The sequence below is a fragment of the Tachyglossus aculeatus genome, chromosome 3, assembly GCF_015852505.1.
Source record: "Tachyglossus aculeatus isolate mTacAcu1 chromosome 3, mTacAcu1.pri, whole genome shotgun sequence".
Taxonomy (NCBI): Eukaryota; Metazoa; Chordata; class Mammalia; order Monotremata; family Tachyglossidae; genus Tachyglossus; species Tachyglossus aculeatus.
In genome coordinates, this window is record NC_052068.1 from 19,351,401 (window position 1) to 19,622,916 (window position 271,516).

The 271,516-nt window shown below is 46.1% G+C and overlaps 1 protein-coding gene and 5 non-coding genes across 6 annotated transcripts; 3 read left to right on the plus strand and 3 right to left on the minus strand.

Annotated features, from left to right (window-relative positions):
- Positions 1–6,564: 6,564 nt before the first annotated feature.
- TLL2 (tolloid like 2) lies at positions 6,565–202,068 on the minus strand. Its single transcript, XM_038743348.1, has 21 exons — positions 202,044–202,068; positions 158,742–158,852; positions 122,014–122,091; positions 104,681–104,833; positions 102,312–102,429; positions 99,580–99,758; positions 98,361–98,466; positions 80,164–80,288; positions 78,264–78,379; positions 74,196–74,298; positions 58,880–58,996; positions 57,001–57,146; positions 49,650–49,845; positions 43,558–43,683; positions 42,708–42,868; positions 37,356–37,536; positions 35,954–36,079; positions 28,946–29,073; positions 24,523–24,736; positions 14,408–14,658; positions 6,565–7,364 (listed from the first exon to the last, which is right to left on the minus strand). The coding sequence occupies exons 1-21, from the start codon at positions 202,066–202,068 to the stop codon at positions 7,230–7,232; spliced, it is 2,895 nt and encodes a 964-aa protein (XP_038599276.1). The 3' UTR covers positions 6,565–7,229.
- LOC119926178 lies at positions 9,624–9,761 on the minus strand. Its single transcript, XR_005450076.1, has one exon. It is a non-coding gene; the product is annotated as a small nucleolar RNA SNORA7 (small nucleolar RNA).
- Positions 19,457–19,594, plus strand: LOC119926385. The gene has a single exon (XR_005450265.1). It is a non-coding gene; the product is annotated as a small nucleolar RNA SNORA7 (small nucleolar RNA).
- Positions 54,875–55,012, plus strand: LOC119926317. Its single transcript, XR_005450204.1, has one exon. It is a non-coding gene; the product is annotated as a small nucleolar RNA SNORA7 (small nucleolar RNA).
- Positions 90,543–90,680, minus strand: LOC119926264. Its single transcript, XR_005450152.1, has one exon. It is a non-coding gene; the product is annotated as a small nucleolar RNA SNORA7 (small nucleolar RNA).
- Positions 186,160–186,297, plus strand: LOC119926440. The gene has a single exon (XR_005450316.1). It is a non-coding gene; the product is annotated as a small nucleolar RNA SNORA7 (small nucleolar RNA).
- Positions 202,069–271,516: the final 69,448 nt, after the last annotated feature.

Consider the following 271,516-nt stretch of genomic DNA (forward strand, 5'->3'; position numbering starts at 1 on the left):
TTTGTTAGTATGTTTGGTTTTGTTCTCTCTCTCCCCCTTTTAAACTGTGAGCCCACTGTTGGGTAGGGACTGTCTCTATATGTTGCCAATTTGTACTTCCCAAGTGCTTAGTACAGTGCTCTGCACATAGTAAGCGCTCAATAAATATGATTGATGATGATGATGAAGGAAACTGAAGCACAGAAAAATTAAGTGACTCCCAGCAAGCAAGTGGCAGAGCTGGGATTAGAACCTAAACTTTCTCATTCCCAGACCCATGTTCTATCCACTAAATCACACTGCCTGAGGTTTAATCACAGTAACTAGGGTCCTCCGGTTTTTCCCAATTTTCCCCTGTGATTGGCTGTGATCCAAGTGGAGATATCTCGTAAATTCCTGGTACTTAATAGGAGTGAGTTTTCTCCTTTTCTAGCATTGCTTGGTTTCTGCCCCTCACTCCATCTGGGTGCCAGCCAAACCATCAGAGCGAGCAAGATTCATTGTGTCATTCCCACTCCTCAGCCCTTTCCCATCCCAGTATGCAAGTACACAACGCACATCTAAATCCACATTCTTTAATAAACCACTCCTTCCAGGAAGAGATACACTTTATCAGCTCTTTCCCATCCTCATCCTCGCTCGAACTTTGAAAGGACTTCATTTCAGGAAATGTAAAACTATATTAAATAAAAATAAAACATATCAAGACTTGGAACAAATTATCGTTTTTCTTTTCAAAGGAACCCTTTAGGCATGTGTGATGCAGAACAGAATGTCAGTCCATATTGAAATAAGAGACTTTTCGGTGAAGCAGAGTGGATAACTGTTCAAAAGCTAGACTACAACGAAATAACTAGTGAGCGCTAACAAACGTAGCATTTTTTTTTAACAAATTCCATCACAAACGTTTGCGGTGAATAAGCACATACGGTACAGTTCTTCCAAACCGATAGCAGCTTAGATGCCTTATGCAACATCAAAATTTGACAGTGGAAAAGTCTTAAAGTAAATTAAAGCCGCAGACTCTTTCTTTCTGACAGGTTGAGGTTGGACCACCAAATTGCCATTCGCACCAACTGTCTGCACTGAGATGCAGTTCCATCATGTGGTAGCTGTCAGGGAGTGGGATCTCCCTGGGTCGTGGGTTCAAATCCTGACTCCACCACTTGTCAGCTGTGTGACTTTGGGCAATTCACTTCACTTTTCTGGGCCTCAGTTACCTCATCTGTAAAATGGGGATTAAGACTGTGAGCCCCATGTGGAACAACCTGTTCACCTTGTAACCTCTCCAGTGCTTAGAACAGTGCTTTGCACATAGTAAGTATTTAATAAATGCTATTATTATTATCTCCCCAGAGCTTCAGGAAGCAGCATGGCATAGTGCTCTGTCCTGGGAGACAGACGGTCCTCGGTTCTAATCCTGTCTCTGATGCTTGTCTGCTGTGTGGCCTTGAGTGAGTCGATTCACTTCTTTGAGCCTCAGTTACCTCAGCTGTAAAATGGGGATTAAGACTATGAGCTCCATGCAGAACAGGGACTGTGTCCAACTGATTTGCTTGTAATAATAATAATGATAAGGATGGTATAATGATTGAGAAGTAGCGTGGCTTAGTGGAAAGAGCCCGGGCTTGGGAGTCCGAGGTCGTGGGTTCTAATCCCATCTCTTTCACTTGTCAGCTGTGTGACTTTGGGCAAATCACTTAACTTCTCTGTGCCTCAGTTCCCTCATCTGTTAAAGGAAGATTAAGACTGTGAGCCCCACGTGGGACAATCTGATCACCTTGTATCTACCCCAGAGCTCAGAACAGTGCTTGACACGTAGTAAGAGCGTAGCAAATACTATCATTATTATTATTATTATTTGTAAAGTGCTTACTATATGCCAAGCACTGTTCTAAACTCTGGGGTATGTAAAAGGTAATCAGGTTGTCCCACGTGGGGCTCACAGTCTTAATCTCCATTTTACAGATGAGGTAACTGAGGCACAGAGAAGTTAAGTACTTGCCCAAAGTCACACAGCTGATAAGTGGAGGAGCCCTATGACTTCTGACTCCCAAGGCCGTGCTCTTGCCACTAAGCCACGCTGCATCTTGTTTCCACCCCAGCTCTTAGACTGTGCCTGGCATAAATTAGCCCTTAACAAATACCACAATTATTATTACGAGGAATTAATTCATTCATTCATTCAATCGTATTTATTGAGCGCTTACTGTGTGCAGAGCACTGTACTAAGCGCTTGGGAAGTACAAGTTGGCAACAATGATCTCTGGCCAACAAATGTCACTGATCAGGTGATTAGATTAGACTGTGAGCCCACTGTTGGGTAGGGATTGTCTCTATACGTTGCCAACTTGTACTTCCCAAGCGCTTAGTACAGTGCTCTGCACAAAGTAAGCGCTCAATAAATACGATTGATTGATTGATGGGAGCACTGAGCCATCAGGATGCCCCAGGCTCCACTGTTTCCCACAGTGAGCTACGTTTAGAGACCGGCATAATTCATTCGTTCAATCATATTTAGAGAATGCTTACTGTGTGCAGAGCACTGAACTAAGCACTTGGGAGAGTGCAATACAACAATCAATAGACACTTTCCCTGCCCACAGAGAGCTTATAGTCTAGAGATGTAAACTCATTCCAGGGCCATACTAAGCATTCTGGGCCAGCTCCCGCAGATCCATTTTGGAGCATCCTGGGGGCTGTCATGGGATCGGAGGGGATGGGCTAGTGTCTGATCCACTCCAGGGATTCCCAAATGCAAACCAGAGCTGTCCCGGTGTGGGCTGGGTTGGTCCCATTTTTCCCAGGAAAACCCTACTATCCCATTGGACCAGAGTTACCTCGTCCACTCCAGACTGGCCAGAATAGACCCTACCCTAGGATAGAGAAGGAGCATGGCCTAGTGGACAGAGAACAGGCCTGAGAGTCGGAAGGACCTGGGTTCTAATCCTGCCTCCACCACTTGTCTGCTGTGTGACCTTGGGGAAGTCACTTCACTTCTCTGGGCCTCAGTTACCTCATCTGTAAAATGGGGGTTAAGAGGGCAAACCCCAGGTAAGACACGGACTGTATCCGATCCGATTTGCTTGTATCCACCCCGGCGCTAAACTCAATCATCATCATCATCATCAATCTTATTTATTGAGCGCCTACTGTGTGCAGAGCACTGTACTACGCGCTTGGGAAGTACAAGTTGGCAACATATAGAGACAGTCCCTACCCAACAGTGGGCTCACAGTCTAAAAGGGGGAGACAGAGAACAAAACCAAACTCAATGTCTGGCACATAGTAAGTGCATAACAAACACCACAATTATTATTATTATTATTAATCCCCACTGTTACCCTGTGGGTTTCCTGATCAGAAATCTAATCCACTCCTAAACTATTTGTTTCCATTCATTCATTCAATCGTATTTATTGAGCACTTACTATGTGGAAAGCACTGTAAAAAGTGCTTAGCACTGTACTACAGCATCTGACATAACAGGAAATCCAACGAAAGGCAGACAAGATGCAGGGCACACTGAAACAAGTCTCATCCCACCTCCTGCTTCAAGGTTCAGTTTTATCCACGATCTTGGATTCTGTGAGCCATCACCCTGCTCCACTCTCTAGTTTATATGTTTATCAGTTCCCACTGAGTTCTTGGGTTTCTTTTGGGGTCTAAACATGATTTTGTGATGTCACGGTGGACACCAGTGACACCAGTGACACCAGGGGTGGACACACAAGAGCCAGCTTAGCTGTCTTGACTTTTTTTTCACCTTTGCCCATTGGGAACAGAATAGACAGAAATTCAGTTAGCACAGTCGCCCGGGGGACAGCTCCCTGGTAGCCCACTTTGCTTTTTCCAGGCTACAGGAAGATTTTTCCACTCCATATCAGGTGTTGTGTACTGATCCTAAAACTTCAACAAAGAAAGACCAAAACAAAACTTGCTAGAAGGAAAAAAAAAACCCAGAATCACCACCTGAACACTATGTTATACCACTTGGTTTAGCCTGCAATAAAACTATGATTAATGTATAGTTTTTTCACATTACATTTATTAAGGCTTGGACTACCGATCTTTTACATGCATATATATTATTACTTTGCTTTTTTCCTGTTTAAAGCAAGAAAAATATTTTCATGCATTCACTTCCTCTTTTGAGTTATTTTTTTTTTACTCCAGATAAACATTGTATTTGAACATTTTTCCTTTTGTGGTTTTTTTACATGTTTCTTCACATGTTTGCAAACGCTCTACAAGAAATGACTTTAACTCAGCCGCAAAGGAATTCCTGCGCTTAGGATCTATTTGACACTTGGACACAGTTGAGCACAAGTCTACAATGGATGCTTACCCAACAGTACTTCAGTTATGTAAACATCATCTTTAAATCATTGGATTATAAATACTTCATTAAAGCTAATGAACCCCAGTTCTAGCGCATAATGCCCAAACGTGCATTAATGAAATGCCATTAATAACTATGCATGTCTAAATTACAGCTCGATGCTCTAAAATTCTTCAAGGTTCAGCTAAGTACCACACTAGACTTGTTCCGATTCCAACAATTGGAAACTACAAATTCATTCCCTATTCTTCCCTTGATTCCTTTTCCTGGAGCGATCCTCCAAATCCACGATAATCCGCACCTTGCTCACAGTGGCTTTATCTTGGCAGTGTACACAGGAGTGGGGACATGTATGCAAGAGGTGGATAGAAATGGCCACACTGCGCTTGATTAAAGATTAACCTTTGACTTGCAGATACGACCATTATCTGCAATTCCTGGACCTTTCTTCCACACCACCAAACTCCGTCTGAAGCTTTGGCTCAAAAGTCACCCTGGTCCTGGCTGCCGGGCCCCAAATTTGCCAGTCACAGCCTCCACCTGAGGGGCCCTCACCGTGACTATTAAATTAATTCCTCTCCCCAACTGCCATGCCAACAGCCCACTTTGGTTAATCAACCAACAGTTGAGTCTCGGCTGCCGCCTGTTCGCCACCAAAGATGTGCTACAACCAACATCATTTCAATGAGAGTAAACTAATTATGGCCCACAGCTTCAGAATCTTTCCTTTAGTTTGGCGTAAAATAGGTTCGTAGGTGACATTCATGGATGGAGATGCTGGACATGATGTCTGTGTTAGGGCTTCATCTCCCAGTAGCCAGATAGGCTGAACAGCTTCCTAGTAGAATGAGTTTAAGCCCTCTATCAGATCCAGAAGCTTCTCCACTCTTCTTTGGGGCTCTACTTTAGTAGTGACATCTTCGAAAGTTGGAGGTACTGTCACTCCAACCCCATGAACAGTGCTTTGCACATAGTAAGCACTTAATGAATGCCATCATTATTATGATGGCTCCAAATAGTCTCATCTCCAGTAGTGGCTGTGCTCTGAGAAGCTCACTGAATAATCTTCTCTGCAGAATTCCCTGCTAATTGAGCGGGGATAGGATTAACACTTTTCCAAAGGGTTGAAGGAGTATGTCTGGACCCACACCGACTCTTGAGGAGTGGGAAGAAATCTTTAATCTGGTGGCAACTGGCCACACCTTGGATTTCTTCAACCGCGTCATCTCAGCACCTCATTTTCAGTCTTCCCTTCATCTGAGTGTGGTCGATCGGACTTCTTTGAGTTTCATTTTTTGTCTGGGTCATGGAGAGCTGTAATGTTTTGCTGTCCTGATCCCTAAGTCACTTTTGGAGAATCAGTCTTAGTGGCTGCACCGAGTGCCCCCGGGTCTTCATGGCTGCCCAGGATCCAGTATCTCAGAGATGCCTTTTGGCTGTCCATGACAGTAGTAACTGTAATAGGGTTGCAGCTGAATTGCTTCCACGGTGCCCTCTGTAAGCATTTTTCATTCTCCAGGGGATTGATAGTTCATTTCTAGATGGTTAGGGTGCAACTCTGTGAGGTACCAATTTTCCAGCAGGCAAAAATCTGTGGGATTTCCTGCACTAGCTGTGGCAAGGATTAGACATCTCACTGTGCTGTGAGAGTCTGTTCAACCGTAAAGGCTCTTGGCCAGACGGCGATACGATCAGTGAGGAGACAAAGGAGGACCCGTGATGCTCCATTTTTATTTGTTCAGCGGAGGGTGGAATTGATGCTTATGTAGGGCACTCTTGCAGAGCAGACCCAGCCCGTGGATACCACTTTGGTGGTCCAATGGCTCCTCTTCACACATTTCAGCAGCGCCGCCAACATGTTCGTCATAACCTCTGGCCGAGTTGAGCTCTTCAGTTCCCTCATACTTCATTTCAATAACCCACTGGGCTGGTTAATTGCTGGAAGCCACCCCAAGGCGCATTGCTGGAAAAGAAATTGACCCGCTAATCAAGAACAGTCCAAATGCAGAGCCAGTGTAGAACGGGAAAAGGAATTTCCCCAGAGGTGTGGCCCATAGCTAGGTCCATATCTGTAACTTTTTTATTTTTTATCCATGTTTGTCTTCTCCTCTAGACTGTAAGCTTCTTGTGGGCAGGGAACGTGTCTACCAACTCTTATATTGTACTCTCCCAAGCGCTTAGTACAGTGCTCGGCACGCAGTAAATGTTCAATAAATATGATTAATTGATTAATTTGTCTCTGCCCCACATAGAGGATACAGATTCAGGATCCTGTGTTGGTAAACTTTTCAGGCAGCATCCAATGAAAACATCTGGAGGGGATGATGACAGTTTTTCTGGCTTCCTGTCAGCAGAACCTGAGGGCTTCCTGCAAAATGCAGTCTCCCAGTGACATCATCTGCATTTCTGCTTTTCCCTCTCCGGCTGGAACGATGCTCTTCTTGCTTATCCAGCTCCCAGCAAATGTCAGCCTGCACACTCCATGCTCCAGGCTCCCAAGGACCAGAGAGAAAGCAGCTCTCTTCCCTTCCCTTCAGGTCAAACAGTGAGGTGAGGTTATTAGATTAAAACAAGGTGAGCCTTCATCTCCAGGGCCCGTTGCTTGTGAGTTACACGGTGACTAGCCGATTCTATCCTTCTCACCCACCTGAAACTTTCACCTGTTGGGCAACCACAACTGAAAGAAAACACTGGGTCCTGGAATATCAACGGGGGAGGGTGCCCAGCTGGCCACTTCTAAAGCATTTCTTGAAGACTAGCTTCGGAGTCGTAGTTAGAGAAGAAAATTCTGTACACTGTTTTCAGGTCAGACTCTCCGAGGGCTGCTGTTGTAGAAAGAAAAGAAAAATCTCACAGTTAGGTGTCATAATGTTAGGGCTGGCCATGTCTCCCAAGAAGCGATCCGGCTCTACTTCTTCATGTGCAGGGCATCTTGAAATTTGGTGCTTGCGTACTGAGCATGGAAGCCTTTCTTATTGATGGTGTCGTCTGTGTGAAATCGAATCATCAGCGAGTCTCCGGCGGAATAGATTTCTTCCAAGGGCTGAAGAGAAAGGAAATGATACTGGTCAGGGTTTCTATGGGTATCTTCTCAGAAGATTCTTATCAATAAATGACTTTTCCAAAGGAAGAGGATAAAGGGCCTCTCCCTGAGGTGAGCAGGCCCCCCTTGGGTCCCTTATGTCCACCTCCGCAGACCCTTTCCAAAAGATTGGAGTCGGACTTTGTAAGCAGTGTGGCCCACTTGCTCTGCACATAGTAAGGGATAAATGAATACCATTGATTGATTGATAGAGCACGGGCCTAAGAGTCAGAAGGACCTGGATCCTAATCCCGGCTCTGCCCCTTGTCTGCTGTGTGCCTCTAGCCAAGTCACTTCACTTCTCTGTGCCTCAGTGACCTCACCTGTAAAATGGGCATTAAGGCTGTGAGCACCACATGGAAGGGATGGTGTCCATCCTGATTAGCTTGTACCCACCCCAGCACTTAGTACAGTCCTAAAAGCAGAAAAGCAGCGTGGCTTAGTGGAAAGAGCATGGGCTTGGGGACCAGAGGTCGTGGGTTCTAACCCCAGCTCCGTCCCTTGTCAGCTGTATGACTTTGAGCAAGTCACTTCACTTCTCTGTGCCTCAGTTGCCTCATCTGTAAAATGGGGATTAAGAATGTGAGCCCCATGTAGAACAACGTGCTTACCTTATATCTAGCCCAGCGCTTAGAACAGTGCTTGGCACAAAGTAAGCGCTTAACAAATACAATAATAATTATTATTACCTGGCACATAGTAAATGCTTAATAAATACCATCAGAAGAAAATAAAAACCATACAGGAGGTTTCCTAAGAGAGAGTTGACCAAGAATTGACTGATAATTACCCAAGGCTGGAGAAGAGGCTTTCTTCAAGGAACAGCTCTCTGGTTAGCAATTCAATAATAATAATAATAATAAAAGCATTTATTAAGTGCTTACTATGTGCAAAGTACTGTTCTAACAGTGCACTTCTAATGTTCTAACAGTGTTAGAACAGTGCTTTGCACATACTAAGCACTTAATAAATGCCATTATTATTATTATTATTATTATTATTATGTGAGCCCCAAGTAAGATAGGGACTGTGTCCAACTTAATAATAATAATAATAATGGCATTTTTATTTAGTGCTTACTATGTGCAAAGCACTGTTCTAAGCGCTGGGGAGGTTACAAGGTGATCAGGTCATCCCACGGGGATCTCACAGCCTTAGTCCCCATTTTACAGATGACGTAACTGAGGCACAGAGAAGTTAAGTGACTTGCCCAAAGTCACACAGCTGACAATTGGCTGAGCCGCGATTTGAACCCATGACCTCTGACTCCAAAGCCCGGGCTCTTTCCACTTAATACAGTGCTCTGCACACAGTGAACACTGAAATATCACTGATCGATTAAATAAGCTCTTGCCTGTTCAAATGTGGGGGGAATGCCCAGGGATGATGGGCTGGATGTTCTTTTTCTTCCAGAAGTGGAACCACTGTCTCTCTGCATCGATTAGCTACAGACGATTTTTTCCAATTAGCTACAGACTTGCCTATCGATCAGTGGTATGTATTGAGTGCCTACTGGGTGTGGATCCCTGTAGTAAAGACCATGGGGAAGGGAAGTAATAATAATAGTAATGATGGCATTTATTAAGCACTTACTATGTGCAAAGCACTGTTCTTAGCGCTGGGGAGGTTACAAGGTGACCAGGTTGTCCCACGAGGGGCTCATAGTCTTAATCCCCATTTTACAGATGAGGTAACTGAGGCACAGAGAAATTAAGTGACTTGCCCAAAGTCACACAGCTGACAATCGGCAGAGGTGGGATTTGAACCCATGACCTCTGACTCCAAAGCCCGTGCTCTTTCCACTGAGCCACGCTGCTTCTCTGGGCGATGGGGCGATGAGAGATCAGCGAGGGAAGGCTGAAGAGAAACTAAACAGAAACTAATGACACTGAGGAATGAGGAAGAACTGATGTGTTCTAATCTCCATTCTGGCACTTGCCCATTGTGGGAAAGTCGCTTAACTTCTCTGTGCCTCAGTTTCCTTATCTGTAGAATCTTGTCTTGTTTTAGGCTGTGAAATCGTTTCCGACCCACAGCGACGCCATGGACACGTCTCTCCCAGAACGCCCCACCTCTATCCGCAATCGTTCTGGTGGTGGATCCAGAGAGTTTTCTTGGTAAAAATACAGAAGTGGTTTACCATTCCCGCCTTCCGTGCGGTAAACTGGAGTCTCCCCCCTCGACTCCCATGCTGCTGCTGCCCAGCACGGGTGAGTTTTGACTTGTAGCAGATGGTCTTCCACTCGCTAGCCACTGGGCAAGCTAGGAATGGAATGGACAGGCCTCTGCTTGACTCTCCCTCCCGTAGCCGAGGCTGGTGGAGGACTGGAAACTCTCCAGGTGTGACCCTGCGAAGGGACCTGTAAAATAGGGATTCAATATCTTTCTCCCTCTCCCTCAGATTGTGAGACCCATGTGGGACAGAGACAGTGTCTGGCCTGATTACCTTGCATCTACCCCAATGCTTAGTACAGTAGCACGGCCTAGTGGAAAGAATATGGGCCTGGGTTCTAATCCTGGCTCAGTCACATACCGGCTGGGTGATCTTGGTCAAGTCACTTAATTTCTCTGTGTCTCAGATACCTTGGAGAAGCAGCATAGCTCAGTGGAAAGAGCACAGGCTTGGGAGTCAGAGGTCATGGGTTCAAATCCCAGCTCCGCCGCTTGTCAGCTGTGTGACTTTGGGCAAGTCACTTAATTTCTCTGTGCCTCAGTTTCCTCAACTGTAAAATGGGGATTAAGACTGTGAGCCCCACGTAGGACAATCTGATTTCCTTGTATCCCCCCCAGTGCTTAGAACAGTGTTTGGCACATAGTAAGCGCTTAACAAATACTACAATTGTTACAGTGCTTATAAAGTGCTTAAAATATTATATTATTATGCTGTCTGATCTGAACAGGAGGATAAAAGTCCAAAGAACTGTGGAATTCTTACCAACAGGCCTGTTCCATAGCAGCCAACTGGAAGATTGGGCCCTAAAATTTCATTTCCCCTTCTTCTTTTGTTGGACTAGCACATGGACTGCATTTAAAGATGAATTTGGGCAGACATATAAAAAATGTTCAAAAAAGCCTTTCAAGAAACAAAGCTAATTATCCTTCTATCATGTCAAACTAGAACTCTTTCCAGAGAGGCCTCATGGCCTAGTGGGAAAAGCTTGGGTCTAGAAATCAAGAGTTCTAGCCCCAGCTCTGCCACTGGCCTGCCCTGTTTCCCTGGACATGCCGCTCTATGCTTCAGTGTCTTCATCTGAAAAATGGGGATGAGACACCTGTTATACCTCTCTCTGAAAAATAATAATAATAATAATAATAATGGTATTATTACTATGCACCAAGTACTGTTCTAAGCGCTAGCGTAGAGAAGCAGTATGGCTTAGTGGATAGAACATGGGCCTAAGACTCAGAAAGCCATGGGTTCTAATTCCAGCTCCTCCACTTGTCTGCTGAGTGACCTTGGGCAAGTCCCTTTAATTCTCTGTGCCTCAGTTTCCTCATCAATCATCATCATCATCATCAATCGCATTTATTGAGCGCTTACTGTGTGCAGAGCACTGTACTAAGTGCTTGGGAAGTACAAGTTGGCAACATATAGAGACAGTCCCTACCCAACAGTGGGCTCACAGTCTAAAAGGGGGAGACAGAGAACAAAACCAAACACACTCACAAAATAAAATAAATAGAATAGATATGTACAAGTAAAATAAATAAATAAATAAATAAATAAATAGAGTAATAAATATGTACAAACATATATACATATATACAGGTGCTGTGGGGAAGGGAAGGAAGGTAAGATGGGGGGGATGGAGAGGGGGGACGAGGGGGAGAGGAAGGAAGGGGCTCAGTCTGGGAAGGCCTCCTGGAGGAGGTGAGCTCTCAGTAGGGCCTTGAAGGGAGGAAGAGAGCTAGCTTGGCGGCTGGGCAGAGGGAGGGCATTCCAGGCCCGGGGGATGACGTGGGCCGGGGGTCGATGGCGGGACAGGCGAGAACGAGGTACGGTGAGGAGATTAGCAGCAGAGGAGCGGAGGGTGCGGGGTGGGCTGGAGAAGGAGAGAAGGGAGGTGAGGTAGGAGGGGGCGAGGGGATGGACAGCCTTGAAGCCCAGGGTGAGGAGTTTCTGCCTCAATAAAATGGGGATTGAGACTACGAGCTCCACGTGGGAAAGGGACTGTATCCAATTCATTCATTCATTCAACCATTTTTATTGAGCACTTACTGTGTGCAGAGCACTGGACTAAGTGCTTGGGAAGTACAAGTTGGCAACATATAGAGACGGTCCCTACCCAGCAGCGGGCTCACAGTGTAGAAGGGGGAGACAGACAATAAAACAAAACATATTAACAAAATAAAATAGATAGAATAGTAAATATGTACAAGTAAAATAAATAGAATAATAAATCTGTACAAACTTATACACAGGTGCTGTGGGGAGGGGAAGGAGTTAGGGCAGGGGGGATGGGGAGGGGGAGAGGAAGGAGGGGGCTCAGTCTGGGAAGGCCTCCTGGAGGAGGTGAGCTCTCAGTAGGGTTTTGAAGGGAGGGAGAGAGCTAGCTTGGCGGATGTTTAGCGGGAGGGCATTCCAGGCCAGCGGGAGGACGTGGGCCCGGGGTCGATGGCGGGACAGGCGAGAACGAGACACAGTGTGGAGGTTAGCGGCAGACTTGATTGTACCTACCCCAGAACTTAGTACAGTAACCGGCACATAGTAAGCGCTTAACAAATACCATAAGAAGAAGAAGAAGAAGAAGAATGATACAAGGTAATCAGGTTGTCCCAAATGGGGCTCACAGTCTTAATCCCCATTTTACAGATGAGGTAATTGAGGCCCAGAGAAGCGATGTAGCTTGCCCAAGGTCACACAGTTGACAAGTGGTGGAGCCGGGATTAGAACCCACATCCTCTGACTCCCATGCCCAGGCTCTTTCCACTAAACCACGCTGCTTCTTTTATAATGGACACCCCATGTGGGACAGGGCCTGTGACCAATCTGTTTATCGCGAGTCTACCCTAACACTTAATTGCAGTGCTTTTTCATATAGTAAGTTATTACTACTGTAATTATTTTTATTACATTTGTTAAGCACTTACGATGTGCCAAGGACTGGGGCAGATACATGATAATCTGATCAGACACAGTCCTTGTGGCACATCGGACTTAAAACCTAAGAGGGAGGGAGAACAGATCAGTGCTTAGAACAGTGCTTTGCACATAGTAAGCACTTAATAAATGCCATCATTATTATTGAATCCCCATTCCACAGGGGAGGAAACTGAGGCACAAAGCACTGTAGTGACTAACCCAAGGTCATACAGCAGACAAGTGACAGAATCAGGATTAGAACTCAGGTCCCCTGACCCCCCACCAGGCCTATGCTCTTTATAAGTGCTTTATAGAAGCAGCGTGGCTCAGTGGAAAGAGCCCAGGCTTGGGATTCAGAGGTCATGAGTTCTAATCCCGGCTCTGCCAATTGTCAGCTGTGTGACTTTGGGCAAGTCACTTAACTTCTCTGTGCCTCAGTTACCTCATCTGTAAAATGGGGATTAAGACTGTGAGCCCCCCGTGGGACAACCTGATCACTTTGTAACCTCCCCAGCACTTAAAACAGTGCTTTGCATATAGTAAGCGCTTCATAAACGCCATAAAAATATCACAGTTATGATTATGATTCACTGAGGCTTTTTAACCAGAACCTGTTGCTAGGGTGCCTTGTTTAGAATCATCAGCAATACTAATAATAGTATTTATTAAGTTTTTACTGTGGGCCAATCACTATGCGAAGTGCTGAGGACGATACAGATAATCAGATCAGACACAGTCACTGTCCCACCCTGGATTCACAGTCTAAGGAGAGGGGACAGGTGGTTTATTCCCATTTTGTAGATGAGGCATTTGAGGCACAGAGAAGTTAAGGGAGTTGCCCAAGGTGAAGTGGCAGATCCGGGACAAGACCCTGGATCTTTTGAGTTCTAATTCCTTCTCACTTTGTTCCTCTAATGCCAACCTACTCACTATACCTCAATCTTGTCTATCTCGCCGCCAACCTCTCGCCCACATCCTGCCTCTGGCCTGGAACACCCTCCCTCTTCATATCTGATAGATGATCATTCTCTCCCCTTTCAAAGCCTTATTAAAACCGCATTCCTCCCCATCTAAAGCCTCATGTCCTCCTCTCCCATTCCTTTGCCCCCATTAATAATAATAACAATAATGATGGCATTTGTTAAGCACTTACTAGGGGCAAAGCCCTGTTCTTAGCGCTGGGGGGGATATAGAAGGTCATCAGGTGGTCCCACGTGGTTCCCATTTTACAGATGAGGTAACTAAGGCCCAGAGAAGTTAAGTGACTTGCCCAAACTCACACAGCTGACAAGTGTCAGAGAAGCAGAGTGGCTCAGTGGAAAGGGTGACGGGCTTTGGAGCCAGAGGTCATGGGTTCAAATCCCGGCTCCGCCAACTGTCAGGTGTGTGACTTTGGGCAAGTCACTTAACTTCTCTGGGCCTCAGTTCCCTCATCTGGAAAATGGGGATGACGACTGTGAGCCCCCCGTGGGACAACCTGATCACCTTGTAACCTCCCCAGCGCTTAGAACAGTGCTTTGCACATAGTAAGCCCTTAATAAATGCCATCATCATTATTATTATTAAGTGGCACAGATGGAATTAGAACCCATGACCACTGACTCCCAAGCCTGTGCTCTTTCCACTGAGCCACGCTGCCTCTCCCTCTTTCAGCCCCAGAGTACTTACGTACATATCCCTAATTTATTCACCTATTATTAATGTCTGTCTCCCCCTCTAGACCGTAAGCTCGCTGCGGGCAAGGAACACGTCTACCAACTCCGTTATACCGTACTCTCCCGAGTGTTTAGAACAGTGCCCTGCCCACAGAAAATGCACAATAAATACAATTGATTGATGGGTTCCAGGGCCACGCTCTTCCCACTAGGCCAAGCCACTTCCTCCGCGTGCCCACGTCATTCCTCTCGCGTCGCTGACTTACCCCCGAGCCACAGAACCTCCCCAGCCGCGGGGCGGTACTGTCGTAGCCATCGTAGGCCTCCATGTAGTCGTACCCGCAGTCTGCCTCTTCCTCGACTTCAAACGTCTGGAATATCAACTCGACTCCGTAGCCGTCCTCGGCGACGATCACCCAGTCGCACTGGGACTGCCCTGGGTAATAGTTGTCTCCAAACTGGGCGTGGGAGTACAGCTCTTTTGTCAGGACTTCAGCCTTCAGCCGGCCCCCACACTCTGAAGAAAAGACGGGACGTGTGAAACAGATGGGAAGCAGTGTGGCCTGATGGAGAGAGCGCGGGCCTGGGAATCAGAAGGACCTGGGTTCTAATGCCGGCTCTTCACTTCCCTGCGCCTCACTTACCTCATCTGTAAAATGGGGATTAAGAATGTGCACCCCATGAGGACAGGGACTGTGTCCAGCCCGATTATCTTGTATCTACCCCAGCGCCTAGGACGGTACGTAATGATGGCATTTGTTAAGCGCTTACTATGTGCAAAGCACTGTTCTACGCGCTGGGGAGGATACAAGGTGATCAAGTTGTCCATATTTATTACTCTATTTATTTATTTTACTTGTACATATCTATCCTATTTATTTTATTTTGTTGTATGTTTGGTTTTGTTCTCTGTCTCCCCCTTTTAGACTGTGAGCCCACTGTTGGGTAGGGACTGTCTCTATGTGTTGCCAATTTGTACTTCCCAAGCGCTTAGTACAGTGCTCTGCACATAGTAAGCGCTCAATAAATACAATTGATGATGATGATGATGATGTCCCACGTGGAGCTCACGGTCTTAATCCCCATTTTACAGATGAGGTAACTGAGGTACAGAGAAGTTAAGTAACTTGCCCAAAGCCACACAGCAGACAAGCGGCGGAGCTGGGATGGCACATAGCGCTTAACAAATACTGCAATTATTATTGATATTATTATTAGCTTGTAATTACCCAAGCGCTTAGAACAGTGCCTGGCACATAGTGCTTAACAAATACTGCAATTATTATTGGCATTATTATTATTAATAATAATGACCGCTGACTCCCAAGCCTGTGCTCTTTCCACTGACCCACGATGCTTCTCCCTCCTTCAGCCCCAGAGCACTTACGTACATATCCGCTGCTCCACGTGGGACAACTTGATTACCCTGTATTTAATAATAATAATAATAATAATAATAATAATAATAATAATAATAATAATAATAATGGAATTTGTTAAGCGCTTACTTTGTGCCACTGTTCTAAGTGCTGGGGAGGATACAAGGTGATCAGGTTGTCCCACGTGGGGCTCACAGTCTTAATCCCCATTTTACAGATGAGGTCACTGAGGTACAGAGAAGTTAAGTAACTTGCCCAAAGTCACACAGCAGACAAGCGGCGGAGCTGAGATGGCACATAGCGCTTAACAAATACTGCAATTATTATTGCTATTATTATCAGCCTGTAATTACCTAAGCACTTAAAACAGTGCCTGGCACATACTTAGTGCTTAACAAATACTGCAATTATTATTGATATTATTATTATTATTAGTTTGTATTTAATAATAATAATAATAATAATGGAATTTGTTAAGTGCTTACTTTGTGAAAGCACTGTTCTAAGTGCTGGGGAGGATACAAGGTGATCAGGTTGTCCCTTGTGGGGCTCACAGTCTTAATCCCCACTTTACAGATGAGGTAACTGAGGCCCAGAGAAGTTAAGTGACTTGCTCAAAGTCACACAGCTGACAAGCGGCAGAGCTGGGATTAGAACCCATGACCTCTGACTCCCAAGCCCGGGCTCTTTCCACTGAGCCACGCTAAGCGCTTAGTAAAGCACTTCACATAGTACATAGTAAGCACTTCACAAATACCATAAAAAGAGAAGCGGCGTGGCTCAGTGGGAAGAGCACGGGCTTTGGAGTCAGAGGTCATGGGTTCAAATCCCGGCTCTGCCACATGTCTGCTGTGTGACCTTGGGCAAGTCACTTCACTTCTCTGAGCCTCAGTGACCTCATCTGTAAAATGGGGATGACGACTGTGAGCCCCACGTGGGACAACCTGATCACCTTGTATCCCCCAGTGCTTAGAACAGTGCTTGGCACATAGTAAGCGCTCAATAAATACGATTGACTGAATGAATTAATAAAAAAACCCATTCCCCTCGGAACCCTCTTGTTCTGCAGCTCATTAGCATTTCCTTCTCCTTTTCTAGACTCTGGAACTTTACTCCTGAGTTTCAGGGGGCCCCCACAGACAAGGAATGTCTCGTGAGCTCACCTTAGGATCTACAAGGGCCTTGTTAGGCCCAACTTGTACTTCCCAAGCGCTTAGTACAGTGCTCTGCACACAGTAAGTGCTCAATAAATACGATTGAATGAATGAATGAATGCTTACTAAGCGCCAGGCACCATACTAAGCCCTGGGGTAGATACAAGCTAATCAGATTGGACACAGTCCCTTTCCCACATGGGACTCACAGTCTTAATCCCCATTTTCCAAATGAGGTAACTGAGGCACAGAGAAGGTAAGTGATTTGTTCAACGTCACACAGCAGACAAGTAGTAGAGCTGGGATTAGAACCCAGGTCCTCTGACTTCAAGTCCCGAGCTCTTTCCACTAGGCCATGCGGCTTCTCATCATTCATTCAATCGTATTTATTGAGCGCTTACTGTGTGCAGAGCACTATACTAAGCGCTTGGGAAGTACAAGCTGGCAACATATACAGACGGTCCCTACCCAACAACGGGCTCACAGTCTAGAAGGGGGAGACAGACAACAAAACAAAACATGTGGACTGGTGTCAAGACGTCAGAATAAATAGAATTAAAGCTAAATGTGCATCATTAACGAAATATATAGAATAGTAAATATGTACAAGTAAAATAAATGGAGTAATAAATCTGTACAAATATATATACAGGTGCTGTGTGGAGGGGAAGGAGGTAGGGCGGGGGGATGGGGAGGAGGAGAGGAAAAAGGGGGCTCAGTCTGGGAAGGCCTCCTGGAGGAGGTGAGCTCTCAGCAGGGCTTTGAAGGGAGGAAGAGAGCCAGCTTGGCGGATGTGCGGAGGGAGGGCATTCCAGGCCAGGGGGATGACGTGGGCCGGGGGTCAATCAATCAATCAATCAATCATATTTATTGAGTGCTTACTGTGTGCAAAGCACTGTACTAAGCGCTTGGGAAGTACAAGTTGGCAACATATAGAGATGGTCCCTACCCAACAGTGGGCAGGACAGGGGAGAACGAGGCACAGTGAGGAGATTGGTGGCAGAGGAGCGGAGGGTGCGGGCTGGGCTGGAGAAGGACAGAAGGGAGGTGAGGTAGGAGGGGGTGAGGGGATCAATCATCACTTGATTGATTCCAATAAATTTAACAACAAGAAAATTCCAGAATCTCAACACTGCTCTCCAAGCACTCTGCTCTAACAGTGCTTCAGGCTTCAGAGCACGAGCCCCATTCCCACTCCAAGCCCACACTCTGTCCAAACATCACTCAACCCCTCAATCCCACATCTGAACTCCTCCTGCCTCTAGCACTCTGCCTCCGTCACCAATAAATTGTTTGTTTCTTTGTTTTGTTTTATGGCATTTCTTAAATGCTCATCATGTGCCAGGCACTGTACTAAGCACTGGGGTCGATACAAGCTAATCGAGTTGGACACAGTCCCTTGTCCCCCAAGGGGCTTACAGCCTTAATTGTACAGATGAGGGATTTGAGGCAAAGAGAAGTGAATTGCCCAGGGTAACAAGCGGACAAGTGGTAGGGGCAGGATTAGAACCCAGGTCCTTCCGACTCCCAGATCTGTGATTTTCCCACTAGGTCACGTGGCTTCTCCATATTACAGCCTAACAGCTAACTCTAGCCCTTACAGAACCAGATACGTATATTTGATTGTACATTTTGATTTCACTAGAATACATTTTTATTCAGTCCCTCCCATTAAAGCGTACTCTCCTTGTGGGCAGGGAATGGGCCTTGTCCTTCTGATGTTCTTTCCAAGTGCTCAGTACAGTTCATCGCATCCAGTGAGGGCTCAATAAAAATCATTATGTCTACTACTGCTCCTCCTCCTCCTCCTCTTCCTCCTCCCACTACTGTTCCTCCAGCAGTCGCTACTACCACTTGTCTACTGCGTGGCCTTAGGCAAGACACTTCACTTCTCTGTGCCTCAGTTACCTCATCTGTAAAATGGGGATTGAGACTTCGAGCCTCATGTGGGACAGGGACTTTGTTCAACCCAATTTGCTTGTATCCACCCCAGCACTTAGTACAGTGTGTGGCACGTAGTAAGTGTTTAATAAATACCATAGTTAATTATTATTGTTACTACTGCTCCTGCTAATGCTACTATCAATCAATCAATCAATCAATCAATCGCATTTATTGAGCGCTTACTGTGTGCAGAGCACTGTACTAAGCGCTTGGGAAGTACAAGTTGGCAACATATAGAGACAGTCCCTACCCAACAGTGGGCTCACAGTCTAAAAGACTACTAGGGAAGCAGCCTGGTGTAATGATGATGATGATGATGATGGCATTTGTTAAGTGCTTACTATGTGCAAAGCACTGTTCTAAGCACTGGGGGGATACAAGGTGATCAGGTTGTCCCGCATAGGGCTCAGTTATCATCCCCATTTTACAGATGAGGTAACTGAGGCTCCGAGAAGTTAAGTGGCTTGCCCAAGGTCACACAGCAGAAACGTGGTGGAGCTGGGATTCGAACCCATGACCTCTGACTGCAGAGCCCGTGCGCTTTCCACTGAGCCACGCTGCTTCTCAATGGATAGAACACGAGCCTGAGAGTCAGAAGGTCATGGGTGCTAATCCCAGCTCCACCACTTTTCCGCTGTATGACCTTGGGCAAGTCACTTTACTTCCCCGTGCCTCAGTTACCACATCTGTAAAATGGGGATCGAGACTGTGAGCCCCGCATGGGACAGGGACTGTGTCGGAATCGATTTGCTTGTATCCACCCAAGGGCTTAGTGCAGTGCCTGGTACATAGAAAGTGCATAATAAATACCACAATTATTATTCCTACTGATACTGCTCCCCTCTCATGGTTGCACCTGGAGCGTTTCCAGTCCTCTACCAGTTTTGGCTACAGGAGGGAGAGGCAAGCAGAGGCCGGTCCATTCCATTCCTAGCTTGGCCAGTGGCTAGTGAGTGGAAGGCCATCTGCTACAAGCCAAAACTCACCTGTGCTGGGCAGCAGCGGCACGGAAGAGAGTCGAGGGTGGAGACCCAAGTTTACCTCACGGAAGGCGGCAATGGTAAACCACTTCCATATTTTGATCAAGAAAACTCTACCGATCCACTACCAGAACGATTGCGGATGGAGGTGCTACTACTCCTGTGAGAAGCAGCACGGCTCACATGTCTGCTGTGTGACCTTGGGCAAGTCACTTAACTTCTCTGAGCCTCAGTTACCTCATCTATAAAAGGGGGATTAATTCTGTGAGCCCCACTTGGGACAACCTGATCGCCTTGTATCCCTCCAGTGCTTAGAACGGTGCTTTGCTCATAGTAAGCGCTTAACAAACGCCATCATTATTATCATTATTGTTACTATCAAAGAGCACAGGCTTGGGTGTCAGAGGTCACGGGTTCTAATCCCAGCTCCACCACTTGTCAGCCGTGTGACTTTGGGCAAGTCACTTCACTTCTCTGGGCCTCAGTTCCCTCATCTGTAAAATGGGAATTAAAACTGTGAGCCCCACGTGGGACAACCTGATTACTTTGTATCTACCCCAGCACTTAGAACAGTGCTTGGCACATAGTAAGCGCTTAACAAATGCCATCATTATTATTATTATTACTACTCCTGCCACTATTCCTGTTGCTGTTACTTCCACTGCTGCTACTGCTACTATCTCCTCTGCTGCTACAATTAGAAGGATTGCCGGAATGAGGCTGTGAAGGGCTAGGGAAAGTGAAAGAGATACCTTCTTCTCTAAAGAAGCAGCGTGGCTCAGTGGAAAGAGCCGGGGCTTGGGAGTCGGAGGTCATGGGTTCTAATCCTGTCTCTATATGTTGCCAGCTTGTACTTCCCAAGCGCTTAGTACAGTGTTCGGCACACAGTAAGTGCTCAATAAATACGATTTAATGAATGAATAATCCCGGCTCTGCCACTTGTCAGCTGTGTGACTTTGGACAAGTCACTTCGCTTCTCTGGGCCTCAGTGACCTCATCTGTAAAATGGGGATGAAGACTGTGAGCCCCACGTGGGACAACCTGATTACGTTGTATCTACTCCAGTTCTAAGCGCTTAGAACAGTGCTTGGCACATAGTAAGCACTTAACAAATACCATCATCATCATCATCATTGAAGCAGTCCCCTTCCAACTGGGCTTCACTCAGTTCTGCCAAACCCTCTACAAAGACATACTCGTGTGGGGTATAAATATGTTTCCAAGTGCTCAGTACAGTGCTCTGCCCTTCGGAGGACCTCAGTAATTAATAATAATAATGATGGTATTTGTTAAGCGCTTACTATGTGCCAAGCACTGTTTTAAGTGCTGGGGTGGTTACAGGGTAATCAGGTTGTTCCACGTGGGGCTCACACTTTTAATCTCCATTTTCCAGATGAGGCAACTGAGGCACAGAGAAGTGAAGCAACTTGCCGAAGGTCACCCAGCAGACAAGTGGCGGAGTTAGGATTAGAACCCATGACCCCTGACTCCCAAGACCGGGCTCTTTCCATTGAGCCACGTTGCTTCACTGGGAAGGGCGGGCTTGGGAGTCAGAGGTCAGGGGTTCAAATCCCAGCTCCTCCAATTGTCATCTGGGTGGCTTTGGGCAAGTCACTTCACTTCTCTGTGCCTCAGTTGCCTCATCTGGAAAATGGGGATGAAGACTGTGAGCCCCCCCGTGGGACAACCTGATCACCTTGTAACCTCTCCAGTGCTCAGAACAGTGCTTTGCACATAGTAAGCACTTAATAAATGCCATTATTATTATTATTATTATTATTATTATTATTATTATTATTATTATTATTATTATTATTATTATTATTCAGAATGATGTCAAGCAGTGCCTCCTAGTGGAAAGAGCCTGGACCTGCTCCTCAGAGGACCTGGGTTTTCTAAACCCAGCCCTGGCACTTGCCTGTTGGGTGTCCTTGGGCAGACCTTTAACTTCTCTGTGCCTCAGTTTCCTTATCTCTAAGATTCATTCATTCATTCAATCGTATTTATTGAGCGCTTACCGTGTGCAGAGCACTGTATTAAGCGCTTGGGAAGTACAAGTTGGCAACATATAGAGACTGTCCCTACCCAACAACAGGCTCACAGTCTAGAAGGGGGAGACAGAGAACAAAACAAAACATATTAACAAATTAAAATAAATAGAATAACTATGTACAAATAAAATAGAGTAATAAATGCATACAAACATATATACATATATACAGGTGATGGCAAGGGTCATCAATACCTTTTCATCCTTCCTGTTAGATTGTGAGTCCCATGTGGGAAAGGGACTCTTTCCGGCCTGATTATCTTGTATTTCCCTGGAGTTTTTAGCGTGTAGTAAGTGCTTCAAAAATACCACAATTATTATTATAATGATGATGATGTTCATCATCAAATGATGGTATTTATTGATTATTTAGGATGTACAGAGCACTGTACTACGCGATTGGGAGAATACAAGACAAGAGAGTTGGCAGACATGTTCCCCACCCAAGGTGAGCTAACAGGGAATGCCCACGGGGTCTTATTCCACTCAGAGACTCACTGAACATTTGTTACTCTCATTCTGATGGAAACATCACTGCCAGGAAGCAGTGGCCAAGCAGTGACATAATTTGACAGGGATTCTTCGGTCAGTCAGTCAGTCAATCATATTTATTGAGCACTTACTGTGTGCAGAGCACTGTACTAAGTGTTCTAAGTGTACTAAGTTTTATTAAGTTCTTGGGAGAGTACAATTTAACAATATAACAGACACATTTCCCGACCACAGTGAGCTTACAGTCTAGAGGGGCAGAGAGACATTAATCCTTATCGAAGGATTAGACTTTTAGACTGTGAGCCCACTGTTGGGTAGGGACTGTCTCTATATGTTGCCAACTTCTACTTCCCAAGCACTTAGTACAGTGCTCTGCACACAGTAAGCGCTCAATAAATACGATTGATGATGGATTGAAGGCCCATCTCCTCCAAGAGGCATTCCCGGACTAAGCCCCACTTTTCCTCGTCTCCCACTCCCTTCTGCGTCTCCCTGCCTTGCTCCCTTTGCTCTTCTCCCATCCCAGCCCCAGAGAATTTATGGACATATCTGTCATTTTATTTATTTGTATTGATGTCTTTCTCCCCTCCTCTAGACTGTAAGCTTGTTGTGGGCAGGGAACGTGACTGTTTATTGCTGTATTGTACTCTCCCGAGTGCTTAGTACAGTGCGCTTCACACATTAAGTGCTCAACAAATACAACTGAATGAATGAACGAATGAAATAAAGAAATTACAGTCAGTCAGCCAGTCAATCGTATTTATTGAGCGCTTACTGTGTGCAGAGCACTGTACTAAGCGCTTGGGAAGTACAAGTTGGCAACATATAGAGACAGTCCCTACCCAACAGTGGGCTCACAGTCTAAAAGATGTGTGCATAAGTGTTGTGGGGCTGGGAGGAGGGAGGAATAAAGGGAGCTGATCAAGGCGACGCAGAAGGGAGGAGGAGGAGAAGAAAGGAGAAGGAAAGTGGCTCAGTGGAAAGAGCACGAGCTTTGGAGTCAGAGGTCATGGGTTCAAATCCTGCTCTGCCAATTGTCAGCTGTGTGACTTCTCTGTGCCTCAGTTACCTCATATGTAAAATGGGGATTAAGACTGTGAGCCCCCCGTGGGACAACCTGATCACCTTGTAACCTCCCCAGCACTTAGAACAGTGCTTTGCACATAGTAAGCGCTTAATAAATGCTATAAAAAAGAATGGCTTAGTCAGAGAAGGCCTCTTGGAGGAGATGTGCCTTCAATAATAATAATAATAATGATGATGATGATGGCATTTGTTAAGGGCTTACTATGTGCAAAACACTGTTCTAAACTCTTGGGGGGGATACAAGATGATCAGGTTGTCCCACGTGGGGCTCACAGTCTTCATCCCCATTTTAAGGGTGAGGTAACTGAGGCTCAGAGAATCAGTTAATCAATCAATCGTATTTATTGAGCGCTTACTGTGTGCAGAGCACTGTACTAAGCACTTGGGAAGTACAAGTCGGCAACATATAGAGACAGTCCCTACCCAACAGTGGGCTCACAGTCTAAAAGATGTGTGCATAAGTGTTGTGGGGCTGGGAGGAGGGAGGAATAAAGGGAGCTGATCAAGGCGACGCAGAAGGGAGGAGGAGAAGAAAGGAGAAGGAACGTGGCTCAGTGGAAAGAGCATGAGCTTTGGAGTCAGAGGTCATGGGTTCAAATCCTGGCTCTGCCAATTTTCAACTGTGTGACTTCTCTGTGCCTCAGTTACCTCATCTGTAAAATGGGGATTAAGACTGTGAGCCCCCCGTGGGACAACCTGATTACCTTGTAACCTCCCCAGAACTTAGAACAGTGCTTTGCACATAGTAAGCGCTTAATAAATGCTATAAAAAAGGATGGCTTAGTCAGAGAAGGCCTGTTGGAGGAGATGTGCCTTAATAATAGGCACAGTGCCTTAGCAGTATTATAATAGTACTATTATAGTACTATTAGTAGTAGTAGTATAATAATAATAATGACGATGGCATTTGTTAAGCGCTTACTATGTGCAAAACACTGTTCTAAACGCTGGGGGGGATACAAGGTGATCAGGTTGTCCCACGTCGGGCTCACAGTCTTCATCCCCATTTTACAGGTGAGGTAACTGAGGCTCAGAGAAGTTAAGTCACTTGCCCAAGGTCACACAGCAGACATGTGGCGGAGCCGGGATTAGAACCTACGGCAATAAGGCTTTGAAAGTTGGGAAGAGCAATTGTCTGTCAGATTGGAAGAGGGAGGGCATTCCAGGCCAGAGGCAGGACGTGGGCGAGAGGTCGGCGGCGAGATAGACGAGATGAAGGTAGAGTGAGAAGGTTGGCATGAGAGGAACGAAGTGAGCTCTCTCTCCTGCACCGAGGGCCTCCAAAGCCCCGTTTACCTGTGCTGTGCCTTGCCTGAAAGCCTTGGCGCTGTACTGAAGCATCCGAATAGAACCGCAGGAACATCCTGTTCAGCGAAGCCACCACCGGCTCCGGTCTCTTGGTGCCGCAGAAGCGTCCGAGGACCGGGGACTTGCTGTTGGGCCCGTCGTAGATTTCCAGGTGGTCGTAGGCACATTCCTGCTGTGGCTCGATCTCAAACTCGCTGAAGGTCTGCAGCGGGCAAGGGCAGAAGCCACAGTCGTCATCATCCTCATCAATCGTATTTATTGAGCGCTTACTGTGTGCAGAGCACTGTACTAAGTGCTTGGGAAGTACAAGTTGGCAACATATAGAGACGGTCCCTACCCGACAGTGGGCTCACAGTCTAAAAGGGGGAGACAGAGAACAAAACCAAACATGCTAACAAAATAAAATAAATAGAATAGATATGTAGAAGTAAAATAAATAAATAAATAAATAAATAAGTAGAGTAACAAATATGTACAAACATATATACATATATACAGGTGCTGTGGGGAAGGGAAGGAGGTAAGATGGGGGGGATGGAGAGGGAGATGAGGGGGAGAGGAAGGAAGGGGCTCAGTCTGGGAAGGCCTCCTGGAGGAGGTGAGCTCTCAGTAGGGCCTTGACTGTGAGTAGGGCTCACAGTCAGGGCCACGCCAGCCCACATTTCATTCATTCAATCGGATTTAGACTGAGAGCCCACTGTTGGGTAGGGACTGTCTCTATATGTTGCCAACTTGTACTTCCCGAGCGCTTAGTACAGTGCTCTGCACACAGTAAGTGCTCAATAAATACGACTGATTGATTGATTGATTGATTGAGAGCTGTGTGCACAGCACTGTACTATTCATTCATTCATTCAATCGCATTTACTGAGCGCTTACTGTGTGCAGAGCACTGTACTAAGCACTTGGGAAGTACAAGTTGGCAACATATAGAGACGGTCCCTACCCATCAACGGGCTCACAGTCTAGAAGACTACTACTACTAATAATAATGATGGTATTTATTAAGTGCTTACTATGTGCCAAGCACTGTTCTAAGTGCTAAGTGCTTGGGAGAGTACAACAGAACAACGAGCAGACACAGTCCTGCCCACAACGAGCTCACAGTCTAGAGGGGGAGACAGACATTAATATAAATAAAGAAATAAATAGATTCAGCGCTTTGAACAGTGCTTGGCACATAGTAAGCACTTAACATATACCATCATAAAAAATAAATAAATTATAGATCTATATATATACAGCTATATACAGTTATATACAGATAATACAATTCAGATAGAGAAGCAACATGGCTCAGTGGAAAGAGCCCGGGCTTTGGAGTCAGAGGTCGTAGGTTCAAATCCTGGCTCTGCCAATTGTCAGCTGTGTGACTTTGGGCAAGTCACTTAACTTCTCTGTGCCTCAGTTACTTCATCTGTAAAATGGGGATTAAGCCTGTGAGCCCCTCGTGGGACAACCTGATCACCTTGTAACCTCCCCAGCGCTTAGAACAGTGCTTTGCACATAATAAGCACTTAACAAATGCCATCATTAGTATTGTCATTATATATATATATATATATATATATATATATATATATACATATATACAGGTATCTACAGGTAATACAATTCAATTGTATTTATTGAAAAAAAAATCATATTTATTAAGTACTTACCATGTGCCAGGCACTTTACTAAGCCCTGGGATGGATACAAAGAAACCAGGTTGGACACAATCCCTGTCCCACGTTGGGCTCACAGTCTCAACTCACATATTACAGATGAGGTAACTGAGGCCCAGAGAAGTGAAGTGACCTTCCCAAGGTCACACAGCAGACGCGCGGTGGAGCCGGGATTAGAACCCATGACCTTCTGATTCTCAGGCCCGTGCTCTATCCACTATGTCTTGCTGCTAGCAGAGCACTGTACTAAGTGCTTGGGAGAGTACGCTACAACAATATACAGACACATTCCCTGTAAACACAAGGGAGGAGGCTTTGTGGGGGCAATGAGAAGCCGCGCTGAGAATCCCAGCACCGTGCCGAGGATGCGGATCACTCTCAGCTCCTCCACTTGTCTGCTGGGTGACCTTGAGCAAGTCACCTAACGTCTCTGTGTCTCAGTTAAGCACATCTGGAATATGGGGATTAAGGCTGTAAACCACGGGTGGGACACGGACTGTGGCCAACATGATTAGCTTCTATCAAGCCCAGCACTAAATATAGTGCCTGGCACATAGTAAACACTCAACAAATACCCTATAAAAACCAACAATGGAATTTATCGAATGTTTAACTGGGTGCAGAGCACTGTACTACTACTACTAATAATAATAATAATAATGTTGGTATTTGTTAAGCGCTTACTAGGTGCCAAATACTGTTCTAAGCACTGGGGGGAGACAAGGTAATCAAGGTTGTCCCACGTGGGGCTTACAGTCTTAATCCCCATAATAATAATGATGGCATTTATTAAGCGCTTACTACGTGCAAAGCACTGTTCTAAGCGCTAGGGAGGTTACAAGGTGACATCCCCCAGGCCTGGAATGCCCTCCCTCTGCCCATCCGCCAAGCTAGCTCTCTTCCTCCCTTCAAGGCCCTACTGAGAGCTCACCTCCTCCAGGAGGCCTTCCCAGACTGAGCCCCTTCCTTCCTCTCCCCCTCGTCCCCCTCTCCAACCCCCTCATCTTACCTCCTTCCCTTTCCCACAGCACCTGTACATATGTATATATGTTTGTACATATTTATTACTCTATTTATTTTACTTGTACATATCTATTCTATTTATTTTATTTTGTTAGTATGTTTGGTTTTGTTCTCTGTCTCCCCCTTTTAGACTGTGAGCCCAGTGTTGGGTAGGGACTGTCTCTATATGTTGCCAACTTGTACTTCCCAAGCGCTTAGTACAGTGCTCTGCACACAGTAAGCGCTCAATAAATATGATTGATTGATTGATTGATTGATCAGGTTGTCCCACGGGGGGCCTCACAGTTTTAATCCCCATTTTACAGATGAGGGAACTGAGGCCCAGAGAAGTGAAGTGACTTGCCCAAAGTCACACAGCTGACAATTGGTGGAGCTGGGATTTGAACCCGTGACCTCTGACTCCAAAGCTCGGGCTCTTTCCACTGAGCCATGCTGCTTCTCATTTGGGTTGGGTTTCACACTCTGCCTCTGCTTTCCTCCCTTCTCTCTGACTCAATCACAGTTGGTTAGTCTCACGTCCAGTGGTCCAAACCATTTCAGTGCTTTGTCCTGATCTCCCTTCCTTCCACCTCACTGCATCCTAAACTCCCATTTTACCAGTGTGATACAGGCTTCTTCCGAGGGGAAGAGGCAGGGTGGCCTAGCGGGCATACATGTATATATGTTTGTACGTATTTATTACTCTATTTATTTTACTTGTACATTTCTGTTCTATTTATTTTATTTTGTTAATATGTTTTGTTTTGTTGTCTGTCTCCCCCTCCTAGACTGCGAGCCCACTGTTGGGTAGGGACCGTCTCTATATGTTGCCAACTTGTACTTCCCAAGCGCTTAGTACAGTGCTCTGCACACAGTAAGTGCTCAATAAATATCCCATCTGAAAAGGGCTTCCCTTAATAGCTTTACACGTTTCTCTACCCCAAGGAGAAAATATTTCCCCCGCAACACACATACAACTGCCCCATATCACAGCATAAATGCAATGCAGTGCTCTGCACACAGTAAGCGCTCAATAAATACGATTGATTGATTGATTGATTGATTGATAGAGCACAGTCCTGGGAATCAGAAGGACCCGGGTTCTAATCCCAGCTCTGCCACTTGTGTGCTGTGTGACCATGGGTTACAAGGTGACATCCCCCAGGCCTGGAATGCCCTCCCTCTGCCCATCTCTTCCTCCCTTCAAGGCCCCACTGAGAGCTCACCTCCTCCAGGAGGCCTTCCCAGACTGATCCCCTTCCTTCCCCTCCCCCTCGTCCCCCTCTCCTCTTAACTTCACTGTGCCTCAGTTACCACATCTGGAAAATGGGGGATAATAATGATAGCGCAAAAGCACTGTTCTAAGCACTGGGGAGGTTACAAGGTGATCAGGTTGTCCCACAGGGGGCTCGCAGTCCCATTTTACAGATGAGGTAACTGAGGCACAGAGAAGTTAAGTGACTTGCCCAAAGTCGCACAGCTGACAAGTGGCGGAGCCGGAGTTTGAACCCATGACCTCTGACTCCAAAGTCCGTGCTCTGCTTCTCTAAGGTTAAGGTTAAGACTGTGACTACGTGGGGCATGGACTGGGTCCAACCTAATTAGCTTCTATCTACCCCAGAGCTTAGTATAGTGCCTGGTACATAGTAAGCGCTTAACAAATACCATAAAAAAAAAAATACATCAGGAATAGGATATCACATGCTGTATTTTTGCTGATAAGCGAAGGTGAAATTACTCACAATTTTCACTCGATGCCCAGGGGTGGCTGAGATGTTCCAGGTACACTCTTTCCGGCTTGGATATTTATCTGGCCAGTTTGGGCTAGCCATGGTCCCCTCGGCACTGCTGACTTTGTGCTCACAGCCAGCTGAAAAAAGAAAGGCCGTTGATCCCAGGGAAGGCACCGATATTTTTTTTACTCTATTTATTTATTTATTTAATTTATTTGTACATATCCATTCTATTTATTTGATTTTGTTAGTATGTTTGGTTTTGTTCTCTGTCTCCCCCTTTTAGACTGTGAGCCCACTGTTGGGTAGGGACTGTCTCTATATGTTGCCAACTTGTACTTCCCAAGCGCTTAGTACAGTGCTCTGCACATAGTAAGCGCTCAATAAATACGATTGATGATGATGATGATGACTGAGGAAATCTAGTTTTCTCTGGGATTTAACTCTCTGTCCATTCTTCATTTTCATTATCATCATCATCATCATCATCATATTTATTGAGCGCTTACTGTGTGCAGAGCACTGTACTAAGCGCTTGGGAAGTACAAATTGGCAACATATAGAGACGGCCCCTGCCCAACAGTGGGCTCACAGTCTAAAAGGGGGTGACAGAGAACAAAACCAAACATACTAAGAAAATAAAATAAATAGAATAGATATGTACAAGGCTTCTTGGAGATGTGCCTTTAATTTAATCGGAGAAGCAGTGTGGCTTAATGGAAAGAGCCTGGGCTTTGGAATCAGAGGGCATGGGTTCAAATCCCGGCTCTGCCACTTGTCAGCTGGGTGACTTTGGGCAAGTCACTTCACTTCTCTGGGCCTCAGTGACCTCATCTGTAAAATGGGGACTAAGACTGTGAGCCCCACATGAGACAACCTGATAACCTTGTATCTACCCCAGCGCTTAGAACAGTGGTTGTACATATTTATTACTCTATTTATTTTACTTGTACATATCTATTCTATTTATTTTATTTTGTTAGTATGTTTGGTTTTGTTCTCTGTCTCCCCCTTTAAGACTGTGAGCCCACTACTGGGTAGGGACTGTCTCTATATGTTGCCAACTTGTACTTCCCAAGCACTTAGTACAGTGCTCTGCACACAGTAAGCGCTCAATAAATACGATTGATGATGATGATGATGATGATGAGTAGTGGTCTGGCAGATTTGAGGAGGTAGGGCATCCCAGGCCTCAATAATAATAATAATAATAATAAATGGCATTTGTTAAGTGCTTACTATGTGCAAAGCACTATTCTAAGTGCTGGGGGGATACAAGGTGATCAGGTTGTCCCATGTGGGGCTCACAGTCTTCATCCCCATTTTACAGATCAGGAAACTGAGGCACAGAGAAGGCTTTACGGTGGCCCCTTGTAACAGCTCAGGCACTGACTCTTGAGGAGGAGCAGTGAGGCTTAGGTCCTGGGAGTCAGAAGGACCTGGGTATTAATACCGGCTCTGCCATATGTCTGCTGTGTGACCTTGGGTAAGTCACTTTGCTTCTCTGGGCCTCAGTTACTACATCGGTAAAATGGGGATTAAAAAGTGTGAGCTCCATGACTGCGAGCCCACTGTTGGGTAGGGACTGTCTCTATATGTTGCCAACTTGTACTTCCCAAGCGCTTAGTACAGTGCTCTGCACACAGTAAGCGCTCAATAAATACGATTGATTGATTGACAGGGACTGTGTCCAATCTGAATGAGTTATGTCTACCCCAGCTCTTATATCTGTGCTTGGCACATAATAAGTACTTAACCTAAGTACCATAATTACAATAGCTATATATATATTTTGTTTTTCCTTCTAGACTGTGAGCCCGTTGTTGGGTAGGGACTGTCTCTATATGTTGCCAACTTGTACTTCCCAAGCGCTTAGTACGGTGCTCTGCACACAGTAAGTACTCAATAAATACCCCATCTGAAAAGGGCTTCCCTTAATAGCTTTACACGTTTCTCTACCCCAAGCAGAAAATATTCCCCCCGCAACACACATACAACTGCCCCATCACACAGCGTAAATGCAATGCGAAAGGAGCAACAATGTCTTTCCAACAAGATCAATTAAAGGAGCAGCGTGGCTTAGTGGATAGAGCACTGGCCTGAGAGTCAGAAGGACCTGAGTTCTAATCCCGACTCCACCACATCACTTAGAGAAGCAGCGTGGCTCAGTGGAAAGAGCCCGGGCTTTGGAGTCAGAGGTCATGGGTTCAAATCCCAGTTCCACCAATTGTCAGCTGTGTGACTTTGGGCAAGTCACTTCACTTCTCTGGGCCTCAGCTACCTCATCTGTAAAATGGGGATTAAAGACTGTGAGCCCCCTGTGGGACAACCTGATCACCTTGCAATCTCCCCAGCGCTTAGAACAATGCTTTGCACATAGTAAGCGCTTAATAAATGTCATTATTATTATTATTATTATTATTACTTCACTCCTCTAGGATTTAGTAATCTCCTCTGGAAAATGGGGATTAAGAGTGTGAGCCCCACATGGGATAGGGAGTGTGTCCAACCTGAATGACTTGTCTCTACCCCAGTGCCTAGAACAGTGCTTCGCACATAGTAAGTGTTTAACACTCCCCTGCTTTTTTTTCATTCATTCATTCAGTCGTATTTATTGAGCACTTTCTGTATGCAGAGCACTGTACTAAGTGCGTGGGATGTACAAATTGGCAACATATAGAGACGGTCCCTACCCAACAGTGGGCTCACAGTCTAGAAAGGGGAGACAGACACCAAAACAAAACATATTAACAAAATAAAATAAATAGAATAAATATGGACAAATAAAATAAATAAATAAATAAATAGAGTAATAAATACGTACAAACATATATACATATATACAGGTGCTGTGGGGAGGGGAAGGAGGTAAGGTGGGGGGGATGGGGAGAGGAAGGAGGGGGCTCAGTCTGGGGCTCAGTTTTCCTCTCCTTCTCCCCATCCCCTGCCTTACCTCCTTCCCCTCCCCGCAGCACCTGTATATATGTTTCTACAGATTGATTACTGTATTTATTTTACTTGTACATATTTACTATTCTATTTATTTTGTTAATGATGTGCATTTAGCTTTAATTCTATTTGTTCTGACGACTTGACACCTGTCCACATGTTTCGTTTTGTTGCCTGTCTCCCCCTTCTAGACTGTGAGCCCGTTGTTGGGTAGGGTACGTCTCTATATGTTGCCACTGTTGGGTAGGGGCCATCTCTATATGTTGCCAACTTGGACTTCCCAATCGCTTCGTACAGTGCTCTGCACACAGTAAGCGCTCAATAAATACGATTGAATGAATGAATGAATGAACTTCCCAAGCGCTTAGTACAGTGCTCTGCACACAGTAAGCGCTCAATAAATACGATTGAATGAATGAATGAATGAACTTCCCAAGCGCTTAGTACAGTGCTCTGCACACAGTAAGCGCTCAATAAATATGATTGAATGAATGAATGAACTTCCCAAGCGCTTAGTACAGTGCTCTGCACTCAGTAAGTGCTCCCGCCATCAACCCCCGGCCCACGTCATCCCCCGGGCCTGGAATGCCCTCCCTCTGCCCATCCGCCAAGCTACCTCTCTTCCTCCCTTCAAGGCCCTACTGAGAGCTCACCTCCTCCAGGAGGCCTTCCCACACTGAGCCCCTTCCTTCCTCTCCCCCTCACCCCCCTCTCCTTCCCCCATCTTACCTCCTTCCCGTCCCCACAGCACCTGTATATATGCATATATGTTTGTACATATTTATTATTCTATTCATTTATTTATTTATTTTACTTGTCCATATCTATTCTATTTATTTTATTTTGTTAGTATGTTTTGGTTTTGTTCTCTGTCTCCCCCTTTTAGACTGTGAGCCCACTGTTGGGTAGGGACTGTCTCTAGATGTTGCCAACTTGTACTTCCCAAGTGCTTAGTACAGTGCTCTGCACACAGTAAGTGCTCAATAAATACGATTGATGGATTGATTGATTGAATGAATGAATGAACAAGTACCAGATTAATAATATTAATAATAATGATTCCCACCGGTGACATTTCAGCCCCTGTGCATCATCCTACCCCACGCCCTCACTCCGTTCCCTTGTGCCTGCCCCTAGCTCTACCGTGGTGGGATAGTATTCCCTTCTGCCCCAGCTCAAAGCTCTCTGCTCTTTCTGTCACATGGGGCCTCCATGGCTCTTTTGACTGACATGTTTCTGGCCCCGGGGGCCACGTATTGACAGGTGTCACTCATCTGGGCCGATACCTGCCCACTTGGCCAATGGGAATTAGACAGAGGGACCACAAGTCTCCTTGTGCCCCGGCTGCTGGGTGGCCAGCCATGAACCCTCCGCCTCATCATCAATCAATCAATCAATCAATCAATCAATCGTATTTATTGAGCGCTTACTATGTGCAGAGCACTGTACTAGGCGCTTGGGAAGTACAAATTGGCAACACATAGAGACAGACCCTACCCAACAGTGGGCTCACAGTCTAAAAGGGGGAGACAGAGAACAGAACCAAACGTACCAACAAAATAAAATAAATAGGATAGAAATGTACAAGTAAGATAAATAAATAAATAAATAAATAAATAAATAAATAAATAAATAGAGTAATAAATATGTACAACCATATATACATATATACAGGTGCTGTGGGGAAGGGAAGGAGGTAAGATGGGGGGATGGAGAGGGGGACGAGGGGGAGAGGGGGACGAGGGGGATCATCATCAATCATATCTACTGAGCGCTTACTGTGTGCAGAGCACTGTACTAAGCGCTTGGGAAGTCCAAGTTGGCAACATATAGAGACAGTCCCTACCCAACAGTGGGCTCACAGTCTAAAAGGGGGAGACAGAGAACAAAACCAAACATAGTAACAAAATAAAATAAATAGAATAGAATAGATGGCCTCTGCCATCTTGGGAAAATAAGCAGAAGACACCAGCTCATCCCCAGTTCAACCTGCCACTGTTGAGTGAGGGGCACGGAGAGGCAGCGTGGTGGCTCAGTGGAAAGAGCCCGGGCTTTGGAGTCAGAGGTCATGGGTTCAAATCCTGGCTCCAGCAGCTGTCAGCTGTGTGACTTTGGGCAAGTCACTTCACTTCTCTGGGCCTCAGTTACCTCATCTGTAAAATGGGGATTAAAACTGTGAGCCCCCCGTGGGACAATCTGATCACTTTGTAACCTCCCCAGTGCTTAGAACAGTGCTTTGCACATAGGAAGTGCTTAACAAATACCATCGTTATTATTATTAAAATGGGCATGAAGACTGTGAGCCCCCTGTGGGACAACCTGATCACCTTGTAACCTCCCCAGCACTTAGAACGGTGCTCTGCACATAGTAAGTGCTTAATAAATGTTATCATTATTATTGTTATTATTCCCTGGCCTCAGTTCCCTGATCTGTAAAATGGGGATGAAGACTGTGAGCCCCATGTGGGACAACCTGATCACCCCAACACTTAGAACAGTGCTTTGCACATAATAAGTGCTTAAAAAATGTCTATTATTATTATTATTAAGGCCTGGAATGCCCTACCTCCTCAAATCTGCCAGACCACTACTCAAGGCCTAATTGAAGACACATCTCCAAAAAGCCAACCCAGACTAAGCCCCACCTTTCTCATCTCCCAGTCCCTTCTACGTCACTCTGACTTGCTCCCTTTGTTCTTCCCCCCTTCTCCCAGCCCCACACCACTTATGTATATATCTGTAATTCCATTTATCTAAATTGATGTCTATTTGCCTTGATGTCTGTCTCCCCGCATCTAGACTGTGAGCTCATTGTGTGTACTTTCCCAAGCACTTAGTACAGAGCTCTGCACATGGTAAGCGCTTAATAAATAGACTGAATGAATGAATGAATGAATGATGCCACTTTGGGCTCAGCAGACACCACCCCTTCCCCTCTGCCCCCTTTCCTGGGCTGCTGTGAGGCCCTGTATGTGGGAGAAGCATCTCTGCTGAGCTAGGACCCGGCTCCCTGCAGCTCATTCCCCCTTTAATAATAACAATAATAATAATTAACAATAATTATGGTATTTGTTAAGCACTTACTATGTGCCAAGCACTGTTCTAAAGGCTGGGGTAGATACAAGGTAATCAGGTTGTCCCACGTGGGGCTCATAGTCTTAATCCCCATTTTACAGATGAGGCACAGAGAAGTTAATTAACTTGCCCAAAGTCACACAGCTGATAAGTGGCGAAGCCAGGATTAGAACACACGCACGACCTCTGACTTCCAAGCCCGTGCCCTTTCCACTAAGCCACACTGCTTCTCTGTGCCACATGGGTCACAGAGCTGCCTTTTTTTAGGCTGTAAGCTCTTTGTGGGGAGGTAATGTGTCTGTTTATTGTTATATTGTACTTTCCAAGCACTTAATATAGTGATCTTCACACAGTAAAAGCATTCCATAAAAACGACTGATGGAATAAATCTTATGTTAGAAGAGGCCTGCTGACTTTCTGGGTCAGTCATCCACCCCCAGAATAATAATAATAATAATAATGGCATTTGTTAAGAGCTTACTATGTGCAAAGCACTGTTCTAAGTGCTGGGGAGGATACAAGGTGATCAGATTGTCCCACGTGGGGCTCACAGTCTTCATCCCCATTTTACAGATGAGGTAACTGAGGTCCAGAGAAGTTAAGTGATTTGCCCAAAGTCACATAGCTGACAAGTGGCGGAGCTGGGATTAGAACCCATGACCTCTGATTCCCAAGCCCGGGCTCTTTCCACTGAGCCATGCTGCTTCTCAGAAGTTGGGGCAGTTAGCCAGTAGGCCACTGGTGTGGGGTAGGTCATTTTGGTGGGAGTGGAAAAGGAAGGAGCCTAATGGGGTGGTTCCGGGAATGAGATCACCAGGTGATGGGGAATTGGTTGGACACGCTGAAGTATTTAGCTAATTCATCCCCACAACACCAACGGGAGGCCCGGAGAGGAAGGGAGACGTCTGGCTCCTTTCGCTCAGCTGTATAGGTTGAGGTCCCAGGCGAGGTAAAACCGAGGTTCTGACTTCCAGGGATGGTCAAAGGCCTCACCCTCTTTACAGTCGTGTCCATTTTCATGCACCGTGAACCCGTTTCGGCACTGACAAACGTAACTTCCAAATGTGTTGACGCATTCATGTTGACACCCTCCATTGTCCTTGGAGCATTCGTCCTTATCTGGAGAGGAAATAGGTAAAAAGTCCATTTCCAAGGTGGGAATCAGCAGGAAGACCTCCCAGAGTCGCCTAGCCTCCCATCTTCTAGACTGTGAGCCCACTGTTGGGTAGGGACTGTCTCTATATGTTGCCAACTTGTACTTCCCAAGCGCTTAGTACAGTGCTCTGCACACAGTAAGCGCTCAATAAATATGATTGATTGATTGATTGATCTCACCACCTCATAATTCCTCCAACTGCCACTTCAGCACTTGCTTGCCACCTACCTCCTGAGCTTCTCCCAACACCCCCACTCTCCCCAAGTAGCCCTTATGTATAAATCTTGATACTTGATTTACTTCTTCCTACCCTTTTTTTTAATGATATTTGTTAAGCACAAGCACTGTACTAAGCTCTGGGGTAGATATGACTCATCAGATTGGACACAGTCCCTGTCCCATATGGGGCTCACAGTCTCAATCCCCATTTTACAGATGAGGGAACTGAGGTCCATGAGAAGTGAAGTGACTTGCCCATGGTCACACAGCAGACAAGTGGCAGAGCCGGGTGTAGAAACTCCTAGGCCCATGCTCTATCCACTAATAATAATAATGATGATGGCATTTATTAAGCACTTACTATGTGCAAACTGTTCTAAGTGCTGGGGGAGATACAAGGTCATCAGGTTGTCCCACGTGGGGCTCACAGTCTTTATCCCCATTTTCCAGATGAGGGAACTGAGGCCCAGAGAAGTGAAGTGACTTACCCAAAGTCACACAGCTAAGTGGCAGAGGAAGGATTAGAACCCATGACCTCTGACTCTCAAGCCTGGGCTCTTTCCACTAAGGCATGCTGCTTCTCTTGAGCTATGCTGCTTCACTAGGCTATGCTGCCTTTCTTGTCATATATTTTAATGTCTGTCTCCCCCACTAGATTGTAAACTCCCTGGGGACAGGAATCATGTCCACTGTAAGCTCATTTTGGGCAGGGAACATGTCTAGCAACTCTGCTACATTGTACTCTCCCAAGGGCTTAGTACAGTGCTCTGCACTCAGTAAGCACTCAATAAATTTGATCAATCTATAGATTGATTACTAATTCCACTGTACTCCCTGAAGCGTTTAGTATAGTGCTCTGCACTCAGTAAATGCTCAATAAATTTGATCCATCTATTGGTTGATTGATTGCTAATTCTACTGTACTTCCTGAAGTACTTAGTAGATGCTCATCACACAGAAAGCGCTCAGGGAGTGCAGTCTGCGGAAGATCACATTCCTATTTCTAGCGAACCCACTTACCGGAGAAGAAGTGGACTTTGAAGCCGCGCTTAGACACCGTGTTGTCCGACTTGAATTCGACTCGCATGTTGTTGTTCTGCGAGGTGATCACCTCTGGCTTCTCAGACCCACAGAACTTGCCATGGAGCTTGGAATCAGATGACAACCCACTCCGGACCTCCACGTAGTCATATTTACAGACCTACGAGGGAAGAGATTTGATCCCTCTGCCGTGCCGGCAGCTGATCCTGTTTCCAAACCCAAAAGTCAGTCAGCTGACATGGCCCAGATCCATCGATCTTGCCCCTAAAAGTTTCCTGCAGCCCTTACATCAACCCCATTATAAAGGAGAGAGACCAGGAGGGAGAGAAAGAGAAGAAGGGAAAGAGACAGTGAGAGCTTTCTGCAAAAACTCCACCATTACCTAAAAAGACTGAAAACATGGCCCAAATTCCAGCTCCGCCCCTTGCCGAGTAGAAGTTAATAGGAACTAGGAAACTAATGACCCTAAGAGCAACTAACATGTTCAAATCCCAGCAGTGACACTTGCCTGATGTGTGAACTTGGGCAAGTCACTTAACTTCTCTGTGCCTCCGTTTCCTCATCTGCAAAATGGGGATTCAATGCCTGTTCTCCCTCCTACTTAGACTGTGAGGCTCAGAGAGGGACAGAGACAGTGAGTGACAGGAACCTGATTATCTTGTATTTATCCCAGAATTTATTACAGTGGTTGGCACATAGTAAATACTTAACAAATACCACTATTATTGTTATCATTATCACTAGTAATAATAAACCATCTTATTAAAGCCAATAGTAAGGAGTTTCCAGTCAATACAAAGGTGGATGGAAAATGCCTGTTTACTTGTTTTGATGTCTGCCTCCCCCTTTCTAGACTGTGAGACCGTTGTTGGGTAGGGATTGTCTCTATTTGTTGCTGAATTGTGCTTTCCAAGTGCTTAGTACAGTGCTCTGCACCCAGTAAGTGCTCAATAAATATGATTGAGTGAATGAATGAAAATGATTAGAGGTTCTTGAAAAGTGGGGAAACATGGGCTGAACTTTTTTTAGAAAAATGAAGAGTGAAGTAGTGACTAGAGGGAGAAGAGACAGGAGACAGGAAGGTCAGCGAGGAGGGTAAGATAGTCAAGGCAGGTTATTCTAAGTGCTTGGACCAGTGTAGTAGCAGTTTGGACGGAGAAGAAAGAGCAGATTTTAGACGTCATGAAAGCAGAACTGACAGAATTTGAATGTGTGGAGTGAATGACATCAATCAATCTACCAATTGTATTTACTGAGTACCTAATTTGTGCCAAGAACTGTACTAAGTGGTTGGGAGAGTACAATACAGTTGGTAGACGTGATCGCTGCCTTCAAGGAGCCTACAATTTAGTCGGGAAGACAGACAGTAAAATAAATTACAGGAAGGGGAAACAACTGAGTATGAGTATTGTTGGGGTGGCTATGGGTTGAGTACCTAAGTGCTTAGTGGGTGGGACTAAGTGCAGTAATCAATCAATCAATCAATCAATGGTATTTATTGAGCACTTACTGCGTAGGGAGGGGAGATAGGGTAGGAGGATGAGACCTTAATCAGAGGAGACTTCCTGGAGGAGGTATGACTTCAGGAGATCTTTGAAGATGGGGAGTGTACTGGCCTGTTTCAATCAATCAATCATATTAATTGAGCACTTACTGTGTGCAGAGCACTGCACTAAGCGCTTGAGAGAGTGCAACACATGCCCTGACCACAGTGAGCTTGGTAAGAAAGATGGCTTGAGAAAAATGATTGACATCAGGGGAGGCAATATCGAGATTCAGAGAGTAGGTTGGTATCAGGGGAGCAAACTGTGCAGACTGGGTTATAGTTCACTCATTCAATCAAATTTATTGAGCGCTTACTGTGTGCAGAGCACTGCACTAAGTGCTTGGAAAGTTGTAGTGGAAGAGGAGTCAGGATAAATAATGGGAGAGCTGATTGAGGGCCTTGAATCCAATGGTGAGGATTTCTGCTTGATGTGGAGATAGATGGTTAATCATTGGAGATGCTTGAGGAGTTAGGAGATGTGAGCAGAAAAATCATCTGGGCGGTAGAGTGAAATACAGAGCAGTTACTTCACTTCTCTGTGCCTCAGTTACCTCATCTGTAAAATGGGGGTTGAGAATATGAGTCCCATGTGATTTGTTTTCCTAGCACATAGCAAGCACTTAACATGTCCAAGACTGAAATCCTTGTCTTCACTCCCAAACCCTGCCCTCTCCCTGACTTTCCCATCACTGTGGATGGCACTACCATCCTTCCCGTCTCACAAGCCCGCAACCTTGGTGTCATCCTCGACTCTGTTCTCTCATTCACCCCTCACATCAAAGCCATCACCAAAACCTGCCGGTCTCAGCTCCGCAACATTGCCAAGATCCGCCCTTTCCTTTTCATCCAAACTGCTACCCTGCTTGTTCAAGCTCCCATCCTAACCCGCCTGGACTACTGCATCAGCCTCCTCTCTGATCTCCCATCCTCGTGTCTCTCCCCAGTTCAATCCATATTGCACGCTGCTGCCTGGATTGTCTTTGTCCAGAAACGCTCTGGGCATGTTACTCCCCTCCTCAAAAATCTCCAGTGGCTACCAATCAATCTGTGCATCAGGCAGAAACTCCTCTCCTTCGGCTTCAAGGCTGTCCATCACCTCGCCCCCTCCTACCTCACCTCCCTTCTCTCCTTCTCCAGCCCAGCCCGCACCCTCCACTCCTCTGCTGCTAATCTCCTCACCGTGCCTCGTTCTCGCCTGTCCCGCCGTCGATCCCTGGCCCATGTCATCCCCCTGGCCTGGAATGCCCTCCCTCCACACATCCGCCAAGCTAGCTCTCTTTCTCCCTTCAAGGCCCTACTGAGAGCTCACCTCCTCCAGGAGGCCTTCCCAGACTGAGTCCCCTCCTTCCTCTCCCCCTCGTCTCCCTCTCCATCCCCCGTCTTACTTCCTTCCCTTCCCCACAGCACATGTATATATGTATATATTTTTGTACATATTTATTACTCTATTTATTTATTTATTTATTTATTTTACTTGTACATATCTATTCTATTTATTTTACTTTGTTAATATATTTTGTTTTGTTCTCTGTCTCCCCCTTCTATACTCTGAGCCCACTGTTGGGTAGGGACTGTCTCTATATGTTGCCAACTTGTACTTCCCAAGCGCTTAGTACAGTGCTTTGCACACAGTAAGCGCTCATTAAATACAATTGATGGATTGATTGATTGATTGACTAACAAATACCATCTTCATCATCATAAGAAAGGGAGAAGTTGAAGGCAGGGAGGTCAGGAAGGAAGCTGATGCAGTAATCATTCATTCATTCATTCAATAGTATTTATTGAGAGCTTACTGTGTGCAGAGCACTGTACTAAGCACTTGGGAAGTACAAGTTGGCAACATTCTTTCATTCATTCAATCGACTTATTGAGCGCTTACTGTGTGCAGAGCACTGTACTAAGTGCTTGGGAAGTACAAGTTGGCAACATATAGAGACGGTCCCTACCCAACAATGGGCTCACATTCTAGAAGGGGGAGACAGACAACAAAACAAACCATGTGGACAGGACAGTTGTCAGAACAAACAGAATTAAAGCTAAATGCACATCATTAACAAAAGAAATAGAATAGTAAATATGTACAAGTAAAATTAATAGAGTAATAAATTTGTGCAAACATATAATATACAGGTGCTGTGGGGAGGGGAAGGAGGTAGGGTGGGGGGGATGGGGAGGAGGAGAGGAAAAAGGGGGCTCAGTCTGGGAAGGCCTCCTAGAGGAGGTGAGCTCTCAGTAGGGCTTTGAAGGGAGGAAGAGAGCTAGCTTGGTGGATGTGTGGAGGGAGGGCATTCCAGGCCAGAGGGAGGACGTGAGCTGGGGGTCAATGGCAGGACAGGAGAGAACGAGGTACAGTGAGGATGTTAGCAGCGGCATTGGAGTGGAGGGTGTGGGCTGGGCTGTAGGAGGAGAGAAGGGTGGTGAGGTAGGAGGGGGTGAGGGGATGGACAGCCTTGAAGCCAAGAGTGAGTTTTTGCTTGATGTGTAGGTTGACAGGCAGCCACTGGAGATTTTTGAGGAGGGGAGTAACATGCCCAGGGGGTTTCTGCACAGAGATGATCCGGGCAGCAGCGTGAAGTATAGACTGAAGTGGGGAGAGACAGGAGGATGGGAGTTCAGAGAGGAATCAAGATGGGATGTGACAAATGATAAAACCAGTATAGTAGCAGTTCAGACGGAGAGGAGGGAGTGAATCCTGGAGGTGCTGTGGGGATAAAATTGACAAGCTTTCATGTCTGACTGCACACAGGGGTTGGAGGAGCGATGAGTCGAGGAGAATGCCAAGGTTGTGAGCTTGGGAGACAGGAAGGATGGTGGTTTTGTTAACAGTGATGGGAAAGTGAAAGGGAGGAGAGAGTTTGGGAGATGAAGATGTCAGTTTTGGACAATATTGCAAAAGAAGGTGGCATGACCTATTGAAAAGAGCTTCTGATCTCAGCTCTGCCATTAGGCTGCTTCGTGACTTTGGGCAAGTCACTTAACCTCTCTGAGCCTCAGTTTCTTCATCTGAAAAATGAGACTAAGACACTCAGTCTCCCTCCCCATTAGAGAGAGAGCTCTGTATGCAACATGGACTGTGTCTGATCTTTCATTCATTCATTCAGTCGTATTTATTCAGTGCTTACTGTGTGCAGAGCACTGTACTAAGTGCTTGGAAAGTACAATTCGGCAACAGAGACAATCCCTACCCAACAACAAGCTCGCAGTCTAGAAGGGGGAAACAGACAACAAAACAAAACCAAACATAAAAAACAAGCAGACAGGCATCAATAGCATCAATATAAATAAACAGAATTATAGATACACACACATCATTAATAAAATAAATAGAATAATAAATATAAACATATATACATAAGTGCTATGGGGCGGGGAGGGGAGTAGAGCAGAGGGAGGGAGTTGGGGCAGGAGGGAAAGGGGGCTCAGTCTGGGAAGTCCTCCTGGAGGAGGTGAGCTTTCAGTAGGGCTTTGAAGGGGGGAAGCGTGCTAATTCAGCGGATGTGAGGAGGGAGGGCATTCCTAGCCAGCGATAGGATGTGAGCCAGGGATCGACGTCGGGACAGGCGAGAATGAGGCCTGGTGAGGAAGTTAGCAGCAGAGGAGCAGAGTGTATGAGCTGGGATGGAGAAGGAAATAAGGGAGGTGAGGCAGGAGGGGGCGAGGGGATGGAGAGCTTTGAAGCCGATCCGATTCTCTCCTATCTACTTGGCACCCAGGAAGCACTTACATCTGCCACTCTCTAGTCCTAATCCATTTCTAGCGCCATGAAAACCGAGAGGACTTACGTCATTGCCTTCCAGCTCAAATACTTCAAATTGCAGGGAGATCCTGTACTGGGTCGGAGCCACGACTTGCCACACACAATTTTTGTTTGTGGGGTATTCCTTAGGCCAGCCGGGGCTGGTGATTGTCCCGTTAAGCTTGGTGATGAAGCCTCCACAGGCAGCTGCGGGGGACATAAATCAATACACATTTCAAGTGGTGTTTACCCGTTAAAACAAACTCTTGGGCAAAGGAGACAACCAGATATTCAATAGCTACCCACTAGCCATCTGCAAGCCATCCACTAAGAATCAGCAGCATGGCCTAGTGGATGGAGCTCTGGCTTGGGAGTCAAAAGGATGTGGTTCTAATCCCGGCTTCGCCGCTTTTCTGCTGTGTGACTTTGGGCAAATCACTTCACTTCTCTGTACCTCAGTTCTCTCATCTGTAAAATGGGGATTAAGACTGTGAGCCTCATATGGAACAGGGACTGTGTCCAACCCGATTTGCTTGTATCGCCCCTCAGCACTTAGTACAGTGCCTGGCACATAGTAAGTACTTCACAAATGCCATTATTACTATATCATTATTATTATTATTAAGTTTGAATGGAGTAATTGTACCTCCCCAACTGCAAAGCCCCATTAACGGACTAGCAGTTCAGCACCAAACCCTCACCTCTGGAACTGGGACACTGCATAACTTAGAAGTTGAAGACACGGTTACTCCCCACGGACCTTCGATCTTTAATTACAAGCTGGGAGAATTCAAAGCCAGTTCATTTTTCCTCGTTCCCTTCGCTTGTTTTGCCACACGTCCCTTGGAAGATCCATCTCTCACCTTCCCCTTGCCTCGCCTTAGCCAGACACTGACCTTCGCAGGTCTTCTTATTGGCCGTCAGCTCGTAGCCAGGATCACAGATGCACTTGTAGCTGCCCAACGTATTGACACAGCGCTGTTCACAGCCGCCGTTGTCTGGCTGGGAGCATTCGTCTACCTCTGTGGGGGAGGAAGACAAGCACATCAGGCTGGATGGGGTTCCCCGGATCCCCCTCACCCAACCTCAGCTAGGACTTCTGGCCGGGTGACAGTGGCGTGGCTTAGTGGAAAGAACTTGGCCTTGGCAGTCAGAGGACATGGGTTCTAATCCCGGCTCCGCCACTTGTCAGTTGTGTGACTGTGGGCACCTTACTTCCCTGCATCTCAGTTACCTTGTCTGGAAAATGGGAATTAATGATAATAATAATAATAATAATAATGATGGCATTTGTTTAGCGCTTACTATGTACAAAGCACTGGTCTAAGCACTGGCAAGGATACAAGGTGATCAGGCTGTCCCACATGGGGCTCACAGTCTTAATCCCCCTTTTACAGATGAGGGAACTGAGACACAGAGAAGTTAAGTGACTTGCCCAAAGTTACACAGCTAATTGGCGGAGCCAGGATTAGAACCCATGACCTCTGACTCCAAAGCCCATGCTCTTTCCACTGAGCCATGCTGCTTCTCTCATTAAGACTGTGAGCTCCACGTGGGACAACCTGATGACCTTTTATCTACCCCAGCGCTTAGAACAGTGCTTGGCACACAATAAGTGCTTAACAAATACCATCATTATTATTATTACCAGGGGTGGGGACTTCCAAGATCTCCTCTCTCCACCCTCAGCTATGATTGCTGGTCGGGTAAAAGCGACAGCATCCAGGGGTGGGTACCAGGCAGCAGGCGCTGTGCGGCGCAACCGCCAAGCGGATGCCAACAACGTCTCCCCCATCGGAACGAAGAAAACCAATGGGTTTCACCCGCCGGGCAACCCCTGGCTACCGCTCAGCCAGCAGGAACGGCGGATGAGAAGTAAAACTTGCCAAATGGGCCAGGCCCAGGAATCAAGAGCTAGTTGGCACCGGGCAACAGTGTCCCCCTCCCACCGACCGGCCGGCCCTTGGCATGGAATCACCGGCCGGCTGGCAGCAAAGACCTCTGTTTACTTGGTCCCAGCCCGCAGTGTTTCATTGGCACTGCCCGCCTAGTACCTTTCACTCATACTACTGACCAAGTCTGTTGGCACCCTGGACCTGTGGAGAATTGCAAGCACGGCCCTGGGACAGGCTCTTTACAAAGGCACCACTTGACAGGGAATCGTGCTTTGCCCCAGGGAGCAGGAGGGAAAGGAATGGGGAGGAGGAAAAAAGCCATCTGTCGGGGCCCCGGGGGAACCCCCAATCCACCGTGAAACTTCTCTGGCTGGGCCAAAACACATTTCTCTTCCCTTTCACTCTTCACTGGGCTTTCTTCACGGCCTCTGGTGCAGTTTCCAGAGTGGGATGTCTCAAGGAGGCCGCGAGGGATTTAAGGTTCGATGGCGGCCTCTTTTCCCAATGGATTTCTGAGCTAAACCACCGGGAACGCCTGCTGCCCCACATCAAATCCCGACAAGTCTCCCAGCTTCCAGTCTGCCTGCAGGGCCACAAAGGAGTGAGGCAGCAACAGCACACGACCAAATGTCAGCGGGTTGGCTAGCTTTGGTTGTGCCTGTGCTTTGGAAAGGAGAAGCAGCATGACCTGTTGGAAAGCATGTGGGCCTGGGAGTCGGCGGACCTGGGTTCTAATCCCAGCTCCGCCCAGTATCTGCTGTGTGACCTCGGGCAAGTCACTTCACTTCTCTGTGCCTCGGTTCCCTCATCTGCAAAATGGGGATTCGATACTCGTTCTCCCGCCTACTTAGACTGTGAGCCCCATGTGCGACTTGATTTTCTTGTATCTATCCCATCATCATCATCAATCGTATTTATTGAGCGCTTACTGTGTGCAGTAAGCGCTTGGGAAGTACAAATTGGCAACATATAGAGACAGTCCCTACCCAACAGTGGGCTCACAGTCTAAAAGTCCAGCATGTAGTACTGGAGTCAGAGGTCATGGGTTCAAATCTCAGCTCCGCCAATTGTCAGCTGTGTGACTTTGGGCAAGTCACTTAACTTCTCTGGGCCTCAGTTCTCTCATCTGTAAAATGGGGATTAAGACTGTGAGCCCCCTGTGGGACAACCTGATCACCTTGTACCTCACCAGCACTTATTATTAGTAGTAGTACAGTGCTTGGCACATAGTAAGCACTTAACAAATACCACAATTTATTATTATTATTATTATTATTATTGTTATTATTGTTATTATTGTTTTGATCTGGTTGGCAGCACCCGATGACCCTTACGCATTTCCCCTATCCCCAGGCTGGCTGTACTCCAAACTTCATCTTTTCTGTTGTTTTTATATTTGTATTATTTCATCTCCCCTATTGTGTCCACTGCCCAACTCCTCCCCACAACGTTCTTAGATCTTCGGCCCCTGAACTGTGTCTAATCCTCATCCGTGTATTTTTTTTTTCTCCAACACTTGGTACGGTCCTCTGCTTCTGGTTGTACATATTTATTACTCTATTTATTTATTTATTTATTTTACTTGTACATTTCTATCCTATTTATTTTATTTTGTTGGTATGTTTGGTTCTGTTCTCTGTCTCCCCCTTTTAGACTGTGAGCCCACTGTTGGGTAGGGACTGTCTCTATGTGTTGCCAATTTGTACTTCCCAAGCGCTTAGTACAGTGCTCTGCACATAGTAAGCGCTCAATAAATACGATTGATTGATTGATTGATTGATTGATTAATAAATACCATTACTTCAAAACCCCTCTGGGCTGTTTGCATGAGCCCGGTCCGGTCTTCGTCCATCTGGCCAGCTCAGAAACAAGGTCCCTTCTTTGGGATCCTCCTCCACGACGCTCAGTCCAGAGAAGGCAACCGGAGCAGTCACCCGGCCGGCGCCTGGTAAATTCCGTTGACGGGCTGTTGGCTCTCTTTGGTTCATCCTTGGCCACAATGAGGACAGAGACTTTGAAGCCCGATGAACTGGGCTACTTCTGGAGGGGTTGAGTGCTGAGGGGGTTCCCCCTAGAGAGGACTGCACCCCCACTTGACCCATTCCCCACCATTGCAGGGGGCTGAGAGCTGTCATAACCTCATATTCATTCATTCATTCAATCGTATTTACTGAGTGCTTACTGTGTACAGAGCACTGGACTAAGCGCTTGGGAAGTACAGGTTGGCAACATATAGAGACAGTCCCTACCCAACAGTGGGCTCACATATCCGGCAAATGATTACTCTCCTCCACTTCAAAGCCTAATTTCTATACTGTGAGCCTGTTGTTGGGTAGGGACCGTCTCTATATGTTGCCAACTTGTACTTCCCAAGCGCTTAGTCCAGTGCTCTGCACACAGTAAGTGCTCAATAAATACGATTGAATGAATGAATGAATATCCAGCAAATGATTACTCTCCTCCACTTCAAAGCCTAATTTCTATACTGTGAGCCTGTTGTTGGGTAGGGACCGTCTCTATATGTTGCCAACTTGTACTTCCCAAGCGCTTAGTCCAGTGCTCTGCACACAGTAAGCGCTCAATAAATACGATTGAATGAATGAATGGAGAAGCAGCGTGGCTAGTGGAAAGAGCCCGGGCTTTGGAGTCAGAGGTCATGAGTTCAAACCCCGGCTCCGCCAATTGTCAGCTGTGTGACTTTGGGCAAGTCACTTCACTTCTCTGTGCCTCAGTTACCTCATCTGTAAAATGGGGATGAAGACTGTGAGCCCCCCGTGGGACAACCTGATCACCTTGTAACCTCCCCAGCGCTTAGAACAGTGCTTTGCACATAGTAAGCGCTTAATAAATGCCATTATTATTATTATTATCCAGCAAATGATTACTCTCCTCCACTTCAAAGCCTAATTTCTATACTGTGAGCCTGTTGTTGGGTAGGGACCGTCTCTATATGTTGCCAACTTGTACTTCCCAAGCACTTAGTACAGTGCTCTGCACACAGTAAGAGCTCAATAAATACGATTGAATGAACTGAAGGCACATCTCCTCCAAGAGGTCTTCCCTGACTAAGTCCTCCTTTCCTCTTTTCCCATTACCTTCTGCATCACCCTGACTTGCTCCCTTTAATCATATCTGTATGTTTTTATTAGTATTGCAATCCGTACTTCTGTAATACAATCTGTATTTTACTATTACATATCTGTAATTTATTTATCTGTTTACTTATTTATCTATAATAATGTCTGTCTCTCCCTCTAGACTATAAGCTCATTGTGGGCAGGAGATGTGTTTATTTTTATACTGTACTCTCTCAAGTGCTTAGTACAGTGCTTCGCACACAGTAAGTGCTCAATAAATATGATTGAATGAATGAATGCTCACTGACCCAGGATAAAAGGCCCAGAAAGCACAGCCCCTCGCCCTACCCCATTTCCTCCTGCCTGATATGTCATCCCCAGGAATCCCACGTGATAGTTAGTAGGCACTGAGGACCGACTGGTCAATCATCATCAATCGTATTTATTGAGCGCTTACTGTGTGCAGAGCACTGTACTAAGCGCTTGGGAAGTACAAATTGGCAACATATAGAGACAGTCCCTACCCAACAGTGGGCTCACAGTCTAGAAGACTGGTCACCACATATTGCCCCGGGTGCCATTTACTGAACAGCAGAGAAGCCATTAACTAATGTCTGTCACTTAATTAATGGCCCTCTCCCACTGTACACTGTCAGCTTCTTGTGGGCAGGGAACGTTTTTACCAACTCGGTTATATTGTCCTCTCCCAGGCACTTAGCACAGTGTTCTGCACACTGTGCAATTATGTTGCCAATTTGTACTTCCCAAGCGCTTAGTACAGTGCTCTGAACATAGTAAGCGCTCAATAAATACGATTGATGATGATGATGATGATGCACACAGTAAGCACTCCATAAATTGATTGATTGAGAAGCCACGTGGCATTCCTAAACTGGGGAGTTAGTCAACCAATGGTGCTCACTGATTGTCCACCGTAACCTGGCATCGTTCTAGACGTTACCAGAGAAGAGCACCACACAATCCCTGCCCTCGGGAAGCTTTCAATCTAGAGCGGGGAGGCAGGATAAACCCATAAGGACTGCAGCATGAACAAATACAGGCCACAAGAGACAGGATATGTCCGGAAGATACACGTACACACAAACAGATGAACACATTCACCGCAGTGTGAGCCAGGGTTAAGGGTTTGGATTCCACTGACCTCCCCACTTACCAGAGGAGGATGAAGGTAAGTGGTAAAGTGGATGAAGGTAAATGCCAATATTATTATTAAGGTGAAAGGAGATAAAGTGAAGAAAGGGATAAAAATCTGCAGGTGCCAGTTCTCCCGTTTGTTATTGCGTAGGCTTTAGTAACTCATTTTATGATGATGATGATGATGACTATGGTATTTGTTAAGCACTTACTATGTGCCAAGCACTGTTCTAAGCGCTGGGGGATACAGGGTGATCAGATTGTCCCACCTGGGTTTCACAGTCTTAATACCATTTTACAGATGAGGTAACTGAGGCACAGAGAAGTTAAGTGGCTTGCCCAAGGTCCCACAGCTGACAAGTGGTGAAGTCGGAATTCGAACCCATGACCTCTGACTCCAAAGCCCGGGCTCTTTCCACTGAGCCACGCTGCTGCTTTATGGATTCCAGGGGGAGAAACCCTCCCCACCCCATTTTCCACTTGATTTGGGGTTACAATGGGGACGACTGAGCCGGCTCTTCATCTCTCCCTCCCTCCCAAACATCAACCCTCTCCCTGTCTCCCTCAACCAAAAGGGGAGGGCCAGCAGCGTGGCTCAATGGAAAGAGCACGGCCTTGGGAGTCCGAGGTCATGAGTTCAAATCCCAGGGTCTACCAATTGTCAGCTGTGTGACTTTGGGCAAGTCACTTCAGTCTCTGGGCCTCAGTTCCCTCATCTGTAAAATGGGGATTAAGACTGTGAGCCCCACGTGGGACAATCTGATCACCTTGTATCCTCCCCAGTGCTTAGAACAGTGCTTGGCACATAGTCAGCGCTTAACAAATGCCATTATTATTATTATTATTATTATTAATCCGTACCCTGAAAGAAATTGGCGGCAAACCCTGCTTTATTGATAGAGCCGTCGGACACAAACTTCATCCACATTTTGTTGGAGCTGGATTTGACGTCGTCTGGTTTCTCGTAGCCACAGAAGCGGCCGATCAGAGGGCCGTCTTCGGTGGAGCCGTCCCGGACCTCCAGGTAGTCGTAAATGCAGCTGTCGTGTCTCTCCACCTGGCAGAGGGAGATGGGGGGGGGGAGTTCAACGGCCTTCCCCTTCGGTGATGGGGGCAAGAGAGGAAGAAGGCTTGGATGGGTTTGCACTTGGAGGGGACTTTGTGGGGTTTAAAAACCAACTTATCATTCCGGGCCAACCATCGGGGCTGTTTTTACAATTTGAGTAAAAATTGGCTTTAAATTTCCAAAATTTGAGGTTTCACTTTTATAATCATCCATCGTATTTATTGAGCGCTTACTATGTGCAGAGCACTGTACTAAGCGCTTGGGAAGTACAAATTGGCAACATATAGAGACAGTCCCTACCCAGCAGTGGGCTCACAGTCTAATAGGGGGAGACAGAGAACAAAACCAAACATACTAACAAAATAAAATAAACAGAATAGATATGTACAAGTAAAATAAATAAATAAATAAATAGAGTAATAAATATGTACAAACATATATACATATATACAGGTGCTGTGGGGAAGGGAAGGAGGTAAGATGGGGGGGGATGGAGAGGGGGACGAGGGGGAGAGGAAGGAAGGGGCTCAGTCTGGGAAAGCCTCCTGGAGGAGGTGAGCTCTCAGTAGGGCCTTGAAGGGAGGAAGAGAGCTAGCTTGGCGGATGGGCAGAGGGAGGGCATTCCAGGCCCGGGGGATGACGTGGGCTGGGGGTCAATGGCGGGACAGGCGAGAATGAGGTACGGTGAGGAGATTAGTGGTGGAGGAACGGAGGGTACGGGCTGGGCTGGAGAAGGAGAGAAGGGAGGTGAGGTAGGAGGGGGCGAGGGGATGGACAGCCTTGAAGCCCAGGGTGAGGAGTTTCTGCCTGATGCGCAGATTGATTGGTAGCCACTGGAGATTTTTGAGGAGGGGAGTAACATGCCCAGAGCGTTTCTGGACAAAGATAATCCATGCAGCAGCATGAAGTATGGATTGAAGTGGAGAGGGACACGAGGATGGGAGATCAGAGAGAAGGCTGATGCAGTAGTCCAGACGGGATAGGATGAGAGCTTGAATGAGCAGGGTAGTGGTATGGATGGAGAGGAAAGGGCGGATCTTGGCAATGCTCATCCAATTGCAGAACGCCATTTCCTTAGTAATACTCCTTAAGATAATAATAATAATAGCATTTGTTAAGCACTTACTATGTGCCAAGCGCTGTAATAATAATAGTAACAGTAATATTTGTTAAGTACTTACTGTGCGTCAAGCACTGTGAGGGAGATACAAGCCAATCAGGTTGGACACAGTCCCTGTCCCGCGTGGGGCTCACAGTCTCAAGCCCCATTTTACAGATGAGGTAACTGAGGCACAAAGCGGTGACTTGCCCAATAATAAGTGTACTAAGTACTGGGGTAGATGCAAAATAATCCTCAACATCATCAGTGGTATTTACTGAACACTTACTGTGCTTGGAAGAGTACAATACAAGACTTGGTAGACACGTTTCCTGCCCCCAGTGAGCTTACATCAGGTCAGACACAGTTCCTGTTCTATACGGGGCTCACACTACAGCCCTTTCCAGTGTTTTTTAAATGATTAAACCACTCCTAAACATTAGAGCTGACCAATGAAGTACAGAGTAATCTGGACTCCAGGATCAATCCGAAAGTCAATATCTATGGGAAACAGCGGGGCTCAGTGGAAAGAGCACAGGCTTTGGAGTCAGACGTCATGGGTTCAAATCCCGGCTCCGCCAACTGTCAGCTGTGTGACTTTGGGCAAGTCGCTTAACTTCTCTGGGCCTCAATTACCTCATCTGTAAAATGGGGATTAAAACTGTGAGCCCCCCATGGGACAACCTGATCACCTTGTAATAATAATAATAATAATGGCATTTGTTAAGCGCTTACTATGTGCAAAGCACTGTTCTAAGCGCTGGGGGATACAAGGTGATCAGGTTGTCCCGCGCGGGGCTCGCAGTCATCATCCCCATTTTACATATGAGGTAACTGAGGCTCTGAGAAGTTACGTGACTTGCCCAAGGACACACAGCAGACATGTGGCGGAGCTGGGATTCGAACCCACAACCTCTGACTCCAAAGTCCGTGCTCTTTCCACTGAGCCACGCTTGTAACCTCCCCAGTGCTTAGAACAGTGCTTTGCACATAGTAAGCGCTTAACAAATACCATCATTATTATTATTATTATTATCAGAGGACCAGGACTCAGGAGACCTGATTCTAATTCTGGTTCTGCCACTGATGTGCTGTGTGACCTTGGGCACACTTAACCTCTCTGGGCCTTTGCTGCTTCATCTGAAAAATAGAAATAAAATAGCTGTGCTCCCTCCCTCTTTGGCTGTGAATCCCATGAGGAATAAGGACTGTGTCTGACCTCATTATCTTTTGGGGCTTAGCACATAGTAAACACTTAGTAAATATTGTGATTAATTGATTTAGCCAAGGAGAGCACGATAGGGCTGTGCCATAGGTGCAAAAATGTGCACTCCCTACCCTTACTCACAGGGAGACCAGCACATATCCATGGCCAGGGCCACTTTGGGCCAAAATTTCTACCGGGAAGCCTATTCAGCCAATCAGTCAATCGATCAATGGTATTGATTGAGTGCTTACTGTTTGAAGGGCACTGTAATAAGCTAATAATAATAATAATAATGGAACTTATTAAGCGCTTACTATGTGCAAAGCACTGTTCTAAGCACTGGGGAGGTTACAAGGTGATCAGGTTGTCCCACGGCGGGTGGGGGGCTCACAGTCTTAATCCCCATTTGACAGATGAGGGAACTGAGGCACAGAGAAGTTAAGTGACTTGCCCAAAGTCACACAGCTGACAATTGGCAGAGCTGGGATTTGAACCCGTGACCTCTAACTCCAAAGCCCGGGCTCTTTCCACTGAGCCACACTGCTTCTCTTGGGAGAGCACAATACAATAGAGGTGGTAGATGTGATCCCTGCCCACAAGGGGTTTACAGTCTAGAGGGGGACACGGATATGAAAATAAATTACATCTAGGGGAAATGGCAGTGTATAAGGATATGTAGATAAGTATATAAGTGCTGTGGAGGTGGGGTGACTATCACAGCGCTTAAGGGTTACATATCCAAGCACACAGGTAACACAAAAGAGAGGGCTTAGTCAGGGAAGGCATCTTGGAAAAGAAGTGATTGGACTGTGGGGACGGTGGTGGACTGTCAGATATGAAGAGAATAAAAAAAATAATAATAATAATGGCATTTATTAAGCGCTTACTATGTGCAAAGCACTGTTCTAAGCACTGGGGAGGTTACAAGGTGATCAGGTTGTCCCACGGGGGGCTCACAGTCTTAATCCCCATTTGACAGATGAGGTAATTGAGGCACAAAGAAGGTAAGCGACTTGCCCAAAGTCACACAGCTGACAACTGGCGGAGCCAGGATTTGATCCATGACCTCTGACTCCAAAGCCCGGGCTCTTTTCCACTGAACCACCTAGAGCATGGGCCTGGGAATCAGAAGGTCATGGGTTCTAATCCTGGCTCCACCACTTGTCTGTTGTCTGCCCTCGGGCAAGTCACTTCACTTCTCTGTGCCTCAGTTACCTCATCTGGAAAATGGGGATTGAGAGTGAGAGCCCCATGTGGGACAGGGACTGACTTGCTTATATCCACCTCAGTGCTTAGTAAAGGGCCTGGCACACATAGTAAGCACCTAACAAATGCCACAATTATTATTATTATATGAAGAGGGAGAGTGTTCCAGGACAGAGGGAGGATATAGGCAAGGGGCTGGCAGTGAAACAGAACAATCTCGATCAATCAATCGTATTTATTGAGCGCTTACTGTGTGCAGAGCACTGTACGAACACTTGAGACCTGGGGTTGGAGGAAGAGGGATGGGATGGATGGCCTGAAGAGCAGAGATTCCTTTATTTCTGAGCCCCACATCCTAGTGGCTCCAAGTTGAAAGCAGCCATGGGGAGGTAGTTGGGAGGCTGGCACTGTCCTGTAAGGAAATATCGCGCTGGGCCACATGCCAACGTGGGCAAAGCATGGCATAGTGGATAGAGCACAGATCTGGGAATCAGAACATTAAGGGTTCTAATTCTGGCTCTGCCCCTGGTCTGTTGTGTGGCCATGGGCAAGCCAATTCACTTCACTGGGCCTCAGTTACCTCATCTGTAAACTGGGGACTACGACTGTGAGCCCCATGTGGGACAGACTGTGTCCAACCCGATTTGCATGTATCCACCTCAGTTCTTAGTACAGTGCCTGGCACATAGTATGCGCTTAACAAATACCACAATTATCATTATTATTATTATTATTACTACACCTTAACCCCAGCCAAGATTTTCCTGGTATTCATTCATTCATTCATTCGATTGCAGAATCATAGTAATCATAATATCTTGGGGACCAATCCAGGCTCCCTAAAGATGCCCAAACTCCGGACCCCCTAAGTGGGAAAGAGAGGGGGTGAAGCCAGAGAAGAGGTGGGGGTAGGGAGGAGAAAGATGGGGGAGTGGGAATTAAAAGCAGGGTTAAGGAAAGAGAGAGGAATATTTGGGGAGGAGGAGTTGTCCTCTTCCATCCCCACAGAAGCACCACAGATCATGACCCCAGCCCACCTTGCAGAAGCTAGCCAGGGTCCTTTCCACCACCGCATCCTCTTGGAAGTCAGCAGTTGTTAGAGTCAGGATGAGCGGGGGGATCCGAGTAGGGTCCAGGGGTCTGGGCATCATTGCTAACCCAGTGTCCGGTTGGCAGGCCTGGCACTTTGGCCACTGGTGACCGTTCTCGTCACCGGACCACGGGGTCCAGAGCTCGGCAGACACAACTACGTTACCCTGTCTTCCCCACCACCTCTCCACACCTCCCTCTTCCCTCCATCCCCTCAACCAGTCCTCTAGACCTCAAGCTGTAAGTCCTCTGGACTGTAAGCTCATTGTGGGCAGGGAATGTGCCTGTTTATTGCTCTATTGTACTCTCGCAAGTGCTCTGCACACAGTAAGAGCTCCATAAATGCAATGGACTGACTGACTAGCCATCCACTGAGATGCACAGGGATCTCCGGATTAGGTTGGCTAGGACATAAACAGACCCTCTCAGGGTCGCACTTGGAGAGTTTCCAGTCCTCTACCAGTCTCGACTGTGAGAAGGAGAGTCAAGCAGAGGCCTACCCGTTCCATTCCCAGCTTGGGCAGTGGCTAGCAAATGGAAGGCAATCTGCTACAAGTCAAAACTCACCCCGGGCTGGGCAGCAGCGGCACGGAAGAGAGTCGAGGGTGGAGACTCAAGTTGACAACGCGGAAGGAGGCAGAGGTCAACCCACTTCCACATTTTGACCAAGAGTTTTCTCTTTGGACACACTACCAGAACGATTGCTGATGGAGGTGGGGCGTTCTGGGAGCGATGTGTCCATGGAGTCGTTATGGGTTGGAGACGACTAGACAGCATAAGACAGGGACATAAACACGTCCCACAGAAGACAAAGGGGGAGACGAAGCGGAGCCTGAAATTTGGGTCCGTCTCACCCAAATAATGGCGGCATCTGGGACACCAGGCCTCCTGGTATCCTTCCCCCAATGGGGGAGATTTCATGGAGTACCCAGCAGGCAGGGCCGAGTAGCTTCCTGGAAACGGGCCGGAAAACCTGCAACATTATAACTACGCACTTAGTACAGTGCTCTGCACACAGTAAGCGCTCAATAAATACGACTGAATGAATTATAAAACCAAGACGGCCCCCCGGAGAGCGAGAGGGTCAAGATGCCAATCAAGCAATCAATCAATCAATGGTATTTATAGCGTGATTACTGCATGTGCAGAGCACTGAACTAAGCACTTGGAAGAGTTCAATATAACAGAATTGGTAGTCATGTTCCAGGGCTCCACGGGTGGGAGGAAGTGATTTAAAAATTTTTTCCCATAAATCCTGTTCAGGTGAAAGGAAGAGAAACTCACTCAGGATGGTATGTCTCCCTAAAGGGTAGGCATCTGTGAGAGGCTCTGTCATACCACCAAGTGATGGTGCTTGGCACATAGTAAGCGCTTCACAAATACTATTATTATTATTATTATTATTATTAATAATAATAATAATAATAGTAATCTTTAAATATTATAAATTACATATTTATTCATACTAACTTCTATCTCCCCCCCAGACCGTAAGCTCACTGTGGGTAGGGAACGTGTCTATTAATTCTATTGCATTGTACTTTCCCAAGTACTCTGCACATAGTAAGCGTTCAGTAAGTACCATTGATGGATGGAGAAGAGAGCAGTAATCTCGGACAGATCGGATAGTCACATTGTTTCACACTCAAATCAGCAGGAAACATTCCGCCTGTTATTGGGTAGGGACCGTCTCTATATGTCGTCGACTTGTACTTCCCAAGCGCTTAGTATAGTGCTCTGCACACAGTAAGTGCTCAATAAATGCGTGGCTTAGTGGAAAGAGCACAGGCTTTGGAGTCAGAGGTCATGGGTTCAAATCCCGACTCCGCCAATTGTCAGCTGGGTGACTTTGGACAAGTCACTTCACTTCTCTGGGACTTAGTTACCTCATCTGTAAAATGGGGATTAAGACTGTGAGCCCCCCGTGGGCTAACCTGATCACCTTGTAATCTCCCCAGCGCTTAGAACAGTGCTTTGCAATCAATCAATCAATCAATCAATCGTATTTATTGAGCGCTTTCTGTGCGCAGAGCACTGTACTAAGCACTTGGGAAGTACAAGTTGGCAACATATAGAGACGGTCCCTACCCAACAGTGGGCTCACAGTCTAGAAGAGTGGGCTCACAGTCTAGAAGCGTGAGCACTTAATAAATGCCATCATTATTATTGGGAAACAGCATGGCTCAGTGGAAAGAGCACGGGCTTTGGAGTCCAAGGTCATGGGTTCGAATCCTGGCTCTGCCAATTGTCAGCTGTGTGACTTTGGGCAAGTCACTTAACTTCTCTGTGCCTCAATTACCTCATCTGGGGATTAAGACTGTAACCCCCCCCGTGGGACAACCTGATCACCTTGTACCCTCCACAGCGCTTAGAACAGTGCTTTGCACATAGTAAGAGCTTAATAAATGCCATCACCATTATTATTATTATAAATACGATTGAATGGATGAATGAATCAATTCCACTTGGTGGAGCACAGAATGCCAGGCTGAAATTGTCTTTTAGCTCAGTCCTTAAGCAAGGCGACTCCAACTCTCCATCTCACCTCGAATGCCTGGAATGACAGCCCCACGTGAAACCCCTCAGACACAGTGATCCTCCACACACATTCCTTGGAAGGCCTGTAGTCATCCGGATAATTGGGAGACTGAATCTGCCCGGCGTCTTTGTGAATCTCTCCTCCGCAGATAGCTTCCAAAAATAAAAGAAGGCAAGGGGTAAGGAACGCTTTTCTCCAGGGGGATCTCCCTTGGGCTGAAAGGAAGAGACACTGGACTTGGAACGGGTGAAAATAATGAAAATTATTTTGCAAAATAAGAAAGGCAAAGTAAACCTCACAACCACGGGCCACCGTTAGATGGCGGCAAGAACCTTTCATTTTATTCCTTTGGCTAAAACAGTTTTCAGTTTTCAATTTTCCCCCTCGTCCCCCTCTCCATCCCCCCCATCTTACCTCCTTCCCTTCCCCACAGCACCTGTATATATGTATATATGTTTGTACATATTTATTACTCTATTTATTTATTTATTTATTTTGCCTGTACATATCTATTCTATTTATTTCATTTTGTTAGTATGTTTGGTTTTGTTCTCTGCCTCCCCCTTTTAGACTGTGAGCCCACTGTTGGGTAGGGACTGTCCCTATATGTTGCCAACTTGTACTTCCCAAGCGCTTAGTACAGTGCTCTGCACACAGTAAGCGCTCAATAAATACGATGGATTGATTGATTGATTTACAGGGAATGTGGATTTTGACTGCAAGTTAAGGGGAAAATGTGTTTCCAGCGAGGCCATGTGATGGCGGAAAAAATAGTTCGGCACACGCACGTTCTTCCAGTGAAAGCATGCCCACTAAAACTCGGATTTTTGAGCTATTTAGAGAAGCAGCATGGCCTAGTGGCAAGAACAAGGACTTGGGAGTTAGAAGTTCTAATCCCGGCCCTGCCAGTTGTCTGCTGTGTGACCCTGGGCAAGTCACTTAACTTCTCTGTGCCTTGGTTACCTCATCTGTAAAATGGGGATTGAGACAGTAAAATGGGGATTGAGACAGGGACTATGTTCAACCTGGATTGTCTCTATTCATGGCCGAATTGTACTTTCCAAGCGCTTAGTACAGTGCTCTGCACACAGTAAGCGCTCAATAAATATGATTGAATGAATGAATGAATGAATGAATGAATGACCTTGGATCTACTCCAGTGCTTAGAACAGTGTTGACTGTGAGCCCACTGTTGGGTAGGGACCATCTCTATATGTTGCTAACTTGTACTTCCCAAGCGCTTAGTACAGTGCTCTGCACACAGTAAGCGCTCAATAAATACGATTGAATGAATGAATTAATAGTAAGTGCTTAACAAATACCATAATTATTATGATTATTATCATCATCAGGAAAGTAACCCTTCATTAGCTGAGAACTGACTGCATTTTTACCGTGCTAAAGGTTAGATCAATATTAACACCGGCTCAGGAAGGAAGGACAGAGAAGCGGCATGGCTCAATGGAAAGAGTCCGCACTTAGGAGTCAGAGGTCATGGGTTCAAATCCTCACTCCGCCAATTGTCAGCTGTGTGACTTTGGGCAAGTCACTTAACTTCTCTGTGCCTCAGTTACCTCATCTGTAAAATGGGGATGAAGACTGCGAGCCCCACATGGGACAACCTGATCACCTTGTATCCTCCCCAGTGCTTAGAACAGTGCTTTGCACGTAGTAAGTGTTTATAAATGCCGTCATTATTATTATTATTATTATATGATGGCTCTTTTATAAAACTGGAAGTTTTTCTTGTTTTGTTTTTCAGGGGACAAACTCCTGCCTCGCCTTTGTCCACCTCCCCTCCGCTGGCAGTCGCGCCATATCTGCTTGGGGGGTGAGGGAGAGGAGGAGAAGGGGCAGGGAGGCTCAGTCAGAAGCCAGCACACACCTTCATAAGTCACAAAAAAACCCTTTCCCAGGATATTGCTGCTGCTGCGGAACTCAACCCAAAGCCGGCTGTCCATAGAGATGAGGGGCTCCGGGATTTTATCGCCGCAAAATCTACCTGAAAGGCAGAAAACGGACCATCAGGATTCATTCATTCATTCATTCATTCATTCAATCGTATTTATCGAGCGCTTACTGTGTGCAGAGCACTGTACTAAGCACTTGGGAAGTACAGGTTGGCAACGTATGGAGACGGTCCCTACCCAACAACGGGCTCACAGTCTAGAAGGGGGAGACGGACAACAAAACAAAGCATGTAGACAGGTGTCAAAATCGTCAGAACAAATAGCTATATAATATATAGCTATATAATATATAGCTATATATATATAGCCATATAATAATAATAAGACTAATAATAATAATGGTATTTGTTAAGCGTTTACTATGTGCCATGCACTGTTCTAAGCACTGGAGATTGTCAGATTGTCCCATGTGTGACTCACAGTCTTAATCTCCATTTTACAGATGAGACCACTGAGGCACAGAGAAGTGGAGTGACTTGCCCAAAGTCACACAGCTGATAAGTGGCAGGGCTGGGATTAGAACCCTCGACCTCAGACTTCCAAGCCCGGGCCCTTCCCACTAAGCCATACTGCTTCTCAGCTATATGCACATCATTAACAAAATAAATAGAACAGTAAATATGTACAAGTAAAATAAGCAGAGTAATAAATCTACACAAATATATATAAGTGCTGTGGGGAGGGGAAGGAGGTAGGGCCGGGGGGTGGGGAGGAGGAGAGGAAAAAGGGATAATAACAAAGAAGCAGCGGGGCCTAGTAGATAGGGCACAGAGCTGGGAGTCAGAAAGACCTGAGTTCTAATCCTGCCTCTGCCATTTGTCTGCTGTGTGATCTTGGCCAAGTCACTTCATTTCTCTGGGCTTCAGTGACTTCTCTGTAAAATGGGGATTAAGACCGTGAGCCCCATGTGGGACAGGGACTGTTTCCAACCTGATTAGCTTGTATCTACCGCAGTGCTTAGTAGAGTGCCTGGCAGATAGTAAGCACTTAACAAACACCATAAAAAAATAATAATAATGATGGTATTTGTTAAACGCTTACTGTCTGCCAAGAACTGGGCTAGATCCAATATAAGCGGATAAGACACACTCTCTGTCCCACAAGGGGTTCCACAGTCTAAAAGGGAGGGAGAACAGGTATTTCACCCCCGTTTACTAATAAGAAAACTGAGCAAAGAGAAGTCAAGTGACTTGCACAAGGTCCCACAGTAGAGAAGTAGCTGATCTGGAATTAGAACCCAGATCTGCCAATTCCCAGGCCCGTGCTCTTTCTTCTAGGCCATGTTTTCTCCAAACAAAACTCTGTATTTGCCTATTTCCTTTATTTGGAGAGGTCATACCTCTGCAGTCTGTCATCTCTTTAATTATAAATTCCTTGAAGGCAGGAACTATGTCTTTTTTACCTCTAGCCTACCCATTAGGTGCTCAGTTAATACTATCGACTTAGTGATTTAAAACCAACACCAGACACTGGAAATCATGGCTACAGCCAGGACTGGAAGAGAGAACCTATTGGTAGCAAATCCAAACTTTCAGTCTCTCCTGAAGTTAGGAGCTCACCTCTAGACCGCAAGCTCGTTGTGGGCAGGAAATGTAACTGCTTATTGTTATATTATACTCTCCCAAGCGCTTTGTACAATGTTGTGCACACAGTAAGCGCTCAACAAATACCATTGGCTGACTGACTGAGACATTCACCACTTCTAACGAGCAAGAAAAACTGAGTCCCAACTTTTGGGCCCCCCACCATATAAGCTTCAGGAGGTCAGTGAGCACACTGTCCCCTCTTATTCTTGCTAGTAACCAATCGGTCAATCAAGCAAAAGAATTAATTGATTGCCATAGGAATGAAAAGTCTGATTCAGATGATACTAATAAGTCTGATCATCGTCATCATTATTATTATTATGGTATCGTTAAGTGCTTACTATGTGCCAAGCACTGTTCTAAGCGCTGGGGTAGATACAAGGTAATCAGGTTGTCCCACGTGAGGCTCCCAGTCTTAATTCCCATTTTACAGATGAGGGAACTGAGAGAAGTTAAGCAGCTTGCCCAAGGTCACACAGCAGACAAGTGGTGGAGGCAGGACTGGAACCCACGTCCTCTGACTCCCAAACCCGTGCTCTTTCCACTAAGCCATGCTGCTTTTTATCAACAACAATGGCATTTATGTTCCCAACTTGTACTTCCCAAGTGCTTAGTACAGTGCTCTGCACACAGTAAGTGCTCAATAAATACGATTGATTGATTGATTGATTAACGCTTACTACCTGCCGAGTACTAAGCTCTTGGGAGGCCTTCCCAAATTAAGCCCTCTTTTCCCCAACTCGCTCTCCTTTCTGCGTCATCTGTTCACTTGGATCTGTGACCTTTGGACATGTGATTTTCATCCTACTCCCAACCCCACGGCACTTATGTCCATATCTTTAAACTATTTATTATAAATTACTTATTTATTCATATGAATGGCTGTCTTTCCCTCTGGACTGTAAGCTCGTTATGGGCAGGGAACATTTCTGCTAATTCTGTTATACTGTACTCTCCCAAGTGCTTACAAAAGTACCCTGCACAGAGTAAGTGCTCAATAAATACCATTGATTGATTACTGATGGGGAGAGTGCAGTACAACAGAGTTGCTAGACGCATTGCAGAGTCTAGTCAGTCAATCCTATTTATTGAGCACTTACTGAGTGCAGAGCACTGTACTAAGCCCTTGGAGAGGACACTAACAATATAACAGATTCGTTCTCTACCCACAACAAGGTTACGGTCTAGAGGAGGCTGACAGTCCACAGTCTGGACATTAATATAAATAAATAACATATAATTTGTAGACACGTACATAAGCTCTGTGGGGTAAATAATGAATGCCCTAAAGCCTGATGCCAACAAGGGTCATCACAGCATGGCTCAGTGGAAAGAGCCTGGGCTTGGGAGTCAGAGGTCACGGGTTCTAATCCCGGCTCCGCCAATGTCAGCTGTGTGACTTTGGGCAAGTCACTTAACTTTTCTGTGCCTCAGTTACCTCATCTGTAAAATGGGAATTAAGACTGTGAGCCCCACGTGGGACAACCTGATCACCTTGTATCCCCCCCAGCACTTAGAACAGTGTTTTGCACATAGTAAGTGCTTAACAAATACCATTATTATTACTATTATTATTACTGCTCCTCAGGTGGCTGAGCTTCTTTTGAGATTTTGGTCCAGAGAAAGTTAAATCTCAGTGATTTCTCCAGGACAACAGAGCAGTTATTGGCCAGGGCCCCATTAAGGAGCACAGCTCCAGGGATAACTAAACTAGCAGGAAGGAGTGTGGAGAAAGGGGCAGGATGGGGTACTGAGAGACTGGATTCACACTGGGGAATGCTGCTGGGATGCAGCCAACGGCAAGTCCAGCGGAGCCCTGAAATGGATTTTTAAAAAGATCGTCTTGCAAGGACAATAAATTATCCTTTAAATCAGTAACCGGGACTGCAATCCAGCCCAAAGGGTCTGAATGTGTTTGCAAACACCCCAGGTTTCTCATAGCAACAGCTAACTCCCCCGCAACCCCACACTGCCAGGAAGATCTCATGCTTCCAGCTGGATTCTCAAAGAGGCGGCAAGAAAGTTTCCCAAATGAAGGAATGAGTAATTTATCTTAGAAAGGCAAATGGTTTTCCAACCCTTTATTCAAGAGAAGCAGCAGGGACTAGTGGAAAGAACACAGGCCTGGGTTTTAATCCCGAGTTGCTGCGCAATTGCTGTGTGACCTTGGACAAGTTGCTTAACTTGCTCAAGTGCTTAGCACAGTGCTCTGCATACAGTAAATGCTCAATAAATACGATTGATTGATTAACTTCTATATGTCCTAGTTTCCTTAACAGTAAAATGGGGATTTAATACCTGTTCTTTCCCCGACACACATCTTAGACTGAGCTCCATTTGGGGCAGGGACTATGTCAGACCTGACTAATTTGTCTCTATTCCAACACTCTGTACAGTTCTTGTTATTATTAGAGAAGGCCTCTTGGGGGATGAGGCTTTGAATAATAATGATAATAATAATAACAATAATAATGATAATAATGGTATTTGTTAAGCGGTTACTAGGTGCCAAGAACTGTTCTAAGCGCTGTGGGGGGCTACAAGGTGATCAGGTTGTCCCAGGTGGGGCTCAGAGTCTTAATCCCCATTTTCCAGATGAGGGAACTGAGGCCCAGAGAAGTGAAGTGACTTTCCCAAAGTCACACAGCTGACAAGGGGCAGAGCTGGAATTAGAACCCACGACCTCTGACTCCCAAGCCCGTTCTCTTTCCACTAAGCCAGGCTGCTCGTCTGTTGGACATGAGGAGGGAGGGCATTCCAGGCTAGAGGCAGGATGTGGCAAGTGACTTCCCCAGGGTTACACAGCAATCTGCACAACAGACAAGTGGTGGAGCCAGGATTAGAATTCAGGTCCTTCTAACTCCCTGGCCCTCGGCCCAGCCACTAGGCCCTGCTGCTTCTTTGGGGACCAGGTTGACAATCAATCAATTAATCAATAGTATTATCGAGTGCTTACCCTGTGCAGAGTGCTGTACTCTGTGTGTACTCTGTGTTTAGACTGTGAGCCCGTTGTTGGGTAGGAACCATCTCTATATGTTGCTGATTTCTACTTCCCAAGCGCTTAGATCTTCCTGGCAGTGTGGGGTTGGGGGGGAGTCAGCTGTTGCTTTGAGAAACTTGGGGTGTTTGCAAACACATTCAGACCCTTTGGGCTGGACTGCAGTCCCGGTTACTGATTTAAAAGATAATTTATTTTCCTTCTAGACTTCTAGACTTCACTTCTAGACTGTGAGCCTGCTGTTGCCTAGGGACCGTCTCTCTATGTTGCCAACTTGGACTTCCCAAGCGCTTAGTACAGTGCTCTGCACACAGTAAGCGCTCAATAAATACGATTGAATGAATGAATGACAGTGAATGTGGGCAAGAGGTCAACGGCAAGATAGACGAGATTGAGTCTGGCATTCCCCCTTTTAGACTGTAAACCCACCGCTGGGTAGGGACTGTCTCTATATGTTGCCAACTTGTACTTCCCAAGCGCTTAGTACAGTGCTCTGCACACAGTAAGCGCTCAATAAATACGATTGATGATGATGATGATTACAGGGGTGAAGGGTGCGGGCTGAGTTGTAGTAGAAGAGTAGCGAGTAGATAGTATCTTTCTGGGCCTTGCCAACAGAGCTGATCCACAGCAGGTCTGCAGTTGAGAGGGCCCCAGTTCATCATCATCATCAATCGTATTTATTGAGCGCTTACTATGTGCAGAGCACTGTACTAAGCGCTTGGGAAGTACAAATTGGCAACACATAGAGACAGTCCCTACCCAACAGTGGGCTCACAGTCTAAAAGGGGGAGACAGAGAACAAAACCAAACATACCAAAAAAATAAAATAAATAGGATAGATATGTACAAGTAAAATAAATGAATAAATAAATAGAGTAATAAATATGTACAACCATATATACATATATACAGGTGCTGTGGGGAAGGGAAGGAGGTAAGATGGGGGGATGGAGAGGGGGACGAGGGGGAGAGGAAGGAAGGGGCTCAGTCTGGGAAGGCCTCCTGGAGGAGGTGAGCTCTCAGCAGGGCCTTGAAGGGAGGAAGAGAGCTAGCTTGGCGGAGGGGCAGAGGGAGGGCATTCCAGGCCCGGGGATGACGTGGGCTGGGGGTCGATGGCGGGACAGGCGAGAACGAGGTACAGTGAGGAGATTAGCGGTGGAGGAGCGGAGGGTGCGGGCTGGGCTGGAGAAGGAGAGAAGGGAGGTGAGGTAGGAGGGGGTGAGGGGATGGACAGCCTTGAAGCCCAGGGTGAGGAGTTTCTGTCTGATGCGCAGATTGATTGGTAGCCATTGGAGGTTTTTGAGGAGGGGAGTAATATGCCCAGAGCGTTTCTGGACAAAGATAATCCGGGCAGCAGCATGAAGTATGGACTGAAGTGGAGAGAGACACGAGGATGGGAGATCAGAGAGAAGGCTGGTGCAGTAGTCCAGACGGGATAGGATGAGAGCTTGAATGAGCAGGGTAGCGGTTTGGATGGAGAGGAAAGGGCGGATCTTGGCAATGTTGCGGAGCTGAGACTGGCAGGTTGTTTCCCTGCAGGGCAACTGGCCAGCTGCAAACCAGTCCAATGGGCCAGGTCAGCCTGGAGCAACTCTGGGCCAAGGGCAGAACACTACCAGCGCTTAGGACAGTGCCCAGTGCTTAGAACAGTGCTTGGCACATAGTAAGCGCTTAACAAATGCCATCATTATTATTACATGCCCCAGAGCCAACTGAACGGCTTTCTAAGGCAGTGGTTCCGGGAAAGTAGTGAGGGACTGTGTCTATTAACTGTATTGTATTCTCCTACATTCATTCATTCATTCAATCGTATTTATTGAGTGCTCACTGTGTGCAGAGCACTGTACCAAGCGCTTGGGAAGTACAAGTCAGCAACATATAGGGATGGTCTCTACCCAACAACGGGCTCAGTCTAGACACAGAGTACACACAGAGTACAGTGCTCTGCACAGGGTAATAATAATAATAATAATAATGGCATTTATTAAGCACTTACTGTGTGCAAAGCACTGTTCTAAGTGCTGGGGAGTTTACAAGGTGATCAGGTTGTCCCATGTGGGGCTCACAGTCTTAACCCCCATTTTACAGATGAGGGAACTGAGGCCCAGAGAAGTGAAGTGACTTGCCCAAAGTCACACAGCTGACAATTGGCGGAGCTGGGATTTGAACCCATGAACTCTGACTGCAAAGCCCGGGCTCTTTCCACTGAGCCACGCTGCTTCTCATGAAGTCACACAGCTGACAAGTGGCAGAGCCAGGATTTGAACCCATGACCTCTGACTCCACAGCCCGGGCTCATTCCACTGAGCCATGCTGCTTCTCTGCATCATAATAACAATGATGATGGTATCTGTTGACTCTGGGCCTCAGTTCCCTCATCTGTAAAACGGGTAAGCACTCGATAATACTATTGATTAATTGATTGATTGTAAACCTGGTCCCCAAAGAAGCAGCAGGGCCTAGTGCCTGGGCCGAGGGCCAGGGAGTTAGAAGGACCTGGATTCTAATCCTGGCTCCACCACTGGTCTGTTGTGCAGATTGCTGTGTAACCTTGGGGAAGTCACTTCACTTCTCTGGGCCTCAGTTACCTCATCTGTAAAATGGGAATTAAGACTGAAAGCCCCATGCGGGATATGACTGTGTCCAAATTGATTACCTTGTAACTACCCAAATGCTGAACACCATAAAATAAATAAAGAAATAAATACATCTAGCAGGTTTACGTTGCTACCTGTAATTTATTTTAATGTCTGTCACCCTTTCTACACTGTAAGTTCCTCAAGGGAAGGGATCATCCCGGTTCCGTTTCTTGTCTGCTGTGTGACCTTGGGCAAGTTACTTCACTTCTCTGGGCCTCAGTTACCTCATCTGTAGAATGGGGATTGAGACTAGGAGCCCCATGTGGGACAGGGACCGTGTCCAACCTGATTTGCGAGTGTCCACCCTGGCACTTAGTACGGTGCCTGGCACATAGAGAAGCAGCGTGGCTCAGTGGAAAGAGCCCGGGCTTTGGAGTCAGAGGTCTTGGGTTCGAATTCCGAATCTGCCACAAGTCTGCTGTGTGACCTTGGGCAAGTCACTTAACTTCTCTGAGCTTCAGTTCCCTCATCTGTAAAATGGGGAGTGACTGTGAGCCCCACGTGGGACAACCTGATTACGTTGTATCCCCCCCCCAGCGCTTAGAACAGTGCTTTACACATAGTAAGCGCTTAACAATAAATGCCATCATTATTATTATTATTATTATAGTAAGCACTTAACAAATACCTCAATTATAATTATTATTACCGTACTCTCCCAAGTGATTAGTACACGGTCAGTACGTGGCAAGTGCTCAATAAATACCATAGATTGTCTGACCCACCCTTTCTCGCTGAGAACCTACAGTTTGGAACTCCAACTCCGATCCAGCTGGAAAACCACTAGGGGATTCTGGTCCTGTCCTTTTTCCATTCCAGGCCTCAGTTTGCCCCTAAGAAAAATGGGGAGAACCATGACTCCTCCTCTTCTCTGTTGCTTCGGTATTGGGAGAGTTACCTACCAAAGCTCTCTGTAGGCTCCAGACCTACTTTGCCACCAAAGCTCTTTAATCGCCAACAGCTGATAGGGTGTTTTCAGTTTCATTCCACTTCTTTGATTCCTGGCCACCTGCTGCCTTTTGGACTGGATGAACATGATAGAAGAGTTGTACCCAGAGCCAAGAATCCAGCGAGGAATTATCCCTTAATGGTGTCTTTGGAAGAGCCATTGTGTCAACAAGGTTTTCAAAAATTACATCACGTCATAACGGAAAGATATTATTTACTGGCTAGAAGGACGAGAATTGATTAATAGTGGAAAGTGCACACGTCTGGGAGTCAGAGGACCTGATGCTCTGCACACAGTAAATGCTCAGTAAATACGACTGAATGAATGAATGAACCTGGGTTCCAATAAATAAATAAATGATGGCATTTGTTAAGCACTTACTATGAGCCAAGCACTGCTCTAAGCGCTGGGGTAGATACAAGGTAATCAGGTTGTCCCACATGGGGCTCACAGTCTCCATCCCTATTTTACAGATGAGGAAACTGAGGCACAGAGAAGTTAAAGTGACTTGCCCAAAGTCACAGAGCTGATAAGTGGCGGAGCTGGGATTAGAACCCACGACCACTGAGTCCCAAGCCCAGGCTCTTTCCACTAAGCCATGCTGGTATTTGTTAAGTGCTCACTATGTGCCAGCCACTGTACTATAAGAGCTGATTCGGGCTCCTCCACATGCCTGTTGCATGACGTGGAGCAAGTCACTTCACTTTTCTGTGCCTCAGTTTCCTTCCTCTGCAAAATGGGGAATCAATATCTGTTCTCCCTCCTACTTAGACTGTGAGCCCCATGTGGGATCCAATTATTTTGTATCTGCCCCAGCACTTAGTACAGTCGCGTGGCTCAGTGGAAAGAGCACGGGCTTTGGAGCCAGAGGTCATGGGTTCGAACCCCAGCTCCACCACGTGTCTGCTGCGTGACCTTGGGCAAGTCACTGAACTTCTCGGAGCCTCAGTTACCTCATCTGTAAAATGGGGATGATAACTGTGAGCCCCATGCGGGACAACCTGATCACCTTGTATCCCCCCCAGCGCTAAGAACAGTGCTTTGCACATGGTAAGCGCTTAACAAATGCCATCATTATTATTATTATTATTACAGTCCTTGGCACATAGTAAGCTGTTAACAAATACCACAATTATTGCTATTATTAATAATAATAATATTGGTATTTGTTAAGTTCTTACTACGTAGGAAGCACTGTTCTAAGCACTAGGATAGATACAAGGTTATCAGGTTGTCCCATGTAGGGCTCAAAGTCTTAATTCTCATTTTACAGATGACATAACTGAGGCACAGAGAAGTTAAGCAACTTGCCCAAAGTCACACAGCTGACAAATGGCAGAGATGGGATTAGAACCCATGACCTCTGACGCCCAGGCCTGTGCTCTTTCCACTAAGCCATGTTGCTTCTCATTATTAATATTATTATTATTAGTTAATCAGGTAATTTTACCTGAAAAATCATGAGAAACAACATGGCCTACTGGAAAGAGCAGAGGACAGGGAGTTAGGAGGTCTGCATTCTAATCCTGGCTCTGTCACTTGCCTACTTAGTGACCTTGGGCAAATCTCTTGAGTCCTCTGAGCCTCAGTTTCCTCATCTGTAAAATGGGGATAAAATGTCTGTTCTCTCCCTCCTTGGAATATGAGGTCCATGTTGGTCTCATTTAATTGTACTGCATCTACCCCAGGATTTAGCACAGTGCTAGGCACATAGTAAGTCCTCAACAGGTCATCATTATAATAATAATAATGATGGTATTTGTTAAGCGCTTACTATGTGCAAAGCACTGTTCTAAGCGCTGGGGAGGTTACAAGGTGATCAGTTTGTCCCCACCATTTTAATCCCCATTTTACAGATGAGGTAACTGAGGCACAGAGAAGTGAAGTGAGTTGCCCAAAGTCACACAGCTGACAGTTGGCGGAGCTGGGATTTGAACCCATGAACTCTGACTCCAAAGCCCGGGCTCTTTCCACTGAGCCACGCTGCTTCTCTAATGATTATGATTAATTCCTTTGGGGTTTGTTGGCTCTTACAATTATCACCTAAGTAAACCGCCTCCGCCAGGGAGGCACCGATATTACTTTGAGTCACCAGGGCTTCTCTCAGAAAAAACTGGAGAAGGGTATGTCCACCACACAGACACGGAACCCAAGCCCCATCCCTTCTGGCAGAACTCCCGGAACTACCCTAGTGCTTAGTACAGTGCCCAGCACATAGTAAGTGCTTAACAAATACATTTAAAAAAAACACCCACACCTCTGAAGGGGCTTTGACAGCATGTAAATCAATCAATCAATCAATCAATCGTATTTATTGAGCGCTTACTGTGTGCAGAGCACTGTACTAAGCGCAAAGACAGTGCCTGGAGTGATGGAGAGCAGGAAGACACCCTTCAACAACAACAATAATCATAATAGTTGTAATACTTGTGGAGTGCTAATGTGCTGAGCACTGGGGTAGATACAAGTTAATCAGATCAGTTAGCCAGTCACTCGTATTTATTGAGCGCTTACTGTGTGCAGAGCATTATACCGCTAACCTTCTCACCGTGCCTCGTTCTCGCCTGTCCCACCGTCGACCCCTGACCCTCGTCCTACCTCTGGCCTGGAATGCCCTCCCTCCACACATCTACCAAGCTCGCTCTCTTCCTCCCTTCAAAGCCCTACTGAGAGCTCACCTCCTCCAGGAGGCCTTCCCAGACTGAGCCCCCCATTTTCCTCTCCTCCTCTTCCTCCCCTCCCTATCGATCCCCCTCCCTTCCTCTGCCCTACCCCCTTCCCCTTAGCACTTGTATATATTTGTACATATTTATTACTCTTATTTGCACATACTTATTACTCTATTTTACTAATGATATGTACATAGTTATAATTCTATTTATTCTGATGGCATTGACGTCTGTCTACTTGTTTTGTTCTGTTGTCTGTCTCCCGCTTCTAGACTGTGAGCCCGTTGTTGGGTAGGGACCGTCTCTATATGTTGCCAACTTGGACTTCCCAAGTGCTTAGTACAGTGCTCTGCACACAGTAAGCGCTCAGTAAATACAATTGAATGAATAGGCTGATGATTTGTACTTCCCAAGTGCTTAGTCCAGTGCTCTGCACACAGTAAGCGCTCAATAAATACGACTGAATAATGAATAAATGAATGTACTAAGCGGTTGGGAGAGTATGATAATAACAATATAACAGACACATTCCCTGCCCACAGTGAGCTTGAATTCTAGAGAGGAAGGTTGGACACAGTCCCTGTCCCTCATAAAACTTACAGTCTTAAGGGCAAGGGAGAACAGGTACTTTAATCCTCACTGTACCGATGAAGAAATCGAGGCACAGGGAACTTAAGAGACTTTCCATGATCACACAGCAGGCAAGTGGTGAAGCTGAGACTAGAACCCAGTTGTCCGAGCTCCCTGGCCCGCCCAAGGACTGTGTTTAGCTTCCTAAAATTTAACACTCATCTCTTGGATTGCTGATTTTGTAATTGATGGTTGTTTCCTAGGTCACTGCTATTGCCCTCCCTATAGGACTGCTTACGTCCATGTATACTGAGAAAGGAACCGTGTCGAATCTGTTTTTCCCGTCATTCTCACAGGCCAGCGAATGTGTACCAAATGCCATTAGTAATTCACCCATGTGAGAAAGGCACTTCTTGGTCCGCAGGATTGAATTCCGAATGAAATTCATTTGCTGGTGTTTTCCGTTTTTCACGTCTTCGTTGTCCCACTGTACAGCCCCTATCAAATCCCCAGGTGGCTTTGGATCGGGCAGGGGTTATTTTACTTACTAAGAAGCAGAGGTTCCTATATAACCAAAGCCAACCAGTCGCAGAGCCACAGTTAAAATTTCAAGGTCTCAGATCTCGGGCCTCTGCTTAGGACCCTGTTAGCACCCCTCGACTAAGCACTAGGATAAAGGGGTTATGAAAGTCCCCCAGATGTCCTGACTCACTGGGTGAAATGGATCGTCATCACCTTAGTTGATACTCAATCTTCCTCTCCAAACGACCCTAGACCTACAAGAAGAAACTCAACAGCTGGTTAATTCCTGGAGTTCGACTTGGTCTTCGAGGAGAAGCACCGTGGCTCAGTGGAAAGACCACGGGCTTTGGAGTCAGAGGTCAGGGGTTCATCATCATCATCATCAATCGTATTTATTGAGCGCTTACTGTGTGCAGAGCACTGTACTAAGCGCTTGGGAAGTACAAATTGGACAAATCCCAGCTCCGCCAATTGTCAGTTGTGTGACTTCGGGCAAGTCACTTAATTTCTCTGTTGTGCCTCAGTTACCTCATCCGTAAAATGGGGATTAAGACTGTGAGCCCCCCACGGGACAACCTGATCACCTTGTAACCTCCCCAGTGCTTAAAACAGTGCTTTGCACATAGTAAGCGCTTAATAAATGCCATTATTATTATTATTATATCACAAAGAGAAAATGCAGATGAGGAAACTACAGAGTGATCTCCTTTGGGGGCAATAAAGGATTCATTCATAAAAAGTTACGCATCATTTATGGCTAGATTTTCACACATTTCCCTGGGAAAGTATGCGCTGCCCGTTTTTTTTCCTAGCAAGAAGCGTACTTTCACAATCCATCCTAATCCGCCTCCCCTCCTGCAAAAGCAGCATTGACCTGCCTCCTCCCTCAGATTTCATGGGCCCAGACCAGCTCACACAAGGCACTTGTTCGAAACACAAAGCTTCACTAACAACTGCGTTTGGAGATGGTGGAGTGGGCCAAATATTTGGCAAAATAGAAATTCTACCAGCGCAGAGTGACAACACGAGGCATCAGGCTCTCTCCAGCGGCACTCTCGCCCCCACACACCCACGCACAAGTTTATGCGCAGGCAGCTGGCAGGGCAGAGTTCGCGACGGGCGAAAGCACACCGTGTCCACCATCGCCGCCATCCACCCAGGGGACCGGAGGAGGAAGGGTCGGCTGCTCTATGCCTCTCCCGCCTTCCTCTGAAGGAAAAAGCAAAAAATCCCTTTGCACGTGGGCTCCTGTCCAGGCTTGGGCAAGTTCTCCTCCTCTGATCTTGACCACTTTCTTCTGCCTCGAATCCCTTCTATTTTTCTCCTTAGCAGTAATTGTTAAGCTCTTCCTTTATGCCAGACACTGTACTAAGCGCTGCAGTAGATACAAGCGATTTATTTTGTTAATGATGTGCTTATAGCTATAATTCTATTTGTTCTGACGATTTTGACACCTGTCTACACGTTTTGTTTAGTTGTCTGTCTCCCCCTTCTAGACTGTGAGCCCGTTGTTGAGGAGGGGCCGTCTCTATATGTTGCCGACTTGTACTTCCCAAGCGCTTAGTACAATGCTCTGCACACAGGAAGTGCTCAATAAATACGATTGAATGAATGAATGAATGTAAAGCTAATCAATCAGGTTGGACACAGTCCATGTCCCACATGGGGCTCCCCATTTTATAAGTGAGTTCACTAGACTGTCAATCCCATGTGGGATAACCTGATCACCTTGTAACCTCCCCAGAGCTTAGAACAGTGCTCTGCACATAGTAAGCACTTAATAAATGCCATCATCATTATTATTATTATTATTATTGTTCACGGAGGCCCAGAGAAGTGAAGTGACTTGCCCACAGTCACACAGCAGACAACTGGAGGAGCTAGGACTAGAACTCGGGTCATTCTGTCTCCAAGGTCTGTGCTCTATCCAATAGTACACGCTGCTTCCTTCCCCCATCACAGTGTGCTTCCCACAGGACACAAAAGCAAGTAAAGTCAAATAAATGAATGTGCAGGTAAATATATAAATCAGTTACATAAATAAATGAAAATATCTACAAGGGCTGAGGTTAGGAATAAAGTACCCAGAGGCTAAGGGAACTTGGGTGTTGTGAAGTAATCAGGGAAGGCTTCCTGAAAGAGGTGTGGTTTTATGAGGGCTTTACATAGGGGGAGAACTGTGGTCTGACAGATTTGGGAGGAAGGGCAGGAGGGGTGACAGGGTTGATGAGGGGGTCAAAGGTGAGGGGATTGGGTGACCTTGGGAGGGTCAAAGAGTGTAAGTTGAGGGGCAGCAAGTGAAGAGAGCTGACATATAAGATGGAGAAATCCAGCAGGGGTTTGTGAAGCCAAGGGTCAGGAAGCTGAGCTTGGCACAGAGGACGATGGGTTGGCACTGGATTTTTCCGAGGAGCAGAGAGGTGGATGCAGAGCGAGGCTGTAAGAAGAAGATCAAGACAGCAATTTTTTTTTGACGGTATTTGTTAAGCACTTACTATGTGCGAAGCGCTGTTCTAAATGCTGGGGGGATACAAGGTGATCAGTTGTCCCACGTGAGGCTCACAGTCTTCATCTCCATTTTACAGATGAGGTAACTGAGGCACAGAGAAGTTAAGTGGCTCGCCCAAGGTCACACAGCTGACAAGTGGCGGAGCTGGGATTCAAACCCATGTCCTCTGACTCCCAAGCCTGTGCCCTTTCCACTGAGCCATGCTGCTTCTCTTTGAAATGTACTCTCCCAAGAGTTTAGTACAGTGCTTGGCACACGGCACATGCTCGATGAAATACCAATCAATCAATCAGTCTTATTTTTTAAGTGCTTACTCTGGGCACAGTACTGTACTAAACACTTGGGAGAGTATGATTATAACGGAGTTGGTAGACACATTCCTTGCCCACAGTGAGCTTACATTCTAACGAACATTAATATAAATAAAAAATAAATTGTTAAAATAATTAAAGTTAAAAAAACTATTAAATATATAAGTACCATTGATTGATTGGTGGAAAAGTAGGAACTGAAGTGATGAATGGGATTGCACAGTGCCAGTGCTTAGAACAGTGCTTGGCACATAAGAAGTGCTTAACAAATACCATTATTATTATTATTGCTCAGTTAAACTAATGTGAGATGGACCTTAACGAAGCAGAACTCCCCAGTACGTCCAATATAAAATCTTTTCTAATAGTCAGTAATTCATAATTTTCATTCAATCGCTTTAGGGTCAACCTACTATCTAACAAGAAGTTCAATATTTCTTTCAGTTTGGGTGCAAACATTCCAGAGTTGACTCACCTAAGAGTGGGGCTTTTCTCCAATAGCCGTCCCGGACTTCGATATAATCGTACCAACACAGGCGGCTTTTAAACAAGTCCATAGATGTGAAGTTTAAAACAATCTGTAAAGAGTTAGGGCAGGATTACCTTTGCGAGAAGAGTCAGTGGAGCTAGGTGATGTTCCGCAAAAGGCCTGGGACAACCAGACCGCCTCTACTTTCATTCATATATTTATAATCGTTGTGGTACGTGTTCAGCATTTTCTATTCATTCACTCATTCAATCATATTTATTGAGCGCTTACTGTGTGCAGAGCACTGTACGAAGCGTTTGGGAATGTGACTGGCATGCTACTAAGTGCTGGTGTAGATACAAGATGATCAGGTCAGACACAGTTCCTGTCCCTCGTGGAGTCCGCGGATAAAAGGGGAGGGAGAACAGGCGTTTAATCCCCGTTTTACAGATGAAGTAACTGAGGCCTAGAGAAGTTAAGTGACTTGCTCAAGGACACACAGCATGAAAGTGACAGATTGGGATTAGAACCCAATCTGATTCTGAGTCCTTTGCTCAATCCACTAGACCACACTGCTCTTGGGCATTCAGTTATTTGCTCAGCTGTTTATTTACTATTTCCAGCTTAATAAGTCAATCAAACGATCCTATTTATTGAGCACTTACAGTGTGAAGAGCACTATACTAAGCGCTTGAGGGAGTAAAATATTACAGAGTGGGTAGACACATTCCCTGTCCACAGCGAGCTTAGAGTATAGAGCCTATCCTTGTTCTTCCTCCTGCTTTCCTTATCTGAAATTAATTTCATCTCCTCCATTTGAATGGGAAGTCCTTGAAGACAAAGAACATGTGTCTTCCTACTACAGTACTCTCCCAAGTGCTTAGTACACTGCCTAGCAGTCAGTAGGCACTATGTAAATAGCATTGATTGGTAGGAGGTCTAAATAATAATAACGACAATAACTATGGTATTTCTTAAGCACTTACTATGTGTCAAGCACTATTCTAAGAGCTGGAGTAGATAAGAGTTAAGTTGGACACAGTCCCTGTGCCACAAGGGGCTCACAGTCTTAATGCCCATTTTACAGATGAGGTAACTGAGGTTTAGAGAAGTTAAGTGATTTGCCCAAGGTCACACAGTAGACAAGTGGTGGAGCCGGGATTAGAACCCGGGTCCTTCTGATTCCCAGGCCTGTGCTCTATTCACAAGGCCGTGCTGCTTCTCAACAAAAGCAAACCAAAGGCATTCACCAGTTGGGCAGTGGGCCAACGGACTGGCCCGTGGTTGAAACCAGGAGGCAACCTGCACCCCTCAAAATCCAAGGAGGTTCTGAGGGCTGCTTGTGCCCTCCCTGCAGTTTGGGTTTGGAGGTAAGTGCTTAGTACAGTGCTCTGCACACAGTAATCACTCAATAAAAACGATTGAATGAATGAGGACGGAATCTTCTCCTGCCTTCAAGACATCTCTACTTGGAAGTCTTAACATATCCAAAACAGAGCTCCTTATCTTCCCACCCAAACCCCGTCCTCCCCCTGACTTTCCCACCACTGTAGATGGCCCCACCATCCTTCCTAGTTCTCAAACCCCATCACTCTTCCTATCTTGGTGTTTTCCTTGACTACTCTCTGTCATTCAACCCACATATTCAATCCGTCACTAAATCCTGTCGGTTCCACCTTTACGACACCGCTAAAATCTGCCCTTTCCTCTCCAAACTGCTACCACAATAATATAGTCACTTATCCTATCCCGCTTGGATTAATAATGATGGTATTTGTTAAGCACTTACTATGTGCCTGTTCTAAGCGCTGGGGTAGAACAAGGTAATCGGTTGTCCTACGTGGGGTTCAGTCTTAGTCTCCATTTGACAGATGAGGTAACTGAGGCACAGAGAAGTGACTTGCCCAAAGTCACACAGCTGATAAGTGGTGGAGCCGGGATTAAAACCCGTAACTTCTGACTCGGAGGCCCGTGCCCTTTCCACTGTAGTGCATCAGCCTCCTTGCCTTGCATCAGCCTCCTAGCCTCCTGTCTCGCCCCACTCAAGCCCATATTTCACTCCGCTGCCCTGATCATTTTTCTATAGAAATGCTCAGGACATGTTTCCCACTCCTCAAAAAACTCCAGTGGTTGCCCATCTACCTCCACATCATACAAAAACTCCTCACCATTGGCTTCAAAGCAGTACATCGCCTTGTCCCCTCCTACGTCCCCTCACTACTCTCGTAATACAACCCAGCCTGCACCCTTGGCTTCTCTAATACTAACCTTCTCACTGTGCCTCTCTCTTGTTTACCTCGCCACCGACCCAGTCCTATGAATTACCAGAACCACTGGGAACATGTCTACCGACTCTTGTTTTGTACTCTCCCAAGTACTTACTACAGTGGTCTACAAATGATAAGCACCCGATAAATACCATTGTTTGACTGGCCGCCTGATTCTGGCAATATTAATCAGGTCGATTGTTTTGTATTTTCCCAAGAACTTTTCATTGCCGACCTCTTGCCCACATCCTCCCTCTGGCCTGGGATGCCCTCCCTCCTCATATCAGACAGATAATTGCTCTCCCCCACTTCAAAATCTTATTGAAGGCACATAATAATAATAATAATAATAATAATAATAATAATAATGGTATTTGTTAAGCACTTACTACGTGCCAAGCACTGTTCGGATACAAGGTGATCGGGTTGTCCCACGTGGGGCTCACAGTCTTACAGATGAGATAACTGAGACACAGAGAAGTTAAGTGACTTGCCCAAAGTCACACAGCTGACAAGTGGCAGAGTCGGGATTAGAACCCATGACCTCTGACTCCCGAGCCCGTGCTCTTTCCACTGAGCCATGCTGCTTCTCACATCTCCTCCAAGAAGCCTTCCCTGACTAAGCCTTCCTCTCCTCTTCTCCCACTCCCTTCTGCACCGCTCTTACTTGCTCCTTCATTCATCCTCCCTCCCATCCCCATAGCATATATGTATATAGCTGTCTATGTCTGTCATTCATTTATTTATCTATTTATTTCTTTATATATATTAATGTCTGTCTCCCCCTCTGGCCTGTGAGCTCATTGTGGGCAGGAATGTGTCTGCTGTTAAATTGTTCTCTCCCAAGCACTTAGTACAGTGCTTTGCACACACTAAGCACTCAATAAATATGACAATCAATGAATGAATTAGTACAGTGCTCTGCCCACAGAAGTGCTCAAAAATACCATAATTAATTGATTGATTGATTCTGGCCATTCAATGCAATACACTATCAGGTCTACTGTTTTGTACTCTCCCAAGTGCTTAGTACAGTGGTCTGAAAACAATAAGCACCCAATAAGTACCACTGATTGATGGGTTTTAATAACAATAATAATTATAATAATAATTATGTTGGTATTTGTTAAGTGCTTACTATGTGCCAAGCACTGTTCTTAGTGCTGAGATAGATACAAAGTAATCAGGTTGTCCCACGTGGGGCTTACAGTCTTAATCCCCATTTTTCAGATGTGGGAACTGAGGCCCGGAGAAGTGAAGTGATTTGCCCAAGGTCACACAGCTGACAAGTGGCGGAGCCGGGATTAGAACCCACGACCTCTGGCTCCCCAGCCCAGGCTCTTTCCACTGAGCCACGCTGCTTCTCTAGCACTTTTAGCAGTTCAGTGCGATACACTATCAGGTCTCTTGTTTTGTACTTTCCCAAGTGCTTAGTACAGTGCTCTGCCCACGGTAACTGCTCAATAAATACCACTGATTGATTGACGGAGTCTTTTCTGTGTGTGGAGCAGGGTACTAAGCACTTGGGAGAGTCAATACACATGTTCCACCCTCAAGGGACCCCTCAAGGACCTTGGATTTGCCCAAATTCACTCAGAAGGCATGTAGCGGAGGCAGGATTAGAACTCAGGTCTCCTGAGCTATGCTCTTTCCACTAGGCCATGCTGCTTCTTTGTTTGCAAAAGGAGAGTCCTGTTTTCTAAACAGTTGGGGAGACCTCGGGCCTCTGTTTTGTTATCCAAAAGGCCCTCGTCGCCCCACCCGGCCTGAATTACACGTGCTGAATCCCAGGAGCTTCCACACCTACCTTCTCCCCTGGGGTAACCGATATCCTCCAGACACAGTGGGAATACGAAGGGTAGCCATTCGGAAAACCAGGAGCGGAAAAATTCCCCGTCGTGTCCTGCAGGGTCTCCCCACATGCTGCTCAATGAAAAACAACAAACAATGAGTCACTTCTTGCAGTCCAGGCTTGAGGAAAAGGGACTTTACTATAGCACTAGGGAATGTGAATGATCTAAACAATCTAAGAGCAGGAGACCCTTTAAGCAAATTAGATGGACTTAGCCAAATGTCCTAAATCCAGTAATGGGCTAGGAAGGATTCCAATCACCTATGTAGGTTTATTTAGTACCTTTCTTTGGAGGAGATCAAAGCCCTAGCTACACATTATCTCACTAATCCTTGCACTATATGCCAATCTACGCCAGGATTAGGAAAGGGACACAACGAAATCTCAATTATCCAAGGTAATGGGGGGGAGAGGGAGAGAGCACACAGAAGTGCAATTAAAATCTACAGAAATCTACAGGGCCGAAACTTCATTCTAGCCATTAATGATGGCATTTATTAAGCGCTTACTATGTGCAAAGCACTGTTCTAAGTGCTGGGGAGGTTACAAGGTGATCATGTTGTCCCACAGGGGGCTCACAGTCTTAATCCCCATTTTTCAGATGAGGTAACTGAGGCACAAAGAAGTTAAGTGACTTGCCCAGAGTCACACAGCTGACAATTGGCAGAGCCAGGATTTGAACCCATGACCTCTGACTCCAAAGCCCATGCTCTTTCCACTGAGCCACGCTGCTTCCTCATTAGGGGTCAAGCTCCCTCCTATTGGGACAGTGAATTAATCTGAGTTTCTCCCATTTGCTTCAATCAACCTCTGGTAAAGAAGATGAGGATGAGAAGAGAAAAGGGGCCTAGGTAACAAGGGGCAGGAGGAGGAGGAAAAAGAGGAGGAGAAGAGGGGACCTGGATAAATCACAAACTGGGAAATTCATCCAGGAAAAATCAAGAGTTGATTAATAATCAAGGGAAGCAGCACAGCCTCTTGGAAAGATCACGGGCCTGGGTGTCAGAGGACCTGGATTCTAATCCCAGCTCCGCCACTTGCTGGCCGTGTGACCTTCGGCAAGTCACTCGACTTCTCTGCGCCTCAGTTTCTTCATCTGTTAAATGGGGATTTTAGAGTGGCGAAGGAGCCGAGCGTCACTACAGGGAAATACGGAAGAATGGCAAGAGACGAGCCATCCACAGCATCTTGCCCCTCCACTACCAGGCCTGGAAAGAATTCCTCCCATCAGCAAGCTAGAGCAAAGATTCCTTAGGAATTACTTAGCATTTACCCTGAACAATTAACACTAATCTGTAGGAACGTATACAGTTTTGTGGAGCTGGAGGGTATTTACCAGCAAATGCTATTAAGTTCCCATTTAAATCAGAGATGTTACGTGATATTTATGCCCTGCAGTTCAACCCTAACAAATTCCCAGGTGGCTAATGGTTGGGAATATGCTGAATTCCTGGCGTTTTCCCGGGGGAATGAGCACTGGGTTATCCTGGATCCCCTCCCCTCCCCAATCAGAGGCTTTCTTCTGGACATGCTGCCCACCCAGTCCTCTCCCACTCAGTCCAAGACCATGGTTTGTCAGTGGAGCCAGCAACCTTTGCGGTTAAGCATTCCTGCCTACCCCAGAAACTCGCAAATCCAACACAATCCCAGCCTGTCAGTAAATGGACGTAAAAACAATCACTGGGATCCCCCACACTGAAAACTTAAGCTGGCGATGGAGCGGGGGTTGGTGGGGGTGGCCTTGGAATCCTTTCATCAAAGGAAACATTAGCCCCGAGCTTTCGCATTCCATTTTGCTGCCGATAAGCGGGGTGTTTGTGAGATGCTGGAAGCCATTTGCGATAGCTGTGTTTACCTGGGCACTTGTAGAGTTTTCTGGCCTGGGCTATGTCTCCCTCGCTCAGCCGGACACGCTGGCCGATCGTTGGCCGTACACCGTTGTCATCTCGGCGGGGAAGGATCGTGTCTAAGAAGACCCCTCTGAGGGAAGAGGAGAGTCCAGGAGGACCAGTAAGCCGAAGAGACCGAGAGCTCGTTGAGACAGAGAGAGATAGACCCCGTGACCTGCCCTCCTTGCGTTCCCTGCTCTGTCCCTAATAATAAATAATTATAATCATTATGGTATTTGTTAAGCACTTACTATGTGCCAAGCACTGTTCTAAGCACCTGGGTAGATAATAATAATGGCATTTATTAAGCGCTTATTATGTGCAAAGCACTGTTCTATGCACTGGGGAGGTTACAAGGTGATCAGGTTGTCCCACTGGGGGCTCACAGTCTTCATCCCCATTTTACAGATGAGGTAACTGAGGCACAGAGAATCAATCAATCAATCGTATTTATTGAGCGCTTACTGTGTGCAGAGCACTGTACTAAGCGCTTGGGAAGTACAAGTTGGCAACATATAGAGACAGTCCCTACCCAACAGTGGGCTCACAGTCTAGAAGTCTAGAGAAGTTAAGTGACTTGCCCAAAGTCACACAGCTGACAATTGGCGGAGCCAGGATTTGAACCCATGACCTCTGACTCCAAAGCCCGTGCCCTTTCCATTGAGCCACGTAATTAGGTTAGACACAGTCCCTGTCCCACATGAGGCTCACACTCTTAATCCTCATTTTCCAGATGAGGCAACTGAGGCACAGTGAAGTGAAGCGACACACACAGCAGACAAACGGGCCTGCCCTGCCCTCGCTCCCATTCTGCCCTCCACTCACGCTCCCTCAGGAAGCATCGAGGCTTTCTGAAAGGGGCCGCAACACGATGCCATGTGGCACCTGGTCCGTGTTGAAGAGCTGTCTGCTCACTTCTAAATAGGAAGGCAACACTGCCGAATTTGGAAAATCTTCTCCGTGTCTGATGGAGGTTATTAAGGGCCACTGGGTCAATGGAAAGGGAGTTATTTAGTAAGAGACAACTGTGGCGGTAGGGATTACCTCAGAGTTCGGGCCTCCACCACATCCAGAGGCTCAGAGGTTTAGAGGCACCACCGATGAGACTGTCGGAGAGGAAGGAATGGGGAGCTGATCCTCCTAGGCTTAGCCACCCTTCAGACTTTGCTCAGGATAGAGTGTGGGGTGCCAAGGAGAGCAGGGGCGATCCCCTCGAGAAGGAGAAGTGGGGGAGGATCTGTGTGTGTGTGTGTGTAAATAATAATAATAATAATAGACTTTGTTAAGGGCTTACTACGTGCCAGGCGCTGTACTAAGCACTGGGTAGAGACGAGATAATCAGGTTAGACACAGTCCCTGTCCCACATGGGGCTCACAATCTTAATCCCCACTTTAATAATAATAATCATCATCATCATCAATCGTATTTCTTGAGCGCTTACTGTGTGCAGAGCACTGTACTAAGCGCTTGGGAAGTACAAGTTGGCAACATATAGAGACAGTCCCTACCCAACAGTGGGCTCACAGTCTAAAAGGGGGAGACAGAAAACAAAACCAAACAAACTAACAAAATAAAATAAATAGAATAGATATGTACAAGTAAAATAAATAAATAGAGTAACAAATATGTACAAACATATAAACAGGTGCTGTGGGGAAGGGAAGGAGGTAAGATGGGGGGGTGGAGAGGGGGACGAGGGGAGAGGAAGGAAGGGGCTCAGTCTGGGAAGGCCTCCTGGAGGAGGTGAGCTCTCAGTAGGGCCTTGAAGGGAGGAAGAGAGCTTGGCGGATGGGCAGCGGGAGGGCATTCCAGGCCCGGGGGATGACGTGGGCTGGGGGTCGATGGCGGGACAGGCGAGAACGAGGTACGGTGAGGAGATTAGCGGCAGAGGAGCGAAGGGTGCAGGCTGGGCTGGAGAAGGAGAGAAGGGAGGTGAGGTAGGAGGGGGCGAGGGGATGGACAGCCTTGAAGCCCAGGGTGAGGAGTTTCTGCCTGATGCGCAGATTGGTAGCCACTGGAGATTTTTGAGGAGGGGAGTAGCATGCCCAGAGCGTTTCTGGACAAAGACAATCCGGGCAGCAGCATGAAGTATGGATTGAAGTGGGGAGAGACACGAGGATGGGAGATCAGAGAGAAGGCTGATGCAGTAGCCCAGACGGGATAGGATGAGAGCTTGAACGAGCAGGGCAGCGGTGTGGATGGAGAGGAAAGGGCGGATCTTGGCAATGTTGCGGAGCTGAGACCGGCAGGTTTTGGTGACGGCTTGGATGTGAGGGGTGAATGAGAGAGCAGAGTCGAGGATGACACCAAGGTTGCGGGCTTGTGAGATGGGAAGGATGGTGGTGCCATCAACAGAGATGGGAAAGTCAGGGAGAGGGCAGGGTTTGGGAGGGAAGACTGGTGGTATACTGGTGGTATTTGTTAAGCACTATGTGCGAAGCACTGTTCTAAGCACTGGGGGGATACAAGGTGATAAAGTTGTCCCACGTGGGGCTCACAGTCTTAATCCCCATTTTACAAATGAGGTAGCTGAGGTACAGAGAAGTTAAGTGACTTGCCCAAAGTCACCCAGCAGAAAAGTGGCGGAGTCAGGATTAGAACTCATGACCCCTGGCTCCCAAGCCCGTGCTCTGTCCACAGAGCCATGCTGCTTCCCAGCCACACCGCTTCCCACTTCACTTTACAGATGAGGGAATTGAGGCATAGAGAAGTGAAATGATTTGCCCAAGGTCACATAGCAGACAAGTGTTGGAGCCTGGATTAGAACCCAGTCCTTCTGATTCCCAGGCCCGGGCTCTATCCACTAAGCCACACTGCTTCTCCACGTGCACATGCACATGATAGTCTGGGTCCCTTCTTCACCCCTGAGTGAGGATGCAGGGCTGGAGTCTCAACCAGAGCCCTAAACCAGGCATAATAATAATAATAATAATAATAATAATAATAATAATAATAATAATAATAATGTGTGGTACTTGTTAAGCACTTTCTATGTGCCAAGCACTGTTCTAAGTACTAGGGTAGATACAAGGTAATCAGGTTCATTCATTCATTCACTCAATCCTATTTATTGAGCACTTACTGTGTGCAGAGCACCGTACTAAGCGCTTGGGAAGTACAAGTTGGCAACATATAGAGACAGTCCCTACCCAACAACGGGCTCACAGTCTCTGTCCCATGTGGAACTCACAGTCTTAATCCCCATTTTATAGATGAGGTAACTGAGGCACTGAGCAGTGAAGTGACTTGCTCAAGGTCACACAGAAGACATGTGGACAACCAGGATTAGTATGCATGTCCTCTGACACCCAGGCCTGTGCTCTTTCCACTAGACCATGCTGCTATCCCATGACCACGCTAGTTCTCACTCTGTACATTGTACTAAGTGCTTGGGAGAGTCCAATACAGTAAGTAGACACAATTCATTCGTTCATTCACTGATTCATTCAATCATATTTATTGAGCGCTTACTGTGTGCAGAGCACTGTACTAAGTGCTTAGAAAGTACAATTCGGCCTACCCAACAACGGGTTCACAGTCTAGACGGGGGAGACAGACAAAAAAAAATCCAAGTACACAGGCATCAATTCCTGCCTTCAAAGGGCTTGCAGCCTTGTAGGCGAGATGGAGACTAAAATGAAATAAAATAAAAGCAACCAAATATAAAAATATGTACATAAGTGCTGAGGATAGGGGAATAAGTACCTAGGCGCTAAGAGGGTAGAAACTCAGAGTCCACTCCAGTGATTTACACTTGCGGGGACAGGAGGTCTCAGTGGGGTCAGAACAAGACTAATTGTATCTGTAATTCATTTACTGTAGCCATATTTTATTCTATCTGTAATTTATTTATTTCTGCTAATGTCTATTTCCCCCTCTAGACTGTAAGTTCACTGTGAGAAGGGAATGTGACTACCAACTCTGTTGTATTGTACTCTCCCAAGTGCTTAGTACAGTGCTCTGCACACAGTGCTCTGCGCAGAGAATGTGTGTGCTATATTAACTGTACCCTCCCTTGCATTTAATGCAGTGCTCTGTGCACAGTAAGTGCTCAATAAATACGATTGATTAATTGAGTCAATGGAGCCCTGCTTCAGATAGCTCCTGACTGGATAGGAGGGAGACTGGCTGCTAGCACTTGCTTCATCATGTTTTTCCTGCAGGTCTTTGGAGTGGGAGGGGTGGGTAGGAGGACTGAGGAAAGAGAGGGGAAGGGGTTGAAGGAATTCATTAATTCATTCATTCAACTGTATTTAATGAGCACTTACTTTGTGCAGAGCACTGTACTAAGCGCTTGGAAAGTACAATTCAGCAACAAATAGAGACAATCCCTACCCAACAACGGGCTCACAGTCTAGATGGGGGGAGGCCATCTTATGTTATGATGCCAACTTGTACTTCCCAAGCGCTCAGTACAGTGCTCTGCACACAGTAAGCGCTCAATAAATACGATTGAGGCAGACATCAAAACAAGTAAACAGGCATCACTAGCATCTTCCCACCCTTGACTTGGGCAAATCATTTCACCTTTTTCTCCCACGAAAGCATGAAACGATTTGAGCTGAGGATTTGAAGGGCCAGGAAACAACCAGGAAGGGAAGCAACTTGGCCTACTTGATGAAGTGCAGGCCTGGCAGACGGGGACTGGGTTCTAATCCTGGATTCACCACACCACTTACCTGTTCAGACTCTGGGCAAGTCACTTCCTTCCTTCCTTCCTTCCTTCATTCATATGTATGAAGTGCCTATGGTGTGCAGAGCACTGAACTAAGCACTGGAATGGTATAACAGTTAATTCACTTCTCTGTGCCTCGATATCCTCAACTGTAAAATGGGGATTCAATACCTGTTCTCCCTCCAAGACTGTGCTCCCCATGTGGGACAGGGATTGTGTCTGACCCTGTTAACTTGCATCTACCCCGGCACTTAGAATAGTGCTTGACACATAGTAAGTGCTTAACAAATACCATAAAAATAAAGAAAACCTAGTCTGCAATGGACGGTACAAGTCTCCAGGGCAAATTTCTTAATTAAAAACCCATCCAAAAGACTAGACAGATAATAATAGTAATAATTATTATTATATTTGTAAACTGGGGTAGATACAAGGAAATCAGGTTATCCCACGTGGGGCTCACAGTCTTAATCCCCATTTTACAGATGAGGTAACTGAGGCACAAAGAAGTTAAGTGACTTGCCCAAAGTCACACGGCTGGTGAGTGTCAGAGCCGGGATTAGAACCCATGACCTCTGACTCCAAAGCCCGGGCTCTTACCGTTAAGCCACGCTGCTTCTCTAATTGGCTGCATTTCTCTTTGAATGAAAAGCTTGAATTTGGGGTCTTGGAAGGTGGAGGAGTGATAACAGAGAAAGAAGCTCAGGGTTTCCATCTCACTGTTCTCCCTGGTTCCTCGGATCTGAACCAGAGGGCCCTTTTCAATTTTAGAAACAGGGTCCTAAATCCAAGCCTAAATCCCCCAAAGTTAGTCCTCCAGTGAAAGTGCTCACAAAGGCAGCTTTTAGCCAGATGGGATGACTTTATGAACCGGACCAACAAAGCTGGACTGAAATTCATAACGCACAACAGAGGTGCCAACTTCTCATGTTTGCAGAAGAGGAAAGGGGGGAGGGATCTTGGGTAGGGGATGAGGGTTGAAAGGGGAACAGGCTTCAGAGTGCTCAAAAATCAGAAAGCCATCATTTGGGACCTTCTTTATCCTGACTGGATAAACCACGGGCTTGGGAATCCCAGCTCACCACTTATCCGCTGTGTGACCTTAGGCAAGTCACTTCAATTCTCTGTGTCTCAGTTACCTCAGCTGTCAAATGGGGGTTAAGACTGTGAACCTCATGAGGGATAGGGACTGTGTCCAACCTGATTAGCTGGTATCTATCCCAGTGCTTGACATAGAGTAAGTGCTTAACAAATACCATCTCTTCTTTCGACTGGAAATGCTCAGGTCTTGGCAAAAGCCTATGGGATGGGCAAAGCTCAGAAAGCTATTCAGAGTCTACTGGCCCCTTCGTCCCTATGGAGTGGACACCTGTGGCTCACAGCCTACTATCAGCTGATCCACTGCTTGGGACTCAGATGGTCAGCAGCTTGGTGTAGTGGGCCTCCACTTACTTGCTTTGTGACCCTGGGCATGTCACTTCACTTATCTGTGCCTCGATTACCTCATCTGTAAAAATGGGGATTGAGAATGAGCCCCACAGGGGACAGGGACTGGTTCAACCTGATTACCTTGAATCTACCCTAGTACTTAGAACAGCACTTGGCATATAGTAAGCACTTAACAAATACCATAATTATTATTATTAATCCTGGATCCACTTCTTGTCTGCTGTGTGACCTTGGGCAAATCACTTCACTTCTCTGTGCCTCAGTTATCTGTAAAGTAGGGATTGAGGCTGTGAGCCCCACGTGGGACAGGGACTGTGTCCAACCTCATTTGCTTGTAACCACCCCACAGCTTAATGCAGTGCCTGGTACATAGTAAGCGCTTAAAGTGCCATTATTGTTATTGTTATTATTATTTGCAAGGACACTGATACAGTAATCAAGGTTGGATAGGATAAGTGATTGGATTAACGTGGTAGCAGTTTGGAGAGGAAGGGTGGATTTGAGTGATTTTCTGAAGTTAGAACTGACAAGATTCGGTGACAGACTGAATATGTGGGTTGAATGAGAGAGAACAGATGAGGAGAACAGCAAGGGTTATGGGTTTGTGAGACAGGTAGGACAGTGGTGCTGTCTACAATGAGAGGAAAGTCAGGGGAAGGACAAGATTTGGGTGGGAAGATGAAGGGTTTTGTTTTGGATAGGTTAAATTTGAGGACTCAGTGAGACATCCAAGCTGAGGTGTAAAGGCAGGAGAAAATATGAGACTGCATAGAAGGAAAGAGATCAGGGCTGGAGATGTAGATTTGGGAATCTTCCATATAGAAGTGGGTTGGTTGAAGCCGTGGGAGCGAATGAGTTCTTCAACGAAGAGGGTGTAGATGGAGAATAGAAGGGGACCCGAAACTGAGCCTTGAGGGACTCTCATTCATTCATTCAATCGTATTTATTGAGCGCTGTGTGCAGAGCACTGTACTAAGCACTTAGGAAGTACAAGTTGGCAACATATAGAGACGGTCCCTACCCAACAGTGGGCTCACAGTTAGGGGGTGGGAGGCAGAGGAGCAACCCATGAAAGAGGCTGAGGATGAGTTGCCAGAGAGTTAGGAGGAGAACCAGGAGAGCACATTATCAGTGAAGCCAAGGTTGGATCGTGTTTCCAGGGGAAGGGGGTGGTCCACAGTGTCGAAGGCAGCTGAGAGGTCGAGGAGGATTAGGATGGGGTGGAGGCTGTTTGATTTAACAAGGAGGAGATCAATGGTGACCTCTGAGAGGGCAGTTTTGAAGAAGTAAAGGTAGAGGAAGCTGGATTGGAAAGGGTCAAGGAGAGAAGCCAGGTAGCAGCTCCTTTTAGAAATACTCTCATCTTAGTGGCTCCGTCAGCTGCCTTTGCCCCACTGGAGTTTTAGGGACATCCTCTTTGCTAGGAGATAGCCAGTCTCATGGTGTCAAGTGCCATGGGAAGCAGCGTGGCCTAATGGAAAGACCTCGGGCCTGGGAGTCAGAGGACCTGGGTTCTAATCCTGGCTCTTGCAATTGCTTGCTGTCTGACTGTGGGGAAGTCACTTAAATTCTCTGTGCCTCCGTTTCCTCAAATGTAAAATGGGGATTAAATTCCTGTTATTCCCTCCTACTTAGACTGTGAGCCCCTTGCGGGAGAGGGACTGTGTCTGACCTAATTTACATGTAACTATCCCAGCGCTTACAGCAGTGTTTGGAACATAGTAAGCACTTAACACATGCCTTAAAAAAGAACTAATGCTCTCCCTTCAGTGGGAAACCAAGACAAATATGGGACTTTAAAACTCAGAGCTCAAGTGGACTTCCAGTACCGAGAGATCAGGTACAAGAGGAAGCATAGCCTAGTGGAAACAGTATGGTCCTGGGAGTCAAAGGACCTGTGTTCTACTCCCGGCTCTGCCATCTGTCTCCTGGGTGACCATGGGCAAGCCATGGAACTTCTCTGTGCCTCTGTTTCCTCATCTGTAAAATGGGGATTGAGACTGTGAACCCCATGTGGGATGTAGTCTGGGTCCAACCTGATTAGCTTGTACGGACTCCAGCACTTAGTACACTGCCTGGTGTTTAAAAAGTACTAAACAAATACCATCAAAAAGAAGTTGGAGAATCTCTATTCCCATAACTGCCCAAGTACAAGACTGTATTTCCTTCACAACAATTATATGCCAGGCAGACATTTTATATTTCACAGGCTAATGTAAAGCTATTCAGCAAACCAGAACATCAGCCTCAGCCCCTAAATCTGAACCACGAATTTTCATCATCATCATCAATCGTATTTATTGAGCGCTTAACTATGTGCAGAGCACTGTACTAAGCGCTTGGGAAGTACAAATTGGCAACATTTATGTCACACCTTCCATCCATGCATTATTGGAATTTGGGGCACATGTATTTTTCATTCACATGTTCCTGACCTTTTATCAAATTCAGAAATTTTCATTCGCAAAACAATCTGGGCATGAGCAATCTGAGCTTGGTTTCTAAGGGGAAGATGTTTGTTATGGAATTATTATTCACAGATGGTCAAAGGGCCCTAGTAACTCTAACTGCCCCCCTTCTTTCTGACAGCTTCCACCGTCTCCTCATTTTACCCAGGCCTCAGGAACAAACCTCAGGCAGCAGCCGAGGCCTCGGTCTGATGAGAAGCAGAGTGGTTTAGCGGAAAGAACCCAGTCCTGGGAGTCACAGGGTCTGGGTTCTAATCCCTGCTTTTCCACTTGTCTGCTGTGTGACCTTGGGCGAGTCACTGTGAGCCCATTGTTCATTCATTCATTCATTCAATCGCATTTATTGAGTGCTTACTGTGTGCAGAGTAGTGTATTAAGCGCTTGGGAAGTACAAGTTGGTAACATATAGAGACGATCCCTACCCAACAGTGGGCTCACAGTCTAGAAGGGGGAGACAGACAACAAAACAAAACATATTAACAAAATAAAATCAATAGAATAAATATGTACAAGTAAAATAAATAAAGTAATAAATATGTACAAACATATATACATATATACAGGTGCCGTGGGGAGGGGAAGGAGGTAAGGCAGGGGGGATGGGGAGGGGGAGGAGGGGGAGAGGAAGGAGGGGGCTCAGTCTGGAAAGGCCTTCTGGAGGAGGTGAGCTCTCAGTAGGGCTTTGAAGGGAGGAAGAGAGCTAGCTTGGCGGATGTGTGGAAAATATGGAACACTTCACAGATTTGCATGGACTGTCTCTATATGCTGCCAACTTGTACTTCCCAAGCACTTCGTACAGTGCTCTACACACAGTAAGTGCTCAATAAATACGAGTGAATGAATGAATTTAACTTCTCTGCTGTAATTGCCTCATCTGCAAAATGGGGTTTAACACTGTGAACACCATGTGGGATGTAGATTCTATCCAACCTGACTGTCTTGTATCTACCCCAGTGCTTAGTACAGTGCCAGGCACATAGTAAGTGTTAAACAAATACCATAAAAAAACCCAAAAAAAAACCCATGGCTTGGCATGGGAAAGGAGCTTAAGGTGGAGACTCAAGTTTACTGCACAGAAGGAGGCAATGGTAAACCTCTTCCATATTTTTCCCAAGAAAACTCTATGGATCCACTACCAGAGCAATTGCAGATGGAGGTGGGGTATTCTGGGAGAGATTCGTCGATGGAGTCTCTATGGGTCAGACATGACTCGACAGCATAAGACAAGATGAAGATCACAGATCCAAGTGCATGGATGACACAGAAGTGACAGGTAGCTGGAGAAAAGAGGGCTTTCTCGGGGAAGGCCTCTTGGAAGAGATGGAACTTGTAATAAGGCTTTGAAGGTGAAGAGAGTGGTGGTCTGGAATATATGGAGGAGGAGGAAGAAGTTCCAGGCTAGTGGAGAACACGGGAAAGGGGTCAGCGGGAAGATAGATGAGATAGCGGCAATGTGAGTAAACTAAAGCTTAGAGGAGCGAGATGCGCGGGATGGACTATGTCAGAAATCAGTGATGTAAGGCAGGATTTGTTGTCTTATGCTGTTGAGTCATGTCCGACCCATAGTGACGCCATGGACACATCTCTCCCAGAATGCCGAACCTCCATCTGCAATCGTTCTGGTAGTGGATCCATAGAGTTTTCTTGGTAAAAATACAGAAGTGGTTTACCATTGCCTCCTTCTGCGCAGTAAACGAGTCTCTGCCCCCAACTCTCTCCCATGACGCTACTGCCTAGCACAGGGGAGCTTTGGCTTGTAACAGATTGCCTTCCACTCACTAGCCACTGCCCAAGCTAGGAATGGAATGGGTATGACTCTGCTTGACTCTTCCTCCTGTAGTCGTGTTTGGTAGAGGACTGAAAACTCTCCAGATGCGACACTGAGAGGGGGTAAGGCAGGATGGGGAGAGTTTATAGGGTACTTTAAAGCCAATGGTAAAGACTTTCTATCTGACACTGATGTGGATGGGCAACCACTGCAGATTCTTGAGGAGTGGAGAGACGTGGGCTTCACAATTTTTAGAAAAATCATTTGAACAGCAGAGTGAAGTACAGACTGGAGTGGGGAGAGACAGGAGGTAGGGAGGTCAGCACGGAAGCAGGTGCAGAATATGGAATTTATGTTGCCCAACAGCCAGCAGATATAATGTTTTAACTATTTAAATGGCATTTGTTAAGTATTTACTATGTGGCAAGCACTGTACCAAGCCCTCAGATAGATACAAGATAATCAAGTTAGACACAGTCCATGTACTACATAGTAATAATGATAACTATGGTATTTGTTAAGTACTTATGAGCCCGTTGTTGGGTAGGGACCGTCTCTATATGTTGTCAACTTGTACTTCCCAAGCAGCGTGGCTCAGGGGAAAGAGCCCGGGTTTGGGAGTCAGAGGTCATGGGTTTGAATCCCATCTCTGCCACATGTCTGCTGTGTGACCTTGGGCAAGTCACTTAACTTCTCTGAGCCTCAGTTACCTCATCTGTAAAACAGGGATTACAGTTGTGAGCCCCACATGGGACAACTTGATCACCTTGTATTCCCCCCCCAGCGTTTAGAACAGTGCTTTGCACATAGTAAGCACTTAACAAATGCCATCATTAAGCACTTAATAAAGTGCTCTGCACACAGTAAGCGCTTAATAAATACAATTGAATGGATGAATGAATGACAGGCACTGTACTAAACACTAGGGTGGATACAGAGAAGCAGCATGGCTCAGTGAAAAGAGCATGGACTTGGGAGTTAGAGGTCATGGGTTCTAATCCTGGCTCCACCACTTGTCAGCTGTGTGATTTTGGGCAAGTCACTTAACTTCTCGGTACCTCAGTTACCTCATCTGTAAAATGGGGATTAAGACTGTGAGCCCCACATGGGACAACCTGATCACCTTTTATCCCCCCCAGCACTTAGAACAGTGCTTTGCACATAGTAAGTGCTTAACAAATACCATCATTATTATTATTACAAGCAAATCGGGTTGGACACAGTTCCTGTCCCACATGAGGCTCACAGTCTCAATCCCCATTTTACAGATGAGGTAACTGAGGCACTGAGAAATAAAGTGACTTGCCCAAGGTCACACAGTAGACAAGTGGCAGAGCAGGGAATCGAACCCAAAACCTTCTGACTCCCAAACCTGCGCCCTATCCTCTACACTATGCTGTTTCTCATGGGGTTCACAACGTTGAACCCCATTTTGCAGATGACGTAATTGAGGCTCAGGGAAGTTAAGTGACTTGCCCAAGTTAAATGACTTGACAGCAGGCTAGTGGAGAAGCCGGAATTAGAACCCAGGTCCTCTGCTTCCCAGGCCTATGCTTTAACCACCTGCTTCACCAAGAAACATCCCCTGCCTCCTAACACACCCAGGCTGAGAACCTATGAAAGGAAAACTAGAAATGGAAATGGCTAGAAGCACAGACCAGTGCTTAGCACTGGACTTTCATTCATTCATTCATTCAATCGTATTTATTGAGCGCTTACTGTGTGCAGAGCACTGTACTAAGCGCTTGGGAAGTACAAGTTGGTAACATATGGAGACGGTCCCTACCCAATAGCGGGCTCACGGTCTAGAAGGGGGAGACAGACAACAAAACAACACATATTCCCTCCCCACCACCTCCTGGACAGTCAGGAAGGGCAGGGCAGCAACAAATCATCCACCGTGCAAACCAGTGGAATAACATAATCCCCCTTTTGTGCCTGACAATTCTTTCCGTTTACATTCTGCCGGATTCTGGGAGGGCTTGGCCGATACCCCAAGGGGAGAAAACTATCCTCTCAGAGCCATTCGACGCCAAGAAATTACCCCTCCCGAGGTCTGTCTCCCTCCAACCCCCAGCTGGGGTCTCGCTCCACTAAGCCCCAAAGTGGCCTCCCCACCCCGCTACCCACCCAGCCAGGAAACAACTGGTCCTGGAGCTCCCAAGCGGGGACCTGAGAGACACTTTATTACCAATCAAATAATTGTATTTATTGAGCGCTTCTTGTGTGCAGAGCACTGTCGCTTGGGAGAGTGCAATATAACAGAGTTGGTAGGCACATTCCCTGCCCAAAACGAATTTACAGTCTAGAGGGGGAGGCGGACAGTACTACAAATAAATAAATTATGGATGTGTATGTGAGTGCTGTGGGGCTGAGGGAGGGGTGACTAAAAGGAGCAAATCGGGGTGATGCAGAAGAGAGTGGGGGAAGAGGAAATGAGGGCTTGCACTGTACTAAGTGCTTGGGAAGTACAAGTTGGCAACATATAGAGACAGTCCCTACCCAACAGTGGGCTCACAGTCTAGAAGGGGGAGACAGAGAACAAAACCAAACATATTAACAAAATAAAATAAATAGAATAGAATAGATAGAATAGATATGTACAAAGGCCTCTTGGAGGAGATGGGCCTTCAGAAGGGCTTTGAAGGTGGAGGGAATGATTTTCTTTATTAATTATTTATTAAAACAAATATACTAAGGTTAATTTTTTTCCCACCTGGACAAGGAACCCCTCGCCTTCCCAAAAGTGAACACGTTAAGACATTAAGCAGATGCTGTTGTTGAAGAGCACAGAGGGACAGTGCAAAGCAGCGAGGCCTAATGGAAAGAACACAGGCCTAGGAGTCAGAGGGCCTGGGTTATATTATTATTATTATTATTATGTTATTTGTTGAGCACTTACTGTCAGGCACTGTACTAAGTGCTGGGGTAGATACAAGCAAATTGAGTTGAACACAGTCCCTGCCCCACAAAGGACTCACAGTTTTCATTCCCATTTTACAGATGAGGTAACTGAGGTACAGAGAAGTTAAGTGACTTGTCCAAGGCCACACAGCAAACCAGTGGTAGACCCGGGATTAAAACCCATGACCTTCTAACTCCCAGGCCCGTGCTCTGGACACTACTCTAAGCACTAAGTACAGTGCTCTGCACACAGTAAGCGCTCAATAAATACAAATGAATGAATGAATATGATTGAATGAATTGAATGAATGAATACTCCATGGTGCTTCTCCTGAATTCTAATTCTAATTCCGGGCTCTGCCACTTACCTGCTGTGTGACCTTAGACAAGACACTTAACTTCTCCACGCCTCACCATCTCTTTCGCTTGGGAGAGTACAGTATAACAGTGAACAGTTTTGGGTCTGGCAGTGTTCCAGACATTGTACTAAGCACCGGGATAGAAACGAGATCAGGTTAGACACAGTCCCTGTCCCAGTTAAGTTTCACAATCGAGATTTGATTGAGGAAGATTTATTCCCCATTTTACAGATGAGGTAAATGAGGCACAGGGAATAATAATAATAATGGTATTTGTTAAGCGCTCACTATGTGCCAAGCACTGTTCTAAGCACTGGGGGAGATACAAGGTAATCAGGTTGTCCCATGTGGGGCTCACAGTCTTAACCCCCCTTTTGCAGATGATGTAACTGAGGCACAGAGAAGTTGAGTGACACGCCCAAAGTCACACAGCAGACAAGTGGCGGAGGCGGGATTAGAACCCACAACCTCTGACTTCCAAGCCTGTGCTCTTTCCACTGAGACATGATGAGAAGAGTAGCGACATGCCCAAGATCAAAGAGCAGACAAGTTGTGGGATTAGAACCCAGGTCCTCTGACTCTTAGGACCAGTTCTATCTACTTGGTCCCACTGCCATGCATACAGCAAACACTACTGACAGAGTCACTTCTCTCTCATGTACTACCACTCTCCCTCTCTCTCTCTTGCTGTCCTGAGCTTACCTCAACCTAGGCAGCCTTCCCCTCTCCTTCTCACCCATGGCAAGCCCTGAGACCACCAGTTTTGCACCAGGGTGTGAAAGGGGCATCTCGCTTTGAAGTGGCATGGCTCAGTGGAAAGAGCCCGGGCTTTGGAGTCAGAGGTCATCGGTTCAAATCCCGGCTCCGCCACTTGTCAGCTGTGTGACTTTGGGCAAACCACTTAACTTCTCTGTGCCTCAGTTACCTCATCTGTAAAATAGGGGTTAAGACTGTGAGCCCCCCGTGGGACAACCTGATCACACTGTAAACTCCCCAGCACTTAGAACAGTGCTTTGCACATAGTAAGCGCTTCATAAATGCCATTAAAAAAAAAAAGTGGGTCAAGTCTGGCCACGTTACCAAGAAAGCAACACCACCAGAGAGGGAGTTGATAGGAGCAGCTGAACCAGTCTTGCTGCCCAGACTAGGACCGAAATGGGGCTAGGGTATCACAGTATCACTAACCCTAACCCTAAAACCTTCAGGATTATACTAAAATTTCTGAGGCCTGAGCTGCCCAAAATGCCCAACATGATCAGCGACAGATTGCTGGTCTTCTCCATTCAATCAATCAATCAATCGTATTTATTGAGCGCTTACTGTGTGCAGAGCACTGTACTAAGCAATTGGGAAGTACAAGTTGGCAACATATAGAGACAGTCCCTACCCAACAGTGGGCTCACAGTCTAAAAGGGGGAGACAGAGAACAAAACCAAACATACTAACAAAATAAAATAAATAGAATAGATATGTACAAGTAAAATAAATAGATAAATAAATAAATAGAGTAATAAATATGTACAAACATATATAACATATATACAGGTGCTGTGGGGAAGGGAAGGAGGTAAGATGGGGGGATGGAGAGGGGGACAAGGGGGAGAGGAAGGAAGGGGCTCAGTCTGGGAAGGCCTCCTGGAGGAGGTGAGCTCTCAGTAGGGCCTTGAAGGGAGGAAGAGAGCTAGCTTGGCGGATGGGCAGAGGGAGGGTATTCCAGACCCGGGGGATGACGTGGGCCAGGGTCGATAGCGGGACAGGCGAGAACGAGGTACGGTGAGGAGATTAGCGGTGGAGGAGCAGAGGGTGCGGGCTGGGCTGGAGAAGGAGAGAAGGGAGGTGAGGTAGGAGGGGGTGAGGTGACGGATAGCCTTGAAGCCCAGGGTGAGGAATTTCTGCCTGATATGCAGATTGATTGGTAGCCACTGGAGATTTTTGAGGAGGGGAGTAACATGCCCAGAGCGTTTCTGGACAAAGACAATCCGGGCAGCAGCATGAAGTATGGATTGAAGTGGGGAGAGACACGAGGATGGGAGATCAGAGAGAAGGCTGATGCAGTAGTCCAGACGGGATAGGATGAGAGCTTGAATTAGCAGGGTAGCGGTTTGGATGGAGAGGAAAGGGCGGATCTTGGCAATGTTGCGGAGCTGAGAACGGCAGATTTTGGTGACGGCTTGGATGTGAGGGGTGAATGAGAGAGCGGAGTTGAGGATGACACCAAGGTTGCGGGCTTGTGAGACGGGAAGGATGGTAGTACCGTCAATGGAGATGGGAAAGTTAGGGAGAGGGCAGGGTTTGGGAGGGAAGACAAGGAGTTCAGTCTTGGACACGTTGAGTTTTAGGTGGCGGGCAGACATCCAGATGGAGATGTCCTGAAGGCAGGAGGAGATGCGAGCCTGGAGAGAGGGGGAGAGAGCAGGGGCAGAGATGGAGATCTGGGTGTCATCAGCGTAGAGATGATAGTTTAAGCCGTGGGAGCAAATGAGGTCACCAAGGGAGTGCATGTAGATCGAGAACAGAAGGGGACCAAGCACTGAACCTGGGGGAACCCACACAGGAAGGGGATGGGAGGGGAAGGAGGAGCCTGCAAAAGAGACGGAGTATGAACGACCGGAGAGATAAGAGGAGAACCAGGAGAGGACAGAGTCTGTGAAGCCAAGGTCGGATAGCGTGTTGAGGAGAAGGGGGTGGTCCACAGGTCGAAGGCAGCTGAGAGGTCGAGGAGGATTAGGATAGAGTATGAGCTGTTGGATTTGGCAAGCAGGAGGTCATTGGTGACCTTTGAGAGGGCAGTTTCCGTGGAATGTATGGGGCAGAAGCCAGACTGGAGGGGGTCGAGGAGAGAGTTGGTGTTGAGGAATTCGAGGCAGCGCATGTAGACAACTCGTTCAAGGAGTTTGGAAAGGAATGGTAGGAGGGATATGGGGCGATAACTAGAAGGTGAGGTGGGGTCAAGAGAGGGTTTTTTTAGGATGGGACAGACATGGGCATGTTTGAAGGCACAGGGGAAGGAACCAGTGGAGAGTGAGCGGTTGAAGATGGAAGTTAAGGAGGGGAGAAGAGATGGAGCGAGAGATTTCATGAGATGAGAGGGAATGGGGTCAGAAGCACAGGTGGCCGGAGTAGCGCTTGAGAGGAGGGAGGAGAGCTCCTCTGAGGATACTGCTGGGAAGGATGAGAGAGTAGCAGAGAGTGTTGAGAGCCGGGGGGTTGGAGAAGGGGGGGGAAGTGACTTTGGGGAGGTCAGACCTGATGGATTTAATTTTGTTAATGAAGTAGGAGGCCAGATCATTGGGGGTGAGGGAAGGAGGAGGGGGAGGAACCGGGGGCCTGAGAAGGGAGTTGAATGTACGGAAGAGCTGACGGGGGTGATGGGCATGGGTGTCAATAAGGGAGGAGAAATAGTTTTGTCTGGCAGAGGAGAGGGCTGAGTTAAGGCAGGAAAGGATAAACTTGAAGTGAACGAGGTTGGCATGGTGTTTAGACTTTCGCCAGCAGCGTTCGGCAGCTCGAGCATAAGAGCAAAGGAGGCGGACAGTGGCAGTGATCCGGGGCTGTGGGTTAGTGGTACGAGAGCGCCGAAGGGAAAGGGGAGCGAGTGAGTCTAGCTGAGTAGAAAGGGTAGAGTTGAGAGCAGTAATCTGATCAAGACTGGGTAGATCCTTCCCTTCTTCTTCCACAACTAGCCACACTTACATCCCCCCAAGAATTAGGCCCTACAGGGGACCCTTGCCCACCCACTATAAATTTTAAATAGGAGATCTTAAGTTATTAGCCATGAGACCATAAATTACATAAGTGGAAAATTTCCACTTTCCAGTTTTCCATGAAGAGAAGCAACATGGCCTTGTGGAAGAAGCACAGACCTAGGAGTCAGAGGACCTAGGTTCTAAATCCAGCTCTGTCTATTGCTTGCTGTGTGACCTTGGACAAGTCACTTTATTTCTCTCATACCTCAGTTTCCTTATAGGTAAAATGGGGATTAAATACCTGCTCTTCTCCCACTCAAATCGTGAGCCCCATTCATTCATTCAATCGTATTTATTGAGCGCTTACTGTGTGCAGAGCACTGTACTAAGCACTTGGGAAGTACAAGTTGGCAACCTCTAGAGGTGGTCCCTATCCTACAACGGGCTCACAGTCTAGAAGGGGGAGACAGACAACAAAACAAAACACATTAATAAAATAAAATAAATAGAATAGTAATAGAATAGAGACCCATGTGAGATAAGGAACTGCATCCAATCTGACAGATGCAAGTGCTTAACAAAAAGTAAGCCCTTGACAAAAATAGTAATGATGACTCCAAAAATAATAATGATAATAATAATACGGAACAATGGCTCCACTAAAAGGTTAAAACCTTATTAGAGAGGCCTGGGTCCACTGTATTTCACTGCCACCAGCCAGAGGAGACACCAAGTCCAGAGAGACCCCTGTTAAAGTAGGTAGAGACCACTGCTCCGTCAATCCCACCCCCAACCGGGTCCATCCCTGCAGCAGACAATAGAGAATTGAAGAGTCATAACCTTAGATTCCGACCTTGAGAAGGTGTTCCGGGCGTAGTGCATGATACTGTCAAAGTCATACGTCTCTCCCAGAGAATTCACCTCCCCGGCTTCCATTTTTAAGAAGTTGTACTCCTGACCTGAGACACAACACGAGGTTAAGGTCCTTCAGACATCAAAGAGCACACTTTGACAGGGCTGAGGTGAGAAGCGGGGCAGAAAATACCTCCTTATTCGCCCCAAATCCCCCGCTGCCATGAATGAGAATCTTAAAAAGACACCTGAGAGTCTAACCAAGGAAGCAAAACTCAGACCCTCCCAACCACTACTGGAGCAATGAAGACCTATCCGCCCTGTTGGATCAGACGGATTGGTTTCTGACACTCTTTATTGATACTGTATTAAGGCAAAGTTCTCTGATCATGCAGAAGAAAAGGCAGGAGAAAAATCAAAAGATGGAGGCTCACTCAAATCCTACGGAGCTACAAACTTATCTTAGGAGTATTACTCTTTAATGAACCAAATGATCCAAGAAGCTGTATTACTGGAAAGTTAATGGAAAATAATATTACTGGAAAATATCATGCCTCATGCTGAATGAAACAAAAGTCTGATCTCCTCTGCTTCGAGACTTGTGTGAGGGACTTGAGGATAGGTTCCTCTGCCACCTTATTAAGCTCACTTTCAAATTCTGTCTACAGGTAAGGATTTAAGGCTTTTGTAAATTGCATTTCTGGTTGTAAAAGTGGCACTGCATTCCAGCAAGTATAGCCCAATCTAAAAGAAGAAAATAGATCTATATTCCCAAAATGAAATGATACAGATTAATTTGCCACGAGACAGGAATCTGCCACCTCGTCAGCTGCAAACCCGGACAAGGTAACGTACGTCCTTCTTGGAATTAAACCTTACCTCTAATTAGAAAATTAGAATGTGTTGTCCTATTTGACTTGAAAAGTCTCTGACCCTCCAGTGAGCTAACTTATTTATATATGTGACAAATCTTCCCCTGGGGAATTCATTAAGAATAGAGTTTCCATCCATAAGCCCCCACCAAATGGATAGGGACCAGTGGGAAGGTCTAAATAGCCCAAGATAAAGAGGTCACCTGAGCTCTCTCTCCTCTGCCTTATTCAGCCCCATTGCTCTGAGTGGAAAATCTCTTGGAAAATCAGCCCTTGACCTGATCTTGTGGGTACTGAGCCCTCTCCCGTGTCAAGAATATCTTAGGGGGTGGGCCTGAAGCCCCTTACCTTGCTGAATGTTCTCCCTGATGATAGTGACATGCTGGTCCCTGTCTGGTCGGGTGTGTTCATGCCAGAATCCCACCACATGGCCCAGCTCGTGGGCCACGATGCCGAACTTGTCACAGTTCTTGCCGATGGAGATGGCCTGGGGGCCTCCCCCGCGCCGGCCGACGTACGAACAGCAGCTGGCAGGAGCGGGGAAGGAGCGGAAAATAATAATAATAATCACTGCGATATTTGTTAAGCACTTACTATGTGCCGGGCACTGTACTAAGCGCTGAGGTGGATACAAGCAAACCAGGTTGGACACAGTCCTTGTGCAACGTGGAGCTCACAGTCTCAATTCTCATTTTACAGATGAAGTAATTGAAGTCCAGAGAAGTGAAGTGCCTTGTCCAAGGCCACACAGCGGGCAAGTGGTGGAGCCAGGAGTAGAACTCGGGTCCATGCTTTAGCCACTACGTCACGCTGCGGTGAGTGGGTGGCCAGTGGCGGGTGGGCTCTGTGAGGGGGAGGGAGTCTGGCTCGTGCTCAGGGGAAGCAAGTACCCAGAGGGGCCCCAAAATCCTCACCGTGATGCCGCCGGGGCAGGGGGTGCCCGGGTCAGGTGTGCAGAGGAGAAGGGATGTCTCGAGGTCTGTGAGGGTGGGCGGGAAGGAGGAGGGCATGTGTGGAAGTGGGGATCATCATCATCATCAATCGGATTTATTGAGCGCTTACTATGTGCAGAGCACTGTACTGTCAAAGTCATATGTCTCTCCCAGATAATTCACCTCCCCGGCTTCCATTTTTAAGAAGTTGTAACCCTGACCTGAGACACAACACGAGGTTAAGGTCCTTCAGACAACAAAGAGCACACTTTGACAGGGCTGAGGTGAGGAGCGGGGCAGAAGAGGGAGGGCCACAGAGTCTACTGCTTCTGGGAGATTGAGCCAACTGAGCAGCAGCAAGGCAGGTTGGGGACAGGGAGCCAGGGAAGGGGTGTTTGGGTCGATGGTAGAAATGTGGCCAGGCCCAGCTCGGGGAGGTTGGCAAAGGCTGCTGTCAGAAACCAGGACTCTTTCCTGGGTGTGGAAAGCCCCAAAATGAGACAAACTGGCCCCAAAGAGAGCTAAAGGATGTGTTTCTTTTGCTCAGAGGAAGCCGACGTGTTTCACAATGAGGCCTGAAGACTGTCCCTCAGCTCAGAACCAGAAGAGATCATGGGATGCTGAGTGAATCCTTTCTCCTCAGCATACCCAAACTTTTCAGGGAGTTGTGATTCTCCACAGAGCCCCTTCCTGTAGGTATTTGAAATTGAGGGCAAAGAGCTGACCAGGTGCCTCTCGAGTCGTCTATCTCACTGCCGATGTCTTGCCCATGTTGTGCCTCTGGTCTGAAATGCCCTTCCTCCTCAAATCCATCAAATTACTCTCTCCCCTTCAAAGTCTTATTGAAGACACAGCTCCTCCAAGAGACCTTCCCTAAGCGCTTCTTTCCTCTTCTACCTCTTCCTTTTGTATCCCTTGACTTGCTTCTTTCATTCATTTCCCCCCAGCCCCAGCCCCACAGCACTAATGTACATATCTGTTATTTATTTCTTTATATGTGTGTGTGTGTGTGTGTGTGTGTGTGTGTGTGTGTGTGTGTGTGTGTGTGTCCCTCTAGGCTATAACCTCACTGTGGGCAGGAATGTGTCTGTTTATTATAGTTTTGTACACTCCCAAGTGCTGAGTACAGTGCTCTGCACACATTAAGTGCTCAGTAAATATGATTGAATGAATTGAATGAATGAATGAATGAATGAGAAGCCCCCTCCCCCCCATCAGTTTTCTTCTTTTTTCTTTTAATGGTATTTGTTAAGCACTTACTATGTGCCAGGCACTGTACTAAGCACTAGGATAGATACAAGCTAATCAGGTTGGACACAGTCAGTTAATTTGTTATTCAATCAATCAATTATATTTATATATTATATATATTTATATATATATATATTACTTTATACAGTGCTCTGCACACAGTAAGTGCTTAATAAATACGATTGATTGATTGATTGAATGCTTACTGTACACTATACTAAGCACTTGGGAGTGTACAATGATATAACAGAGTTTACAGTCTAATTGGGGATCATTATTATTATTGTTATTCTTGATATCCTTGCAGCCTGGTCTAGTGGAAAGATCTCTGGCCTGGGAGTTAGAGGATGTGGGTTCTAATCCTGGCTCTGTCACATGTTGACTTGTACTTCCCAAGCACTTAGTACAGTGCTCTACACACAGTAAGCGCTCAATAAATACGATTGAATGAATGAATGAATGAATGAATGAGTGAATGTCTGCTGTGTGACCCCGGGTTAGTCACTTCTCTTCTCTGGTCCTCAGTCGCTTCATCCGTAAAAACGGGGCTGAGACTGTGAGCCCCACATGGGACAGGGACCGTATCCAACCCGATTTGCTCATATCCACCCCAGCACGTAGTAGAGTGCCAGACACGTAGTAAACTCTTTAACAAATGCCACAATGATTATTGTCATTATTATTATTCAAGCCAACCACCTCCCTCTCACAGACTCTGATACCTAAGCTCCAGGTATACCTCACTGACTGGATGCATTATTGAGAGAATGACCTTTTCTCAGCATGACTCACTGGCCAAGTAAGACGTAATGGACATTTGTTATTCATTTCATTTGAATCTGAGCATGGCTGGTGTTGGGTGGACACCCAGGGCGGTCCTCAGGTTATCATTCTTACCCACATGTTCTGTAGGTGAACACGATGAAGCTTTCCTCATCCGTTCGCTCTATGAAGGTCACACAGGTGTGTTTTTCCCAGTGCCTCATGGCCTGCTTAAAAATGGCTCGTTGGCTTCCTGAAACAGAGAACAGAGGCAGGGAGACTGGAGACTATTTCTGGGAAATCATTAATATAAACAATAATAATAATTGGGGTATAATAATAATAGTAATGGTGGTATTTGTTAAGCGTTTACTATTTGCCAAGCACTGTTCTAAGCGATGGGGGGGATAAAAGATAATCAAGGTTGTCCCTTGTGGGGCTCACAGTCTTAATCCCCATTTTACAGATGAGGGAACTGAGGCCCAGAGAAGTTAAGTGACTTGCCCAAAGTCACACAGCTGACAAGTGGTGGAGGTGGGATTAGAACCCATGACCTCGGACTCCCAAGCCCGTGCTCTTTCCACTGAGCCATGCTGCTTCCTGATGTGTTAAGCGCTTACTATGTACCAGGCAAGCAAATCGGGTTGGACCCGATCCCTGTCCCACGAGGGCTCACGGTTCCAATCCCCATTTTACAGATGAGGCCACTGAGGCACAAAGAAGTGAAGTGACTTGCCCAGGGTCACACAGCAGAGCTGGGATTAGAACCCATGACCTTCTGAATCCCCAGGCTGGGCTCTATCCACTATGCCATGCTGCTTCTCTTAATCAATCAATCAATCAATCGTATTTATTGAGCGCTTACTGTGTGCAGAGCTCTGTACCAAGCACTTGGGAAGTACAAATTGGCAACATATAGAGACAGTCCCTACCCAACAGTGGGCTCACAGTCTAGAAGGGGGAGACAGAGAACAAAACCAAACATATTAACAAAATAAAATAAATAGAATAGATATGTACAAATAAAATAAATAAATAGAGTAATAAATATGTACAAACATATATACATATATACAGGTGCTGTGGGAAAGGGAGGTGCACAGCACTGGAAGTCAGGAGACCTGAGTTCTAATCCCAGCTGTGCCACTTGGCTCCTGGGTGACCTTGGGCAAGTCATTAAGCTTTTCTGTGTCTCACTTCCCTACTCTGTAAATATACGCCTGTTCTCTTTCGTACTTCGCCCCACAGCACTTATGCATATATGTAAATCTCTATAATTCTATTTATTTACATTGATGCCTGTTTACTTGTTTTGATGCCTGTCTCCCCACTTCTAGACTGTAAACCCAGTGTGGATAGGGATTGTCTCTCTTTATTGCTGAACTGTACTTTCTAATTGCTTAGTACCGCGCTCTGCACACAGAAGCTCAGCGATTAGAACAGTGCTTTGCACATAGTAAATGCTTAATAAATGCCATTTAAAAAATAATAATAATATGCACTCAATAAATACGATTGAATGAATGAATGAATGAATGAACCCATTGTGGGGCCTGATTAACCTGTATCTACTCCAGAACTTAGTACAGTGTCTGGCATATAGTAAGTGCTTAACAAATGCCACAGTCATTATTATAATCAATCAATCAATCAATCGTATTTATTGAGCACTTACTGTGTGCAGAGCACTGTACTAAGCACTTGGAGGATTCTATTTCTGGTCTCCATCCTACTTCATAATAATAATAATAACGATGGCATTTATTAAGTGCTTACTTTGTGCAAAGCACTGTTCTAAGCACCTCATCCATTCATTCATTCAATCATATTTATTAAGTGTTTACTGTGTGCACAGCACTGTCCTAAGCAGAGGAGCCAGGACTAGAACCCAATTAAATCAATCAGTGGGATTGAGAAGCAGTGTGGTTTAGTGGAAAGAACACGGGCTTGGGAGTCAGAGATCATGGGTTCTAATCCTGCATCTGTCACTTGTCAGCTGTGTAACTCTGGGCAAGTCACTTCACTTCTCTGTACGTCAGTGACCTCATCTGTAAAATGGGGATTAAGACTGTGAGCCCCACCTGGGACAATCTGATAACCTTGTATCTCCCCCAGCACTTGGAACAGTGCTTGGCACATAGTAAGCACTTAATGAATACCATCATTATTATGATTATTATCAAGTTCTTGCTTTGTGCATGGCACTGTACTAAGCGCTTGGGAAAGTACCATATAACAATATAACAAAGTTAGTAGACACATTCCCTGCCCACAGTGAGCTTACAATCAATCAATCAATCAATCAATCGTATTTATTGAGCACTTATTGTGTGCAGAGCACTGTACTAAGCGCTTGGGAAGTACAAGTTGGCAACATATAGAGACAGTCCCTACCCAAAAGTGGGCTCACAGTCTAGAAGGGGAGGTCTCCCAGGTTTCCCGATTCCCCCGGCTCTTTCCGCTAGGCCGCACCGCTTCTCGCTAGGTCAAACCGCTTCACTGACCGGTGAAATTTCCTCCGATGACATAGGGGATCACCCCTCCGGGCCAGATCCTCTCGCTCCTGGAGGTGGTGGCTCTGCGGACCCTGGGGGAAGGCTCTGCCTTGGAGCCCCTTCTCCTGGACTTCCAGGGAAGCGTGGCGATGGGATGGCCACCTGCAAGACAGAGTCGCGTTAGCCATTGAGGGGGTCGATCCCCTCAATGCTTAGTACAGTGCTCTGCACACAGTAAGTGCTCAATAAATACGACTGATGATGATCCCGAGTGGCTCCATGCCATGGTTGGCACAAATCACGCTGCGGCGCCTGGGAGTAGAGAATCAACAGTGCGGAGCGCTTTCTCATCTGTTCTCTCGCATCTCCCATCAGCCTCCCTGTGAGGCGGCAAAGCACAAGGAACATGATCCACATTAGAGTCGGTCAGTCAGTTGTATTTATTGAGTGCTTACTGTGTGCAAAGCACTGTACTAAGCACTTAGGAGAGTACAATAGGACAATATAACAGACACATTCCCTGCCCACAACGAGCTCACAGTCTAGAGGGGGAGACAGACTGTACTTCAGTGTCATAGAGCTCGGAGAGGGGATGAATAAATAATAATAATAATAATAATGATATTTATTAGCGCTTACTATGTGCAAAGCACTGTTCTAAGCACTGGGGATGTTACAAGGTGATCAGGTTTCCCCACAGGGGGCTCACAGTCTTCATCCCCATTTTGCAGATGAGGTAACTGGGGCACAGAGAAATGAAGTGACTTGCCCAAAGTCACACGGCTGACAATTGGCGAAGCTGGGATTTGAACCCAAGACCTCTGACTCCAAAGCCCTTGCTTTTTCCACTGAGCCACGCTGCTTCTCGTGAAGCATAAAGCATATTTTATTTTGTTAATATGTTTTGTTTTGTTCTCTGTCTCCCCCTTCTAGATTGTGAGCCCACTGTTGGGTAGGGACTGTCTCTATATGTTGCCAACTTGTACTTCCCAAGCACTTAGGACAGTACTCTGCACACAGTAAGTGCTCAATAAATACGATTGATTGATTGATTGATTAAGGGAGCAAGTCAGGGTAACACAGAAGGGAGTTGATGGAAAGGGAAGGAGGGTTAAGTCAGGGAAGGCCTCCTGGAGGAGCCTCAAAAGGCTCTGAAGGTGAAGAGAGCTTCTGTCTGATGGACATGAGGAGGGAGGGTGCTCCAGGCCTGAAGCAGGACACAGGTAAGAGGCTGGAGAACCTGACATACAGATGGCTTGAATTCCCCTGCACCTGTCCACCCGGTTAATCAGCGAGAGGGCCACTAGGATAATCCAGGGCTGCAGAGCGAAAGTCTTTCCACTAGAACGTCCCTCAGTCTCTCAAAATAAAGGCTGCATTCTTCAGAACATTCCATACATAAGCGCTTAATACAGTGCTCTGCACACAGTAAACGCTCAATAAATACAATTCAATGAATGAATGAATACAGAGTAGGAAATAGCTCAGGTCCACAAAGGATGAGGAACTGTTTCAGCAGCATCGAGCAGGCCTCTGTGACCTTGGGTGACTCATTTCACTTCTCTGAGCCTCAGTTTCCTCGCCTGTAAAATGGGGATTCAGTTTTCTGTTCACCCTCCCCTTAGACCGCGAACCCTGTGAAGGACTGTCTCCCACCTGATTGCACTGAACCTACTCCGGTGCTTACCACCACAATTGGCACATAGAAAGTACTTGGAAAAATATTATTAGTAAGAAGAAGAAGAAGAATCAGTGGTATTTACTGAGTGCTTACAATGTGCAGAGCACTATATTAAGTCCTTGGGAAAGTACAATACAACAGAATTAGCGGATAATTTCCCTGCTCATAACAAGTTTGTTATTGCCAATATTATCATTATTATTACCTGATTTCCAATCCAGAGCACAGTAAATTCTCTCCTAATCCAAAACTGGACTCAGGATTAGAAACTCCAATGGCTTTTGCCACTAGTTTGTACCACAGATCTATGCCAGTCAAACCAGGCTGCTCTCTGACATTTTATGGAGTCCGGAACCATATGCTATAAGCCCGTTGTGGACAGGGAACATATGTACCAACTCTGTTGTATTGTAATAATAATAATGATGGCATTTAATAAGCACTTACTATGTGCAAAACATTGTTCTAAGTGACGGGGAGATTACAAGGTGATCAGGTTGTCCCATGGTGGGGTCACAGTCAATCCCCATTTTACAGATGAGGCAACTGAAGCACAGAGACTTGCCCAAAATCACACAGCTGACAATTGGCGGAGTCAGGATTTGAACCCATGACCACTGACTCCAAAGCCCATGCTTTTTCCACTGAGCCACTCTGCTTGACTCTCCCAAACACTCAGTACAGGGCTCTCCACATAGAAAGTGCTCAATAAATACCATTAAATGATTGATTGATTCATCTGCAGCCCTCCATAACGAAGGAAATACTGCTGGGCACCATTTTCCCCACCACAGCCACCACACATCAGGCATTTGTAAAACCTAAGAAGGGGGGATGCTTCAGTCAGAGGCTAGAAGGTTCTTATCATCAAGAGAAACCCCATAATGACATTTGGATCAGGCCTGTCGATCAGAAGCGCTTGAGAAGAAGGCAAAGCCCAGACCCCCACTCCTCAGAGGTGGTGGGCCCAGAAGAGAGCTCCGTGTTAAAAAACAAAACAAAACCTGCCTCTCATTCTCCAATGCATTCAAAACTTTGTTCTTCCTTAAGCTACTAGATGCAGGAAAGCGAAACTGAAATCACAGATAGATCATCAGTAATAACCTCTGAAAGATCTACAGTGATTCCCTTGACCAGAGCAGCTTCAGAAATTTAGAATAGAGAAGTGATAGAGAAAATAGAGAAGCAGCGTGGCTCAGTGGAAAGAGAACGGGCTTTGGAGTCAGAGGTCATGGGTTCAAATTCCGGCTCCGCCACTTGTCAGCTGTGTGACTTTGGGCAAGTCACTTCACTTCTCTGCGCTTCAGTTACCTCATCTGTAAAATGGGGATTAAGATTGTGAGCCCCCCATGGGACAACCTGATCGTCCTGTAACCTCCCCAGCACTTAGAACAGTGCTTTGCACATAGAAAGTGCTTAATAAATGCTATCATTATTATTATTATTATTAAATTTGCTCTAATAATAATAATAATAATTGTGGTATTTGTTAAGCACTCACCAAGTGGCAAGCATTATACTAAGTGCTGGGGTAGATGCAATCAGATCAGACACAGCCCCTATGTCTCATGAGGTCCATAGCCTTAAGGGGAGGGAGTACAGGTATTTTATCCCCATTTTACAGATGAGGAAATTGAGGCCCAGAAAATCAATCAGTGGTATTTATTGAACACTCTTTCCCCCAGGCCATGCAGTGTCCATGTCAACATTGGCCTCACTTCCAAATCGGGCAGGGAGACGATGGGAGCTTTTAAATTTTCAATTGCATCAACTCTTTGGGGATCCCCGCTGGCGGGATACTCTGAAGTGGTTGCCTCCTGCTTACAATTCATTCATTCAATTATATTTATGGAGTGCTTACTGTGTACAGAGCACTGTACTGAGCATTTGGAAAACTACAATACAACAATAAACAGTGGCATACCCTGCCCACAGTGAGCTTTCAGTCTACAGGGACGAGTTCTGAAGCCAGCCCCACTCATGACTGGCCTTCAGAGCCATTTGTTGTCTCAAAACTTACCAGGAAGGCAACAACAGCAAATATGGTCACCTTAATCCCTCGTTCCTCTTCCTAGCAACACACTGCCGTGTTGGGATTCCTATTTTTCTTGCTTCCATTTTCTTTTAGGGTTCCTCATCTATTCAGAGAAGGAATCCAACATCTCCCCCTTTCCCAGTGAGTCTCTGGGAGTGGGTGAGGGTTAGCCCTCCACCCCCCCACAGCACCTGTATATATGTTTGTACAGATTTATTACTTGTACGTATTTATTATTCTATTTATTTTGTTAATGACGTTTATTTAGCTTTAATTCTATTTGTTCTGATGACTTGACACCTGTCCACATGTTTTGTTTTGTCGTCTGCCTCCCCCTTCTAGACTGTGAGCCCGTTGTTGGGTAGGGACCATTTCTATATGCTGCCAACTTGTACTTCCCCAGCGCTTACTCCAGTGCTCTGCACACAGTAAGCGCTCAATAAATATGATTGAATGAATGAATGAATGCTTAACAAACACTATATATATATATATATATGTATAATATATATACATAAACACACATATTTACAAACACATATATAGAGAAGCAGCATGACTCAGTGGAAAGAGCACAGGCTTGGGAGCCAGAGGTCATGGGTTCTAATCCCTGCTCCACCACTTGTCAGCTGTGTGACTTTGGGCAAGTCACTTAACTACTCTGGGACTCAGTTACCTCATCTGTAAAATAGGGATTAAGAGTGTGAGCCCCACATAGTACAACCTGATCACCTTGTATCTTCCCCAGTGCTTAGTACAGTGCTTTGCACATAGTAAGTGCTTAACAAATGCCATTATTATTATTATTATTATTGTTATATACACTATATACATTCATTCATTCAATCATATTTATTGAGCGCTTACTGTGTGCAGAGCACTGTACTAAGCACTTGGGAAGTACAAGTTGGCAACAGATAGAGATGGTCCCTACCCAACAACGGGCTCACAGTCTAGAAAGGGGAGACATCATCATCAATTGTATTTATTGAGCGCTTACATGTGCAGAGCAGTGTACTAAGCACTTGGGAAGTACAAGTTGGCAACATATAGAGACAGTCCCTACCCAACAGTGGGCTCACACCAAAAGAAAACATGTGGACAGGTGTCAAGTCATCAAGTGTATATATGTATAATATATACACATAAACACACACAAATAAACGTAATCTACTAGTATGATGACTTTTAATGCCATTTTAGCCAGCATGAGAAAAACTAAGGTGCAACTGGGGAGAAACAAGCATATAATATGCAGAAACTGGTTACTGAATGACAGATTTCCACCCAACCCAGTAAAAAATTTAGTGTTCTGAGGACTCAACACAGGAAGCATTTGCAGATGAAAACTGTGTCCAAACAGATGTTCTGCTAAGACTGGAAAAAGATCCTAATGCAACTGTCATTATTGGATTTTCCCAGATTACCATTATCTAAAGAATCAGAGTCTGATATAAAGTATGTAATTATTTATTATCTCCCAGAGCTCAGTGTTAGGGGTGAAGCTAGAGGGTGTCTAAAAGGATTTAACACGCCTCAAATAAAAAGAAAAAAATTAAATTGTTCCATCTCCAGAAGTGAGTTCTGCACACTCTGAAATGGCCCAGCTTCCATCCCAAGTCAACATTTCAATTTCAGCCTGAGTCCCTGCCAAAGCACGGAGCGAGGTTCCCGCTTTGGATTTTCCAAGCGGAAAGACCCCCAGGCTTTCGGGTGTCCTCGGAAGGAGGAGAGAGGGAAAAGCACCAGGGCTGTCACAGCCAGGAAACGGATGCTATTCCCTGGCATCCCTGCCAACTGGATAAACCATTACCAACTGGAAATGTAGCAACACGAGATGGGGAAAACAGCTCATAAATCTTGTGGCCAAATTCCCATCTAGGCCGGAGCGGCCCTGTGCCGTGGAAAGTGGGGGATCAGAGAATGAATATGTCTGTTTATTGCTGTATTGTCCTCTCCCAAGTGCTTAGTACAGTGCTCTGCATTCAGTGAATGGTCAATAAATGTGATTGAATGACTGAATGAATGAGATGGGAGGGACATTTTCTCGAGGAATGTTTTCCACTTAGCCAAAGGCTCCATTGTCCAGAGGGAAATCAACCTGCAGGACCTTAAGAGTTGGGGGAGGGCTGGGGGGTTGAGAGGGGCAAGAGGAAATGGGCTTCAGCTCCCAGCATCCTAGGACCCATTAGAGAAATTCCTCATTTGTGGAAGGCCTTTGGGAAAAGGCCCTGACAGCCAGGAATACATTCCTGCTGTTATGAAGTGAGTGGAAATCAGACCCCATCGAGACAGTCACAGCTTCATCTGGGAATCTGTTACAAACTCCATCTCATTAATCCAATGAGAAAGTCCAAATTGCATTAAGGCACGCTGAACCCCAATGAACACACCATCATCATCATCATCAATCGTATTTGTTGAGCACTTACTGTGTGCTGAGCACTGCACTAAGTGCTTGGGAAGTACAAGTTGGCAACATATAGAGACAGTCCCTACCCAACACTGGGCTCACAGTCTAGAAGGGGGAGACAAAGAACAAAACCAAACATAGTAACAAAATAAAATAAATAGAATAGATATGTACAAGTAAAATAGAGTAATAAATATGTACAAACATATATACATATATATAGGTGCTGTGGGGAAGGGAAGGAGGTAAGATGGGGAGGATGGAGAGGGGGAGGAGGGGGAGAGGAAGGAGGCAGCTCAGTCTGGGAAGGCCTCCTGGAGGAGATGAGCTCTCAGTAGGGCCTTGGAGGGATTCATTACAACAATAACAGATACATTCCCTGCCCACAACAAGCTCACAGTCCCAGACTGATCCCAGATTGGGCACCCAGTCTTAGGGGGAGGGACTTTGAGGGGAGCAGGAACATGGACTAGTGAAAAGAGCACGGATCTAGGAGTTGAGGACCTAGATTCTAATCCCGGCTCTGCTACTTGCCTGCAAGGTGACCCTGGGCAAGTCTCTTACCTTCTCTGGGCCTCAGTTCCCTCGTCCTTTGTAAAATGGGGATTCAATACCTGTTGTCCCTTGCTCTTTGACTATGAGCCCCATGTAGGACAGAAACTATGTCTGACCCGATTATCTTGTATCTACCCCAGTGCTTAGTACAGTGCTTGGCACAAAGAAAGATTAACAAATACCATTATTATTCCTATCATTATTATCTACAGAACTTGCCTCTTCATCCCACCAATCAGTAGTATTTACAAAGCCTAGTGAATACAAGCATTTTGGGAGCACAATCAAGGCAAAAGACCCCATCCCTGCCCTCAAGTTTACATTTTAATGAGGAAACTGGCATCCAAAAAGTACCTAGCAACAGAGAGAGCCAAGGGAAGGCACAGAGATACAGTGTTCATGTCACCCAGTCTGGGGCCCTGGGGCGAACCCAGGGACAAAAAAGTAGGTACAATCCCCACTGTGCCTTACCCACTGGTCTCCTATCACCTTCCTGGGGGTCCCTCAGCTACTGGAAAGCAGAGTAGTCCTGAAGATATCTCACATGATGGGAGGTTGTTTCCTGCCCTTTCCTAACCATGTCAACCAAGTTAATTGTTACCAGGTGCACTGGGACTCATGAAAGAGAAAACTTTCAACAGGGCAAACAGTTCTCCTCTCCCCTTTTCTCTCTTTCTCCCTCTCACTCTTTCTCTCTCTCCCTCTCCTTCCTTTGCTCTCTCCCTCTCCTTCTCCCTCTTCCCATTCTCTCTTCCTCACCTTCTGTCTCTTCCCATTCTCTCTCCCTTTTCCTCTGCCTCTTCTCTCTCCCTCAGCCTCTTCTATCTCCCTCTCCCTCTGCCTCTTCTCTCCCTCCTCCTTCTCCTTCTTCTCTCTCCCTCTCCCCTCTCCCTCTCCTCTCCCCCTCTCATCCTCTTTCTTCCTCTTCTCTCTTCTCTCTCTTCTCCCTCTTCTCTCCTCTCCTTCTCCCCTCTCCCTTTTCTCTCTTCCTCTCCCTTTCCTCTCCCTCTCTCCTTAATACTCTACAGTGTAAGGGTCCCATTGTCCCGGTCTCATTTCAGGCCGGGTAACTTTGAGTACAGCCAGAATAATTCCAGGGCCTTAACAGGCTGCAGTATTCTTCTTCGCTTCCTGTCATCCCTAACCTTATGCCGCGCAGCTGTCGAACAGCTGTTGTTCCCCTGCCCAGGGGTGGATGCCTTACAGCATCGGGTAATGCCACATTTTTGGGTAGGGCAGGTCCATGACAAGCGGTACTGGTTTGGGGATTACGGGAAATGAGCAGCATTGGGAAAATTTGTACTCTCCTTGGAGAAACTCACTTTGGCAATGGGGAGAAGCGGTCTTCGAGGCAGAGGGGATCACTCGTGTTTTTGTTCTAATTCCATTTCGTCTCCGTCAAGCCGCAGTGGCCAAGGAGAGCATTTAGTAATAATAATAATAATAATTAATAATAATAATAAAACTATTGTCCTTTTGTTAAGTGCTTATTGTGTTCCAGGCACTGAACTAAGTGCTGGGTGGATACAAACAAATCAGGTTGGACACAATCCTAGTCCCACATGGAGCTTCCAGTCTTAGTCCCCATTTTACAGGTGAGGTTACTGAGGCACAGAGAAGTGAAGTGTGAAGTGAAGGTCACATAGCAGCCAAGTTATAGAGACGGGATGAGAACCCATAAGTTTTTGACTCTCAGGCCCAAGCTTTTTCCACTACACCATGCAGATTGCTCATCCACATCTGCCTCACAATAATAATAATGATGATGGCATTTCTTAAGTGCTTACTATGTGCAAAGCACTGTTCTAAGTGCTGGGGAGGTTACAAGGTGATCAGGTTGTCCCACTTGGGGTTCACAGTCTTAATCCCCATTTTACAGATGAGCCAATTGAGGCACAGATAAGTTAGGTGACTTGCCCGAAGTCACACAGCTGACAAGTGGCGGAGCCGGGATTTGAACCCATGACCTTTGACTCCAATGCCCATGCTCTTTCCACTGAGCCACGCTGCTTCTCAATCCCTTCTTATAATTGAGGACGTTTATGTCTCCCCTTGCCTATGTTACACAGCCTCAGTTCCTTTAATCTCTTCTCCCAGGACCTATTTTTCAACCTTTTTTATTCATTTTGGTCATTCTGTGGACCCCCTCTACATCTTTTTTTAAGTGCATTCACTTTAATTATAATAATAATGGTATTTTGTTAAACACTTACCATGTATCATGCACTGGAGTAGATGCAGGATAATCAGATCCAACACAATCCCTCTCCCACATGGGATTCACCATCCCAGCTCCACCACTTTCCTGCTTTTAGATCTTGGGCAAGACACTTAACTTCTCTATGTCACTGTTATCTCATCTGTAAAATGGGGATAAAATACCGGTCCTCCATCCCCTTTGGACTGTGAATCCCATTTGGGACAAGGACTGTGTCTCATCTGATTATGTTGCAACTGCCCCATCACTTAGTACAGTGCTTTGCCCATAGTAAGCACTTAAATACCACAATAATAATAATACTGGTATTTAAGCGCTTACTATGTGCCAAGCACTGTTCTAAGCGCTGAGCACTGTTCTCATTAATAATAATAAACAGAGCAGCTATTGAATCGTCAATTTACAGATGATGAAAGCACAGGGAAGTTAAGTGACTTAATCAAGGTCACACAGCCGATGAGTGAAGAGCCCAGATTAGAGCCAGGTCTTCTGACTCCCAGTATCATGTTCTTTCCACTAGGCTATGGTGGCATATCCTCTAATAAATTCTCCTGGCCATGAGGCTTTGCAAGAACACCACTTTTGCATAGTGAGAAGCAGCGTGGCTCAGTGGAAAGAGCCCGGGCTTTGGAGTCAGAGGTCATGGGTTCAAATCCCAGCTCCGCCACTTGTCAGCTGTGTGACTTTGGGCAAGTCACTTCACTTCTCTGGGCCTCAGTTCCCTCATCTGTAAAATGAGGATTAAGACTGTGAGCCCCCTGTGGGACAACCTGATCACTTTGTAATCTCCCCAGCGCTTAGAACAGTGCTTTGCACATAGGAAGCGCTTAATAAATACCACTATTATTATTATTATTATTATTATTATTATTCTAATCCCCGCTCTGCCACTTGTCTGCTATTCATTCATTCAATCGTATTTATTGAACGCTTACTGTGTGCAGAGCACTGTACTAAGCACTTGGAAGTATAAGTTGGCAACATATAGAGATGGTCCTTACCCAACAACGGGCTATGTGACCTTGGGCAAGCCACTTAATTCCCTGTGCCTCAGTTACCTCATCTGTAAAACAGGGATTAAAACTGTGAGCCCCACGTGGGACAACCTGATTACCCTATATCTACCCCAGTGCTTAGAACAGTGATTGGAATAAGTGCTTAACAAATACCATCATTATTACAGAGAAGCGGCGTGGCTTAGTGGAAAGAGCATGGGCTTGGGAGTCAGAGGTCATGGGTTCTAATCTCGGCTCCACCACTTTTCAGCTGAGTGACTTTGGGCAAGTCACCTAACTTCTCTGGGCCTCAGTTACCTCATCTGTAAAATGGGGATTAGGACTGTGAGCCCCACATGGGATAAACTCATCACCTTGTATCCCCCCCCAGCGCTTAGAACAGTGCTTTGCACATAGTAAGCGCTTAACAAATACCATCATTATTATTATTATTATTGTAAGTCGATTTATCCCATTTCCTTGCTGAGTTTCTCTCTAATAATGGGAACACATTGGTGGCTCACATTCAGCTTCTTGTCAACTCTGGATTCTAATCCTGGTCTGCCACTTGTCTGCCATGTGACCTTGGGCAAGTCATTTCACTTCTCTGTACCTCTGTTGCCTCATTTGTAAAATGGGATTTAAGACTTGGATCCCCACTTAAGACAGGGACCGTTTCCAAATTTATTAGCTTGTATCTAACCATCACATTCTGCCTGGGCACATAGCATTTAACAAATATCATTAAAAAAACCAACCTCAGATCACTGATCTCTTTCTACAGTCTTTGTGCCTCATCAATCTTTCAGCTGCCCACGTTTGTGTCCTGGGTTATGCTTTAGTACTTGCACTACGTTGCCCTTGTCCTTCTGAATTTCATGCTGCTTTTGCAGAATCATTTTTCCAATTAGTCCAGGTCATTTTGAATTCTACTCCTGTCTTTCACACTGGTAGTTAGCCACCCCACCAATTTAGAAACATCTAAAAATCTGACCGGATTTGAGCCTGCTCTGGTTTCCTTCCCCCAAGCCATGAATGAGGTGATGATAAGCTTTTAATCCAGAACCTGAGTCTCTTCATCCGGTTGGGCCCTGAGTCATCAGTTTGTTCATCATTCAATCGTACTTATTGAGCACTTACTGTGTACTAAGCATTTGAGAAAGTACAATAAAACAATAAACGGACACATTCCCTGCCCACAGCAAGCTTAGAGTCTAGAGTCAATCGGTCAACTGATGCTCAATTGAGTCACAGATGACCAGTCCTTATGAATTTATTTATACCCTCCTTAACACCCATTTATATATGTATGCTCAATTTTATCTATTTTAACCATTCTAGTTGGGACTTTATTAGACTGTATTAAGCTCCTTTTTTATGAGATCACCAGGCATTGTAATAAGCACTGGGGTAGATACAAGATAATCAGATTGGACAGAGTCCCTGTGCCACATTAAGCTCACATTCTAAGTCGAGGGAGGAGGATATAATACCCATTATTACAGATGAACTAACTGAGAAGTTAAGTGACTTACTTGCCCTTGGTCACCAAGCAGACAAGTGGCAGAGGTGGGATTAGAACCCAGATCCTCCAACTCTTGGACCCACGCTCTTTCCATTAGGTTATGCTGCTCCTTATGGGAAGAGAACATCTTGTCTTTGTCTTTTGAGAAGCAGCGTGGCTCAGTGGAAAGAGCATGGGCTTGGGAGTCAAAGGTCATGGGTTCAAATCCTGGCACCACCGCTTGTCAGCTGTGTGACTTTGGGCAAGCCACTGAACTTCTCTGTCCCTCAGTTACCTCATCTGAAAAATGGGGATTAAGACTGTGAACCCCACGTGGGACAACCTGATCCCCTTGTATCCTCCCCAACGCTTAGAACACTGCTTTGCACGTAGTAAGTGCTTAACAAATACCAAAATTATTATTATTACTATTATTTTGCCATCGAGTCATTTCCGACCCATAGCGAAACCACGGACAGATAGAGAAGCAGCGTGGCTCAGTGGAAAGAGCACGGTCTTTGGGGTCAGAGGTCACGGGTTCAAATCCCGGCTCCACCACTTGTCAGCTGTGTGACTTTGGGCAAGTCACTTCACTTCTCTGGGCCTCAGTTCCCTCATCTGTAAAATGGGGATTGAGACTGTGAGCTCCCCGTGGGACAACCTGATCACCGTGTAACCTCCCCAGAGCTTAGAACACTGCTCTGCACATAGTAAGCACTTAATAAATGCCATCATTATTATTGTCTCTCCCAGAACGTCCCGCTATCTATCTGCAATCATTCTGGCAGGAGGTTCACAGAGTCTCCTTGGTAAAAATCCAGAAGCGGTTTACCATTGCCTCCTTCCATGCAGTCAACTTAAGTTTCTGCCCTCGACTCTTTCCCATGCTGCTGCTGCCCAGCACGGGTGAGTCTTGACTTGTAGCAGCCACTTCCCAATCTAGGAATGGAATGGACAAGCCTCTGCTTGACTCTCCCTCCCATAGCCGAGACTGGTAGAGGACTGGAAACTCTCCAGGTGCAACCTTGAGAGGGGAGGAAGAGAATGTGTCGATTATTCTGTACTTCCCAAACACCTAGTACAGTGCACTGCACCAAGGGGTCACTCAATAAATACCATTTCTACTAATAATAATTGTGGTATTTCTCAAGCATTTACAATATGCTTATTTTCCTAAACCCTGGGTAGGTATAAGATAATCAGACCGGACACAGTCCCCGTTCTCCATAGGGTTCACAGTCTAGCTACTCCTACCATTAGATACATCTAGTAATTTTTTTTGGCTTGTGACAGTTTGAAACCAACTATGCACTCAACTAACAGAAATACAGTCACAGCCTTATTTTTTCAGTCTGTCAATGAGGCTGATTAAAGGGAAGGAGTCAAAACTTCCATGGCTGGCTTCTCTTTTGTCTTCAGGGCATACCATTCCCTCAAAATAAAAAATGCTGAGAAAGTGGGACAGTGGTCAAAGTCACACTGGCTGTTTCTTCATATTCAGTCATTCATTCATTCAATCATATTTATTGAGCGCTTACTGAGTGCAGAGCACTGTACTACTAATAATAATAACAATAATGGCATTTGTTAAGCGCTTACTATGTGCAAAGCACTGCTCTAAGCCCTGGGGTGGTTACAAGGGGATCAGATTGTCCCACGAGGGGCTCACAGTCTTAATCCCCATTTTACAGATGAGGTAACTGAGGCCCAGAGAAGTTAAGTGACTTGCCCAGAGTCACACAGCTGACATTGGCGGAACAGGATCAGAACCCATGACCTCTGACTCCCAAGCCCGTGCTTTTTCCACTGAGCCACGCTGCTAAGCACTTGGAAGATACAATTCAGCAATAAAGAGAGACAATCTCTGCTTACAATGGGTTTACAGTCTAGAATAGTGGAGACAGACATCAAAACAAGTGAACAGTCATATCTTTATATCCTTCTAGGTGATTGCAAACTGCAAAGTGGTTATTTTTGACTAGGTTCTTATATCTACTGCCTTTCTACGCTCACTTTTTCAGAGAATTCATTTGCTCTCATGGCTTCAAATATCAGCTCTACCTAGATGATTCCTAAATCTACCTCTCCTGACCTCTCTCCTCTTCCCCAGGCTCACATTTCCTCATGCCTTCAGAACATCTTAGTTGGTCATCCCACCATCACCTGATACTTGACACGTTTAAACCCAAACTCAATTTCCTACTCAAACCCACCCCTCGACCTTCTCATTGCTGTAATACTACTACTACTACTAATAATAATAATGTTGGTATTTGTTAAGCGCTTACTATGGGCAAAGCACTGTTCTAAGTGCTGGGGTAGATACAAGGTAATCAGGTTGTCCCACGTGGGGCTCACAGTCTTCATCCCCATTTTACAGATGAGGGAACTGAGGCCCAGAGAAGTTAAGTGACTTGCCCAAAGTCACACAGCTGACAAGTGGCGGAGCCAGGATTTGAACCCATGACCTCTTGACTCCAAAGCCCGTGCTCTTTCCACTGAGCCACACTGCTTCAGACACGCTGTAGACAACACTTCCATCACCCCGTCTCACAAGTCCTTAACCCTGGCATTATCCTCAAACAATAATAATAATAATAATGGCATTTGTTAAGTGCTTACTATGTGCAAAGCACTGTTCTAAGCGCTGGGGAGGTTATAAACTGATCAGGTTGTCCCACGGGGGGCTCACAGTTTTCATCCCCATTTTACAGATGAGGTAACTGAGGCACAGAGAAGTTAAGTGACTTTCATTCATTCATTCATTCAATTGCATTTATTGAGTGCTTACTGTGTGCAGAGCACTGTACTAAGCGCTTGGGAAGTACAAGTTGGCAACATATAGAGACGGTCCCTACCCAACAGTGGGCTCACAGTCTAGAAGGGGGAGACAGAGAACAACACACAACATATTAACAAAATAAAATAAATAGAATATGTAAAAGTAAAATAAATAGAGTAATAAATACGTACAAACATATATACATATATTCAGGTGCTGTGGGGGAGGGAAGGAGGTAGGGCGGGGGGGATGGAGGGGGGGGAAGGGGAGAGGGAGGAAGGGGCTCAGTCTCACTTGCCCAAAGTCACACAGCTGACAGTTGGCAGACCCATGATTTGAACCCATTTGATTTGATTTGAACCCATGACCTCTGACTCCAAAGCCCGTGCTCTTTCCACTGAGCCACACTGCTCAATCATCTCTCATTCAACCTGCATATTCAATCTGTCACCAAATCCTGTCAGTTCTACCTTCCCGACATCTCTAGAATCTGCCCCCACCTCTCCGTCCAAACTGCTACCTCACTGATCCAAGTATTAATCCTATCCTGCCTCAACTACCGCATCAGCCTCCTCTCTGATTTCCCTGCCTCCTGTCTCTTCCCATTCCTGTCCTTATTTCACTGCTGCCTGGGCCATTTTTCTAACAAAAAGTCATACTACACACATTTTCCCACTCCCCCAAAACCTCCGATATTTGCCCATCCACCTCTGCATCAAACACAAACTCCTAACCATCACTTTTAAGGCACTCTATCAGCTCTCTTCATTCATTCAACCATATTTATTGAGCACTTACCATGTGCAGAGCACTGTACTAAGCGCTTGGGAAGTACAACTTGGCAACATATAGAGACGGTCCCTACCCAACAACGGGCTCAGCTCCCCTTATACTTTACCTCATTCATTTCCCACTACAACCAGCCCACATGTTTCATTCCTAGAGAAGCAGCGTGGCTCAGTGGAAAGAGCACGAGCTTTGGAGTCAGAGGTCATGGGTTCAAATCCCGGCTCTGCCAATTGTCAGCTGTGTGACTCTGGGCAAGTCACTTAACTTCTCTGTGCCTCAGTTACCTCATCTGTAAAATGGGGATAAAGACTGTGAGCCCCCCATGGGACAACCTGATCACCTTGTAACCTCCTCAGCGCTTAGAACAGTGCTTTGCACATAGTAAGCGCTTAATAAATACCATCATCATTATTATTATTATTCCTTTAATACTTATCTACTTATTGTTTAACTCCACCTCATCTCTCTGAGTTGACCTCTTGCTCACCTTCTTCCTCTGGCCTAGAACTCCCTCCCCAGCTCCTTAGGGACTGGGACTGCATCTGTTTGATGTTGTATTGTACTCTCCCAAGAGCTTAGTACAGTGCTTTGCACACAGTAAGTGCTCAATAAATATGATTGAATGAACGATAGTAATAATAATAATATTTGGTAAGTGCTTACTAAGCACCAAACACTGACTAAGAGCTGGCAGAGATACAAGATTATTAGATCTCGCATAGGGCTCACTGTTTAAGTAAGAGGGAGAACAGCTACAGAACAAAAAGGCGTGTGGCCTAGTGGATAGAGCGCAGGTTTGAGAGTCAGAAGAATCTGGGTTCTAATCCTGACTTCACCATTTGTCTTCTGTGTGACCTTGGGCAAGTCTTTTAACTTCTCTGTGACTCAGTTTCCTCACCTGTAAAAACTAGGGCGTAAGACTGTGAGCCCCATGTGGAGCGGGGACAGTGTCCAACCTGATTAGCTTGTACCTACCCCAGCACTTAGTACAGTGCCTAGCACACAATAAGCACTTAGCAAATACCATAAAAAAAGAATCCCCATTTTGCAGACGAGCTAATTGAGGCACAGAGTAGTTAAGTGACTTGCCCAAGGTCACAAAGCAGACCGGTGGCAGAGCCGGGATTACAATCCAGGTTCTTCTGATTCCCAAGCCTGTGTTCTATCCATTAGGCCATGCTAACTTCTCATTCTATAGATTAAAACTCAGGTCCTCTGAACCCCAGGCCCATGTTCTTTTCATTAAGCCACGCTGTTTCTGACAGACCACCACTCTCCCCATATTCAATATTCATATAAAATCATACCTCCTCCAGGAAGCCCTCCCTGACTAACTTTTTTCCCCACCCTATTCGGCCTCCTTTCTCCTTCCCCTGGGTCTGTACCCCTTAGGCACATTTTTCCTCATCCTCAAAGGCCCCACAGCCTTTATATCTTTATGCACTGCTGCTTCCCCTATCTGTAATTTATTTTAATGTCTAATTTCCCCATAATTTATTTTAATGTCTAACACCTCCACCAGACTGTAAAATCCTTTAGGGCAGGGATCATGTCTACCAACACTACTGTACTTCCCCAAGAGCTTAGTAGGATGCTCACCTCTTCCAATACTTAGGGGCTTCTCCCACTTTTCATGAGCTCTCCAAAGACTAGCCAACGACTCTGGAATAATACGTATTCTCACATGTATTTGTCCTCCCCTTGAAATGTTGGAAGTGTAAATGGTGTTATTTCCAGTGACATGTGGCCAGCGATTTCACTGGAATCCAGTACCCCCAGCCATTTACTCTGTTGCCAGCCCTCTCACCTAAACTCTCAGAAGTTCATAGGTCAGACTCTACACATCAAAGTCTAAAACGGAACTCCAAAGGCTTTCCAAACCAAATAATTCCCCGAGACAGTCAACGTCAGCTGTCTGTCAGTCCCAATTGCTGCTCACTACTCAGCTTAGGGGAAGCAGCCTGGTTCAGGGAAAGAGCCCGGGCTTGGGCATCAGAGGTCATGGGTTCTAATCCTGGCTCTGCCACTTGTCAGCTGTGTGACTTTGGGCAAGTCACTTCACTTCTCTGTGCCTCAGTTCCCTCATCTGTAAAATGGGGATTAAGATTGTGAGCCCCACGTGGGCCAACCCTGATTACCTTGTAACTCCCCCAGTGCTTAGAACAGTGGTTGGTACATAGGAAGCGCTTAACAAATACCAACATTATTATTATTATTTGTACCAGCTATCGCTGCCCACACTGGAAATCTTGAGTCCACTTTCTCCAGCAGCCCATGAGAACACCTGCCAATACAGTAGGAGAAAACTCTAGCAATGGATAAAATAGTAAATAAAAGATACCCAAAGGTCTAGGTGGGGTACCACATTACCCTTTTTAACTTTCTTGCCGCCGCGATTTGTTACTGTGGTGTTTGGTCTTGACTCCTGAGGTTCTTCTCCAAGGCCACCTGGAAAGAGCAGAAAGCACAGGGTGAGAAAGGAGGGGGTGGAGATGAGAGGTTGGTCAGAGATGGCTTCTTAAAGGAGACGTGATTTTAAGAGGGATTTGAAGATGGGAAAAGGAATCCTTGGCCAGATTGGAAGAGGGTGGGAGTAACAGGAAGGAGGGAGGAAGGGAGACAGAATGAACCAAGAGCCCGCTGTTGGGTAGGGACTGTCTCTATGTGTTGCCGACTTGTACTTCCCAAGCGCTTAGTACAGTGCTCTGCACACAGTAAGCACTCAATAAATATGATTGATTGATTGATTAACCAAGAAAGAGATAAGGGCCAGGCACAGTGGGTAGGATGGTGTTAGGGAAGCGAAGTGACTGGGTCATAGTGGGAGAGAACCAAGGAGAAATAGACGGAAGAGAACTGATTGACCACCTTAAAGTCGATGGTCAATCAATCGATCAATCAATCAATGATATTTATTGAGCACTTACTGTGAGCAGAACACTGTATTAAGCTCTTGGGGGTGTACAATAAAACAGAGCTGGTAGACATGTTACAGTTTAGAGGGAGAGACCAGCATTAATACGAATAAATAAATTATGGATTCATTCATTCATTCAATCGCATTTATTGAGCACTTACTGTGTGCACAGCACTGTACTAAGCACTTATATGTACAGAAGTGTTTCAGAGCTGAGGGAGGGGCCAATAAAGGGTGCACATCCAAGTGCAAGGGAGAAGCAGAAGGGTGCAAGAGAAGAGGAAATGAGGGCCTACTCGGGGAAAGCCTCTTGAAGGAAATGATCAGGAGTTTCTGTCAAGATGTAAACTCCTTATGGGCAGGGAATGTGTCTACTAACTCTTGTTATATTGTACTCTCCTGAGGTCATAGTGTGGCACCCTGCGCACAGTAACAGCTCAGTACATTAAATTGATTGATTGATACTGAGAGGGATGGTCAACCATGGTAATAATATTAACTGAGCCCTTGTTTCCTCATTTCCACTCCCTTCTGGCCACCCTGACTGACTCACTTTATTCACTCCTCCCTCGGCCCCGGGGCAGTTGAGTCCATACTTGTAATTTATTCATTTATATTAGTGTCTGTCTCCCCCTCTAGACTGTAAGCTCCCTGTAGGCAGGAAACATGTCTACCAACTCTGTTCTACTGTATTCATTCATTCAATCGTATTTATCATGCGCTTACCATGTGCAGAGCACCGTACCAGGTGCTTGGAAAGGTACACAGCAGTACAATAAAGAGTGACAATCCCGACCCACAGCGAGCTCACAGCTAACCCAGGTACTCTGCCCACAGTAAGAGGCATGGCGTAATGGATACAGCACAGTGCTGGGAGCCAGAAGGTCATGGGTTCTAATCCTGGCTCGGCCACTTGTCTGCCGGGTGCCCTTGGGCAGGTTGCTTCATTTCTCTCTGCCTCATCTGTAAAATGGGGACCAAGACTGTGAGCCCTATGCGTGACAGGGACTGTGTCCAACCTGATTTGCTTATATCCATCCCAGCCCTTAGCACAGTGCCTGGCACATAGTAAGTACTTAACAAATATCACAGGTATTATATCATTACTACTATTATTATTATTAATAATAATAAAAATGTGATTCATTGATAATGCAGGATTTTGTAGCCCTCCCTAGATCCCTTCCCTCACTCTATATCATCACCCACCTAGCAGGTCTCGGTCGCTGCAGTCACAGACAAAATAGGCTGCAGTCTTTGAGACTGTGCTTCTTCATTCATTCATTCATTTAATCATATTATTGAGCGCTCGTCACTTGAAGCTGTTCTACTTTCCTTGCTCAGATCACAGATGAAATCATTCGAGTCAGAGGTGACGTTGGGGCAAATCCAGGTCCCTCAGCCATGCTGAAGCTTGGGGCCCACAGTCCTCCGGAACTTCAGTTCCATCAGAAGTCTGAAGTCAGATTCTTTTTCTTGCTCTATCTGGGTTCGATTTCTACCTCTAGTTGTACTTGGATTTGCTCCCTTTTTCCACCCCACCCACAACCCCACAGCATGAATGGCCATATCCGTCATTTATTGATTTGTATTCACGTCTGTCTCCCCCTTCTAGACTGTGAGCCTGTTGTTGGGTAGGGACCGTCTCTATATGTGGCCGATTTGTACTTCCCAAGCGCTTAGTACAGTGCTCTGCACACAGTAAGCACTCAATAAATACGACTGAATGAATGAATGAATGAATAATCACAATTATGGTAATTGTTGAGTGCTATGCACCAGATACTGTTCTAAGCCCTGGGGTGAATACAAGTTAATAGGATTGGACATAGTCCCTGTCCCACGTGGGGCTCACAGTCTCAATCTTGTTTTACAGATGAGGTAACTGAGGCACAGAGAAATGAAGTGACTTCCCCAAGGTCATACAGCAGACAAGGGGCAGAGCCAGGATTAGAACCCATGTTCTTCTGGTATTTTCCCAAGAGCTTAGTGCAGGGTATCATCAGCAGCAGCAGCAGCAATCGTATTTATTGAGCGCTTACTGTGTGCAGAGCACTGTACTAAGCGCTTGGGAAGTACAAGTTGGCAACATATAGAGACAGTCCCTACCCAATAGTGGACTCACAGTCTAAAAGGGGGAGACAGAGAACAAAACCAAACATATTAACAAAATAAAATAAATAGAATAGATATGTACGAGTAAAATAAATAAATAAATAGAGTAATAAATATGTACAAACATATATACATATATACAGGTGCTGTGGGGAAGGGAAGGAGGTAAGATGGGGGGATGGAGAAGGGGACGAGGGGGAGAGGAAGGAAGGGGCATGGGTATGGCTCTGAAGCAGCATGGCTCAGTGGAAAGAGCACGGGCTTTGGAGTCAGAGGTCATGAGTTCAAATCCGGGCTCCGCCACTTGTGAGCTGTGTGACTTTGGGTAAGTCACTTAACTTCTCTGAGCCTCAGTTACCTCATCTGAAAAATGGGGGTTAAGACTGTGAGCCCCCCGTGGGACAACCTGATCACCTTGTATCCCCCCAGCACTTAGAACAGTGCTTTGCACATAGTAAGCGCTTAACAAATACCATCATCATTATTATTATTATTGTTATTAAATTGCACTCAGTAAATTCCACCATTATTCCTATTTTTATTATAAATGGGGAATATCCCTGAGACCCTTTGCACTGGTCTTCCAGACTCTCAGGCTCACACATACCGGAAGGTCGGGAGCGGGTAGCAGCGGGCCCGGCCTGGCACCGGTGGAAATTTCTTGAACAACACCCTCCAAAACATCACACTAAATCGACCGGTCACAGCCCAGCCACCTGACAAAACTATGTCGTCTTAAACCCCCGTTTCCTTATAAGCTAATTATTTTATTTTCTTCAACCGCAAGTGCGTCAGTGGTTCGGCAGAAACTAGTCAGCCGCAAAGCATCCAGGTCGGAAGGGAGCCCAGAGAACCCTCTGGCACTGGGTCGCATCCCTGGGAGTTCTGGGTTTTAGTTGTTGGCATGCCTTCCACTTGCCCTATTTTCTGCCAACCCAGTAGGATAAAATCCACTCAGGCGCCACATGCAGCTGCTTATTCATTCATTCATTCAATCGTATTTATTGAGCACTTACTGTGTGCAGAGCACTGTACTAAGTGCTTGGGAAGCACAAGTTGGCAACATATAGAGACAGTCCCTACCCAACAGCTTAGTGCAGAGCTCTGCAGCCAGTAAGAGCTTGGTAAATTCCACTGATTACATCATCATCATCGTCATCATAATGATAATAATAATGATGGCATTTATTAAGTGCTTACTATGTGCAAAGCACTGTTCTAAGCGCTGGGGAGGGTACAAGGTGATCAGGCTGTCCCACAGGGCGCTCACAGTCTTAATCCCCATTTTACAGATGAGGTCACTGAGGCACAGAGAAGTTAAGTGACTTGCCCAAAGTCACAAAGCTGACAATTGGCAGAGCCAGGATTTGAACCCATGACCTCTGACTCCAAAGCCCATGCTCCTTCCACTGAGCCACGCTGCTATATGATGGCCACCTTTGAGCAATCAACCACTCATATTTATTGAGCACTTCCTATGTACTGTACTACGCAATTGGGAGAGTACAATAGAACAACATAATAGACACATTCCCTGCCCACAGCGAGATTACAGTCTAGCCAATAATAATAATTATAATAATAATGACATTTATTAAGTGCTTGCTATGTGCAAAGCACCAATCAATCAGTGATACATACTGAGTGATTACTGAGTGCAGAACACTTCCCTAAGCACTTGGTAGAGTACAATATCCATGGTAGACATGATCTCTGCCCTCAAGGAGCTTACTGTCTAGTGGAGGAGACCCTAAAATAAATTACAGGCAGAGGAAGCAAGCAAGTATCATGGTGTTTGTGGGGGTGATGAATTCTACAAGGAAAAAAAAACTAGATCTCCATTTGGAGGAGAAATTAAAAAGTGCATTGATGATCCTACTTAGAGGAGGAAATTTCTGCACAAAGGGTCTGAAGGAACAGGTGCTTGCCTTCCCTTCAACATGTGTTTACATGGGGGAGTTGATGCATCTTGGGGTGGAGAATGTCTCTATTTTCCTTTGGCATGGGGCAAGAAGGAGAATGTTTGAAAATATCTGGCCATAAGCACTTCTATATTTGTGGGGGTGATGAATTCTACGAGGAAAAAAAAAACCAGATCTCCATTTGGAGGAGAAATTAAAAAGTGCACTGATGATTCTACTTAGAGGAGGAAATTTCTGCACAAAGGGTCTGAAGGAACAGGTGCTTGCCTTCCCTTCAACATGTGTTTATATGGGGGAGTTGATGCATCTTGGGGTGGAGAATGTCTCTATTTTCCTTTGGCATGGGGCAAGAAGGAGAATGTTTGAAAATATCTGGCCATAAGCACTTCTATATTTAGCCTCTGGTTAAAGATCCCTTTGGGGGAGGAGGGAATATGCAAAGATCTTGTAGGTTTCATTAGTCACAGTAGTTTATTCAAACATCTCTTTTGCATAAGAAACCAAGGCTTGTGCGGGCCTCTGGGAAAGAATGCACTTTCAGTCCTGAAAAGCAAACTCCACAGCCTGTTCAAACCCTTGCTGAAACACTGTAGAGGTCAGCAGCCTGTGATGCATGGGATCCCAGCTGAAGCGTTTCCATTCGACATTTGCAATTCAATCCCAGGAGCCTTTATGGAACAATGCATTAAATTCGGAGTTGCTCTTTTTTCTAACGAACCATATAATTCACCTCCCAAGTTCAATTAAGAAGCAATCTGTTGGCAACTCTGGGGGCAAGCTGCGTTTATGTGGCCATACAAAAATTTTCTTCCGCTCCCAACAAAACCTGGCTTGCCGTAAGTGCACACGTCACACGAGACGCATACGGGCCTCCAGAATCAATCTGAAATAACATAATACTTAGGCTGTGAAGCTAAGTGCAGGCAAGTCAGAAAGGCGAAGTCTTCCGATAAAGTCCGGAGGAGAGAAACCAACGACTTTACAGCAATTTCCCTTTTGTGGCCAGTGGAGGAATATTATCAGGACTATTAATAATGATTGCATGCAAAAATGAAGTCATCTGAATGCATTTTAAACATCATTAAGTAGGTTTTAGTCCTTGAAATAACAATACATATACCCCCTCCCCAGTTAACTCTTTCTCCCAATACTTATTCATTCCGTCATGAATCTTGTCGGTTCTCTGCTCACCTCTTGACTCCCTCCATTTGTCACCCTGTCTCCCTCCTTCCATTTCTCTCCAAACTCCTTGAGAGAGCTGTCAGCACCTGCTGTCTCCAGTTCCTCTCCTGTCTTCGGGACATCTCTACTTGGATGTCCCTCAGACGCCTCAAACTTAACACATCCAAAACAGAACTCCTCATCTTCCCATCCCAACCCGATCCTCCCCTTGACTGTCCCATCACTACAAACAACGCCACTATGCTTCCTGTCTCAGAAGCCCGTAACTTTGGCGTTATCCTCAACTCATCTCTTTCATTCAACCCACATATTCAATCTGTCACCAAATCCCGTCGGTTCTACTGTCACTAAAATTCACCCTTTCCGCTCTATCCAAACTGCTACCATATTAATCTAAGCATTTGGATTAATGCTAGTGCTAAACTGCCTTGAATACTACAACATCCTCCTTGCTGACCTCCCTACCTCTCGTCTCTCCCCATCCCAGTCCATACTTCACTCTCCTGTTCGGATCATTTTTCTACAAAACCGTTCAGTCCATGTTTCCCCACTCCTCAAAGAACATCCAGTAGCTGCCCATCCACCTCCACATCCTTACTATTAGGCTTTGAAGCACTCAATCATCTCATCGCCTCCTGGTCTACCTGATTTCCAGCCCACACACTTTGCTCCTGTGATACCAACCTACTCACTGTGAATCGATCTTGTCTGTCTCGTCACCGATCCCTCACCCATGTCCTACCTCTGGTCGGGAACTCCCTCGCCCTTCCTATATGACAGATGACCTCTCTTCCCTGCTTCACAGCCTAGTAAAAGCATATCTCTTCCAAGAAGAGAAGCAGCGTGGCTCAGTGGAAAGAGCACGGGCTTTGGAGTCAGAGGTCATGGGTTCAAATCCCGGCTCCGCCAACTGTCAGCTGTGTGACTCTGGGCAAGTCACTGAACTTCTCTGTGCCTCACTTACCTCATCTGTAAAATGGGGATTAAGACTGTGAGCCCCCTGTGGGATAACCTGATCACCTTGTACCCTCCCCAGAGCTTAGAACAGTGCTTTGCACATAGTAAGTGCTTAATAAATGCCATCATTATTAATATAAGAGGTCTTCCCCGACGAAGTCCTCATTTCCTCTTCTCCCACTGATTTCCCTGTCACCCACGCAGTTGGATTCGAACTCTTTATTCACCCCTCCCTCAGCTCCACAGCACTTATGTACACATCAGTAATTCATTTATAATAATAATGGTATTGGTTAAGCACTTACTATGTGCCAAGCAATGTTCTAAGTGCTGGGGTAGATACAAGATAATCAGGTTGTCCAATGTAGAGCTCACAGTCTTAATTCCCATTTTACAGATGAGGTAACTGAAGCACAGAGGAGTTAAGTGGCTTGCCAAAGGTCACACAGCAGACAAGTGGGGATTAGAACCCACATCTTCTGGCTTCCAAGATGGTGCTCTTTCCCCTGAGCCATGCTCCTCCTATTTATTTTTTTATCTATTTATTTATATTAATGTCTGTAATCTCTTCTACACTGTGAGCTCGTTGGGGGCAGGGAACATGTCTACCAACTCTGTTATATTGTACTCTCCCAAGTGCTCAGTACAGTACTCTGCCCACAGTAAATGCTCAACAAATACAGTTCATGCATTCATTCAGTCGTATTTATTGAGTGCTTACTGTGTGCACAGCACTGTACAAAGCACTTGGGAAGTACAAATTGGCAACATAAGAGACAGTCCCTACCCAACAACAGGCTCAGTTGATTGATTGATTGACTGATCCCTGCCTTCAAGGAGATTACAATCTAGTGGGAGAGAAAGGCATTAAAATTAATTACAGGTATGGTAATTTCACCATCTTCTTTGAATACGAAGGATGATGATGATGATGATATTTGCTAAGTGCTTACTATGTGCTAAGCACTGTTCTAAGCACTGGGGTAGATACAAGGTAATCAGGTTGTCCCATGGGGGGCTCATGGTCTTAATCCCCATTTTACAGATGAGGTAACTGAGGCACAGAGAAGTTAAGTGATTTGCAAAAATTAACACAGCTAACTTGGGGAGTCTGGATTAGAACCCATGACCTCTGACTCCCAAGCCCATGCTCTTTCCACTAAGCCATGCTGTTTCTCAAGGTGAAGGAGACCTCTATACACACAGACAGACACACACACACATACACACACACTCACACACACATACATACACACACCATCCAGAGGCAGGAGGATGGCAAATGTAAAATGGCCCATTTGCAATCTCAGGATTTCATTCTAATAATAATAATAATGGTATTTGTTAAGCACTTACTATGTGCCAAGCACTGTTCTAAATGCTGGAGGTGATCAGGGTGTCCCACATGGGGCTCACAGTCTTAATCCCCATTTTACAGATGAGGTAACTGAGGCACAGAGAAGTTAAGTGGCTTGCCCAAGGTCACACAGCTGACAAGTGGCTGAGCCGGGATCTGAATCCATGACCTCTGACTCCCAAGCCGGCACTCTTTCCACTGAGCCATGCTGCTTCTCTGGAGAAGGAGAGCTTTATAAAGGAAGAGTGTGAGGCATGAGAAACAGAGGTGCCTTAGTCACAGAGCAACTCAGCTGTCTTGTCTTAGGCCATGGGGACTCCATGGACACATCTCTCCCAGAACACCCCATCTCCGGCTGCAATCGTTCTGGTAGTGAATTCGTAGAGTTTTCTTGGTCAAAATACAGAAGTGCCTCCTTTTGCACCGTAAACTTGAGTATCCGCCCTCAACTATCCCGTGCTGCTGCTGCCCAGCACGGGTGAGTTTTGACTTGTAACAGATTGCCTTCCACTCGCTAGCCACTGGCCAAGCTAGTAATGGAATGGGTAGACCTCTGCTTGACGCTCCCTCCCATCCTTGAGACTGGTACAGTACTGGAAATTCTCCAGGTGTGATCCTGAGAGAGGAACTCAGGTGTACCTTTCCTCTTAGTTTTGTTATAATAATGATGGTGGTGTTCATAAAGCACCTTATATGACAGGCACTGTACTACATACCTGAGCCCACTGTTGGGTAGGGACTGTCTGTATATGTTGCCAGTTTGTACTTCCCAAGTGCTTAATACAGTGCTCTGCACATAGTAAGCGCTCAATAAATACAATTGATGACATACCTATGCCTTAAAATTCACATTTCCAAAACTGAACAACTCATCTTCCCTCTCAAACCCTGTCCTCCCTGACATTCTCCCCCTTTTAGACTGTGAGCCCACTGTTGGGTAGGGACTGTCTCTGTATGTTGCCAATTTGTACTTCCCAAGCGCTTAGTACAGTGCTCTGCACATAGTAAGTGCTCAATAAATACGATTGATGATGATGATGATGATTTTCCCATCACTGTTTACTGTCTGTCTTCCCTGCTAGATTTTTAAGTTCCTTAAGGGAAAGGATCATGTCTACTTTTTTGTTGTACTCTCCCAAGCAATTAGCACAGTGCTCTGCACAGAAAAAGGGCTCAATAAACACTACTGATGGCTGTCATAGGTCATGTTTGCATAGTGTTGGAATATATGAGACATTTTGATAGAAAGGGAACCACTGAGACATAAAGAAAAAACACTGAATGAGGTCTCTATCTTGGGGCCCTTCATAATCAATCAATCAATCAATCAATTGTATTTATTGAGCGCTTACATTTTTTCATAACTACTTCTTCCTTGGAGTTTGCCCTAGTTTCACGAACTGAAAGGATGATAGAACTCCCCTTCTTTCTAAATAGGAAGGAGGACAGGTATTTCATCCCTGATTTACAGTTGAGGAAACTGAGGCACAGAGAAGCTAAATGATTTGCCCAAGATCACACAGCAGATAAGTGGGAAAGCTGGAATTAGCACCAAGAGCAAAGACAAAGAAGGAATTTTGATGAACAGCAATTATCACAGGCCTGCAAAGGAGATACTTTTTTCCAGTAGCCCGATCAAGATGATAGGCTTTCATTGGATAATTTTTAATGGTACTTAGTAAGTGTTTACTATGCTTAGACTCTACTAAGCATTGGGGTAAATACAAGATAATCAGGTTGGACACAGTCCCTGCTCCACATGCGGTGACAGTCTAAGTTGAAGGGAGGAGGATTTAACCTCCATTTTACAGATGAGGGAACTGAGGCAAAGAGACGCTGACTAGCCCAATGTGTCACACAGTAGACACATGACTGAACTAGAATTAGAACTCAGGTCCTCTGACTCCTAGTCTCCTGCTCTTTCCACTGGGCCATACTTAGTATAGTGCTCTCCACCTCCACACAGTGCTTTCCACTGCCTTGCGGAAAGATCATAGGTCAGGGAATCGGAGACCCTGGGTTCCAATCCTAGCTCTGCCACCTTCCTGCAATGAGACCATGGGCAAATCACTTAACTTCCCTGGGCCTCAGTTTCCTCATCTGCAAAATGGGGATTCAATACCTGTTCTCCCTCCTGCTGTGAGGAGGAAACACTGCGAGCCTCATCTGGGACCTGATTAACCGGGATTTACGCCAGCACTTAGTACAGTATAGAGTAAGCGCTTAACAAATACCACTATGATTATCATCATCAATTGTATTTATTGAGCGCTTACTATGTGCAGAGCACTGTACTAAGCGCTTGGGAAGTACAAATTGGCAACATATAGAGACAGTCCCTACCCATTATACTATTACCATTATCATTATTATGGTATTTAAGTGCTTACTACATACCAGGCACTGTACTAAGCTCTGGGATGGATACAAGCAAATTGGGTTGGACACAGTCCCTGTACCACATAGGGCTAACAGTCGCAATCCCTGTTTAACAGATGAGGTAACTGAGACCCAGAGAAGTGAAGTGACTTGCCCAAGGTCACACAGCAGACAAGTGGCAGAGCTGGGATTAGAATCTGTCTCCGAGGCCCGTGCTCTATCCACTACGCCATGCTGCTGCTATTATTATTATTATTATTATTATTATTATTATTATTATTATTATTATCATTATTATCATTATTATTATAATTGTTAAGAGTTTATTATGTGCCAGGCACTGTACTAAGCACTGGGGTGGATACAAGCCCCGTTAGCCCTGTCCCATGTGGGGCTCACAGTCTCAATCTTCATTTTACAGATGAGGTAACTGAGACACAAAGAAGTTAAATGACTTGCCCAAAGTCAAATAGCAGACAAAAGGCAGGGCCGGGATTAGAACCCACGACCTTCTGGCTCTCAGACCTGTGCTGTATCTGCTATGCCATGCTGTTTCTCAATTGTTAGTAATAATGGTAATAATAATAAATACCATTGATCGATTGATTGATGCCTTTCCTCTCTTAACCACTGGTGTCTAAACAATGCTCTCTCTGCCAGGTGACAAAAGCTGTTATTTTTGCAGCACGCAAGGGATTCTCACCTCCACCCATGGATAAAATGTCACAGTCCGCAGCATTGCTTCCTGTTTTTACGGTATACGTTAAGCACTTATTATGTGACTGGCACTGTACTAAGCATTGGGGAATACACAAACGAATCAGATCAGACACAGTCCACTTCCCACGTGGGGCTCACAGTCTTAGAACAGTGCTTTGCACATAGTAAGCGCTTAATAAATAAATGCCATTATTATCTTAATCCCCATTTTACAGATGAGCTGACTGACTCACAGAGAAGTGAACTGACTTGCCCAAGGTCACACAGCAGACAAGTGGTGGAGCTGGGATTAGAACTCGGGTCCTGTTACTCTCAGGCCTGGGCTCTTTCCACTAGGCTACATTTGAAGGGGACTCCCTCATCCTTTCAGTTCATGATACTGGGGCAAACTATAGGAAACCAGTAGTTACAAAGTTTCCCATGATAAAGAGATTCAACTCAATTCAATTCAATTCATATTTATTGAGCACTTACTGCATGCAGAGCACTGTACTAAGCACTTGGAAAGTACAATTCAGCAACAAAGAGAGGCAATCCCTACCCACAACGGGCTCACAGTCTAGAAGGGGGGAGACAGACAACAAAAAGGGGGGAGACGGACATCTGTAAAATGAGGATTTAGATTGTGAGCCCCATGTGGGACAACCTGATTACCTTGTATCTCCTCCAGCGCTTAGAACAGTGCTTGGCACATAGTAACAGCTTCATAAATGCCATCATCATTATTATTATTATTATAACAAAACTAAACAAGTAGACAGGCATCAACAGCATCCATATCAATAAATAGAATTATAGATATATACACATCATTAATAAAAATAAATAGAATTATCAGTGTCATAACACTATGCATACAAGACCCAAGGTAACTATCAATAGTATTTATTGAGCTCTCATTCTGGTGCAGAGCACTGTACTAACTGTATAGAGGAGCAGCATTTGTCAGTGGAAAGAGCATGGGCTTTGGAGTCAGAGGTCATGGGTTCGAATTTCAGCTCTGCCACATGTCTGCTGTGTGACCTTGGGCAAGTCACTTGACTTATCTGAGCCTCAGTTACCTCATCTGTAAAATGAGGATTAAGACTGTGAGCCCCACGTGGGACAACTTGATCCCATTGTATCCCCCCAGCGCTTAGAACAGTGCTTTGCACATAGTAAGCGCTTAACAAATGCCATCATTATTATTATTATTATTATTAGAGATAGGAGAAATAGTAGAACATAAGGATATCACAGGGGACACAGACATTAAAATAATTTTCAGGTAGGGAAAGCAGCTGTGTATAAAGATTATGACCCTAAGTCCTGTGGGGGTGAAGTCTGAGTAATCAAAGTGCTTTGGGGATATAAACTCAAATGCACGGATGATGCAGTGGAGTAGGAGCAGAAGTTTATTCATTCGTTCAATTGTATTTATTGAGTGCTTACTGTGAGCAATGCACTATACTAAGCACTTGGGAAAGCAAGATACAATGATAAACAATGACATTCCCTGCCCACAATGAGCTCACAGTCTAGAATTAGGATGGGAAGATGAGAGATTCGTCAAAGAGGGCTTCAACCAGCAGTTGTATTTATTGAGCACTCACTATGTGCAGGGCACTGTACTAAGTACTTGGAAGAGTACAATAATAATAATAATAATCATGGTATTTGCGAAGCACTTACTATGTGCCAAACACTGTTCTAAGTGCTGGAGGGGATACACGGTAAACAGGTTGTCCCACACAGGGCTCACAGTCTCAATCCCCATTTTACAGATGAGGTGACTGAAGCCCAGAGAAGTTAAGTGACTTGCCCAAGGTCACACAGCTGACAAGTGACAGAGCCGGGATTAGACCCCACAACCTCTGGCTCCCAAGCCCGGGCTCTTGTCACTAGGCCATGCTGCTTCTCATAACTCTGTACAATGTAACAGAGTTGGTAGAAACATTCCCTTCCCCACAGCACCTGTATATATGTTTGTACATATTTATTACTCTATTTATTTATTTATTTTACTTGTGCATATCTATTCTATTTATTTTATTTTGTTAGTATGTTTGGTTTTGTTCTCTGTCTCCCCCTTTTAGACTGTGAGCCCACCGTTGGGTAGGGACTGTCTCTATATGTTGCCAACTTGGACTTCCCAAGCGCTTAGTACAGTGCTCTGCACACAGTAAGCACTCAATAAATACGACTGACTGATTGATTGATTGATTGCCCACAACAAGCTTACGTTCTAGAGGGAGAGATGTCATTATAGAAGGTTTCAAAGATGGGCAGAGTGGTGTGCTCTAGTGGAAGGAGCAAGGGCTGGGAGTCAGAGGACCTGGGCTCTAATCCCTACTCTGCCACTTGCCTGCTGTGTGACCTTGGGCAAGTCACTTAACTTCTCTGGGCTTCAGTTACCTCATCTGTAAAATGGGGATTGAGACTGTGAGCCCTATGTGGGACAACGTGCTTACTGTGTATCTCCTCCAGCACTTAGAACAGTGTTTGGCACTTAGTAAGTGCTTCACAAATACCATGATTATTATTATTATTATTATTGTACACTTCCAAGTGCTTAGTACAGTGCCCTGCACACAGTGAGTGCTGGGCAGCATGTTGAATAAGAAGCAGTGTGGCTCAGTGGAAAGGACCCGGGCTTGGGACTCAGAGGTCATGGGTTCTACTCCCGGCTCCGCCACTTGTCAGCTGTGTGACTCTGGGCAAGTCACTTCACTTCTCTGTGCCTCACTTACCTCGCCTGTAAAATGGGGATTAAGAATGTGAGCCCCACCTGGGACAACCTGATTACCTTGTATCTATCCCAGTGCTTAGAACAGTGCTTGGCACATAGTAAGCGCTTAACAAATACCATTATTATTATTATTATCAGTGCCTGGCCCAAGCCAAAAACCACCCCGGTACTCGGGAGGCCTGGGCTTCCCCAACCCCTGGGCCTGCCTCCTGCTCATCCACTGACTGCCCTGCTGAGCCATGGATGGGGCCTGAACCGGATTGAAGGGAATGCTTCCTCCAGGAAGGACCCCAGGCTGGAGAACAGAGGGGCTCCAGCTGAAACAGAAAGGAGATTCAAAACCCAGCTCATTCCCAGCTGGGAATGTATTGGCTAGTCTGGCTGTATTGAACTCTCCCAAATGCTTAGTACAGCTTTTGGCACATGGTAAACGTTCAATAAATACCACTGATCAATCGATTGATTGATTGATAGGCTTCCAGGCGGGCTTGAGAGACTAGCTGCTGGGGGAGAACAAATGGGAAGTAATAATAATAATGGCATTTGTTAAGCTCTTACTATGTGCCAAGCACTGTTCTAAGCATTGGGGTAGATACAAGGTAATCAGGTTGTCCCACGTGGGGCTCACAAGACTTAATCCCCATTTTACAGATGAGGTCACTGAAGCACAGAGAAGTTAAGTGACTTGCCCAAAGTCTCACAGCTGATAATTGGCGGAGCCGGGATTTGAACTCACGTCCTCTGACTCCCAAGCGCGGGCTCTTTCCACTAAGCCACACTGCTTCTCAAGTAAGCGAATGCTTATTGGATCCTCCCAAATATCTAGTATAGTGCTCTGTGCATAGTACGCACTCAGTACATACTATTGATTGATTGGAAGCCAGGAGATCAAGCACCAAAAAATGATAATTATCATATCTTTTGAGGGCTTATTAATTGTCAAGTGCTGTACTAAGCACTGTGCATTGCTCATTGTGGGCAGGGAATGTGTACCCTCTCTGTAGTAACTCTCTCAAGCACTTAGTCCAGTGCTCTGTCCACAGTAAGTGCTCAATAAATACCATTGATGACGATGAGGTAAATACAAGAGAATACAAACCGAACATAGTCTCTGTCCAACCCAGGGCCCAGAGTCTAAGAAGTAGGGAGAGCAGGTGCCTTATCCCCATTTCACAGATGAAGAAAATACAGAAAAATGCACCAAAAGCCATTGGACTATGACATTTTGTGTCCCCGGGATGAAGGAGGACAACTGACTTAGTGGGTCTTTTCCCTACTGCCCAGTTCTTGAGTTAGAAGATGACATTTATTCTGGGGCCAGGTGACTCATTAAGCAGGATAATAATAATAATAATGATGGCATTTATCAAGCACTTACTATGTGCAAAGCACTGTTCTAAGCACTGGGGAGGTTACAAGGTGATCAGGTTGTCCCACAGGGGGCTCACAGTCTTAATCCCCATTTTACAGTAGAGGTAACTGAGGCGCAGATAAGTTAAGTGACTTGCCCAAAGTCACAAAGCTGACAAGTGGCGGAGTCGGGATATGAACCCATGATCTCGGACTCCAAAGTCCGTGCTCTTTTCACTGAGCCACGCTGCTTCTCCAGGTTCCAGGTAAAGAGATTTTTCAATCAATCAATCGATAAATGTATTTATTGAGCACTTACTATGCGCAGACTACTGAAATAAACACTGGGGAAAACCCGATATAATCGCATTGGTAGACACGACCATTCATTCAATCACATTTATTGAGTGCTTACTGTGTGCAGAGCACTGTACTAAGCATTTGATTCATGATTCATAAACATAATGCATAAACAAAACCATTTATTCATTCATTCAGTCATATTTATTGAACACTAGCATGGCTCAATGGAAAGAGCACGGGCTTGGGAGTCAGAGGTCATGGGTTCAAATCCCAGCTGTGCCAATTGTCAGCTGTGTGACCTTGGGCCAGTCACTTAACTTTTCTGTTCCTCAGTTCCCTCATCTGTAAAATGGGGATTAAGATTGTGAGCCCCCCGTGGGACAACCTAATCACCTTGTATCCTCCCCAGCGCTTAGAACAGTGCTGTGCACATAGTAAGTGCTTAACAAATGTCATTATTATTATTATTATGATTATTACTAACCACTTGGGAGAGTAGAATATGAGTAAATAGGCAATTTCCCTGCCCATAATAAGTATACAGTCTAGAAGATGAGTGAGAAAATGTTTAAGCAAGTGGAAACAAATTCGAGTCAGTCGACAGCCCCTCCACTCCTCAAAAATGTCCAATAGCTGTCCGTTCCTCTGATCATCACGCAGAAACTCCTGACCATTGACTTTGAGGCATTCAATCAGTTCCCTCCCTCCTACTTATACAACTCTCTTCACCCACTACACCCCAGCTCACCCTCTTCTCTCAAACCAGTCTACTCACTGGTCTCATTCTCACTTCTCTCACTGTTGACCTCTTTTTCACGCTCTCCTTCCTGCCTGGAATTCTTTCCTCCTTCAAGATCAGCAGACCATTGCTGTCCCCATCTGCAAAGTCCTTCTGAAATTGTCCCTCCTCCAGGAAGCCTTCCTTGATTCTCATCTCATCTTATATTAAGGTCTGTCTCCCCCTCTAGACTGTAAGCTCCTTATGGGCAGGGAATGTGTCTGCCAATTCTGTTGCAGTGTACTCTTCCAAGCGCTTAGTACAGTGCTCTGCACCTGGAAGCTCTCAATAAATATGACTGATTGATTGTTCTCCACAACCTGTTCTCCTCACCAACTGACACTTCAGCCCTCGTTCACATTTATTCACCTTCCCCACCCACCATCACACTTAGGTACATAATAATAATAATGATGGCATTTATTAAGTGCTTACAATGTGCAAGGCACTGTTCTAAGCACTGGGGAGGTTACAAGGTGATCAGGTTGTCCCACAGGGGGCTCACAGTCTTAATTCCCATTTTTCAGATGAGGTAACTGAAGAGAAGTGACTTGCCCAAAGTCACACAGCTGACAATTGGCAGAGCTGGGATTTGAACCCATGACCTCTGTCTTGACATGCTATTACTTCCCCCTGCCAGTAACTTATTTTAGAGTCTGTCTTTCCCCATAGATTGTAAGCTTCTTGTAGGCAGGGATCATGTCTATTTAATCCATTTGGCATTTACCAATCAATTAATCAATCATATTTATTACTACTACTACTACTAATAATAATAATAATGTTGGTATTTGGTAAGCACTTACTATGTGCCAAGCACTGTTCTAAGCACTTGTGTAGATACAAGGAAATCAGTTTGTCCCACCTGGGGCTCACAGTCGTCATCCCTCCGCACATCCACCAAGCTAGCTCTCTTCCTCCCTTCAAAGCCCTACTGAGAGCTCACCTCCTCCAGGAGGCCTTCCCACACTGAGCCCCCTCCTTCCTCTCCCCCTCCTCCCCCTCCCCATCCCCCCACCTTACCTCCTTCCCCTCCCCACAGCACCTGTATATATGTGTATATCTTTGTACGTATTTATTACTCCATTTATTTATTTATTTTATTTGTACATATTTATTCTATTTATTTTATCTTGTTAATATGCTTTGTTTTGTTCTCTGTCTCCCCCTTCTAGACTGTGAGCCCGCTGTTGGGTAGGGACCGTCTCTATATGTTGCCAACTTGTACTTCCCAAGCGCTTGGTACAGTGCTCTGCACACAGTAAGCGCTCAATACATACGACTGAATGAATTGAATGAATGTATGAATGACCTGCTTGTATCCACCCCAGCACTTCCTACAGTGACTGGCATATAGTAAGCTCTTACCCAATATCACAATTATTATTATTAATTATTATTATTAGGAGGCCGAGAACCAAGACAATCCCCCCACCCCTCCGGGATGGACCACAGAGCCAGGGGTTTTTTTTTGGGGGGGGGGGGGAATGGACCATGAGGGGGAAGATGGGATGAGAAACAGACCCAAGCTTGGAAGCAAAGGGAAGTGAATGCCTTGGGAGAAAAGGGAATTCAGTCAAAAGGCTAGTTGGGGAGTCATTTGCATTTATATAGCATTCTTCACGAGGCTGTAGGTCCACTCCACTCCAAAATTAACCCCCACAAGGCCTCGGGGAAGGGAGTCCTATTGGAGGGGGGCTCTCCTCTTTCCCTGGCCACTGGCCCTTCCCAGAATTCCCACTGGCTTCAGAGGCAAGAAGTCCATTAGTGAGAGTATGGTCCAATGCAGCTGTTTTTCAGTTGGGCAATGGGGAAGCGCACCAGTTCACCGCAATGAGCTGCCCAAAGCCTTAGAGAAAACTGTGTCGAAGGATGCTCGCTACCACACCGGTGCCCAGACCACAGACAGACAGATGGCAGGAGTCTAGGGAGAGAAGCTTCTCAAATAATGACGGCCATGGACTACTGCTTCAGAATAGAGAGGGCAGGAAACATCAACTGGGGACTAAGCTCAAACGTAATTAAAACTCTTTCCCCTTCAGAGTCCCCATTACAGAGATAAGGAAATGAGATTGACCGTCCATTGCTGGAAGATGGCTGGGGAGGAGGGGAAGGGGTGTGGGTGGGTGACTAGTTCCTTTCCCAAAGGGAATGTCCCAACCCCACCTCTCCTGACTGGTCTGTGGAAGAGGAAGCCGCTGCCACAACAGGACAGGTTTCTCCCCACCACAAAATATTCCTCTTGGAATAAAGAGAAAAGGGGTGTAGGAATGAGGAGTGGGCAGCCTCTGATTTTTTTTTTTTTTAGCTCTGCATCTTTCAATTCCAAGGTGTAAGTCTGTGTGTGTGTCTCTGTGTGTGTCTGTGTCTGTGTGTGTAGTAAGTACTTCCTCCACTACATAACTAATCCGATTAGCAGCTTTAGGAAACTTTGAAATGTTAAAATTCAAGGGGCCCATTCATAAACAGCTTGGGCCATTCCTTCACAGAAGTTGCATTCTTCTCCCCACACATAAGAAGCACAGAGGACTCTCTCTAACTCTAGAAGGGTCCCTTTCCCCCAGACCACATCCTCAATTCAGCAAACTCCCTCAGAGAGGATGGACCAAGAGTCCTCCCCTTGCTCTGCTACCTCCCACCCTAATGCACACAACATATACAGAGCCACTGTCTTCTGTGTGACCTTAGTTCCCTCTTCACTTCTCTGGGCCTCAGTTCCCTCATCTGTAAAATGGGGATGGAGACTGTGAGCCCCATGTGAAACAGGGGCTGTGCCCAACCTGATTTGCTTGTACCCACCCCAGTGCTTAGTACAGTGCCTGGCACACAGTAAGTGCTTAACAAATATCACAGTTATTATTATTGATTTAGATTGTGAGCTCCCCCCAGGGTTAGGACCATGTGCAATTCACATCTTTGTATTAATGATCGTATTTGTTAAGCATTTATTATGTGCAAAGCACTCTTTTCCCTGCTGTGCATACAGTTAGAGCTTAATCAATGCTAACTACTTCTCTTAGTACATCTGCAAACTGGAAGACCAGAGCTAATGTTCAGGCGTCCAATATTAGTTCTTCCCACCTCACATACTGCTTTGCACATAGTAAGTGCCATCATTATTATTATTATTATTATACATGGAGGGATGTTGGATGCTAAATAGCCATATCCTAATTAGATAGTGTGGCCTACTAGAGCCTGTCAACAGATACACCACAAATAACCTTTAGGACAATAATAATAATAATAAAATAATAATAACAAAAATGGTATTTGTTAAGTGCTTACTATGTGCCAGGCACTGTACTTAGCGCAGGGGTAGATACGAGATAATCAGGATGGACACAGTCCCTTGTCCCACGTGGGACTCATGGTCTTAACCCTCATTTACAGAGGAGGTAGCTGAGGCACAGAGAAGTTAAGAGACTTGACAAAGGTCACACAGCAGACAAGGGGCAGAGACAGGCTTAGAACCCAGATTCTTCAACTCCCAGGCCCTTGAGCTATCCACTAGGCCACACTGCTTCTGGCCCATTCACCCTTTTTGGCCTCTTTCCTGCACCTACCACTTGGCTTTTCTGTGAGAAGGGCCTTTCATCAGGAGGGTCATCACTTGACCTGATATTCTTGAAATTCTGGCTCGGACGGAAGCAGTTGACCTCTCTGACACTGGAAATGTCCACATTCTTTGCTCCAAGTGGCACTTGATGGTCATTTTTCCATAATGAACAGCCGGGCGGGGGCACTCTCTGGACCTCTGCTCCTCTCCAGGCCGACTCCGAGGAATTCTAGAAGGGTCCAGGAATCGTTTGTGGGGAGAAACGAGCCCCCCAAAACTGGCAAACAGGATCTTTGTGTGGACTTAGGGCCTCCTATTCTGTCTCTCCCCAACCCACTGTCGCCCCGCCGCCCCCCGGCCCCCAATCTCTCTCTCCCGCTTCCTCCTTCCCTCTCTCCCTCACTCTGTTTTGAGTCTGTGACTGTAATCTCTGCAGGCGGCTGGAAGCTGTTCACATTCCTTGGAGACAATAGTGGCTGCCTATCCCAAGTGGATGCAGTCCATTTGGTCAGATTCACTCCACCCCCTCCTCAGAGGAGAAAGGGAAAAGTGGGAGGGGAGAGATGGATGGACACAGGCCATGGAATCCTCCCTGCTGCCCTCCACTCCCTTCCGAATTCTTTGCCCTGGGAACCAGAGCCCGGATTCCCTCACGAGTTCCGCTGGCAGGCCAGCATTTTAGCTCCCCTTCCACAGGGACTGATCCGGTGACCTCTGACCTGGCCAACACCCTACCCATGTGGCATGTTCTTCAGCTCTGCCCCGCCCACAGGGGCCAGGCCACAAATCTGCCCATCCCAAATTCGTCTCTTAGCTGATCAGAACCCCTGGGAACATTCCAGAACTGATCTTCCCAGGGTCCCTCTGACCGGACATAGACTCTAATCCCGTCAGCTGTGGCACCTTGCAATGCTCAGTTGGTCAGAGTGTCGATGGGGGTTCAGGACAGACTTTGACCATTCCTTCAGGCACAAGTCCTAATGGTGATGGATTGCTTACTAAAAATTCAACACATGTATGTGGTCCAAGATATATACTGGTTGTCTGACTTAGCCCCCTTTTTCCTCTCCTCCCCCCCATCCCCCCTGCCCTAACTCCTTCTAACTCCTAACTCCCCACAGCACCTGTATGTACAGATTTATTACTCTATTTATTTTACTTGTACATATTTACTATTCTATTTATTTTGTTAATGGTGTGCATTTAGCTTTAATTCTATTTGTTCTGACTATTTTGACACCTGTCTACATGTTTTGTTTTGTTGTCCGTCTCCCCCATCTAGACTGTGAGCACATTGTTGGGTAGGGACAGTCTCTATATGTTGCTGACTTGTTCTTCCCAAGCGCTTAGTACAGTGCTCTGCGCACAGTAAGTGCACAAAAAATACAATTGAATGAATGAATGAATGATCTCCTTTGTGTTGGTAGAATGTGGTGTGAACTATTGATCCTCACTGGCCTTGTCAAGAAGGTTGCACACATTCAATGTCAGTGGATCGTTGTTCTAAAGAACAGCAGCGTGGCTCAGTGGAAAGGGCAGGGGCTTTGGAATCAGAGGTCATGGGTTCAAATCCCAGCTCCACCACTCATCATCTGTGTGACTTTGGGCAAGTCACTTAACTTTTCTGGGCCTCAGTTCCCTCATCTGTAAAATGGGGATGAAGACTGTGAGCCCCACATGGGACAACCTAATCACCTTGTAAATTCCCCAGCGCTTAGAACAGTGCTCTGCACATAGTAAGTGCTTAATAAATGCCATTATTATTATTATTATTATATATCTCTCTCTCGCTCGCTCTCCCCCCCATCTCTCTCTCTTTCTCACCTGGAACATCCTCCCTCTTTATATCCAATGGACAATGACTCTCCCCATCTTTAAAGCCTTATTGAAGGCACATCACCTTCGAGAGGCCTCCCCTGACTAAGCCCTCCTTTCTTCTTCTCCCACATCCTTCTGCATTATCCTGACTTGTTCCCTTTCTTCATCACCCCTCCCAGCCCCATAGTACTTATGTAAAATCTGTAATTTTATGTATTAATCTGTAGTGTACTCTCCCAAGCACTAAATACAGTGCTCTGCACCCAGTAAGCACTCAATAAATACGATTGATTGACTCTCCCTTTCTCACTCCCTCCAATGTGGCTATAAAACCTGGGCACAATTCCTCATCCTGGACAAACAAGGTAAGAGGAAAAGTCTATTTGCTGGCTAGCAGGCTTTCTTGATTGCCTGTGACTACTTTTGCTTCAAGGGTGGTGACTTCTTTGCTCAGAACAGGCATCAGAGTACTAGCAGCATGGCATAGTGGATAGAGCACAAGCCTGGGAATCAAAAGGTCAAGGGATCTAATCCCGGCTCCACCACTTACCTGCTGTGTGACCTTGGGCAAGTTACTTCACTTCTCTGTGCCTAAGTTCCCTCATCTGTAAAATGGGGATCAAGACTGTGAGCCTTACATGGGATAGGGACTGTCTCCAACCCGATTTGCTTGTATCAACCCCAGCACTAAGTACAATGCTTGGCACACAAATATCATAATTATTATTAAGTATGACCTCCCATCTGTCCACTGTTATTACTTTCTGATAATCAAAGTGAGCGTTTCCTTATCTGGTAGTTCCTTAAACTTCCCATTTATCCCAGTGCCTAAAATTTGTCCCCTTTCCGCTACCCTGTTCAAAATGAAGTTGGCACCTATTTTGGGGATCTTTTCTGCTATTACTAATGGTATTTGTTAGGTGCTTACTATGTGCCAAGCACTCTACTAAATGCTGTGGTTAACGCAAGATTGTATCATACTCTGCACACAGTAAACACTCTGTAAAACCTATTGTTAGATTCATCAGGTTGGACACAGTTCCTGTCCTACATGGGGCTCACAGTCTTGGGGGAAAGGAGAATGAGTATTTAATCCCTGTTGCACAGGTGAGGAAACTGAGGTACAGAGAATAAGAAGAAGAAGAAGAATTGTAGCATTCGTTAAGCACTTACTATGTGCCAGACATTGTTCTATGCGTTGAGGTAGATACAAGCAAATCAAGCTGGACACAGTCCTTGTCCCATGTGGGGCTCACAGTCTCAATTCCCATTTTACAGATGAGGTAACCGAGGCACAGAGAAGCTGTGACTTGCTTAAAGTCACTCAGCAGGCAAGTGGCAGAGCTGGGATTAGAACACAGGTCCTCTGACTCTGAGGGCCCTGCTCTGTCCACGAGGCCATGTTGCTTCCCTGAATTCACACAGGCCAAATGTAACGCTCTGTGCCAGTGAGGGTTTGTCAGGAGAAAGCGGTGCAGAAAGAAGGATGGTTTCAGAGCTTGGCTCCTTGGGGGTAGGGATCAGGTCTTCCATTCTCTTGTACTGTATTTTCCCAAGGAATTCATACAAAACTCTGCACACAGTAAGCGCTCAATAAGAAGCAGCATGGCCTAGAAGATGGAACCCGCAACTGGGAGTCAAAAGGACGTGGGTTCCAATCCAAGCTCCACCATTTCTCTGTAGTGTGACCTTGGGCATGTTGCTTCACTTCTCTGGGCCTCCGTTACTTCATCTGTAAAATGGGGATTAGGATTGTGAGCCCCATGTGGGACAGGGACTGTGTCCAAGCTGATTAGCTTGTATCCACCCCAGTGCTTAGTACAGTGCTTGACTCATAATCCCCACAGCACCTGTTAATATGTATATATGTTTGTAAGGATTTATTACTCTATTTTACTTGTACATATGTATTTTATTTATTTCATTTTGTTAATATGTTCTGCTTTGTTGTCTGTCTCCCCCTTCTAGACTGTGAGCCCGCTGTTGGGTAGGGACCGTCTCTATATGTTGCCAACTTGTACTTCCCAAGCGCTTAGTACAGTGCTCAGCACACAGTAAGCGCTCAGTAAATACGATTGAATGAATGAATGAAGTAATAAGTACTCCACATACAGTAAGTGCTCAATAAATACGATTACCTGATTGACTGACTGATCCCCGCCCCCACCCCATCCCAGTTCTCCTTTCCCATCGCCACCCCACTTCCCACTCTCCCCGCCCAGGCCCCCGCCAACTCATCCCAATCCAAACCCTCCCCACCCCTCGCACCCTTCCCCCTCCCTCCCCACCCTCAACAGCTGCTGCCAAGTGTGGCCTCTGGAACCCCCCCTCCGTTTTAAGTAAGATCCCTTTCATCCTGGACCTTTTCCTTTCCAGTTCTCTACTCCTCCTCGCCCTAACTGAAACATGGCTGTCTCCAGACAACACGGTCTCTTCTGCTGCTCTCTGCAGTGCAGGCCTCTTCTTCACCCACTCCCCCAGACTCACCGGAAAAGGAGGAGGTGTCGGTTTCCTTCTCGCCCCCCAATGTCGCTTTTGCACTATCCCTCCTCCCCCTTCCCTTTCCTTCCCTTCCTTTGAAGCCCACATTATTCGCCTCTACCACCCCCTCCAGATTCTTGTAGCCGTCATCTACCGCCCTTCCGGCCCCACTTCCAACTTCTTTAACGACTCTGACCCCTTCCTCACCTTCCTTCTCTCCTTCTCCATGCCCACTCTGATCCTCGGAGACTTCAATATCCACATGGATATCCCTAACGACTCCTCTGCCGCCCTCCTTCTATCTCTCCTTGACGCTGCCAACCTCTTCCTCCACCCCACCTCACCCACTCACCAACTTGGTCATACCCTCGACCTCATCATCTCCTACCGCTGCACTGCGTCCACCCTCACCAACTCTGAAATCCCTCTCTCTGATCATAATCTTCTCACCTGCCTCCTCACTCACACTCCTTTCCCCTGTAAATCCGTATTACTCCCTCACAGAGATCTCCGCTCTCTGGACCCCACCCATCTTTCGGAGCGCCTCACACCCCACCTCGCCACCCTCTCCTCTCTACCCAGTCTTGATGATCAGATTACTGCTCTCAACTCTACCCTTTCTACTCAGCTAGACTCACTCGCTCCCCTTTCCCTTCGCCGCTCTCGCACCACTAACCCACAGCCCCGGATCACTGCCACTGTCCGCCTCCTTCGCTCTTATGCTCGAGCTGCCGAACGCTGCTGGCGAAAGTCTAAACACCATGCCAACCTCGTTCACTTCAAGCTTATCATTTCCTGCCTTAACTCAGCCCTCTCTTCTGCCAGACAAAACTACTTCTCCTCCCTTATTGACACCCATGCCCATCACCCCCGCCAGCTCTTCCGTACATTCAACTCCCTTCTCAGGCCCCCGGTTCCTCCCCCTCCTCCTTCCCTCACCCCCAACGATCTGGCCTCCTACTTCATTAACAAAATTAAATCCATCAGGTCCGACCTCCCCAAAGTCTCTTCCCCCTCTTCTCCAACCCCCCGGCTCTCAACACTGTCTGCTACTCTCCCATCCTTCCCAGCAGTATCCTCAGAGGAGCTCTCTTCCCTCCTCTCAAGTGCTACTCCGGCCACCTGTGCTTCTGACCCCATTCCCTCTTATCTCATGAAATCTCTCGCTCCATCCCTTCTCCCCTCCTTAACTTCCATCTTCAACCGCTCACTCTCCACTGGTTCCTTCCCCTCTGCCTTCAAACATGCCCATGTCTCTCCCATCCTAAAAAAACCCTCTCTTGACCCCACCTCACCTTCTAGTTATCGCACCATATCCCTTCTACCATTCCTTTCCAAACTCCTTGAACGAGTTGTCTACACGCGCTGCCTAGAATTCCTCAACAACAACTCTCTCCTCGACCCCCTCCAGTCTGGCTTCCGTCCCCTTCATTCCACGGAAACTGCCCTCTCAAGGGTCACCAATGACCTTCTGCTTGCCAAATCCAACGGCTCCTACTCTGTCCTAATCCTCCTCGACCTCTCAGCTGCCTTTGACACTGTGGACCACCCCCTTCTCCTCAACACGTTATCTGACCTTGGCTTCACAGACTCCGTCCTCTCCTGGTTCTCCTCTTATCTCTCCAGTCGTTCTTTCTCAGTCTCTTTTGCAGGCTCCTCCTCCCCCTCCCATCCTCTTACTGTGGGGGTTCCCCAAGGTTCAGTGCTTGGTCCCCTTCTGTTCTCAATCTACACTCACTCCCTTGGTGACCTCATTCGCTCCCACGGCTTCAACTATCATCTCTACGCTGATGACACCCAGATCTACATCTCTGCCCCTGCTCTCTCCCCCTCCCTCCAGGCTCGCATCTCCTCCTGCCTTCAGGACATCTCCATCTGGATGTCCGCCCGCCACCTAAAGCTCAGCATGTCGAAGACTGAACTCCTTGTCTTCCCTCCCAAACCTTGCCCTCTCCCTGACTTTCCCATCTCTGTTGACGGCACTACCATCCTTCCCGTCTCACAAGCCCACAACCTTGGTGTCATCCTCGACTCCGCTCTCTCATTCACCCCTCACATCCAAGCCGTCACCAAAACCTGCCGGTCTCAGCTCCGCAACATTGCCAAGATCCGCCCTTTCCTCTCCATCCAAACCGCTACCCTGCTCATTCAAGCTCTCATCCTATCCCGTCTGGACTATTGCATCAGCCTTCTCTCTGATCTCCCATTCTCGTGTCTCTCTCCACTTCAATCCATACTTCATGCTGCTGCCCGGATTATCTTTGTCCAAAAACGCTCTGGGCATATTACTCCCCTCCTCAAACATCTCCAGTGGCTACCAATCAATCTGCGCATCAGGCAGAAACTCCTCACCCTGGCCTTCCAGGCTCTCCATCCCCTCGCCCCCTCCTACCTCACCTCCCTTCTCTCCTTCTACAGCCCAGCCCACACCCTCCGCTCCTCCGCCGCTAATCTCCTCACCGTACCTCGTTCTCGCCTGTCCCGCCATCGACCCCCAGCCCACGTCCTCCCCCGGGCCTGGAATGGCCTCCCTCTGCCCATCCGCCAAGCTAGCTCTCTTCCTCCCTTCAAGGCCCTGCTGAGAGCTCACCTCCTCCAGGAGGCCTTCCCAGACTGAGCCCCTTCCTTCCTCTCCCCCTCGTCCCCCTCTCCATCCCCCCCATCTTACCACCTTCCCTTCCCCACAGCACCTGTATATATGTATATATGTTTGTACATATTTATTACTCTATTTATTTATTTTACTTGTACATATCTATCCTATTTATTTTATTTTGTTAGTATGTTTGGTTTTGTTCTCTGTATCCCCCTTTTAGACTGTGAGCCCACTGTTGGGTAGGGACTGTCTCTATATGTTGCCAATTTGTACTTCCCAAGTGCTTAGTACAGTGCTCTTCACATAGGAAGCGCTCAATAAATACGATTGATGATGATGATGACTGACAAATTGGGGAGGCGGAATTAGAACCCAGATCATCTGCCACCCAGGCCCAGGTTCTTTCCACTAGGCCTCACTGCTTCTCTACATACCATTGATTGATTGATTGCCCTGGGGCCCAGGGGACTGGGAGGCTGAAGTGGAAATCCCAGGTGTGAGGAGTGTGACCAGGAATGTTACTGGGCTTTCCAGACCGCCAATGCTGCCTTCTCCAGAGACTGCAGCATGGCTTTCTGGATAAAGCCCAGGCCTCAGTGTCAGAACAATGTGGCTTCTAATCCCAGCTCTGCTACTTGTCTGTTCTAATAATAATAATAATTACTATTATTATGGTATTTGTTAAGCACTTACTATGTGCCGAACACTGCTCTAAGTGCAGGGGTAATAATAATAATGATGGCATTTATTAAGTGCTTACTATATGCAAAGCACTGTTCTAAGCGCTGGGGAGGTTACAGGGTGATCAGGTTGTCCCTCAGAGGGCTCACAGTCTTAATCCCCATTTTACAGTTGAGGCCCAGAGATCTTGAATCTATGCCGGGGCTTAGTACAGTGCTTGATCCGTAGTAATAATAATAATAATGATGACATTTCTTAAGTGCTTACTATGGGCAAAGCACTGTTCTAAGCGCTGGGGGGGGATACAAGGTGATCAGGTTGTCCCACAAGGGGCTCACAGTCTTAATCCCCATTTTACAGATGAGGGAACTGAGGCACAGAGAAGTTAAGTGACTTGCCCAAAGTCACACAGCTGACAATTGGCAGAGCCGGGATTTGAACCCCTGACCTTTGATTCCAAAGCCTGTGCTCTTTCCACTGAGCCATGCTGCTTCCCCGACACAAGGGTAGACACGAGGTAATCAGGTGTCCCATGTGGGGCTCACAGTCTTAATCCCCATTTTACAGATGAGGGAACTGAGCACAGAGAATAATAATAATGCTGGCATTTGTTAAGCACTTACTATGTGCCAAGCACTATTCTAAGCACTGGGGTATATGTGCCAAGCACTGTTCTAAGTGCTGGGGTAGATACAAGGTAATCAGGTTGACCCATATGGGGCTCACAGTCCCAATCCCCATTTTATAGATGAGGGAACTGAGGCACAGAGAAATGAAGTGACTTGCCCAAGGTCACACAGCTGATAAGTGGCGGAGAGGGATTAGAACACATGACCTCTGACTCTCAAGCACGGGCTCTTGCCACTAAGCCACACTGCTTGAAGTGACTTGCCCAAGTTCACACAGCAGACAATTGGCGATGCCGGGATTACAACCTATGACCTTCTGACTCCCAAGCCCATGCTCTGTGACTTTGGGCAAGACACTTCACCTCTCTGAGCCTCACTTACCTCATCTGTAAAATGGGGATTAAGTCCGTGAGCCCCATGTGTGCCCTATATGTTGCCAACTTGTACTTCCCAAGCGCTTAGTACAGTGCTCTGCACACAGTAAGTGCTCAATAAATACGATTGAATGAATGAATGAATGTGGGACAGGGACTGTGTCCAACCTGATTAGCTCGTATCTAGCTTGTAAGAGAAGCAGCGTGGCTCAGTGGAAAGAGCACGAGCTTGGATGTCAGAGGTCATAGGTCATGGGTTCTAATCCCAACTTCACCACTTGCCTGCTGTGTGAATTTGGGCAAGTCACTTAACTTCTCTGGGCCTCAGTAACCTCATCTGTAAAATGCGGATGAAGCCCACTGTTGGGTAGGGACTGTCTCTATATGTTGCCATCTTGTACTTCCCAAGCGCTTAGTACAGTGCTCTGCACACAGTAAGCGCTCAATAAATATGATTGATTGATTGATTGACTGTGAGCCCCATGTGGGACAACCTGATTACCTTGTTTCCCCCCCCAGCACTTAGAACAGTGCTTGGCACATAGTAAGCGCCTAACAAATGCCATCATTATTATTATTATTATCTACCCCAGCGCTTAGAACAATGTTTGACACATAGTGCTTAACAAATACCATTATTGCTATTATTATTATTATTTCTGACCCAAAGCAGGGGAGCCGAGGAGCCCTCCTGTCCTGTGTCCAAGGAAGCCACAGCCAACCCCCCAAGATTAGTCTCACCAAGGCCCAGGTTTGTGCCTGGGTTTCCTGCCTCTCCAGCCGGTAGTCATCCCTGCCAGCCAGTAGACAGAATCCCTTGTCCAGATCAGGCGGTGTTGCCGCAGCCTTGTGCCTGTGGAAAGGCAGTGTGCCACAGTGGAAGGAGCAGGGACTGCAAACCAAGAGACCTGAGTTCTAATCCCACCTCCACCACTTTCCTTCATTTATTCAGTTGTAGTTATTGAGCGCTTACTGTGTGCAGAGCTCTGTACTAAGTGCTTGGAAAGCACAATTCAGCAAGAAAAAGTGACAATCCCTGCCTACAATGGGCTCACAGTCTACAAGTGGGGAGACAGACATCAAAACAAGTGCTTCTAGACCGTAAACCCGGTATGGGCAGGGATTGTCTCTCTCTATTGCTGAATTGTACTTTCCAAGTGGTTAGTACAGTGCTCTGCACACAGTAAGCACTCAATAAATACTAATGAATGAATGAATAATAATAATGGTATTTGTTAAGCGCTTACTATGTGCAAAGCACTATTCTAAGCACTTGGGGGATACAAGGTAAGCAGGTTGTCCCATGTGGGGCTCACAGTCTTAATCCCCATTTTACAGATGAGGGAACTGTGGCCCAGAGAAATTAAGTAGCTTGCCCAAGATCACTCAGCTGACAAGTGGTGGAGCCAGGATTCAAACCCATGACCTCTGACTCCCAAGCCAGGGCTCTTTCCACTGAGCCATGCTGCTTCTCTAATGAGAGAATGAGAGTACAACACAACAATATATCACACACACACATTCCCTGCCCACAATGAGCTCACAGTCTAGAGATAATAATGGTATTTGTTAAGTGTCTATTTGCCAGACACTGTACTGAGTGCTGGGGTGGATACAGGCAAATCAGGTTGGATACAGTCCCTAGCTCGCATGTGGCTCACAATCTTAATCCCCATTTTATAGATGAGGGAACTGAGGCCCAGAGAAGTGAACTGACTTGCCCAAGGACATGCAGTAGACAAGTGGCAGAGCTGGGATTAGAACCCGTAACCTTCTGATTCCCAGACCCATGCTCTATCCACTATGCTACTTGCCTTCTGAGTGACCTTGGGTAAGTCACTTGACTTCTCTGTGCCTCAGGTTCCTCATCTACAAAATGCATGAGCTCTCTGGGTCTGACCTGATTGTCATGTATAATAATAATAATAATAATAATAATGGTATTTGTTAAGCGCTTATTATGTGCAAAGCACTGTTCTAAGTGCTGGGGGGATACAAGGTGATCAGGTTGTCCCACGTGGGGCTCACAGTCTTAATCCCCATTTTCCAGATGAGGGAACTGAGGCACAGAGAAGTGAAGTGACTTGCCCAAGGTCACACAGCTGACAACTGGCAGAGCTGGGATTAGAACCCATGACCTCTGACTCCCGGGGCCGTGCTCTTTCCTCTGAGCCATGCTGCTTGTATCTAACCCAGGGCTGAGCAGTGCTTGGCACACAGTAAGCGCTTCACAAACTCCACAAGCACTGTTATTAGTAGCTGATGGCAGCATTCTTCTGGGGCTGGGGAGGCGCCTACACAGCCAGTTCATTCATTCAATCATTCAATCATATTTATTGAGCACTTACTGTTTACAGAGCACTGTACTAAGCACTTGGGAAGTCCAAGTTGGCAACATATAGAGATGGTTCCTACCCAACAACGGGCTCACAATCTAGAAGGGAGAGAAAGACAACAAAACAAAGCATGTGGACAGGTGTCAAGTCGTCAGAACAAAGAGAATTAAAGCTAAATGTACATCATTAACAAAATAAATAGAATAGTAAATATGTACAAGTAAAATAGAGTAATAAATCTGTACAAATGTAGATACAGGTGTTGTGGGGAGGGGAAGGAGGTAGGGTGGGGGGGTGGGGAGGAGGAGAGGAAAAATGGGGCTCAGTCTGGGAAGGCCTCTTGGAGGAGGTGAGCTCTCAGTAGGGCTTTGAAGGGAGGAAGAGAGCTAGCTTGGCTGATGTGCGGAGGGAGGGCATTCCAGGCCAGGGGGAGGACGTGGGCCGGGGGTTGATGGCGGGACAGGCGAGAACGAGGTACGGTGAGGAGGTTAGTGGCAGCAGAGGAGCGGAGGGTGCGGGCTGGGCTGGAGAAGGAGAGAAAGGAGGGGAGGTAGGAGGGGGCGAGGTGATGGAGAGTTGCCTCGGCCAACCCACGATTGACGCTTCCTCCTCCAGACTTGGCTGAAATGACCCAATCACACAGTGTCTGCACCTGGGTCCCTTACATTCATTCAACCAATAATATTTATTGAGCTCCCCCTCGTCCCCCTCTCCATCCCCCCCATCTTACTTTCTTCCCTTCCCCACAGCACCTGCATATATGTATATATGTTTGTGCATATTTATTTCTCTATTTATTTATTGATTTATTTTACTTGTACATATCTATTCTATTTATTTTACTTTGTTAGTATGTTTGGTTTTGTTCTCTGTCTCCCCCTTCTAGACTGTGAGCCCACTGTTGGGTAGGGACTGTCTCTATATGTTGCCAACTTGTACTTCCCAAGCGCTTAGTACAGTGCTCTGCACACAGTAAGCGCTCAATAAATACGACTGATTGGTTGATTGATTGATTGCAGAGCACTGTATTCAAAGCTTGGAAAGTACAATTCAGCAGCAGAGACAATCCCTGCCCACAACAGGCTCACAGTCTAGAAGGGGGGGGAGACAGACATCAAAACAAGTAAACAGGCATCAACAGCATCATTCATTCATTCATTCAATCGTATTTATTGAGCGCTTACTGTGTGCAGAGCACTGTACTAAGCGCGTGGGAAGTACAAGTTGGCATCAATACAAATAAATAGAATTAGAGATAAATATACACTTCAGAACAAGTAAACCAGGTATTAATATAAATAGAATGCCAGATATGTACATATATACACAAGTGCTGTGGGGAGAGGAAGAGAGTAGGGTGGGAGGGGGAGCAGAGGATAAGGGGGGGGCTCAGTCTGGGAAGGCCTCCTGGAGGAGGTGAGCTCTCAGGAGGGCTTTGAAGGGGGGAAGAGAGCTAATTCTGTGGATGTGAGCAGAGAGGGCATTCCTGGCCAGAGGTAGGACGTGGGCCGGGGGTCGACGGGGGGCCAGGCGAGAAGGAGGCCCAGTGAGGAGGTTAGCAGCGGCAGAGGAGCAGAGTGTGTGGTCTGGGCTGGAGAAGGAGAGAAGGGAGGGGAGGGAGGAGGAACTACAACCCAGCCGGCACCCTTCGTTTCTCTAATGCTAACCTACATACTGTACCTCCAGCTTGTCCATCTCACCGCCGACCTCTCACCCACATGCTTAGAATGCCCTCCCTCCTCATACCAGGCAGATAATTGCTCTCCCCCACTTCAAAGCCTTATTGAAGGCACATCTCCTCCAAGAAGCCTTCCCTGACTAAGCCCTCCTCTCCCCTTTTCCCACTCCCTTCGGCGCCACTCTTACTTGCTCCTTCATTCATCCTCCTATATGTTGCCAATTTGTACTTCCCAAGCGCTTAGTACAGTGCTCTGCACATAGTAAGCGCTCAATAAATACGATCGATGATGATGATGATGTTCCTCCATCCCATCCACACAGTACATATGTATATTATCTGTCATTTATTTATTTATTTATACTAATGTCTGTCTCTCCCTCTAGACTGTGAGCTCATCAAGCTAGCTCTCTTCCTCCCTTCAAGGCCCTACTGAGAGCTCACCTCCTCCAGGAGGCCTTCCCAGACTGAGCCCCTTCCTTCCTCTCCCCCTCATCCCCCCTCCATCCCCCCATCTTACCTCCTTCCCTTCCCCACAGCACCTGTATATATGTATATATGTTTGTACATATTTATTACTCTATTTATTTATTTTATTTATTTTACTTGTACATATCTATTCTATTTATTTTATTTTGTTAGTATGTTTGGTTTTGTTCTCTGCCTCCCCCTTTTAGACTGTGAGCCCACTGTTGGGTAGGGACTGTCTCTATATGTTGCCAATTTGTACTTCCCAAGCGCTTAGTACAGTGCTCTGCACACAGTAAGCGCTCAATAAATACGATTGATGATGATGATCTTGGGCAGGAATATATCTGTTGTTATATTGTACTCTCCCAAGCGCTTAGTACAGGGCTGTGCACATAGCAAGTCACTTGGGCAAATCACTTCACTTCTCTGGGCCTCAGCTCCCTTATCTGTAAAAGGGGGATTGAGACCCCGAGCCCTATGGCGGGCAGGGACCATGGGGGACAGGGACTGTGTCCAACCCGATTTGCTTGTATCCACCCCAGCGCTTAGTACAGTGCCTAGCACACAGTAAGCACTTAACAAATACCACAATTATCAGTAGTAGTAGTAGTAGTAGCAGTAAATACGATCGACTGACTGACTCCTGGATTCCGAGAACCCGAGGGGGACTGGGGTCTTTGCCTGAATGAAGCTTTGTTCAGTTAGTAGACAAATACCAGCAACCAAGGACTTGACAAGAGACAGTCTTTCACTGGACATTTCGACCTGGGTGACCCCCTGCCCGGTATTGAGGGTGACGGGGGCCATGGATATGACTTTTGTTGGATGCATTGCCAAGCAGAACTCAGTATCCCAGCCAGGAATGTACCCATAGTAGCTAGGGGAGGGGAAAGGGAAAAAGGGAATGGAGGGAGATTTCAACTTCCCCACAACCCCACAACGCCCTGATTCGCTCCCTTTGCTCTACCCCCTTCCCTGCCCCACAGCACCTGTGTATATATGTACATATTTCTAATTATAATTCTATTCATTTTTATTAATGACGTATAAATCTATAATTCCGTTTATTTATAACGATGCTACTGATGCCCGTTGTGTTGATGTCTGTCTCCCCCTTCCTAGACTGTGAGCCCGTTGTGGGCAGGGATTGTCTCTATTTGAGGCTGAATTGTACTTCCCAAGCATTTAGTACAATGTGCTGCCCACAGTAAGCACTCAATAAATACGATTGAATGAATGAATGAATGAACTTTCCTGGGAAACCTTCTCTGATCGATCCCCAACTTCCCGGTCTTGTCTTCCCTCAGCCATCTCAGCGTTCAGTGTTTTTCTTATTTATGTATTTATTTATCCACATTGTTTTCTCACTCTTTGCTAAGATATTTATCAAGTCAACACTACTGTCACTCCCTTGAGAATTTAAGTGTCTTGAGGGAAGGGACTGTAGATTTTACTTCTTTATGCTCCTCAAATAAATAATTATTATTATCATCATTATTATTATTGTTGTTATTTTAAGGAGTTCTGTTTTGGAAATGTTATGCTTGAGGTGTCTGCAGGAAATCCAAGGAGAGATGTCTTGAAGGCAGGGGGAAATACGCAGAGACATGCAGAGAAGGAGAAGATTAGGGATGGAGATGTAGATTTGGGAATCATCTACATAGAGGTGGTAGTTGAAGCTTGTCGCTAGACTCTAAGCTCGTTGTGGGAAGGGAATGTATCTGTTTATTGTTATATTGTACTCCCCAAGTGCTTAGTACAGTGCTCTGCACACAGTAAGTGCTCAATAAATATGATTGAATGAATGAATGAATGAAGCCATGGGAAAAAATGAGTTTTCCAAGGAAATGATGATGATGATGATGATGATGGTATTTGTTAAGCACTTACTATGTGCAAAGTACTGTTCTAAGTGCTGGGGGGGTGGTAATCAGATTGTCCCACATGGGGCTCACAGTCTTCATCCCCATTTTACAGATGAGGTAACTGTGGCACAGAGAAGTGAAGTCACTTGCCCAAGGTCACACAGCTGACAAGTGGCAGAGCTGGGATTAGAACCCACGACCTCTGACTCCCAAGCCTGGGCTCTTTCCACTGAGCCATGCAGGTGTTCATCTACTAACTGAACAAAGCTTCATTCAGGCAAAGACCCCAATCCCCCGGGGGTTCTAGGAATCCAGGAGTCATTCAGTCAATTGTATTTACTACTACTACTACTACTGATAATTGTGGTATTTGTTAAGTGCTTACTATGTGCTAGAAACTGTGCTAAGCGCTGGGGTGAATACAAGCAAATCAGTTGCACACAGTCCCTGTCCCCCATGGGGCTCAGAGTGGATGTAGATGAAGAATAGGAGAGGGAGGGAGGGGGAATAAAGGTGTTTGTACTGGAATGAGCTGCCGTTCGGGTGTTTTCTACATGCAGGTATAGCCAGCCTGTTTCCTGCTATTTATCTGCAGGTAGAAGAAACCTGTGCCCCTCTCAGGTTCACACCTGGAGAGTTTCCTGTACACTACCAGTCTCGCAGAGGCCTACTCATTCCATTCCTAGCTTGGCCAGTGGCTAGCGAATGGAAAGCAATCTGCTACAAGTCAAAATAATGATAATAATAATAATAATGGTATTTATTAAGTGCTTACTATGTGCAAAGCACTGTTCCAAGCACTGGGGAGGTTGCAAGGAGATCAGGTTGTCCCACGGGGGGATCACAATCTTAACCCCCGTTTTACAGATGAGGTAACTGAGGCCCAGAGAAGTGAAGTGACTTACCCAAAATCACAAAGCTGACAGTTGGCATGGATTTGAACCCATGACCTCTGACTCCAAAGCCCGGGCTCTTTCCACTGAGCCACGCTGCTTCTCTAACTCACCCATGCTGGGCAGCAGCAGCAGCACAGGAGACAGCTGAGGGCGGAGACTCCAGTTGACTGTGCGGAAGGCGGCAATGGTAAAACCACTTCTGGATTTTTACCAAGAAAACTGTATGGCTACACGACTGCAACAATTGCAGATGAAGATGGGGTGCTCTGGAAGAGATGTGTCCATGGAGTCACTAAGGGTTGGAGACGACGCAAGAGCGTAGGACAAGACAAGAAACCCGCGATGCCCCCTGGCCTTTATCTCTCACTCTCAGGGCCCTGAAAACAAGCCTTAGCTACCCGCACCATTACCTGGAGGTGCCAATTCAGCAACTTCCTGAAGCATTCAGGGCAGCCCTTGGGGGGCTCGGTGACCTGTGGTCAGAGAAGAAGCAGCCTTTTCGCTCTCCCTGTCCTCCCCCATGACCCTTCTCATTTGGATGAGGAAGGAAGGAGACACAGTCAGACTGGTTCGGCCACGGGAGTCCCACTGAACCAAGGGAGCCCCACTGAACGCCACCCACTTCGTTCTACTCAGGGCAATTCATTCATTCATTCAATCATATTTATTGAGCACTTACTGTGTGCAGAACACTCTACTAAGCACTTGGAAAGTACAATTCAGCAATAAAGAGAGACAATCCCTGCCCACACCGGGCTTACAGCCTAGAGGGGGAAAGACCGACAACAGTACAAATAAATAAAATTACAGATACGTACATAAGCACTTTGGGCCTGGAAAGGGGAATGAGAAAAGGGAGCAAGTCAGGGAGACGCAGAAAGGAGTGGGAGATGAGGAGAAGTGGGGCTTAGTCAGGGAAGGCCTCTTGGAGATGTGCCTTCAATAAGGCTTTGAAGGGGAGTGGGAGTAATCCCGTCTGCAGGAGAGACCGACGGTCTGCCCTTACCTGTGGTGTGTCTCGTTTCTCCCACCGTGTGTTCGGTCAAATCAATCGTCCTGTCGATGTGAAATAACTTCAGATCGTCCTCATCTAATGCAATATCGCCCCAAAAGACAGCTGGAAGGAGAAAGGAGGAACCCATCAGTTTGAGTATAACGCCTTGAAACAAAATAATAATTAAGGTGTCGATTGCACGTTTTACCATGTGCCAAACACTGAGCTAAGTGCTGGTGTAAATAGAGTCACAGTTCAGGCAGGGCCCACAGTCTAAGAAGGAGGAAGAACCGGTATTGAATCCCCATTTAGCAGATGAGGAAATGAAACCACAGAGAACTTAAATGACTTGTCCAAGGTCACTCAGCAGGCAAGTAGCAGAGTTTAGAGTAGAACCCAGATTTCCCGACTCCCAGTTCTGTGCTCGTTCCACCAAGCCTGACTGTTCCTTAATGGAATATAATGGAAAAAATAATAAAATAATCAATTTACAAGGGCCCAAAAGAGCACGTGGTGCTGAGGTAGTCAGTCAGTCGTATTTATTGAGTGCTTACTGTAAGCAGAGCACTGTACTAAGCACTTGGGAGAGTACAATACAATAAATAGGCCCATTCTCTGCCCAAAGTGAGCCTACAGTCTAGAGGGGTGATTTGGTGGAAAGACAGAGGCTGTCAAACTTGCTTAGCCTGCAGGAGAAGAAAATGGGGGCTGATAGGACAGTCTTCTAGTATATTAAAATGTGAAGCCTGGTTGTCCAACATACTTCCAGAATATAATACTAATAATAATGGTATGTTCTAATTATAATAATAATAATGCTTTTTGTTAAGCGCTAACTATGTGCCAAGCACTGTTCTAAGCACTGGGGTAGATACAAGGTCATCAGGTTGTCCCACTTAGGGCTCCCAGTCTTCATCCCCATTTTACAGATGAGGTAACTGAGGTCCAGTGAAGTGAAGTGACTTGCCCAAAGTCACATGCTGATAAATGGCGGAGCTGGTATTAGAACCCACGACCTCTGACTCCTAAACCCAGGCTCTTTCCACTAAGCCACGCTGCTTCTCTATTGTTTTAGCTCTTACTGTGTGCCAGGCACTGTTCTAAGTGCTAGGATAGATACAAGTTAATCAGGTTGGACACAGTCCATCCATGTCCTACAAGGAACTCACGGTCTTAATCCCTATTTTATTAATTATAATAATCAAAATAATAATAATGATATTTGTTAAGCATTTACTGTGTGCCAGGCACTGTGCTAAGCACTGGGGTGGATACACGTGAATCGGTTGGACACAGTCCCACGTGGGGCTCACAGTCTCAATCCCCACTTTACAGATGAGGTAACTGAGGCACAGAGAAGTGAGTGACTTGGCTAAGGTCACACAGCAGATATGTGGCGGAGCTGGGATTAGAACCCATGACCTCTGACTTCTGGGCGCATGTTCTATTCACTACGCCATGCTGTGATGAGGTAACTGAGGCAGAGAAAAGGTAAGTGACTTGCCCAAGGTCACACAATAGACAACTATCCCCTTCTCCTGGATACATTATCCAGTCTTGGCTCGACTGACTCTGTCCTCTACTGGTTCTCCTCTTATCTCTCTGGCCGTTCACTCTCAGTCTCCTTCGAGGACTCCTCCTCCCCCTCCCATCCCCTTTCTGTAGGGGTTCCTCAAGGGTCAGTTCTTGGTCCCCTTCTGTTCTCTATCTACGCTCATTCCCTTGGTGAACTCATTCGCTCCCACGGCTTCAACTACCATCTCTATGTGGTTGATACCCAAATCTACATCTCCTCCCCTGTTCTCTCTCCCTCCCTCCAGGCTCGCATCTCCTCCTGCCTTCAGGACACCTCCACCTGGATGTCCTCCAACCCCCTAAAACTCAACATGTCTAAGACTTGCCTCCTTATCTACCTTCCCAAACCCTGTCCTCTCCCTGACTTTCCCGTCACTGTGGATGGCACAACCATCCTTCCCGTCTCACAAGCCCGCAACCTTGGTGTCATGCCCCAGGAGGCCTTCCCAGACTGAGCCCCTTCCTTCCTCTCCCCCTCGTCCCCCTCTCCATCCCCCCCACCTTACCTCCTTCCCTTCCCCACAGCACCTGTATATATGTATATATGTTTGTACATATTTATTACTCTATTTATTTATTTATTTATTTTACTTGTACATATCTATTCTATTTATTTTATTTTGTTAGTATGTTTGGTTTTGTCTCCCCCTTTTAGACTGTGAGCCCACTGTTGTTGGGTAGGGCCTGTCTCTATATGTTGCCAATTTGTACTTCCCAAGCGCTTAGTACAGTGCTCTGCACACAGTAAGCGCTCAATAAATATGATTGATGATGATGATGATGATGATCCTTGACTCCGCTCTCTCATTCACCCCGCACATCCAATCCATCACCAAATCCTGTCGGTCTCACCTTCATAACATCGCCGAGGTCTGCCTTTTGCTCTCCGTCCAAACTGCTACCATGTTAGTACAATCAATTATCCTATCCCGAGTGGATTACTGCATCAGCCTCCTTTCTGACCTCCCAACCTCCTGTCTCTCCCCACTCCAGTCCACACTTCACTCTACTGACTGGATTATCTTTCTACAGAAACCATCAGGGCGTGTCACCCCCCTCCTCAAATATCTCCAGTGGTTGCCTATCCACCTCTGTATCAAACAAAAACTCCTCACTATTGGCTTCAAACTTCTCCATCACCTTACCCTCTCCTACCTCACCTCCTCGCTTTCCTTCTACATGCCAGCCCATGCACTTTGCTTCTCTGGTGTTAACCTTCTCACTGTGCCTCCATCTCACCTGTCTCACCACTAATACCTGGCCCACATCCTATCTCCAGCCTGGAATGCCGTCCCTCCTCAAATCTGCCAGAAAATCACTCTTCCCCTGCTTCAAAGCCCTAATGAAGGCGCACCTCCTCCAAGAGGCCTTCCCAGACTAAGCCCCACTTTTCCTCATCTCCCACTCCCTTCCATGTCACCTTGACTCGCTTCCTTTGCTCTTCCCCCCTCCCCACAGCACTGTGGCTCAGAGGGAAAGTAACAGCCTTGAAAGGCTGGAGGCCTGGGTTCTAATCCCTTCTCTGGTATGAGAGTTTAAAAAAAAATTGTAAATACCTAGGAGGGTCTAGAATAGATCACCTAAGAGTGCTGAGATAAAATTTTCCAGCACTTAGAACAGTGCTTTGCACATAGTAAGTGCTTAACAAATGCTATTATTATCATTATTATCTATAATTTTATTTAGTTATATTGATGCCTGTTAATTTGTACTGTCTGTCTTCCCCCCTACAGACTTTAAGCTCGTTGTGGGCAGGGATGGTCTCTCTTTATTACTGTATTGTACTTTCCAAGCCCTTAGTACAATGTTCTGCACGTAGTAAGCGCTCAATAAATACAGTTGAATGAATGAGTGACAAGTTTCAAAGCCGGGATTACAACCCAGATCCTCTGAATCCCAGGCCCATCCTCTGTCCATTAGGCCACACTACTCTATTTACTAGATTGTAAACTCCTAGTTAGACCGGAAACTCCTTGAAGGCAGGGACTGTGCCTATTATATTGTATACCACCCAAGCACTTATTACAGTGCTCCTCAAACAGTCAGTGCTCAATAAATATCATTGATTGATTACTAAGTGCTTAGTACAGTGCTTTACACACAGTAAGCACTCAATAAATACAACTGAATGAATGAATGAATTACTAGTAAAAGGATCAGTAATAACAGAAGCATTTGTTAAGCACCAACTTGATACGGTATTTTCAATCATTCAGTCATATCTACTGAGTGCTTACTGTTTTCAGAGCACTGTACTAAGCGCTTGGGAGAGTACAATATAACAATAAACAGATACATTCCCTGACCACGACACTGTACTAGGAATTTCAGTAGTACAGATTAACTAATTGACATGTTCTTTGACCACAAAGACCCTTCATTCTAAGGGGAGACAAACACATTTTTTACAACAACAGTGATCAAAATGAAATAAATTGAGCAGACACTGAGAAATTGAGAAGTGGTGTGGCCTAGCAGATAGAGCACAGTCCTGGGAGTCAGAAAGACCTGGGTTCTAATCCCTGCTCTGCCACTTGTCTGCTGCATGACCTTAGTCAAGACATTTAACTTCTCTGTGCCTCAGTTACCTCATCGGTAAAATGGGGATTGAGACTGTGAACTCCATGTGGGACATGGACTGTGTCCAATCTGTTTAGTCTGTGGCTTCCCCAGCACTTAATACAGTGTCTGACAAATAGTAAGCACTTAAATACCATAAAAAGGGCACATAAAAATGAGTACTAAGGAGGGTGGGAATAAATCCTAGAGTTAACTGGAGGGATGATATAACTCAGGGTGGTGGGAAATACATTTTATTTTATTTTCTTAATATTTTATTTTCTTAATATGTTCGGTTTTGTTCTCTGTCTCCCCCATCTAGACTGTGAGCCCACTGTTGGGTAGGGACTGTCTCTATATGTTGCCAACTTGTACTTCCCAAGCGCTTAGTACAGTGCTCTGCACACAGTAAGCGCTCAGTAAATACGATTGATTGATTGACTTGGGAGGTGAGATTTTAAGAAGGATTTGAATGTGGGGAGGGAGGGAGTGTCAAGCTGGAGGAAGAGCTAGAGAAAGGGAACCAAAGCAGGAGAGTCAAGAGAGAGGAATAGCTAGAAGGTTGGATTTGATAATAATAATAATAATAATAATAATACTAATGGCTATTACTGTGAAGCATGAAAAAGTGGGCTGGGAAATAGTAGGTGACTACAGAAGATAGGTATGGTGGGGTCAGTTAATGGAGAGACATGGAGGCTGATTGTGTGGAGTTTGGTGTTTTTAGTTTGGAGTTTGGTGTTTGGTGGAGGGTTTTTAGAGGAGAAGAGATAAAAGCTGAGCAATGCTTCAAGGAAAATGATTCAAGCAACAGCATGGCCTAATAAATAGAGCACAGGCCTGGAAGTCAAAAGGACTTGGGTTCTAATCCCGGCTCCATCACTTGGCTGTGAGCCCATGGGCAAGTCACTTTACTTCTCTGTGCCTCAGTTTACCTCATCTGTAAAAAAGGGGTTCGTTATCTGTTCTTCCTCCTACTTAGACTGTGAGCCCTGTGTGGTACAATGACTGTGTCTGACTCCATTTACTTGTATCTCCCCCAGCACCTAGAACAGGGCTTGACACGTAATATTAAGCACTTAACAAATACCAAAAAATGATTATTATTATTACTTCATCTGTAAAATGGGGATTAAGACTGTGTGCCCATGTGTGACATGGACTGGGTTTTGTATCTACCCCAGTAGATTCCACTGCTTAATACAATGCCTGGCACACAGATAGCGTTTAACAAATATCATTAAAAAAATAGAAAGAAAAGCTTCCTCTGATAATCAGCTACCAAAAGAAGATATGGTATAACCAACAATATACCCAGAAAGATAGCTTCATCCATGATTTTCATTCATTCATTCATTCAATAGTATTTATTGAGAGCTGACTGTGTGCAGAGCACTGTACTAAGCGCTTGGGAAGTACAAGTTGGCAACATATAGAGACGGTCCCTACCCAAAAGTGGGCTCACAGGGGGAGACAGAGAACAAAACAATACATATTAACAAAATAAAATGAACATAATAAATATGTACACATAAAATAAATAGAGTAATAAATATGTAGAAACATATATACATATATGATATGTATATACGATAACATATATATGATCTTGGGCCCGACATAAGCCAAGCAGGGGGGTGGAACAAGTGACCTCTCAGCCCCTTCCATTCATTCATTCATTCAATCGTATGTATTGAGCGCTTACTGTGTGCAGAGCACTGTACTAAGCGCTTGGAAAGGACAAGTTGACAACATATAGAGACGATCTGACCCCATTCCCTCTCATCTTATGAAATCTCTCGCTCCATCCCTTCTCCCCTCCTTAACTTCCATCTTCAACCGCTCACTCTCCACTGGTTCCTTCCCCTCTGCCTTCAAACATGCCCATGTCTCTCCCATCCTAAAAAAACCCTCTCTTGACCCCACCTCACCTTCTAGTTATCGTCCCATATCCCTCCTACCATTCCTTTCCAAACTCCTTGAACGAGTTGTCTACACGCGCTGCCTAGAATTCCTCAACAACAACTCTCTCCTCGACTCCCTCCAGTCTGGCTTCCATCCCCTTCATTCCACGGAAACTGCACTCTCAAAGGTCACCAATGACCTCCTGCTTGCCAAATCCAACGGCTCATACTCTGTCCTAATCCTCCTCGACCTCTCAGCTGCCTTTGACACTGTGGACCACCCCCTTCTCCTCAACACGGTATCTGACCTTGGCTTCACAGACTCCGTCCTCTCCTGGTTCTCCTCTTATCTCTCCGGTCGTTCTTTCTCAGTCTCTTTTGCAGGCTCCTCCTCCCCCTCCCATCCTCTTACTGTGGGGGTTCCCCAAGGTTCAGTGCTTGGTCCCCTTCTGTTCTCAATCTACACTCACTCCCTTGGTGACCTCATTCACTCCCACGGCTTCAACTATCATCTCTACGCTGATGACACCCAGATCTCCATCTCTGCCCCTGCTCTCTCCCCCTCCCTCCAGGCTCGCATCTCCTCCTGCCTTCAGGACATCTCCATCTGGATGTCCGCCCGCCACCTAAAGCTCAACATGTCGAAGACTGAGCTCCTTGTCTTCCCTCCCAAACCTTGTCCTCTCCCTGACTTTCCCATCTCTGTTGACGGCACTACCATCCTTCCCGTCTCACAAGCCCGCAACCTTGGTGTCATCCTCGACTCCGCTCTCTCATTCACCCCTCACATCCAAGCCGTCACCAAAACCTGACGGTCTCAGCTCCGCAACATTGCCAAGATCCGCCCTTTCCTCTCCATCCAAACCGCTACCCTGCTCATTCAAGCTCTCATCCTATCCCGTCTGGACTACTGCACCAGCCTTCTCTCTGATCTCCCATCCTCGTGTCTCTCTCCACTTCAATCCATACTTCATGCTGCTGCCCGGATTATCTTTGTCCAGAAACGCTCTGGACATATTACTCCCCTCCTCAAAAACCTCCAATGGCTACCGATCAATCTGCGCATCAAGCAGAAACTCCTCACCCTGGGCTTCAAGGCTCTCCATCCCCTGGTCCCCTCCTACCTCACCTCCCTTCTCTCCTTCTCCAGCCCAGCCCGCACCCTCCGCTCCTCCACCGCTGATCGCCTCACCGTACCTCGCTCTCGCCTGTCCCGCCATCGACCCCCGGCCCACGTCATCCCCAGGGCCTGGAATGCCCTCCCTCTGCCCATCCGCCAAGCTAGCTCTCTTCCTCCCTTCAAGGCCCTGCTGAGAGCTCACCTCCTCCAGGAGGCCTTCCCAGACTGAGCCCCTTCTTTCCTCTCCCCCTCGTCCCCCTCTCCATCCCCCCGTCTTACCTCCTTCCCTTCCCCACAGCACCTGTATATATGTATATATGGTTGTACATATTTATTACTCTATTTATTTATTTATTTATTTTACTTGTATATTTCTATCCTACTTATTTTATTTTGTTGGTATGTTTGGTTCTGTTCTCTGTCTCCCCCTTTTAGACTGTGAGCCCACTGTTGGGTAGGGACTGTCTCTATGTGATGCCAATTTGTACTTCCCAAGCGCTTAGTACAGTGCTCTGCACATAGTAAGCGCTCAATAAATACGATTGATTGATTGATTGATTGATTGATCCCTACCCAACAACAGGCTCACAGTTTAGAAGGGGGAGACAGACAACAAAACAAAACATGTGGACAGATGTCCAGCCATCAGAACAAATAGAATTAAAGCTAAATACACATCATTAACAAAATAAATAGAATAGTAAATATGTACAAGTAAAATAAATAGAGTAATAAATGTGTACAAACATATATACAGGTGCTGTGGGGAGGGGAAGGTGGTAGGGCCAGGGGGATGGGGAGGAGGAGAGGGAAAAGGGGGCTCAGTCTGGGAAGGCCTCTTCCAGCCCATGCTTCTTTGGGATCTAAAAGTACATTACAGTCAGTTTGGCTCCATTCTAGCAGAATAGTCCCTCTTGTGTACAGCATTACGGGTAACTAAAACCCTGCCACTTGACAAATAGAGTTTAGGAAAGGTCACGTATTACGCAAATGTGCAAAATATGTGTGAAGAAGTAGAGCTAACAGGCCAAATGCAAATATCTCAAGTCACTCCCTCTGAATAACCAAAAAGAGACTATAAATTAGGCCCAGAATTGCTCCTAACACTGGGAGAGATTTATCCGAATCAGAGGTCTGAGGGTATTGTGTATCACCCTTCACCTGGGCTAATTTATGATAACTGCACCAATAACTAGGCTATGACCTCCAGACAAAAGGGATAATGAGAGAATTTTTTTAAATGGTATTTGTTAAGTGCTTACTACTTGTCAAGCATTGCTCTAAGTGCTGGGGTAGATACAAGGCAATCAGGTTGTCCCACGTGGGGCTCACAGTCTTCATCCTCATTTTACAGATGAAGGAACTGAGGCTCAGATAAGTTAATAATAATAATGGCATTTATTAAGCGCTTACTATGTGCAAAGCACTGTTCTAAGCGCTGGGGAGGTGACAAGGTGCTCAGGTTGTCCCGCGAGGGGCTCACAGTCTTCATCCTCACTTCACAGATGAGGGAACTGAGGCTCAGAGAAGTTAGGTGAGTTGCCCAAGGTCACCCAGCAGACAAGTGGCGGAGCGGAATTAGAACCCACGACCTCTGACTCCCAAGTCCTTGCTCTTTCCACTAAGCTATGAATTGAAGATGGATGTGGTTGGTAGAGATCCAGAGAAGTTCCACAGACCAATTCACCACTGCTCTGTCTCTCCCACTGTCTCTATATGTTGCCAACTTGTACTTCCCAAGCGCTTAGTACAGTGCTCTGCACACAGTAAGTGCTCAATAAACACGATTGATGATGATGAGGTAAGGAACTTTCACACTCATATAGACTTTGAGAAAGGGCAATCTCTTAGTCCCCCTCAGGAAATGCCACAGTGTTCAACAGCCCTAACTGCTAGAAAATTCTTTCTTCAGCCTAATCTAATTCCCTGATGCTGTAGTTTGGACTGTTAATTGTGATATTCGTTCTGCACTTACTATATTTCAAGCACTAAGTGCTGGGGAAGACAGCATATAATCAGGTCAGACATAATCCTTGCCCCACATAGGTGCAAAATCAAAGTTGGAAGGAGAACAGGTTCTGAAATTCCCATTTTACAGATAAGGTAACTGAGGCACAGAGATGTTCAGCGACTTGCCCAAGGTCACACAGCAGATACGTGACCAAGTCATAATTAGAACCCAGGTCCTCTGACTCATGGCCACGTGGACAGGTCCATGCTTTTTCCACTAGACCATGTTGCTCCTACTGCTTCTCGTATTCTGAGAATAATATTCTGAGAGAAGCAGTGTGGCTCAGTGGAAAGAGCACAGGCTTGGGAGTCAGAGGTCATGGGTTTGAATCTCGACTCTACCACTTGTCAGCTGTGTGACCTTGGGCAAGTCACTTAACTTCTCTGGGCCTCAGTTCCCTCATCTGTAAAATGGGGACTAAGACTATGAGCCCCACATGTGACAACCTTGATCACCTTGCATTCCCCCCAGTGCTTAGAACAGTGCTTGGCACATAGTAAGTGCTTAACAAATACCACCACCATTATTATTACTATTATTATTCTGTTTTGGGTTTTTTTTTTAGGTACTTGTTAAGAACTGATTATGTGCTAGACATTGTACTAAGTGCTAGACATTGTATTAAGATACAAGATAATCAGGTTGGACACAGTCCATGTCACATTAAAGCTCACAGCCTTAATCCCCCTTTTACAGATGAGGTAACTGAAGCACAGAAAGAGTTAAGTGACTTGCCCAAGGTCACCCCACAGAAAAGTGGCAGAGCTGGGATTAGAACCCACGTCCTTCTAATTTACGGCCTGTGGCTCTTTCCACTAGACAATGCTGCATGCTTCTTCTGCTTCTGTGCTCTGTGAAAGAGGGAGAGCAGTCGGTCCCTCCCCTCCAGGTCAGACTCCTTCACACCTAGTAAATTCATTCATTCATCCATTCAATTGTATTTATTGAGCGCTTACTGTGTAAAGAGCACTGGACTAAGCGCTTGGGAAGTACAAGTTGGCAATATATAGAGATGGTCCCTACCCAACAGTGGGCTCACAGTCTAAAAGGGGGAGACAGAGACAGAGACAGAGAACAAAACCAAACATATTAACAAAATAAAATAAATAGAATAGATATGTACAAGTAAAATAAATAAATAAATAGAGGAATAAGTACGTACAAACATATATACATATATACAGGTGCTGTGGGGAAGGGAAGGAGGTAAGGCAGGGGGGATGGAGAAGGGGAGGAGGGGGAGAGGTGTGGGAAGGCCTCCTGGAGGAGGTGAGCTCTCAGTAGGGCCTTGAAGGGAGGAAGAGAGCTAGCTTGGCAGATGTGTGGAGGGAGGGCATTCCAGGACAGGGGGAGGATGTGGGCCGGGGGTCGACAGCGGGACAGGCGAGAACGAGGCACGGTGAGGAGGTTAGCGGCGGCAGAGGAGCGGAGGGTGCGGGCTGGGCTGGAGAAGGAGAGAAGGGAGGTGAGGTAGGAGGGGGCCAGGTGATGGAGATGAATGATAGTAAATTCATTCATTCTGTCAATCGCATTTATCGCATTCAGTCAATCGCTTACTGTGTGCACAGCACTGTACCAAGCATTTGGAAAGTACAATTCAGCAAGAAAGACAGAAAATCCCTGCAATCAGAGCTGCTTTTTTGTAAAGGTATGTGCCAGGTACTATAGTAAGTGCTGGGGTAGATGGCATTTTTTAAGTGCTTACTCTGTGCGAAACACAGAGCACTGGCGGGGCCGGGGAGGGAGATACACGATGATCAGGTTGTCCCACGTGGGGCTCACAGTCTTAATCCCCATTTTACAGATGAGGTAACTGAAGCACAGAGAAGTTATGTGACTTGCCCTTCTACAGCCCACCCCGCACCCTCCACTCCTCTGCCGCTAATCTCCTCACCGTACCTCGTTCTCGCCTGTCCCGTCATCGACCCCGGACGTCATCCCCCCGGCCTGGAATGCCCTCCCTCTGCCCATCCCCCAAGCTCGCTCTCTTCCTCCCTTCAAGGCCCTAGTGAGAGCTCACCTCCTCCAGGAGGCCTTCCCAGACTGAGCTCCTTCCTTCCTCTCCCCCTCGTCCCTCTCTCCATGCCCCCATCTTACCTCCTTCCCTTCCCCACAGCACCTGTATATATGTATATATGTTTGTACATATTTGTTACTCTATTTATTTTACTTGTACATATCTATTCTATTTATTTTATTTTGTTAGTATGTTTGGTTTTGTTCTCTGTTCTCTGTCTCCCCCTGTTAGACTGTGAGCCCACTGTTGGGTAGGGACTGTCTCTATATGTTGCCAACTTGTACTTCCCAAGCACTTAGTACAGTGCTCTGCACACAGTAAGCGCTCAATAAATACGATTGATTGATTGATAGATTGATTTCCACTAGACCCCGCTGCTTATGAGCTGTGGCAGCATATGACCTGTGGGAGCCAGGTCATGCGAGCCCGCTGTTGGGCAGGGACCGTCCCTATATGTTGCGAACTTGTAGTTCCCAAGCGCTTAGTACAGTGCTCCGCACACAGTAAGCGCTCAATAAATACGACTGATTGATTGATTGATTGATTGATTGATTTCCACTAGACCCCGCTTCTTATGACCCGTGGCAGCGTATGACCTGTGGGAGCCAGGTCATGCGAGCCCGCTGTTGGGTAGGGACCGTCCCTATATGTTGCCAACTTGTACTTCCCAAGCGCTTAGTACAGTGCTCTGCACACAATAAGCGCTCAATAAATACGACTGAATGAATGCACGAATATCACCTTTCACTTGGCCATACTGCTCCACTTCAAAATACATTTTGAAGCTGTTGACATCAGGGCAAACTCTGGGTGACCATTCCTTTAGAAGCCTCAACTCTCCGTTGCCGGAGAGCACTCATCTCTCTCCACCGGGAACCCGCCACCTTCCCGCCATGATAACCAGGGGCTCCGGGGTCATTCCCTGGTGGTCCACCGCCTCTAGGGTGGAGAAGCTGGAGAAGCCACTGGGGTGGCTAGAACACAGGCCCGGGAGTCAGAAGGTAGCGGGTTCTAATCCCAGCTCTACCACTTGTTTGCTGTGTGACCTTAGGCAAGTCTCTTCACGTCTCTGTGCCTCAGTTACCTCAGCTGTAAAATGGGGATTGAGACTGTGAGCCCCATGTGGGACAGGGACCCAACCCAATTTGCTTGTAACCACCCCAGTGCTTATACAGTGCCTGGCCCTGCAACAGCCTCCTCTCTGATCTCCCATCCTCCTGTCTCTCCCCGCTTCAGTCTATACTTCACTCTGCTGCCCGGATCATCTCTGTACAGACACACTCTGGGAATGTCACTCCCCTCCTCAAAAATCTCCAGTGGTTACCTGTCAACCTACGAATCGAGCATAAACTCCTCACCCTGGGCTTCAAGGCTGTCCATCCCCTCGGCCCCTCCGACCTCACCTTCCTTCTCTCCTTCTCCAGCCCAGCCAACACCCTCCACTCCTCTGCCGCTAATCTCCTCACCGTACCTTGTTCTCTCCTGTCCCGCCATCGACCCCCGGCCCACGTCCTTCCCCTGGCCTGGAATGCCCTCCCTCCACTCATCCTCCAAACTAACTCTCTTTCTCCCTTCAAAGCCCTACTGAGAGCTCACCTCCTCCAGGAAGCCTTCCCACACTAAGCCCCCTCCTTCCTCTCCCCCTCCCCATCCCCCCCACCCTACCTCCTTCCCCTCCCCACAGCACCTGTATATATGTTTGTACAGATTTATTACTCTACTTATTTTACTTGTACATATTTACTATTCTATTTATTTTGTTAATGATGTATATATAGCTATAATTCTGTTTATTCTAACGATTTTGACATCTGTCTCCGTGTTTTGTTTTGTCTGTCTCCCCCTTCTAGACTGTGAACCCGTTGTTAGGTAGGGACCATCTCTATATGTTGCTGACTTGTACTTCCCAAGCGCTTAGTTCAGTGCTCTGCACACAGTAAGAGCTCAATAAATACAATTGAATGAATGAGTGAATGAAATTTTTAAGCACTTACTACATGCAAAGCACTGTTCTAAGCACTGGGGAGGACACAGGTGATCAGGTTGTCCCACCTTAATGTCTTAATGTCCCACCTTAATGTCTTAATCCCCATTTTACAGATGAGGCAACTGGGGCACAGAGAAGTTAAGTGACTTGCCCAAAGTCACACAGCTGACAACTGGTGGGATTTGAACCCATGACCTCTGACTCCCAAGCCCGTGCTCTTTCCATTGAGCTCTTTCCCTCAAGCTCTTTCCATTTCCTTTTAGACTGTGAGCCCACTGTTGGGTAGGGACTGTCTCTATATGTTGAAAAACTTGTACTTCCCAAGCACTTAGTACAGTGCTCTGCACACAGTAAGCGCTCAATAAATACGATTGATTGATTGATTGATTGAGCCGCGCTGCTTCTTGTCTGCTATATGAACTTGGGCAAATTACTTCATTGTGTTTCAGTTACCTCATCTGTAAAATTGGGATGAAAGTGTAAGCCCCTCATGAGACATGGACTGTGTCCAATCAATCAATCGTATTTATTGAGCGCTTACTGTGTGCAGAGCACTGTACTAAGTGCTTGGGAAGTACAAGTTGGCAACATACAAAGACAGTCCCTACCCAACAGTGGGTTCACAGTCAATGGATCTTGTATCCACCCCAGCGCTTAGTACAGTGCCTGGCACATAGTAAGCACTTAACAAATATCATTCATTCATTCACCACCCTGAGGTCCCGTGCCGATCCTCCTCCTCTGCCTCACACAAGGTGCCTTCTTCCCCACCAACGCTGCGTCAGCCACAGTTGCCTGCTCAAATCAAACCCCCCAGGGACACCAGGCAGCCACTGCTGTAAGCCCACTGTTGGGTAGGGACCGTCTCTATATGTTGCCAACTTATACTTCCCAAGCGCTTAGTACAGTGCTCTGCACACAGTAAGCACTCAATAAATACGACTGAATGAATGAATGCTGCTCCTGCAGGAGTGCCCACCGTGGCCGTGGTACGATTGTGGACTCTAACCCGACAGGAGCCGGAAATTCTGCTCCTCTTGCTGCAGTGCCGCATTCAATCGTATTTATTGAGCGCTTACTGTGTGCAGAACACTGTACTAAGCGCTTGGGAAGTACAAGTTGGCAACATATAGAGACAGTCCCTACCCAACTGCGGGCTCACAGTCTAGAAGCAGTCTTTGTCTACAGCTCTGGCATTTGTCCATGTTTTCATGTTCTCTTAGTGTCTTCTTTCATTATATTGTGAGCTCACTGTGGGCAGAAATGTGTCTGTTGTTATATTGTACTTTCCCAAGTGCTTAGTACAGTGCTTTGCACACAGTAAGCGCTCAATAAATATGATTGAATGAATTGCTTCTTTTTGCATCTGTCTCCAGTCCCTTCTCCCCTCCTTTTTTTTTTTTTTTTTTGCACACTGTGAGTCCCTTAAGGCCCGGGACCATGTCTATTTCCCATCTGTGCATTTTCCCCAGTGCTTAGAACAAACCTTAGGCCTCAAAGCATTATTACTCTATTTAATTATTTATTTACTTATTTTACTTGCAAATAGCTTTTCTATTTATTTTATTTTGTTAGCATGCTTGGTTTTGTTCTCTGTCTCCCCCTTTTAGACTGTGAGCCCACTGTTGGGTAGGGACTGTCTCTATATGTTGCCAATTTGTACTTCCCAAGCGCTTAGTACAGTGCTCTGCACATAGTAAGCGCTCAATAAATACGATTGATGATGATGATGATGATATTACAAAGCGACTGTGAGCCCACTGTTGGGTAGGGACTGTGTCTATATGTTGCCAACTTGTACTTCCCAAGCACTTAGTACAGTGCTCTGCACACAGTAAGCGCTCAATAAATACGATTGATGACGATGATTAAGAGAAGCAGCGTGGCTCAGTGGAAAGAGGCTGGGCTTGAGAGTCAGAGGTCATGGGTTCTAATCCCAGCTCCGCCACTTGTCAGCTGTGTGACTTTAGGCAAGTCACTTCACTTTTTAGACTTTGAGCCCACTGTTGGGTAGGGACTGTCTCTGTATGTTGCCAACTTGTACTTCCCAAGCGCTTAGTACGGTGCTCGGCACACAGTAAGCGCTCAATAAATACGATCGATTGATTGATTGATTCTCCGGGCCTCATCTGCAAAATGGGGATTAAAACTGGGAGCCCCATGTGGGACAACCTGATCACCTTGTATCCCCCCAGCGCTTAGAACAGTGCTTTGCACATGGTAAGCGCTTAACAAATACCATTATTATTATTATTATTATTATTATTATTATTCCTACCACTCACTAAATCAAACACAAAAGAGCACAACCTAGGAACGCCTTATATCCCTTTGCAGCCACAAGAGGGCGCTAGTGTGGCCCACCGGAGAAATATGATTTATTCTCTCATTCATTCAGTCCTATTTATTGAGTGCTTAGTGTGTGCACAGCACTGTACTAAGCGCTTGGGAGAGGACAAAATCACAAAAAACAGACACATTCCCTGCCCACAACGAGCTTACCGTCTAGGTCTAGGACCAGGATTAGGGAGGGAAGGTCTCAAGCAATAATAACTGTGGTCCTTGTTAAGCGCTTACTCTGTTCCAGGCACTGTGCTAAGCGCTGGGGTGGGTACGAGCAAATCGGGTTGGACACATTCCCGGTCCCAATCGGTGTTCATAGTCTGAATCCCCACTACTACTACTACTACTACTACTACTACTACTACTACTACTACTACTACTACTACTACTAATAATAATAATAATAATAATAATAATAATAGTAGCCCTACTGAGCTCACCTCCTCCAGGAGGCCTTCCCAGACTGAGCCTCCTCCTTCCTCTCCCCCTCCTCCCACCTTACCTCCTTCCCCGGCTCCGCCACTTGTCAGCTGTGTGACTTTGGGCAAGTCACTTCACTTCTCTGGGCCTCAGTTCCCTCATCTGTAAAATGGGGATTAAGACTGTGAGCCCCCCGCGGGACAACCTGATCACCTTGTAAACTCCCCAGCGCTTAGAACAGTGCTTTGCACATAGTAAGCGCTTAATAAATGCCATCATTATTATTATTATTATTATTATTCCCCTCCCCACAGCACCTGTATATATGTATATATGTTTGTATGGATTTATTACTCTATTTTATTTGTACATCTTTATTCTATTTATTTTATTTTGTTAATATGTTTTGTTTTGTTGTCTGTCTCCCCCTTCTAGACTGTGAGCCCGCTGTTGGGTAGGGACCATCTCTATATGTTGCCAACTTGTACTTCCCAAGCGCTTAGTACAGTGCTCTGCACACAGTAAGCACTCAATAAATACGATTGAATGAATGAATGAATGAATCACAGAGAAGTCAGATGACTTTCTCAAGGTCACACAGCAGGCCAGTGATGGAATCTGGATTAGAATCCGGGCCCTCGATTCGATACGATTGAATGAATGAATGAATGAATGAATGGATTTGTTAAGCGCTTACTATGTGCAAAGGACTGTTCTAAGCGCTGGGGGGGATACAAGGTGATCAGGTTGTCCCACGTGGGGCTCACAGTCTTCATCCCCATTTTCCAGATGAGGTCACTGAGGCCCAGAGAAGTGAAGTGACTTGCCCAAAGTCACACAGCTGACAAGCGGTGGAGCCGGGATAAGAACCCATGACCTCTGACTCCCAAGGCCGTGCTCTTTCCACTGAGCCACGCTGCATTACATTGCAGATGGGGTAACTACATTACTACATTACAGATGGGGTAACTGAGGCACAGAGAGGTAAAATGATTTGCCCAAGGCCACCAGCAGACGAGTGGCAAAGCCAAGATAAGAGCCCATGGCCTTCTGACTCCGAGGCCTGTGCTCTATCCATATTGTCTCTCGGTTGGCTGTGCCACCTGGGGGGACAGAACTTCCTCCCCAACTTGCAGACCTCATGGGATCTTGCGCCCTGAGTTGGGTGGCTATTTTTGTTCTAATAATAATACTAATTGTGGCATTTGTCTAGTGTTTACTATGTGCCAAGCACTGTTCTGAGAGTACTGAGAACTCACCTGCTGAGAGCTCACCTCCTCCAGGAGGCCTTCCCAGACTGAGCCCCTTCCTCCCTCTCCCCCTCGTCCCCCTCTCCATCCCCCCATCTTACCTCCTTCCCTTCCCCACAGCACCTGTATATATGTATATATGGTTGTACATATTTATTACTCTATTTATTTATTTATTTATTTCACTTGTACATTTCTATCCTATTTATTTTATTTTGTTGGTATGTTTGGTTTTGTTCTCTGTCTCCCCCTTTTAGACTGTGAGCCCACTGTTGGGTAGGGACTGTCTCTATGTGTTGCCAATTTGTACTTCCCAAGCACTTAGTACAGTGCTCTGCACATAGTAAGCGCTCAATAAATACGATTGATTGATTGATTGATTGTTCTAAGTGCTGACGTAAATGCAATCAGTTAAGGTCCACTACGGGTCTTACAGTCTAAGTAGGAGAGAGAACAAGTATTGAATTCACATTTTCCAGAGGAGAGAACTGAGGCCCAGAGAAGTTAAGTGGCTCGCCCAAGGTCACACAGCAGGCAAGTGGCAGAGGCAGGATTAGAACTCAGTTCCTCTCACTCTCAGGCCCCTTCTCCTTCCACTAGGCTGTCCTGTTTCTCATCTGCCCTGGATAATAAACCCTAGTTCAGATCAGGCCAAGCTTTGTGCTCTTCTGCTGCCTCTGCTTTTCATTGGGATCCCACGGAGCAGAATTGTGAGCCCGTTGTTGGGTAGGGACCGTCTCTCTATGTTGCCAACTTGTACTTCCCAAGCGCTTAATACAGTGCTCTGCACACAGTAAGCGCTCAATAAATACAATACAGTGCTCTGCACACAGTAAGCGCTCAATACATACGATTGAATGAATGGATGAATCTGTTGAAGCCCCACCTTTCTGCCTTCCCTGAATGGCGTGGAAGTTGAAAGAATGTGGGTCTTGGAATCGAAGGCCCGGATTCTAATCCAGATTCCATCACTGGCCTGCTGTGTGACCTTGAGAAAGTCATCTAACTTCTCTGTGATTCATTCATTCAATCGTATTTATTGAGCGCTTACTGTGTGCGGAGCACTGTACTAAGCGCTTGGGAAGTACAAGTTGGCAACATATAGAGTCGGTCATCATCATCATCAATCGTATTTATTGAGCGCTTACTGTGTGCAGAGCACTGTACTAAGCGCTTGGGAAGTACAAGTTTGCAACACATAGAGACAGTCCCTACCCAACAGTGGGCTCACAGTCTAAAAGGGGGAGACAGAGAACAAAACCAAACATACTAACAGAATAAAATAAATAGAATAGATAATGTACAAGTAAAATAAATAAATAAATAAATAAATAAATAAATAGAGTGGGCTCACAGTCTAGTTCATTATCTTCAGTTGTAAAATGGGGATTGAATAACTTACCCCCCCACCACTCTTCAACTGTGACCTTCATGTGGGACAAGGACTGTGTCTGATTTGATCATTTTGTATCAACCTCAGCGTTTAGTACAGTGTTTGGCTTCTCTGCAAAGTGAGCTCCTTTGGGGGCAGAGAATAAGTCTACCAACTCTATTATATTGCACTCTCCCAAGTGTCTCGTACAGTGCCCCGCACGCAGTAAGTGCTTAAAAACATTGATTGATTGGCAAACAGTAAGTACTAAAATATTATTATTATAGTAATAATAATTTTATTATTATTATTATACAATATTTGGTATATTATGGCATAGTCCCACCATGTCTCCCCTCAAGTTTCTCTTTCTGACTACACCTTGTCTGTGATTCTCCCACCTCCATTCCCTGCTTACAACTCTCTTCTCCTCATGGCCATCGGACCCTCAAACTTAAAAACCCTTCTTAATCTCTCTTCCACTTATGGAAGCGTCCCACGAGTAATTCCTGAGACTCCATTCACATCAACCCAACACCCACCATTGGGCATGTAGGTATTTCATTCTACCACTCTGCATTTACATACACCTGTATATTTTATTTATAGCTTCAATGCAATGAAATACCATAATTCAATGATTTATTCAGCTCTTTCATGCTGATATTTGTAACCACTTCCTCCTAGTCCCTTGTTCTTTCTCCGTTCCCATTACGGATAGATCACTCCTGTGTGCCTGCCTCCCTGATAGATAGAAAATTCCTTGAGGCCAGTGAAACTGAATCATCCTTCTGATGTACTCTCCCAAATGCTTAGTGAAGTGCTTAGCATTCAGTTGGTGTCCAATCAGTCAATCAATCAATGGTATTTATTGAGGGCTTACTGTGTGCAGAGTACTTACTAAGCTCCTGGGAGGGGACAATTCAATAGAGTTGGTAGGCATGATCCTTGCACAAAAGCACAGACTGATTTATTTCTCTGTATGAGTTGGTTGACTGAGAACTCAAGTAATTTTGAGTAGTAATTACATTTATTAAGCCCTTAATGTATGCCTTGCACTGTACTAGGTACTGGGAAAGGACATACAGATGTGAATTAGACATGATTTCTTGTCCCTTAAGGGAGGTGGACCATAAATTTTCTCTGCACACAGTAAGCGCTCAATAAATATGACTGATTGATTGATTGATTGATTGATGAATTCAAAAGAAATCACTTTCCCAGAGTGAAACTGCAAGGTGAAGTGTTTTTTTGGTTTTTTGTTTTATGGTATTTGTTAAGCGCTTAGTATCTGTCAGGCACTATTCTAAGCACTGGGGTAGATTCATTCATTCATTCATTCAATCGTATTTATTGAGCGCTTACTGTGTGCAGAGCACTGTACTAAGCGCTTGGGAAGTACAATTTGGCAACATACAGAAACGGTCACAAGCTATTCAGGTTGGACACAGTCCCTATCCCACGTGGGGCTAACAATCTTAATACCTATTTTACAGATGAGGTAACAGACAGAGAAGTGAAGTGGCTTGCCCAAGTTCACACAGCAGACAAGTGGCGGAGCTGGGATTAGAACCCAGGTCCTTCTGAGTCCCAAACCCATGCTCTATCCACTAGGCAGTGTTTAAAGAAAGAGAAAAGTGAGCCAGTGTCCAGTGGGGGTGAATGCCCCAGGCTTATTGGCATCTGTCTGTCTCCTCAAGCATTAGAGAAGCAGCGTGGCTCAGTGGAAAGAGCCTGGGCTTTGGAGTCAGAGGTCATGGGTTCGAATCCTAGCTCTGCCAATTGTCAGCTGTGTGACTTTGGGCAAGTCACTTAACTTCTCTGTCCCTCAGTTCCCTCATCTGTAAAGTTAAGACTGTGAGCCCCCCGTGGGACAACCTCATCACCTTGTAACCTCCCCAGCACTTAGAACAGTGCTTTGCACATAGTAAGTGCTTAATAAATGCCATTATTATTAATAATACCAATAACAATAATTTTTGTATTTCAGCTCTTATTGTACTAAGTGCTGGGGTAGATAAAAGATAACCAGATTGCATAGTCCTAAAGAGGAGGGAGAACAGGTATTGAGTACCCATTTTACAAGTAAGAAGCAGCGTGGCTCAGTGGAAGGAGCATGGGCTTTGGAGTCAGATGTCATGGGTTCAAATCCTGGCTACACCAACTGTCAGCTATGTGACTTTGGGCAAGTCACTTAACTTCTCTGGGCCTCAGTTACCTTGTCTGTAAAATGGAGATTAAAACTGTGAGCCTCCCATGGGACAACCTGATCACCTTGTAACCTACCCAGCACTTAGAACAGTGCTTTGCACACAGTAAGCGCTTAATTAATGCTATCATTATTATTATTATTATCACATCTTGCAAACTGCAAATTGAGAAGCAGCGTGGCTCAGTGGAAAGAGCACGGGCTTCAGATTCAGAGGTCATGGGTTCAAATCCCAGCTCTGCCAGTTGTCAGCTGTGCGAGTTTGGGCAAGTCACTTAACTTCTCTGTGCCTCAATTATCTCATCTGTAAAATGGGGATTGACTGTGGGCCGCCCGTGGGACAACCTGATCACCCTGTAACCTCCCCAGCGCTTAGAACAGTGCTTTGCACAAAGTAAGTGCTTAACAAATACCATCATTATTATTAAGTGAAGAAGCTTAGGCACAGGGAAGTTGACCGAAGTGCTGGGGATGGACATAAAATAATAATTGTGGTATTTGTTAAGTGCTATGGGTGGATTTTAGACTGTGAGCCCACTCTTTTAGACTGTGAGCCCACTGTTGGGTAGGGACTGTCTCTATATGTTGCCAACTTGTACTTCCCAAGCGCTTAGTACAGTGCTCTGCACACAGTAAGCGCTCAATAAATACGATTGATTGATTGATTGATTTTGAATTTATGCCCCTTGGAGTGGATGAATTAATCAGGGAAGGGTGGGTAAGCGCTTAACAAATAGCGTAACTATTTGGGGAGGACTGTGGTGTGGCTGAATTGGGCAGGGAGGGAGCTCCAGGCTGGGGCTTGGAGGTAGGAGAGTCATCATCATCATCATCAATCGTATTTATTGAGCGCTTACTGTGTGCAGAGCACTGTACTAAGCGCTTGGGAAGTACAAATTGGCAACATATAGAGACAGTCCCTACCCAACAGTGGGCTCACAGTCTAAAAGTGAAGCCCAGTTGGAAGGTGAAGTTCAATTAATAAATCAATGGTATTTATTGAGAACTTACTGTGTGCAGAGCACTGTACTAAATGCTTGGGAGAGTACAATATAACAGAGTTGGTAGATACATTCCCTGTTCACACTGAGCTTACATTCTAGAGGAAAGGTAGAATAACAACAATTATGGTACTTGCTAAGTGCTTACTATATGCCAAGCACCGCGAAATGCCAGGCTAGATACAAGTTAATCAGGTTAGATAAAGTCCCTGTTCCATATAGGGCTCACACTCATCCCCATTTTACAGATGAGGTAACTGAGACCCAGAGAAGTGAAATGACTTGGCCAAGGTCACCCAGCAGACATGTGGCAGAGCCAGAATTAGAACAGATGCATTCCCTGCCCACAATGAGCTTACAGTCTAGAGAGAGAGATATACATTAATACACATAAATATATTACAGATATGTACAGAAACGCTGTGGGGCTGGGAAGAGGGGAGAATAAATTTGATGTCTGTCTCCCTCTTTCTAGACTGTGAGCCCACTGTAGGGCAGGGATTTAATGCTGCATTGTACTTTCCAAGCGCTTAGTACAGTGCTCTGTACACAGTAAGAGCTCAATACATTTATTTATTAATGGTATTTGCTTAGAGAAGCAGCGTGGCTCAGTGGAAAGTGGTCATGGGTTCAAATTCCGACTCCACCAATTGTCAGTTGTGTGACTTTGGGCAAGTCACTTCACTTCTCCAGGCCTCAGTTACCTCATCTGTAAAATGGAGATTAAGACTGTGGGATAACCTGATCACCTTGTAACCTCCCCAGCACTTAGAACAGTGTTTTGCACACAGTAAGCACTTAATATATGCCATCATTATTATTATTAATAAATACAATTGAATGAATGAATGAATAACAGGAGCAAGTCCTTTATTAAACAGGTGTTTAATCTCCTTTATACAGAAACTGAGGTACAGAGAAGTCAAGTGACTTGCCCAGGGTCACAAAGCAGACAGTTGGTGGAGCCTGGATTAGAACCCAGGCCTACCGACTCCCTCTCCTATGCTCTTTCCACTAGGCCACACTGCTGTTGCCAAGCCAGATCACAGCAGTCAATCAAATAATCAATGGTATTTATTGAGCATTTACTGTGTACAGAGCACTGTACTAAGCACTTGGGAGAGTGCTGTACAACAGAGTTAATAATAATAATCATGGTATTTATAGCACTGTTCTAAGCGCAGGGGTAATAATGATGATGGCATTTATTAAGTGCTTACTATGCGCAAAGCACTGTTCTAAGCACTGGGGAGGTTACAAGGTGATCAGGTTGTCCCATGGGCGACTCACAGTCTTAATCCCCATTTTCCAGATGAGGGAACTGAGGCCCAGAGAAGCAGCGTGGCTCAGTGGAAAGAGCCCGGGCTTTGGAGTCAGAGGTCATCGGTTCAAATCCTGCCTCTGCCAACTGTCAGCTGTGTGACTTTGGGCAAGTTACTTAACTTCTCTGGGCCTCAGTTCCCTCCTCTGTAAAATGGGGATTAAGACTGTGAGCCCCCCGTGGGGCAACCTGATCACCTTGTAAACTCCCCAGCGCTTAGAACAGTGCTCTGCACATAGTAAGCGCTTAATAAATGCCATTAAAAAAAAATTGGTGGAGCCAGGATTTGAACCCATGACCTCTGACTCCAAAGCCCATGCTCTTTCCACTGAGCCACGCTGCTTCTCATAGATACAAGGTAATCGGTTGTCCCAAGTGGGGCTCAGAGTCTTAATCCCCATTTTACAGATGAGGTAACTGAGGCACAGAGAAGTGAAGCGGCTTTCCCAAGGTCACACAGCAGACAAGTGGAAGAGCTGATTCCACGTCCACGTGCTCTGATTCCCAAGCCCGGGCTCTTTCCCCTAGGCCACACTGCTTCTCACAGTTGGCAGACTTGTTCTCTACCCATAACGAGCTTCCAGCCTAGAGCGCTCGGAGCTCCTGTTGAACTCCGGTTTTTGTCCCAGCTGGTGCTGTGGCTCTCCTCACAACGCAATTTCTAAACACACTGGGCACAAACACACACTCCATCACTCCCTTATAGGCACCTCATCCCAGCAGCCCGTCAAAACAGTTGAGGAGACACCGTTGTTTTGCTTGACTACTCTAAAAGCCTCTTTACTGACCTCCCTGCCTCCTGCCTCTCCCTACTCCAGTCCATACCTCACTCTGCTTCCCGGCTCATTTTTCTACAAAAATATTCAGTCCACATAATAATACTGGTATTTCTTAAGTGCTTACTATGTGCCAAGCGCTGTTCTAAGCACTGCGGGGGGGGGGGGGATACAAGGTTATCAAGGTTGCCCCATGTGGGGCTCACAGTCTTAATCCCCATTTTACAGATGAGGGAACTGAGGCACAGAGAAGTGACGTGATTTGCCCAAAGTCACACAGCTGACAAGTGGCGGAGTCAGGATTAGTTACACGACCCCCCCGACCCTCCCAACATCCGCCAAGCTAGCTCTCTTCCTCCCTTCAAGGCCCTACTGAGAGCTCACCTCCTCCAGGAGGCCTTCCCAGACTGAGCCCCCCCTTCCTCTCCCCCTCGTCCCCCTCTCCATCCCCCCGTCTTACCTCCTTTCCTTCCCCACAGCACCTGTATATATGTATATATGTTTGTACATGTTTATTACTCTGTTTATTTATTTTACTTGTACATATCTATTCTATTTACTTCATTTTGTTAATATGTTTGATTTTGTTCTGTCTCCCCTTCCTAGACTGTGAGCCCACTGTTGGGTAGGGACTGTCTCTATATGTTGCCAACTTGTACTTCCCAACTGCTTAGTACAGTGCTCTGCACACAGTAAGTGCTCAATAAATACGATTGATTGATTGATTGATTGATTAGAACCCATGACTTCTGACTCCCAACCCGGGCTCCTTCCACAGAGCCATGCTGTTCCTCTCCCTCTCCTTCTCCCTCTCCATCTCTTTTTCCTCTCCTCTTCTCTCCCTCTCCTTCTCCTCTCCCCTCCTCAAGAACCTCCAGTGGTTGCCCATCCACCTCCACATCAAACAAACTCCTCACCATTGGCTTTAATTCAGTCAATCACCTTTCCCCCTCCTACCTCATCTGGCTACTCTCCAAACATACTAACAGAATAAAATAAATAGAATAGATATGTATGTTGCCGACTTGTACTTCCCAAGCTCTTAGTACAGTGCTCTGCATACAGTAAGCGCTCAATAAATACGATATATATATATATATATATATATATATATATATACTCCAACCCAGCCTGCACGCTTGGGTAGGGACTGTCTCTCTATGTTGCCAACTTGTACTTCCCAAGCGCTTAGTACAGTGCTCTGCACACAGTAAGTGCTCAATAAATACGATTGATGATGACGACGATGATGATGATGCTAAGCATCAGCGGCCTAATGAACTGAGCTTGGGCCTGAGAGTCAAAAGGGCCTGGATTCTAATCCCAGCTCCGCCACTTGTCTGTTGTGTGACCTTGAGCAAGTCGCTTCAATTCCCTGGCCCTCAGTTACCTCATCTGTAAAATGGGGTTTAAGACTGTGAGCCCCACATGGAACAGGGACTGCGTCCAACCTGCTAAACTTGTATCTTCCTCAGTGCTTAGTACACTGCCTGGCACATAGTAAGTGCTTAACAAAGATCACAAAAACAAAAAACACCTTGATCCCGTCTCCCTCTCCACCAACCTCTTGCCCACGTCCTGCCTCTGGCCTGAAGTGTCAGAGGCAACAAATCCAACAAACAATGACTCTCCTCCGATTCAAATCCTTATTGAATTCATTCATTCATTCAATCGTATTTATTGAGCGCTTATTGTGTGCAGAGCACTGTACTAAGCGCTTGGGAAGTACAAGTTGGCAACATATAGAGACGGTCCCTACCCAACAGTGGGCTCACTGTCTAGAAGGCCTATCTCCTCCAATTGTGCTTGGAAAGTACAATTTCCAAGAGAAGCAGTGTGGCTCAGTGGAATGAGCCCGGGCTTTGGAGTCAGAGGTCATGGGTTCAAATCCCACCTCTGCCACTTGTCAGCTGTGTGACTTTGGGCAAGTCACTTCACTTCTCTGGGCCTCAGTTCCCTCATCTGTAAAATGGGGATGAAGACTGTGAGACCCACGTGGGACAACCTCATGACCTTGTATCCCCCCAGCACTTAGAACAGTGCTTTGCACATAGTAAGTGCTTAATAAATGCCATTATTATTATTATTAAGTGCTCAATAAATACGACTGACTGATTGACTGGCATGTCTTTCATCTTTGCTGGTAGGCAGTGATGTCTACAGATGCCCAGAACTCTAACCTGGGCAGGCCTGCTAAAGAGCCGGGCAGTGGTAGTGAAGCAGCTTGGCTCAGTGGAAAGAGCAAGGGCTTTGGAGTCAGAGGTCATGGGTTCGACTCCCGGCTCTGCCACGTCTGCTGTGTGACCTTGGGCAAGTCACTTAACTTCTCTGAGCCTCAGTTATCTCATCTGTAAAATGGGGACTAAGACTGTGAGCCCCACGTGGGACAACTTGATCACCTTGTATCCCCCCCAGCGCTTAGAACAGTGCTCTGCACATAGTAAGCGCTTAACAAATGCCATCATTATTATTATTATTATTATTATCAGGCCTACACAGAGTCAATCAGTATTTCTGCAACACATACTGTGTGCAGAGCGTATTGGCTTAAGAACTTGGAAGAGTTCAGTGAAATAGAACTGATAGTATCCCTTCCCTCAAGGAACTTACAGTCTGGTCCTCCTCCTCTCATCCCTCCTCCACAGTCTGTCCCCACCCCAACCTCACCAGACTGTAAACTCATTCTGGGAAGGGAATGTATCTATTATATTGTTATAATGGACTCTCCCAAGTGCTTGATTCAGTGCTCTGCACACAGCAAGCGCTCAATAAATACAACTGACTGACTGCTCCACTCCGAGATAGCTGATCTCCCCTGCTCGGAGGAAGCTGTTGACGTTAAAGAAGTTAAGAAGTTAAAACTTCTTGAGTTGCCATTTCCCAGCCCTTGTGCATCCTCCTGAGCAGAGTAAAATCTGATTTATCTCCACTAGGATCAGATTTTTTCCTCTCTCCCTGGCCCATTACACTCGATCTTCAGAGCATCAATACCGGCTTTATCCCAAAGAATGATTATCGATCGAGCCAACTGGTGACAGACAACAAGGGGAGGGAGCTCTGTTTCCCTCTCACTGGGCACAGAGGAGGGGGGATTGGTCGGAGGATCAATCAATCAATCAATCAATCGTATTTATTGAGCGCTTACTATGTGCAGAGCACTGTACTAAGCGCTTGGGAAGTACAAATTGGCATCACATAGAGACAGTCCCTACCCAACAGTGGGCTCACAGTCTAAAAGGGGGAGACAGAGAACAGAACCAAACATACCAACAAAATAAAATAAGTAGGATAGAAATGTACACGTAAAATAAATAAATAAATAAATAAACAGAGAGGAGGATCATCATCATCATCATCAATCGTATTTATTGAGTGCTTACTATGTGCAGAGCACTGTACTAAGCGCTTGGGAAGTACAAATTGGCAACATAATACTCTGTGAACCCTCCTTTCAGCCTGCAGCAGCTCCTGAAATCTAAGGCCCAGGCACATCCTTTTTCTGACCACCCTTGCCATGGTCAAGTTCCCTCCCAGAGCTCATTGTGGGCAGGGATTATGTCTGTTTCCCCTCTCAGGTTCGCACCTGGAGAGTTTCCCGTCCTCTACCAGTCTCGACTAAGGGAAGGAGAGTCAAGCAGAGGCCTGTCCGTTCCATTCCTAGCTTGGCCAGCGGCTAGCGAGGGGAAGGCCATCTGCTACAATCTGGGCAGCAGAGGCACGGGAGAGAGTCGAGGGCAGAGAGTCAAGTTTACTGCACAGAAGGAGGCAATGGCAAACCAATTCTGTATTTTGACCAAGAAAGCTCTACGGATCCACTACCAGAACGATTGCAGATGGAGGTGAGGTGTTCTGGGAGAGCTCACCTCCTCCAGGAGGCCTTCCCAGACTGAGCCCCCTCCTTCCTCTCTCCCTCCTCCCCCGCCTTACCTCCTTCCCCTCCCCACAGCACCTGTATATATGTATATATGTTTGCATGCATTTATTACTCTATTTATTTATTTTATTTGTACATATTTATTCTATTTATTTTATTTTGTTAATATGCTTTGTTTTGTTCTCTGTCCCCCTTCTAGACTGTGAGCCCACTGTTGGGTAGGGACCGTCTCTATATGTTACCAACTTGTACTTCTCAAGCGCTTAGTACAGTGCTCTGCACACAGTAAGCGCTCAATAAATACGATTGAATGAATGAATAAATGAATGTGTCCATGACCGCTATGGGTCGGAGACGACTTGAAAATAAGTCTGTTTCTTGTTGTTTTGTACCCTCCCAAGTGCTTAGTACAGTGCTCTGCACACATTAGGTGCTCAATAAGTATGACTGAATTGATTGAATAAAGGTAAGGCTTCCTTAACTATGTAGTGGATGGTTTCCTGCTCCGGCACCTCTGAATTTCAACCCTTCCTCAGAGCTCCAGGGCATTACAGAAGGAGGAGGGAGACAGGGAAAGGGGAAAGGCCATAAATGATTCGTGTTGCCCCTCCTCACCCTGAAGCAGGATGGGCCTTTTTTTATATAGCATTTGTTAATTGCTAGGCAGCATGGCCTAGTGGCTAGAGCGCGGGCCTGGGAATCAAAAGGTCATGGGTTCTAATCCTGGCTCTACAACTTGTCAGCTGTGTGACTTTGGACAAGTCACTTAACCTCTCTGTAACTCAGTTCCCTCATCCGTAAAATAGGAATTAAGACTGTGAGCCCCAGGTGGCATAGGGCTTGTACTTCCCAAGCGCTTAGTACAGTGCTCTGCACACAGTAAGCGCTCAATAAATATGATTGAATGAATGAATGAATAGGGACTATGTCCAACCCAATTATCTTTTATCTACCCCAGCGCTTAGCACGGTGCCTGGCATATAGTAAGCACTTAACAAGTACCATAATAATAATAATTACTATTATTATTACTAAGCACTGGGGTAGATAGAGGATAAGCAGGTTGGACCAGCTCCATGTCCCCCAAGGGGCTCACAGTCTTAATCTCCATTTTCCAGATGAGGTAACTGAGGCATAGAGAAGTTAAGTGACTTGCCCAAGGTGCCACAGCAGACAAGTGGCAGAGTTAGGATTAGAACCCAGGTCCTCTGATTCCCAGGCCTGTGGACTTTCCACTGGGCCACGCTGCTTCTCCTAGAGGAAAGAGAACAAACTTGGGTTCTAATCCTGGCTGCTGTGGAACCTTGGGAAAATCACTTCATTTCTCTGGGTCTCAGTTTCCTCATTTGCAAAATAGAGATTTAACACCGGTTCTCCCTCATCATCATCATCAATCCTATTTATTGAGTGCTTACTGTGTGCAGAGCACTGTACTAAGCGCTTGGGAAGTACAAGTTGGCAACATATGGAGACAGTCCCTACCCAATAGTGGGCTCACTGTCAGCCCCCCGTAGGACAGGGACAGTGTCCAGTCTGATTGTCTTGCATCCACCCCAGCACTTAGTCCAGTGCTGGGTACATAATAAGTACTTGACAAATACCAAGTTATTATCACTATTATCATTATTATTACTATTAACCTTAAGACAGGACCCTGGGCCCTTTCAGGGTGAGAAGCAGCGTGGCTCAGTGGAAAGAGCACGGGCTTTGGAGTCAGAGGTAATGGGTTCGAATCCCGGCTCCGCCACTCGTCAGCTGTGGGGCCTTGGGCAAGCCACTTAACTTCTCTGGGCCTCAGTTACCTCATCTGTAAAATAGGATTGAGACTGTGAGCCCCACGTGGGACAACCTGATCACCTTGTATCCCCCAGCCCTTAGAATGGTGCTTTGCACATAGTAAGCACTTAATAAATGCCATTATTATTATTATTATTATTATTATTATTATTATTATTAATTCCATGTTGCACTGTCTGTATTAAAACCCAGAAGCCTGGGGTTCTGTGTGCTGTCCTTGGGATAAAAATAATGAATAATAATAAAACAATAATTCATTCATTCATTCAATCATATTTATTAAGCGCTTACTATAATAATAATAATAATAATAATAATGGCATTTATTAAGCGCTTACTATGTGCAAAGCACTGTTCACTGTACTTAGCGCTTGGGAAGTACAAGTTGGCAAGTTAACACAATGCTATGTGTTAAGCACTGGGGAAGATACAGAATAACCAGCTCAGATACAGTCTCACTCACTCAATCAATCAATCGTATTTATTGAGCGCTTACTGTGTGCAGAGCACTGTACTAAGCGCTTGTACTGTACTGTACTAAGCACTCCCACAAGGGGTACACAGTCTAAAGCATGGGAGAGAACAGCTTAGGAAGCAGTGTAGCCTAGTTGGTAGAGAACCGGTCTGGGATTCAGAGGACCTGGGTTCTAATCTCAGCTCTGCAACTGATCTGCTGTGTGACCTTAGGCAAGTGCTTAATTTCTCAGTGCCTCATTTACCTCATCTATAAAATGAGGACTAAATACCTTTTCTCCCTCTTGGATCGTGAGCCCCATGTGGGACATGGATCGTGTTCAACCTGATCAATCCATCAGTCGCATTTACTGCATGCAGAACACTGTACTGCATCTTTAGAAATCTTTAGAAATCTTTTAGACTGTGAGCCCATGGTTGGGTAGGGCCTGTCTCTATATGTTGCCAACTTGTACTTCCCAAGCGCTTAGTACAGTGCTCTGCACACAGTAAACGCTCAATAAATACGATTGATTGATTGATTGTACTAAGAGATTGGGAGAAGCAACATGGCTCAGTGGAAAGAGCACGGGCTTTGGAGTCAGAGGTTATGGGTTCAAATCCCGGCTCCGCCAACTGTCAGCTGTGTGACTGTATATATGTACGTATGTTTGTACATATTTATTACTCTATTTATTTTACTTGTACATATCTATTCTATTTATTTTATTTTGTTAATTTGTTTGATTTTGTTCTCTGTCTCCCCCTTCTAGACTGTGAGCCCACTGTTGGGTAGGGACTGTCTCTATATGTTGCCGACTTGTACTTCCCAAGCACTTAGTACAGTGCTCTACACACAGTAAGCGCTCAATAAATACGATTGATTGATTGATTGACTTTGGGCAACTCACTTAAATTATCTTTGCCACAGTTATCTCATCTGTAAAATGGGGATTAAAACTGTGAGCCTCCTGTGGGACAACCTGATCACCTTTACTCATTCATTCAATCATATTTATTGAGCGCTTATTGTGTGCAGAGCACTGTACTAACCTCCCCACTGCTTAGAACAATGCTTTGCACATAGTAAGACCTTAACAAATACCATCATTATTATTACAGTAATTGAGCTGGTAAACATATGCTCTGCCCACAGTGAGCTTACAGTCTAGAGGAGGAACACAGACATTAGTATAAATAAATGTTACAGAGATGTACAAAGGTGATGTGGGGCTGAAGGAGGGGCGAATAAAGGGAGAAAACACAAGTGCAAGGACAACACAGAAGGGAGTGGGAGAAGAGGAATTTAGGACTTAGTTAGGGAAGTCCTCTTGGAGGAGAAGTGCTTTTAATAAGGCTTTGAAGGTGGGGAGAGTGATCCTGTCGTATATGACGGGGAAGGGCATTCCAGGCCAGGGGCAGGATGTGGACAAGAGGTCAGTGGCTATATAGACAAGATGGGGGGACGGTGAATAGGTTGGAATTAGAGGAACAAAGTGTTCGGACTGGGTAATAGTAAGAAATCAGAGAAGTAAGGTAGGAAGAGGCAAGGTGATTGAGTGCTTTAAATCAAATAGCAAGAAGTTTCTGCTTGATGTGGAGGTGGATGGGCAACCGCTGGAGAGCTTGATGAGTGAGGAAAGATGGACTGAATGGTTTTGTAGAAAAATTATCCAGGCAGCAAGTGAAATATGGGCTGAAGCTTGGAGAGACAGGAGGCTGATGCAGTAATCAAGATGGGAGGGGATACGTGCTTGGATTAATGAGGCAGCAGTTTGGATGGAGAAGAAAGGGCAACTCCAGCAATGTTGTGACAGTTGAGCTGACAGGATTTGGTGACAGATTGACTATGGGGTTGAATGAGAGACAGGAGTCAAGGATAACGCCAAGGTTACACATGCTTGTGAGATAGGAAGGTAGTGGTGCTGTCTATAGTGATGGGAAAATCAGGGGGAGGACAGGATTTGGGTGGGAATTTGAGTAGTTCTGTTTTGGACAGGTTAATTTGGAGGGAGTGGCACAACTTCCAAGTAGAGATGTCCTGAAGGCAGAAGGAAATATGAGACTGCAGAGAAGGAGAGAGATCAGAGCTGGAGCTGTAGATAGGGGAATCATCTGTGTAGAGATGGTAGTTGAAGAGGACCCAGAATTGAACCTTGAAGGACTCCCAAATTAGGGGGTAGGAGGCAGAGAAGGAGCCTGAAAAAGAGACTGAGAATGAGCAGGCAGAGAGCTAGGAGGAGAACCAGGAGAGGACAGTGTATGTGAAGCAAAGACTGGATAATGTTTCCAAAAGGGGGGGTGATTGACAGTGTTCAAAGCAGCTGAGAGATTGAGGAGGATTAGGATGGAGTAGAGGCCCTCGGATTTGGCAAAAAGGAGATCATTTTTGACCTTTGAGAGGGTGGTTTCTGTGGAGGGAAAAGGATGGAAACCAGATTGGAGGGGTCAAGGAGAGAATTGGAGGAGAGGAACTGGAGACAGGGAGCGTAGACAGCTTGCACAAGGAGTTTGGAGAGGAATGGTAGCAGGGAGATGGGGTCATAACTGGAGGGAGCCATGGGGTCAAGGGAGGGTGTTTTTTTCTTTAGGATAAGGGAGACATGAACATGTTTGAAAGCAGTGGGGAAGAAGCCACTGGAGAGAGAACAGTTGAGACGGCTGCCAGGGAGGGAAGAAGGAAGGGGACAAGTGTTTTGATAAGGTGCAAAGTGTTGGGGTCAGATGCACAAGTGGAAGGGGTGGATTTTGAGAGGAGGCAGGAGATCTCTTGAGATAATTGTGGGAAGATGGGAAGAAGGGGCAGGAGGAGGAAGGGGCAGGAGGAGGAAGGGGATAAAGAGAAGCAAGAGAGAGTATCTTGCATTTTCCCCAGCGCTTAGTATAGTGCCTGGCACAAAGTAAGCAATTAACAAATAGTAAGCCCTTACTATGTGCTAAGTGCTGGGGTAAATACAAGGTTGGATTGAAAAAATTCCATGTACCCATTACAAGCTTGGTAAATACAAGGTTGGTTGGACACAGTCCATGTACCCATGTTCTCATCCTAGCTCCGCCACCTGTCTGATGTGTGATCCTGGGCAGGTCATTTCACTTTCCTGGGCCTCAGTGCCCTCATCTGTCAGATGGGGATCGAGACTGTGAGCCCCATGTGTAATTTATTTATTGATGATGACGGTATTCGTTAAGCACTTACTACGTGCAAAGCACTGTTCTAAGCGCTGGGGAGGTTGCAAGGTGATCAGGTTGTCCCATGAGGGGCTCACAGTTTTAATCCCCATTTTACAGCTTGGGTAACTGAGGCCCAGAGAAGTTAAGTGACTTGCCCAAAGTCACAAAGCTGACAGTTGGCGGAGCCGGGATTTAAACCAGCTTGGAACCGGCTTTGAACCAGATTTGAACAGGCTTGAATTTATTTATATTAATGTCTTTCTCCCCACCTCTAGACCATAAGCTTTTTTTTTTTTAAATGGGATTTATTAAGCGCTTACTATGTGCAAAGCACTGTTCTAAGCACTGGGGAGGTAACAAGGTGATCAGGTTTGCTGAGGGCCTGGAATGTGCCTGTTACATTGTGCAATTGTAATAGTAATAATAATAATAATAATGGCATTTATTAAGCGCTTACTATGTGCAAAGCACTGTTCTAAGTGCTGGGGAGGTTACAAGGTGATCAGGTTGTCCCACATGGGGCTCACAGTCTTAATCCCCATTTTAAAGATGAGGTAACTGAGGTACAGAGAAGTTAAGTGACTTGCCCGAAGTCACACAGCTGACAATTGGCGGAGCCGGGATTTGAACCCATGCCCTCTGACTCCAAAGCCCGGACTTTTTCCATTGAGCCACGCTGCTTCTCCTACTCTCCCAAACAGCACAGCGCTCTGCACACAGTTAACGCTCGGTAAACACGATTTAATGAATGAATGAATAAATACCATAAAGGTAATTATAATAAACAAAAAAAAAAAACAGGTATTTCATCCTCAGTTTCTAGATGAGGAAACTGAGGCCCAGAGAAGTTAAGTGACTTACCCAAGGTCCAAGTGGCCGAACTGGGATTAGAACCCAGGTTTCCCGGCTTCCAGTCCTGAGGGGATTGCATCTCCTAACAGGCCCATAAATTTGGGCTTCCACTGACTCACGATATCTGAGAGTGTTGCTGAGGAAGGGTGGAGAGGGAGAAAGGAGAAGGGAAGACGGGAACTTTGTACTAACACGACCACGAGACGTCATCTCCCTGGGTCATTGAAGTAGTCAATTTTCCCACCATGGACTAAGGTCTATTTGGCCTAGATAAACATTTGTCTTTGGCTGTAGTGTGCAAGCCACTCTGCCCCCGCCCACGATGACCACTCCACATTCTTTTCACGGTATTTGTTAAGCGCTTACTCTGTGTCAAACACCGTTCTAAGTGCTGGGATAGACACAAGCGCATTAGATTGGACATAGTCCCTGCCCTACATGGGGCTCAAAATCTAAGTAGGAAGGAGAGCGGGGGAACTAAGGTGCAGAGAAGTGAAGCAACTTGCCCAAGATTACACAGAAAACAGTTGGCAGAGCCAGGATTAAAACCCACGTCCTCTGATTCCACTAGGCCATGCCGTTTCTCACGGGTGAACCATTTCATTCATTCAATCATATTTACTATTAGCAATAATAATTATGGTATCTGTTAAGTGCTTATGTGTGCCAGGCACTGTACTATGTGCTGGGGTGGATACAAACTAATCAGGTTGGGTACAGTTCCTGTCCCACGTGGGGCTCACGTTCTTAAACCCCATTTTACAGATGAGGGAACTAAGGCCCAGAGAAGTGCAGTGTTGACAGCACTACCATCGTTCCCGTCTCCTCGACTCCGCTCTCTCATTCACCCCTCACATCCAATCCGTCACCAAAACCTGCCAGTTTCACCTCCGCAACATCGCCAAGATCCGCCCTTTCCTCTCCATCCAAATCGCCACCCTGCTGGTTCAAGCTCTCATCCTATCCTGTCTGCATTACTACATCAGCCTTCTCTCCCATCTCCCATTGTCCTGTCTCTCCCCACTTCAATCCATACTTCACGCTGCTGCCCGGATCGTCTTTGTCCTGAAATGCTCTGGGCATGTTACTCCCCTCCTCAAAAATCTCCAGTGGCTACCAATCAACCTACACATCAGGCAAAAACTCCTCACCCTTGGCTTCAAGGCTGTCCATCACCTCACCCCCTCCTACCTCACCTCCCTTCTCTCCTTGTCCAGCCCAGCCCGCACCCTCCGCTCCTCTGCCGCTAATCTCCTCACCGTGCCTCGTTCTCGCCTGTCCCGCCATCAACCCCTGGCCCACGTCCTCCCCCTGGCCCAGAATGCCCTCCCTCCGCACCTCCGCCAAGCTCGCTCTCTTCCTCCCTTCAAAGCCCTACTGAGAGCTCACCTCCTCCAGGAGGCCTTCCCAGACTGAGCTCCCTCCTTTCTCTTCCCCTCCTCCCCCTCCCCATCCCCGTGCCTTACCTCCTTCCCCTCCCCACAGAACCTGTATATATGTTTGTACGTATTTATTACTCTATTTTATTTGTACATATTTATTCTACTTATTTTATTTTATTAATATGCTTTGTTTTGTTCTCTGTCTCCCCCTTCTAGACTGTGAGCCCACTGTTGGGTAGGGACCGTCTCTATATGTTGCCCACTTGTACTTCCCAAGCGCTTAGTACAGTGCTCTGCACACAGTAAGTGCTCAATACATACGCTTGAATGAATGAGTGAAAAGTGACTAGCCCAAGGTCACACAGCAGACAAGTGGCAGTGCTGTGATTAGAACCCAGGTCCTCCCAACTCCCAGGCCCGGGCTCTATCCACTATGCCATGCTGCTTCTCCTGAGTGCTTACTGTGTGCACAGCACTGTACTAAGTGCTCAGGAGAGTACACTACAACAAAAAACAGACACATTCCCAGCCCATAATGGACTTACATTTGCAGATTGCCCAGCGTGGTCACTGGGCAAAGGGTCCATGAACTCCCCCTGCTTTGTCCCTGAGCCCAGGCTGAATTGGAACTCAGGAGCCCAGGCCGTGGGTCCACTAGCCATTTAACTGGGCTACAGGGTCAGTGTAGCAGGGACCCGTCTCGGGAGCTCCTGCTTGCCAGTGTCCTTTGCCGGGGGAGGCCATGATGTCCACCTCAGACACACCGCTCTGCTTCTGTCTAGCGAAGCAGTGTGGCTCAGTGGAGAGAGCACAGGCTTTGGACTCAGAGGTCACGAGTTCAAATCCCCGCTCTGCCAATTAATAATAATAATAATAATAATGGCATTTATTAAGCGCTTACTATGTGCAAAGCACTGTTCTAAGCGCTGGGGGGTTACAAGGTGATCAGGTTGTCCCATGGGGGGCTCACAGTCTTAATCCCCATTTTACAGATGAGGGAACTGAGGCCCAGAGAAGTTAAGTTGTCAGCTGTGTGACTTGGGACAAGCCACTTAACTTCTCTGGGCCTCAGTTCCCTCATCTGTGAAATGAGGATTAAGACTGTGAGCCCCCTGTGGGACAACTTGATCAAATTGTAACCTCCCCAGCACTTAGAACAGTGCTTTGCACAGAGTAAGCGCTTCTAGACTGTGAGCCCACTGTTGGGTAGGACCATCTCTATATGTTGCCAACTTGTACTTCCCAAGTGCTTTGTACAGTGCTCTGCACACAGTAAGCGCTCAATAAATACGATTGAATGAATGAATGAATAAATGCCATGATTATTATTATTATTATTATTATTATTATTATTATTCTGACCTATGAAGCCGAAGGACGGGAGATGCAGGAAAGCGAAACTCGTGGAGGTGTTTGTCAGCTAATCAATCAATCAATCAATCAATCGTATTTATTGAGCGCTTACTATGTGCAGAGCACTGTACTAAGCGGTTGGGAAGTACAAATTGGCAACACATAGAGACAGTCCCTACCCAACAGTGGGCTCACAGTCTAAAAGGGGGAGACAGAGAACAGAACCAAACATACCAACAAAATTAAATAAATAGGATAGAAATGTACAAATAAAAAAAATAAATAAATAAATAAATAAATAAATAGAGTAATAAATATGTACAACCATATATACATACATACAGGTGCTGTGGGGAAGGGAAGGAGGTAAGATGGGGGGATGGAGAGGGGGACGAGGGGGAGAGGAAGGAAGGGGCTCAGTGTGGGAAGGCCTCCTGGAGGAGGTGAGCTCTCAGCAGGGCCTTGAAGGGAGGAAGAGAGCTAGCTTGGTGGAGGGGCAGAGGGAGGGCATTCCAGGCCCGGGGGAGGACGTGGGCCGGGGGTCGACGGCGGGACAGGCGAGAACGAGGTACAGTGAGGTACAGCTAATGACCGATGGAGATCTCCCCCATCCCCATAATATGCCTGTCATCATTTTCCTGGCTTGATATTATTTTAATAAGCCATGGCATTAGCACCTGGACTCAGAAAGACGAAGTGCCGACTGCAAACTCACAAGATTAAGTTGGCTTCCTCTTTTATAGTCTCACCCCCCCGCACTCCCTTATCGATTTGTGTCTTCCTTTTTCACAGTGCTGGTTCCACTCAGCATGGCCTAGAGAAGCAGCATGACATAGTGGATAGAGCACGGGCCTGGGAATCAGGTCACAGGTTCTAATCCTGGCTCCACCACTGGTCTGTTGTGTGACCTTGGGCTAGTCATTTCCCTTCTCTGTACCTTAGTTACCTCATCTGTTAAAAATAGGGATTAAGAGTGGGAGCCCAGCGTGGTCTGTGTCCAACCTGATTAACTTGTGTCTGCCCCAGTGCTAAGAATAATGCTTGGCACGCAGTAGGTTTTTAACAAGTGCCATAATTATTATTCAAATGGAAACAAGTGGCCCCAGAGGTAATGCTTTAGAAAAGTCACAGCCTAGATAAGGAACTACAGGATTCTCCCTTGACTTCCTTTTCCTTCTGAGCAGAGGGGTGTTAACTACTTTCTACTGCTTATGGGGTTCACCTAATCGTTGCCTGCTAAAGACCCAAGGGTCTCAGTGGGGGTGGGACCTAAAGAACCCAATGAGCATACTTGGAGTCTGGACTACAGTCTACCTCCTAGGTGCTTAACAAATACCATTTTATAATAATCAATCAATCAATCAATCAATCATTTATTGAGCGCTTACTATGTGCAGAGCACTGTACTAAGCGCTTGGGAAGTACAAATTGGCAACATATAGAGACAGTCCCTACCCAACAGTGGGCTCACAGTCTAAAAGGGGGAGACAGAGAACAAAACCAAACATACTAACAAAATAAAATAAATAGAATAGATATGTACAAGTAAAATAAATAAATGAATAAATAGAGTAATAAATAAGTACAAACATATATACATATATACAGGTGCTGTGGGGAAGGGAAGGAGGTAAAATGGGGGGGGATGGAGAGGGGGACAAAGGGGGAGAGGAAGGAAGGGGCTCAGTCTGGGAAGGCCTCCTGGAGGAGGTGAGCTCTCAGCAGGGCCTTGAAGGGAGGAAGAGAGCTAGCTTGGCGGATGGGCAAAGGGAGGGCATTCCAGGCCAGGGGGATGATGTGGGCCGGGGGTCGATGGCGGGACAGGCGAGAACGAGGTACGGTGAGGAGATTAGCGGCAGAGGGTGCGGGCTGGGCTGGAGAAGGAGAGAAGGGAGGTGAGGTAGGAGGGGGCGAGGGGATGGACAGCCTTGAAGCCCAGGGTGAGGAGTTTCTGCCTGATGCGCAGATTGATTGGGAGCCACAATAAAGGTTTTCAATGAATACAGATAAGGAAGATGATCAGCTGGTCTGAGTGACCCCAGAAACTCCTCTTTTTATGGTATTTGTTAAGCATTTACGATGTTCCAGGCACTGTAACAAGCACTAGGGTAGATACAAACGAATCAGGTTGGACACAGTCCATGTCCCACTTGGGGCTCACAGTCTTAATTCCCATTTTACAGATGAGGTCACTGAGGCCCAGAAAAGACAAGTGATTTGCCCAAGGTCACACAGCAGACAAGTGGCAGGGCTGGGATTAGAACCCAGGTCCTTCCAACTCATTCATTCATTCAATGGTATTTATTGAGCACTTACTGTGTGCACAGCACTGTACTAAGCGCTTGGAAAGTACAATTCAGCAATAAAGAGAGACAATCCCTGGCCTATCCTCTATCCACTAGGACACACTGCTTCTCTGATTTCAAACACTTAGCACATTGCTCTGTACACAGCAAGCGCTCAATAAATTTGATTGATTGATTCAAAGACCTGATTATAATCACCTCTTAGAGGTCAGTTGGGGAAGAAAAGTGGTGTCCCTTTTGGGGCAAGAGAGAAGGGAAGTCACTGAGTCCTGGAGAATTCAATTCAGTCATATATACTGAACACTTACTGCAGGCCAAGCACTGGTACTAAGCACTTGGAAGAGTACAGTTAAACAATAAACAGACATATTCCCTGCCCGCAATGAACTCACAGTCTAGAGGAGAAGGCAGCGGTCTGTGGAGGTGAAGCAGCAAGGGCAGAGATGGACCAAGATATTCAATCGTATTTATCGATTTAGTCAGCGCTTACTGAGTGCAGAGCACTATACTAAGTGGAAAGAGCCCAGGCTTTAGAGTCAGAGGTCATGGGTTTGAATCCTGGCTCTGCCAATTGTCAGCTGTGTGACTTTGGGCAAGTCACTTCACTTCTCTGCGCCTCAGTTACCCCATCTGTAAAATGGGGATTAAGACTGTGAGCCCCCCGTGGGACAACCTTATCACCTTGTAACCTCCCCAGTGCTTAGAACAATGCCTTGCACATAGTAAGCACTTAATAAATGTCATTATTATTATTATTATTATTATTATTATTACAGTGTCTGGCACATAGTAAGTGCTTAACATACCGTCATTATCATGATTACTAAGCACTTGGGAGAGTACAATATACAACAAACAGACACATTCCTACCCACAACGAGCTCACAGTTTAGAGGGGGAGACAGACATGCAAACAGATAAATAAATGAATGAATTAATTATAGATGTGCTATAATAATAATAATAATAATGGTATTTGTGAAGTGCTTACTATGTGCCAAGCACTGTTCTAAGCGCTGGGGTAGATCCAAGGTAATCAGGTTGTCCCACGTGGGGCTCACAGTCTTAATCCCTAATGAAGTAACTGAGGCACAGAGAAATTAAGTGACTTGCCCAAAGTCCCACAGCTGATAAGTGGCGGAGTCAGGATTAGAACCCATGACCTCTGACTCCCAAGCCCGGGTTCTTTCCACTAAGCCACGCTGCTTCTCAATCAATCAATCGTACTTATTGAGCGCTTACTGTGTGGAGAACACTGTACTAAGCGCTTGGGAAGTACAAGTTGGCAACATATAGAGACAGTCCCTACCCAACAGTGGGCTCACAGTCTAAAAGGGGGATACAGAGAACAAAACCAAACATACTAACAAAATAAAATAAATAGAATAGATATGTACAAGTAAAATAAATAAATAAATAGAGTAATAAATATGTACAAACATATATACAGGTGTTATAGGGAAGGGAAGGAGGTAAAATGGGGGGGATGGAGAGGAGGACGAGGGGGAGAGGAAGGAAGGGGCTCAGTCTGGGAAGGCTTCCTGGAGGAGGTGAGCTCTCAGTAGGGCCTTGAAGGGAGGAAGAGAGCTAGCTTGGTGGATGGGCAGAGGGAGGGCATTCCAGGCCCGGGGGAGGACGTAGGCTGAGGGTCGACGGCGGGACAGGCGAGAACGAGGCACGGTGAGGAGATTAGCGGCAGAGGAGCGGAGGGTGTGGGCTGGGCTGGAGAAGGACAGAAGGGAGGTGAGGTAGGAGGGGGCGAGGGGAGGGACAGCCTTGAAGCCCAGGGTGAGGAGTTTCTGCCTGATGCGCAGATTGATTGGTAACCAATGGAGATTTTTGAGGAGGGGAGTAACATGCCCAGAGCGCTGCTGGACAAAGACAATCCGGGCAGCAGCATGAAGTATGGATTGAAGTGGGGAGAGACATGAGGATGGGAAATCAGAGAGAAGGCTGATGCAGTAGTCCAGCCGGGATAGGATGAGAGCGTGAACTAGCAGGGTAGCGGTTGGGATGGAGAGGAAAGGGCAGATCTTGGCAATGTTGTGGAGCTGAGACCGGCAGGTTTTGGTGACGGCTTGGATGTGAGGGGTGAATGAGAGCGAATTCATGGGTGAATTCTCCTATACATATGTACTTTGGGGATAGGATGAAATGAAATGTGGGGAGGGGATGAAATGGGATTCCAACCCCGTGGCAGGGTGGGGCTACCAGTCCCTTCAGGTTTACAGAGCAGAACGTCCTCAGGCCCACCCACCCCCAGACCCCCAAACTGGGTCTTCGGAGCTTCATGCTGGCACTGGGCCCCCATCTGGAAAAAAAGGCCAGTCTCCCACCACTCTCGGCTACCTCCTAGCACATCCCCTTGCCAAGATCAGGATGGTCTTGCCCTCCCACCCTTTCTCCAGCTGCTCCCTCTAGACTGTAAGATGCTTATATGCAGGGAACATTAATTCATTCACTCATTCAACTGAATTTATTGAATGCTTATGGTGTGCGGAGCACTCTACTAAGTGCTTGGGAGAGTATAATTCAACAATAAACAGACATATTCCCTGTCCACAACATGTTTACAGTCTGGCGGGGGAGACAGACATTAATAGAGATAAATGACAGATACGTACATAAGCGGTGTGGGGCTGGGAGTGGGGAATAATAATTATAATAATAATGATGGTATTCGTTAAGCACTTACTATATGCAAAGCACTGTTCTAAGTGTTGGGGAGGTTACAAGGTGATCAGGTTGTCCCACTGGGGGCTCACAGTTTTAATCCCCATTTTACAGATGAGGGAACTGAGACACAGAGAATCAATCAATCAATCGTATTTATTGAGCGCTTACTGTGTGCAGAGCACTGTACTAAGCGCTTGGGAAGTACAGAAGTTGTGACTTGCCCAAAGTCACACAGCTGACAGTTGGCGGAGCTGGGATTTGAACCCATGATCTCTGACTCCAAAGCCCATGCTCTTTCCACTGAGCCACGCTGCGTGGCAAGTCAGCGTGATGCAGAAGGGAGTGGGAGAAGGGGAAAGGGAAGTCTTAGTCAGGGAAGGCCTCCTGGAGGAGATGTGCCTTCAATAAGACTTTGAAGGTGGGGAGAGTCATTGTCTGTCGGATTGGAGGAAGGAGGGCATTTGGGGCCAGAGGCAGGATGTGGGTGAGAGGTCAGCAATGTGATAGGCGACATAGAGGCACAGTGAGAAGGGCAGCATTAGAGGAGTGAAGTGTGGAGGCTGGGTTGTAGAAGGAGATTAACAAGGTGAGATAAGAGGGGGCAAGTTGGTGGACCGCTTTAAAGCCAGTGGTGAGCAGTTTTTGCTTGATGCGGAGGTGGGTGGGCAACCACTGGAGTTTTTTGAGGAGGGGGGGTGTGTGACATGTCCTGAACATTTTTGTAGAAAAATGATCCAGGCAGCTGATTGAAGTAGGTCTGCTAATGCTGTTGCATTGCAGTCAGCTAGTCAATCATATTTATTGAGCGCTTACTGTGTGCACAGCATTGTAAAAAGTGCTTGAGAGAGAACAATACAACTGACAAATTCCCCTCCCACAACAAGCCTACAGTCTAGAGACTGTATTGTACCGTCCCACGTACGGGACATAGTTAAGCGCTCAATAAATACTATCGATCGATCCCCACCAAACCAACTGCACCCAGAAGGGTTGAGGAAAGGAGGGAAAGAGAGAGGAAGGTTCCGGCCTCAGAGTCAGATGGCCCAGATTCTAGTGGTCCAGATGGTGAGGGGTCAGATGGTCCAGATTCTCCACCACTGCCCTGTCTACTTGTTCTACTTGTTGGGTTTTGCTGCCTGTCTCCCCCTTCTAGACTGTCAGCCCACTTTTGCATAGAGACTGTCACTATATGTTGCCGAATTGCACTTTCCAAGCGCTTTAGTACAGTGTACAGTACACAGTAAGCGCTCAATAACTACGATTGAATGAATGAATGAATGCCCTGCTGTGTACCTTGGGCAAGACACTTAACCTCTTTGTATCTCAGTTTCCTCATCTGCAAATTGGGGATTAAAATACCTATTCTCCCTCCCTCTTAGACCGTAAGTCCCACATGGAACAGGGACTGTATCGGATCTGGTTAACCGGTATCTACCCCACTGCTTAGCATAGTGATTGGCACATAGTAAAGACTGAAAACCAACATTATACTATGACAATGATGATAATGATTATCATTATTGACTCAGAAGCTCTGTTGCGCCTTTTCCTTTAACTACCCTGAGCTAGCTATGCTTTAACTCACTATTTCCAGCAAATCGCGAGGCCATCCCAGACTAAACCCCACTTTTCCTCGTCTCCCCTTCCCTTCTACATCGCTCTGACTTGCTCCCCTTGCTTTTTACCCCAAGTCCCAGCCCCACAGCACTTATGTATATATTTTTAATTGTATTTATTTGCATTGCTGTCCAGACTCTCCTCCACACTGTGAATTCATTGTGGGCAGGGATTGTCTCTGTTTATTGTTGGACTGTTGGACTTTCCCAAGGGCTTAGTATAGTGCTCTGCACACAGTAAGAGCTTAAGAAATACGATGGAATGAGTGAATGAATGAAAGAAATCCTTATCTAAGCATTACACCCATGTAAACCATTCCTTCTGCTGACCCAGGGTAAGTTTCCCAAATTAGGCAAATCCATTTGGGCCATTAAAAGTAGAATGTGCGTGCCCAGTCTTTCTCTATAGAAAGAATGATGTCACAGAAGCGAGACCAATCTAATCCGTCACACAAATGTGAAGAAATTAAATTCTCAGGCTCAGCGTGGAAGATCGGCCCTGCCAAAGAGACAACAATGGGGAGATCAGAGGGCTACAGCCAAGAGCGGCCGTCCGGCCCGTATGGCATCGCAGAGGCTCCGGAGGGAAACACGGACTGGAAAACACCTCGTCTGCTGGCGATGGCTCCCAGCCCCAAAGGCTCGAACTCGAGACCCAGCAGCAGTTCATCAAAAGTGGGTGTTCTTGAGAAGCGGGACACATACGGGGGCCTGAGCGGAGAGACGTGTGTCTACCATCCACTGTCAAACATCCACCGATCACGCCCTGATTGATGGATTTTCTTCGTCCTTCCCCAGTAGGGACTGGGTAGCAGGATTCATTCATTCATTCATTCAATCGTATTTATTGAGCGCTTACTGTGTGCAGAGCACTGGACGAAGCGCTTGGGAAGTCCAAGTTGGCAACATATAGAGACGGTCCCTACCCAACAGTGGGCTCACAGTCTAGAAGGGGGAGACAGAGAACAAAACAAAACACATTAACAAAGTAAAATAAATAGAATAAATATGTACAAATAAAATAAATAAATAAATAGAGTAATAAATACGTACAAACATATATACATATATACAGGTGCTGTGGTGAGGGGAAGGAGGTAAGGAAAGGATGCCCACGGTCCTTGTCTGCCCCTGACCCGCTCTGATAGGCCTCTCGAACTGTAAATCAATCAATCAATCGTATTTAATGAGCGCTTACTGTGTGCAGAGCACTGTACTAAGCGTTTGGGAAGTACAAGTTGGCAACATATAGAGACAGTCCCTACCCAACAGTGGGCTCACAGTCTAAAAGACTCATTGTAAACTCATTGTGGGCAGGGAATGTCTCTATATGTTGCCAACTTGTACTTCCCAAGTGCTTACTGTGTGCAGAGCACTGTACTAAGCGCTTGGGAAGTACAAGTTGGCAACATATAGAGACAGTCCCTACGCAACAGTGGGCTCACAGTCTAAAAGACTCATTGTAAACTCACTGTGGGCAGGGAATGGGTACTCTCCCAAGCACTTAGTACAGTGCTCTGCACACAGTAAGCACTCAATACAATTAAATGACTGAGTCAGGTAGTTGATGTTAAGCGATGAAGTGTCTGGGAACCATGAAAGTTGCTGGAATTACCAACTGTTATATTGTTGTACTCTCCCAAGCACTTAGTACAGTGTCCTGCAAGTGCTTAATAAATATGATTGATGGATTGATTGAAACAGAGGGCATTCGATGGATAAAGTGGATAAGCGGCCGAGGGAGAGTCGGGGAACAGAACCAGGAAGTTCTGGACAAGTCCTCTCCTCAGTTTCTCTGTCCGCGTTCCTCCCGAGTTTATAGTAATAATTCATTCAATCATATTTACTGAGTGCTTACTATTTTCATAGCACCGTACTAAGCACTTGAGAGGGTACAATAGAAGAATATAATGGACACATTCCCTGCCCACAGTGAGCTCCCAGTCTAGAACGGAAGACAGAATTAATAATCAATCAATCAATCAATCGTATTTATTGAGTGCTTACCGTGTGCAGAGCACTGTACTAAGCGCTTGGGAAGTACAAGTTGGCAACATATAGAGACAGTCCCTACCCAACAGTGGGCTCACAGTCTAAAAGGGGGAGATAGAGAACAAAACCAAACATACTAACAAAATAAAATAAATAGAATAGATACGTACAAGTAAAATAAATAAATAAATAGAGTAATAAATATGTACAAACATATATCCATATATACAGGTGCTGTGGGGAAGGGAAGGAGGTAAGATGGGGGGGATGGAGAGGGGGACGAGGGGGAGAGGAAGGAAGGGGCTCAGTCTGGAAAGGCCTCCTGTCAGTAATAAGTGACTGACATAGACGTAAGTGCTGTCTAATAATGGTATTTACTATATGTGTGGCATGATGGAACAATAATTAATAATAATTATGGTATTTGTTAAGCACTTACTATGTGCCAGGCACTTTTCTAAGCCCTGGGGTAGACACAAGGTAATCAGGTTGTCCCATGTGGGGCTCACAGTTTTAATCGCCATTTTACAGATGAGGTAACTGAGGCACAGAGAAGTAAAGTGGCTTGCCCAAGGTCACACAGCAGACAAGTGGCGGAGCCAGGATTAGAACCCATGTCCTCTGACTCCCAAGCCCGGGCTGTTTCCACTAAGCCATGCTGATTGAAGAGCCATGGACCTGAAAGCCGGAGGTCCCGGGTTCGAGTCCTGGTTCTGACCCCAATTCCCTGGGTGGCCTTGGAAAAGCTACTTCATTCATTTCATTCAATCACATTTATTGAGGATTTACTGTGTGCAGAGCACTGTACTAAGCACTTGGAAAGTACAATTCAGCAACAGAGACGATCCCTGCCCACATTGGGCTCACGGGCTAGAAGCGGGGAGACGGTTATCAAAACAAGTAAGCAGGCATCAATAGCATCAACATAAATAAATTAGAGATATAGACACATCATTAATAAAATAAATAGAATTATAAATATGTATGTCTGAATTTCCCCAGCTGTAAATTGGGGATAATAATAACTGAATCCTATCCCGCAGGGGTGTTGCAAGGAGTAAATAACTAGCTAATACAAGATGCTTTGATAATCATTTCCTCCTTCCTCTCCCCCTCGCCCCCCTCTCCATCCCCACCATCTTACCTCCTTCCCTTCCCCACAGCACCTGTATCTATGTATACATGTTTGTACATATTTATTACTCTATTTATTTATTTTACTTGTACATATCTAGTCTATTTATTTTATTTTGTTAATATGTTTGGTTTTGTTCTCTGTCTCCCCCTTCTAGACTGTGAGCCCACTGTTGGGTAGGGACCGTCTCTATATGGTGCCAACTGCCAACTTGTACTTCCCAAGCGCTTAGTACAGTGCTCTGCACAAAGTAAGCGCTCAATAAATATGATTGATTGATTGACTGATTGATAACAAAGGCACCACATAGAAGCCCCTCTAGATTGTGCGCTCGAGGTGGGCAGGGAATGTCACTGTTTATTATTGTATTGTACTTTTCCAAGCGCTTAGTATAGTGCTCTGCACATAGTAAGTGCTTAATAAATACGATTAATGAATGAATGAATGAATGAATGAATGAATGAATGAATGAATGAATGGACACATTCCCTGCTCGTAAAGAGCGTGGAGTCTAGAGGGCCTTCTGACTCCCATTAGAGCCCAGCGCAGGTTTGTTGAGCACAACCAACAGATGAGATTTCCCGTTTCTGGCTTCGAACCAACAATTTGAAAGCGGGACAAAACCTGCACTGATTTAGGAGAAATCCGGGACAGAATATTGACATCCTCGGCCCTCCTCAAAAAGAGGAGAGCTCTCTTCCACTCAGTGCCTTTCCCACTTCTGGGACGAGTCATCCCACCTTGAGCACGCGGCTGCCTGCCCACTCATAATAATAATAATAACAATAATAATAATATTACAGTTGCTGTTAATCGCTTACTATATGCCAAGCACTATTCTAAGCACTCGGGTAGATCCAAGATAATCAGGTTGGATGCAGTCCCTGTCATACAATCATGTTTATTGAGCGCTTACTTTGTGCACAGCACTGTACTAAATGCTAAGCCTGTCCCACAAGAGGCTCACACTCTTAATCTCCATTTTACAGGTGACGTAACTGAGGCACAGAGAAGTGACTTGCCCAAGTCCACACAGCAGATAAATGGTGGAGCTGGGATTAGAACTCACGACCTCTCTCGCACTGTTGGACACCCTGGGTTCTACTCCTGGCTGAGTGCTGTGTGACCTCGGGCCAGTCACTTAGCTTCTCTGTGCCTCAGTTTCCTCATCTGCAAAATGGGGATTCAATAACTGCTTTCCCTCTTACTCAGACTGTGAGCTCCACGTGGGACCTGATTATCTTGTATTTACCCCATCGCTTAGAACAGTGCTTGGCACCTAGTAAACACTTAACAAATATCACAGTTAATTATCAATGCCATCACTTCATTAATATTTGCTTGCTGCGTGACCTTGGGCAAGTCACTTAATTTCCCTGGGCCTCATTCATTCATTCATTCAATCAATCGTATTTATTGAGCGCTTACTGTGTGCAGAGCACTGTACTAAGTGCTTGGAAAGTACAAGTTGGCATCAGATAGAGACGGTCCCTACCCGACAGCGGACTCAATCAATCAATCAATCGTATTTATTGAGCGCTTACTGTGTGCAGAGCACTGTACTAAGCGCTTAGACCAGTGCTTAACAAATACCATCATTATTATTATCATTATTACTACACAGCAATGTGGCAGACACATTCCCTGACCACGACAAGCTCACAGTTTAAAATCATGACGCTCTCTAATAATAATATCGATAACTGTGTTATTTGTTAAGCACTTATTATGTGCCAGGAACTGTACTAAACTCTGGGGTAGATACAAGGTAATTGAGTTGGACACAGTCCCTATCCCACATAGGGCTCACAGTACTAAGCCTCAGTTTTGTCAACTGCAAAATGGGGATTTAATATTTGGTCTCCCTCCCCCTAAGACTGTGGGTGTCACGTAAGGACTGCGTCCCGGGCACTGACACAGTAATTATTCTATTATATTAAAAAATACTTTTGCTTCTTCAGCTGGCAATCAAGCAGTCAAGGGTTGACTGAAAGGTTTTATCGAACCCCTATCAAGGGTGAAACACTGTACTAAACGCCAAAGAGAGCCAAAGGTGCAAGATAACAGGGTCCCTGCCCTCAAGGAGTTTTTGATCTAAAGGGGAGTCACAATGGGGAGAGTCTGTGTTAGCCCAATCTGAGCTTCAGATCCCTCTGGGTCAGGGTTGGTGTTTAGAAGCAGTGTGGCCTAGTTGATAGAGCCCATGCCCAGGAGTCAGAAGGTCATGGGTTCGAATCCCGGCTCCGCCACTTGTCTGCCGTGTGGCCTTGTGCAAGTGACTTCACTTCGCTGTGCCTCTGTGACCTCATCTGTAAAATGGGGATTAAGACTGTGAGCCCTATGTGGGACAGGGACTGTGTCCAACTCAATTACCTTGTATCTACCCCGGAGTTTAGTACAGTTCCTGGCACATAATAAGTGCTTAACAAATACCACAGTTACCAATATTATTATTAGAGAGCATCATGATTTTAAACTGTGAGCTTGTCGCCATCAGGGATTGTGTCTGCCACGGTGCTGTGTAGTAGTAATAATGATAATAATAATGACGGTATTTGTTAAGCACTGGTCTAAGTGCTGGGGTAGATACAAGGTAATCAGGTTGTCCCACATGGGACTCACAGTCTTAATCCCCATTTTACAGATGAGGTAACTGAGGCCCAGAGAATAATAATAATAATAATGGCATTTGTTAAGCGCTTACTATAAGCAAAGCACTGTTCTAAGCACCGGGGAGGATACAAGGTGATCAGACAGTCCCACGTGGGGTTCACAGTCTAAATCTCCATTTTACAGATGACGTAACCGAGGCCCAGAGAATAATAATAATAATAATGGCATTTGTTAAGCGCTTACTATATGCAAAGCACTGTTCTAAGCACTGGGGAGGATACAAGGTGATCAGACAGTCCCACGTGGGGTTCACAGTCTAAATCCCCATTTTACAGATGAGGTAACTGAGGCCCAGAGAATAATAATAATAATAATGGCATTTGTTAAGCGCTTACTATATGCAAAGCACTGTTCTAAGCACTGGGGAGGATACAAGGTGATCAGACAGTCCCACGTGGGGTTCATAGTTTAAATCCACATTTTACAGATGAGGTAACTGAGGCCAAGAGAAGTTAAGTGATCTTGCCCCAAGTCAAACAGCTGACAAGCAGTGGAGCCGGAATTTGAACCCATGACCTCTGACTCCCAAGCCCATGCTCCTTCCACTGAGCCACGCCGCTTCTCTGAAGTGAAATGACTTGCCCAAGCTCACACAGCAGACAAGTGGTGAGGCTGGGATTTGAACCTAGGTCCTCTCACTCCCAAGCCCGTGCTCTTTCAACTGAGCCACGCTGCTTCTTCCAAGCGCTTAGTACAGTGCTCTGCACACAGTGAGAGCTCAATAAATAGGACTGATTGATTGATTGGCTGACTTCTTTGCTCTACTTCTCTTATTCCACTCTATAAGTAGCAGCATAGCACGGTAGATAGAGTACAGGCCTAGAAATCAAAAGGTCGTGAGTTCTAATCGCAGCTCTGTCACTTGTCTGCTGTGTGACCTTGGGCAAATCACTTCACTTCTCTGTGCCTCAGTTCCCTCATTTGTAAAATGGGGATTGAGACTGTGAGCCCCACGTGGGACAGGGACTGTGTCCAACCCGATTTGTTTGTATCCACCCCAGTGATTAGTACAGTGCTTGGCACACAGTAAGTGCTTAACAAATACCATAATTATTGTTATTATTACCCATGAGAGGTCTCTCGCCCGTGAGGGTGGAGAAGCAGCATGGCTCAGTGGAAAGAGCACGGGCTTGGGAGTCAGAGGTCATGGGTTCGAATCCCCACCCCGCCACTTGTCAGCCGTGTAACCTTGGGCAAGCCACTTAACTTCTCTATGCCTCAGTTACCTCATCTGTAAAATGGGGATTTAGACTGTGAGTCCCGCGTGGGACAACCTGATCACCTTGTATCCCCCCCCCCCCCAGCGCTTACAGCAGTGCTTCGCATATAGTAAGCGCTTAACAAATACCATCATTATTATTATTATAGTAGAACACTGGCCAAAAAGTCCAAATTCAACCTCCACCACCAGTCTGCTGTGACACCTTGGACAAGTCGCTTAACCTCTCTGCACCTCTTCTGCATAATAGTGATAAAAATACCTGCCTCACAGGGTTGTTGCGAGGACAAAAATGAGATCAGTAATGCGATGGTACTGTGGGAATAAAAGAGCTAGACAGAAACTTAGGTTATTGTGTGGGGCGGTGGGTGGCGGGGGGGGTCTCTCTTGCTCTCATTTTCTCTGCAGCTTCACCCCCTGAGAAGGATGGAGGAGAGCCAAACTGACACCAATGACACAGAGAAGCAGCGTGGCTCAGTGGAAAGAGCATGGGCTTGGGAATCAGAGGTCACGGGTTCTAATCCCGGCTCCTCCACTTGTCAGATGTGTGACTTTGGGCAAGTCACTTAACTTCTCTGTGCCTCGGTTACCTCATCTGTAAAATGGGGATGAAGACTGTGAACCCCACATGGGACAACTGATAATAATAATAATAATCATAGCATTTATTAAGCACTTACTATGTGCAAAGCACTGCTCTAAGCGCTGGGGAGGTTACAAGGTGATCAGGTTGTCCCACGGGGGGCTCACAGTCTTAATCCCCACTTTACAGATGAGGGAACTGAGGCCCAGAGAAGTGAAGTGACTTGCCCAAAGTCACACAGCTGACAAGTGGCGGAGCCAGGATTTGAACCCATGACCTCTGACTCCAAAGCCCGTGCTTTTTCCACTGAGCCACACTGCTTCTCTAATCACCTTGTATTCTCCCCAGTGCTTAGAACGGTGCTTTGCACATAGTAAGCACTTAACAAATGCCATCATTATTATTATTATTACCGATGGCACCTCAAAGCACATTCAGACACTACAAAGATGCTGATAATAATAATGATAATAATGGCATTTATTAAGCGCTTACTATGTGCAAAGCACTGTTCTAAGCGCTGAAAAACTTTCGAGCCAGCAGTCGAACCTAGAATCTTCTGATCCGTAGTCAGACACGTTATCCATTGAGCCACTGGCTGATGCACAAGGAGTGTCAGTGAATGTGTTTGGGGTCTGCCCTCACTCAGGACAACTTCTGAAGAAAGACCTCTCGCATATTCAAGGCATCAGAAATATAAAGGAATTCTAGAGCACAGTAAGTGGGCCAAATTATTCCCAGAACTCCCTCTAGGGAATTTTCTAGATGAGTTTTCAATCCGAATTCCCATGCCTCTCACAGGTACGGGAACGTCTCCTCCTGATAGACCTACTTCCTCTCCCTTCTGCCTCAACTCTGCACTCAGACCTGCTCCCTCCAAACACTCGATATTCACCCCTTCCCCTTCCTACAGAACTTTTTTTATGGTTATTTCTTAAATGCTTATTGTGTGCCAGTCACTGCGCTAAGCACTGGACACTATAATCAGATTGGATATGGTCCATGTCCCACATGGGGCTCACAGTTTTATTCCCAACTTTACAGACGGGGTAACTGAGGCAGAGAGAAGTCAAGTGAGTTGTCCAAGGCAGACGAGTGTCGGAGCAGGATTAGAACGCAGATCCTTCTGACTCCCAGGTCTGTGCTCTACTCATTCATTCATTCATTCAATCGTATTGAGCTCTTTGTGCAGAGCACTGTACTAAGCGCTTGAGAAGCAGCGTGGCTCAGTGGAAAGAGCACGGGCTTTGGAGTCAGAGGGCATGGGTTCAAATCCCGACTCCGCCACATGTCTGTTTATTTATTTATTTTACTTGTACATATCTATCTATTCTATTTATTTTATTTTGTTAGTATGTTTGGTTTTGTTCTCTGTCTCCCCCTTCTAGACTGTGAGCCCACTGCTGGGTAGGGACTGTCTCTCTATGTTACCAACTTGTACTTCCCAAGCGCTTAGTACAGTGCTCTGCACCCAGTAAGTGCTCAATAAATACGATTGATGATGTCTGCTGTGTGACCTTGGGCAAGTCACTTAACTTCTCTGAGCCTCAGTTACCTCATCTGTAAAATGGGGATTAAGACTGTGAACCCCATATAGGACAACCTGATCACTTTGTATCCACCCCCAGCGCTTAGAACAGTGCTTTGCACATAGTAAGCGCTTAACAAATGCCAACATTGTTATTGTTATAAGTTGGCAACATATAGAGACGGTCCCTACCCAACAGTGGGCTCACAGTCTAGAAGGGGGAGACAGAGAACAAAACAAACATTATTAACAAAATCAATCAATCAATCAATCAATCAATCGTATTTACTGAGCGCTTACTATGTGCAGAGCACTGTACTAAGCGCTTGGGAAGTACAAATTGGCATCACATAGAGACAGTCCTTACCCAACAGTGGGCTCACAGTCTAAAAGGGGGAGACAGAGAACAGAACCAAACATACCAACAAAATAAAATAAGTAGGATAGAAATGTACAAGTAAAATAAATAAATAAATAAATAAATAGAGTAATAAATATGTACAACCATATATACATATATACAGGTAAATAAAAAAGTAAATAAAATTAAAAAAGTAGAATAAATATGTACAAGTAAAATAAATAAATAGAGTAATAGAGGATGGTTCTAAGTTGGCCCACCGCCCAGACCCTTGCCTGATTCCCCTTCTGGGCATGGCCACTGTCTGTCCCCCAGGCCTGCCCTCGGGGGGGCAGGGGGTCTGGGACCCCGTGCCCTTTAACCTCGCTGCTCTCATCCCGGGCAGGTACAGAAGCGATCCGAGCACGAACCCGCTGGAAACAGTCCCGACCCACCGGCTCTGTCGCTGCCAAGAACCATGTGAGCAACTGAGTCGTTCCCGATAAGCAACCTGGGCTCAAAACTCCTGAAAGAGCAAACCCACACTCCTGCTCCAGGCTCAGCTCCTTGCCTCCTCAGCCAGGCCTGGCGAGGAAACCAGTAGACCGTATGCTCGTATGCTCATGTGTAGACTATAAGCACTTTATGGGCAGGGAATGTGTCTGTTAATTGCTGTATTGTCCTTTCCCAAGCTCTTAGTAGAGTGCTCCGCATACAGTAAGCGCTCAAAGAATACGATTGAATGAATGAAATCCAGGGCTGATGGCAACCCCAGCAGAAAAGCAGCATGGCCTAGTGGACAGAGTACGGGCCTTAATCCTGGCTCTCATTTATTCAAGTGCTTAGTACAGTGCTCTGCACACAGTAAGCGCTCAATAAATACAATGGAATGAATCCATTCATTCATTCATTCCATCATATTTATTGAGCGCTTACTGTGTGCACAGCACTCTACTAAACACTTGTAAAGTACAATTTGGCAACAGCTAGAGACAATCCCTACCCAACAACGGGCTCCCAGTCTAGAAGGGGGAAATAGACAACAAAACAAAACATGTAGACAGGCATCAGTAGCATCTGCTGGGTGACCTTGGGCAATTATAGAGCACAGGCCTGGGGGTCAGAAGGTCATGGGTTCTAATCCTGACTCCGTCACCTGTCTGCCGAGTGACCCTGGGCAAGTCACTTCACTTCTCTATGCCTCAGTTACCTCATCTGGAAAATGGGGGTTAAGACTGTGAGCCTCCCACTGGGACAGAGACTGTGTCTAACCCAATTTGCTTGAATCCACTCCAGTGCTTTTGTACAGTGCTTGGCACACGGTAAGAGCTTAACAAATATCACAATTATTATTATTATTACTTCATTTCTCTGTGCCTCTTATCTTATCTGGAAAATGGGGATTAAGACTGTGAGCCCAATGTGGGATAAGGACTGTATCCAAAATGATTAGTTTGTATCCCCCCCCCCCCCCCACAGTGCTTTGTACAGTGCTTGGCAGATAGTAAGCACTTAACAAATACCACAATTACTATTATTATTATTATTCTCTGGTGCAGGCTGAAACCAACCTTGGTTCTCCTTAAAATTATTATCAGGCCCATTATTGTCTGGCTGCTACTTAGACTGAGAGCCCCATGTGGGACCTGATTGACTTGTTCCTACCTCAGAGCTTAAGGTAATAATAATGTTGGCATTTGTTAAGCGCTTACTATGTGCCAAGCACTGTTCTAAGCGCTGCGGGAGGGGCATACAAGGTGATCAAGTTGTCCCACGTGGGGCTCACACTCTTAATCCCCATTTTACAGATGAGGTCACAGAGGCCCTTACTCTGAGCTCCTTATCTTCCCTCCCAAACCCTGTCCTCTCCCTGACTTTCCCGTCACTGTAGACGGCACTACCATCCTTCCCGTCTCACAAGCCCGCAACCTTGGTGTCATCCTTGACTCCGCTCTCTCGTTCACCCCACACATCCAATCCATCACCAAAACCCACCAGTCTCATCTTCACAACACCACCAAGGTCTGCTCTTTCCTCTCCATCCAAACCGCTACCACATTAGTACAATCCCTCATCCTATCCTGACTGGATTATTGCATCAGCCTCCTTTCTGACCTCCCAACCTCCTGTCTCTCCCCACTTCAGTCTATACTTCACTCTGCTGCCTGGATTATCTTTTGACAGAAACACTCTGGGCATGTCATCCCGCCTCCTCAAAAATCTCCAGTGGTTGCCTGTCAACCCTCATATCAAGCAAAAACTCCTCACTATTGGCTTCAAAACTCTCCACCCCCTCGCCCCCCTCCTACCTCCCCTCCCTTCTCTCCTTCTCCAGCCCAGCCCGCACCCTCCACTCCTCTGCCTCTCACCTCCTCACCGGGCCTCGTTCTCACCTGTCCCGCTGTCGACCCCCAGCCCATGTCCTACCCCTGGCCTGGGATGCCCTCCCTCCCAACATCTGCCAAACTAGCACACTTCCCCCCTTCAAAGCTCTACTGAGAGCTCACCTCCTCCAGGAGGTCTTCCCAGACTGAGCCCCGTTTCCTCTGTTCCTCCTCCCCTCCCCAGAGCCTCAAATCCCTCCTTCTCCTCTACACCCTACCCACCCCACAGCACTTGTGTATATATGTACATATTTATTATTCTATTTATTTTATTAATGATGTGTATATATATAATTCTATTTATTTATATTGATGCTATTGATGCCTGTCTACTTGTTTTGTTTCGTTTTGTTGTCTGTCTTCCCCTTCGAGACTGTGAGCCCATTGTTGGGTAGGAATTGTCTCTGTTGCCAAATTGCAATGATGGCATTTATTAAGCGCTTACCATGTGCAAAGCATTGTTCTAAGCGCTGGGGAGGTTACAAGGTGATCAGGTTGTCCCACAGGGGGCTCACAGTCTTAATCCCCATTTTACAGATGAGGTAACTGAGGCACAGAGAAGTTAAGTTACTTGCCCAAAGTCACACAGTTGACAATTGGCGGAGCTGGAATTTGAACCCATGACCTCTGACTCCAAAGTCCGTGCTCTTTCCACTGAGCCACGCTGCTTCTCTAATTGTACTTTCCAGGCGCTTAGCACAGTAGTCTACACACAGTAGGTGCTCAATAAATTCTATTGAATGAATTTGCTTGTACCCCCCCAAGTGCTTATTACAGTGTCTGGCACTTAGTAAGCAATTAACAAATACCAGAATTATTATTATTACTATCTCTGTGCCTCAGTTACTTCATCTGTAAAACGGAGATCGAGATGGTGGGCCCATGTGGTACAGGGGCATAGTCCAAACCAGTTTGCTTGTATCTACCCCAATTCACTCATTCATTCATTCAATCGTATTTATTGAGCACTTACTGTGTGCAGAGCACTGTACTAAGCACTTGGGAAGTACAAGTTGGCAACGTGTAGAGACGGTCCCTACCCAACAGTGGGCTCACAGTCTAGAAGGGGAAGACAGAGAACAAAACAAAACATATGACCAAATTAAAATAAATAGAATATGTACAAGTAAAATAAATAAATAGAGTAATAAATACGTAGAAACATATATACATATATACAGGTGCTGTGGAGAAGGGAAGGAGTTAAGGCAGGGGGGATGGAGAGGGGGAGGACAGTGCCTGGCACATAGTAAATGCTTAACAAATACCATAATTGTTATTATTATTATTGTTATCTTTCCAGCACTGAACTCCCTTGTCTTAATTCCTCATCGTCTGTACCTATAAATGGTGAAAAGATCAATCAATCAATCAATCAATCAATCGTATTTATTGAGTGCTTACTGTGCGCAGAGCACTGTACTAAGCGCTTGGGAAGTACAAGCTGGCAACATATAGAGACAGTCCCTACCCAACAGTGGGCTCACAGTCTAGAAGGGGGAGACAGAGAACAAAACCAAACATACTAACAAAATAAAATAAATAGAATAGATATGTACAAGTAAAATAAATAAATAGAGTAATAAATAAGATCAATCAATCGATCAATCGTATTTATTGAGCGCTTACTGTGTGCAGAGCACTGTACTACACGCTTGGGAAGTACAAGCTGGCAACATATAGAGACGGTCCCTACCCAACAGTGGGCTCACAGTCTAGAAGGGGAAGACAGAGAACAAAACCAAACATATTAACAAAATAAAATAAATGGAATAGATATGTACAAGTAAAATAAATAAATGGAGTAATAAATAATATCAATCAATCAATCGTATTTATTGAGCGCTTACTGTGTGCAGAGCACTGTACTAAGCGCTTGGGAAGTACAAGCTGGCAACATATAGAGACGGTCCCTACCCAACAGTGGGCTCACAGTCTAGAAGGGGAAGACAGAGAACAAAACCAAACATATTAACAAAATAAAATAAATGGAATAGATATGTACAAGTAAAATAAATAAATGGAGTAATAAATAAGATCAATCAATCAATCGTATTTATTGAGCGCTTACTGTGTGCAGAGCACTGTACTAAGCGCTTGGGAAGTACAAGTTAGCAACCTATAGAGACAGTCCCTACCCAACAGTGGGCTCACAGTGTAGAAGGTGGGCTCACAGTCTAGAAGATCACCTACCTTTAATTACCGATCTACCTCCACTTCCTCCAGCCTGGAACAGGCAGACTATCTAGGCTGAAAAAGGCTTTTCAAATGCCCAGGACCAAAGGGGGATCATTTTCCTGGCTCTCAATATGGGAACGAGCCTCACGGTAGCCCTCATTCAGCGGGCCCATGGCCCAATGGCTCCCCGAGACACACATCACCAGACTGAAACACTGCCTGTCTCAGTTCCCAAGCCTTCAGGGAGCAGTCACTGAGCACAGAGTGTTGGGATGGGATGGGATGGGATGGGATGGGATGGGCATTCCCAGACCCACTGAACAACAAGCCCACTCCCTGACCTCAGGGCACAAGCTATGGAGACAAGTGATCCAGATTCAGGGGTGAATCCCCACCTGGGGACCTGTCCTCGGCCCATCCAGAAGCCACTGGGGACTCCTGGACCAGTGGAAGATGCTTGTTGGACTATTAGCAGCCACTTGGCAGCTGCATAATAATAATCAATCCATCAATCAATCATATTTATTGAGCGCTTACTGAGTTGCAGAGCACTGTACTAAGCACTTGGGAAGTACAAGTTGGCAACATATAGAGACAGTCCCTACCCAACAGTGGGCTCACAGTCTAAAAGGGGGAGACAGAGAACAAAACCAAACATACTACAAAATAAAATAAATAGAAAAGATATGCACAAGTAAAATAAATAAACAGAGTAATAAATATGTACAAACATATATACATATATACAGGTGCTGTGGCATATAATGATGGCATTTGTTAAGCGCTTACTATGTGCTGTTCTAAGCACTGGGGAGGATACAAGGTGATCAGGTTGTCCCATCTGGGGCTCACAGTCTTAATCCCCATTTGACAGATGAGGTAACTGCAGCACAGAGAAGTTAAGTGACTTGCCCAAGGTCACACAGCTGACAATTGGCAGAGCCGGGATTTGAACCCATGACTTCTGATTCCCAAGCCCGTGCTCTTTCCATTGAGCCACGCTGCAAATCACTTGACTTCTCTGTTCCTGCTACGCCCGTTGTAAAATGAACCTAAGATCCCTGCTCTCCCTACCTCACAGATTGGGAGCCTTGCGTGATTACCTATCTACCCCAGTGCTTGGCCCATAGTAAGCGCTTCATAAATGCCCTAGTGATTATAAAAGCTGGGGTGGGCGTGGGGGGTGTGTGTGGGGGGATGTCTCCTCAATTTTCACAATCAGGCTCAGCGTGAAGGAAAACCTCCACACGCAGTGAGAAGGTGGGGTGGGTGCGGTCGCCCTGACTTTGGGCAAGTCGCTTAACTTCTCTGGGCCTCAGTTACCTCATCTGTAGCCCCACGTGGGACAACCTGATTACCTTGTATTCATTCATTCTTTCATTCATTCATATTTATTGAGCGCCTACTGTGTGCAGAGCACTGTACTAAGGGCTTGGGAAGTACAAGTTGGCAACATATAGAGACGGTCCCTACCCAACAACGGGCTCACAGTCTAGAAGGGGGAGACAGACAACAAAACAAAACATATTTACAAAATAAAATAAATAGAATAGTAAATACGTACGAGTAAAATAAATAAAGTAATAAATCTGTACAAACATATATACAGGTGCTGTGGGGAGGGGAAGGAGGTAAGGCGGTGGGGATGGGGAGAGGAAGGAGGGGGCTCAGTCTGGGAAGGCCTCCTGGAGGAGGTGAGCTCTCAGTAGGGCTCTGAAGGGAGGAAGAGAGCGAGCTTGGCGGATTTGTGGAGGGAGGGCATTCCAGGCCAGGGGGATGACGTGGGCCGGGGGTCGACGGCGGGACGGGCGAGAATGAGGCACCACAAGGAGATTAGCGGCAGAGGAGCGGAGGGTGTGGGCTGGGCTGGAGAAGGAAAGACAGGAGGTGACGTAGGAGGGGGTGAGGTGATCTACCCCAGTGCTTAGAACAGTGCTCATAGGAAGTGCTTAACAAATACCATCATTATTATAATAGTAATAGTAGTAGTAGTACCTCCATCTCATCTATTCCATCACTGACCTCTGTCCACATCCTCTCTCCTCCTTCGTATCTTACAGTTCACTCTCTCAACTTTCAAAACCCTCCTAAAATCACGTCTCCTCCAAGAGGCCCTTCCCTCGTCGAGAAGCAGTGTGGCTTAGTGGAAAGAGCACAGGCTTGGGAGTCAGAGGTCATGAGTTCTAATCCTGGTTCTGCTATGTGTCAGCTGTGTGACTTTGGGCGAGTCACTTAACTTCTCGGTGCCTCAGTTACCTCATCTGTAAAACGGGGATTAAGGCTGTACTTCCCAAGTGCTTAGTACAGTGCTCTGCACACAGCAAGCACTCAATAAATACGATTGATGATGATGATGATGACAACCTGATAACCTTGTAGCTACCCCAGCAATTAGGACAGTGCTTGGCACATAGTAAGAGCTTAACAAATACCATCATTACTATTATTATTATTGTTATGCCTCCTCATCACCTACATGCTCAAATCCGTTCCCACTAAGCCCTTGATAGTCACTCGCTCTTGGCCTGTACATATATCTCCTTACACTCTGCCATTTCTCCTATCTGTAATTTATTTTAGTCTATACTAGTCTCCCTCCTCCTTTCAGGGTCACTTATGGAGAGTTTCCAGTCTCAACTATGGGAGGGAGAGTCAAGCAGAGGCCTGTCCATTCCATTCCTGGCTTGGGCAGTGGCTAGTGAGTGGAAGGCAATGCACTATAAGTCAAAATGCCCCAGTGCTGGGCAGCAGCGGCATGGGAGAGAGTCGAGGGAAGAAATTCAAGTTTACTGTGTGGTAGGAGGCAATCGTAAACTGCTTCTGGATTTTTACCTTGAACTTCTACGGACGCACAAATAGAACAATTGCACATGGAGGTGGGGTGTTCTGGGAGAGATGCGTCTGTGGTGTCCTTATGGGTTGGAGACAACTCGACAGCATAAGACAAGTCTTCCTCACTAGTGGGCGGGGATCGTACCTACCGACTCTATTATGTTGTTCTCTATTGTGTGCCAGGCACTGTACTAAGCGTTGGATGTAAGCACAGTCCCTGTCCCACATGAGGCTCCCAGTCTCAATCCTCATTGTACAAATGAAGTAATTGAGGCCCAGAGGAAGTGAAGTGACTTGTCCAAGGTCACGCAGCAGACAAGTGGCAGAGCAAGGATTAGAACCCACGACATTGTGATTCCCAGGCCTGTGCTCTATCCATTAGGCCATCCGGACCCGGAAGCCTCCCCAGCTCCACTGTGCTCTCTCTTCCTCTCCATCCAAGCGGTGGCCACTTTGGTGCAAGCTTTGGTCAGAGTATGGTTGTCCCCACCACCTCGCAGATCCCCCTGCCTCTCCTGTCTCCAATCTATCCTGCACGTTGCTCAGCACGCCTCTCCCAGCTCCTCAAAGCCCCCACCCTCCGCAGGCTCCCTGAACCCTTCACACCACGCATGAAATCCTCACAGCCAGCTTCGAGGCTCTCCATAACTCAGGCTGACCTTACCTGTCTGCTCTGTCTACCGACAGTAACAGAGAAATTGCATTCCGAGACGCATTTCGTTCATCTAAAGTTTCCAGCAGGGTGTAAAACAGTTATCTATTTGATGGATAATAATAATAATTGTGGTATTTCTAGGTGCTTGTTGTGTGCCAGGCACTGTACTAAGCGTTGTGGTGGATACAGGGAAATTGGGTTGGACATAGTCCCTGACCTGCATGGGGCTCAGTCTTAATCCATATTTTACAGGTGAGGTAACTGAGGCACAGAGAAGTGAAGTGACTTGGCCAAGGCCACATAGCAGACAAGTGGCAGAGCGAGGATTAGAACCCATGACCTTCTGATTCCCAGGCCTGTGCTCTATCCGCTATGCCAATTGACTCTCCGGCTTCTCCCCCCTGCTCTCTCTTCCTCCTAAGCTAACCTTCAAACTGTACCTCACTCTCAATTCCCCAGCCTCCATCCCCTCCCTGATGCTATTTCCTCCCCCTGGACCTCTCTCCCTCCCTCCTGAAATCCGACCGAGGGCAGCCCTTCCCAAAGCCACCTCCTCCGAGATGGCTTTCCCAATTCAATCCCAGTATCCCCATTCTCACGAACCCATCAGCCATCTCTAGCACGCATTTACACTGATCTCCAGCACTAAAGTATAAGCATCTCAACTGTCTGCTCAATTTTTAAAATATAATAATAATAATAATGGCATTTGTTAAGCGCTTACTATGTGAAAAGCACTGTTCTAAGCGCTGGGGAGGATATAATAATAATAATAATAATGATGGTATTTGTTAAGCACTATGTGCAAAGCACTGTTCTAAGCGCTGGGGGGATACAAGGTGATCAGGTTGTCCCACGTGGGGCTCACAATCTTAATCCCCATTTTACAGATGAGGTAACTGAGGCACAGAGAAGTTAAGTGACTTGCCCAAAGTCACACAGCTGACAATTGTCGGAGCCGGGATTTGAACCCATGTGATTAGGTTGTCCCACGTGGGGCTCACAGTCTTAATCCCCATTTTACAAATGGGGTAACTGAGGCCCAGAGAAGTGAAGTGACTTGCCCAAAGTCACACAGCTGACAAGTGGCAGAGCCAGGATTTTGAACCCATGACTTCTGACTCCCAAGCCCATGCTCTTTCCACTGAGCTATGCTGCTTTTGTAAATAATAATAATAATAATAATAATAATAATGATGGCATTTATTAAGCGCTTACTATGTGCAAAGCACTGTTCTAAGCACTGCGGAGGTTACAAGATAATCAGGTTGTCCCTCGGGGGGCTCGTACTCTTAATCCCCATTTTACAGATGAGGTAACTGAGGCATAGCAAAGTTAAGTGACTTGCTCAAAGTCACACAGCTGACAATTAGCAGAGCCAGGATTTGAACCCATGACCTCTGACTCCAAAGCCCGGGCTCTGTCCACTGAGCCACGCTGCTTCTCGTAATACTTACTCTGCTTGGGTCAGTTGCTCTGTGCTTCCCAAGTGCTTAATGCAGTGAATGCACTGAACCCAGTGGGAGCTCAATAAGCGCTCCAACTACTACTACAACTACTAGTAATAATAATAATAATAATGATGGCACTTATTAAGCACTTACCATGTGCAAAACACTGTTCTAAGCACTGGGGAGGTTACAAGGAGATCAGGTTGTCCCACGTGGGGCTCACAGTCTTAATCCCCATTTTACAGATGAGGGAACTGAGGCTCAGAGAAGCTAAGTGACTTGCTCAAAGTCACACAGCTGACAAGTGGTGGAGCTGGGATCTGAACCCATGACCTCTGACTCCAAAGCCCATGCTTTGGAGCCACACTGCTTCTGAGACACACTGCTTCTGTTGCCATCACCTGTAATTTATTTTAGCATCTTTCTCCCCTGCTAGATTGTCAGCTACTTGAGGGCAGGGATAATGTCTACTTACTCTATTGTACTCCACCGATCTTTTAGTACAGTGCTCTGCACACAGTGAGGCCTCAATAAATACTATTGCTTGGCTAAGCAGACATGGGTTCTAATCCCAGTTCTGCCAAACGTCTGCTGTGTGACCTTGGAGAAGTCACTTCATTTCTCTGGGCCTCAGTTACCTCATCTGTAAAATAGGGATGGAGACTTGTGAGCCCCACATTGGACAGTGACTGTGTCCAACTTGATTTGTTTGTATCCACCCCAGTGGTGGAGAAGCAGCGTGGCTCAGTGGAAAGAGCACGGGCTTTGGAGTCACAGATCATAGGTTCGAATCCCGGCTCCGCCACAAGTCTGCTGTGTGACCTTGGATAAGTCACTTAACTTCTCTGAGCCTCAGTTACCTCATCTGTAAAATGGGGATTAAGACTGTGAGCCCCACATGGGACAACCTCGTTACCGTGTTTCCCCTCCCCAGCGCTTAGAACAGTGCTTTGCACATAGTAAGCGCTTAACAAATGCCATCATTATTATTATTATTACAGCACCCAACATATAGTAAGTGCTTAGTACTATTATTGCTGTTAATAATAGTAATAAGAATGAGTACTATTATTATTATTGCTATTTTTTGACCTAGATTACAGGCCTGCCAAATGAATTCCAAGCATGGTGTGCACTCCACTGTCTTTTCTAGTCTATTGTGTTTCAAAAAGAGATCAGTCAATCAATCAGTGGTATTTAGCGAGCTTCCACTATGTGCAGAGCACTATGTTAATCACTTGGGAGAATACAATAGAGTCGGTAGCCATTATCCCTACCCACAAAAACTTCCAGTCTAGTGGGAAAGACAGACTTTAAAATAAATTAGAGGTAGGGGAAGCAACAGAGTAGAAGAACATGCATATGAAGTGCTGTGGGTATACGGTGAGTACTGAAGTACTTTACCAATATGGACTTAAGTGCACAGATGATCCAGGAGGGAGGAAGAATAGAATGGGAAGATGAGAGGTTAGTCCGGAAAGAATTCCTGAAGGAGATAGGATTTTACTTAGGCTTTGAAGATGAGGAGAGTAGGAGGAGGGAAAGTCTTTCACATATGAAGGGGGAGGGAATGCCAAGCAGGAGGGAGGATCAATCAATCAATCAATCGTATTTACTGAGCGCTTACTGTGTGCAGAGCACTGTACTAAGCGCTTGGGAAGTACAAGTTGGCAACATATAGAGACAGTCCCTACCCAACAGTGGGCTCACAGTCTAAAAGGGGGAGACAGAGAACAAAACCAAACATACTAACAAAATAAAACAAATAGATATGTACAAGTAAAATAAATAGAGTAATAAATATGTACAGACATATATACATATATACAGGATGTGAACAAGGGGTTGATGATGAAGGATGAGATCGAGGTACAGTGAGCAGGTTGTTGTTAGAGAAGCAAAGTATGTGAGCTGGGTGGTAATAGGAGAGGAGCTAGCTTAGGTAGAAAGGGGAGAGCCGAATGAGTGCCTTAAATTCATTCATTCACTCAATTGCATTTATCTGTCTTCCCCTTCTAGCCTGTGAGCCTGCTGTTGAGTAGGGACCATCTCCATATGTTGCAAACTTGTATTTCCCAAGTGCTTAGTACAGTGCTCTGCACACAGTAAGCGCTCAATAAATACGATTGAATGAATGAATCAAGCCCTTACTAAGTGGCGAGCACTGTACTAAGCGCTTGGGAAAGCACAATACAACAATAAACAGTGATATTCCCTCCCTACATCAAGCTCACATTCTAGAAACCAGTCTTGAGGCCAGTCTTAAAGCCAGTGGTGAGAAGTTCCAGCTTGATGTAGAGATGGATGGGCAATCTGCAGGTTTTCGAGGTCCAGGGAAACATGTGCAAAATGATTTATTAGAATATCCGTCAGGGCAGCCTAATGCACTGTGGACTGGAGCGGGGAGAGACTGGAGGCGGGGAGGTCAGCGAGGAGGCTGATGCAGTAGTCAAGATGGATTATGACCAGTGCAGATGAGATGAGTTTCTCTGGCAATCACTCCCTCCCCATCAACATACTACTGTCCGTTTCCTCATCACGGCTAAGTCAGCAGGACCGTTCAGAAGAAAGGCAAAGTGACCATGCTGGTCATACAATTATCTTTTCCAGCCAACCATTCCCCAGGAAAATAATAATATTAATTGCTATTATCATCATTATTACTGTATTTCTTAAGCATTTCCTGCATGCAGGGCAGGGGTGGATACAACCAAATCGGGTTGGACACAATCTCTGCCCTGCATGGGGCTCACAGTCTTAATCCCCAATTTACAGACTGGCTAACAGACAGAGAGAAGTGAAGTAATAATAATAATAATAATAGTGGTATTTGTTTAGTGCTAACTCTGCCAGGCACTGCACTAAACGCTGGGGTGGATGCAAGCAAATCCCTGTCCCAAGTTGGGCTCACAGTCTCGATCCCCATTTTACAGAGAGGTAACTGAGGCTCAGAGAAGTCAAGTGACTTGCCCAAGGTCACACAGCAGACAAGTAATTGGAACCATTACCTTCTGAATCCCAGGCCCATGCTCTAGCCACTCCACCACACTGAATACAAGTAAATCGGGTGGGACCCAGTCTCCGCCCCAAGTGATTCGCCTAAGATAACACAGCAAAGTGGTGGAGCCTGAATCATCATCATCATCATCATCAATCGTATTTATTGAGCGCTTACTATGTGCAGAGCACTGTACTAAGCGCTTGGGAAGTACAAATTGGCAACATATAGAGACAGTCCCTACCCAACAGTGGGCTCACAGTCTAAAAGGGGGAGACAGAGAACAAACCAAACATACTAACAAAATAAAATAAATAGAATAGATATGTACAAATAAAATAAATAAATAAATAGAGTAATAAATATGTACAAACATATATACATATATACAGGTGCTGTGGGGAAGGGAATGAGGTAAGATGGGGGGATGGAGAGAGGGACGAGGGGGAGAGGAAGGAAGGGGCTCAGTCTGGGAAGGCCTCCTGGAGGAAGTGAGCTCTCAGCAGGGCCTTGAAGGGAGGAAGAGAGCGAGCTTGGCGGATGGGCAGAGGGAGGGCATTCCAGGCCAGGGGGATGACGTGGGCCGGGGGTCGATGGCGGGACAGGCGAGAGCGAGGTACAGTGAGGAGATTAGCGGCGGAGGAGCTGAGGGTGCGGGCTGGGCTGGAGAAGGAGAGAAGGGAGGTGAGGTAGGAGGGGGCGAGGGGATGGACAGCCTTGAAGCCCAGGGTGAGGAGTTTCTGCCTGATGCGCAGATTGATTGGTAGCCACTGGAGATTTTTGAGGAGGGGAGTAACATGCCCAGAGCGTTTCTGGACAAAGACAATCCAGGCAGCAGCGTGAAGTATGGATTGAAGTGGAGAGAGACACGAGGATGGGAGATCAGAGAGAAGGCTGATGCAGTAGTCCAGACGGGATAGGATGAGAGCTTGAATGAGCAGGGTAGCGGTTGGGATGGAGAGGAAAGGGCGGATCTTGGCAATGTTGTGGACCGGCAGGTTTTGGTGACGGCTCGGATGTGAGGGGTGAATGAGAGAGCAGAGTCGAGGATGACACCAAGGTTGCTGGCTTGTGAGATGGGAAGGATGGTAGTGCCGTCAACAGAGATGGGAAAGTCAGGGAGAGGGCAAGGTTTGGGAGGGAAGACAAGGAGTTCAGTCTTTGACATGTTGAGCTTTAGGTGGCGGGCAGACATCCAGATGGAGATGTCCTGAAGGCAGGAGGAGATGCGAGCCTGGAGAGAGGGGGAGAGAGCAGGGGCAGAGATGTAGATCTGGGTGTCATCAGCGTAGAGATGATAGTTGAAGCCGTGGGAGCGAATGAGGTCACCAAGGGAGTGCGTGTAGATCGAGAACAGAAGGGGACCAAGCACTGACCCTTGGGGAACCCCCACAGTAAGAGGATGAGAGGGGGAGGAGGAGCCTGCAAAAGAGACTGAGAAAGAACGACCGGAGAGGTAAGAGGAGAACCAGGAGAGGACAGAGTCTGTGAAGCCAAGGTCTGTGAACCCAGGGCCTTCTGACTCCACTAGGCCATGCTGCATCTCTAAAAGACCTATCCCCATTTTCAGAGGGAACTCCCCGTAGATCCCGGCCCAAAATACTGGAGAAGTTAATTACAGAACATTGTAAATGTTTGCATCCCCTCCTGGAAAGCGGCCCGGAGTTGGGGCCGGTAACCCAGGCCAGCGACGGTGACAGTGAAATCGCACACGGCGACACATTTAATTCATTTAAAACTTCCAGCAGGGGGATTGAGCAGGTTTAAAACCGTTTTCTGTGAACCTTTGTGAAGGGAGCATACGTACAAACAAACAGGAGGTTTTTAGTAAAAAGTTAATCGGCTTAAAGTGTGCTGCTAAATAAGCAGAGCTTACATTAAAGTGACCCTCAAAGAAAAGACGCCATGGAAATAAAGTTCTAGGAAATACAATATAGTCTCTATGTCCTTTTGTAGTCCTGGGTCATAAATATTCATGATTCTGGGTTAATAGGGTGCGCAGATCTATGAGGCCACAATCGGTTTTTTGTTTATTCTCACGACCGTGAACTTTGGAACCGTGAACCTAAGTTTCAGGACTCTGCATTCGTGCACGTTAGCAAAACTGGAGTTGGGGGGAGGAGAGGAGAGGGGAAATGGAGGCAAAACGTGAATCGCTTCTTCACGACCTTTCCTCCGAGATCAAGTGTAGGATTTATTTAATATGGGAGACATCCTGTCTCGGGGGCAAGTGGTTTTCCCCGCCGGCCTTGGGCAAATGGGAGTTGCTTTTCACCCCGGCTGGAAAAGACGTCCTGGTGGGGGCCGTGTGGGAGGGAGAGGAACAAGGCTGTGATTTTTCTTGCGGACCAGAAGGGTTTTCCAAGTTCAGAAAACATCTCCCTGGCTCCTATGGGTACAGGAGGGTTCTAATCCTGGCTCTACCACTGGCCTGCTAGGTGGCCTTGGGCAAGTCATTTCACGTTTCTGTGCCTCAGTACCTTCATCTGTAAAATGGGGATCAAGGCCGTGAGCCTTATGTGCAATCTATTTAGAATATCTGTAATTTATTTTATTTATTTATATTAATATACGTCTCCCTTCCAGGCTGTGAGCTGGTTTTGGAGGGGGGAACGTGTCAAACCTTCAGGCTGCATTTACAGAGCTCACGAAAATGTTTAGCGCCATTGGCAGATTTGCATTCTGGAAACTTCTCGGGGAATTTGTCTGCCCTGAGAAGCCCGCCAAGATTCTGGGATTGTGGGGCGGGTTTTGGACGCTCCTCCCTCTAGACTGTAAGCCCGTTGTGGGCAGGGATTGTCTCTTTATTGCTACATTGTACTTTCCAAGCACTTAGTACAGTGCTCTGCATACAGTAGGCGCTCAATAAATACAATTGAATGAATGAATGAATGGTGGTAGTGATGTTATTACAATATTTGGCAAGCACTTACTGTGTGCCAGGCACTCTACCAGATACAAGCTAATCAGGTTGGACACCGTCCCAGGTGTTGCTCACTGTCTCAATCCCCATTTTGCGGATAAGGGAACTGAGGCTCAGAGAAGTTTAGTGACTTGCCCAAGGTCCCACAGCAAATGAGTAGCGGAGTCAGGATTAGATTATTGGGTGTTCCTTCTTTAGATTCAACCTAGAAGTAATGATTTTAACTGGAAAATTCACCTCATGAGGTATGCAAAAGAAAAGAGAAGGAAAGCAGCTAGTTATAGGAAGAAACAATTCAGGAATGTACATGTACATATCTGTTCTATTTTATTTTGTAGTATGTTTGGTTTTGTCTCCCCCTTTCAGACTGTGAGCCCACTGTTGGGTAGGGACTGTCTCTATATGTTGCCAATTTGTACTTCCCAAGCGCTTAGTACAGTGCTCTGCACACAGTAAGCGCTCAATAAATATGATTGATGATGATGATGATAATGTCAAACAAGACTTGGGTTTTCTTGCCCAAATGAACGGAGAGACCGCAGACGCCCGAATGAAAAGGATTCCTCTCCGGCTTGGGAAGGTTTGGGACTCTGAACAAATTGGATTCAAAGTCAAGAATCAGAAAAATGGTGAGTGTGTCTATCCCAGCACTTAGTACAGTGCCTGGCATGGACAGGGTCCCAGAGCTTAATACAATGCCTGGCACATAGTTAGCACTTAATAAATACCATAATTATTTTTCTTATGTATTATAGTAAGAGCTAAACAAGTACCAGAAAAAAAGAAGGAAGAAATTCACTCCGTAGAAAAGCAGCATGGTCTGGTGAATAGAGCACGGATTTGGAAGTCAGAAAGACCCGGCTCCGCCATTTCATTCATTCAGTCGTATTTATTGATCGCTTACTGTGTGCAGAGCACTGTACTATGCACTTTATCTGCTGTGTGACCTTGGGCAAGTCACTGAACTTCCCTGTGCCTCATTTACCTCATCTGTAAAAAAGGGGATTAGGAATGAGCTGTATGTGGGAGAGGGACTGTGTCCCACCCAATTAACTTGTACTTACCCCAGCAATTAGTATAATGTCTGGCCCATAATAAGCACTTAACAAATATCATTTAAAAATGGAAAAATAATCTAGAGGATCCAGGAAGGTCCCTTAAGCCTTGTCCCACCCAGAGAGTGGCAGGCTCCTTTTCCCACTACAATTAAAAAGGATGGTGCAGTGGAGAGAGCACGGGTGTGGGAATCAGAAGGTCATGGGTTCTAATCCTGATCCACCACTTGTCTGCTGTGTGACCATAGGCAAGTCACTTCAATTCTCTGGGCCTCAGTTTCCTCATCTGTAAAATGGGGCTCGAGACTGTGAACCCCATATGGGACAGGGATTGTATTCAACTCGATTTACTTTTGTATCCATCCCAGCGCTTAGTACAGTGCCTGACGCATAGTAAGTGCTTAACAAATATCATCATCAGCATTGTTATTATTATTATTACTGTTTAACACAACAGCCAGGAAAGTTGAAAAATGTGCAAGACTAACCACTGGAAGGTTTTTCTGGACACTACCCAGGGGTCAAAAGTCAATCACCAAAGCTCCAAAAGCTCCTCCTTCTTCTTTACGAACGCCCAAAGCCTCTACTCCCCACACCCATCTCCAAGATCCTAGAATGGACATCACAGCCAAAAAGCCAGCTGATTTCCCCTGTAACGTTTTTGCCTTTCCTGCTGGAATTTTCTGTTTGGTGATTGCTCTTGTTCACCAAATCCCATCTGTTCTTCCATCACACTTCCAGAATCTGCCCCTTCCTCTCCATCCTAGTGCCACCACCCTGGTCCAAGTATTCGTCATTTCCCACCTCAACTTCCGCATCAGCCTCCTCGCTGACCTCCCTGCCGCCAACCTCTCCCTTCTCCCATCCATATTTCGCTCTGCTGACCACATCATGTTCCTAAAAAAAGGTTTTGTAGGCATCTTCCCACTCCTCAAAAGCCTCCAATGGTTGCTCAGCCATCTCCACAAGAAGCAGAAACTCCACACCATCATCTCTAAGGCACTCAGTCACCTCTCTCTCCTCTACCTATCCCCACTCCTCTTCCACTATCCCCCACCTCACACACTTCATTCTTCTCAAGACCAACTTCTCCCTGGACCTCATTCTTTAATCTCTTGCCATCAACCTCTCTCTCCCACCTTCCCCATTTCCTAGAATTCCCTCCCCTTCCCCATCTGGCAGATCATAGCTCTCCCAATTTCAAAGCCCTTCTGAAATCACAGTTCCTCTAGGTGCCCTTCCCTAACTAATCTCATCTCCCCAACCTACCATCTCTCCTACAGTCACTTCAGCACTTTCACATCACTTACGGTCTTTTTTTTTTTAAATGGTATTTGCTAAGCACTTACTACGTGCCAGACACCGTAGATACAAGATAATCCGATTGGGCACACTCCCCGTCCCACATGGGGCTCACAGTCTAAATCCCCATTTTACAGATGAGATAACTAAGGCATGAAGAAGGTAAGTACTCATTCCTTCTTCCCTCCTCCCTGGGGCATTTATACAAATAATTTTTAACTCTGTTGCTTCCCCTTAGTTATAGTTTATCTTCTCTACTAGATTGTAGACTCCCCCGCCACCCCAGAGTGTGAGCCCACTGTTGGGTAGGGACTGTCTCTATATGTTGCCAACTTGTACTTCCCAAGCGCTTAGTACAGTGCTCTGCAAACAGTAAGCGCTCAATAAATATGATTGATTGATTGATTGTAAGCTCCTTTAAGGACAGGAATCTTGTCTACTACCTAGTGTTCTCTTTCAAGCACTTAGAACAGTACTCTGTCCAGAGTAGTCAATCAATCATGGTAATAATAATAATAATGGCATTTATTAAGCACTTACTATGTGCAGAGCACTGTTCTAAGCACTGGGGAGGTTACAAGGTGATCAGGTTGTCCCACGGGGGGCTCGCAGTCTTCATCCCCATTTTACAGAGGAAACTGAGGCCCAGAGAAGTGAAGTGACTTGCCCAAAGTCACACAGCTGACAATTGGTGGAGCTCGGATTTGAACCCATGACCTCTGACTCCAAAGCCCAGGCTCTTTCCACTGAGCCACGCTGGTTCTCTAAAGCAGCATGGCTTAGTGAAAAAACACTAATTTATTATCAATAATCATATTTATTGGGCGGTTACCGTGTACAAAGCACTGTACTAAGAGTACACTATAACACCAAACACATTCCCTGCCCACAACAAGCTCACAGTCTAGAGCGTTGGACACAGTCTCTGTCTCACAAGGGGCTCAGAGTCTTAACCCCCATTTTACAGATGAGGTAACTGAGGCAAAGAGACATGAAGTGACTTGCCCAAGGTCACACGGCAGACACGTGGCGCTGCGGGTTAAGAGCAGGTCCTTCTGATTTCCAAGCCGACGCTCTATCCACTATGTCACGCTGCTTCTCAGGCTGCTACTACTGATGGATTCCTCCAGTTTTAACAGAGCAAAGACCGGTGTGTCTTCCCAGGTGGGGTCCTAATAGAGAATTCCAAAGAGCCATTCAGATTTTACCTGGTGAGGTCTGTCAACCCTCACTCTGCACCTGCTTGGGAAGCTCAGATCTCTGCACATAGTAAGCGCTCAATAAATACGATTGATTGATTGATTGACGAGGAACAGAAGGCAATCAGGCAGAAAGGAAGCCAACGCTTCATTTGATGAAACTTCTCTTCGCTTTCCTCTTTCTTCTCTCCTCCGTCCACCCAAGTCCTCCGTTGTCTTGAGTCGAAGGCTTCACGGATGCCGATTCTTCTCTGTAGCTCTTTGAACATCCCATTTCTTCTTCACGGATGACACCCAGTGAGGGTCGAGAAGATAAATAACACGCGAGCACGTGGAGCAAGAGGCCGGGAGGTTGGTGGACCGGGCCAGACTGGCTCTCCCCTTGCTCCACACCACAGGTCCTTGGCACACCGCACCACCCTCCTTCCCCTTTGACCAGATTCCCTTCCATTCCCACCATCTGTTCCCCAATGACAAAGAAAGTCGGCCCGGCCCCCAGCTCCTCGAGGGCAGGGATCTTGCTTTACACCTTCGTTGGACTTTCCCAAACGCTCAGTAGACTTCCTACGCAGGAAGTCCACAATCACCATCAATCGATGGTTTGATCGCCAATCATTTTGTAAGTCCTGGAGGTGGCAAGGTGTCACTGGCAAGCTTTTCCAAGGGCATCAACAACAATGGTGGCTTCCTTAACGGGCCTGAGAAGAGGATCCTCCACATCCTAACTCCGGCTTGGAATGCCTTCCCTCCTCATTTCCGACAACGACTCTCCCCCACTTCAAAGCCTTACTGAAGGCACGTCTCCCGCAAGAGACCTTCTCCGACTAAAACCTCTTATCCTTTTGTTAAGCTCCCTTCTTCGTAGCTCTGACTTGCTCCCTTTATTCATCCCCCCTTCCAGCCCCACAGATATATCCATATCTTTAATTTATTTATTTCCCCTCTCAGGGTCGCACCTGGAGAGTTTCCAGTACTCTACCAGTCTTGGCTAAGGGAGGGAGAGCCAAGCAGAGGCCTACCCATTCCATTCCTAGCTTGTGAGCCCACTGTTGGGTAGGGACCATCTCTATATGTTGCCAACTTGTACTTCCCAAGCGCTTAGTACAGTGCTCTGCACACAGTAAGCGCTCAATAAATATGACTGATTGATTGATTGGCCAGTGGCTAGCAAGTGGAAGGCAATCTGCTATAAGTCAAAACTCCCCTGTGCTGGACAGCAGAGGCACGGGAGAGAGTTGAGGGCGGAGACTTGAGTTTTTTACACGGAAGGAGGCAATGGTAAACCACTTCTGGATTTTGACCAAGCAAACTCTCTGGATCCACTACCAGAACAATCGCAGATGGACAGCGGGGCGTTCTGGGAGAGATGTATCCGTGCTGTCGCTATGGGTCGGAAATGACTCGATGGCATAAGACAAGATAATTTATTTATTTAGATTAATGTCTATCTCTCCCTGTAGACTGTAAGCTCGTTTTGTCAGTATGGTTGGTTTTGTTCTCCGTCTCCCCCTTTTAGACTGTGAGCCCGCTGCTGGGTAGGGACTGTCTCTATATGTTGCCAACTTGTACTTCCCAAGCGCTTAGTACAGTGCTCTGCACAAAGTAAGCGCTCAATAAATACGATTGATTGATTGAATGTGTCTGTTTTTTTGTTATGGCGTACTTGAGCACTTAATACAGTGCTCTGCACACAGTAAGCCCTTAATAACTACAATTGACTGACTGACTCTTAGACAGCATTTTGATGCCAGTTGAAGCATCAGGCGGGCCTCTAAGAAGGCAACTTGGGCCTCAGACTCCTCTCCCAGATCGCGGGATAACTAGCACCGACTTGGAGATCAAGCATGGCGCAGTGACAGGCCTGGGACTACAGGAGGTCATAGATTCTAATCCCAGCTCTTCCACTTTGTGTGACCTTAGACAAGTCACTTCACTTCTATGGGCCTCAGTCCCCTCATCTGTAAAATGGGGATTGAGACCTTGAGCCCCATGTGGGACAGGGACTGTGTCCAATCTTATTGGCTTGCATCCACCTCAGCGCTTAGTTCAGTGCCTGGTACGTAAAAGGATTTTAACAAATGTGTCCAAGACTGAACTCCTTATCTTCCCTCCCAAACCCTGCCCTCTCCCTGACTTTCCCATCACTGTAGATGGCACTACCATCCTTCCAATCTCACAAGCCCGCAACCTTGGTGTCATCCTCAACTCCGCTCTCTCGTTCACCCCTCACATCCAATCCTTCACCAAAACCTGCCAGTCTCACCTCCACAACATCGCCAAGATGCGCCCTTTCTTCTCCATCCAAACCGCTACCCTGCTTGTTCAAGCTCTCATCCTATCCCGACTGGATTACTGCATCAGCCTCCTCTCTGATCTCCCATCCTCCTGTCTCTCCCCGCTTCAGTCTATACTTCACAACGCTGCCTGGATCATCTTTGTGCAGAAACGCTCTGGGCATGTTACTCCCCTCCTCAAAAATCTCCAATGGCTACCAGTCAACCTACACATCAGGCAAAAACTCCTCACCCTGGGCTTCAAGGCTATCCATCCCCTCGCCCCCTCCTACCTCACCTCCCTTCTCTCCTTCTCCAGCCCAGCCCGCACCCTCCGCTCTTCTGCCGCTAACCTCCTCACTGTACCTCGTTCTCGCCTGTCCCACCATCGACCCCCAGCCCATATCCTTCCCCTGGAATGCCCTCCCTCCACATATCCGCCAAGTTAGCTCTCTTCCTCCCTTCAAAGCCCTACTGAGAGCTCACCTCCTCCAGGAGGCCTTCCCAGACTGAGCCCCCTTTTTTCTCTCCTCCTCCTCATACCCCCCTGCCCTACCTCCTTCCCTCCCCACAGCACTTGTGTATATTTGTACAGACTTATTACTCTATTTATTTTACTTGTACATATTTACTATTCTATTCATTTTGTTAATGATGTGCATATAGCTATAATTCTATTTGTTCTGACGACTTTGACACCTGTCTACATGTTTTGTTTTGTTGTCTGTCTCTCCCTTCTAGACTGTGAGCCCGTCGTTGGGTAGGGACCATTTCTATATGTTGCCGACCTGTACTTACCAAGCACTTAGTACACTGCTCTGCACACAGTAAGCTCTCAATAAATATGATTCAGTGAATGAATGTAGGGCTCACTGGGATTTTCTGGAGCAAGTCTCATCATCCTCAGTATCAGAAGCAGTGTGATCTAGTGGAAAGAGCACAGGCTTGGGAGTCAGAGGACCTGGGTTCTAATCCTAACTCTGCCACTTGTTTGCTCTGTGACCTGGGGCAAGTCACTTTGCTTCTCTGGGGCTCAGTTTCCTCAACTGTAAACTGGGGATTCAATACCTGTCCTCCCTCCTGGGAGCCCCAGGTGGGACCACGGACTGTGTCCGACCTGATTACTGTGCATCTACCCCGACGCTTAGAACAGTGCTTCCCCACTTCTAGACTGTGAGCCCGTTGTTGGGTAAGGATTAACTCTATTTGTTGCCGAATTGTACTTTCCAAGTGTTTAGTATGGTGCTCTGCACACAGTAAGCACTCAATAAATATGGCTGAATGAATGAATGAATCATCATCAATGGCATATTTCCGAGTGCTTACTGTGTGCAGAACACTATACACTAATCCGTAAAGGGTCAGAACCACAATCTTTCCACATAAATAAATAAATAAAATTTTCCTTTTCTTCAACTCCCTTCGGTATTGCTCAATAAATACGACTGTCCGACTGAATGAACATAGTAAGCACTTAACAAATATCATAATGATTGTTATCATTATTACCCTCATCTTTAGGATAGGGTAATAATGGGTTGGGTAGGGACTGTCTCTATGTGATGCCAATTTGTACTTCCCAAGCGCTTAGTACAGTGCTCTGCACATAGTAAGCGCTCAATAAATACGATTGATTGATTGATTGATAGGGAGAACAACTGGTAATATAAAAGTCCACCATACCATCATCTATTTGTTCTGACAGTTTTGACGCCTGCCTACGTGTTATGTTTTGTTGTCTGTCTCCCCCTTCTAGACTGTGAGCCCCTGGTTGGGTAGGGACCGTGTCTATATATTCCCGACTTGTACTTCCCAAGTGCTTAGTACAGTGCTCTGCACACAGTAAGCACTCAATAAATATGGCTGAATGAATGAATCATCATCAATGGCATATTTTTGAGTGCTTACTGTGCGCAGAACACTATACACTAATCCGTAACGGGTCAGAACCACAATCTTTCCACATAAATAAATAAATAAATAAAATTTTCCTTTTCTTCAACTCCCTTCGGTATTGCTCAATCAATACGACTGACTGACCGACTGAATGAACATAGTAAGCACTTAACAAATATCATAATGATTGTTATTATTATTACCCTCATCTTTAGGATAGGGAGAACAACTGGTAATATAAAAGTCCATCATACCATCATCTATTTGTTCTGACTGTTTTGACACCTGCCTACATGTTTTGTTTTGTTGTCTGTCTCCCCCTTCTAGACTGTGAGCCCCTGGTTGGGTAGGGACCGTCTCTATATATTCCCGACTTGTACTTCCCAAGTGCTTAGTACAGTGCTCTGCACACAGTAAGCACTCAATAAATATGGCTGAGTGAATGAATGAATCATCATCAATGGCATATTTTTGAGTGCTTACTGTGCGCAGAACACTATACACTAATCCGTAACGGGTCAGAACCACAATCTTTCCACATAAATAAATAAATAAATAAAATTTTCCTTTTCTTCAACTCCCTTCGGTATTGCTCAATCAATACGACTGACTGACCGACTGAATGAACATAGTAAGCACTTAACAAATATCATAATGATTGTTATTATTATTACCCTCATCTTTAGGATAGGGAGAACAACTGGTAATATAAAAGTCCATCATACCATCATCTATTTGTTCTGACAGTTTTGACACCTGCCTACATGTTTTGTTTTGTTGTCTGTCTCCCCCTTCTAGATTGTGAGCCCCTGGTTGGGTAGGGACTGTCTCTATATATTCCCGACTTGTACTTCCCAAGTGCTTAGTACAGTGCTCTGCACACAGTAAGCACTCAATAAATATGGCTGAGTGAATGAATGAATCATCATCAATGGCATATTTTTGAGTGCTTACTGTGTGCAGAACACTATACACTAATCTGTAATGGGTCAGAACCACAATCTTTCCACATAAATAAATAAATAAAATTTTCCTTTTCTTCAACTCCCTTCTGTATTGCTCTGACCTCTTCCCTTTATTCATTTCCCCCCCCCCCTCAGCCCCACAGCACTTATGTACATATCCGTAATTTATTTATGATGATGATGATGGCATTTATTAAGCGCTTACTATGTGCAAAGCACTGTTCTAAGTGCTGGGGGGATACAAAGTGATGAGGTTGTCCCCCGTGGGGCTCACAGTCTTCATCCCCATTTTACAGATGAGGGAACTGAGGCCCAGAGAAGTGAAGTGACTTGCCCAAAGTCACACAGCTGACAAGTGGCGGAGCCGGGATTTGAACCCATGACCTCTGACTCCAAAGCCCGGGCTCTTTCCCACCGAGCCACGCTGCTTCTCTTATTTATATTAATTAATGTATAATAATGTCCCGCTAGACTGTAAAATCACTGTGGGCGGGGAATGTGTCTGTTATATTGTTATGTTTTATTCTCCCAATTTTGTTAGTATGTTTGGTTTTGTTCTCTGTCTCCCCCTTGTAGACTGTGAGCCCAACGTTGGGTAGGGACTGTCTCTATATGTTGCCAATTTGTACTTCCCAAGAGCTTAGTACAGTGCTCTGCACATAGTAAGCGCTCAATAAATACGATTGATGATGATGATGCTCTGCACACAGTAATCGCTCAATACATACGCTTGATTGACTGCTCTACACACAGTAAGCACTCAATAAATACAACTGACTAATTAAATAGAATTTTCTCAGAAAAAAACTGGTGAAATGCCTCTCTAGGACATTCATTAAATCAGTCAATCAATTTATCATTAAGCACCTAATGAGTGGAAAGCAGTTGTTCTTGAGAAAGGGCAACAGAAGCAAGACAGCCTTTCCCTGCCCAAAGGAAGCTTACACTCCTAGAATTGAATTCGGCACCAAGGGAGGTGTGCAGAAAAGTTAAGGCCCAGGCCCATCTCCCGACGAAGATGTGGTGATTTAAGGTCTACATTATTAAGTCTCCAGAAAAATAGTAAGGATTTCTTATCATCGCCGTAACAGGAAGAGCGACACAAACTTTTAGACTTTTAGACCAGCTTTTAGACTGTAAGCCCACTGTTGGGTAGGGACTGTCTCTATATGTTGCCAACTTGTACTTCCCAAGCGCTTAGTCCAGTGCTCTGCACACAGTAAGCGCTCAATAAATACGATTGATCGATTGATTAAGTTTTTGAGATTCTTGCAGAATGGACAGAGTTAGGGAAACTAAAACTGTTCTCTAAAGACTGCTTAGTACAGTGCTCTGCACATAGTAAGCGCTCAATACATACGATTGATGATGATCCCATTGCTTGCACTTTTCTGTCTCCTTGGGTCACTCGGGTCCGCTTTAAGCATTTGACAAAAATTAGGCCTGTTGAGTCTTCCCTCCCTCACTTTTGTTGTTCCAAACATCCACACAATGTGTGGGCTACACGCACTGTCTGTCACACATTCAAAACACGCTCAGTTCAGCTGAATTCTCTGCCCGAGTAGGGGCATTCAGGAGACCAGATGTCCTCAATTAGAGAAGCAGCGTGGCTCAGTGGAAAGAGCCCGGGCTTTGGAGTCAGAGGTCATGGGTTCGAATCCCGGCTCCGCCACATGTCTGCTGTGTGACCTGGGCAAGTCACTTCACTTCTCTGAGCCTCAGTTTCCTCATCTGGAAAATGGGGATGAAAACTGTGAGCCCCGCGTGGGACAACCTGATCACTTTGTAGCGCCCCCCCCCCCAGCGCTTAGAACAGTGCTTTACACATAGTAAGCGCTTAACAAATGCCAAAATTATTATTATTATTAATTAGGTAGGAAAGTCACACTTTTGGGGGGTTTCTACTTCTCGGGGAGCCTCAATGATGCCAGCTGCAACAGCGACTGAAGACAGAGTCAAGTCTCCTGCTCTCCATCTTTTTTTTTTTCCTTTTCTCTCTCTTCGCTTTCTCCCCACCCCCCAACCCCGACTTCCCCTTTTCGTCTTTCTTTTCTGTCTCTTCCCCTTCCCTGACCTCCCCTGGCATGACCAGAAATATGGGCACCTGATCGGTAAAGAAGTAAACGCAGTATGAAAAAACGGCGTGGTTTAGTGGATAGGGCCCGGGCCTGGGAATCTGAAGGACCTGGGTTCTAATCCCAGCTCTGCAGCTTGTCTGCTTTGTAACCTCGGGCAAGACTCTTCATTTCTCTGAGCCTCCTCATCCGTAAAATGAGGATTAAAAATGTGAGCCCTGTGTGGGACAGGGACTGTGTCCAACCTGATTACATTATTATTATTATTATTATTATTATTATTATTATTATTATTATTATTATTATATTAATCATTTAATTATTATTTATTATTTGAATATTTTCGAGGTCCAGGGAAACATGTGCAAAATGATTTACTAGAAAAACCGTCAGGGCAGCCTAATGCACTGTGGACTGGAGGGGGGAGAGACTGGAGGCAGGGAGGTCATATTTAATTATAATTATAATATTATAATAATTTATAATTACTTTATAATTATTATAAAGTAATGGTACATTACTATAATGTTATTAGTATAATAATTATTATTAAAGTGATAATAATAATAATAATAATAATAATAACTGTGGTATTTGTAAAGTGCTTACTATGTTCTTGGCACTGTAGAAATCACTTGGGTGAATACAACAGAGAAGCAGTGTGGCTTAGTAATAATAATAATAATAGCATTTAGTAAGCACTTACTATGTGCAAAGCACCGTTCTAAGCGCTGAGGGGGTTACAAAGTGATCAGGTTGTCCCACGGGGGGTTCACAGTCTTTATCCCCATTTTACAGATGAGGTAACTGAGGCACAGAGAAGGGAGGTGACTTGCCCAAAGTCACACAGCTGACAATTGGCGGAGCTGGGATTTGAACCCATGACCTCTGACTCCAAAGCCTGGGCTCTTTCCACTGAGCCACGCTGCTTCTCTTAATGGAAAGAGCACAGGCTTTGGAGTCAGAGGTCATGGGTTCAAATCCTGGCTCTGACAACTGTCAGCTGTGTGACTTTGGGCAGGTCACTTCACTTCTCTGGGCCTCAGTTACCTCAACTGGAAAATGGGGATGAAGACTGTGAGTCCCCCCGTGGGACAACCTGATCACCTCGTAACCTCCCCAGAGCTTAGAACAGTGCTTTGCACATAGTAAGTGCTTAATAAATACCATTATTATTATTATTACAAGCAAATCAGTTTGCACACAGTCCCTGCCCCATATGGAGCTCACAATCTCATTCCCCATTGTATAAATGAGGTAACTGAGGCACAGAGAAGTGAAGTGACTTTCCCAAGGCCTCACAGCAGACAGATGGCGGAGTCAGAATTAGAACCCGAGACCTTCTGGCTCCTAGGCCCATGCTCTATCCACTAGATAGGTAGCATCTATCTTTAAGGCCCTGCTGAGAGCTCACCTCCTCCAGGAGGCCTTCCCAGACTGAGCCCCTTCCTTCCTCTCCCCCTCGTCCCCCTCTCCATCCCCCCATCTTACCTCCTTCCCTTCCCCACAGCACCTGTTTATATGTATATATGTTTGTACATATTTATTACTCTATTTATTTATCTATTTTACTTGTACATTTCTATTCTAATTATTTTATTTTGTTGGTATGTTCGGTTCTGTTCTCTGTCTCCCCCTTTTAGACTGTCAGCCCACTGTTGGGTAGGGACTGTCTCTATGTGTTGCCAATTTGTACTTCCCAAGTGCTTAGTACAGTGCTCTGCACATAGTAAGCGCTCAATAAATACGATTGATTGATTGATTGATTGATTTACATGCTAGAGAAGCAGCATGGCTTCGTGGAAATCACACAGGCTTGGGAGTCAGAAGGCCGTGGTTTCTAATCTCAGCTCCGCCACTTGTCAGCTGTGTGACTTGGGGCAAGTCGCTTGACTTCTCTGTGCCTCAGTTACCTCATCTGTAAAATGGGGGTGAAGACTGTGAGCCCCACGTGAGACAACGTGATTACTTTGCATCTACCCCAGCTCTTAGAACAGTGCTTGGCACAAGGTTCATTTGTAAAACGGGGATTGAGACTCTGAGCCCCACGTTGGACAGGGACTGTGTCCAACCTGATTTGCTTGTATCCACCCTGGCGCTTAGCACAGTGCCTGACACTTGTTAAGCGCTTAACAAGTACCATAATTATTATGATGATGATTATTATTGGAGTCTCCCAAGCGCTTACTACAGGACTCTGCGCACACAGTTAATGCTCAATAAATACCATGGATTGATTGATTGATTGATTGGACAACATGCCACGGACTGAGAGATGACTGGTGGTGTCACCCTGAAGCAGCTTTGGGAGAACAGTGCTTGGCACATAGTAAGCGCTAAATAAATGCCATCATCATTATTATTATTATCTAGGTGAGGCCTCATTTCAAGGCCCTGCTGAGAGCTCACCTCCTCCAGGAGGCCTTCCCAGACTGAGCCCCTTCCTTCCTCTCCCCCTCGTCCCCCTCTCCATCCCCCCCATCTTACCTCCTTCCCTTCCCCACAGCACCTGTATATATGGATATATGTTTGTACATATTTATTACTCTATTTATTTATTTTACTTGTACATATCTATTCTATTTATTTTATTTTGTTAGTATGTTTGGTTTTGTTCTCTTTCTCCCCTTCTATACTGTGAGCCCGCTGTTGGGTAGGGACTGTCTCTATATGTTGCCAATTTGTACTTCCCAAGCGCTTAGTACAGTGCTCTGCACATAGTAAGTGCTCAATAAATACGATTGATGATGATGACAGTAAAAACATTGTGAGCAGGGAATGTGTCTGTTATATTGTTATGTTTTATACGCTTGACTGACTGCTCTACACACAGTAAACACTCAGTAAATACAACTGACTAATTAAATAGAATTTTCTAAGAAAATGAGAAGCAGCGAGGCTCAGTGGAAAAAGCCCCGGCTTTGGAGTCGGAGGTCATGGGTTCTAATCCCGGCTCCGCCAGTTGTCAGCTGTGTGACTTTGGGCAAGTCACTTCACTTCTCTGGGCCTCAGTGACCTCATCTGTAAAATGGGGATGAAGACTGTGAGCCCCCCGTGGGACAACCTGATCACCTTGTAACCTCCCTAGCAAGTCACTTAACCTCTCTGTGCCTCAGTGACCTCATCTGTAAAATGGGGATGAAGACTGTGAGCCCCCCGTGGGACATCCTGATCACCTTGTAACCTCCCTAGCGCTTAGAACAGTGTTTTTTGCATAGTAAGTGCTTAATAAATGCTATCACTTTTATTATTATTATTAACAAATACCTTAATTATTATTATTATTATGCTGCGTCCTTTGTACCTATCCCAGCGCTTAGCAGGGAATATGTCTGTTTATTGCTTTCGTGTGCTCTCCCAAACGCTTAGTACAGTGCTTTGCACACAGGAAGCACTCAATAAATACGACTGAATGAATGAAATACATTTTTTAAAAAAGACAATTGTGCAAAACAAGTGGAAACATAAGGCCTCCACCCTGGAGTCATCACTCTCACAAAACCATTTGTCACCACCAGTGGGATCTACCTCCTTGGCTGCCCAGGGAAGTTTATTTCTTTTTAATGGCATTTATTAAGCGCTTACTACTACTACTACTACTAATAATAATAATAATAATTGGTATTTGTTAAGCGCTTACTATGTGCAAAGCACTGCTCTAAGCGCTGGGGACGATACAGGGTGATCAGGTTGTCCCACGTGGGGCTCACAGTCTTAATCCCCATTTTACAGATGAGGTAACTGAGGCCCAGAGAAGTGAAGTGACTTGCCCAAGATCACACAGCAGACATGTGGCAGAGTCGGCATTCGAACCCATGACCTCTGACTCCAAAGCCCGTGCTCTTTCCACTGAGCCACGCTGCTTCTCTATGTGCAAAGCACTGTTCTAAGCGCTGGGGAGGTCACAAGGTGATCAGGTTGTCCCACGGGGGGCTCACAGCTTTAATCCCCATTTCTCAGATGAGGGAATTGAGGCCCAGAGAAGTGAAGTGACTTGCCCAAAGCCACACAGCTGGCAATTGGCTGAGCTCACCTAGATAATAATAATAATGATGATGGCATTTATTTAGCGCTTACTATGTGCCAAGCACTGTTCTCCCAAAGCTGCTTCAGGGTGACACCACCAGTCATCTCTCAGTCAGTGGTATGTTGTCCAATCAATCAATCAATCCGTGGTATTTATTGAGCATTTACTGTGTGCACTTGGGAGACTCCAATAATAATAATCATCATAATAATTATGGTACTTGTTAAGTGCTTAGCAAGTGTCAGGCACTGTACTAAGCGCCGGGGTGGATACAAGCAAATTGGGTTGGACACAGTCCCTGTCCAACGTGGGGCTCAGAGTCTCAATCCCCGTTTTACAAATGAGGTAACTGAGGCCCAGAGAAGTGAAGTGACTCGCCCGAAGTCACACGGCGGACAAGTGAAAAGCAGCGTGGCTCAATGTAAAGAGCCCGGGCTTTGGAGTCAGAGGTCATGGGTTCAAATCCCGACTCCGCCGCTTGTCAGCTGTGTGACTTTGGGCAAGTCACTTCACTTCTCTGGGCCTCAGTTACCTCATCTGTAAAATGGGGATGAAGACCGTGAGCCCCCTTGGGACAATCTGTTCACCTTGTAACCTCCCCAGCGCTTAGAACAGTGCTTTGCACACAGTAAGCGCTTAATAAATTCGATTATTATATTAAGTGGCAGGGCTAGGATTAAAACCCATGACCTCTGTCTCTATATGTTGCCAACTTGTACTTTCCAAGCGCTTAGTACAGTGCTCTGCACACAGTAAGCGTTCAATAAATACGATTGATTGATTGATTGATTGATTCCAAGCTGGTGCTCTATACACTACACCATTCTGCTTCTCTAACAGAGTCGGTAGACGCGCTCCCTGCCCACAACGAGCTTACCGTCCAACCCACTACCCCCTAGCAGGGTGGCATAAGATAGCCACCCTTATTCAACCCATTTTACCTGTGGTCCTTGAGGACACAACAAAGAATTTCAAAACCGGTGTTCGACTAAGTCTTCTACCCCTCGGGGAAGCTCTAATCTACGGACCCTAAACATCACCAACCGTGAGAAGACCCTAAGATCGTCATTTGCTGAACGCTAACGATCCCATCCTCCAAAAATGGTGGCATTTGTTAAGCGTTTACTATGTGCAGAGCACTGTTCTAAGCGCTGGGGAGGATACAAGGTGATCAGATTGTCCCAAGTGGGGCTCACAGTCTTCATCTCCGTTTTTACAGATGAGGGAACTGAGGCACCGAGAAGTGAAGTGACTTGCCCACAGTCACACAGCTGATAATAATAATGGCATTTATTAAGTGCTTACTATGTGCAAATCAATCATCAATCAATCAATCGTATTTATTGAGCACTTACTGTGTGCAGAGCACTGTACTAAGCGCTTGGGAGGTACAAGTTGGCAACATATAGAGACAGTCCCTACCCAACAGTGGGCTCACAGTCTAAAAGGGGGAGACAGAGAACAGAACCAAACATATTAACAAAATAAAATAAATAGAATAGATATGTACAAGCAAAATAAATAGAGTAATAAATATGTACAAACATATATACAGGTGCTGTGGGGAAGGGAAGCAAAGCACTGTTCTAAGCGCTGGAGAGGTTACAAGGTGATCAGGTTGTCCCACGGGGGGCTCACGGTCTTCATCCCCATTTTACAGATGAGGTAACTGAGGCCCAGAGAAGTGAAATGACTTGCCCAAAGTCACACAGCTGACAATTGGAGGAGCCGGGATTTGCACCCATGACCTCTGACTCCAAAGCCCGCGATCTTTCCACTGAGCCACGTTGATTCTCTGATAAGTGGTGGAGGTGGAATTAGAACCCACGACCTCTGACTCCTAAGCCCGGGCTCTTTCCACTAAGCCATGCTGCTTCATTCCTTCATTCAGTCATATTTATTGAGTGTTTAGTGTGTGCAGAGGACTGTACTAAGCGCTTGGGAAAGTACAACAGAGCAATAAAGAGAGACAATCCCTGCCCACAATAAGCTCACAGTCTGGGTGCGGGGAGACAGACATCAATGCAATAATAATGGCATTTGTTAAGTGCTTACTATGTGCAAAGCACTGTTCTAAGCGCTGGGGGGGATACAAGGTGATCAGGTTGTCCCACGTGGGGCTCAAAGTCTTCATCCCCATTTTACAGATGAGGGAACTGAGGCACAGACAAGTGAAGTGACTCGCCCAAAGTCACACAGCAGACAAGTGGCAAAGCCGGGATTAGAACCCACAACCTCTGACTCCGAAGCCTGGGCTCTTTCCACTGAGCCACACTGCTTCTCTACAAGTAAACAGACATTGAGCGGTTACTGTGAGCACTGGACTAAGCGCTTGGGAGTGCTCAGTACATTCCCACAACATTTCCATACACCTCTTTATGCCCCTTTGCATCCTCAACCTATTTGAGTTTAATGTCTCATTCCCCGATTTATTATTATTATTAGTATTATTATTACTATTATTATTATTATGTTATTTGTTTATCACTTACTACGTGCCAGGCACTGTACTAAGCCCTGAAAAGCCCACTGTGGGCAGGGATTGTCCTTCTTTATTGCTGTATTGTCTTCTCCCAAGCGCTTAGAACAGTGCTCTGCGCACAGTAAACGCTCAATAAATACGATCGAATGAATTATAAACTGCTCACAGTCTCAATCCCCATTTTACAGATGAGGGAACTGGGGCACTGAGAAGCAGCGTGGCTCAGTGGAAAGAGCACTGGCTTTGGAGTCAGAGGTCATGGGTTCAAATCCAGACTCCGCCAATTGTCAGTTGTGTGACCTTGGGCAAATCACTTAACTTCTCTGTGCCTCAAAGTTGCCTCATCTGTAAAATGGGGATTAAGATTGTGAGCCCCATGTGGGGCAACCTGATTACCCTGTATCTACCCCAGAGCTAAGAACAGTGCTCGGTACATAGTGAGTGCTTAACAAATAGCAACATTATTGTTATTGTTTATTGAGTGCTTACTGTACTAAGCTCTTTGGAGAGTACAATGGAGTAATGTAGACACGTGACTGAATAAATGAAAGAGCCCGGGCTTTGGAGTCAAAGGTCATGGGTTCAAATCCCGGCTCCGCCACTTGTCAGCTGTGTGACTTTGGGCAAGTCACTTCACTTCTCTGGGCCTCAGTTCCCTCATCTGTAAAATGGGGATGAAGACTGTGAGCCCCACATGGGATAACCTGCTCACCTTGTAACCTCCCCAGCACTTAGAACAGAACTATTAAGCACATACTAAGCGCTTAATAGATACTATCATTATTATTATTATTACATAGTAAGCGCTTAACAAATATTATTATTAATGTTATTATTATTATTCGCTCTGGGAACGGTGGATGGGAGAGAAATATAGACTGTGAATCAGGGCGAGAGCGATGCTTTTCTTCCCTTGTCCATCCCAGCCGGGAGGAAACTGATTTTCGGGTCCCTGGACCCCCGAATTTCATTGGAAGGAACGAAAAATTTCGGGCTGAGTTCCAACCCTCTGGTCCCGACGTGTCTCCGAACATCTACCGGGCTCTGACCCCAATAATAATAATAATAATAATAATTAATTATTATTATTAATTATTATTATTATTATAGGATTTGTTAAGCACTTACTATATGCCAGGCACTGTACTAAGTGCTGGGGTGGATGCAAGCAGATAGGGTTGGACACAGTCCCTGTCCCACAGGGGGCTCACAGTCTCAATCCCCATTTAACAGAGGAGGGAACTGAGGCCCAGAGAAGTGAAGTGACTTGCCCAAAGTCACACAGCAGGTAAACTTTTCGACTTTTTTGAATTCCTCCAAAGACAAGCCCAACCCGCCTCCGGGCAGCCTGGAGGAGCGGGAGTCCTGGACGCTGCCAACCGTCGTGGCCAGAGGAGGAGGAGGAAGAAGAAAGAAGAAGAAGGAGGAAGGAGGGAGGGAGGAGAAGGAGGAGGAGGAGGAGGAGGAAGAGGGGGAGAGGAGAAGAGGGAGAGGAGGGGGAGGGGGAGGAGGAGGAGGAAGAAGAAGAAGAGAGGAAGAGAGGAAGAGGAGGAGGAGGAAGAGGAAGAAGAATAAGAAAAGAAGAAAGAAGAAGAAGAAAAGAGAAGAGGAAGAAGAAAAGAAGAAGAAAAGAGAAGAAAAGAGAAGAAAAGAGAAGAAGAAGAAAAGAAGAAAACAGAAGAAGAAGAAAAGAGAAGAGGAAGAAGAAAAAAGAAGAAAAGAAGAGGAGGAGGAGGAGGAGGAGGAGAAGGAGAAGGAGAAGAGGAGGAGGAGGAAGAGGAAGAGGAGGAGGAGGAGAAGAAGGAGAAGAAGGAGAAGAAGAAGAAGGAGAAGAAGAAGGAGAAGAAGAAGAAGAAGAAGAAGAAGAAGAAGAAGTAGTAGTAGTAGTAGTCGTAGTATTTGTTAAGCGCCTATTACGTGCCAAGCACTGTTTTAAGCACTGGGGTAAATACAAAGCAATCGGGTTGTTCCACGTGGTGCTTGCTGTCTTCATCTCCAAATACAAAATACCAAATACCATCATCATCATCCCCATTTTACAGATGAGGGAACTGAGGCCCTGAAAAGTGAAGTGACTCGCCCAAGGTCTCACAGCAGATACTACTACTACTAATAATAACAATGGCACCTGTTAAGCACTTACTATGTTCCAAGCACTGGGGTAGATACAAGGTGATCAGGTTGTCCCACGTGGGGCTCACAATCTTCATCCCCATTTTACAGGTCAGGGAACTGAGGCACAGAAAAGTGAAACGACTTGCCCAAGGTCACACAGCTGACAAGTGGCGGGGCCGGGATTAGAACCCATGACCTCTGACTCCCAAGCACGGGCTCTTTCCACTGGGCAACACTGCTTCCTTAGCGGAGCAGGTCGCCCCCCTCCCAAATACAAACACACACACACACACACAAACACACACACAACTTGTGTGTCCCCCCGCAAAAAAATCCCGCCCCCCCCCCCACCCCCCGTCCCCGTCCCTGTCCCTCCTCTCCAGGCGTCCTCAAGGGATGGGCCCCTCCCGGGAAAGCCCGGCTTAGAGAGGGAATAATAATAATAACAATAATAGTAATAATTATAATTATTACTCTTTGTATTGTCACTACATTTGTTAAGTGCTTACTACGTTCCAGACACTGCTTAGTGGAAAGATCCCGGGCCTGGGAGTCAGAGGGTCATGGGTTCTAATCCCGGCTCTGCCACTTGTCTGCTGGGTGACTTTGGGCAAGTCACTTCACTTCTCTGGGCCTCAGTTCCCTCATCTGCAAAATGGAGATGAAGACTGTATATATGTTTGTACATATTTATTACTCTATTTATTTTACTTGTACATATCTATTCTATTTATTATATCTATTTTATCTATTTATTTTATTTTGTTAATATGTTTTGTTTAATATGTTTAATATGTTAATATGTTTTGTTTTGTTGTCTGTCTCCCCCTTCTAGACTGTGAGCCCACTGTTGGGTAGGGACCATCTCTGTATGTTGCCAACTTGTACTTCCCAAGCGCTTAGTACAGTGCTCTGCACACAGTAAGTGCTCAATAAATACGATTGATTGATTGACTGTGAGCCCCACGTGGGACAACCTAATCACCCTGTATCTTCCCCCAACGCTTAGAACAGTGCTTGGCACATAGTAAGCGCTTAACAAATACCATTATGTTGCCAAGTTGTACTTCCCAAAGGGCTTAGTACAGTGCTCTGCACACAGTAAGCGCTTAATAAATACGATTGAATGAATGAATGAAAAATTATTATTATTATCTGTAAAATTAAGATTGAGACTGTCTCCCCCCTTCTAGCCTGTGAGCCCAATGTTGGGTAGGGACCGTCTCTATATGTTGCCAATTTGTACCTTCCAAGCGCTTAGTCCAGTGCTCTGCACACAGTCAGCGCTCAAAAAATAGGAGCCCCCCTCCATCCCCTCCTTCCTCTCCCCCTCCTCCCCGCCTTACCTCCTTCCCCTCCCCACAGCACCTGTAATAATAATAATATTAATGGCATTTATTAAGCTCTTACTATGTGCAAAGCACTGTTCTAAGCGCTGGGGAGGTTACAAGGTGATCAGGTTGTCCCACGGGGGGCTCACAGTCTTCATCCCCATTTTACAGATGAGGTAACTGAGGCCCAGAGAAGTGAAGTGACTTGCCCAAAGTCACACAGCTGACAATTAGCAGAGCCGAGATTTGAACCCATGACCTCTGACTCCAAAGCCCGGGCTCTTTCCACTGAGCCACGCTGTATATATTTTTATATGTTTGCACGTATTTATTACTCTATGTATTTTATTTGTACATATTTATTCTATTTATTTTATTTTGCTAATATGTTTTGTTTTGTTCTCTGTCTCCCCCTTCTAGACTGTGAGCCCACTGTTGGGTAGGGACCGTCTCTATATGTTGCCAACTTGTCCTTCCCAAGCGCTTAGTACAGTGCTCTGCACACAGTAAGCACTCAATAAATACGATTGATTGATTGATTGATTGAATATGGGACAGGGCCCGTGTCCAACCCGATTTGCTCCTCTCCTCCCGCAGCGCTTAGTCCAGGGAGTGGCCCGTAGTAAGCGCTTAACAACTACCGTGATGATGATGATGATAACAATAATGATGGCATTTATTAAGCGCTTACTATGTGCAAAGTACTGTTCTAAGCGCTGGGGAGGTTGCAAGGTGATCAGGTTGTCCCCCGGGGGGCTCACAGTTTTAATCCCCATTTTCATTTTTTCATTCATTCAATCGCATTTATTGAGAGCTTACTGTGTGCTTCTGCAGATTACTAAGCGCAGGGATTCATTCATTCATTCAATCAATCGTATTTATTGAGCGCTTACTGTGTGCAGAGCACTGTACAAGGCGCTTGGGAAGTCCAAGTTGGCAACATATAGAGACGGTCCCTACCCAACAACGAGCTCACAGTCTAGATGGGGGAGACAGACAACAAAACAAAACATATTAACAAAATAAAATAAATAGAATAGAAAATATGTACAAGCCACTTGTCAGCTGTGTGACTTTGGGCAAGTCGCTTCACTTCTCTGGGCCTCAATAACCTCATCTGTAAAATGGGGATGAAGACCGTGGGGACAACGTGATCTTCCACTGAGAAGCAGCATGGCTCAGTGGAAAAGAGCACGGGCTTTGGAGTCAGAGGTCACGGGTTCAAATCCCGGCTCTGCCAATTGTCAGCTGTGTGACTTTGGGCAAGTCACTTAACTCAGTTCCCTCATCTGTAAAATGGGGATTAAGATTGTGAGACCCCCGTGGGACAACCTGATCACGTTGTAACCTCCCCAGTGCTTAGAACAGTGTTTTGCACATAGTAAGCGCTTAATAAATGCCATTATTTATCACCTCGTACCCCCCCCAGCGCTCAGAACGGTGCGCGTTTATCAATCAATCAATCATATTTATTGAGCGCTTACTGTGTGCAGAGCACTGTACTAAGCGCTTGGGAAGTACAAGTTGGCAACACACAGAGACGGTCCCTACCCAACAGTGGGCTCACAGTCTCGAAGGGGGAGACAGACAACAAAACAAAACATATTACCAAAATAAAATAAACAGAATAGATATGTACAAGTAAAATAAATAAATAAATAGAGTAATAAATCCGTACAAACATATATCCAAATATACAGGTGCTGTGGGGAAGGGAAGGAGGTAAGGCGGGGGGGATGGAGAGGGGAAGGCCTCCTGGGGGAGGTGAGCTCTTTGGGGCCAGAGTTCATGGGTTCAAATCCCGGCTCTGCCCCTTGTCAGCTTGTGTCACACCTTGTGTGACTTCGGGCAAGTCACTTAACGTCTCCGAACCTCAGTTCCCGCACCTGTAAAATGGGGATGAAGACTGCGAGCCCCACGTGGGCCAACCTGATGGCCTTGTAACCGCCCCAGCGCTTAGGACAGTGCTTGGCACATGGTAAGCGCTGAATAAATGCCATTTTTGTCGCACGTAGGAAGTGATTAACAAATACCATCATCATCATTGTTACTTATTAAGCGCTTCCTATGTGGAAAGGGATGGAGCTGGCCCTCGGTCGGCGCCAACCACCGGGTACCTCCGGCTCCGGGTTTCCTCCTCCTGCTCTTCGGTTGGCAGGGGCTTTCTTCCCCCCCTTCAAGGCCCTACTGAGAGCTCACCTCCTCCAAGAGGCCTTCCCAGCCTGAACCCCCCTTTTCCTCTGCTCCTCCCCTCCCCATCTCCCCAACTTGTACTTCCCAAGCGCTTAGTCCAGTGCTCTGCACACAGTAAGCGCTCAATAAATACGATTGATTGATTGATTGATCTCCCCCATTCCTCTCCCCACAGCACTTGGGTTTATTTCTACTACTCTATTGTGCCCGTAATAAGCGCTGAACAAATACCATCGTCATTATTATGATTTATTTTATTAATGATGTGCATAACTATAATTCTATTTATTCTGACGGTTTTGACACCCGTCTCCCCGTGTTGTTTTGTTGTCTGTCTCCCCCTTCTAGGCCGCGAGCCCGCTGTTGGGTAGGGACCGTCTCTATCTGGTGCCTAATTGTAGTTTCCAATAATAATAATTCATTCAATCGTATTTGAGCGCTTACTGTGTGCAGCCCTGAATAATAATAATAATAATAATAATAATAGCATTTATTAAGCGCTTACAATGTGCAAAGCACTGTTCTAAGCACTGGGCACTGTTCTAAGCGCTGGAAGTACTTAGTCCAGTGCTCTGCACACAGTCAGCGCTCAACAAATACGACTGTGAGCCCACTGTTGGGTAGGGACTGTCTCTATATGTTGCCAACTTGTACTGCCCAAGCGCTTAGTACAGTGCTCTGCACACAGGAAGTGCTCAATAAATACGATTGATTGATTGATTGATTGATAGGGACCGTCTCTATATGTTGCCAACTTGGACTTCCCAAGCGCTTAGTCCAGTGCTCTGCACACAGTAAGCGCTCAATAAATACGATTGAATGAATGAATGAATGAATGCCCCCTCTCCATCCCCCCGTCTTACCTCCTTCCCTTAGTCCAGTGCTCTGCACACAGTAAGCGCTCAATAAATACGATTGAATGAATGAATAAATGCCCCCTCTCCATCCCCCCGTCTTACCTCCCTCCCTTCCCCACAGCACTTGTATATATGTATATATGTTTGTACATATTTATTACTCTATTTATTTTACTTGTACATATCTATTCTATTTATTTTATTTTGTTAATATGTTTGGTTTTGTTCTCTGTCTCCCCCTTCTAGACTGTGAGCCCACTGTTGGGTAGGGACCGTCTCTATATGTTGCCAACTTGGACTTCCCAAGCGCTTAGTCCAGTGCTCTGCACACAGTAAGCGCTCAATAAATACGATTGATTGATTGATTGAATGACGTTAAGCTCTAATAATAATGATGATGGCATTTGTTATGGCGCTTACTATGTGCCAAGCACTGTTCTAAGCGCTGGGGTAGATACAGGTTATCAGGTTGAACCACTTGGGACTCACCGTCTTCATCCCCATTTTACAGATGAGGGAACGGAGGCACAGAGATTAATGATGTGTCTATATCTATAATTTTATTGATCTTTTTTGATGGAATTGACGCCTGTCTACTTGTTTTGTTGTCTGTCTCCCCCTTCTCGACTCTGAGCCTGTTGTTGGGCAGGGATTGTCTCTCTCTGTGGCCGAACTGTACTTCCCAAGCGCTTAGTCCAGTGCTCTGCACTCAGTCAGCGCTTAATAAATCAATCAATAAATCAATAAATAATTCAATAATTACTGAATGAATGAATGAATCTCTAATCCTTTTAGACTGTGAGCCCACTGTTGGGTAGGGACTGTCTCTATATGTTGTCAACTTGTACTTCCCAAGCGCTTAGTACAGTGCTCTGCACACAGTAAGCGCTCAATAAATACGATTGATTGATTGATTAATTCTATTTATTTATACTGATGCTATTGATGCCTGTCTACTTGTTTTGTTTTGTTCTGTTTTCTGTCTCCCCCTTCTAATAATAATAATAATAATAATAATAATAATAATGGCATTTATTAAGCGCTTACTATTTGCAAAGCACTGTTCTAAGCGCTGGGGAGGTTACAAGGTGATCAGGTTGTCCCATGGGGGGCTCAGTCTTAATCCCCATTTTACAGACGAGGGAACTGAGGCCCAGAGAAGTGAAGTGACTTGCCCGAAGTCACACAGCTGGCAAGTGGCAGAGCCGGCATTTGAACCCATGACCTCTGACTCCAAATCAATCAATCAATCGTATTTATTCTAGCCTGTGAGCCCGTTGTTGGTCCGGGATGGTCTCTCTTTGTGGCCGAACTGAACTTCCCAAGCGCTTAGTCCAGTGCTCTGCATACAGCAAGCGCTCAATAAATACGACTGAATGAATCTCTAATTCTATTTATCTATTGTGATGGTATTGACGCCTTTCCACTTGTTTTGTTGTCTGTCTCCCCCCTTCTAGACTGTGAGCCCGTTGTTTTGTAGGGATTATCTCTGTTGCTGAATTGTACTTTCCCAGCGCTTAGTCCAGTGCTCAGCACACGGCCAGCGCTCAATAAATACGATTCAATGAATGAATAATTCCATTTATTTATATTGACGGCATTGACGCCCATCTAATTGTTTTGTTCTGTTTTCTGTCTCCCCCTTCTAGACTGTGATCCCGTTGTTGGTCCGGGATTGTCTCTGTTGCCTAATTGTACTTTCCCAGCGCTTAGTCCAGTGCTCTGCACACAGTCAGCACTCAATAAATACGATTGAATAAATGAATCTCTAATTCTATTTATCTATTTTGATGGTATTGCCCACTTGTTTTGTTGTCTGTCTCCCCCTTCTCGACTGTGAGCCCGTTGTTGGTCCGGGATTGTCCCTCTCTGTTGCCGAATTGTACTTTCCCAGTGCGTAGTCAATCAATCAATCAATCAATCGTATTTATTGAGTGCTTACAGTGTGCAGAGCACTGTACTAAGCGCTTGGGAAGTCCAAGTTGGCAACATATAGAGACAGTCCCTACCCAACAGTGGGGTCACAGTCTTAAAGGGGGAAACAGAGGACAAAACTCTGCACCCAGTCGGCGCTCAATCGATCCGATTGAATGAATCTATAATTCTATTTATTTATATTGATGGTATTGACGCCCGTCTACTTGATTTGTTCTGTTGTCTGTCTCCCGCTTCTAGACTGTGAACCCGTTGTTGGTCCGGGATTGTCTCTCTTTTGCCGACTTGTACTTCCCAAGCGCTTAGTACAGTGCTCTGCACACAGTAAGCGCTCAATAAAAACGACTGAATGAATGCACACAGTAAGCGCTCAATCAATACGACTGAATGACTGCACACAGTAAGCGCTCAATCATCATCAATCGTATTTATTGAGCACTTACTATGGGCAGAGCACTGTACTAAGCGCTTGGGAAGTACAAATTGGCAACATATAGAGACAGTCAGTCCCTACCCAATAAGTACGATTTAATGAATGCACACCGTAAGCGCTCAATCAATACGACTGAATGAATGCACACAGTAAGCACTCAATCAATACGACTGAATGAGTGCACACACTAAGCGCTCAATAAATCCGACTGAATGAATGAACACAGTAAGCGCTCAATAAATACGACTGAATGAATGCACACAGTAAGCGCTCAATACGATTGTATGAATGCACACAGTAAGTGCTCAATCAATATGACTGAATGAATGCACACAGTAAGCGCTCAATCAATACGACTGAATGAATGCACACAGTAAGTGCTCAATCAATACGACTAAATGAATGCACATAGTAAGCGCTCAATCAATACGACTGAATGAATGCACATAGTAAGCGCTCAATAAATACGACTGAATGAATGCACACAGTAAGCACTCAATACGATTGAATGACTGCACACAGTAAGCGCTCAATCAATACAATTGAATGCACATAGTAAGCACTCAATCAATACGACTGAATGAATGCACATAGTAAGCGCTCAATCAATACGACTGAATGAATGCACACAGTAAGCGCTCAATCAATACGACTGAATGAATGCACATACTAAGCGCTCAATCAATACGACTGAATGACTGCACACAGTAAGCGCTCAATCAATACGACTGAATGACTGCACACAGTAAGCGCTCAATCAATACGACTGAATGAATGCACACAGCAAGAGCTCAATCAATACGACTGAATGAATGCACATAGTAAGCGCTCAATCAATACGACTGAATGAATGCACACAGTAAGCGCTCAATCAATACGACTGAATGAATGCACATAGTAAGCGCTCAATAAATACGACTGAATGAATGCACATAGTAAGCGCTCAATCAATACGACTGAATGAATGCACATAGTAAGCGCTCAATCAATACGACTGAATGAATGCACATACTAAGCGCTCAATCAATATGACTGAATGAATGCACATAGTAAGCGCTCAATAAATACGACTGAATGAATGCACATAGTAAGCGCTCAATCAATACGACTGAATGAATGCACATAGTAAGCGCTCAATCAATACGACTGAATGAATGCACATACTAAGCGCTCAATCAATATGACTGAATGAATGCACATAGTAAGCGCTCAGTCAATACGACAATGAATGCACACAGTAAGCGCTCAATAAATACGACTGAATGAGTGCACATAATAAGCGCTCAATAAATGCGACTGAATGAGTGCACACAGTAAGCGCTCAATCAATACGACTGAATGCACACAGTAAGCGCTCAATCAATACGACTGAATGAATGCACATAGTAAGCGCTCAATCAATACGATTGAATGAATGACTGACTGAATGAATCCGATGGAATGAGTGAATGAATGCACGGGGCACCCGCTTTCCGTGCCCCCCCTCTCTCCGGACGGGCCAAAGTTGGGGGGCAAACTTTTTTTTTTGGGGGGGGGGGGAAGAAGAGTCTCCCCGGTCTGTGGGAGAGGGTCTCCTCGGGTGGGTCCCCTGGCACTCACCGGCTTTGCAGGGGTCGTGGTAGCGGGGCGACCGTGCGGGCCGGTCCTTCTCCTTCTTCTCCTCCTCCTCCTCCTCCTCGTCCAGCCCCGCGACGCCCCGGGGGAGCAGCAGCAGCCAGGTGAGGGCCAGGGAGGGCCGGAGCATCGCGGCGGGCACGGGGAGGGATGGAGGGATGGATGGGCACCGGGAGGGATGGATGGAGGGATGGATGGGCACAAGGAGGGATGGATGGGCACAAGGAGGGATGGAGGGATGCAGGGATGCTCAGCAACGCTCAGCCCCAGCTGGTCCTGCCCGGCTCCCTGGCAGCGCTGCGCCCCCTAGCCGCGCCCCCGACCACTGCAGCCGCCGCCGGGACAGCGCCGAAGCCCCGCCCCCCCTCCACCGACCAATCAGGAGGCCTCCCTGGGAAAGGCCACGCCCCCCTGTGCAGGCCACGCCCCTCAGAACGAGCCACCGGCCAATCAGGGGGAAGTCCACGCCCCCTAGAGAAGGCACCGCCCCCGGCGCACGGGGCCGAGCGGCCGGCCAATCAGGAGGCCGCCCGGGAGTCAAGCCCCGCCCCTCGGGGCGAAAGATCGGCCAATCAGGAGGCCGCCCGGGGGAAGGCCCCGCCCCCCTCCCCTCTGACTCCCAATTAATCAATCAATCGTATTTATTGAGCGCTTACTGTGTGCAGAGCACTGGACTAAGCGCTTGGGATGTACAAGCTGGCAACACATAGAGACGGTCCCTACCCAACAGTGGGCTCACAGTCTAGAAGGGGGAGACAGACAACAAAACCAAACATACTAACAAAATAAAATAAATAGGTACAAGTAAAATAAATAAATAAGCCCGGGCTCTTTCCACTGAGCCACGCTGCTTCTCCTAATTCATGCAATCATATGTATTGAGCGCTGACTGTGTGCAGAGCACTGGGGAAATACAAGTCGGCAACATATTGAGACGGTCCCTACCCAACAACAGGCCCACAGTCTAGAAATAATGATGGTATTTGTTAAGCACTTACTCTGTGCCAAGCACTGTTCCAATAATGATGTTATTTGTTATACGCTTAGTATGTGCCAAGCAATGCTCTAAGCACTGGGCTAGATAATAATAATTATGGCATTTGTTAAGCACTTACTATGTGCCAGGCACTGAAAGTGCTTACTATAGTGCTAAGTGCTTAGAACAGTGCTCTGCACACAGTAAGAGCCCAATAAATACGATTGAATTGCACTTTCCAAGCGCTTAGTACAGTGCTCTGCACACAGTAAGCGCTCAATAAATGTGATTGACTGAATGAATGAATACTGGGCGCTTGGGACAGATAATAATTAATAATAATTATGGCACTTATTAAGCATTTACTATGTGCCAGGCCCCGGACTAAGCCCTGGGGTGGATAATTAATAATAATTATGACATTTATTAAGCGTTTACCATGTGCCAGGCACTGGCACTAAGCGTTGGAGCTGATACTTAAAAATAATTATGGTATTTGTTAAGCGCTTACTATGTGCCAGCTACTGTACTAAGCATTGGAGCGGATACTTAATAATAATTATGGTATTTGTTAAGCGCTTACTATGTGCCAGGTACTGTACTAAGCGCTGGGGTGGATAAGTCATTCATTCAGTCGTACTTATTGAGTGCTTATTGTGTGCAGAGCACTGTACTAAGCGCTTGGGAAGTACAAGTTGGCAACAGATAGAGACGGTCTCTACCCAATAACAAACTCACCATCTGGAAGGCAGGGGGGACAGACAAAAAAACAACAAGTAGGTGTCAATACCATTAAAATAGAGTTATAGATTTATACACATCATTAATAAAATACAGTAATAAATATGTACAAATATACACACGTGCTATGGGGAGGGGAAGGGGGAAGGGCAGAAGGAGGGAATGGGGGCGATGGGGAAAGGATCAGGAGCAGAGGAAAAGGGGGGCTTATTCTGGGAAGGCCTCCTGGAGGAGGTGAGCTCTCAGAGGGCTTTGAAGGGAGGAAGAGAGCTAGTTTGGAGGATATGTGGAGGGAGGGCATCCCAGAACAGGGGAAGGACGTGGGCCGGGGGTCGACGGCGGGACAGGCAAAAACGAGGCCCAGTGAGGAGGTTAGCGGCGGCAGAGGAGCGGAGGGTGCGGGCTGGGCTGGAGAAGGAGAGAAGGGAGGTGAGGTAGGAGGGGGCGAGGGGATGGACAGCCTGGAAGCCCAGGGTGAGGAGTTTTTGCTCAATGTGTAGGTTGACTGGTAGCCACTTGAGATTTTTGAGGAGGGGAGTAACATGCCCAGAGCATTTCTGCACAGAGATGATCCGGGCAGCAGCGTGAAGTATAGACTGAAGTGGGTAGAGACAGGAGGATGGGAGATCAGAGAGGAGGCCGATGCAGTAATCCAGTCGGTAGAGGATAAGAGATTGAACCAGCAAGGTAGCTGTTTGGATGGAGAGGAAAGGGCGCATCTTGGTGATGTTGCGGAGGTGAGACCGGCAGGTTTTGGTGACGGCTTGGATGTGAGGGGTGAACGAGAGAGCGGAGTCGAGGATGACACCGAGGTTGCGGGCTTGTGAGACGGGAAGGATGGTAGTGCCGTACACGGTGGCGGGAAAGCAGGAGGAGGGCAGGGTTTGGGAGAGACGATAAGCTCAGTGTAACAGTTATGGTATTTATTAAGCACTTACTATGTACCAGGATACAAGCAAATCAGGTTGGACAGTCTTATTCCTCATTTTACAGAGGAGTTAAGAGAGGTAAAGAGAAGGGAAATGACTTGCCCAAGGTTACACAGCATAAAAAAAGGCACAATTCCCAGGTCGCTTCTGGCTCGTGGATATTCTGCTCTGGCTACTGGACTGGGTGCTTACTGACCTCTGGGGCTAGAAATGACAGAGTGTGTCTACCAGAGAAGCAGCATGGCTCAGGGGAAAGAGCCCGGGCTTAGGAGTCAGAGGTCATGGGTTCAAACTCCGGCTCTGCCAATTGTCAGCTGTGTGACTTTGGGCAAGTCACTTCACTTCTCTGTGCCTCAGTTCCCTCATCTGGAAAATGGGGATTAAGACTGTGAGCCTCCTGAGGGACAACCTGATCACCTTGTAACCTCCCCAGTGCTTAGAACAGTGCTTTGCACATAGTAAGCGCTTAATAAATTCCATCATTTTTATTATTATTATTATTACCAGTGGTCTTGCCCCCAAAGCAGGGGCAGCTTGAAGGCTAGGAGCTGAGAGACTAATAATTCATTTAATCGTATTTATTGAGTGCTTAATGTGTGCAGAGCACCGTACTAAGCGCTTGGGAAGAACAAGTTGGCAACATACAGAGACAGTCCCTACCCAACAGCAGGCTCACAGTCTAGAAGGGGGAGACAGACAACAAAACAAAACCTGTATATATGTTTGTACATATTTATTACTCTATTTATTTTACTTGTACATATCCTATTTATTTTATTTTGTTAGTATGTTTGGTTTCGTTCTCTATCTCCCCCTTTTAGACTGTGAGCCCACTGTTGGGTAGGGACCGTCTCTATATGTTGCCAACTTGAACTTCCCAAGCGCTTAGTACAGTGCTCTGCACACAGTAAGTGCTCAATAAATGTTTGATTGATTGATCAGCTTGTAACCTCCCCAGCGCTTAGAACAGTGCTTTGTAAATAGTAAGCGCTTAATAAATTCCATTATTATTATTATTATTACCAGTGGTCTTGCCCCCAAAGCAGGGGCAGCTTGAAGACTAGGAGCTGGGAGACTAATAATTCATTTAATCGTATTTATTGAGCACTTACTGTGTGCAGAGCACCATACTAAGCGCTTGGGAAGAACAAGCTGGCACCATATAGAGACGGTCCTTACCCAACAGCGGGCTCACAGTCTAGAAGGGGGAGACAGACAACAAAACAAAACCTGTATATATGTATATATGTTTGTACATACTTATCACTCTACTTATTTATTTTACTTGTACATATCTATTCCATTTATTTTATTTTGTTAGTATGTTTGGTTTTGTTCTCTGTCTCCCCCTTTGAGACTGTGAGCCCACTGTTGGGTAGAGACTGTCTCTATATGTTGCCAACTTGGACTTCCCAAGCGCTTAGTCCAGTGCTCTGCACACAGTAAGCGCTCAATAGATACGATTGATTGATTGATTGATAAAATAAATAGAATAAATACGTACAAATAGAGTAATAAATCCGTACAAACATATACACAGGCGCTGTGGGGAGGGGAAGGAGGTAAGGCGGGGGGGATTAATTAATTAATAATTAATAAAGGAGATGACTTTCCTGGCATTGCTCATGCTGAACCCAGCTTTCAGGGGGCTCGGGGCTACCGAAGTGATGCTAGAACGATGCATGGGCATAAATGAATCTCCAGGTGTTCACTTCAATCCTACAGAGGGGAAAGAAAAATGGGATGAATCCTACTCACCCAAGGCCTTCTACTCCCAGTGGACCGGCCCTCCCTCTTCAGCGGAGATGCCGCGCTGAACGCAGGACACTTGCACGGCAGTGGAGAGGCAGAATGGGTGACGGAAAGAGAGTGTGCCTGGGTGTCAGAAGATCTGATCACCTTGTACCCTCCCCAGCGCTTAGAACAGTGCTTTGCGCATAGTAAGCGCTTAACAAATGCCATCCTTGTTATTATTGTTATTATTTCTAAAGCAGGAGCGGAGCCCCCATTAGAGAAGCAGCGTGGCTCAGTGGAGAAAGCCATTAACTGAAAAAAGGAGAAGGATTCCAATCCCCACCCTCAAATTCCCTCTTCAATATATCTGCCCCCATAAATACATATTGATTTATAAGAAGCGGCGTGGCTCAGTGGGAAGAGCCCGGGCTTTGGAGTCAGAGGTCATGGGTTCAAATCCCGGCTCCGCCGCTTGTCAGCTGTGTGACTTTGGGCAAGTCACTTCACTTCTCTGGGCCTCACTTCCCTCATCTGTAAAATGGGGATGAGGACAGTGAGCCCCACGTGGGACAACCCGATCACCTTGAAAATTCCCCAGCGCTTAGAACAGTGCTCTGCACATAGTAAGCGCTTCATAAATGCCATTATTATTATTATTATTATTATCTGAATTCTAATTGCGGCTCTATCACTTGCTGCTGGGTGACTTCAGGCAAGTCACAACTCTGTCCCTGTTTCATCTGTCAAATCAATCAATCAATCAATCGTATTTATTGAGCGCTTACTGTGTGCAGAGCACCGGACTAAGCGCTAGGGAAGTACAAGTTGGCAACATATAGAGACGGTCCCTACCCAACAGTGGGCTCACAGTCTAAAAGGGGGAGATGGAGAAGAAAACCATACTAACAAAATAAAATAGAATAGATATGTACAAGTAAAATAAATAAATAAATAAATAAATAGAGTAATATGTACAAACCTATATACATAAATGAGGATTCATTCGTTCAATCATATTTACTGAACGCTGTGTGCAAAGCATTGTTCTAAGCACTTGGGAGAGTACAATATAACAATAGACACATTCCTGCCCACGAGGGCCTCCCAGCCAAGAATTTAATACCCGCTCTCCTTCCCCCTTAGACTGTGAACCCCATGTGGGACAACCCGATTATCTTTTAGACTGTGAGCCCACTGTTGGGTAGGGACTGTCTCTATATGTTGCCAACTTGTACTTCCCAAGCACTTAGTACAGTGCTCTGCACACAGTAAGCACTCAATAAATACATTTGATTGATCTTGTATACATTCATTCGTATTTATTCATTCAATCGTATTTATTAAGCGCTTACCGTGTGCAGAGCACTGTACTAAGCGCTTGGGAAGTACAATTTGGCAACATATAGAGACGGTCCCTACCCAACAGCAGGCTCACAGTCTAGAAGCGCTTACTCTGTGCAAAACACTGTTCTAAGTGCTGGGGAGGTTACAATTTGATCAAGTTGTCCCACAGGGGGCTCACAGTCTAGAAGGGGGAGACAGAGAACAAAACAAAACATGTTAACAGAATAAAATAGAATAAATGTATTTATTGAGCGCTTACTGTGTGCAGAGCACTGGACTAAGCGCTTGGGAAGTACAAGTTGGCAACATATAGAGATGGTCCCTACCCAACAGTGGGCTCACAGTCTAGAAGGGGGAGACAGAGAACAAAACAGGACATATTAACAGAATAAAATAGATAGAATAAATGCATTTATTGAGCACTTACTGTGTGCAGAGCACTGGACTAAGCGCTTGGGAAGTACAAGTTGGCAATATATAGAGATGGTCCCTACCCAACAGTGGACTCACAGTCTAGAAGGGGGAGACAGAGAACAAAACAAGTTAACAGAATAAAATAGATAGAATAAATGTATTTATTGAGCGCTTACTGTGTGCAGAGCACTGGACTAAGCGCTTGGGAAGCACAAGTTGGTAACATATAGAGACGGTCCCTACCCAACAGTGGATTCACAGTCTAGAAGGGGGAGACAGAGAACAAAACAAGACATGTTAACAGAATAAAATAAATAGAATAAATGTATTTATTGAGCGCTTACTGGGTGCAGAGCACTGGACTAAGCGCTTGGGGAGTACAAGTTGGTAACATATAGAGCTGGTCCCTACCCAACAGTGGACCCACAGTCTATAAGGGGCAGAGAGCAAAACATATTAACAAAATGAAATAGACTAAGTACGTACAAATAAAATATTTTTTATTTTTTGAAACTTGTAACTACCCCAGTGCTTAGTACACAGTAACTGCTTAACACACACACACACACACACACACACACACACACACACACACACACACACACACAATTATTATTATTACTGGGCAGTTCAACTGTAGGTGCTACAGTCGCTGCTCTCCAGGAATTTCTGGTTAAAAAGGGAAGAAAGAGAGAGAGAAGCAGACCATTTTTACCCACTAACACCAATACCCCGCAGGACATTACCTCGAGTAAGGAAAAGAGTTCATGTAACTTTTGCAATCTGAAGGCCTTGGGACTTTTTTTATTACTGGGCAGTTCAACTGTAGGTGCTACAGTCGCTGCTCTCCAGGAATTTCTGGTTAAAAAGGGAAGAGAGAGAGAAGCAGACCATTTTTACCCACTAACACCAATACCCCGGAGGACATTACCTCGAGTAGGGAAAAGAGTTCATGTAACTTTTGCAACCTGAGGCCTTAGGACTTTTTTATTACTGGGCAGTTCAACTGTAGGTGCTGCAGTCGCTGCTCTCCAGGAATTTCTGGTTAAAAAGGGAAGAAAGAGAGGGAGAAGCAGACCATTTTTACCCACTAACACCAATACCCCGGAGGACATTACCTCGAGTAGGGAAAAGAGTTCGTGTAACTTTTGCAACCTGAAGGCCTTGGGACTTTTTTATTACTGGGCAGTTCAACTGTAGGTGCTACAGTCGCTGCTCTCCAGGAATTTCTGGTTAAAAAGGGAAGAAAGAGAGAGAGAAGCAGACTATTTTTACCCACTAACACCCATACCCTGGAGAACATTACCTAGAGTAGGGAAAAGAGTTCATGTGACTTTTGCAACCTGAGGCCTTGGGACTTTTTTATTACTGGGCAGTTCAACTGTAGGTGCTGCAGTCGCTGCTCTCCAGGAATTTCTGGTTAAAAAGGGAAGAAAGAGAGAAAGAAGCAGACCATTTTTACCCACTAACACCAATACCCCGCAGGACATTACCTCGAGTAGGGAAAAGAGTTCGTGTAACTTTTGCAACCTGAAGGCCTTGGGACTTTTTTATTACTGGGCAGTTCAATTGTAGGTGCTACAGTCGCTGCTCTCCAGGAATTTCTGGTTAAAAAGGGAAGAAAGAGAGGGAGAAGCTGACCATTTTTACCCACTAACACCAATACCCTGCAGGACATTACCTCGAGTAGGGAAAAGAGTTCATGTAACTTTTGCAACCTGAAGGCTTGGGACTTTTTTATTACTGGGCAGTTCAACTGTAGGTGCTACAGTCGCTGCTCTCCAGGAATTTCTGGTTAAAAAGGGAAGAAAGAGAGAGAGAAGCAGACCATTTTTACCCACTAACACCAATACCCCAGAGGACATTACCTCGAGTAGGGAAAAGAGTTCATGTAACTTTTGCAACCTGAAGGCCTTGGGACTTTTTTTTATTACTGAGCAGTTCAACTGTAGGTGCTACAGTCGCTGCTCTCCAGGAATTTCTGGTTAAAAAGGGAAGAAAGAGAGAGAGAAGCAGACCATTTTTACCCACTAACACCAATACCCCGGAGGACATTACCTCGAGTAGGGAAAAGAGTTCATGTAACTTTCGCAACCTGAAGGCCTTGGGACTTTTTCAACAACATTTGACCAAGCAGAGACCTAAATATTAAGGTACTAGGGGCCTCCATAATGTCAGTTGGTCGTTTCCCCACTTCCTGGGATGTCACCTCAAGCTGAAGCGTTAAAACTTGTGAAGACCTTAAACTTCTTCTGGCTGTTCTTCCTCCAGCCCCTTTCAGGTCTATCTTCCCATTTTCCCAGCCTTGCCTTGGATTCCGTTCCCCACTTTAAAAGGGCGGACCCCTTTCTCTCCATCCTTCCCGGCCATCTGGCCAAATCGCCGGCCACTTCCACTCACAGCCGGCTCACTGAATAAACAAAAACAGAGGTGTTTCCTTTCCCTCCCTGGGAGTCTTTTCAACCCGGTTGCCTTAAAACAGACCTCCAAAGGAGTAAATGGGGTAAAACGGTTGGGACAAAGGCTCCAGGGTGACGATGGGGTCTCCGGGTCAAACCAGGGAAAGGACAGTTTCTAAGTGAGAAAAATCCGCCATGATTACGGGGTGGGGGTTGCCTTCTTTGCTAGAACTACTGTTGCAATAATAATAATAATAATGGCATTTATGAAGTGCTTACTATGTGCAGAGCACCGTTCGAAGCGCTGGGGAATTTACAAGGTGATCAGGTTGTCCCACGTGGGGCTCACAGTCTTCATCCCCATTTTACAGATGAGGGAACTGAGGCCTAGAGAAGTGAAGTGACTTGCCCGAAGTCACACAGTTGACAAGTGGTGGAGCCGGGATTTGAACCCATGACCTCTGACTCCAAAGCCCGGGCTTTTCCCACTGAGCCACGCTGCTTCTCTAATGCAACATGGGGGCTCCGCTCCTGCTTTAGAAATAATAACAATAATAATAACGACGGCATTTGTTAAGCGCTTACTATGCGCAAAGCACTGTTCGAAGCGCCGGGGAGGATACAAGGTGATCAGGTTGTCCCACGTGGGGCTCACAGTCTTCATCCCCATTTGACAGATGAGGTAACTGAGGCTCAGAGAAGTGAAGCGACTTGCCCAAGGTCACACAGCAGACATGTGGCGGAGGTGGTATTCGAACCCATGACCTCTGGCTCCAAAGCCCGGGCTCTTTCCGCTGAGCCTCTGAATATAATAATAATAATAATAATAATAATAATGGCATTTGTTAAGCGCTTACTATGTGCAAAGCACTGTTCTAAGCGCTGAAGCACTGTTCTAAGCGCTGAGCACTGTTCTAAGCGCTGAGCACTGTTGGAAAGGAGGAGGAAGAGTTAAGAGGAGCAGAGGATTGTGAATGCCAGAGCTTGGAACAGGAGGGAGAAGCAGCCGGGAATCTGCCTGTCCTCCTTGTAAACTAGGAGCTCCTTTTGGGAGGGGATCACATCCACTTTCCTAGGTGCTTAGCACACTGCTCTGCACATAGTAAGTCATCAATAAATACCGCTCACAGATGGATCGAAACCTTACGGCAGTTTCGATAAACAAATGCCTCTTTAGGTGGTTAACCCCACGCATCGAATACAGTTCAGGGTCAAGATTTGAGAAATGGAGCCTTCCATTTAGAAGTGGGACCGTCAAAATGGTCAGAGAATGAGTTGATTGGCGAGAAACGATTGTTTTAAAAACATGAAATTGCAGATTCTATTGAAGTAGTGCGAAAAGTCAGCTGGCACCTTGTAGTCAATAAGCAGCGTGGCTCAGTGGAAAGAGCACGGGCTTTGGAGTCAGAGGTCATGGGTTTGAATTCCGGCTCCACCACATAATAATAATATTAAAAATAATAATAATGGCATTTATTAAGCGCTTAATATGTGCAAAGCACTGTTCTAAGCGCTGGGGGGGATACAAGGTGATCAGGTTGTCCCACTTGGGGCTCACAGTCTTCATCCCCACTTTACAGATGAGGGAACTGAGGCCTAGAGAAGTTAAGTGATTGCCCAAAGTCACACAGCTGACAAGTGGCGGAGCCGGGATTTGAACCCATGCCCTCTGACTCCAAAGCCCGGGCTCTTTCCACTGAGCTGCACTGCTGTGTGACCTTGGGCAACTCACTTAACTTCTCTGAGACTCAGTTACCTCTTCTGTAAAATGGGGATTAAGGCTGTGAGCCCCACGTGGAACAACCTGATCACCTTGTATCCCCCCCAGCGCTTAGAACAGTGCTTTACACATAGTTAGCACTTAACAAATGCCATCATTATTATTATTCAATGCTTCATATCCAAGCTAAGAGAAATGAACTGATTAACCTCTTCAGAAGATAAAGAAATAAAGCATCGATTGACGTTATGTTTAAGTTTTTATTTCTTAAAAAAGCCCAACTTCATTTAAGTTAAAACACACTAGAACCTCAGCGAGGTACTTAATACATTATATTGGAGTGCTAGCATCGTACGTAAAAGGCAGATGGCAAATATGGCTTGCACAAATTAAAGGAGCGTTAAAGGAGAAGCAGAGTGGCCTAGTGGATAGAGCACAGGCCTGGGGGTCAGAAGGACCTGGGTTCTAATTCCTGCTCTCCCACTTGCCCGCTGTGTGACCTTGGGCAAGTCACTTCACTTCTGTGCCTCAGTTACCTCATCTGTAAAATGGGGATTAAGACTGTGAGTCCCCCGTGGGACACGGACTATGCCCAACCTGATTAGCGTGTATCTACTCCAGAGCTTAGTACAGTGCCTGGCACACAATAAGCATAACAAATAACATAAAAAATAGACAAGAATCTGTGACAGTCATTCACCCTATTTTGTCACAGATCACTGCCCTATAGGAATCATGTCGGAGGAGCTCCTCTCTGATATTCTGAATTTCTATACTCAAAATGTAAACACAAAAAGAATAAAAAAACACTGAAGCTAAAGCTATCTTCTATAGCACGTTTGAGACAGTGCCAATCAGGCTCAAATCCCCACATTTTCATTGAAATTTATCCTTACAGTTCACATTACACAAATTCTTCTTAAAAGTTGTTATTGAGTGATTGACAAGTAGTAGGTAATATTCCAGCTCCATTCATTCAATCGTATTTATTGAGTGCTTACTGTGTGCGGAGCACTGTACCAAGCGCTTAGGCTTGGCCTAGTGGACAGAGCCGGGACCTGGGAGTAAAAAGGACCTGTGTTCTTATCCCAGCTCTGCCACTTGTCTGCTGTGTGACCTTGGGTAAGTCACTTTTCTCCTTTGTGTCTCAGTGACCTCACCTGTACAATGGGGATTTAGACTGTGAGTCCCATGTGGAACAGAGACTGTGTCCAACCCGATCTACCCCAGAGCTTAGTACAGTGCCTGGCACCTAGTAAGCGCTTATCAAACACCACAATTATTATTATAATTAGTGACTCCTCTGCCGCCCACCTTCTATCTCTCCTTGACGCTGCCAACCTCTTGCTCCACCCCACCTCGCCCACTTACCAACCGGGTCATACCCTCGACCTCATCATCTCCTTCTGCTGCACTGTGTCCACCCTCACCAACTCTGAAATCCCTCTCTCTGATCATAATCTTCTCACCTGCCTCCTCACTCACACTCCTTTCCCCTGTAAATCCGTATTACTCCCTCACAGAGATCTCCGCTCTCTGGACCCCACCTATCTTTCGGAGCGCCTCACACCCCACCTCGCCGCCCTCTCCTCTCTGCCCAGTCTTGATGACCAGATTACTGCTCTCAACTCTACCCTTTCTATTCAGCTAGACTCACTCGCTCCCCTTTCCCTTCGTTGCTCTCGCAGCACTAACCCACAGCCCTGGATCACTGCCACTGTTCGCCTTCTTCGCTCTTATGCTCGAGCTGCCGAACGCTGCTGGCGAAAGTCTAAACACCATGCCAACCTCGTTCACTTCAAGTGTATCCTTTCCTGCCTTAACTCAGCCTTCTCCTCTGCCAGACAAAACTATTTCTCCTCCTTTATTGACACCCATGCCCATCATCCCCGTCAGCTCTTCCGTACATTCAACTCCCTTCTCAGGCCCCCGGTTCCTCCCCCTCCTCCTTCCCTCCCCCTCAACGATCTGGCCTCCTACTTCATTAATAAAATTAAATCCATCAGGTCTGACCTCCCCAAAGTCACTCCCCCGCGCTTCTCCAACCCCTTTGCCCTCAACACTCTCTGCTACTCTCCCATCCTTCCCAGCAGTATCCTCAGAGGAGCTCTCCTCCCTCCTCTCAAGGGCTACTCCGGTCACCTGTGCTTCTGACCCCATTCCCTCTCATCTCATGAAATCTCTCGCTCCGTCCCTTCTCCCCTCCTTAACTTCCATCTTCAACCGCTCACTCTCCACTGGTTCCTTCCCCTCTGCCGTCAAACATGCCCATGTCTCTCCCATCCTAAAAATAACCCTCTTGACCCCACCTCACCTTCTAGTTATCGCCCCATATCCCTCCTACCATTCCTTTCCAAACTCCTTGAAGGAGTCGTCTACATGTGCTGCCTCGAATTCCTCAGTACCAACTCTCTCCTTGACTCCCTCCAGTCTGGCTTCCGTCCCCTACATTCCACGGAAACTGCCCTCTCAAAGGTCACCAATGACCTCCTGCTTGCCAAATCCAACGGCTCCTACTGTCCTAATCCTCCTCGACCTCTCAGCTGCCTTTGACACTGTGGCCCACCCCCTTCTCCTCAACACGCTATCTGACCTTGGCTTCACAGACTCCATCCTCTCCTGGTTCTCCTCTTACCTCTCCGGTCGTTCTTTCTCAGTCTCTTTTGCAGGCTTCTCCTCCCCCTCCCATCCTCTTACTGTGGGGGTTCCTCAAGGTTCAGTTCTTGGTCCCCTTCTGTTCTCGATTTACACTCACTCCCTTGGTGACCTCATTCGCTCCCACGGCTTCAACTATCATCTCTACGCTGATGACATCCAGATCTCCATCTCTGCCCCTGCTCTCTCCCCCTCCCTCCAGGCTCGCATCTCCTCCTGCCTTCAGGACATCTCCATCTGGATGTCTCCCCGCCACCTAAAACTCAACATGTCCAAGACTGACCTCCTTGTCTTCCCTCCCAAACCCTGCCCTCTCCCTGACTTTCCCATCACTGTTGACGGCACTACCATCCTTCCCGTCTCACAAGCCCACAACCTTGGTGTCATCCTCGACTCCGCTCTCTCATTCACCCCTCACATTCAAGCCGTCACCGAAACCCGCCGGTCTCACCTCTGCAACATCGCCAAGATCCGCCCTTTCCTCTCCATCCAAACCACTACCCTGCTCGTTCAAGCTTTCATCCTATCCCGTCTGGATTATTACATCAGCCTCCTCTCCGATCTCCCATTCTCGTGTCTCTCCCCACTTCAATCCATACTTCATGCTGCTGCCCGGATTGTCTTTGTCCAGAAACGCTCAGGGCATGTTACTCCCCTCCTCAAAAATCTCCAGTGGCTACCGATCAATCTGCGCATCAGGCAGAAACTCCTCACCCTGGGCTTCAAGGCTGTCCATCCCCTCGCCCCCTCCTACCTCACCTCCCTTCTCTCCTTCTACTGCCCAGCCCGCACCCTCCGCTCCTCTGCCGCTGATCTCCTCACAGTACCTCACTCTCGCCAGTCCCGCCATCGACCCCCGGCCCACGTCATCCCCCGGGCCTGGAATGCCCTCCCTCTGCCCATCCGCCAAGCTAGCTCTCTTCCTCCCTTCAAGGCCCCGCTGAGAGCTCACCTCCTCCAGGAGGCCTTCCCACACTGAGCCCCCTCCTTCCTCTCCCCTTCCCCCCGCCTTACCTCCTTCCCTTCCCCACAGCACCTGTATATATGTATGTACATATTTATTACTCTATTTATGTATTTATTTTACTTGTACATATCTATTCTATTATTTTATTTTGTTAATATGTTTGGTTTTGTTCTGTCTCCCCCTCCTAGACTGTGAGCCCACTGTTGGGTAGGGACTGTCTCTAGATGTTGCCAACTTGTACTTCCCAAGCACTTAGTAGAGTGCTCTGCACACAATAAGCGCTCAATAAATACGATTGATTGATATAATGTGATCTCGCATACAATTCAGGTCCGAGGCAGGGCCTCCGTGTATCAGACCTTTCCACCGTGCAAACTGGCAGCAGATCATTTTTAAGACTAGACTCACCATTTCCCCGTTTACACAGAAATGAAAATTACTGTGTTGCCGTAAGTTCACACACGCACACTCTTGATTTTTCAACGGGGACCGATTTGTCCCTTGCATTGAACACAAGACATTTTAGACTATAATAATAATAATGATGGGTATTTGTTAAGCGCTTACTATGGGCCGAGCACTGTTCTAAGCACTGGGGGAGATACAAGGTAATTAGGTTGTCCCACGTGGCGCTTACAGTCTTCATCCCCATTTTACAGATGAGGTAACTGAGGCACAGAGAACTGAAGTGACTTGTCCAAGGTCACACAGCTGACCAGTGGCAGAGCCGGGATTAGGACCCATGACATCTGACTCCCAAGCCTGGGCTCTTTCCACTGAGCCACGCTGCTTCTCGAATTGATTTCACAAAGACACCTTCAAAGTTTGAGTGGCTCGGATCGCACACAGCTTATTTTTATTTCCGCTAGACTTTAAGCTTGTTGTGGGTGGGGAATGCTTCTGATACAGTGCTATATTGTACTCTCCCAAACGCTTAATACAGTGCTCTGCACACAGTAACTGCTCAATAAATATGACTGGCTGATGGATTTCCTGAACTATTCCTTGAGACACTTACTCTCATAGAGAAGCAGCGTGGATCAGTGGAAAGAGCCCGGGCTTTGGAGTCAGAGGTCATGGGTTCAAATCCCACCTCCGCCAATTATCAGCTGTGTGACTTTGGGCAAGTCACTTAACTTCTCTGGGCCTCAGTTCCCTCATCTGTAAAATGGGGATGAAGACTGTGACCACCACGTGGGGCAATCTGATCACCTTGTAACCTGAACAGTGCTTTGCACATAGTAAGCACTTAATAAATGCCATCATTATTATTATTATTATTATTATTTGACTAGAAAGGAAGGGAGGAACTGGACTGCTTATGCAACTACTCCTTCTGGAATTCAATATGAAATGCAATCTTCTATTTTACATGTATTCTAACCTTTAATCATCCTGTACACTACATTTCTCTATGACCTAAACATAAGTCACATTTTCTTCCGTGATTCCTTCCAGTCTTTCTTTCATGTCTCTGCTGCTAATAGTTTGATGACAATGGAGTAGTAATAACAACAACTGTGGTAGAGAATGCATATGAAATTTAACACTGCTACTATGATTGCTGCAGCATTTTTGCTGCTCCTATACGTTCAAAGCAGATGTCAGAAAATGAAGATTTAAACATACCATCATATTTATATTCAGATCCAAGTGCACTCTAAGAGACTCCCAATGGATCTCTTTCAAAATTCATAAATGGAAAACCTCTGCACAGATTTTTAGCTTCAATTTTTTAGCCGCAGGTTTTTCCATTACACTTGTAGAATCGGCTATTTAACTTTTCCCGTAAAACACAAGCTGGACTCACGTTCTGTTCAGTGTCACGTTTCTGTCCCTTTGGAACACTCCCAGGGACACACTTCGAGAAACGGTCGGCAGGAGTTGGTTAGAAAAAGTGAGGAAACGTAAAACCGCAATAAAATTGGAATTTAAATGAGGGTCCTATTCTCAGAGACCTTAAACAACGGCGGATGTCGGCACAACTTGCCACTGGAAAAGCTGCCCCAACTACCCTTTTAAGTCAATGGAAAAGAGAATTACTCTATTTCAATAGAAGAACAGAGCCAACTGTGACTCAGGATAGTTCAGATGTCACAGAGATTGGGACACCTGAGAGCTATTTTATAGAGACCAAGAGTCCAATGAAATGTATAAAACAATGCGCCGTTTCTCCAAACACAGGCTCCCCTACTTTCACCCTGCCCCCATACTGGGATAGAGTAGATAGATGTCAATAATTTAAATGCAGTACACTTTGCGGCATAAGAGAGATGCCGGCAGAAAAAGAAGGCTAGGTTTGTGCTTTTCAGCACTTTCTCAAGTTAATTCAAAAGCCACATAATGCTGTTTGAATGCGCAGATACAAATAACGTTAACAGAAAAAAGCCTACAGCATCTCTGGGCTTAAAAATGCACTCTTTTCCTCAACCGTCATAATGCCCTATTTACATTACATCTCTAAAATACAGCAAAACCGTCTGTAATTTTTTAAACTTCAGCCACCCCTAAATTTGGAGGCCCGGAGCACTTATCAAACCGATCCTTTTTCAAGCTGATTTGTCTCACAATCCATGGAGCTCAATCTATTTACAGATGGGATTTTTTTCCTCACAGTAGATGCCAAAGACGTGTAGGCTTGCGAAACAAAAAGCTCCAAATGATCCAACGCGGTTTTCCGTAAATCCAAATGCCATGAACTACAAACTTCAGTTCCTTAACAGGCTCTACCTGTTGACAGATTTAGACTCCTTCTACTGTTGGCCCGCTTTTTGACGTAAACGTTTCAACCGATCCCTTTGCTTACTGGAAATATGGTGATCCTGCTAATTTTTCATTTAGCCAACAGGCAGTTAGGGCTGTGGAAGAGTGAGACTCTGAAGGGAAGGAATTAAATTTAATTGTATCGGGTTTCTGTTAC

Excerpts from the sequence above, each read along its gene's own strand:
- TLL2 (XM_038743348.1), bottom strand. The coding sequence starts at position 202,068 with ATGGCCTCGCGATTTGCTGGAAATA. Across the intron at positions 58,997-74,195 it reads GAGAAAAGCCCCACTCTTAG|GTAGATTTTGCGGCGATAAA; the intron begins GTGAGTCAACTC and ends TCTGCCTTTCAG. Across the intron at positions 36,080-37,355 it reads CAAAGTCCACTTCTTCTCCG|ATAAGGACGAATGCTCCAAG; the intron begins GTAAGTGGGTTC and ends TTTCCTCTCCAG.